Below are 288,358 nucleotides of genomic sequence, written 5' to 3'. Positions count from 1 at the left end.
GCTGTTCAGCTGAGTTGAGAACTAGTGACTTTAAAAGGCCATACCACATGACTCACATCATCCTTCTACTCATCAAACCATTCAGTGACCGCTCATGCCGCATATGTGTGGCCATGCCATCTTTGAAGAGAGAGCTCTCTTCAGGATAGAAAGGATTCTTCAATTCAATTCAATTCAATTCAATTCATTCAATTCAATTTTATTTATATAGCGCCAAATCACAACAACAGGTGATTTATATTGTAAGGTAGACCCTACAATAATACATACAGAGAAAAACCCAACAATCATATGACCACCTATGAGCAAGTGCTTTGGCGACAGTGGAGAGTAAAAACTCCCTTTTAACAGGAAGAAACCTCTGGCACAACCAGGCTCAGGGAGGGGTGGGCATCTGCCACGACTGGACTGGGAGAGAGAAGGAAGGCAGAATAGAAGACATGCTGTGGAAGAGAGACAATGATTAATAACAAGTATGATTCAATGCAGAGAGGTCTATTAACACATAGTGAGTGAAAAAGGTGACTGAAAAGGAAAAACTCAATGCATCATGGGAAATCCCCAGCAGCCTACTCCTATTGCAGCATAACTAAGGGAGGATTCAGGGTCACCTGGTCCAGCCCTAATTATATGCTTTAGCAAAAAGGAATTTTTTAAGCCTAATCTTAAAAGTAGAGATAGTGTCTGTCTCCCGAATTCAAATTGAAAGCTGGTTCAACAGAGGAGGGGCCTGAAAACTGAAGGCTCTGCCTCCCATTCTACTTTTAAATACTTTAGGAACAACAAGTAGGCCTGCAGTGCGAGAGGAAAGTGCTCTAATGGGGGTGATATGGTACTATAAGGTCGTTAAGATAAGATGGGGCCTGATTATTTAAGACCTTGCATGTGAGGAGCAGGATTTTGAATTCAGTTCTGGATTTAACAGAATTATTCTTCATATAAAAAAGGTGATCACTCAGAACAACTTTGCATTGATTTGTAGTCAATGTTCCCCTTAAGGGGTCAAGTGGACACAACAATTCCAGCAAAATGTCATTGTGTTCCATCAAAATAGAGGTCAAAGGTTCAAGTTTTTCCCATAATCTGTCACTCTTCTGTCTGCAGACATTTGCAGTTGTAATAAATACCACAAACACTGACTTCTGAAGGCCACTGAAGCATACTTCTCATTTTAATATTTCATATAGAGAAGTGGAAGAACAGAGGAGCTTTCCATTTTTAATGGCCTGAGGGGGTTTTACTACCAAACCTTTAGTGGCTCTAGTAAAAACAAAGTTTCACATTTCATGACTATTTATGTTGTTGTCGTTGAATCAGTTTAGAGTACTGTGATGGTTTTAAGGCATGGGGGAGAAGAAGAGAATAAAACAGAACCTAAAAAAGGAAATATCCTGGAAGTGATCTTTTGAGTTATCTCTCTGTTTGCCACTTCAGAGTAACAAACAAGGTCCAACAAAAACACAAAAGTGTAGTGCAGGCTCTGTTTTATATACACACACATACAGATATGACGTCGCCCGGATCAACAAGGTCCGCGTCAGGTGTTGAGGAACCAGGGCACCCTGACGAAAAGTGGGCTACTGGAACAAGAAGGCATCGGTGGGCAAGAGACGAAAACAGGGCGTTGTTGGAATGCTACTATGCAAGTAACCCCGGCGGAAGGGGCTACATGAATAGGATGAGGGACCTATGGATTCTTCGATACCCAACATCCACAATGACGGCGAAACAACTAGTAGCTCAGTGTTCCAACATTCGAAAGAAGGGACTGCTCTCACAGCTAGAGATTGACGAGGTACAACACAAATGCTACGGCAAGGAGGAGTCAGGACGCCAGGTCAGGGGGGAGATATCATCACCCCCACCCGAGATTGGGTACATAGCCCCAAGTGCGATAGGAGAAGGATCGTTGAGTGCACTACGGACAATACCTACAACCACGATTACAGACACTAACAAGCTGATCTACAATACGGCAACAGTGATCAGTGAGATGCTTGGCTACAAGTTGAACAGCGACAAGGGGCAGTACCCTCCATGGAGAAGGAGGCTAGAGGGCAAGATCAAAGTAGCACGGAGGGAGGTTAGCCAACTAACGGAGTTGCAGAAAGGTGCGACAAATAAGGTGCCTAAGAAATACAGCAAGCTGTCCATACCTGAGGCCTTGGAAACTGCCAAGCAAAGACTCACAGCCTTGGCCAGCCGCTTGAGGAGGTACACCAGAGAGATAGAAGGCAGGAGAATAAACCAGCTGTTCTCCACAGAACCAGCAAAGGTGTACTCTCAGTGGCAAGGGAACAATAAGAGAACAGCACCACCAAGGCTGGAGACGGAGCAATACTGGAAGAGCATATGGGAGAAGGATGCAACCCATAACGGCAATGCTCAGTGGCTAGAGGATCTGAGGGCTGACCACAGCGACCTCCCTGAACAGGGTCCAGTAACCATCACAGTGGCAGATATCCAAGAAAGGGTCTCCAGTATGAAGAGTTGGACAGCACCAGGGCCCGACATGGTTCACGCCTACTGGCTGAAGAAGCTGACTGCACTCCACGAGCGTCTGGCAGCACAAATGAACCAGCTGCTAGTTAACGAGAGACACCCGGAATGGCTAACTGAAGGCCGGACGGTCCTGATCCCCAAGGACCCCAAGGGACCGGTCCCCTCCAACTACCGACCAATAACCTGCCTCAGTACTACATGGAAGCTCCTGTCAGGCATCATATCGGCTAAGATGAACAGGCACATGGGTCAATACATGAGCGGGACACAGAAAGGAATTGGCAAGAATACCAGAGGCGCAAAACACCAGCTACTGGTAGACAGAACAATCAGCCGAGACTGCAAGACCAGACTGACCAACCTGTGCACTGCCTGGATTGATTACAAGAAGGCCTATGACTCAATGCCCCACAGCTGGATACTGGAATGCCTAGAATTGTACAAGATCAATGGGACCCTAAGAGCCTTCATCAGGAACTCAATGGGGATGTGGCGTACAACACTAGAGGCCAACTCCAAGCCCATAGCACAAGTCACCATCAAGTGCGGGATCTACCAAGGAGATGCTCTGTCCCCACTGCTGTTCTGCATAGGCCTGAACCCCCTCAGTGAGATCATTAACAAGACTGGCTACGGATACCGACTACAGAACGGAGCAGTTGTCAGCCACCTCCTGTACATGGATGACATCAAGCTGTATGCCAAGAGTGAACGAGACATCGATTCACTGATCCACACTACCAGGCTATACAGCAATGACATTGGAATGTCGTTCGGACTGGAGAAGTGTAGTCGGATGGTAACAAAGAGAGGGAAGGTAGTCAGAACTGAGGGGATTGAACTACCAGAAGGCAACATTGCAGACATAGAGGACAGTTACAAGTACTTGGGGATCCCACAGGCGAATGGGAACCATGAAGAGGCCGCTAGAAAAGCTGCAACCACCAAGTACCTGCAGAGGGTCAGGCAAGTCCTGAGGAGTCAGCTGAATGGTAAGAACAAGATCCGGGCCATCAACACGTACGCCCTGCCCGTGATCAGGTACCCTGCTGGGGTAATAGGCTGGCCAAAGGAGGAGATAGAAGCCACTGACATAAAGACAAGAAAGCTCCTTACCATGCATGGAGGGTTTCACCCCAAATCCAGCACCCTGAGGCTGTGCGCTAAGCGGAAGGAAGGGGGCCGGGGACTGGTGAGTGTCAGCACCACAGTCCAGGATGAGACAACGAACATCCAAGAATACATTAGGAAGATGGCCCCAACTGACCGAGTGCTCAGTGAATACCTCAGGCAGCAGAAACCCAAGAAAGAGGAGGGAGACGAGGAACCATCATGGAAGGACAGGCCCCTGCACGGTATGTACCACCGGCAGATAGAGGAGGTGGCTGATATCCAGAAATCCTACCAGTGGCTGGACAAAGCTGGACTGAAAGACAGCACAGAGGCACTAATCATGGCAGCACAAGAACAAGCTCTGAGCACAAGATCCATAGAGGCTGGGGTCTATCACACCAGGCAAGACCCCAGGTGCAGGCTGTGTAAAGATGCCCCAGAGACAATCCAGCACATAACAGCAGGGTGCAAGATGCTAGCAGGCAAGGCATACATGGAACGCCATAACCAAGTGGCCGGCATAGTGTACAGGAACATCTGTGCCGAGTATAACCTGGAAGTCCCGAGGTCAAAATGGGAGATGCCCCCAAGGGTGGTGGAGAATGACCGAGCTAAGATCCTGTGGGACTTCCAGATACAGACGGACAAAATGGTGGTGGCTAACCAACCGGACATAGTGGTGATAGACAAACAGAAGAAGATGGCCGTAGTGATCGATGTAGCGGTTCCGAATGACAGCAATATCAGGAAGAAGGAACACGAGAAGCTGGAGAAATACCAAGGGCTCAGAGAAGAGCTCGAGAGGATGTGGAGGGTGAAGGTAACGGTGGTCCCCGTGGTAATCGGAGCACTAGGTGCGGTGACTCCCAAGCTAGGCGAGTGGCTCCAGCAGATCCCAGGAACAACATCGGAGATCTCTGTCCAGAAGAGCGCAGTCCTGGGAACAGCTAAGATACTGCGCAGGACCCTCAAGCTCCCAGGCCTCTGGTAGAGGACCCGAGCTTGAAGGATAAACCGCCCGCAGGGGCGTGCTGGGTGTTTTTTTTTTTTTTATATATATTAGGGGTGCAACGATATTCGTATCGATATTGAACCGTTCGATACAGTGCTTTCGGTTCGGTACGCATATGTATCGAACAATACAAAATTTTTAATTTATTTTATCAACTTTCCTTCTGACGATGCTGTCTGTGTTGAGCGCTCAGTGAATCTGCGTTCGACTACTCCGCCTAGGCTCGACAGTGCAGCCTAGGCGGAGTAGTTGAACGCAGATTCACTGAGCGCTCAACACAGACAGCATCATCAGAAGGAAGAGCGCAGGGCAAGCTAGCGAGACAGAAGTTAAGCTCTCCTTACAACATGGACCTCCCGCACCCTCATTCAGATCTGGCGTTTGGAATTATTTTGGTTTTCATGTGACGTATGACCCTGAAGGTAAGCGAGTCATGCACTAAAGTAAAACAGTATGTTGGATGTGCCATGCAATGCTCAATTACATGGGTGGGAGCTAGTGTGTTAGCGCAGTTAGCTCGTTAACGTGTTGGCCGTCTAGCCCCATGCACGGGGCGATCGGCGGTAGCTCGTTAACGGAGATTTGCCGTGTTGTGGCGTTAAGGTCATTTCAACGAGATTAACCTGAAAGCACTAGTGGGAACACAACGAATATGACTGCACATTTACGCCGACATCATCCTAGTGCAAAGACAAAAACAACAAGCATGCATGCTACAAACTTTAGCCGAGTCATTTAGACAGCTGTTAGCACATGATTCTCCTTATATGTTTAATATGCTGCTGAGAATATAGCCCAGAAGAAGCGGATAGTATAGCTTTTATTTTGGAAAGAGACATTTCTCTTTAATAAACTCTCTTTTTCCAAAGATGAGTGATTCCTCAATCAGATACAGGGCTCGCAATATCGCTAGCCCGACGTCCCGGGGCTAGCGATCTTTTCAGTCGGGCTACCAAAATCTATCTCTGCCCTGCCCGTCGGGCTATTGTAGGAAGGAAAAATATATGTCAATGCTTTTGCATTCTTTCAGAAATGTAGCTGGGTAATTATGTCATTGGCATCGGTGAGCCACTGTCAATATGTGACATATTGAAATCGCGTTTGAATTTGCGCTTGTTTTTTTGCTTTCACTTTGCAATGACAGCACTGATCTGTGAGTGATGATAATTTGTGCACCAATTCCTCTGACATAGTCTTATTAATCGTTAGCTTACTATGCAAACATGACAAGTGAAATCGCAGCAAGCTTAAACATGTGAGAGGTTGATCGCGCAGAGAATCGCTGAGCTTATGTGAGTGCGTGTGTAAAAGCAGCAGGATTTATATTTGACTACGATGACCTTCACAGACAGATATATATTTTAGTTCTGCTGAGCCAAATAAGACAGGTCAGGGTGAAGAAGTGACAGCCAAAGAAAAGCTTACCACAAAACTGAGAAGTTATGACAAATCAGACTATAAGGCAAAAAGAAAGTGCAGCTTTATGGTTTCATGGACAAAAGAATTTCTGTGGCTGCAATATGACGAGCTAAATAACCAGGGCTGCACATAAGTGGTCCGCAGGTGCGCATTCGCTGTCAAAATAAAAAACACGCACAAGGGTTAGGGTTAAATTTAAAAACTGTACTTTTGAGTTAAAATATATATTTATAATTTTAATAAATGACAAATTAAAAAGGCATGAACATTTTTTTTGTATCGAAAAAATATCGAACCGTGACACCAAAGTATCGAACCGAACCGAACCGTGAATTTTGTGTATCGTTGCACCCCTAATATATATATATATATATATATATATATATATATATATATATGTGTGTGTGTGTGTGTGTGTGTGTGTGTGTGTGTGTGTATCAAACAAAGACGACCTGAGTAAATACAGAATGCATTTATTTCATGATAATTTGTTTCATTAAGGGGAAAAAAATTATCCAAACCTGCCCGGTAATTGCCACCTAAACCTAATAACTGCTTGTGCCACCCTTGGCAACAAGAGCTGCAATCAAGCATTTTCAATAACTGGCAATGAGGCTTTCACATTGTTGGGGTGGGATTTTGGCCCACTAATCTTTGCAGAATTGTTCTAAATCAGCTATATTTGACGGTTTCTGAGCATGAATGGCCTGTTTAAGGTCATGCCAGGCGAACAGCCCCAGAGCAGCACTGGATATAAGACTGAAATTTGACTAAATTACTACAAAACCTTAATTTTGTTTGTTTTTTGTTGTTGTTTGAGCCTTTCAGAGGTAGATTTGCTGGTTTGCTTTGGATCACTGTCCTGCTGGATTACCTAAATGGGGTTGTGCTTTAGGTCACAACCTGATGGCCAAATATTTTCCTTCAGGATTTTCTGGTAGAAAGAAGAATTCATGGTTCATCAGTTATTCCAAGTCGTCCAGGTCCATAAGCAGCAAAGCAGACCATCACAGTATCACCACCATGTTTGACTGTTGGTATGATATTCCTCTTTTTATGAAATGCTGTGTTAGTTTTGCACCATATGTAACAGGATACATTTTTTTCTAGGGAGCTCAAGCAGCAAATCACCACCACCAAGAAAAGAAAGAAAACAAAAGAAATTATGAAATAAGGGTTTTTCTTTTCTCTCTCTTTTTCGACCAGTTATCCCTTTAAGGTTTTGTTTGTTTTTTTCAAGCGTTGTATGAGCTGTAATACTATGCAGATTAATTTTACTGAGGTGTAACTATTCTAAATAGAAAAATATACCAGTATTTATACTCATGATGCTCTTTGTTTAGGTTCGTTTTTTTCCGCTATACTAGGATGTGGTGGTATGTTTCAAGGTAAACAGTGTTAGGAAATCAATATATATAAAAAAAAAAAAAACAATATGTTGGTAAGTCAGCCACAAAGCCTTTTCCCTTGGGAATCTAAAGAGCATCATAGATCCATTCAGTGTGTGCTGTCATCACCCAGAGCTATCAGTTGAACCTAGGAGTCAATACAGGGCAAATAGCTTTCATTGAGTTTCAATGGTCCCCAAAAGAATAAGGAAGAGTACAGTGTACAAACAACCCACTTTCAGATGATTGCTGAGTCTTCATGTTCCAGTGTGAAGCAAGTGCACACAATTTTTAGAAACCAGCAGTTCTCCTTAAACAGTGCAATACTTGTCTGCATGCTGTGCATCAGTGCTGACAGCACAGGGTGATACATTTTTAAAGGATTAAAAAAAGACACGGGGAAAATAAGGTGACTAGCATCTCTCCATCCTAGCCACTAAATGTCTTTTTTACTAAACCCCACAGTAGGCTTTCTATTGTATTTAATGTTGTCAGCTTTAATGACACACAGAGAAAATATTCAGTCATGCCAATAATAATTAAATGTTGACTAACTACATTTACATACAGTAAACCTTTATGCAATGCATGCATTTCTTTGCCTGTTTTCGACTTGAATAATGGTGAGGCTTCTGTAACCATGTGTCTCTTTCAACATTATAGTAGTACTGAGGTTTTCCACAGTTTGCCAGCTTAATGATCAACTGATCATTCAACTCGGCAGCAAAAGAAACAACCGTTAACATCCTGCTGTTGCTCTTTCATTCACTTTTATTGTGTTGGCTGTCCTTCGCTGACTGCTGTTGTTTTATCTTCTTCCCAAGGTCAATTAGGATACAAGTTCTGCAATTTAGAACTGAAGCACAGTGACATAGATGATATTTTGTAGCACTGAGTAAATTACTGTGCAAAGCTGGAGCACCTAATAAAATGTAGAGGCACAGGACCTTAAATATTAATACTGGCCTTACCTAAAGCTATAATATCTACCTCCCAGTCATTCACCCATCCCAGATTTAGAGCTACTTGGAAGAAACAGGGTGGAGACTGCCGTGCTGCTCAGCTGACAGCTGAATGTGGAAATTATATGGTAAAGCATTTTTCCTCTGTTTTCATTAGATCTGCATGTATATATTGAACATAGGTGGTTGAGTTTCAAATTTCACTATGCAAAAATATGCTTCTGAGGAAAGGCTCTGTGTTGCTATCAATATCATGTGTTTGAGCAATTGAGAAAAATAAGAGGCAAATTGTGCTTTGCCTGATAAGCAGAAAAAACATCACTGTATATGTACTGTACATTATATTATATTTAATATTTACAGTCAGTGGAATTGTAATTTTCTTTGCAGTAAACGGAATAATAATGTACAGTGTAACATAACACAATTGTTCAGAAGGGTTAAAGAAATCTGAGCTGGCAGCAATCACTTCAGAGTGTCGGGTCAGGACACTTGCAAATGTTCAGATGTGAGAGGAACAAACAGGCAGAGTCCAGGAATAAAGTTGTCATTCTTTGTATTTTCAATTGAGAATGTGCCCGCAGCTGGGCGAGATAGAGTGTGTGTGTGTGTATGTGTGGTTTCTGCAGACAAAGCATAATAATACAATCAATTAGGAATCAGATTACATAATAAACATAAAGATACAACTGAGGTGTACTCAAGTACAGTATATAGCTAAATAAGCTGACATTATACTTCAGCCTGGTTACATAAACTTAAAGTCAGACATTATGCATTAACACACCGCATACAACTATGCACTGAAGGCAACTTTACATCGGTTTATCATCTGTTACACAGAGCACAGAATCAACAACACGATAACAACGAATCTCTCTGCTAGAAGCTAATTAGCAAACAAATCTGTTATGCTAGCGAACTGCCACTTGTACATAACGTCACTTAAACAGAAGCAGAAACTGCTGGTAAGTCATCAAATACACTCATGGCTGAACACCAACATAACTGAGTGAAGTAAAACATTAACTTACGGTCTTATGAACGCACACACTGTCCGTTGTTTGGCTGCCGTTTGTCTCTGAACTAAAGTTGCGGACATGCACCCCGATGGTGCATTCAGGGGACATAGGAAATCCCATACACAACCCTAACCCTTTTGTACAGCCGCCCCCAAATTTGGTGTACAAATTTGACCTTGATGGAATGTCCTCTGCACCTAAGCAGAATCCTGGGGTAGAACAGGCAACCTGATGAGCCGGGCCACCGGGCGAGTGTAAGTTCGGTCCTTTACTCGAACGACTGCAGCTCTAACACGATCATCGGCCCCCGGTAGGATAGTTTTCACAGTTCCTACTTGCCAGAGCGCTCGTGGGGTCTGCTGATCAACAATGAGAACCACAGATCCAACTGCAATGTTGTCTGTGTCCTTGTGCCATTTCTGCCGTGGTTGCAAGGTGGGCATAAAATGCCGTATGAAGTGCTTCCAGAATTGGTCAGCCAGGACTTGAGTGTGTCTCCATCTCTTACGACTGAGCAGCTCGGATTCTGGATAGAACACTTGGGGTAGAGAGCAATCTGGCCGCCCCATCAACAAAGAGTAGGGCGTGATGGGATCTGGGTCTGCGATGTCTGAAGAAACATAACCCAAAGGCCTGGAGTTGAGTATACTCTCCACCTCAAGCAGGACAGTCCTCAGCACTTCCTCTGACACTATCTGCGCTCCCAACGTGGTGCGCAGAGCGGTTTTCACAGATCGCACCTCTCTCTCCCAAGACCCTCCAAAGTGTGGAGCACTAGGGGGATTGAAACAGAATCGGATCTGTTCTGCTGCCAGTTGCTGTCTAAGATCTGGCGTTAGGGCGATGAATGCTTCTTGTAGTTCCTTACTTGCACCTCGAAAGTTAGTACCCTGGTCCGAACGGAGTTCAAACGGCTTCCCTCTACGGGCTATGAACCGTCTGAGTGACATCAAGAAGGAGTCAACATCCATGTTTACCAGCAGATCCAGGTGAACTGCTCGAGTAGTAAGACACTTGAAAAGGATGCCCCACCTCTTTTCTGTGCGCCGACCCACTTTAATGAGCATAGGGCCGAAGCAGTCCATTCCAGTCGAATAGAAAGCAGGTTGGAAGAGCCTCAAACTTGAGGGTGGCAAATCTGCCATTTTCGGGACCTCTGGTTGACCTCTCCACTTCTTGCATTCGGGACAGTAATGCTGATGTCTTCTGACTGCTTCTCTCCCCCTTAAGATCCAGTATTTCCGGCGCAACTCAGCGAAAACACGTTCAGCTCCCGGGTGGTTGAGCTTATTGTCACATCGCTGGATTAGAAGCTTCGTAACTGGGTGAGCAGGCTCTAGAAGTACAGGGTGTAGTACCTCAGGGCTCAGGCCTTCGCATCTGCGGAGTCGACCTCCAACTCTAATCAAGTCAGAAGCCTTGTCATACTCAGGAGTGAGGGTAATTAGCCTGCTACTGGATGGAATCAGCTTCTCTGATTTAAGTAATGTGAATTCTCTCGGGAAGCTCTCCATCTGAGAATGTCTAAGCAGGGCCAGCTCTGCCCTTTTAAAGTCATCAGCATCAGGGTGACTGGTGTCATTAGCCGCCCCGTGCATCACTCGAGCAGTGGCTTTCAGGAGTTCCTCATATGTGCTGAACTGTTTGATGTCAGGTATCGCTGGACTAGCGGATCCAGTAAGCAGACCACAGAACACTGGCTTCTTCAGCTCCTCCACTTCCTCCTTAGCTTCTCCCACCGGTGCTTGAAGGCTGGGTGGCAGCTGAAGAAATGGTGGCCCCCGGCTCCAGCGATTCGCACCAGCAAGCTGAGCCACGGTTTTCCCTCTTGTGATATCGTCTGCTGGATTGGTTCCTGAGTCCACGTACCCACAAGATGCTGCAGCAGAGAGTTCTTGTACCTCTGCAACTCTGGTTCCCACAAAGACTTTATATCTGCATGAATCTGAATGGAGCCAGTTAAGCACTGTGGTCGAGTCTGTCCAGAACACCACATCTTGGATGTCAAGGGTCAGTTCTTTCTTCAGAACAGAAGCCAGCTGTGCTCCTGTAAGGGCTCCACACAACTCTAGCCTTGGAATTGAGAGTTGCTTCTTGGGTGCAACTCTCGACCTCGCAGCCAAGAAAGCCACCTGGACCTTTCCGTCTCCTTGGTCGGTCCGTAGATATGCCACAGACCCATAGGCACGCTCAGAGGCATCACAGAACACATGAAGGCTTCGATGGCTGTGACTACAATCCGAGCGTGAGTCAGTGTAGCATCTTGGCAGCGTTATCTGTGAGAGCTGGCTGAGTTCACTTTCCCACAAACGCCAGGCGTGGAGCAGATTCTCAGGTAAGTGAGGATCATCCCATCCTCTTTTCTTGTCCCAGAGGTGTTGCACGATGACCTTTGCCCTGGTTGTATATGGAATAAGAAACCCGAGAGGATCATACTGCTGGGCGAGCAGCCGATAAATGTTGCGCATTGTTGGCTCTGAACTGACACTCTGCTGATGCTTGTACCAGAGTGCATCAGTCTTACAGTGCCATACGAGTCCTAGAGTGCGCTCTTGCGGATCGGCTGACTCCTGGGAGAGCCAGAGAACGCTACCCTCTGACTGGGATTCAACTGGTAGGTGGCTGATGACCGTGTGGACATTGCTAGCCCATTGTCGTAGTTCAAATCCACCCTCCAAGAGGAGAGACTGCAGGCGATCCACCAACTCCTTGGCTTGGCCTTCTGATGGGAGGCTCTGCAAACAGTTGTCAACATAGAAATTACGTTCTATGGACAGACGAGCTTCCTCTCCTGGCTCAGTGTGTTTCTGGACATGATCTTGAAGTGCAAAGGTAGCGCAGCACGGACTGCATGTAGTCCCAAAGGGAAGCACCTGCCATTGGTAGATGGTGGGTTTTTCGTCTACCTTCATGTCTCGCCACAGGAAACAGAGAAAGGGTTTGTCCTCATCTAGCAGACGGACCTGATGGAACATCCCTTTTATGTCACTGCTGAAGGCGACTGGGTGTTCCCTGAACCTGAGAAGGACTCCCAACAGGCTAGCTCCCAGTGTAGGCCCTGGAAGAAGGCAGTCGTTCAGGCTCTGACCCTTGTAGGTGAAGGAACAGTTGAACACTATCCTGTCCTTCCCGTTGTGGTGCACCATGTGATGGGGGATAAACCACGAACAGTTACTCACTGCGGCCTCTTCCGGTGCAACAGCTGTGACGAAGCCAGCCTGCAGCAGTTTTTGGATTTCCCGAGAGTAGGCAGCTGCCTTCTGTGGTTCTCTGGCAAGTCGTTTCTCTGTACCACGAAGCTGGGCCAAAACTGCCTCTGGTGTAGCACGAAGAGGGGGAAGATTCTTCTTCCACAGTAGTGGGGTGGCATAGCGATTTACTCCATCAATTGTTACTCGAATTGTCCTTTCCTCAAGTCTCTGAATGGCCTCAGCGTCTTGTCGGGACCTAGTAATGAGCCGCTCACTCCGGTATGGCAAGGTATCCATCTTCCAGAGTCTCTCCACATGGCTGAAGAGCTCAGCTTCTGGTGAGGCCCCAGAGGTGAAGAGACACTGCTGTGGGGTTAGCCGCTGACGTAGGAATCTCGATGGACCCTGTAAAGTCCATCCAAGTCGGGTGTGCACAGCTGCAGGTCCACCTGGAGGACCTAGACGTACTGGCTCCACAGGAGTGAGAAGATGTGGATTATCTGACCCAATAAGCAGAAGGGGCTGTACTTCCTTTATGTCTGGCAGTGGCAGGTGCTTAAGGTGACGGTACCGCTCCTGTAATGCTCTTATCGGGTAACTATGGCGTGCTAGGCCAAGTTCCTTTGCTGTGAAGGCTCGGTGGATCTGGAAGGACTTGTTCGGCTGTGAGGCAGGAGAAATGGAGAATGACACAGCAGCACCATGGATGGTACAGCTATCTTGACGGACAGTGCGGAGTGCTAGGTCCTCTGCTTCCCCGTGCAGCCCCAAGCAATCAGCCGCTTCGTGCAGAAGTATGGTACGCTCTGATCCATCATCCAGTATAGCATAGGTTTCAACCATCTTTGTACTGCTCCTAATGATGACACGACTTAGCTTGAGTAACACCTGACTGCTATTGGTTTGCCGGTCTACGTACAGTGTCTCAGAGGTGGAACTTACTAAGCATGTGCTTTCCTCTGGTGCACTGGTTGAATCAGAGGCTGTAGCATCTGGGCTGGTATTGACATCATGAAGAACTTCAAGATGTCGGCGCCCACATGGTTTACACTTGGCTGCTTGATGATCACGGGCGCATCGCCAGCACCTCTTATTCACCTTGATCCACTCTGTCTTCTGCTCCTTCGACAAGAGTTTGAAGTTACTGCACTGATTCAGGTAATGCTGCACTGTATTACAGAATGGACAGTACTTCTTGGGCCTTTCTTGTGCCGCTGACATGTCACCTTCCATCTTTCTCCTGGGCTCACTACCATGGAGAATGGTGGCAACCTTCTGAAACTTATGCTCAGGACGTCTTTCCTTTCGTGAAACTTGCCTCTCCCTGTCAGAGTGGCCGCAATATTGGTCTCCAATTACCTGGACACGCACCTCATACTCAAGCCATTCAGCAAGATGAAGCAGTGTTGGTATAGGAGTGTTGATGGGATTGACAAATCTCTGGAAATTTGCTCTTAGGTCATAAGGTAGCTTAGCTAAGAGGCGAGATACGTGTGAGCCACACCTCAACTCTGTCCGACCTTGTTCTCCCAACTGGTGTAACATACCGACTAGCACACGGACTTGTAGTGCAAAAGACTTGAAGGCTCTGATGTCACCACTCCTAATGTTGGGTCCATCCATCAGTTTGGTAATCCTTTTTAAGGCCAGATGTTGAGGTTGCCCATACATTTCTGTAAGTGCTCTCATGGTGTCAGCAAATGGGAATGGACTGTTACTGTATGAGTCAGCTACAAGTAGTGCATCTTCACACTTAAGGTGATCTGTCAAGATCTGGAACTTGAAGTGTTCAGGAGCATCAAGTGGAAGTATGTTATCTAGAGCTAACTTTAATCTTGCAAACTCACGTGGGTCCTCGTGCACAAGGTCGGGGATCGTTGGTTGAGGTCCGCGATAAGTCTCTATCGGTTGGGCTCTGCCGAGAGAGAGTGGTGTCTGAGGGCACCCACCTGGTTGCAGGCGATCGGTTGGACACTGTCGGCGGTCATCTGGATAGTTACCACAGCGCCTGTACGGATAACTCGAATCCTGATACCCATATCCATAAGGAGAACGATAGTGACTGTCAGGGCAGCTTGGGTGACCAGGGGTAGGATGCCTGTCATCTTGTCTGTAGTATGGATCATCTTCATAGCAGGCCCCTAGCCTTGGCAATCTAGGAGGAGTGGCAGGCTGACTGCAGTTCCTGTGGCGACGAGCATACACCTCATCAACCCTTCTTTGTTCTGCATGATATGGTGATCGTCCCCTTGCTGCTGACACTGGAAGTGGAGAGGGCCTCTCACCTGGTGTCATTGGTGAAAGAAAATCTTGAGATTCAGGGCATGAGTCGACTGAAGGTGATGGTGACTGTGCGCTGCGCTCCCTGTCAAGATCTGCGTCATTTAGACTGTGGGTGAGCTCCTCAATCAGGCCATGCTGGCTGTCCTTTGGATGTTGAGACTCATCCCCAAATGGCACCTGTGGAGCACTTTCAGGCTGATGTGGGCTCTTCTGACCTTTGATTGGCACCAGCTTACTAGTGTGGGCAGGTGTGATTGACGTCCCATCCTCAGACCGTGATGTGGCATGCTGTGGAGCTAGTACAGGTGAGCTAGAGATCAATTCTGTCAGGCGTTGCACATCTAGTCGGAGTTGATTGTGTTCCTCTTTCATATGATGAATATATTGGAGAATTTCAGGATGAGTAGAATGCTTACCCTGATCATCATGTGAGAGTCGGTTCTTAGTGAGGTCATCCACTTCATAGTTCTGGAGGTATGATGGCAGCTTGCTATGTCTGTGCGGACGGTCAGACTCTCTGTATGGGTATCGGCCTTCCATTCTGAACATATAAGGCTGAAGCAGTTGCTCACATCCGGCTCGAAGGACCAATTGTTCAGAAGGGTTAAAGAAATCTGAGCTGGCAGCAATCACTTCAGAGTGTCGGGTCAGGACACTTGCAAATGTTCAGATGTGAGAGGAACAAACAGGCAGAGTCCAGGAATAAAGTTGTCATTCTTTGTATTTTCAATTGAGAATGTGCCCGCAGCTGGGCGAGATAGAGTGTGTGTGTGTATGTGTGGTTTCTGCAGACAAAGCATAATAATACAATCAATTAGGAATCAGATTACATAATAAACATAAAGATACAACTGAGGTGTACTCAAGTACAGTATATAGCTAAATAAGCTGACATTATACTTCAGCCTGGTTACATAAACTTAAAGTCAGACATTATGCATTAACACACCGCATACAACTATGCACTGAAGGCAACTTTACATCGGTTTATCATCTGTTACACAGAGCACAGAATCAACAACACGATAACAACGAATCTCTCTGCTAGAAGCTAATTAGCAAACAAATCTGTTATGCTAGCGAACTGCCACTTGTACATAACGTCACTTAAACAGAAGCAGAAACTGCTGGTAAGTCATCAAATACACTCATGGCTGAACACCAACATAACTGAGTGAAGTAAAACATTAACTTACGGTCTTATGAACGCACACACTGTCCGTTGTTTGGCTGCCGTTTGTCTCTGAACTAAAGTTGCGGACATGCACCCCGATGGTGCATTCAGGGGACATAGGAAATCCCATACACAACCCTAACCCTTTTGTACAACAATATCATCTGGATATTCAGATCCTCGCAAATACGTAATTACACATCTAACACTTCAGATGGCGACTTGTGAAACAGATTTTTGTGCGGATACAACTACTTGAGGATAATCCTTTTATATAGTAGAAGTGTTGTTTTAGGAAGAAAAGTACTGGTGTTACTGTGCATTAATAATACATTTCTTATATTCAAGAGTTATCACTAAGCAATGACCTTGTCTTAAGATATTCTTTAATATCTTTTTTTCAATTTTGCTGTGATCCTAAATATATATATATATATATATATATATATATATATATATATATATATATATATATATATATATATATATATATATATATATATGTACATGTATATATATATGTATATGTATATGTATATATATATATATATATATGTATATGTATATGTATATATATGTATATGTATATATATGTATATATATATATATATGTATATATATGTATATGTATATATATGTATATATATATATATATATATATATATATATATATGTATATGTATATGTATATGTATATATATGTATATGTATATATATGTATATATATATATATATATATATGTATATATATATATGTATATGTATATGTATATATATGTATATATATATATATATATATGTATATGTATATGTATATGTATATATATGTATATGTATATATATATATATACATATACATATATATATATATATATATATATATATATATATATATATATATATATACATATACGTATATATATATATATATATATATATATATATATATATATATATATATATATATATATATATATATATAAATAGCTCTGTACATCAGCCATAATTGTTGTTGTTATACTTGTGTGGTCATCCAATTAAGCTGTGGTTGGATTCATGGTTAAGACACAGATATACCGGTACTATGAACAAAGCCCAGTAATACACAATTTTTGAGAGAAAAAAGTCCAACAATCACCAAGAACCAATTTGACTGTAGGATGATAGGGGATCCCCCGCCCCTTCCCTTTGGGTCTCCAGTCACGCCTCTAGCAATTTATTTTCAACTCCAGTGAGAACCAAAATTACCCCACTAATAGATTTATGCTTAGGTTGAACCTTTGGCTGAAAGCATAGCTGAGCTTTTAAAATAAGGATGAAATCATGATAATAGCTGGAGGGGCAATAGGGTCTTGTAAAAAAAAAGAAGTGTGATTTCCCAGTTGCTCATTACTGAACAGAAACAGAATCCTGAGTCATTATCATATCTGTAACATATCTGAATCCCATACATATTTATTTAACTATGCACATTTGGCCAATTAAAGATAACTAATAATATAATTAGGTCACACCAATATTCACTTTTTTCCCCATCTGTCACTGCCCACTTTTTCATTTAAGCTACAATGTGGAGTGTATTGTGCCAAAGTTGCCACTCAAGCAGTTCATGCATAGAAGGAAAAAGATATGAACTAGCAACTGCCACCAGTGTTCTGCTATTTGATTTAAAATACAACAAATCAGTAGGAGGAGGAAGTCATATTAGCCATCCTGAGGTGGAGTGTAGAGGCTTCAGTTTATATGTGTGTCTGTCTGAGTAAGTGCAACTTTGCTGATCATTACATGATCTCTCTAAAACATCCATTCCCTACAAAAAGCAGACGTCCAGCGATTCTATGATTAGAAGGTCCTTGCCATTCCATTTTTCCGTCCTACTATACGCTTTCATATGGGGCCATTTACCCTCCCTCCTCTCAGCCTTTTTGTAGCCTTGGGTACGACTGCTTGTTTAAGCAAGTGTGTTCAGGTTTGTTTATACTTGCTACTTAAATGTCTTTAAAAACAACAAAGATACATTTTTTAATTCAACTTGTCTTCTTAACCAAAGAATAAATTCAATGAAAAAATAAATGAATACATTGTCACCCACAGAAAATAAAAAAGGGAGTGGGGGGTTCCTTTTTTCAACTCTGACACATATCAGTGCAACAACGCAACCTATAATTTCCCCATGGGAGACATTAAGGAGATGGGAAGCAAAAGACAGGGAGCAAAGCGTATATGCTGTGCTTTAAATGGGTGAGGCTTATTAGTTCTCATGGGCAAACAGCTTTCAGGAAAGGCTCAAATATAGTGTATAGAAATAAAGAGGAGAAAAAGATGTGGAAGTACGAATTGAAATGTGGGATGCAGAAAAATAAGAAATATAGTAAGTGAGGGAAAGAGACGGGAGAGAGGGATGATGGCGAGGCTTTCAATGTGAGCCAACAATCAGTCTAAAAATATTCTTGATGATATATGTCTGAGAACATTCAAATGAGTGTTTGTGTATGTGTGGGCAAAAGAGAGAGTGTGTGGGTGCCCAACAGTAGTCAGAGAAGATTTATTACATTTTATTTACAAAAGTGCAGAATCTGAAGTCCCACAGAGAAATGACTGAAGGCCTGAAAGACTAAGAGATTGTATAGGCAAGTGAGAGTTAGCGATATGAGAGCTCATCTAACTTTAAATCTCAGATAGAGGTCATTCTTCACAGTAATTTCTGATCTTTTCTTCAGAGAGTCCTCTACTTCCTGATCATAATCTTTTTCTAATGAAATTGTCTAGAGTTCACTTTCAGGGTCCTGATTGAATTGGAGTAAACCAAGCTAAACACAGCACTGTACACCAATTGGTAGGTTAAGGCGTTTCACCCTCTCCTGAATGTTCGTATGTTGACGTGTGCGTCCTCACCTGCGTGCGTGTCATCTATCACCACACACTCAGCTCAGTAGCAGCAAATGAGCATGGTGGTATGCAGAGTAACTATCTTTACTGACAGCGTGCATGTTCTCAGGTGGCCCTCTAAGTACCTGTTACACATAACCTATTGTAAATTGCCAGATGAGATGAGAAAAGACGGCAAAAACATAATCAGGAGATGGCAGATCAAAGGAAGTATATGAAGCTGAATGTTGGAAAAGGATGGCATAAAGATGCCAATGAACATCATGTAAACATCATAGATAGCTTTGTTTCTATATAGTAATGCCAACATGCTGCACATAATAAAGTTATCGCTATCATAATTAAAAGAGATCATTTTCAGTTTTTACAGTTATGATATGTGTTGGGTTGATATTATAACATGTTTAAATAATATAGGTCTATTATTACTAAAATTATATTATACTTATATAATTTTTTACATTTTTTCTTCCATATAAGCACAAATGCACAACATACATATTGTGTTTAAACAAAACGACTTTATTAACTTTGTACCTTTAACCGTGGTAATTCACAAGTAACTGCAATATTTGTCCCAAGTCAGCAACTGAGAAAGAGAAAGAGCAGTGTTAAAACTGACAGCAATATATATTTCACTCCCAGAATAAAGTGCAAAATGGTAGTGTGTTGTATTGAATTGTGTGTTTGTGTGCGTTGGGACCAACCTGCAGTCGTGGGCAGAGTTGTATGTTGGTGCTATAGTAAGCAGACAGGACACACGTGTCGTATCGTCCGCCAACACTCATTAACACTGCATGGCCCTTTAGACAGCAGTGTTTAGCATTCTATAATGAGTTTCCCTCCGGAGCAGCACGCTTGAATGTCACTCACAGTCAAATGCAGTTTAAGTTGGGAGGTGGTGATGCGTGTGGGTGGAGCATCAAGCTTGTATCTGTTTTCTGAACACAGAAGTGAAAGTAAATAGACATTAGATGACTCTTATAAAAAATAAATAAATAGCCGCAAGCAAATAGAGGAGAAAGCAGAAAGCAAGCGTTTATAGAGCATAACAGCTATGTGTTGGGGGACATGTTCTCAGCAGGCACTCTGGACAGACGAAATGCCAGAATAAATGCCACAGACTGTGTGCGTTTTCTGTGGGCATGGCCTTTTAGGCTAGACAGAGTCTATTATTCAATTAAAAACCGCAGAACCCACTGGCCTTAAATAAAACCCCAAATTGGATCCAAGTTTGCAAGGCAATGCATTGCACAATGAGTGGGAGTGACATTTTTATTGTTTAACCTTAGGCTGATGAGCCTGTGCAACACAAGAGCCCCATCTTGACATTTGCTAGTTGTTGAGGTAAACAAACAGAATACAAAACTCTGGAAATGCTTGAAAGCTAATTCATATACTTTGATACCCAACGGAGAAGAATTATGGAGAGAAATAAATCTGATAGTTGGAATCAATTTTAACTTAATTGTAAACTTGTAGTATTTGAAGACTCCACCTACACTTCATTAAATTGAATATTTTTTTAATGAATAAAACTCTAAATTGTTCCCACCAAAGAAAAATATTTTTTATTTTCTTATGTAATATTTTGTGATAAAAGTAAAGACTAGAATGAGAGTGTTACAGTAACACCAAACCCTGTTAGGTGTGGGTGGCTTCTTTGATACAGGGAAGCCATGGAAGTGTGTGTGTGTGTGTGTGTGTGTGTGTGTGTGTGTGTGTGTGTGTGTGTGTGTGTGTGTGTGTGTGTGTGTGTGTGTGTGTGCTTTTTAACAATAGCAATACAATATGTCATATGCTTGTCCCGTCTCTTATCTTAAATCATTCATATTAACCTAAGAAATCAGTGTGAAGGATAAAAACTGTTTATTTAATTTCAACATTTCAATGTGTTTAAGCAAAGAATATCCATTATTATTACCCACTGAACTGAAAAAAGCAATTTCCTGAATGCTACCTACATAACTTTACGAATCCATCAGAGGAGAGCAGTTTTTGAAGTCTTCTACATTTCAGTGCAGCCAGTAGAGAAGAGGAAACTGCAATTACTGATTCACAGTATTATATATATATATATATATATATATATATATATATATATATATATATATATATATATATATATATATTTTGTGAGGTCAAAGTGACCTTTGTAAATCAAAAGCCCAAGCTAATATCTGACTCTTAAGAGTTAAAATGGATAGAATCATGTACACGCATTACAGGAATTTCTAGAACTATAAATATAAAGCCTCTCCTCTGCTGTTGTTGATGTGGATTTTATGTCATGACTGATTCTTTTAAATGTATGATGCACACACGCTTTTGCAGTACTCATTTCATTCCTTATTGTATCATTTACATATCCATCTATTGTATATCCATTCTCTTACTCTTAGTCACGGAGGGCTGGAGCCTATCCCAGCTACCATAGGTCAAGAGGCAGGGCACACCCTCGACAGGCTGCCAGTTTGTCACAGGGCCACAGACAACCATTCACACTCATATTCACACCTATGGGCAATTTAGCATCACCAGTTAACCTAACCCCACTAACTACATGTCTTTGCACTGTTTGAAGAAGCCACAGTACCCAGAGAGAGCCCATGCAAACAAAGGAAGAACACGCAAGCTCCAGGCAACAGTTCTAACCCCTGCCGTCCTGCCATACATGTGCATTTCCATATGCTTTTCAAATATTGATTTCATTGTTTGGCAGTTGCATGCAACTTTTACTTTTTCTTCAGAGGTGATGGTCTGTCGGTGTGCGGCAACAGACCTGAAGTCTACTTTATGCTGTTCTATGCATTTACAAATGCAACTACAATTCAAGTGAAGGTCTGTGAGTGTGGCAACAATCAATGACAAACAAAGATGCTTCAGAAAAGCCTGATAGTGCTTTGATCTGTAGTGCTTCAGTGCTTTCCTCATGATGGGAAAATCAAGGCAAGACTCTATGATGAAAGATAAAACAATTTTCGATGTATGTATGTGTGTTTTGTGTATCTCATCTAACATGTTCATGTTAGATGATATGCCTGTGTGTGTTTTTGTAGTCTGTACATAAAGTGTAGTCTCTGCATTCTCGTTAGTGTATGTGGTCAAGCGTGGATTAATTAGCAGTGATGTAATTCACACTGTCACCTCCCATTACTTTCAAAGTGCACAATCCCCACCCTACTCTTTATCCCCCTTGCTTCCTCCCCACTTTTTGTTCCTCTCTTTTTATGTCACCCTATTCCCTTGTTACACTTTCGGCACCACACATTTACACACACCCGCCTCTTGTTTTTCTACCCTCCCTCCCTGCTTTTCTGCCTCCCTCAAACCCTTCCTCTCTCCTCATCTTGATTTTATTTTATACTGTTACCACTCACCCTCATATCACCTTTCATCACATCAACTTTTCTATCTCTCAGCACATTGAGCATTACTTTCCCCATGGTGGACATTCTCAATTCTTTTGTTTTTACCCTAAGGGCCCAGACACACCAGCAAAAAGAATTTAAGATTTATATCAGCAAAATTTCATTTTATTTCTGCAAAAGTACCGCACTGCAACAACACAGAACTGCAATGAGCACCATTTCCCACAAGCCAAGCCCATAGCAAGTGAAGCACCAACCAACTTGAGAGAGTAAGTTCATTCAAGTCCATAATCTAATAAGCTAATCTGTATCACAGACTGTTTGCAAATGACAGATGTAGCCACTGTGTCGTCATCCACTTGTTTGTGTATTCACATTTCAGAGCCTCCATTTTAGCTTTGTGGTGATATGCTTGCTATTTGGAGCCTGAGGTGAGTGACCACATCAGGATCACAAGTTGGAGTCAGTTAGGCAGCACTAGCAAGCTTGACTAGCAGGCAATCATACAGACACAGATAATATATAATATACTACTGTGTAATATACTAATATTAGAATTCCACTCAGCAAAAAATGGACCACAGACTATCATAACAATCCAGTTTTTCAGACTACTGTATTAAAATATCCCGAAAGGCACTATCTAGAAAAAACACAGTTGTGTGATGCATGACTTATACAGCAAGGTTAAGCATGAAGATCAACTCTAGCAACCTGGGCAGCAAATGGTTCCACCAAAGGCCAACAAAATCCTTCTTAAGGAAAAAGTCAGATGAAGGTATTTCAAATCTGGAAAGCATCCAAGAATCACACTCAATACAAGGAGGATGGAATTAGCCTCTGAAATGATCTTGACAGGAAGCACGGCACACAATGTAGCAGAAGAATAAAGATGCCAGAGCTCTTGATCAAAAAGCCTTGTATTGTGGTTTCATCAATTACCACCCCATCTCAGTGCCATAGCTAAAAATCACCCCAGGTTACAACCACTCACACATACATCTTTCTTTCCTACACATAGTAGAGCTTAGAAAAAACACACTATTTGGGTGATATAATTATATGACAATGAACATGCATGTCAGATGATAAATGACAGTTCATTAAAAAGATCATTTACTAATGTTGTTTATCGTTAGCACAAAAAGGATTATTTAAGAGGAGCGTTCATTTCAGATGCTTCCATTAGGGACAGTGAAGACTTCAAGTACCTCGTCTTCTTGACCGTTGTGTTATTTTTCTTTATATCTTCTTTATTTTGAATATTACATGATTAAAAACAATACTGAATGAAAAGCAATCGTTTTATTTTGCTAAAAGCACATTTCAAAAAGAAACTCACTCAACTGAACACTGCATAAAGTTCTGGTCTAACCAATGGGATGAAAGATTAATATTTAACTGTCACTGCTCACGTTCAGAGGGACTTGCTATTTTATTTAACAGTTCTTCGGGAAAGGTCATATCTAATAAAAAAAGATGCAAATGGTCACTAGGGTGTGCTGGTTATGAATATAGAAGAGTGATTCTTTATCATCCACAAGCTTTATGGTTACAATATCAGCCCACAGAACAATGATTTAATGTGAGCTGTTAGCTCCATGAATGATGAAATGAAAGCCCTTTATCATACTGATAAAATGGTAGTCCAGGGAGATTTGAACACAATTCTGGATGAATAGAAAGACAGGTGTCGATCAGTTGGAACACACATCACTTTATCAGGAACCTTTATGGATTCAGGCTGACTTTAGAAGATATATAGAGAGTCAATAGGTGTTTCAGCACACCTGGTTTAAATCAACCAGAACCAGTAACCCCCGAATCCATTACTGGCAATCTTTATGAAGTAAAAATGTTATTTATGAGCTGATATTATCTCTTAAACACTAAATACACTGAGAACTAAAGAAACTCAAGTCTATTAAAAATTGGAATTGCTCTCTATAAAAGACCCTCAAATTAATTTATATATAAACAAATCCGAGTTCTTTAAATATAATGTAGGGAAATATTCAATTTCTCATTTCTTATAGCTGTGAAAGAAGAAAGTGTTTAAATAAGGGACTAAATATGCACAGTAACAAAAATAAACCTACAGAAGAGGACAGTTCAATCTTTGTATTGAACTGCATAAAAAGATTGGTGCAGACAAGAAAAAAGCAATCAAGAGAAAAATGTCATCAAAAAATTAGTGATTAGAAATGAAGAATGATCTGCTCCCCAAAACAATCTCTTATGAAGTTTTTTTTAATAGATCAAATCAAATCAACTTTCTGTGAACATGACTCCTCAATCTTTTTGGAAGAAATTGAAGATAAAATTCCCACAGTTGATAGAGTTCCAAAACATCTGTGACACAAAAATAACACACCCATCAAGAACTGTAAGATGCACTCAAACACTTACCCTCAGAGAAAATAGTTCAGTTCTGATGATTTGACAGTAATGCTTTGGACATTTTTGTGGTGTAATTTCTAAAGTTTCTGAGGTTTATGCATTTTACAAACTTTACAGGAATTGGACTGGTAATGGAAGTCAAAGCTAAAACTTGGTGTGCTAAGAGCCATTAGGCATGTTACAGGCCTTCTAACCTTGTAACCTTTTGCAACAGCGTCATACCTCAACTATTTTGCAAGAAAATACAAATGTTGTTTTGGTGCAGTTTTTGGACTTTTATACACGGTCCGTCTATATGGCTCAAAAGTACATAGCATAATTTTAAATGCAGGCTAACTAAATCAAACCAGACCAAAATTAGCTTTTGGGTTCTTTATTCTAAATTATGAAATTTGGTGTTCAGTTAAAAAAATAAAAGGTTGAAACATAAATTTCTTCAGACATCATTCTTGCAAATAAGTTAAACATACATATGTATATGTAATCCCACATTTACCATAGTCTTCTTTATCCAGTACTTCCAGTGTTGTGGCTCAGCTGCAGGGGAGGAGTGGGACAGTGGGTTCAGGGGACAGTGCCAGGAAAGACTAGCTGGGACAGCCACTTTTAGATGTTTTCTTGAGTGTAACCAGAGATTTGCGGCATGCTTTAAAATGTGTATATACTTAATGAAGGCATCTCTTGATTGCAGACTTTGATAGCGATATGCCTTTTTCCTCCAAAATGTTGTCTTGGCTAGAATTTGTAAAGGCTTTATTCTTATCAACGGAAATAATTGTTTTCATGATGCTCTATTCTCTACTGTGTTCTTTCAGGCCATTTGGTGTTGTTGAGCTGGTCCATGCATTCCTTCTTTTTATGGCTGCACCAGATTGTAGATCTGGCCACTCCTAATGTTTTTGCTATGTCTATGATAGGTTTATTTTGTCATTTCAACGTAATGATGGCCGAATCAAATTCTCTTTGGAACTTCCTGAGAGTTCCAGCATTACACACTTGGAATCAACCCGTGTCCTATTATCTACTTAGAATGTCATGAAATAAGGAGAAACAGGCTTCATCTTTCCATAAAACTACTTGTCAGTCAATTTATTATTACTTAGAGGGCTGGGTTAAATTACTAGAGATAATACTTACCCTTGAATTCTACTTGAAAGTCTACAATGTAATCACTTCTTGATTGTTTGATGTAAAATCAACTGTGGTGGTGTGCTGAGGCAAAATTGAAAAAAAAAATCGTCATACCTTTTGATCATAACTGTATCTTTTGCTATAACTAAAGGTATATCTTTGCCTCTTTTGTGTGCGTGTGAGTGTGGAAGAAGAGAAAAAATAATAATAAAAAGGTTAAGTGATTCCAATCTCTTTCTGTTTGCTATGGGAGAGAAAAATGACCGATTAACAATAGATAAGAGGCGAATAATGTGATATTACATAATGAATACATATATCACATGCTCGAAACAACTGGTTAAAGTGAATTTGAATACATCTTTACCCCAAGAATGAATACTATATCCTGTACCTTTGCTATCTTCCTCCCTCTTGTCTCATATAATCCAACCCAACCCTGTGTAGCATTCAGGTGAACAGTGATTGGCCCATGTAAAAACCATGTGTCAAATTCAAGGACATGAGTAAAATGAGAATAATATACAGAGCTTCTTCTTCAGTGCTTTTTGGTAAGTGTTTTATATAATGAGACGTGTAGTGGATCCCCCTTTTCCAGTCTCATACATTATTTCACCTTCACTTGGATGTTAGTCGGAGAGTATCAAGCCAAAGTGAGGTACCAGAAGGAACTGGTATAAAATAGTGGATGAGAAAGAGCGATCTAAAGAATTGTACAAATTGGGAGTGACATATTATGCTTTTTCATGTCAATGTCTCATAAGATTTTAGAACAAAGGCAAGTCGTTTGAAATGAGTGGGGCATTCAAAAAACAAACAACAGCTTTCAGAATGTTCCGCTGAACTGATCGATGGTTTGCCAAATATCAGTCACTGCTCTTTTTTTGGTGCAGTGTTACGCTCTGTGTTTGACCTTCCTGATGGCTGAGGTAGACTGAGGATATGTACGCGAGAGACAGTGTAAAGGCAAGTCCAACAATAAGTCATGATTGATTTTGTCCCCTGCCAGTTGGAGGAAGAGACAAACACGTTCCCCACAGGGCCTAGTGAGATAGATTGTGTACCACGAATGCCATTGTTACTGAAAACCACATTTTCCCTGACAAGGCAATGCAATTTCTCCTCCTTCTCTCCTCCTTTCTCAGGCTGGCAAATACTCTTAGTCTGATAGATGGCATTTTATCCAATCACACATCTCTCGTCTTCTTTGTTTCTCCCATCCCATACCAAACACACAAACACATAGAAGAAGAGAGACAATGGCAAATATGACTCTGCATACTGTATGCATGTTTTAAAAGTCAGCAATTAAATTAAAGCGCATCTGGACTTTACTTGATACGCCCACCGGCGCTTGGTATTTAAGCAAGGAAGGATCTTAAGTCCTTTGTTTAAAAAATATGGGGGGATGTAAAACACATGACAGTCTTTATATGAGAAAAAATGGAGAGAACATAGTTAAGCATAGAGAACAAAAGGTTCTTTGTTATGGCGAGAGTACTTATGAAAAAAGGTTTTGTGTTATTTAAGTGAGTACATCAGTCACTCAACAATGTTTCACCAAGCTGCAAGTAAAAGCATGTTATACTGAACATTGATTATCAAATAAAAAGAGGTCTCCCGATGACATTTACAGTACTGTGCAAAATTCTTGAGCAATAATAATAACAATACATTTATATTTTGTCAAGAAACTGGGAAATAAGCGCAGCACTTTATTGAAACAGGTGCAGCGAACTATTGTATTTCCATGTATGTTTACATACATGACATTGGAGAGACTGTGCAATTCTAAAAGACTTCAAAGTCATAATTTAGTATGATCATCTTTATTCTTCAACAGCCTAAACTTTCTTATCTGAACTTTCTTGTAATCTCTCTAAGTAGTCTTCAGGATTAATTCTACGGACTTCTTGAAGGACTATCAAAGCTCATGTTGAATGTTGGATGCATTTCATTTCATTCTCTGTCAAGATGACACCACAAAGTCACACTTGAGATCTGGACTTTGGGGAGGCCATTCCATGACTGATATTGTTCCACTGTGTGTGTCTTTCTTTTCAGGAATTTCCTATACTGCATTGGCAGTGTGGTTGTCTGATGGTACTTTTCTGATGATCCTGTGTTCATCTTTTCATCAATTTTGATAACATTACCACCACCACCACTGGCAGAGCCCAAAACCACGACAGGGCTTATAGTGTGTTTTACAGATGTCTGTAGATACTCACTGTTGAACCTCTCTCGTAACTTCCTCCATATGTAATGTGGCATAACTCAGCCTTTATCACTGTTTTCCTTCCTTAAGAATGGCTTCTTGGAAGCCGCTCTTGCCACTTAAACCATTTCTGATGGGGCTTTAGTGAACAGGTTTTCTATTTCTGACGAACGTGACTTTAAGAGACTGTTTTTATTTGTGCCACTTGTCCAATTTCCTCCATTTTTTAAAGACACTTTGGACACTGTGCCAAGATATGCGGAGTTTTTGATGACTAGCTTTTTTGGAATGACCTTGTTCGTCCAAATTACTATTTTATGCCTGCAAAACTGTGTCATCTTTGGCATTTATCAGAACACATCATGTGTTTTTGTGAAAGGCTGCTCGTAAAAAGATACCACTATAAAAATCACAGGAAGGCCTTGCTGGAAGCAAACTCTAAAGAAATGATGGCTGATTTCAGACTGTTGCATAGAACTGTATATTTTCCAATTAAAACTTATGAAACACTTTTAAACATCCAGAGACATTTTAAATTCTTATAGTAACAGAAATCTAAGATTTTTTTTAGAGTGCACAACCAAAACACACAGACAGACACACAACACCTAAATAAATATATAAAACAAGAAAGGGAACAATGAAATACAGCTGTATTCTATTCTTGAATTCTCCAGTCAACGGGCTCTCGTGCTTTGAACAAAAGCTGTGTAGGCTGACAGAGGCACATTGTAACAGTGCAGGACCCTTGCTGTGTTTTCTCATCTGCCAGTCAGCTCCTGTTGATTACAGCTGGCTGCCAGGAAGAAGAAAATTAATCAGTGGTGTCAAATTGCTATGTAGCTCATCTGATCGGGCACAGGAACACACTCAGTGACACACAATTTATGCAGCGTGTGCAAAGGAAATCCATCTATTACATTGCCAGACATAGCCCCTTTGGAAATTTGCTAACCTTCACAAAGTTACCTTCTGTTGCTAAATGTTGCGTTCACTTAGTTAGACTCTAGTTAGTAACTGCAGAGCTGTCTTTGCATTGAAAGAACAAAAAAATATTTTCAAAACTGTGAAATGGTCAGTTTAATTTATTTAAAAATGTTAGTGTGTAAAGTATGTAGACAATTTCGCTTTCAAATCTTGGTAAATATTTATAATATGGCTTGCGACTAAGGGCGTAATTCTCCTGTAATTAAATGGAATTTCAATTATCTTATTTGAACATGTATATTTACATCTTAATTATATTTATCTGCAAATACCTAAACAAGTCGGGCTTTTACAGAAAACAAAGAAATTCTTATACCGTAATTAAATGTAAGTAGCACCTATTTCATAAATTCATATGTTATGCAAGAAAGGAAACACAAATTATACTGTAACCACGTTTGTTTGTTTTGTTTTTTTGGTTGATTTTTTTGTGGTTTTGTTAAAGTACTAGACAAGTAATTGAATTACTGTGTAATGTCTTGGTACTTTCTGCAGACAAACAATATTTCCTGTTACTGTTAACCCTATCTAACTTCATAATATCTCATTTCTTTTCAGAGTGCTCAAACATACGTAACTTTTTTTCCTCAGTATGAAATTTACATAGTAAAATAATTAAATAACTGCCTGTGCATGATACACATACACAAATGTGTAAAGGGAAAAATAAATCCAATTCAAAATACGACCTGGGCCGCAAAAGGTATTCACAATGTAAGATAGGGGAAATACTGATTGTTTTTCTGCAAATTTACTTTGATATTTCAACCTACTGAGAATTACTTACACACTACTTAGATGTACTTGCAGTACAATCATTTGTTGTAAAACCCTGACTTGTTCTAGTGTGCCTGCCTTTAAGTAGTTGAAGCCTAGGTGAATTTCATCAGAGCACCCCTGTTGATGATGTCATGGCTTTACAGTGCGCTCACACGGCGTTGCTGCTTCAGCAGCCTATTTTGTCATTAATAGCATAAAAAGAAAATAAAGAGGTAATTTCATGACACAAATCAGTAATGCAGCTATGAAACATACTTTAACTGTATAAGTTCAAACTGTTCTGACAATATGGGGACATTGCTGTGACTTGAAAAGTGTCCGTTTATTTTTGTTTGTACTTTAAATAGTGTCAAAAACGTTAGCTAATGTAGCTAAATATCGAGAGAAATTTGCCTCAAAAGGGTACAAATGCGTACATCCAAACCTGAATAAATACTGGTCTTTTACACACAATTTATTAAGTTTAGCTTCACGAATGTTATGTTTTCAAGTCCCAGTTTAAAAATGGAACATCTGGGCTTCCACTGTATACATGTGGGTTTTTTTGTTTTTGTTTTTCCATTAAAGTGGTTTCGTTTCTTTTTCTAAATAAACTAGAAAACATGTAAAACCATTAAAGACAATACAGAGTAGCCTATAAAGGTTAATATATGGTTTAAATAATATTCTGCTACATGCCATGGTTGTGCATCTCTTTGTGAAAATATCTATGGAGTGTTAGGGTGATTTTCCAATGTCTGTACTGAAAAATGCTACTCTCGGTGCTTGATGATTTGCTGGACTCTGGTGATTGAGAGACTGAAATAAGGTTATGCATGTTTCTCATCTTATCTGCTTTGCCACAAATAGTTCTTTAACTTCTTTAATAACTGAGCCCTTGTTTGATAACTAAAGGCTCCACCCTAAACGGCTGGATTAAACTGAAATCTCTGATTATTCGCTCTGAATTATTCTTAGACACTACAATAGGTCATCCAACTAATTAGGTTGCTTTTGAAGGTAACATTGTAATGTTTATCCAATTCAACTGAGGTTTCCAAATGTGAAAAGGGCTTATAATATTTGCAAACAGCATATTCCATTAATGTTAATTACAAGGCACTGCATGCATGACATTATGAGTGGGAGCTGAGCCCCCCTAAAGGTTTGAACCTAGAATCACCTCTGATTAGAAGGTAAATAATTTCAAATTAAATACATCCCATCCATCCATTCTCTTCCGCTTATCCTTTTTCAGGGTCGCGGGGGGCGCTGGAGCCTATCCCAGCTGTCATAGGGCGAGAGGCAGGGTACACCCTGGACAGGTCGCGAGTCTGTCGCAGGGCCAACACACAAGGACAGACAACCATTCACACTCACATTCACTCGCACATTCACACCTAGTAGCAATTTGTATTATCCAATTAACCTATCCCCATAAATGAAATTTATTTTATTACATGGGAATTATACCCTTAGCTGTGGGGCATGTTATAAGTGTAAGTGTCAGCAAAATCTTTTACCCATTTGCATTATAATCTCAAACTAAAGGATGATTCAGTGAAAAGGGTCCAACTGCTACATATCTCTGCTGATTTCATGTTTTTAACTTGTCACAATCCGGGCTGCACACGTGCCACAACAAAAACCCAAATATGCATTCAAGTATTGTTCAAAAAACTATTTATTTTAAATAAAAGGGGGGGGGGGGGAAGAAACCTTACACAAACTATGGCATGTGGGTGAAGAATGGTTTACACAATGTTGTTTAGTGCAGAGCAAAACCAAAGCCAACCAAAACCCAGAGTGGTGCCTCAGGGGAAAGCGCCACACAACGACTGAGCTGTGATGGCTTTCATAGAGCACTGGCACAACTGGGCCCAGGTGTTGCTATTGTCACTAATTGGGAATGACCCACTCACTCCGATTCCTGCAAATGAGGCACACAAACAGGGCAGCAGAAAGGCAAGGTCGTTTGTTGATTTGGTGTCTTTGTGAAACACTTTGTAGCATGCATGTTACAACTGTTCCAAGACTAAAGACTATCCCCATTATTGACACCTTGAGGTGCAATATTATGGTTAACTTTTTTTTGAGTGCGTGATGGGAAGTCACTGTATGAGTGTCCACTGGTTTCTCTGTAAGATCTACCTGTAGCTCAACACACTGTATAAAAAACAAGATAGTGACAGCAAATCCATTGTGTGTTTGCTGTCACTAACTTAATATGGAGCTAAGTGTTTAAATGAATGATGGAGATAAATGAAATATGGTTGCATGGCAGATGAGACTCAGACTTGGGATGCTGCCTGCTAAAAGGGGATAGCAGTAGATTCATCCAATAGGCAATTGGTGCCATCAAGGAGCTTTTCTTTGTTACTGTAAGCCAGAAAATGTCACAGACAGTTTAATCAAAGTATGTAACTATTGCATTGGAAATCTGACTTCCTGGTCAAGTGCTAAGAGTGGGTTTGGTAGTAATCAGGTAAAGCCTGCTGCAGTTGTAGTTTCAATCAGGAATGTCAACTTTGCCTCCCTGTGTTATTCTTTTCCTGTGTTGGCCTGATTGCCTCCTGGAGCTGTCTGATTTCTAAGCCTTTGTGTCAAATGACCATGTGTCACAGATAAAAATTTTGAGAGAACCTGGAGCTTTTTATTCATTCATCATGTGTGCATTCTTGTTGGAGCTCTTACACTGGGGATTTTTTTTTCTCTGGTATTAGGAATGAGTTGAACAGCTGTTCAGTCTTGGTTCGTACTAGTTTAACTATGGACTCGTCTTTGGATATTTTTCAGTGGATTTGCAAATAATTCTCTTACTTCTTGTAACATATTTTCCCGCTTTTGCAGAAATACCTTACGAGTCTTGACTGTTTACCCAGATTGTGTAATTAAATGAACTACTGTACGTGCCATTGTGAAGCCTAACCAAAGATTAAGCAAAGTACCAAAGAGGATAGTGGGATCTTCTGTCTCTATATACCTAATTTACTCCTCAACACGTGAATCGTATCCTTAGTAGGTTGTTTTGACATTGCAAAATTAGGTTGAAAGCTACAAATGCATATCAAAAATATTTGCTGGTAAAGCATGTTAAAGACAATCAGATTTCTGCAAACCATGCTCACTGCAAAGGAATATAAAGTCTGAAGTTCTGTTGTGGGGAAATAGTGTCAAGCTGCATCAGGACTTGGAAGAGGGACTGCCACGGTTGCAAGCAGATACAAGCTAGCAACAGTTATTCAAGCTGAGCTAGGATTTGGGAATGCAGTGTGCAGGCTGCTAAGTCTGCCATATGATCCAGTAGCACAGCCTGTACCTCCCTCAGAATCTAATTGATTATGTTAATGGATTCCAGAATTGGTCGGATTGTTTCTGGGAAGAGGGATAAAGAAAGTTTTGACAATGTTAAGTCTCCTCTTGTCCTCTAAGCACCATGTATTGATCTTCTGTTTGTGCTACAAATGGTATATGGGCAGGTGGTATATTGTTTCAGACTGACAAAAACGGGGTTGAATTCCCTATGAGAGTTATTTGGAATTCAGCTCATACCAGTTTATTTACTTTGTCACAAAAAAAGACTCTGGCCAGTGTATGGGTGTCACAAGATTCTGAAGTTTAAGTTGCCACTGTTTGTGTGGCCTATGCAGATTATAACAACTAGTTTCTCCTCAAACTACAGATGGATACAATGGTTGTTGCATGTGTGATCATACCATTCCTACATCTGTCACATTTAAGCCCCAAATAAAGGGACTAATTGTGAATTATCCATTTTTATTCTTTTTTTCTTTCCTTTTTAAAGTCTTCTGTTGCCACAATCACTGATGCGTACAGTCCTTGTTGTATACGATTACTGTTATGCCGTTGGTGTGAGAGCCACAATTAACACACTCCTTTGCACAGGTTCAACACACTGACAGTTCCTAATAAGTCCAATTATTGTTTACAAACTCTAGCTGTCTAATCATAACTGCTTACTCACACTGTTATCTAGGCTGGTTGTTTTCTCTATTGCAATATACTTTTCATTGGGTCATGGAATTACCTTGAGAGGAAAACACAGATTAAGTTAGTGGCATTACTATATTGAACAATGAGAGGAAGAGTTTTATGGCTGACTGCAAACATCAATCCTGGGACTTGCTCGTTCCTTCCTGTAACAACGTGAAAAATAGGCATCTAAATAAAACATTGCAGTCTCATCCACCTCCAATGTACTGTAGCTTTCCTCTACTAACTTGCATATTTTCATATTTTTAAAGTGACAGTTTACTGAATGTTGCCTAATCCTCTGTGGCTTATAGATTTAGTCCATCTTCCTTGCAGACTTAGTAACATCGTATAATTACTGGCTGGGACATAAGTGAGAAACATTACTGAGGCAAACTGATTAATTTTGCCTGAGTGGATATTTGCCCTGTGATAGATGTTTGTGTGTGTTTAAATACAAAGTCAAGCAGGCAAATAACAGACTGAAACAACAATGGGGCAGCTCTGTTTTACCTGTCAGTAAGAACCAAAAGGCATTAAAACAGGTAAATAGATCAAAGCCTGCACTTCAAAATGACACACAAAGACAATGGTACACAGATCAGGGGCACACAATGGCCTACAGTAAAAGAGTACGGTAAACAGTTGACCTGACTGGTCATGCCTTTTTATTGCCAATGTTTGCTGGTTTTGTCTCAGTTAATGTTGGCACTGCATGAACTCATTTCTTTGCGTAATTGTGATGTAATTGTGATCAAACCATATTTCACATTTAGATTAACATTTTGTGCAGTGCCCCAAGATGATCTGAAAGAAGACTTTTCATAATGTGTTATAGTGTTCATGGACGATGTAATACAGCAGTTATTGGACGACGCAGGACCTCAGCCTCTCCAAACAGCTATATCCATTATACTGCCACATTTTCTTCAAAGCCCAGCTAAATATGGAATATAATTTTTCTTGTTGAAGAAATGTCATGGGAGCATGCCTTTCCCATTCTCTGCCACTCCTGGCTTAATTAGAGTTCTGTAATTACTAGGACTGTAATTTCTGGGTTGAGGAGATGGGATGTGTAGCGTGGGTTGCGAAGGAAATCCTTAGAGCTTTCATGCAAAGCAAGCGTAGATGCTTTGTCTCCCATGCAATCGTGTCAAAAGGCTCCCAACAGTCTAATCTCAAAGTGGAGATGAATTAGGCCATTATCTAGACTTATATTACATTTTTTAATCTGTTTTAATCAATAAGAGTCCTGACATTTATAAGTCAAGAATTTGAGCTGTAGTAACACCTCCTGATCATTGTGTCAGGCTATTATCTGCCAGAAACACTGGCACTTGGCCTGAATCCAGCTAAGCAGATGGGAGCAGGTAAAACTGTTTTTGATGCTTTATGTTAAGTGCCTAGAAAGGAGTAGGCCAGCTTGAGGAAAATAAGCCGACTGTGTATTATGCTGTCGGGCTGGTGCTGATGATGATGATGCAATCTCAGACAGTGAACTCTCCCTCTGTTTTTTTAATTTCCCCAAAGCATCTGTTTCTAAACAGGGGTTTTATCCTTTAAAGCTGAGACATATTGTAACCTTCAGCTGTTTTATTCTTTTCTAAGCGCTAAGCAGGATAGCCAGAGGGAACAAATTGCTGCCAGGACACTATACACACTTCAATATGGGTAATTACCTCTAGAATCAGTTCAACGCATTACTAACTATGTGCTTAGGGAGACTGAGGAACTTCAGTGAAAACAACAGATTCACTCAAATGTTAGCTCTTAAAAAATGTAAGTACTGTACGTACATTTAGAATTCTGGGGCAGTGCACAGAGCAGGCATGTTTTAATTACTTCTGCACCACTATATGTGGTATACTCAATATCAACTTAAATTATTAAAATGTAACAGTTTTTTTCTCATGAGCCTTCAACTAAGCTCTTTTCCCAGTTTTTTGCTGCTGATTTAGATTTGAAAGCGTTTGAAGAACTTAGCAATTTATGGTCAGATTCTTGAGTCCACTCTCCCTCTCTGTCTCTAGCTCTCGCTTTCACTTGCTCTAAGTGTATTGTGTGTTGACAGCTCTTTGAACTATAGGGCTTGATATTGTGAGCTACTCAAGCAAGATAAAATAATGTAGATCTACTTCAGAGAGAGACAGAGACGGGGGAGAGTGCACTCTGCTGACACTAAACTGACAGTTTTCCAATACCCATTAATTTTTTCTTCTTAGATGAAACAAATTATTTTAAACTTGTCAGTGTGATTTTTGATGGTGTCCCAGGGAATCTAATTTTTAAAGTTATTGCAAAACTACCTAAATATCTTCTGAAGTGAGAACACCTTTGCTTACAGCACTTACAGCAGAAAGTAGATTGCTGTGGCGATTTAATCATCTGGCAGCTTGCCTCTGGCACAGTGTTCAAAAGCTTGTCTGAGATGTGTAACAAAGGTAATCTGACTTGATTCACTTCACTTCATAGCTGCACAAAGGTGTCTAGGTGGTCCTCAAACATGGTCAGGAATGTGCCAGCGTTCTTGTTATCCTCTTTGAGCCCCATTAAATGTGATGAAACAAACCAGTTGCCAGTACTAGTGGAGTAGTAAAATACACTAGTAATTTAACTAGTAATTTATCTCATAATTTAACGTTTTGTGATTAATCATCTATTAACAAGCTAAAAAATGTTGTTTGTTTTTAATTTTTTTTTTTTTTTATCTTACTATGCTTCTCTATTGTGATTGCACATGCTTTAATCAACCCTGCCTCCTTTCTCTTTATTCCTGACCACTGTGAAAACATGCCCAGGAAATTCATTCATCAGCCACCATCACACACTTTGTTTTTCATGTATAAATCTAAGACTGTGTGTAGATGGATGCAGCCAACATGACATCACCCATTGGCTTATGGACTACTATTTTAAAGTCAACTCAGCAATTTGTCCTTTTTTTAAGCCTAAAGTGACCATATTTGAAGAAGAGGGCAGACCTGGGGCGTTGCCAGCTAAGCTGCCAAGCTTGCTTAGAAAGGTTCATCTGTAATTCCCTGAATATTAAATGGGTTGCTAACTTTGGCTAGGGAAAAACAGTCCTAAAACAAAATGTACTTACTGGAGAAATGGAATAGCGTATTCCTTAGAGTGTCTTTTAAAACAGATGAATAGTGAACAAGATGAAACAGCACCCGCCTGTCATGCAAACAAAGCATGCTTTGCATAATAATGTTCTTTTAAGACTTATAATGTGCTACTCTACCAGACCAAAGTTGATATTCCCTGCATTTTCCCATTATTTCTTTTTCTTTTTCTCCTTTTAATTTGCTAAACAAGATGTCCCAAAGGGGAGTTTTGCTGTAGCTTAATTGTTTCCTGAATAAAGTATTTGGAAGTTTGCACAAGGCTTTTAATGTTTTTAAGGCAGCTAGTTGTGTTTCAGTGCTTAATGTGATCATTGTTAAATTTACAGAGAAAGACTATGGGACACAATCATAGGGCGCTGACAGCATTATTAGAATTAAAAAAAAAAAAAAAAGTTGGATCACATATCAAACAAATATATCAAACTGAAAATCTGAGAAAATTATACTTTTTTCCTTACACTCTATCAACAGCACGGGTTATCTTTCCTCATCCAGCATTTCTGAAGCAATTTGAAAGCCAATCTCTTTATAGAAAATAGAAACCACATTCCCTGTGGCTTTATGATGCTTGCTGATAGAGGAAATCCCTTGAATTACCAAGCCTCTTTTCAAAGACCTTGATCTTGAGTTTGACATCTTCTTCCATAACCTGAGGTTCTTGAATTGTCACAATGACAAAAATTTGCAGAGGGTTCTGCAGCTGTTCAGAGTCCCGGATCCCAGCGAGAAAGCAAAACCTTTCTCTTGAACATGATATAGGTGCCAGACAATTGTGGTTTATCTTCATTATATATTAGTGTTTATCATATCCAACAGCTTCCCCTACTTTTACCAAACAAGTTTCCAGGTTGATTGACTGGTTGGTTGGTTGGTATTATGCAATTGCCTTTTTTTTTAATTAAAGTAACTTATATATTTTAAAATTAAATGAAAAAGTATATTTATTTTGCATTTGAGGAGCATATATTTGAAAAACTTGGGAACTACCAATAATCTAAATGAAACTAAGCCTAGACAGAAAATAATTTACCCACTGACTGGGAGTTGAACAGACCAACCAGCCACAGTCAGTAAATCTTATCTTTGTGCTCCTTTTGTAATGATTCCTATGGTAAGCAATAATACATTGTGTGTTTGTGTGTAACACTGAAATATTTTTAACCTCACTTAGTGAAGAGGGTGCTTGTGAACTGCTTGAAAGAATTCTTAAAAATAAGGGCATCCTGCGTATGTGTGAGAGAGGGTAGACATGATAAATTATAATCACTGTCTTCTAGATAAATGTTGCTTTGGATAAACTGTGCATCTACACAAAAGCTGGCTCTCAAACAAGTTTTTCCGTATCCTAAAAGAACACTGTTCACCCGATAGCCTAACAAATAAATAAATGAACAAAACAAAAAATGCTGCCAGCTGCCTCACCGTTAATGCAGACAAATGTTTTTTTGAGCAGAATAATGATGTTATTTCAGATGTCAACGTATCAGTGAGATGTTAAACTGTATCCATGCACACACACACACACAGATAGATAGATAGATAGATAGATAGATAGATAGATAGATAGATAGATAGATAGATAGATAGATAGATAGATAGATAGATAGATAGATAGATAGATAGATAGATATGGTGTGTGCTATATAGTATACAATACTATATAAAGAAGAAAAGAGGTGGACAGACTTTTGTGAATTGTTTATAGTCAGCAATAATGATAAAGCCAACACAATTTACTGTAGAATCCACTCCACTTGACCCACAGTTACTATATGAGTCAGAGGACAGCTAACATTAATAAATGAGCATGCTGTGGACGATCCATTAAAAACTGCTTTGAAGCTCGATTTAAGAAAAGATGGTTCTCTAACCTGCTCAGTGTAATTTCAATGAGAAATGGTTAGTCTACATCGGAGGACATTCACACAAATTAATATAAATGTAGTTTGGGAAAATATTTGTCAGAATAAGGTAGTGGTTATTGTAGTCACTGTCAAAAGCCATCATTTTCACAGTAGCACATGCCATATGCCCCTGTGTATATATATCTATTAGATGACAAGTACAGACATGAGTGTGAGTAGGGACAATTAATGTACCAAGGCAGGGATAAAAGTGACAAGACCGAGAATCAAAGCAAACCACACGATGTAAGAAGTGATGGAATTGTTTTTATTGATTGTGTTTTTTTCTTACAGATGCGAGGAGGGATGCTGACAAAGACATAGTTAATACATCCTGTGCAGTGAATTTAGTAGAAAGGAACAGTTAGGTGTAATCACTCAGAAGTCAAGACGAAGGCCTTTCACGGTGTAGCTCAAAGGAAAGTGCAGGTGGATGCTGAGAAAGAGAGGAAAACAGGGGACAAGAGACAGTAGATATAAAGAGAAGAGAGATAAAGTGAGGTTTCATCTTTGAGGTCTTTGTCTTTAGCTCTAGTGTCGTCTTTTTCCACAGGATGGCTTCAGGCTCTGCATATTTACATATTTATTTCACTTGCACAACTATTTACATAATTACCATATTAAAAAAACAAACCATGACAGTGCTTTGTGGTATACGAACCTGCAATGAACTCATGGTTTCTGAACACGACTTCAGTTGCAATGGCTACAAACACAATATTCTCTATTTTTATCATTCACTGCTGCCCATCATTTTTTTATTGCTTTTTTTGTCCTCTCTCTACCCCCATGGGCAAGCATGAAAGGTGCAGGATGCATTATCAATGTGAAGGGGAATGTGTGTGTGTGAATGTGTGTAAATGACCTACTGTGCCCCTGTTGAAAGACCTGTACACCATACGGGTCTCTCCATCTGATTTGCCCCATCTGCTATCAAGACAGGTAGTGTCTACACCAGTGGAGAGCTCTCTTTTTCCCTTTGTCTTTCTGTCTCCCTCGATCGGTCTCAGCCTTGTCTGTTTCATACACATACATATGCGCTCACACGGTTGTGCCACAATAGAGAGCGCTTGTTAGTGAGACATCTGCCAGAGTATAGGCTGACTGACATCAGTCATCCAGCTGTAACAGATGATCATGAGGAGCAAGGTCAGCATTCTCTGCCCTGTCCTTTCTAACCCTGTAAGGCCTTTGACTCCACTGTGAGTGCTGTCTCTACTTCTGAACAGCAGGTACATGCTAACTTTGCTCAAAATTTCACCTCTTGTCTGGTTCTGGAGTTTTATTCTGGTCCTACAGATTCAATTGAGTGCAAGTTTTCAAAATCACTTGGCCTCACTTGTTTTTCCTGGTGACATTTCTGCCAGTTTAAATGCATGGCAGAGAAACAGGCAGTTTTAAAGTATCTGCTTGTTGAGTGATGACGTCTAAAATCTTTCTTGATAATGTGTTTTAATGCTTTGTGTCTTTGTTTTATTTGATAAAAACAAGCTCTCAAAAAAATAATCAGTGGTTATTTTCAGCCACTCTGGCTTTTTATTAGCACTATTCATGTGGCTCATGTCTTTAAGCTAAGCTTTTAAAAGCAAATCGCAATGTAACAGTACATTCAATGTGGACATTAAGCTCAGGATCAGGGCCTTTTGATAGAGAGTACTCCAAACTATATAACAGCATACTAATGACTAACCTTTTGTGAATAGATGCTTTCTTTGGTTGAATGATGGCGTTGGTCTCTTCCTATTGGGGACCTTCCAAATAAACATTTATTGAAGACAAATTAAACGGATAACCTTTGCTAATGTGTTTATATTAGCCTATCCATAGCTCTTTAGCTAGACACCGGGTTGCACATCATTATATGTCAGCAAGCCTCCAACCCTCCAAACATTGCTGCTAAATAGTTGTCTTTCTATGTTACAAGATGGCAGAGCTGTACATTTTAGTTTGTTCAGAAATACTTGAACATGGTAGATCATCTTTAGTCAACTTCCAATTCCGCTAAACCTTGTAAATCTTCTTTGGATCTGGACGTTAAATGTTATTACACCACCCGGTAAGGTATCCACCCTGATCATTTTATTAGAGCTAAAAGAATGCAGAGTGTTTTTAACTTTCATGGAAGACTCTGTGTTTGTTTGATTTAAGAAACCAAAGACGCATTTGGACCAAGAAATGGCTGATGACGTCACATGTGCTCTCTCACTATTAAAATTATGATAGATTACACTATAGCCTAGTAGAAACTTGCATCTGACAGTTTCCATAAACACTTAAGCAAACCGTTTTACTACTAGGATCAGATACACCAAAGGCACAGTCAAAGCAGCTTTTGTAGTGACTTGTTGATGGAGCCATCAGAACCTCACTGAAGCATTTAGACACAGCTGTGCTGGTGTGTTGCGTTTTGTGAATGCATGACTGGCATGACTCTCTTGTAAATGTGCCTCAAAGGGCATTTAAGAATTAAGTTAATACAGAGTTTAAATGTCATTTATTCTGAGAAATTCTTTTTGATATCTGAAAATGCACTTAAAAAGAAGTCTTATGACTTAGATTTAAAAGAATGACTGCCTCTGGGAATGGCAAGTGGAGCTTTTTGATTATTAACGACATTCTGCTGTTAGTTAGTGTGAGACTGTCATTTTTATATTCTCCCCCTGAGGGCATGATGACATTGTGCCACGATCTTTTTCTGTCAAAGCAAGCCGAAAGTAACAATAAAGCCCTCTGCTAGAGCAGCTGTGGGCACAAGCTGGCTTATAATGTAAATTCTTGATGTGCACATGCTGAAAACAAGCTAACTGGTCAAAGGTTCATGATATGAACAGAAATTGCTTTATATTCTTAGTAGACTGTAAATAGATATTTCCCTTGCAGTTGAAATGAACTGTTAAAGAAAGTGAAAATATCAAGGTATGCCTTACGGAAAAAAAAAAGTGTTGTATCACTGATACACATTTGAAATACAGTGAGAAGGAAACAAAAAGAAAATCTTATTGACAATGAACACAGGGAGTAAGAACTATAATATAATGCATGTTAAAACTGATCATTTTAACCGTTCAACAAGTGTCTCTACTTCCAATCTCTCTCACTCTCTCTCTCTCTTTCCATCTCTCCATCCTTGCCAAGGACACCATCCCTGCTGAGGTTACCATGGAGACAAGCCCAGAAGGGCTGTGGGCGAGACATGTGAGGGACTATGGGTGACTGTGGGTGTGTTCTAGAGCATGAGCATGTGTGTGCAAATCTTTTCTCATAATTTTTTTTTAAAGTTTTCTTCCTGTTTGTTTTCAGCGGAGTGGTTTTAACCCGGGTGAACTTAAATTATTTCACCAACTAAGGTACTATAAAACATCGCAAGAAAGAATAGGCTACAAGGTCAGGGCTAATCCATTTAGCCCTATCATATCGACAATGGTTATGCAATTTTTTTATTTTTTTGAAAATTACTGCTAAGATGCTGAATGCATTAGGAATAGTGTGAAATTAAGTGCAATTATTTTAAGGTACATATGATTATTGAGGCACCTTTTGTATCCTGGTACAGTTGTGCATTAGCATCATATTGTGCTGCAAGATGTCACACGATTTGGATTCACCAAATGATGTAAACCTCCAAGGGTATGTGCCTGTGTTAGTGTGTGCGATGAGATGTGGGGCAGGAGGTAATTTATGTGTTGACAGCAATAATTCAATTCCATTTAGTGAATAAGAGATTTCAAGCAACACCCGTTTTCTAGCTTCAACTATTTTCATCACTCTTCACAAGAGATGGTAATGTGTCACTTCCACTATTCTAGCCTAAAAAGCCTAATAGCATAACATCAAAGTCATCTTTTTCATGCCACACAAACAGATGCAGCAGCGATTACGCATTTAGGCAGTTAGCAGTTTAATGACAGATTTATGGTGCAGGCTGCAATGCGCTGTGTTATTTTGCATTAGATCTTCAGGTTTTATTTATAGTACACCAGTGAAGAGCAGATTATTTTTCTAATTTAAACTAGCCTGATACAGCAGATCGCCACACATTGCCTCATTTATATCATTATGAAACCAAATAAACCCCCCTTGCCCACACAAAAAAATAAACTTTGATGAATTGAATGACGGCTGAAAGCCTAGAACTGTGTCTATATGAAATTAATTTAGTAAAGTGCCCTGAAATATAGAACCACACAAACACAAGCACACACGCACACACACACACACTCAATCACACAGTAAGTAAAGTAAAATTTAAATAATGAGAATTAAATGATCTTGAATATTTAAGTTAAAGGCCTTTTTGAACGTCAGTGCTACAAGACCTGTAAACCTGATCACATTAGAGCAGCTAGATTGGTGTTTTAACTGATTTCACCTTGAATGACCTTGTTTCCTTAGTTCATACGACATGAGAAATGTTTTTATCACTCCATATCTAACAAATCTGACATTTAAAGCCAAGGTCTTGTGGATCATGATTCACAGCATCTACATAATAATAACACAAAAAATAACGTGTAGTTTTTATATTTTAGAGTGCACAAAACACAGTTGGGATAATCAAAAGGTGAGGGAGCAAAGGACTGTTAGAAGAGAAATACAGACTAATACACTGTGGTTAATTACCTTCATTAAACAACCATATAATCAGGCAGACAAGAGATCATTTTTAATGTGTGTGTGTGTGTGTTTCTCTCTATGGATGTGCTTTATATTGCCCCAGCTACTGTCTTCTGGCATTGATGGAGCATCATCATTATCACCTGGGCTGATGGTAGTGGCTCCTTGGCTAGACCCCGTCAAAAGGAACTGTTTGATGTCACCCTTTGTGTATGTGTGTGAGAATGTGCCTGTGAGCATGTCAGTGAATATATTTTGCTATTGCATTTTCAGTGATTCCCGTGGCCATACTAGCATCCCTGTACTGGCAGGTCCCTTATGCAAACAAATGGCTTTGGCTGGCAGGTTCAGTGAAGGGTGACGGTTGTATCTGGTTGCATCAGGCAAAGGAGTGATGGGCATAGCAGATTCAGTGGAGGAACAGTTTCATTTCACTTGAACTCAGACCCACAACATGCCCTAATAAAACACGCAAGGCCTGGCCTTAGACTCTGTGACAAAGACTAGCTTGTTTATTTGCTTTACATGTCTAGTCATTTAGTAGCTGTCTATGTTTATTGATATTAACTCAGAAGCGTGATGGCACTTTTTTTCTTCTTCCCCCTTTTTTTTTTGAAGGTCAGTTGAATAACAACCTAGTCTGTATCTAGGCAACAGCTCAGTATTGATAAAAAAGTGAGGCTGATATGAGGACAGATGAAATAAAGAAATTAAGCAAAAGGATTAATTGTACATCTTGTCTATATCATTCTTTGTCACGGTGTGGGGACTTGTTGTTTTATTTTGAAAACATAATTTTCCTAATGCACTGACACTGATCACTGATATTCCTGTCTTTGTGATTTTCCCACCTGCTCTGCTCAGATTGGTTTTATCTGTTCCTTGTCAGCCTGATTAGTCTGTGTGCTCCTCTCTCCATGTGCCAGTTTGTTTGTCTTCCGCCTTGGTTCTTTGCCCATGTTTGGCATGCTGTTACTTAACCTCCTGAAACTTGAGCTCTTGTTTTGGATGCATTTTTAATTTCTCCTAGCTACTTGAGATTAGTAGGACCCGATCAGTATAAAAAGTAGGTTTCATCTTTGAAAAATTTTTTTTTTTTTAGGTATGTCCTCATATGGTGATAATGAGTTTAATTCACAGTATAACACAATAAACTCACCATTGTTTAAGAAAGAATAAAACACTGAGGAGAATTAAGTATAATGTGCAGAAAAGCTGAAATGGAATGTGCCCATATGAGTTCTCAGGATGTTACCGCTATCATAGTTTGTTGCTATTTGAGGTTTTGTAGTCTGATGTCAACTTTATATTAATAAAGCTTTTTTTCTCTTCTAACTGGCCAATGTGTTCTGCTCTTGAGGCCTGTTGGAATGGAAATTATACACTGTTTGTTCCACTTCATCTTATTTCCTTCTGTAATTGTTTCTGTGAAATAATTTGTTGGCCAAATTAAATTTACTCTTATTATTCTTGAACACTGCTTGACAAGCTTTAGCTTTTACTGGGTGTTAATGCAAGCCCTTTGTTCATCCGCTGTGTGAAACAATACACTCTTTTAGTTTTCGTCCATATTTTTCCCACCTGTGGGGCTCAAAGCCCCACCAGTGGGGCTTAAATTTAAAAACCGCTAATTCAATCTCTAAGTAAGAATTATCTGAGCTGTATAAAATAGCCCTGATAATCCCTGTAAATAGGTTTGCATGTGTAAAATGTGCTTAAAATGCCAAATGAATTGTCAGAAAAACCAAAAGTAAAATAGTGAGCAAAATATTTTTGCTATTGCTAAGTGACAGCATACTGTCTTCCTGCACTGCTACTTGAAACCATTCTTAAACACATAAAATCAGACATAAAATCGTAGACTTATGAAGAGCAACGCAGCTACATTTGAATATGCCCACTGACTTCAATAAAACTAAAGTAACAGCCCATTTGCTCCAATTATTAATACAAGCTAGGGTGATATGTTAATCACAGCATAGTTATGACTCTTCAGCGTTGCCCTTTATAGTTGGAACAGACTTTTCTGTTAACATCAGCCTAGCAAGCTCACAAGGATGGCATGCACTGACCTTAATTTTAGAAACTTTGATCGTGTTTCATGTTGAGCTAAAGTGTTTAATATTAACATTCACCACTTTAACAGTACATAAATAAGGAAAGGTATAAAACAGCCACTTTAATTTATTGTGTACTGATATTTTTTTTATTCTAGATTAAAAAGTAATTAGTTAATTCCTATTAAACAAGTCTGCGAGGTTTAAATTCAAACACAAAACTTCTCCAAATTAAAAAAAAAGCTCACCAACAGTCATTGCTATGTTTGCACTAAAATAACATAGTACTGTAAAACACATACATTTGAAATGTACAGTGGACCTTCTTTCTCTGGCTGACATCAAACTACAGATTCATGAAGGCAAAATAGCTTGGTAATCTTTCACCTTGTTTTCTTACTAACTAAAATTCATCACTCCATACCATCCACCCACACTCCAAGTATATCGGTCCAAGCGTTTATGTACTCACACTCACACAGTTTGATCCATATTCACCATGAGCAACAGGTGTGACAACAGTCTGCATGAACCGTGTGATTCTCAGCATGAAGAGTGAGTAGGTGTTTGTGTTTTGATGATTAGTTGAGGATGAATAAATGCCAACACATTAGGCCTCATGCAGCCAAAATACACACGCACAGTTTTGCCAATGTCCCAAAAGGGGTTTAGCAACTTCTCACCTACGCCCACTGCCTGTAATTGCCTGAATAACAGCGATCCACTGCCTTCCATTACATGATGAAGAAAAAGTGACCTCTTTAGTAAAAAAAAATAAAATAATGTGTAAATTGAACATTATATCCTACTGATTGGGCTTTTTTTTATCATTATGTTTATTTTTAGTGTGAGTAATTAATGATAACCGATTAACCTCTTTTTTTTTCTTGAGCAGCCAAGACAGCAGATATTTTTATACCAGTTGCTGATTTGTCAGCACAAAATCAGTCAGTAAAGGAGCTGCTGAAGAATTTTAAAGCAAGTTTTTTATATTAGCAGTTTTACAAGAATGATATAAGAAAAGAAAAAAAAGGAAAGAAACCACACCAATGGTTAAACCATTAACTTCTTTTTCTATGGGGAAACAGGCATTCACAGTAACAGCAGGATGAGGTCTTAAAAGTTTTAGGGTCCAATGTTGGACTTAAAATGTTTTTTATATAGATCTATATATGACTTTAAAAAAACCACACAAAATCTTAAAACACAAACCACTTTCTATAGATTTGTAATGATGATATCAGCCACTTCAGATTTCCAGCTCATGGAGTTACAGACACGGGTGTGCAAACAGGGTTAGTCTTTATAACGGTCACTGTGAAAAATAATAACTCTCAGAAGCAAAGGGGAACAACAATTCGGATAATCACTGAAGGAACCTCATAGTTTGTCACTGTGTCTCTGAGATGTTACTGTACATGTGGGGCTTCTGAGGGGATCTCTTAAGCACACACAGACTTCCACTGTTTAGCACCACGGACAGCCATCTTCCATGCCAAGTAATGCAGATGATTACAAAGTGCTTTGGCACTGCTATTGAGTTAATTTCAGACCAATTCAGAGTTGCCATTTCACAAAAATACTCTCTGTAACACAGCATGTATAATGTATGTTGCCTGCTGAGGAAAAGGAACTGATGCAGACAGACCTGACAGCCCCAGGGAGTCAAATGAGTAAAGGAGAAAAGTTGATTATAAGGCTCTTAACGACTCCGCTAATTACCATTGATGCTAATTAGCTGGCGCTCCAAGTTAACTGCACAGAGGGTAATCAGTGTCTGGAACGCGACAGAAGTTAGAGTCAAACTATCATCTCTCAAACCTTCATGGGGCGCAGTAAGATGTTAAACACTCTGCTCAGAAATGTTAGCATGACATGCCCTCAAGAGAAAAGACAAAGTTTTAATTGTAAGCCAATCTGGAACTACTTTGATACATACACAAAACGTAATAAAATAATTGTGATTTGATTTATATATATATATATATATATATATATATATATATACTTTCTTGCTTATACTTGACCCTTATAGATATTGTTAATATGTTGATTTCGTTGCCAGTTTGCAGTCTTTTATGCTACAACACTCCTCATAACGCAGAAGGCACATCGCACCCACAAACACACACATGTCCCTTTAGCGTGACTTATGTGATCTGTAACTATATTATTTTGTGCAGTAAATCCACGTTTCTCCAGGAGCTGAGATACCAGCTTAATCTCCTCCCAGGGTGTCGACACATCAACCGATGGGGCTGATTTACTGTGGTCAGCTTCAATTACCAACCCTGAGAGCAAAAGGTATTCCTCAGGGTTTGGATTGCCATACATTTGAAGGACAATTATTTTTAATGAGACTGCTTCCAATCCATCTGCATGTGGGTTGAAGGATGCTTGACAAATCTGTCCTTCAGAGGGCCTTCTCCTCACTCTGATCTATGGTTCTGCTTCATTTCCTTGCAGTTATGCTGTGTGCAGAGCTGCTATTACTATGTTTCCTCACTAATGTAACATCTCACTAGGGGAAAAAAAGACTTTCAAGGCAGTATGGAAGAATATAGTCACTACAAAGTATGCACTGTAGAGTAGATGCATGTGTAGCAGGGGCTATATTGCCCCCATTTAAAAGTGCCACCTCTGGTGACTAGTTTGGTGACTTTCTCCCTTGATCAAGTCAAGTTGCCGTATGTCATTCCAACGTTGTGCAGTTGTACAGCACACAGTGAAGCCTGACAACAATCCTCCAAGACCATAGTGCTATATATAACATATAAAAGACAATCAACACAGGATCAGCTGGCACTTTTCCAGTTAAGGACACAGCCCAACTTGATATTAGGCATAGGAATGAGGATATAGTATAAACCTGTCAGCCCACCAGCCCTGTAGTATTCGATTTTTTTTTAGCAGTGGTAAAAGGTTGTTTAGCTAACTGGTGATCCAGTGCCACTGGGGAGGCTTGTTTAGGGTAGGATGCCTTCTGGATATTGTTGGTGAAGTTGTGCTAAAATAAACATACAATGATGGTACATACAGCTGGGGGATTGTGAGTTAATTGTTGGAGATCTAAGTGAAAAAGAACAGAGATCAAATAAGCTTCGTATAGCTCAAAATCATTAATACCATTCATATTTATACTGAACAGATGTACATAACATTCAGCAAATGATGTGTTTTTTTTGTTACCTTTGAGTTCTCCTTGACCTACTTCAAAATTGCTTGTTTTGCTTGTGATTTTTTTTTGTGCACCCACTCCTTGAGAGACTAGTGTTTGACTAAATTTGGATTATTGTGGAGAAATAAATTCTGTGGAGAAGTGGGTTTGTGGTGATTTCCAACATTTTGCATTCCTGAAATATTTCTTATTCATTCCCATCGAAGTTGCATCCAGGGTATATGTCTTAAGAAGAGCACACTGTGTCAGTATAGGTCAAAGTAACCAAACTTTGCTTTCCATTGCTTAAATAGCAGTGAGGACAGCAGTAAAACCTGTAGACTTTCAGTTTTACCTTCAGAGTATACAGAGAAAACCAGAGCAGGCACAGGCAGAATGAAAGCTCCACACAGAAGCTATGAGACAACAATGGTCAACCTCTGCACTACCATACCACTCTACCAGTATGTTTTAGTGTAAGTGTAAAGTTTTAAAACTCACATGTAACAGTATTCTAAATAACTGTATCGATGTACTATGTATTCTTATAGAAATGCTAACATAAGAGAAAAAAAATCCGTTAAAGAAAATATAAAGATTAATTTAACTGATACATTTGGGTTGTAATTATTAATGTCACATGCTTTTGCCACAACAGTTGTGTAGTGAAATATGACATCTTGACAATGGTATTAAGGAGCTTATCAAAGAATAATATGTGCAACATAACAAAATCTGTGGAAGCAGATTTAGCAATTCCGGTTATTATTCATGTCTTTGGGCTGAAAAACAGTTTGGTTTCATTAATTTCATGTATTCTCTCCACTTGGCTTTTATCCTCCACTGCTGGTGAGTTTACATCTCAGAAGTGGTTCTGTCCTAAGGGCTCTAAGCTCTTCCTACTATGAATGTGAGCTAGGTCCTGGGTGTAAGATCGTAAGATTGTTGTGGTGGTTGTCCTAGCCTTTCATATCCCTTGGGAACTTGTGTCTATTGGCATGGTTGTTTGATACACCAGAATGACTTTGTAGGTATGTGCAGCACTGGTTTTATCCTATTTTCGTGGTGTTTATAGTTAATAGCCAGTGAATATGTAATATATGTGTTCATCTATATACTGTGTGTTTACAGAGTATTAGTCATGTTGTTCTAAACAGAGCTTACAGTTCTATGTGATGCACCGCTGAATAACACTGTGTCTGTGTCTGTAACTCCAGCTTCAGGCTGTTCTGTTGCATTTTTTTCCACCTTCACCTGTGTATATAGTAATTAGATGCATAGCATGTGTCACACTGAGTTTTGTCTCCTGTTAAACTCTGTGATTGGATAGTGATTGAGCTGTAGCACTCTTTTATCTTCTCCTTGGTCCTCTGATGAAGAGTTCTCCCTGTGGGCTTGGCTCTCTGGCTTAATTTGTTGTGGTAAGAGAGCCTGTACTGTTGCTCTACACGGTAATCACTCAGAGCTGCTCTATCGTACACTATCAGCGCACAGACACACACTACTAATGGAAGAATAACAGGGTTGGAAAAAAATGAACTTTGCCGTCATCCAGCATCCAAAGAACACCATGTACAATAGATGAAAATTGCAAATCTAAATAACAAATTAGCCTTCGTGCTGCCAATGGCAAAGATGGTATCTGCCGTCTGCTGTCCTTTGAATTAAAGCAGGAGATCAAAATATGAGCGTGAATGAGTGAACATGGAACAGCTCCACGAGGGCTGTTCTTGAGCTGAACCACTGAGTTGAACCTGCACTGAGATTCCCCTGAGGTTGAAGCCAAAAAAGAATTTTTGACAAGCAAAGCCATAAAAAAAAAGAAAACACACACGAATGACTGGTAGGAGACCTCGGGATAGACCAACGCTGGAGCACACCGGCAATGACAGAGGACCCTCAAGCGACAGAAGGGACGCTGCACAATCTTGCTGGGGAGATATCGGGATTTAGTTAAAGATCAGCAGAAGATAGTTGATGAATTACAGCCGACCCTGGCGGGGGTTAGGGACCACAACCAAACACGAATACCTGAAATCCATGAATACCCTTATAATAATGATAATAACTGCCTATTTTACTTTTTTCGGGAGCTTTGTGTTTGGAATTTGTGCATCACTTGGCGAAGAAAAAAAATTATTGAGATTTTCCTGTGTTTACATTAATATTAATACTTGAAAATTAGTAAATCATTTTTTTTATCATAAAAATGTATTTAGTCAAGAAAAAAATACAAATAATCAGCAAATTTTTAGATATGATCTACAAAAAAGTCAGCAAGTACGCAAATTTTACACAAATAATTTGGAGTTTTTGAGGATTTGGAGAAAAATCTGTGTATCGGTGAATCCACGAATACTGAATACTGAATACTGATTGCATTGATTAAGGATGAATTTTTCATTAAAGCTATAATGCGTCAAATTTGGATTCAGAAAATTTGGAATTCCCTGATGCTTTTTTGCAACCCTCTCGGTGTGTAATGGCCTTTAGTTGTAACTGTTTTCTAAGATCCGCCGAGCCCAGAAAACATCACATAACCTCAATAAACTTGGAGACCATATCAGTGCGCATGCGCCAACCAGCGTGCAGCCTGTTACAGTCGCTCCTGCTTTCAGAGGGGGCAATAAAGAGGAGGTGAGGAAGGTCCAGGTGTTACTAAAGGACAAGATCAGAGAGGCTAAGGACAATTACAGGAGGAAGCTGGAGTGGAAACTCCAGCAGAACAGCATGAGAGAGGTGTGGAGAGGCATGAAGACCATCACTGGATTCAGGCCAACCAACAGCAGGGGAGCTGAGGGAGGTGAGAATAGAGCTAACGAGTTGAATCTGTTTTTCAATAGATTCGACACCACAGTGTCTGCTCACACCCCCACAACCTCACCTGTAGTCAGCCTGGAATCCAGAGCCACACCACTGTGCCAGCCTCTCTCTTCACATGTTGCCTCCTGTGAGATTCCTGACACCCCACCCCCACCCATCACCTTCACTCAATACCAGGTTGAGATGCAAATGAGGAGACTTCACTCAGGCAAGTCTGCTGGACCAGACGGAATGAGTCCCCTCGTCCTCAAGACCTGTGCCCCCCAGCTGTGTGGAGTCTTTCATAAACTGTTTATGCTGAGTCTGAGTCTGCAGAGGGTCCCAGTGATGTGGAAGACATCATGCCTCGTCCCTGTACCAAAGACGCCATGTCCCAGTGGCCCCCAGGATTACAGGCCCGTGGCACTGACCTCCCACATCATGAAGACCCTGGAAAGGCTCATCCTGGACCAGCTGCGACCCATAGTAAGACCACATCTGGATCCCCTTCAGTTTGCTTATCAGCCTCGTCTCGGAACTGAGGACACCATCATCTACCTGCTCCACAGGGGCTGTCCTCTCCCCCTTCCTCTTCACCCTCTACACCACAGACTTCAGCCACTGCACAGAGACCTCAATCTTCAGAAGTTTTCTGATGACTCTGCGGTGGTTGGATGCATCAGCAGGGATGATGAGACAGAGTACTGGGCTGTGGTCGACTCCTTTGTCACGTGGTGTGAGCAGAATCATCTGCAGCTCAATGTGGCAAAGACCAAGGAACTGATCGTGGACTTCAGGAAGACCAGGAAACACTTGACCCCTGTTTCAATCCAGGGGGTCAGTGTTGACATTGTGGAGGACTATAAATACCTTGGAGTACACATTGACAATAAACTGGACTGGGCTAAAAACACCACAGCACTTTACAGGAAGGGCCAGAGTCGTCTCTATTTTTTGAGGCGACTGAGATCCTTCAACATCTGCCAGAAAATGCTCAGGATTTTCTATGAGTCTGTTGTGGCCAGTGCGATCCTCTATGCTGTTGCATGCTGGGGGAGCAGGCTGAGGGTAGCAGATGCCAACAGACTCAATAAACTAATCCGTAAGGCCAGTAATGTTGTGGGGATGGAGCTGGACTCCCTCAAGGTGGTGTCGGAGAGGCGGATGCTGTCCAAGATAACGACAATGTTGGATAACACCTCCCACCCACTCCATGACATGTTGGTCAGTCACAGGAGCTCGTTCAGTGAGAGACTGAGATTACCGAAAAGCACCACTGAACGACACAGGAAATCTTTCCTGCCTGTGGCCATCTCCCTGTACAACGCATCCACTTAACACACTGTTTGCTGCTACAACTACACGTTTCTTTTCCAGCTATTTATTAATGAGTGACTTATGTATATATATATGTATATATTGTACTATTCTTAGTTAGCGTATTGTCTGTCTTGTTAATGTTGGTTTATGTTGGTTTATAATGGAGCACTGTAACAAAAAAAATAATTTCCCCCAGGGATCAATAAAGTATTCTAATTTTGATTCTGATTCTGATTTACCATCAATAAATATTGTTTCTGCATGGTTTGTGTTGTGGTCTTTGCTTGTGAATTATATTCTAGCTGAGTGAAAACTTGCTGCCTCTTCATCCATGTTTCTATCTATATGAGTTATCTCAACACAGAGCCAATTTAGTTATTAATAAACTGAAAACTAAAACACTAAAAAACATTTCTGCTTTGTCACTTGGTCCAATGGTTCTTCCAAAAGTCCACAAACGATTCGTATTCTCTACACTATCATCATAGCTCTGGTTCAGCTCCATTTCATTTATCATCCACCGCTCTCTAGGAAATCCCTTTTAGCTGCAACTCTGTCTACTCCACTCTTCTTTTCTCCACTTGCTTGCATAGTGACAGCCTTACATGCTGCCCTCGCATTACACAGTACAGCACACAGAAGCATCACTCCATTGAACTTGCCTGTTCAAGTTAGCAGCAGTGATCTAATTGTGTGTTCTCCAGTTGGCACAAAGCAGGGCCACTTTTGCTCACACTGCTCACTTAGTGTGAGAAACTGTTAGAGCGGCACTGACACAAAGTACAAAGTGTAGACCATCCATATTCGTACTAACAAGAGTAGAGAGCCTTGTTACGACAGTGTAAGTAGGTGTGCAATGTTAACATCTGTACGTGAGATAATGTGAGAACCCATCATGTTTGCATGTAAAGTTAAGAATTACACAGACATGCTAATATGCTGTTTTCTAATAAGTGAACCAGGTTACAAAAAATGTGCACTGTTGTCTCATCTGTATCTACAATGTGCAGTTTGACTTCTGTCAACACATTCGCCTGTATCTGTCTGTCTCTTCTTGGGTTTTACATAAGTTCAGCAAAAGGGCAGCAATTAAAATAATTTCTGTGAGTATCACAATGGAAAACACAGTATGAAGAACAGCATTTACTTTATGGAGATTTAAAACAGTGACATACTTATTAATGGATTTTCTGGGGTACCCTGGTAGGGTAAGTTCCTAAAAAAAAGTTCCCATTTCATTTCCAGCCAGGGACCTTTGTAGCACGTAGCTCCTCATCCCTCTCTGACCTCATTTCTTGCTTTCTCTCAACTTTTGTCCATCAGCGACAAGCATCGGTATCCATGAACTGAACTATGGAAACCCCAAAAAAAAATAAATCTTTGTTTTTTTAAAGTATATTAAATCCCTTTTTCATTTTTAGAAGAACAGAGTATGGGTAAAAGATGCCGTACTGAACTAATATTGTGTAGGCTCTTCTTGTGATGCCAAAACAACTCTGACCTGCCACAGCATGGGCAAGACCTCTTGGGTCTACAGTACTGTCTGGCGCAGTGATGTTGGCAGTGGATCTTATGAATCCTCACAATTATGGGGAGGTTGTGTCCTTCTGTCATCCCCATGGGAAGGCAAGAATGGCCTGCAACAATGTTTAGGTGTGTGGTCTCTACATGATTGTCTCCCATCCCACACTTCCCTTAGCCAGCCTAAATTTGCATTAGTTTATCTCTATATCTGAAGTATCTTTCTTGTATAATATTGAAGAGAATAAGGCTTTAATTGGGGAGCTGGTAACATAATATCCTCTCACAGATATGGTAGATCTGTTGATTACTTAACATGGCCATTTTCACAGAGGCAGCTGTTGTTAATAGTGATTGTAGTTCTGCGCCCAGGTGCAGATAGCCATTACACCACAAGCATATTGCGCACGAGACCAGCTAAACCATGTGTGGGCCTATTTTAAGAAGGACCACATGGCCCTCAACAATCACACTGGTCAAACAAACTGAAATTCGGAGGTTAAACGTGTAGAGCCATGTTAGGTATCACCTAGTGTGAGCGTACCCTAACATTCAAATCAACTGCAGGTCTCAAGGTTTCCTGGCAGAACATCAATTGTTTAAAGATTATTGATGTAAGTCACTTCTGTCTGGCATTCCAAAGTAAGTGTAGAAATTTCAGTGGATATGATTTATTCAATGAAATCATCTACATATACAGCTGTTTCCCTATAAATTACAAAACTGCTCTATTCTCCAACTGAAGATGTAGAAATTTATTTTGTTAACTTTAAAGATAAATGCATCTTGTGTGTCATTTTCCAGACTAAACTGTTGACGTATGTCCCCAGTGAAATGGCTTTTGAGTGTCCCTCTCTGTCAGTGTGCAGGAGTGATAAGAGACCGCATGTCCTGACTGTCAATCATACACTCGGTTAGGAACAGCCTGGTTGCGTCAGGTCATAATTTAGCGATGAGTTCATCAGCTGAAGAGATATCACATCATTTCATCACGTCCTTTCATCATGAAGACATACTGCTGCTGGGTGTTAACCCCAGAAACCTCACTTACACTGAAGGCCACCGACTGAACACAGCTGGATCAAAGTCTAAAACACACAGCCGGGATTATGGACATTTTTTAATCCAATGAAAACTATTCCACTATCAAAGGTACCAAAAAACTACCATTTACATCATCTTCTTAAGCTATATAAATTTATATAGTGCCTTCTTTGGCCTTTTATTTAAAAGGAATAGGTGTGACAAAACTAAAACAGTGCAGATAAAAGTGTTATTTTTTATACCTTGTTGGTATGAATAGGTAAATTGACAAGATGTGCATCTATGTCCTAGCACAGAAGAAACTGGAGATGTGGAGCTGGATTAACAGGTAAATAGGTAAGTGATTGCGCATCTGGAGGTTAGGGAGCACTAGAGTCATATCAAGAACTGTCACCAGCTGCCACAGATAACATCGCATTGAAATTCATAGAGACTGACTGAATGTGCGGATGAAACGCTCCAGCGCGCGCGAGCATACCTACAAACACACTTCACACAAATACGCACAACACACGCTCGTAAACACGCACATCAGAGCAAACACCTACTTGCCTCCCAGCGGTTGAGATGTAAATGCATTAAGAGCTCAGTGTGTGATATGAGGCGGAAAGAGAAGAGTGCCAGCTGACACAGGTGGCCCAGAACAGAGATACAACTTATTACAGCCAATACCGAAACCCCTGCTGAGGATGGTTTCGAAGACAACAAATATGAGCAGCACGCTGGCACGGGGAAAGCAGGGACAGGAGGCAGAGAAGGATTCGAAAAAAGGAAGAAAGGAAAGGAGGACAGGAGGATGGTAGGAGAGAGGGGAGTGAGGGGGGCAAGATGGGCAGAAGAACGAGAACTATCAATATATGTGTGTGTGTGTGTGTGTGTGTGTGTGCGCGCGCGTGCATGTGTGAGAGCGACAGAGATAAAGTAGGCAGGGCAAGTTGCCCGTTGTCACTCTTATACCTGCATTGAAATGGTGTCAGGAACTCAAAAATATATATACCTCCCACCGCACACACCTACACACACATTAAATAGCACCCTCTGCGACAGAGTGTGTAATTGTAAGAGAAAGACTTATTGTGCTTCGCTGCGGTTGTGGCAAGTTTCCAGTATTCAGAGCCGGATAAGTGGTCTGCTCTTTTAGGCTGGTCTGCAATCTGACCACTCTGCTATTTATAAGAGAAAGAGAGTGAAAAAGCTGATGATGACACTGATGATGGAGAGAAAGACAATGAGAAAAAGAGGAGGTGAGGAATAAACGTGGGGTGGGGGATGAATAGGAAGATGTGCAGCGAGATGATTTGTAAATTGAATGTCTTCTATAAATCTCCTCTAATGCAATTTACCACTGCAGGGAGTGAGGAACGGAGAGCAGAGGGAGAACATTAAAAACACGAATCGTGATCACAAGTCAATGGGAGAGTTCCACGATGCCAGTGATGGCTGTTGTCCTACACCTACCCCCAATAAGCTAGCAGCAGCAAGCTCTCACATGTGAGCTTTTAATATGTGATGACAGGCAGATTATATTGTTAGATAATTATCATAGCAGAGACTAAATGTTTTTCTTATAGAGTCTATGTATATGTCTATGCACTAAATAGAAGTGAAGAAGTTAATTGAAAAGGGAAGGGAGGGTGGAGCACGTAAACAAGAATGAACAGCTTGTAGAACTTGGGGAACATATATAGATAAGAACCAGAAGGAACGTGTTTGGAGGTGTGGTCCCGCTCCTGAAATTCCGATACTTTATCTCCAATTATTTAGCAGCATTTGTCTTTGCTTCCTTCTAGAGGAAGGAAGTCAACAAATCACTGATGGCCATTTCACTTGGCATACGTCTTCCACCACACTGGGTGCCACTCCTGTTGGATAACAACAGAAAACTAAGGCTATAATTTGTATGGGCTCACTAAATTTGGACAGTATGGGCTGGTCTGATGAGTCTTAATTTTTCAGTCACTCAGATGGTAGGGTCATAATTTGGCAAAAACAGCATGAAAGAATGGATCCATCCTGCCTTGCATAAGTGGTCAGGCTGGTGGTTTCTGTAAGAATATTTGATGATTATTTTTGGGGGCTACTTATTGCCAAGTGAGCAGCCTTTTGAAACTATATGAAGAATTAAAGTGTTTCTGAAGATAAAAGGAGGGTTCATCCCAGTAGTAGCAAGGTGTAACTGATGAAGCACAGCCTACAGCCTGTACATACTTATAGTTATAGAATATTCACAACATACTTCATACCGTGTACATTATAACATACCATAATAGACCCATTTCTGTAATATACTTACATATCTATATTATTGCTAATATATATTGTAATATATCTATATCACTAAAGCACTTCTGGATGGATGCAAACTGCATTTCGTTGCCCTGTACCTGTGCATGTGCAATGACAATAAAGTTGAATTCTAATTCTAATTCTAATGAAGTGGCCAGTGAGTATATTTAAGCACTGTTGAATTATAATTAATGTCAGTGGACAATGAGAACTCACAAGTCAGATCAAATACAAATCTCTCAAAAAGGTTGATGACCAAAACCAGAATTATATGAACCTTTTCCAAATTTCCAAATCTTCCCAAGATTACAATTCTTTGAGTATTATACCTCATCCATACAAAATGTTTCTGCTACAGCGCACAGATAATCTGCCAGAACCCAAAAGAAATGTCAGAGGCAAATAACTGTCTTTTCCAAGAACGTATCGATCATATTAGAAAATGTGATTCGTGTCACAGGATTAACCTCTCATATTCTCACAGTCTTAACTTTTTTAACAATACACAGCTACTCAGAAAATCCCAATCTTACAATGGTAGAGGAGTTTGGTTGAGCTTGAGAGATCCCAAGAGAATGTGTGGGAAGATTAAGAGCAATTCAAAAGACCCCTAGAGAAGAACCACAATGTGACCTTGCCTGTGGAAGGGATTCTGGAGTCCCATCCTGGAACGAGGCTTGGAGGAGGACCCGTGGGGTCTGGTAGAGCCCAATCCTGATAGGTTGTTTGCACCATCTGGAAAGATTCTCTGGTGCACAGTGGTTTAGACAAGGCTCGGTGGTGGATGGCTCGGTGGCCTGACCTCCAGTAAATCTAACAACAATCTGTACCTCATCATACGCCTCAACATCCATGTGATCCATTTTAATAATATGAGCACTGCAAATGTGATAGTAAGGGAGTCAGAAAATATGATAACATATAGATGTAATATCCTGTGTTGCTTGTTTTCACTGGATTTATTGTCAATAAAATCCTGACAGTTGGTGATGTGGCTCTGCCTGACTATCCATAAATTATAGTCTATTATGGCAGTAGAACATAGCCTCCATTTCCTTTTTCCAGCTTTTGATCTTCAGCACTTCTTTAATGTTCTCATGACAAGTTTACTAACTGACAATCCTGCCAACATGCTGTCAGGAGCAAAACACAGTACTGAAGTTGAAATCATTAGCTCATTAAAAATAGAGCCAATATGTGTGAAATTACATGACGTGGGCAGGATTTTTGAGGAGAAAAAAAAAATCAGCTGTCTTCAGTGTAAATAATGCTGCATCCTATAGTTACTTCACTGTACATGAACGTAGCATTGATGAAAGGGTTGATGACGGGAGGTGGAACGATTGTGGGGCAGCCTGCGTCAATGCTGTTACGGCGTTCCAAATAGCATTTCCCCGGGGACTCTATTTCCAGGGCAGATACACACTGCTGATTAAGACGCTGATCCTAGTATTGATGCAGCTGTAAAATACAAGACAGTTCAACAAATATCGATTTAGAAGACACTCACACATACAATAATGCGTACACTTTACAACACACCATTAAATTCACACACAAACACAAATGCTTACATGTGCATAAATCCATATGCTCAAATATACAACTAACTGTAAAAGTAACATACATGATTACCTCACCTACCACACACAGACACACATCCGATAGATTGACCTGCGCCGTACCCAGCATGGATCCCCAGCTGCAGATCGATGAGAGGCGAGGCTGTAAATTGTGAGTGAGAGGCCTGAAGGTGAGCTGCATTATGGGGGAATCTCCTGTCACAGAGAATAGTGTTTACTGTCCATACGCTTATCATATCTATGAAAGCATGCATGCATTTATGGATGTCAGAGGGGATACTTTTACACCCGAAGCTTGCACACGCCTGCAAGTATACAATAATGCATTGTGAAACTCAGTTACCCCTGGTATGTGCAGAACAGATGTGTGTTTAAAAGATGACGGCGATGGTTGGTTTTAGTCATGGCTGTGAGGTTTCTGACTGGTCCTCTTTTCTTCTTCCTTTCATCTTCTGATTCTGTAATTAGTTGATTGACCTCTTGATGTCAGGGTCTAATTAGACATGGTAATTAAGGATTAAACAGGTCAGGAGGGAGGTGGGCGTGCATGTATTTGTGTGTGTGTTGAGAGCTGAAAAGGACGGTCGGGGTTAGTACGGGTGCTTGAAGTGGGCCGATAAGGGATTTGAAGGGCAATATGGTGCTTTTAGTTTTAGGGCACAGGGAATTGCTTGTGCTTCTTGGTAAGTAGTTGTTTGTCTGCGCAATCAATGTAAGATGGAAGCCAGACAAATGTAAACAGTGTTAATTAAAAAGTAGCACTGTCCTAAACCTCTACAATTGACATCAGTGAGCTGACATAAGCAATACAGTAAATAACTGCACTATATTTCTGGAGTAGTTTGCTCAGCTGGCAAAATAAGAGGGGATGGGACGATGTCCCTCTGAGCAAATCGTACCAAATCCTTTATACTTGTCGTTTGCGCATTAGATGAGTAAATAGAAACACTGTTAAACTGTACCTCGAAATCAGCGCTCAAATGTAACGTACCATTTAAATAAAATTAATTAAACTATAGAAAAGGAGTAGGTCACACAGACAATGTGGGAAAACAACAAGCACAATAGACCAGAATAGTGATTCAAGTAACAGTAATTAGAAAACCACAATAGAATCTACAAAATGAGTTACCTCATGCATATTCCAAAAAGGAAAATGAGGGGGTTATGCTAACAATAGACAAATCCAAACAAAACACCTGACAATAGCACAGGATATGGAGGTTTTAAATAATCCCGTAGACACTCATTGGACCTTTTCTCACTAAATAAAATAAATAAATAAATAAATAAAGGACTTGTTTCTTTTATTTAAGTCCTTTGGACTTAAATAAAAGAAACAAGGACAAGGTGAGTGTATTTGTATGGTTTATGTCATGAACGTGAGTATCTGTGCTTTTTGTCATTCTGTGGACCGAGCTCTTCCTTTGCTCTTAAACTCGTTGTTCCCTTGCCTACTTTTTTATATCTAAACAAGTTTGTGTTTTGGGTTACCTTTTTGTTGAGTTACTTTGTTATTAGTCACATTTTTGTTTCCTAAAATTCCCAGTGACTGCACTTAGGGTGTATTCTGTTTTGTTTAACTTTACAACACAAAAACACAAGCTGACCAAAATTGTTCCAAATAAGGACAATAATTTTTTTAACTTGTTTTTTTTTCCAGTCACGCTTTCTTTGTTGTACAGTATTAGACCTAGTAAACCTGCAGCACTTTTTAAAGGGAAAATGCCCAGCCCTACTGACCCCCACCGCTGCACCAGAACATGTGGCCCTTGAGGGCACCGTTAATCCCATTTATCTAGCTCAGTGGCTCTTCTGAGTCAGCTAACCACTGATCTGTTTACTGTCTCATGTTGCCCCTAACATCCCCAGAAGCCAACTCCTGGTAAGTCCTTCAGAAAAAATTGTGGCTTCCGCAACACCATGCCTTATCATCATTCATCAATGCTTCCCAACTCCCCAAGGCAGCATCTTCCCAGCTCCTGGGTCAGGAAATTTCAAGTTACCTTCTCAGTCAACCACCATCCTTCTGTTTCAGAATCACTTCCTGGGTCCCCTTACATCACACCTACATACCTTCTGTGTAGGGCTGCTCAATTAATCGAATTTTAATCACGATTACGATCTGGGCTTTCAACGATCATTAAAAATGACTGAGCCGATTATTAGCCCCTCCCTCATTTATCCGCGACACCTTAAAAGCCGGTCCGTGAAAATATTGTCGGGCATAAACCGGTCCGTGGCGCAAAAAAGGTTGGAGACCGCTGATTAAGAGGACCCGAGGGAAGCTCGGAAAGCTAAGCAGAAGTTATTTGGAGAGTGACTGCCGTTGGTTGAAAAGAGAGTTTAAAAAAAAAAAACTTCAGTGGTGTTGCACACCATTTTATATTATTTTTTAAAGTCATTGTTAACCCTTTAAAGCCGGTCAGAGCAGCACGCTCAGTTTTGTGTAACTATTTTTAAATCCCTGTAGAACCTGAACCGTGTAAGCTAGCGCAATAATTTGTTTTGCATATGAAACCGGAGGAGTTGTACTTACATCTTATGCCATCAGCTTGTCCTCGGTCACGGTTTCGTTCCACATATAGCTTTGCAAAAATTGCATAAAAAGCGCTTGCAGGAACAAAAACATAATATTCCAGAAACATGCTTTGCCGTTCCTATCAGCTGTTCGTAACACTTCCCACAGTGAAATGATGCACATGCTGTTTTCTTTGCAAATTTGCATCATAGGATTGTTTTTTCGTTTTTCCTGCAGTATATAAAAATTGCTGTATCTCCAAAATAAAACTATGAAGACACTCAAAATAAATTTCCTGTGGTGGGAAACTATTTTTTGCAACTTTATTGTATTTAAAGTTTTGAGGGATAAACCTCTTAAATTTCTCCAAGTAGAAATATATGTAAACAAAACAAAAGCGATTTTCAATTTTTTTTGTAGTTTATTGCACTTTTTTGCAATTTATGTAATTACTATGGACTTAATGCATACATATTATTAAAATATGGGCTATAACAGTTGTATTGATGTATAGCAACTTGAAATGCTCCCACAAATGGCACTACAGCATGTAAAAAAAAAAATATAAGCTCTGGTGGACTTGGTTCTATAGTAGGTCTTAAAGGGTTAAATAAATATCGTCAAATAATCGTGATCTCAATTTCAGTGAAAATAATCGTGATTATCATTTTTGCCATAATCGAGCAGCCCTACTTCTGTGTTCCTGGGTCAGCTGATGCATCAGCTGTTATACACCTGTCCTGTTTGTGGATGAGTAAGGTAAGGTAAGTAAGGTAAATAATATAATAAAGCGTACTTATGACATCTGGGTGACTACAGGAGGTTTAAATCTATGCAATAGTGAAGCCCAAGCACAGGTAGGGGGGTTAAAAAACAAAGATCCCAATTGGGAAAAACAGCAAGCTAGTCTACAACATATAGTACAGGGTGGGCCATTTATATGGATACACCATAATAAAATGGGAGTGGTTGGTGATATTAAAGTCCTGTTTGTGGCACATTAGTATATGCAAGGGGGCAAACTCCTCAAGATGGGTGGTGACCATGGTGGCCATTTAGAAGTCAGCCATCTTGGATACAACTTTTGTTTTTTCAATAGGAAGAGGGCCATGTGACACATCAAACTTATTGGCAACTTTGCCAAAATAATGTCGGACTCTGTAGTTTTCTCTGGTCCCCTCCCCAATCAGACCAGGAGTGACATGTTTAGCCGCATGTTCTCATTAAATTGCTGGCTGTCTGAGTGGTGTCCCAGAAACGATGTGGGCTTCATAGATAATTGGCAAACCTTCTGGAGGAAACCTGGTCTTGTTAGGAGAGATGGCATCCATCCCACTTTGGATGGAGCAGCTATCATTTCTAGAAATATGGACAAATTTATTAAGAAAGATCAATTGGAGAAAAAGAGTCTAACTTAACATCAATGGTACTAAGAGACCAGGAAGCAGAGTTGCAGTCTTACACGCCTCTCTGCAGCTTCTCTCCTCCTGCTACCCCCCCCCCCCCCCCCCAAAAAAAACCCCATCTCCATAGAGACTGTGTCAGCTCCCAAAAAGACAAAAAACAAACTAAAAATAAGCAATAAACAACTTAAACATAAACAATCACAAAGAAAGAACAATGCAGTATCCACATCTGAACCAAAGAGTAAAACAGTGAAATGTGGATTATTAAATATTAGGTCTCCCTCCTCCAAGTCTCTGTTAGTACATGACTTAATAATTGATCAACAAATCGATTTACTCTGCCTTACAGAAACCTGGTTGCAGCAGGATGATTATGTTAGTTTAAATGAATCAACACCCCCGAGTCATTCTAACTACCAGAAATCTCGAAGCACAGGCCGAGGGGGCGGTGTGGCAGCAATTTTTCACACCAGCCTATTAATTAACAAAAGACCAAGACAGACTTTTAATTCATTTGAAAGCCTGATGCTTAGCCTCGTCCACCCCAGCTGTAAAACTCAGAAACCAGTCTTACTTGTTATCATCTATCGTCCACCTGGGCCTTACACAGAGTTTCTGTCTGATTTCTCAGACTTTTTATCTGATTTAGTTCTCAGCTCAGATAAAATAATTATTGTGGGTGATTTTAACATCCATGTAGATGCTAAAAATGACAGCCTCAACATGGCATTTAATCTGTTATTAGACTCAATTGGTTTCTCTCAAAATGTAAAAGAACCCACCCACCACTTTAATCACACTCTAGATCTTGTTTTAACATGTGGCATAGAAACTGAACATTTAACAGTGTTTCCTGAAAACCCTCTCCTGTCTGATCATTTCCTGATAACATTTACATTTACAATAATTGATTACACAGCAGTGGAGAGCAGACTTTATCACAGTATGTCTTTCTGAAAGCGCTGTAACTAAGTTTAAGAATGTAATCCACCCACTGTTATCATCTTCAATGCCCTGTACCAACATAGAGCAGAGCAGCTATCTGAACGCTACTCCAACAGAGGTCGATTATCTTGCTAATAATTTTACCTCCTCACTACGTACGACTCTGGATACTGTAGCTCCTGTGAAAACTAAGGTCTCAAATCAGAAGTACCTGACTCCGTGGTATAATTCTGAAACACATAGCCTAAAGCAGATGACTCGTAAGCTGGAGAGGAAATGGCGTGTCACTAATTTAGAGGATCATCATTTAGCCTGGAGAAATAGTTTGCTGCTTTATCAGAAAGCCCTCCGCAAAGCCAGAACATCTTACTATTCATCACTGATTGAAGAAAATAAGAACAACCCCAGGTTTCTCTTCAGCACTGTAGCCAGGCTGACAAAAAATCAGAGCTCTTTTGAGCCAACAATCCCTTTAACGTTAGCCAGTAATGACTTCATGAACTTCTTCACAAATAAAATTTTTATCATTAGAGAAAAAATTACCAATAATCATCCCACAGATGTAATATTATCTACAGCTACTCTTAGTACCATTGATGTTAAGTTAGACTCTTTTTCTCTAATTGATCTTTCTGAGTTAACTTCAATAATTATTTCCTCCAAGCCATCAACGTGTCTTTTAGACCCCATTCCTACAAAACTGCTCAAAGAAGTCCTGCCATTAATTAATTCTTCGATCTTAAATATGATCAACCTATCTCTAATAATCGGCTATGTATCACAGGCCTTCAAGCTGGCTGTAGTTAAAGCTTTACTCAAAAAGCATCTCTAGACCCAGCAGTCTTACCTAATTATAGGCCAATCTCCAACCTTCCTTTCATATCAAAAATCCTTGAAAGAGTAGTTGTCAAACAGCTAACTGATCATCTGCAGAGGAATGGTTTATTTGAAGAGTTTCAGTCAGGTTTCAGAGCTCATCACAGCACAGAAACAGCTTTAGTGAAGGTTACAAATGATCTTCTTATGGCCTCTGACAGTGGACTCATCTCTGTGCTTGTCCTGCTAGACCTTAGTGCAGCATTCGATACTGTTGACCATAATATCCTATTAGAGCGATTAGAACATGCTGTAGGTATTACAGGTACTGCACTGCAGTGGTTTGTATCATATCTATCTAATAGACTCCAATTTGTACATGTAAATGGAGAGTCCTCTTCACACTGTTTACATTATACATGCTTCCCCTAGGCAGCATCATTAGAAGACATAGCATAAATTTTCACTGCTATGCAGATGACACGCAGCTCTAACTATCCATGAAGCCAGATAACACACACCAATTAGTTAAACTGCAGGAATGTCTTAAAGACATAAAGACCTGGATGGCCGCTAACTTTCTGCTTCTTAATTCAGATAAAACTGAGGTTATTGTACACGGCCCTGAAAAAAATAGAAGAGTGACTCTGAAAAACTAGTTCATGCATTTATTACTTCCAGGCTGGACTACTGCAATTCATTATTATCAGGATGTCCAAAAAACTCACTGAAAAGCCTTCAGCTAATCCAAAATGCTGCAGCAAGAGTACTGACAGGGACTAGAAAGAGAGAGCATATTTCTCCTGTTTTGGCTTCCCTTCATTGGCTTCCTGTTAAATCCAGAATTGAATTCAAAATCCTGCTCCTCACATACAAGGTCTTAAATAATCAGGCCCCATCTTATCTTAATGACCTTGTAGTACCATATCACCCTATTAGAGCACTTCACTCTCGCACTGCAGGCCTACTTGTTGTTCCTAGAGTATTTAAAAGTAGAATGGGAGGGAGAGCCTTCAGTTTTCAGGCCCCTCTTCTGTGGAACCAGCTTCCAGTTTGGATTCGGGAGACAGACACTATCTCTACTTTTAAGATTAGGCTTAAAACTTTCCTTTTTGCTAAAGCATATAGTTAGGGCTGGACCAGGTGACCCTGAATCCTCCCTTAGTTATGCTGCAATAGATGTAGGCTGCTGGGGATTCCCATGATGCATTGAGTTTTTCCTTTCCAGTCACCTTTCTCACTCACTATGTGTTAACAGACCTCTCTGCATTGAATCATATCTTTTATTAATCACTGTCTCTCTTCCACAGCATGTCTTTATGATGTTTTACTTCTCTCACCCCAACCGGTCGCAGCAGATGGCCGCCCCTCCCTGAGCCTGGTTCCTTCCTGTTAAAAGGGAGTTTTTCCTTCCCACTGTCGCCAAAGTGCTTGCTCATAGGGAGTCATATGATTGTTGGGTTTTCTCTGTATCTATGAAGCGCCTTGAGGCAACTTTTGTTGTGATTTGGCGCTATATAAATAAAATTGAATTGAATTGAATAATATGGTAAAATAAGATCTTTAATATATGATGGATAGGATTTTAAATTTGATTCTAGGTTTAATGGCCGGCAGTGAAAGTAAACTGATATAGGAGAAATATGAGCTCTCGTCCTAGTTCCTGCCGGTATTCTCACCACAATATTGGAGCATCCTGATAGTAAGCATTAGCAGTAGTTCGAGCATGAAGTTAGAAATTGGTAGACTACTTTCTCTGTACTATTTGAAGACAGAGCGTTCCTAATTTTGACAATATTTCATGGTAAAAGAAAGAAAGTGTAGAGATTTGTTTCATTGTTCGAGTTCTAGACTTAAAGTCAAAGTACCCTTTAAAAGTTCAAACATGACTTAGTTGCTTAAAGATAATTTTCCAATTAATGTACTTGTAAATGGTAACCTTGATACTGGTCTGTGTCTTTTTAATCAAAAATGTATCAGAGTTGCATTCTACAAGATGAGCTTTGATAGTTGCAGTGTAAGGAGCTATCACATCAAGACTTCTTAATGTAAGACATTCTCCATACATTAGAAAAAAGGTTCAGCACTATCTCACCCTTGCTCTGATTAACCACGAGAGGTATGTTTTCTTTTAAAACTAAAGTTTTATGCTACGTGAAAATCCAGTTTAACTTATTTTACAGTTGCATTAAGCTCTTCCTTTTTATGAAGAGCTTCTGATCCTTTGATGGCAGGTATGACAGTCAACACTAACACCTCCACTGAATGATGAAGGCATTTGTAATTGGTGAGAAGCATCTTTGAATTTGCCTCCAAAAACATTGTCTAGAAAACACAACTATCTTAAGTTACGCATCAATTTCATTTGTGCAATGGCATCTAGAAGGTTCCCAGTGTTGCCTCCTTTAAGATGCTCAGCACCCAGCTTAGACACACAAGGTGCAACTAACCCTCTTCTCTGTAATGCAGTTTTCAAAACTTTGACTTTTTTTGTTAGATGCAACTCTGCGCTCTGCATTTATCAGATGCTTTTGAGGTGGTGGCTACATCTTATTCACACTCATTCATATGTTGCATATTTGCTCTACAGGTTCTGTTATTACATGAATTAATTCATCAGTTGCATGTACAATTTATAAATAATTAACATCTTTGTCATAATTTTGTTTTGTGTGTTTCACTTACAACTCAATCTCTAACTTATCAGATGCCTTTTTACCTGAACTGAACTATTCATTAAGTTGACTTTCTCTCTTAGACTGTATCTGAGGAGAGTGGTTTTGCAGGGTATACTTAATAGGTCTGATTAGTGCTCATGCAATATAATACATATTATTATTGGTGGTGGTGCTTATAATTATAATTAACATCATATTCAGCACCACCACACTGCCTACAGACGTTTTAATGGTTTCAGAAAAGTACCTGATGGCACAGACTGACTGTACTCAGTAAATCCACCACTTAGCATTAACATTTCTGTTAGCTTGATAATCCAAATTGACCTTACAGATATCAACAGATTCATTTTGATGAGTCAGTATGTTTGTTCACAAAATAAAAGGTATGAGACAACTCTCATTGTTACATTTACATATGCACAGTGCACAATGTTGCACATGTATGGCTTGCAAGTAACTACTGACACAGCAAATATAACCCGTCCGTGTCCTTCCCATGTACCAAAATTGTGAGTTCCTGCAGATTCTACATATTCATATTATACACAATAGCACCAAATAATGCCATCATTGCCTTGCTCATGCGATGTAATAATTATTTTTATGCATGGCAATGAGCTTTTATGACTGATGCCTAATGGTTCAGATTTTTATTAATGAATACATTTGGAAACCAACTGGATTTTTTAGTGGTAATTCAAACAAAGCATAGTTGGAATTCTGCTAGAGACACTAAAGCAGACAGGGCACTGGCAGTTTTTCATTTTATGGAGTGGGAGAATGAGTGTGCTGGCACCAGATTGGGTGCAGTGACAGGCAACCCCCAGAACCAAACTCAGAGGGGGAGCCCATCTCTCACTGCTGCCCTGTGGGGGGTTGATATACTTTCTTCTCTTCTCCTGCCTTCTCTCTGTCTCTCAGAGACTTGCTATATTCTTTTCAGAAAAATGTGTTATGCTGTCATTTGACACATGGCATGAGACATCAAAGTAAAAGAGAAGACAAAGGGTGAAAAGAGGTTAGTGAGAGGGAAAGACGTTGTATCTCTACTATTAACCATATTGATCCATATGTCGGGGGGGGGGGGACGAGACAGAAGAGAAGTGTGACAGAAATGCAGAATGAAAAATGATATTCTGAGACAGAAATTGTACAAGGGCATTATAACTTGGATGAGGAGGAAAAAAATATACTGACAAATTAGGAATGAGGGCGGAGCAGATTCTGTAGAGAAGAAGAGATGGTGGGTGATTAGTATGCTGGTAAACAACTACATTTCTTGGAGCTCCTTTGCACAGTCATTCACTACTGCTGATTTACTCTCATGTAAACCATCCAGTCTGAGGGTAGGAAACACGTAAAACATCCTAATCAAGTCTGAATCGTGAAATAACAAGCTGTTCCTATGAAACTGAACAGAAATGAGAATATGGAAATAGATGATATGGCTTTTGTATACTGGAGTGAGGTGAAAATAGGATGACCTAGTTAGAAAAGAGTGACAGATAAGGGGAAGAAAAGGAGGGAAAATGGATGACAAACAAAACAAAAAACAAGCAAGCGGCTGAGGAACTGATTATGTTTACATGAAACTATTGTCCTGATTATGCATTGCACATTGCTAGATGGGATGCATGTTATACAGATGTTATTTGTTGGCAAAGAAAAACTCGAAATGAAATGAATTGGTGAGGAACAGTCATAATAACATCAAATCCAGAAATAACTTAAATCCTAGTGCAAGTCAGTTGACTTGAATGAGAAGTTCATGAAAGCTAAATGAGAAACACACATAAACAAAAACAAGGAGGAAAAGAAAGTAAACTTTAAGTTTAAACAAGTCAGATGAAGACAAAGTGTGTCCTTTTGCCTCTGACAGGGTGTGACCGAATTTCTTTTCGTGACAACTCTGTCATCCCTGGCCTGCCTGACACTGACTCTAAAAGACAGTCTAACTCGAGAGACTCGGCTGGATAGCATGCTGTGTTGCATAGAGAAGTCAGGTCTGTCTCTAAAAAGAGCATATGTGATAGTGCTGTGATTTTATGTTTTTTACATATTTGTCGTTTCATCTATTTCGGCTTGAACACACTGTCTGGAAAAGGCAAGTGTTCCACAGGCTGCGCAGAACTCATACATATAAAAAGTAGGCAATCACATTCAGTTTTAAAGCAGTACTTCAAACACCGCACACAGTATTTCTCTGTTCTATCTTAGGAGATAAGCACTGAAGCTCCTTTGTTTGAGCAATTCTAATGCATGCAAATACTGAGAGCCTTGTGAGCATGGGTTCATCGGGAGAGAAGGAAAAACTATATTTTATTACACACACAAACAAACATGCACAAAAATGCACTTAGATTCACACTACACGTGGGAGGCTTATATTTGAGATGAGAATTGCAATTAGGCAAAGCTTTGTAATATCCTATATTTGGCTGTGCATCTCCCCAGAAAGGTAAGAGCCCACATTGCCCTCTGTTTCTTCTGTGTTCCCTGCTGTGCATAGATGAGTGAAGCTGTCTTATGCTAGATACTTTCCCCTTAAGGCTGTTTCTATTTGGGGTGCTGAGGATAATGTTACACACTCCATTATTTTTATAGGCCTTAGGCATCTCCTTCAAATTCATTCACGAATATATTGACTTTCACTTTGCTGCATGATTGAGGCTTGTTTGCCTCAACGCCGGCAGACGACTCTGGACAAGCAGACTGTAAAAGAGTGAGATAAGGACCAGCATACTCCAGCATGTACAGAGGTACTTCCTGAGCAATGCAGTTATTAACCTGCTGTGATTCTTCCTTTCTCATTATTATTATCTCAGAATATTTTTAGCATTAGTCACTGTCTGTTTCTTTCTCTCTCACTGTACAGACTTATGGTGATTAAAATGAAGAGAACAACATGTTTTTTTGTTGTAGCATAACACCAAAAAGAGTAGAGAGCAAAATATTCTTAACGGTATGCAATTTATATCTCTTAGATATGAGACCAATAATACCCAAAATGTGTCACAGTTCTTCCTAAAATTCAGTTTGCTTTCTAACTCTGCTCTCCTGCAATATTACATCATTTCTCCATCTCTACATGGGTTCTGCGTATGTGAAGATATGTGGGGGCAGAAGGAAGAGTTTCTTTAATGTGAATTGCCACTCAGTTTGTACTTTCCGAGCAGTCATCCAACCACCTCTAAAATGCCAGAGAGAGACAGATCACCCACATACCCAAAGCAGCCTTCTACATTTTGCTGCCTACATGTATTTGGGTAGCAATGGCAAGGAGAGAAAAAAAACTGACACATCTTCCAGCTCTTTTGAGGAAATCCCAAGCTATTCAGGACAGATGGGAAATGTAAGCCGCCTAGCATGCTCTGTCTGCCCAGGGTTTTCTCTTAACTGTGTGTGCCCAGAATAGTACAAAAAAAGAGGCAGATTGGATGTTGATCAAAATTTAAGAAACTGCTTTTGATGCAAAAGAAGAGCATCTTAAGCACAGTTTCTTTCGAAAGAGACACAATATGAATTAAACTTATTTTGGCTTCTTGTAGATGTCAACCATGGCATTTTGAGATGTAGTCTCATAATCTCTGCAACCCAAATAGACTCCAAAAAGCCAAATAAAAGTCATGAATAAAAAATTACTTGATGTTTAAGACAGCAAAGGATTTAGCCTGTGTTAGTATGTGCTGCATTATTATGTATTCATTAAAGCACATGTTCTTAATTACAGGGATGTTAAAAAACATGTTGTATCTGCTAGTGAATGAATTGTCCCTGGACGCTCGTTTCCTTATAGAGAGACGAATGCAAATATGTCTCTGCTCGTGTACTGTGACACTGTCATCATTAGTCACATTTATTCATTGTGACACTGAAACCTCTGTTACATCAAGTACTGTGGCCCTTATACCCTTGGGTAATGAGTAATTCTGCTAATGATGAGTGAAATGCGCAGATACAGTTAAGTTAATGTGTGTAAGAGTGACGTGTTGAATGCAAACTGAGCAACTGAGAGGTAAAGGGACCTCTGCTGTTACTAGATGAAGGGTCTGTGTATACATGCATAATATATGGTTCCCATTAGCAAAATCAGCTCAGTTTCATTCTGCAGACTGTTGTCAACTCATGGATATTGATTAAATGAACAATAACAAACAGAAGCAAATAACTCAAAATTATGGCCTTAGAATAATCCACAGTTAAGGATTTCTTTCTCTGTTAAAGTCTGACTGAATGCCTTGGAAAATGAAGATTGCATGAGTTCACATCTGCTGCCTTCCTTGGTGTTAAACTATTCCTGCTGCTATATCCTTTTCATCACTTCCACAAACCAACACTGATCTTCTTGGCCGTCTTCTGTCAGCCAATCAGTCTCTGATCCCCATTGTTGAAGCGCTTTTGTTGTTTTGTCATTCTTCCTTTCAGACTGTCTTTTGTGCAGCCCTCATCATCCCCATGTCCACCCTCATCCTGGATGTTCAGGGAGTCGCATTCAAAATCTTCACCAGCCGTCTGCTAACTCTGGTCTGCCACCACCAGCAGCCTAGACTTCAGGGTCCTAACCTACTTCACAATAATTGCCATAATACTAGTCAAACTCTGTACTATACTTAGTTACTCAAACTCAGTCAGTGAGTGATAGCCTTCTTCTTGCAAATGGTTTCTTATTATTTAACTTTAGTTCAGCGGATGGTTAGGTATATTAAGAGAATTCATTAAATAAGAAAATTATTATTTTTGTCTTCTTACTTGTGATTCAACCAAAGATTTATTTTTACTTTTCTGTCTGCTTATTCTTGTTTTCTTCTCTGCACTCCCACTTGTTATCACTGTTATGTAACAGCTGGCATAGCTGATGATGGGAATGCATTAACACTGTGACACAGTTCTGCAGCAAATATGAAAGAGAAATGTATAGTATCAGAGCCAATTCTTATGGCGGGTTAATTTGCTTGATTGACATGATCTCGTTCAACCATCTCTTAAGGCTCCAGCTGCCTGTGATATCCAGGGTTATGTTCTTGAGCAAGACAGCAGATCTCCACCAGCTTTAAGGGTGCCGCTCTCAGGGTGCTTACAGAAAGCAGGCTTTCACTGTAAGCTGTCCCTGTCTTATATGCTTACAAACTCCATTTCATCATTTTTTTTTTTTTTTTAGAGGGAAGGTTGAAGGAAAGCTGAATTTACTATTTTTCCAAGACACGGTTGTCATGGGGGACAGGTGTCTTAGGCAGTGGTAACCTAAGCAATACTGTAATATTTGATGCATGTCCAGGAAATTAAAGGAGGGTATATACAAGGAGTAGGTGACAAGATTAACAGCATTGCTTTTCACGAGAATCTCGCCAGTAATTTGGAGTAGATGTACTGATGCAGAGCATTGGTTTCCACCTGATGGTTGACAGATTGATGCACTTTTCTTTGGATATTACATCAAAGTTCATACCAGAAGCCACTGCTCACTCCTTATCCTTTCACACTGATTTTATTTTTTCTCTAGGTTGTGTTTTTTCCAGTGTCCTTGTCACTACCTGCAGACTATTTAAAATTGCACAGGTAGTCCAGCTCCTCTTTGGTGGCGCATCCATACACGCTGTTGCAAAAAGGTTTGCTGTGTCTCCCAGCACAGTCTCAAGAGTGTGGAGGAGATAACCAGAAGACCATATGAGGAGAGCTGGACAGAGTCGGAGAAGGGCATCAACCCAACAGCAGGAACACTATCAACTCCTTTTTGCCAGGAGGAAAGGAGGGATACTGCCAAAGCTCTACAAAATGCCCTCCAGCCGGCGACTCATGCACATGTTTCTTGACCAAACTGTCACAAACGAACTCCTTGAGGGTGATATGACGGCCAATAATCCTTTAGTGTTTTCACACATGAGGTTCATACTGCGCACATGTGACAGGCCTGAAAAAGTTTGGAAAAACGTTGCAAACTTCAAGATGCCTGCAACATCATCCAGCATTACCAAGCTAGCAGCTGATGGTCTGGGGAGGCACGTCCTTACAGGCCTCCAGAACCCTGTCTGCTGTTAGGCAAGGTGATGAAATCCTTAGACCCAGTGTCAGGCCTCATGTGGCAAGAGTGTGTAGGCAGTTCCTGGATAATGAAAGAATCAGTGGCATTGGCAGGCCCTCACTTTCCCCAGACCTGAATCCGATTGAGAACCTTATGTATGGGTGCATCTAATGCAGTCAAAAAGTGCAGCATACTGTCCACTGATGCACTGATCTTGAATCTGGAGGGCGATTCAGCTACACTGTAATGCAAGTTTGATCAACCTCTAAGTAAATGTTTAACTTTTTTGTGTTTGATTTTGAATCCAGCCTTCAAATAGTTGGTTATGATTTCCACTGACCATTGTTACATCCACTTGTTCTCACTGAAATACACAATGTAAATAGTACAGATTTTCAACCTGAATATTTTGACTATTCAGCGTGTCATTTAAGTTTTCCTTTATTTTTTTTTAATACTGTAGTTAGATGTTTGTAACTGTAATCTAATACAGCCTGCCTTCATACTGCAGGACCTCTTATTCAGAGTAGTAGTCTCCTGAGAATAACTGGCAAACGGAGCATGAAGGAAAGGCGAGGTCTGGACCAGGGGAAGATAGCATGACTGTATGACAGGATGTGCTTAGTTACACACTCTCTGTTCCTACAGGCCACACAGCCCACCAAGGCCACACATGGGAGAAAAGAGGATGGAAGAGGCTAGAGGAGGAGTGAGTTTGTGTGTGTCTGACACAAGAAGAGATATATGGTCCCCTTCTTTTGCCTGGAGAGATTCTGGTACATATCCAAGATGCCAGCAGCAGTGACAGCATCATCAACAAAATGGAGCTGTGGCACGCACACACACATATTGCTGCTAAGCCACTTGAGGAAAACATTCCAAATGTGTTTAGGAAACTGCTCTGCCCCAGGAGAGAAAATCACTTTTTCCCCTTTTGTCACAAACAAACAAACAAACAGCTCCACACTTTCCATCCTCACTCTATAATGTCAAGATTCCGTCTTGGTAGAGCAGCAGGTCCAGCATGAAAAAGTCTAATTTTAGGAGGAAAGTTTTCCTGCCCTCTGTATCTGTGGGCTATTAAGCCAATTACAGCCAAATGAAACTAAGTGGGCCAGGCTTAACAGAGTGTCAGATTGCTCCTGAAGGTCACGCAACACTTTGAGTGAGTGGCCTCTCTATATAAATCCCTCAGGACTGATATGTTGCTTCCTGGGTTTCTAGATCAGCACACCTGTTTATTTGATGAAGCTATTTCCCTATAAAGGAAGGCTTTAAATGTCTGGACATTTGCCCAGTTTACATTTATGGGCTATCTCTCACTCCCATCTCTCTTTCTCTCTCATCTCTTCTTCATTTCCCAAGTGGGTGATTCAGGACTGTGAGCACTGTGACAATTTTCACTCTTGAAACCACCTGAAAATAATAACCCAGTGTGAATAAGGCCCAAATAAGAAGAAGACCAAAAGTGTGGGAACAAGAAGAGACGGTGGTAAGAAATGATGAGAGATGAATAAAAACTCATGTTTGTTTGATTCTGCTGCTAATAATATCACCCAGACTCTAATGAGTTTATTTGCTTTAGGATTTTCAGGATTTTAAAAAATAAAGCACAATCAATTATAAGTACATAAAACACTATGCATCTTGCATGGAAAACAATCAGTAGAACATTTTAGAATTCATGCAGGCATAGACTGTGTATGCTATAGAAGGGGCGGTATCGCTGAATAGGCTAAAAGCTTAATGGTGCAAAAGAGATCTCAGGGGTATGCTGCCACTCATGTGAACAAAACAATTTGTTCGAGTAAGAGGCACAGAGCTGTTTGAGTTAAGGTACTATTTTTATTTTTATTTTTTTCGGTCTTCAGAATAAATGAATGAGTGAATAAATGAATGAATGATACGGAGTCTGAATGAGTATGGAAGGAACTTTGACACCATGAGTGGGAGGAATAGTAAGAGGAGCTGCCAAGGCAGAAAAAGAGACAGTGAACCAGAGATGAGAGCAACATATGCTGATGATGAGGACTCCCCAGGAAGGATTTCAATATTTCATGTGTCCTAGATTCCACCCCGTCCCTCTCACCACCACCCTCCCTCGCTAGCCCCCCCAACTCTGTCACCCCCACCCCCCTAGGGACCAAAAATGGCTGAGGAGCCAGGAATAGAGGGTAAGAGAGAAAGAACAAGTGAGCAATTTAAAAAATGGGAACATCAACACACACTTGATGTGAGTTAGACCATGTACCCTCAGAGGATCAAAGTAATACTGCACCAGGTCATTTGTTCTGTAACACCGATGGGAACGTACTGTATGCGCCACTAAACACTGAGCCGAAATGCAAACACTGTGTGAAGACACTGAAGTCGGGTTTTATTGTCCTGGTTGCAGTTTCCGTTAACAGTGGTTTGGTAGAGGGTTTTTGGGGGGGGTTTTTAGTTTTTTTCCAGAAGAAGACAAGACACATTCAAGATTATATGCTGTATAATATTTCTGCATTTGACATAACACACAGATCAGGTCCGGTTAACTGCACTCTTTCTGTGAATGGGCTGAAAAGGTTGAGTCTACTCGGGTGTCTGTGTAGGGAACAGGAATCAACAATTAACCTTGCATAGGGATTGGAAACAAAGTTAAACAGCATTTAACCATGCATGATTCTGTTCACTGTCAAAAGCAGCCATCTCCTAGCTCCTATGAAGGTCCTTAACCTCTGGGTGGTCTTGGGTCGATTTGTGCCATTTTTCATTGTTCATTTACACGCCATTTGCACTGTGTTGAATGGAATATAGCGAAAGTCTGCAAAAAAAAGTTCGGTCACATTTACTGTTAAAATTTCAGTATGACTTCCGGAAATTAGCTTCAGTGGCTAAGCTACAGACAAACTTACACTATCGGTCCTAGTGGTCGATTTGTGCCCCATTGAAACCCATTATAAACGCTATTTTTCACGGCAAAAAAATTACGGTCAAATCGATCGTGATCGGTTATGTTTCCGTTTCCGTTTGCAGTACTGGCCTTAGAGTTGTAATTTTTTATTTGTCCACCGGGTGGCGCGCTTGCTCCACATTTGACCCCGGGCTGGAAAACAGCGGGCTGCTTAAACAGACCTGCGGGAAACGAAGCCTCATTTCCGGCGTGCAGCAGCGGCTTCGCCCGCTGATCGGGCGGGACCATTTTCGGCCCCTAGGACCGTTTGAGGGTGCATTTTTTTTTTTAATCAACAGGAAATGACGTATTTGTTGTGACGTGGTACCGGACGTGTGTGTTGGAAAAAGGGGTCCGACGCAACATGCCCCGGTCATCGTCGGGAGTTAACCCGGGAGGATGCACTGATTTCGGCCTAGAGGAGGAGCATTTGCCGCCTGGAGACCATTTTCTGGTCCTGAAAAAAAAAAAAAAAAGGCGATCGAAATGAAGGTTGGTGCCAATCTTTAGTCCATCTAAAGGCCTAATTATAATAACAATCAAATATTACTTCAAATGTTTTTTTTTTTAAATATTTCGTTTTGTTTTGGGGGGCTAAAAAAAACGGTGCGCTCATGTAATTAAACTGCGATTAAAAGGGTTAAAACCCCCGAAATATAATTAAAACTTTACATGGATAGTTCAGGGAGAAGTAGTTTTAAAAGATTGGCTAATTTAAAGTGGAATAAAATATTAATATATAAATTTTTTATAGCACTTTTTTGGGCGTGGTCGATTTGTGGCTCTAGGTCCGATAGTGTATGCATTTTTCTAGGACCCCCCAGAGGCTAATAAATTATACTTAATGTGTTTAATCCAAGGCTCTAGCCACAGTGTAAGTATTTGGTCTAAATCTTGGATTTATTGTACCTTTTACCATCACTATTTGGCCCTTTTCTCAGCTCCATAACTGTTCTCCCTACCTGATCAACTGTCAAGCTCTTATTTCCAATCTCATCACTTGATATCAAAAAGCAGTGGCTCATCTCTCCACATATACTTCTATCATCTGACTGGTACTCATTTTCTCACCGCTCTTAAATTACTTTTCTGTTTTTTGAGGATACTGAAAAAATATGGACTATCACACTGCCACCCTTTTTTAAGATCATAATGGCAATAATTGTGAATGAAAGTTCAGTGACATTACAGTATATGGGTACTGATTTTACCTAACCACAAAGGGGTATATTATCTAGGGTAGATCAAAATATTGAAAGGACATTTGGAGTGTATTTTCAAATTGATTATGTAATTGATTGCATCTTTTGGTTTGATCATTGCACAAAAAATGGTAAAAAAAAAATCCCTAATGAAATCTTATGGAGTCTTGGAGTGAAATATATGCAGTGTTGTCAATAGAATAGAATAGAAATTCTCTTGTTGTCTGACTTTGACTTTGTTGTTCAAAGTACTTTAAACTATACAGAGGTTTTTTTGTTTTGTTTTTTGTTTTGTTTTTTAAAAAGGATCAGCATTTCTCTGGAACACAAACCTCATTAGTTTAAAGCAGTATTATTCTCTCTACAGTGTGTATTATGATTCACTGCCGAAGAGCTACCAGTATTTGGCCACCTATATTTGTCTCTGTCACTTGATCAGACAGCTAATTACCATGAAAAGTAATGTTTCTGCCACTCTCGCGTTATATTTATGCATCTGTCAGCCTGTCTGTCCACACCTTTTTCTGTGTGCGTGTTCTTGTCTCTATTTGTCTGTCTCTGTTTACAATTGTGGTGGTGCATTTGTGTGGGTGTGTGTCTGCAGTCTGCATCATGCTGTTTGACTGCTTTGCTCACAGTGTCTAGTTCAGTAGAGCAGGTGTGCCTGAAGCGTCTGACCCCGCTAATCAGCTCAAACCACAATAACCTTCCGAGTGGCATCTCAATTAATCACATCACATTGGTGGGATGTTGTCTTGCATCTTGACATTCTGCGTTACAAAAACAAGGAAATGTTAAGATAACTATAATTGCTTCTGCTCTGTGTGACATTAAATGTCAGTTGTTTTCTTGCTAGTACAAACTTGAGTCTGTGGACTCATGCCCACCTTATCATGGGCAACAATTGTTTTAAAAATTATTAAAAGTTTATGAGAAACCTTTGGGCTGGCTGTGTTATTGTTAGGGCTGTCCTACATCTCCAAGATAATAATTAGACCCAGTAGCACATTTACATATGAGGACAGTCGCACAGTAAGATGCAGCCATTTACATTCAAAGGCTAGCTTTGTTGCAACTGGAATACTGACGGAAAATGTTTTAACTCATGATTGCAAGTGACAAAAAGCATCTCCCCGTGTGAACAGCTGTCCGCTGTCACCGTTTTCCAAATGTCAAACACAAATGTCCACACACATTTTTGACTTTACTGTAGATTATGTTTATCACAGAAAGCTTGGCACAAACCACTAAAGAATTATCATTCCCCTCGTGTGCCTCTGTCTGCAAAATCTGCAAGTATTACATTGTGCTGTCATCCCTTTATGGGACAGCATAATGATGAAGATACCATTTAGATTTCCTTTATTATCTTCCAAGTTCAGCTTGCAGACAAGTTAAGGCTTCCCGTGCTAACCAGAAAACTGGAAATATCTGTGGGTGCTTTCTCTCTTTCTATTACTGGACAATTATAATATTTATGAGAGAAGCCTCATAGTGGAAAAACACAGTTTTATTCTCTAGCTATTTCTTTTACCCCCTTGTACTGACTTTTTTTTTTTTAATGAAACACCGCCAAGAAAATCACTCAAGCATTTGTCAGTGTAATTGTACAACACAATGCCATGAATGGATATGAGCCTGCTGTTTCAAACTGCTGACAGGCACAGAATAAAACACCTCACACTGAACAGGGGATTAGTGCAGGGAAATAGAGTGAATTAGAAAGTAGAAAGACAGCCTAGAAGAGATGATGAGCTCGTGTGTGTGTGTGTATCTCTGTGCATGTGTTATTCCTATTATTTCTGTCAAGCCTTTAGAAAAAACAATTTGTTTTAATTGAGCAGAAATAAAATGCTGATTACTCTGACCTATTACACACATCAGGAAAGCATTTAAAAGAATAGAAACTGTTTTGATGGGGGCTCATTTGCTGTATGTTTTGCTGCTCTGTAACAGGCATTCACTCTGAAGCCTCAACGTACAAGCTTAGTGAAAGTAATTGTGTTCATTTATTTATGTATTTGATTTGGGGTATCACAAAGGCTTTGACAGTAATAGTGTTTTCTCTGGTGATAGCTGTACGTTACCTGATGTTTTACACTGTAGATACCTGCTATCTCTACATCAATAACTATCTTGAATTTCTTTGACCATTATAGTACTAGGACCTAAAGAGATTGCTTTGGTGGGTATATATCAATCCATAGTTGTGAGTCTATGGCAGAGAGCAACCTTTTGGAGTTCTCCCCAGAGAATGAGCAAGTCACCTCTATTCGACCGTGACAGGAAGGTTCTGACTGCTGAGTCTACCGGAGCAGCTGGACTTAAGGGTTTCTGGACACCTATGAAAATTTACACGTCTCTTGGGAGATTTCTGAACTGACATCGACTATGAGGAAGGGATGTGCAGATTGATCTGAACCAGAGTAGTGCTGTAATACTGTTATGGCAATGGATTAGCTATAACAAACACCATGTTCAAGAATAGGGTTGTTCAATACTCAAGGGCAAGAAACGCAGAGCTGTGAACTGTTCTCCATCTGCTGATGAGTCTGATCAGATGGCCAGGATATGTGGTAAACCCAAAAGTGTAGTGACGATAAACTGGAACGCCTGACTGCCAGCAGACAGACCAAAGCGCTGCAGCTGCAGCTGTGGTGGTCATGGACCCAGGTGTCGGAGCAGTTTAGAAAGGCTATGGATAAAGATTGGTTGGCTCAACAAAGTTATGGCAAACCATCAGATAAGTCAAAAAGGAAAAGGAGGAGCAAGCAAGGAGGAGGTCTGCTGACCTGAATGAAGAATATCATCTGGAAATGAGGAACTGCTGGACCTGACCAACATATAGTCAGCCAAACAGCTGAGATTATATTCCTTCATAAGTAAAAGCTGGGATCCTTCACATTAAATGTAGCCATATGAGGTGGTTCAGCCACCTCATCAGAATGCAGATTGGGTGACTTCCTCTAGTTTGAGCACTTCCGGGCATCCAGGTGAACTTCGAAATGACTAGAGATGACATATTTCACCTGGCTTGGGAATGCCTTGGGGTTCCTAGGAGGAAATAGAAAACATTGCTGGGAAGAGAGACATTCAGTTTAATTTGGTTTGCCTGCTGCCACCATGGCTGACTCCAGATAAGTGGTAGAAAGTTAATGGATAGACAGTGGTACTTAATCTAAAGAAAAACATCTTTACCAGTGCTGAATATTTTTTAACACAAATAATTGGATATACAGTTTTATCAGTTATCATTACTGTGGGTATTTTTCCTCTCTCCTTGTCTATCAAAGAAGAATTAGCCATTCCCTGGGAAATGACTGTTCATATGACTGTCCACACTGACAGATGTTCTGGCCCCCCAGGGGCATGGGATGCTCAAGAGCCAGAGGCCATTTATGGGAAACCAGAACACAGAGTGAATGTAAATCAGAACTAAAGTAGCAGCTTCCCAACAATGCCAGTATTACTGAAACTTCGTCTTTGTAACTCCACACACATCTTGCACTTATTTTGCATTTTCTTACATATTGTTCCTCTGGTTTCATCTTTTGACAGGCAAAAGAGCAGACTTATTGTGTAATGGGTGTGTTTAGTCTATTTCACTCTATATCCGGAGCCTTATGGGCAAAGACAGAAAATTCAGCTTCCCCTTCTCAGGAGCTTATTGCTCTTGATTCATATTTGCATTGGAAAATTTGAGGGATCACAACACATTAGTAGACAGTGAAATAGGAAAGCATCCTCAGAGAGAGTTTTATATGTGCAGGGTAACTGAATATGTATGTGCAATTTTTATGAAAGCATGCTTCAAAGCCAGACGGGGGATTGAATTTAATCAAGTGAGACTTCTTCCTTTGCTCTGCTTGACAACACTGGGATTGAATAAATTGTAACCTGTACTACATGCTACACATGGCATGTCCATATTCTGTTCTACCCTGACCCAGCAAGCACTTGGTATAAGTTGTGTTGAGCTTTAAGCCAATGTACACTTGAATATTAGCCATTTACTTTGTGTAAATGGATGTGTCGCATTGAATTAAGCACCTTCTTTAATTTCATCCCATTCCCATCAGGGTTCCCAAAGCACACTGCAATTTTCTTTTGATCACTTGTCTGTGACAGTGCACATCAGTGTGTGCACGTTTGTGCACGTGTGTGCGTGCACACTTGCATTTTGCTTGCTATGCATGTGTATTCTTGGATGAATTCCCTCCATCATTATCCCATAAATACAAAAGCACATCACAGACAAATCAAATGCACCCATCCAAACCTGAGTGAATGATGGTGTGGCGTGGGTGTGGTCCTTGGCCAGCTGCAGAGGAGGGGTGACGCAGTGAGCTCCCGGGGCGGCGCAGGGGCGGGGTGAACAGGTGTGCTGGGATCTGACAGTGATTGTGTCTCTTTATATGTTGGCAGTGACAGACGGAGACGGAGGTGACAGCAGAGAAAGAGAGCGCGGGAGTATATGTGTCCACGTACAACCCCGAGTTTAATAAAAAGGTCTGCATTGTCAAAGTCGCTCCGGCTGGTATTTCTTGGGTCCACCGTTACACTGGTGCCGAAACCCAGGCGTGATGTCCGGTCCCCTGCCGGCTCCCCCTGCTCCCCCGGCGGCGCCGCCGCCCGCCCCGCCGCCCGCCCAGCCGCTGCAGATCTTGGGCCAGATGATGGTGGACATGGCGGCGATGGCGGCTCGTCAGGCGGCCACGCAGGACCAACAGTTGGTGTTGCTTCGCCTGCAATCGGAGCAGCAGACCGCGGCTCTGGGGCAGCTGCTGGGGAATGCGGCCGCGCCGGCTCCCGCCCCTCCGCTGTCGGTGACGTTGCACCGGATGCGGGATGGGGAGGACCCGCTGGTTTTCATCGGGGCTTTCCAGGCCACGGCGGTGGCCTGTCGTTGGCCGGAGGAGGAGTGGGCCGCCCGGCTGCTGCCGCTTCTGTCGGGTGAGGCCCAGACGGCGGCGCTGAGCCTGCCCCCCGGCTCGCGGGGGGTGTTCGAGGACGTGTGCCGGGCGGTGCTGGATCGTTTGGGGCTCTCCCCAGAGGATTACCGCCGTCAGTTCCGGGCCAGCAGGATGTCGGGGGGGGAGCGGCCGTTTGCCTGGGCTCGGCAGCTGGAGGATGCGGCAGCAAGGTGGCTGCGACCGGGCCCCTCGGCTGGGGAGACGCGGATGCTGAACATGGTCGTCCTCGAGCAGTTCGTGGGAGGCCTGCCCGAGGCGACGGCTCGTTGGGTTCGCTGCCACCGCCCGGCGGATTTGACGGCGGTGGTGACGCTGGCGGAGGACCATCTGGCGGCCGACCCGGTACCGGGCCGTGAGGAGCCGCGGCGGGGCGCCCGTGTTCCGCCGCCCAGGCCACCGGCCGCGGCGTCGCAGAGGAGGGGCGGCGGCCCTGCGGGAACGGAGCAGGCAGCAGGGTGGAGCCCCAGGAACCCGTTCCGGCCGCTGCTTCCCGCCGGAACCCCGGCGGCCGCCGAGGTTGCCCCGGAGCCACGGGGAGCCGCACAGACGCCGGGGCCGGACTGTTGGAAGTGTGGGCGGCCGGGGCACCTGCGCCGAGACTGTCCGCTCATGGAGGTGGGGCAGGTGTTCCGCGTTGCCGGCGCTCCAGCGCCCGCCCCCGGTCCAGGAGTGACGTACCGCGTGCCGGTAAGGTGTCAAGGGGGTATTCGCCATGCTTTGGTGGACACGGGCTGCACGCAGACTCTGGTCCACCAAAGTTTGGTTCGCCCCGGGGCATTGTTGGAGGCTGACTGGGTGGAGGTTAAATGTGTGCACGGGGATATTCACAAGTACCCAGTAGTGTCACTGTTGCTGAAATTCAGGGGCAAAACGCATAGAGTGAAGGCGGCGGTTAGCCCGCGCCTGTCGCATCCCCTTATTTTGGGTACGAATTGGCCGGGGTTCCACAGCTTACTGGGGCAGTACGCGGGGATGCGATCGCGGTCTGTAAATTCGTGTGACGTTTGCGCGGCGCTCGGCGGTGACGCGGGGTCGACCGACGCTGACTCTGGGGGGGAGGAGGAGGCGGGGACTTCCACGGAAGCCCCGCCGCCTCCCGTTGTGTACCCCACGGAAGATTTTCCACTAGAGCAGTCTCGGGACGACACCCTACGCTCAGCCTATGACCAAGTGATGGATATTGATGGTCGCTCGGTGCGCCCCGACGCTGCGCGAACGTACCCTCATTTCCAATTGCGGAACGATCGGCTTTATAGAGTGAGCCGTGACACTCACACTAATGAAATCCGCACACAGTTATTGGTGCCGCAAAGCCGCCGGGAAATGATTTTCCAGGCGGCTCATTCGAACCCCATGGCAGGGCACTTGGGTGGCGAGAAAACTCTGGAGCGCATAATGGCCCGATTCTATTGGCCGGGCATTTGGGCCGACGTGCGCCGCTGGTGTGCGTCATGCCCCGAATGCCAGCTGGTTAACCAGCCGGCCGTGCCAAAGGCGCCGTTGCGCCCATTACCGCTGATGGAGATCCCGTTTGAGCGTATTGGCATGGATCTCATCGGGCCATTGCACCGGAGTGCACGCGGCTATCGCTTTGTGCTGGTCCTGGTGGACTACGCAACGCGGTACCCGGAAGCAGTGCCGCTACGCACCATTTCAGCGAAGAGCGTGGCGCAGGCACTGTTTCAGGTCATCTCCCGAGTCGGTATTCCGAAAGAAATACTGACTGACCAGGGCACGTCGTTCATGTCGCGCACATTGCGGGAACTGTACGAATTACTGGGTATTAAATCTATTCGGACCAGCGTCTACCACCCTCAGACTGATGGGTTGGTGGAGAGGCTGAATAAGACTTTAAAATCCATGATTCGTAAGTTCATTCGCGAGGATGAACGCAATTGGGATCGCTGGTTAGACCCTCTGTTGTTTGCAGTGCGGGAGGTGCCCCAGGCCTCCACGGGATTTTCTCCCTTCGAGCTGTTATACGGCAGGAAGCCGCGGGGGGTGCTCGACCTGATTAAGGAAAACTGGGAGGAAGGTCCGAGCCCTGCGAAAAGTGAAATTCAGTACGTGCTGGACCTGCGAGCAAAGCTGCACACACTGGGGAGGCTCTCACGGGAGAATTTGCTCCAGGCCCAGCAGCGGCAGCGACGCCTGTATGACAGAGGGGCTAGACTCAGGCAATTTTCACCGGGAGATAAGGTGCTTGTGTTACTTCCTTCTTCCAGCTCTAAATTACTCGCCAAGTGGCAAGGACCCTTCGTGGTCACACAGCGAGTGGGGGACGTTGATTATGAAGTGGTACGGTCGGACAGGGGCGGGGCCACGCAGATTTACCACCTCAACCTCCTCAAAGCCTGGAGGGAGGCGGAGACCGCTTCTCTAGTGAGCTTGGTAAGAGGGAGAGATGAGTTGGGGCCGGAGGCGCCAAAGTCTAGCATCCCCGCCTCCCTCCATTGCAGTGACCATCTCACACAGGCCCAGAGGGCGGATGTTGCTGCATTGCAACAGCGCTTTGCCGACGTGTTCTCCCCCTTGCCCGGCCGTACTTCTCTCATAGAGCACCATTTTGAGACGCGGCCTGGCGTGACGGTGCGTTCACGGCCCTACAGGCTGCCGGAACATAGAAGGCAAATTGTTTTCCGGGAATTGAAGGAAATGCTGAGGCTGGGAGTAATAGAAGAATCACACAGTGCTTGGTGTAGCCCCATCGTCCTTGTAGTAAAGAAGGATGGGTCTATACGGTTCTGTGTCGATTATCGCAGAGTGAATGAGGTGTCACGTTTTGATGCTTATCCCATGCCCCGGGTCGACGAGCTCCTGGACCGGTTGGGCACCGCTCGCTTTTTTACGACTCTGGATTTAACCAAGGGCTACTGGCAGATTCCCTTGTCTACAGAGTCCCGGGAAAAGACGGCCTTCTCCACTCCGTATGGGTTGTACCAATTCGTGACGCTTCCGTTCGGCTTGTTCGGCGCCCCTGCCACTTTTCAGCGCCTCATGGACCGGGTGCTGCGGCCCCACGCTGCCTATGCTGCCGCCTACCTAGACGACGTCATCATTTACAGTGACACGTGGGCGGGGCATGTGCGGTGTGTGGCCGCGGTGCTGGAGTCCCTGAGGCAGGCGGGGCTCACGGCCAACCCGAAGAAGTGTGCGGTTGGACGGAGGGAGGTACAGTATTTGGGGTACCACTTGGGGAGCGGGCAGGTGCGACCTCAAGTGGAGAAGACGGCGGCGATTGCATCCTGCCCGCGCCCCAAGACGAAAAAAGAGGTGAGACGGTTTCTGGGGCTGGCCGGCTATTACCGGCGGTTCGTCCCAGGGTTCGCGGACCTGACCAGCCCCCTGACTGATCTCACCCGCAAGGGTGCCCCAGATCTGGTCCAGTGGACGGAGCGGTGCCAGGCGGCGTTTGTGCAGGTGAAGCGGGCTCTCTGTGGAGAGCCGCTGCTGTTCACACCTAACTTCTCCCTCCCTTTTTGTCTGCAGACTGACGCCTCGAGCAGAGGGCTGGGGGCCGTTTTGTCCCAGCAGGTGGGGGGAGTTGACCGGCCGGTCGTTTACATCAGCCGGAAGCTCACGGACCGCGAGTCACGGTACAGCACCGTAGAGAAGGAGTGCCTGGCAATCCGGTGGGCGGTCGACTCCCTTCGCTACTACCTCCTGGGCCGCCCGTTCACCCTCTGCTCGGACCACGCCCCGCTGCAGTGGCTCCACCGCATGAAGGATGCCAACGCCCGGATCACTCGGTGGTATCTGGCCATGCAGCCCTTTAAGTTCAAGGTGATCCATAGGCCGGGCGCGCAGATGGTCGTGGCCGATTTCCTCTCTCGCTCGCGGGGGGGGGGGGAGTAGGTTCGGCCGGATGGGCCCCGGCCTCAGTCGGGCGGTGGGGATGTGTGGCGTGGGTGTGGTCCTTGGCCAGCTGCAGAGGAGGGGTGACGCAGTGAGCTCCCGGGGCGGCGCAGGGGCGGGGTGAACAGGTGTGCTGGGATCTGACAGTGATTGTGTCTCTTTATATGTTGGCAGTGACAGACGGAGACGGAGGTGACAGCAGAGAAAGAGAGCGCGGGAGTATATGTGTCCACGTACAACCCCGAGTTTAATAAAAAGGTCTGCATTGTCAAAGTCGCTCCGGCTGGTATTTCTTGGGTCCACCGTTACAGATGGATTGTACCAATGTTTAAAGTCACTGATATAATGCTCCTTTTGACCTCTCTTACCTCTTGTTGTACAAGCACAACCACCACTTATCTCAACCTGCCATCCAGAAAATCTAATTCTGTATCTGTCAACAGCCCCAATCCCACCCCCAAAGCACACAGAATTATTGCGTTAGATGCATCGTAGTTTAATATATACATAAATATTTCAGGGATAGATCCTTGAATGACTTTTGAATCACTCTGTAAATAAATTATCCATTCGCTTCTCACCCTTAAGATCCCAGCCTCTCACCAGACTTTTTTACTTTTCTTGTAAATATGTTCTACTTTGTTTTGTTGCTTGCCTTTGAAGTAAAATGTTAAAGTCAGCGGCTGTATACATCCTCCCCATAGTTTTAGTGAGGCAAGGGCTGAAGCAGGCACTATGTTCCATTTTTTTAACCTTGAAATCAATCATCCATCCATAAAGAAGTCATCCTTAGCTATACTTTTTATGACATAAGATACATTTTATTAGTCTCGCAAAGCCAGACCACTTGCCTCAATCACTGTGGTCTGGGAGCACTCAGTATGCATTCGCTATACACAGAAAACTGACCGAGAGAGAAAGAATCACAATATTGCAAGTTCAGATGTCTGGAAGGATAGCTTTAGCCATATACTGCCTAATACTGCCATATACAGTTTTTCAAAGTGTGCAAGGTAAACTTTATATGTATTATTGAAAACAAGCCTGGCTTTTTTCTCATTTTAGTCTAAAAAGCTCATAAGAATAAGGCTGACTTTTCAGCTAGGCAACAATAGAGATAATTGTCATTTCCCTTTTCTTTAAACAAGCTTTAAACCCCTGTTGGTACTTTTTGGAATGGGCACTTCCATCATAAATTTTAAACTAGAAAAACACAACAGCTGTTTCACATTATCCAAAAAAAAGAATGCTTGCTACAAAGTCAGCCTTATATATATATATATATATATATATATATATATATATATATATATATATATATATATATATATATATATATATATATCAAGGTAATAGCAGGAAAAGCAAATAATTGTACCCACCACAATCACACACACACAGACGAAAACATCTTTATGCTACCTGCACTCCTTCGTGGCGCTGAAGAATTTTAAAATATTATTACTGCTATAGTTAAATAAATAGCCACTATATTGCCACCAATTATTTATTATTAGCTGACAGTAACAAGCGGTGGAGGAGTTGTTCAATTCCTTTAGGAAAAGAAACTATAAAACACTATGAAAAGAACTCAGTATACATCAAGTTTTATTATTGGATAATTTTTCATATAGTCTCAAAATTAAAACTAATTATTCTGTGCAAAAGATGTTCACCATCAGCATTTATTTGATTAACATTATTACTGCATATGTTTAAGGCTGAGCTACATCTATTTAATGTCCAGCATAATAGCCTATAAATCATATGTCTGTAATGGCTATCCTGTGAGCACCTGTGAGTATCTCTGAAAAAAGGTATTTTAAGTACATCAATGAAAAAATCAGCTGAATTAAAAAGCTTGAGCAGTGTGTGACATGATTGACTGCCAATATTCACACGTGGGGATTAAAGATATTCTATGGATATTCTAATCATTAACCAAGTGATTTCACTGTTTACAGGAGATGGACATGCCCATAAAATAGAAACCGCTAGTTTCCTATGAAACAAACAGAGCATTCAGCAATAATGGTAGTAATTAAAGGATGGATCCAAACAGGTGAGTACTGTCTGAGGTAAAAAGTGAGAAATCTCTTTACTTTGGTACTTTTAATTTATGCCTATTTTTTAGATTTGACAAAGCAATCGCTGCTTTGTCAAATCCTACCTTTACTAAGTAGTGTAAAGGTACACTACTTACCTTTACTGAGTAGTGTGAATGTTTCTTACAGACAAAAACTTCAAGTGACAGCCTAATCTCCACACATAGATCATGACAGCAAATGTCAAACTACATGTGTGTCCCAAATTGCATTTGCAGTGGAAATTAAAATGCCTGGGTGAATTAATAATTTATTTTAAGAACTTGGACATCCATTCTGCATTTGACATTTGACACATCCTTCTTTAATCACAGCTCTTATCTCCAGCTTGTCAAAAGTAGGAATCATGTTAATTATATTTGATGAAGATGCTATCCCTTTGGAGTGTTCTCGGTAATCCTTCACAGATAATACTCTTACTGTCTTCTATAAAGGGGTGCCATCTTGAATCCCAAGGCTCTAAGCACAAGTTAGACTGCTGATGACAGAGACTGGGTTTTCATGGGATTTTAAGGGGGAAGCTGGTAAGCCACTTACATCCCACAAGTCTGAACATGAGGAGGGCTGCCAATTGCTCACCATTTAGATTTCCAAGAGCTGATTGCTGAGCTTCTGTGAAGTGTTGTGTCACAGATTTTAGTTTAAAAGTGCTATACACAAACTCAAGAGAAACACACGCACACACATACACACACAAACAAATACAAACCATCTGGCAAACTGCCACAAACCATGTAATTGCACGGTTGTGTGACTTCTGCATCCTGCAAACCAGCAGGATGCTTTTGTTTTTCTTTTTAGAGTTTCTGAACTGTTGCAGAGGTTACAAAAGGTTTTCTACAAGTAACTGTTTGTAGTAATGAAGCCTACTTAACAGCTGTCAGTATAGTTATAAGTTACTTCATTTGAGGGTTGCAGAAGACAGAAAAGGTAGTTTCATAATCACAAGTATAAAGTATAATATCTGAGTTCAGTGTATTTGTATCACACATTAGGGACAGATTAATAATAGTTAAATTCCTTTTTTTTTCACTTTGAGGGTCATAGTATCTGCTGGTTCGTTATCACCCTATCATGGGTCACCGGGAAGCTACGAGGTAATGTTTCTCCCGCAATAAAGCCTCTAGGATGTAAGGTAAATCAGCCAAGGTTAATAGTCATAGGTGGTAATGAGAAAACATACTAGACAATGTGTGCGAGTAAATGTATGTATGTCGCGGTTGGTCAAGCCCCTGTAGTAAGCCACAGCACAATGAGATGCCCTCAGAATGCTGAAGTCATTAATCAACAGCTTATTATTGAACTGCACTGGGACATTTACACACTCAGATGTAAATGTGTACACATGGGTATTCAAGCCAACCATGCACACAGTTATCATAAAAAGACAATGGTGAAGCAGCAGTATCTGTAGGGGTAGAGACACAGAAGGAAGTAAAAAAGAAAAACAAAAAAGAGAAAGTTATACGTACACTTTATGTGCCCGTTAATCGTCACTAAACCTGACAATTATTTTCCATTTGATTTGCCATTCAGTGAATTTGAGCTGCACCTCAGCAGGCCATTTAATGTTGCCCCATGAATCTATTTATGACAATGTTAAACCAGAAACGCAATGAGTTTCACTCTTGAAACAGTCACCTCTTCAGCTTTAGCTAATTAACATGCTGCATAATTATCATTTAATATTTATCATTTAAATGTCAACTGTCAGGGCTGCAGGTGTTTTTGGATTACATGGGCTCGGTTGGTGCATATGCATTTCAGTGTGTGCATGTGTGGTCAAAATACATCATTATGCACCACCTGTTGGGGCAAGAGGTAGCAATGTGTGGCCTGTCACTCATCACTGGGCCATTTGGCTGATGAGAATGGATGGGAAATGGAAATGTCCTGACAGTCAGTCATTCCATGATAAACGCTTGAAGAATTACTCAGTATGTGAATGATTTTACTGAACAGCCTCTATTCACCCCATTACATGAAGACAATACCTTTTCCAGGGTTTTTTTCCCGTTTCCCTTTTCAAGGGCAAAATCATATTTATCCTTTAAGCATAGTTTCAAGAAACAGTGTTCTTCATGCCTACTCTGTCCTGCCTCAATGCATTCCTAACCCCGTTTCCAATTTTTCAAGCAAAACATTACCATCAATCAACCGCACACACATCTGTCCCCACTATCTTAGAAAGGTGTCACAAAAAGCTTTTGCCTGTTAGTGTGGGATGGAATCTCTTTGTTCCGTACAAGACAAAGATTTATAACAATTCACAGTCCGTCAGCACCAACTCCTCCTCCCCATCCACATACTTTATGCACCATCACCATCTGTGTCAGTCTGAAATGAAGAGAGTTGACTCGCCACTGATCTGTTGTGTCCAGTCTAAATCTGCGTCCAGCATGCTGGCCTCACTGAGCGTCTGTGGACATATGTGTGTGTGGGGGTGTGTGTGCAAGCTTTCATGTGTGCCAGTTCTGCGGCAGTGCCAGCACATGCCATGCATCATGAAAGAATGGAGGGCTGTATCTCTGCTGCCTCACACAGGACAAAGGATGCAACTGCAGGCTGCAGTTTCACGTCATCCACCACATCTAAAACGTGGAGTAAATTTTGCACAAGCAGTTCTCCAGTGTCCTTCCCACGTCCCTCAGGAAAGCTGATAACAGTGCTAGGGCTCCAGCTGTGTCTTCACTTATGTGTCCCATAAACACACAGAAGTGCCCATGCATACACACACGCACGCACACACACACTCACACGTCCCTTTGATTCCCTGCTGAGAAGGTGGAGAATGAGTGGATATCACTGACATTTTCTCTCCAGGCAGTCCCAGTCAGGTCACTGCTGTAATGCGCATATGGATAGAAAAGGGGGTAAGTAAAAAAAATGACAGCTGGGACGGCAATGTTAAGTACTTAAACTTAAAAGCATAACTCTTGCATCATACACTCAACTCAGCTGGAATAAATCATTAACCACTGATAAATGATAATATGATACCAGAAAAAAACATAAATCAACATCTAAAGAAGTACTATGGTAAGTTATCATAAGGCCTTTAATTCTACTTCCCATAGAACTAAGGGTTAGTGAGATCAGGTGAGTTTGCATTGGAGCCAGCTAAATTCATATTCACCAGCTGTGCAGAAACATTTTGGCATTCTGAATCCTTTTTTAATCAATTTAGCAATGCTATTAAAGAAATCCCCATTGCCGTGATGAAGTGCTGTGAATAAACTACTCTGACTGACCATTATGCCAGTGCAATATCTGCTAAGGTCCATGCTGTAGCTCAGTGGCACTTCCAATTCAGTGCATGATCAAAGGCATCCGGAAGATAATTTACTATAAATTATAAATTTGTGCTATGATTATAAGCACATTAATGCAGATTGGATCAATAAAACATGCATGTTGTGCCCATTAATTGCTCCTACATGCTCTTTGGGCCAACTCTGCTATGACACACATTATGACACATCACATCAGTCTGTCATGAAATCACCCACTCTTCTCTGGGTGCAACGAACTGTTCTACTGTGTAGCTTGGCTTATAAGCCACTAATAACTACATGATCAGAAATATTTGAGAAATGTTTCATTTAGTGTGTGAGCTCACCTTAAACCCAAACCAGGTAAATTACCGTTAGGAAGGTGAGAGTGTCCTTGAATATGTTCTGTACCAGAAAAAGATCTGAGATCCTAAAAGATATGAAAACTTCTGGTGTAAATAATATAGTGAGTAGAGTCGTTCAACATGCTGAACTGCTGGAGAAGCCCTATTTCTTAGCAGGAAAAATGAAATAGTTCAAGGCAGCTGGTCTTTTTGACTAGTTATAGAAGGAAGCTTGAGCAAAAAGAAATCTTGAGATAAGGCATAAATCTTCACAGAAAATGACCTGCCCAAAAAAGCTGATCTTAGATCATTATAGTGTACTTACATAGCTGGTAAACAATGCAGCTAAGATGAATTCAGACCTATCATAGTGTAATCCTGCTGGATTACACACCCATTTACCACAAATCCTTTATGTCTTGCCTTTTCAAAGTAGCGGATTCACCTCCAGTATTTTCCTCCCTGTGCACCAGGAGCTCTTTGTTGGTTCCTGACGATCCCCAGTGACATGATCTATTCCATATCTCAGCACACAAATTACAGATTTTTATTTTTTGTTTTTGGTAGCATTTGCGTGCATTTCATTCTGTCTGTAAACCTGATTGCTCGAAAAGTGTCTAATGAATTCTAATAAAACTTTGCAGACGTGTAGATGTGTGTTAACTGTTCATTATCCATCAATGTCTTCAAGAACAACTTAATAATTTATTGGTTGAAATTTGACCGAAAAAATTAAAACTATGATTCTTACAAATGTGGTGTGTATTGTCAAGAAGTAGAAAGTACAGTATAAAGGTTTAAAATATCATGTCACGTTTGACCTCTGACCTCTCCTTCAAGGCCAATACGTTGATTAGTCCTATATATGGCTACTTAAAACTAAATTTTTATTGCAATTGCTTGTATGTAAACCATATAGGCATATAAAGAATAATACATGGTGATTCTAAATATCGCATTATTTTTGACCTTTGACCTCTTCTTCAAGGTCAAATAAGGTCTAACTTTCATAAAATGACTTGTATCTCTAAAACTATGCTTAAAATTGTACTACCTTTGTTTATATTGGCATCATTTAAGAAATAAATGTCATGCTACATCTGATCTCTGACTTTTACATTTCACATCTGCCTTACATAAGTTGATGTGCTAACGAAAGTCTTGTCAACAGAAAGAGAATGAAAGGCCTACTTAGTTAGAAATATACTGTATTATAATATTATCTAATATGCTCAAGTTATTCATGTCCAGTTATTTACAAATAAATACCTATTATCCATCACTCAAGATCTGTCACGCTTTCCTTATCTGGTTTTACTGCACTACAAACCTCTTTAAAGAAGAACAAAGATGACAAAATGTATATATGTATATACAAAATAATATTCCCTTAAAAATAAATACTGCCCATAGAGTCCAACCCACGGATCTATTACACGCTTTGCCATAATGCTGGGCTGGAAAGTAAGTGTAGTTTTCTTGTCGTTATTTCTTGTTTGCCTGGCCGTCTTTCGTTCTTCTTGTTTGGATCCTGTTTTTGACCTTAAACATCTACTTGAACATTACACATCTTATTGCTTTGTAAACAATAGTATGACTTTATAAAAATGGATTGGGCTCTTTTCTACCGCTCCAGGCGTTCTTTGTTTTCCATTTATTTCATACAGTATGAACAACAGCTGAAGCTTTCTTGAGTCGAATCCATTATGCTTGAAGGCTGTTTTTGTTTTGGGTTTGTTTTGTTTTTTTGTCAAAGTTACACTGTAATAGTGCTGCAAGATAATGACCCGCTGCCTATAATTAATAACTGCAGCACTGAGTGAATTCATGACAAAAACCATACAAGCAACGGGGAACATATACGTAAAAAAATATATTTGAAGTGCTGTCTATACAACAATAAAATAGTTCTTCAAATTATGTTACAGGAAACGCCACAGTCTATTTGTTGAGATATTGATCAAATTTCAATTTCGAGAGTTTAACAGCAGGGAAATAAATTATGCACTCCACCAAACATAGTATTGCTACAAATACCAAAGCATGGACAAAATCAGTACAAATATTTGATCTCCACATATAGTTTCTGGGGAGCAATACTGCTGACAGTCATATAGAGCTTTCCTTCTATTAATATGTGCAGGCATATTCTCAGTAGATTTACAGCAAAACAAACAAACAGTGTTGATAGAATATCAATCTCCTTTTTCCTTCTCCAGTGACTGTCCTTTGGGTATTCTAGCCGAGTTTGCTGTTTTGTTTGTTCACTTTTGTTTTTTAGGCCAGCATTTCATCATTTCATCATCCATCATGCTACAAGGCAGGATATAAAATCATTCCATCGACTGTGTGACAAAGAGCTTCATTCTTTTGCCTCTGAATGATGCAACTTTATCAATATTTACCAAACAGTGGGACGCTGAGTGCTTATACAAGCGGTGATCTATGATATTTCTATAATATTGCTGAGAAGTGAATTATGCTTCCTCGGTGGGTCCTGTTTTTCTCCCCTGCTCAGTAGGTAAGCAATGCAGATACTTCAGACAGCACCCTGATGCTAAAGACAAACCCTGACTGGGTCTTTCTCTCGTATACTTTGTCTCTAGTAATTAGTGGAGTGATCGTGCTGGATGTCCACATTCTACACCACTGAATAGCTTTTCTACTAATTCATTCACTGAACATGCAGCTCATTTAGACTACTCTTGCTTTTATTAATTGGACTTGGAGCTGATCTGGATTCTACTGAGCCGATCTGTTCGCAGCTACTTTGTCAATCTAGCCTATAAGTGCCTAAAGAAAGAGTAATTGAGCTGTTGATTTTCCTTATCATATTCAGAATTGGTAAAAGGCTAAGACTAACAGATGGTAGCCGTATTAGCTGTATGCTCTATGCAACCGTACTTACAATTAGTTGATGTTTAAGCTAAAATCCTAATTGTGCAAAGACGGTGACGTTGCAAATATTCTGCTGTTAAGCCAGAGTCACATTAAAGAAGAAACATAAAGGTGTTGTGCTGCGCATTACTCATTAGCTCTTTGTGGTGCTCTTCAGTACAGGACTCTTTGAACCCCCTCTGTCCTTGGTGCACCGCTGACATCTGCACATTAGCACTGAAGCAACACACACAGAAATAGAAGAGGCAAACAAAGGACATTTTTCAGCCAAATATACTGAATAACCCTTTTAGACTGACAGTATTTATCATTTTAGCATGCTAAGCTGGATCCAACGAAAACTGAAGAATTTTGACTGTGGTCAAGGTGAATGATCAATAGGTAAGTTTAATCAGTTTACTAGATGTCCAGATATTTCACTAGATAGCACTTTAAACCTCCTCAAGGTGCTACAGAGCAAGGTCAAGAGATAACCAGCATATGCAGCTAATGCAATTCTGAGTTGTAAAAATATTTTAACCACACTCGTCGTCATAGAAATCCACTGGCCCGTATTGTTAGTGGGGCTACAAAGACATACATCCTCATGCCCAGCTTTTCTGTTGACATTAACGGGGCAGTTTGAGTATTACAGCAGCTTATTTGCTGTTTATTGGCCTGACTATGAATAACAAGGAGTATAAGGGCATCATTGTCTCAGTAGTTAATAGTTATAGGATCTGCTGATATTCCCTTCCAGGAAGATATAGAGGGACAACAATAATTTGGATCAACCCTGAAATAGGTTCACTCACATATCTATTAACAGTCACAGAGATATTTAAAATGCAGTAGCTATGCATCAAGCCAAGTGAATTAAATATTGTGCATGCGAGGTATGTGCAGCAAAATGTGTATATAAATTTTTCGCTCCCCTTGGTAGCTTGTAGCAGTTTAAGCCAGACAGTTATGCTCACCATGCCAGTTGATAGCTGACCAAATGAAACACGTGTCAGCAAGGTGGTTAAATTAGTCTTCCAAATTTTCCTTCTTCTCCTGCAGTTTCTGGCTGCACTCTTGTTAATCTATCCACCAACCCAGCTTCCTCTCCTTTAATCAATATTGTAGGATCATAGGGCTCTGCAGAGCTGTGTGCTGAATTTATGCATATGTTGGAGTATCTTATGTGTAAGTCTTCTGGAAGCTCTTCTATATATGCGGCAGGGTGTTTGACAGTGTTCCCCTATGAATCCTCAGCGTGCTGCCTGCTGTCCTGTAGGGAGCAACACAGTGAGCCAAACAGGTACCACCAAAGGCAAATGTAAAGCCACTTATGCACGGCTGTCCCTAAGCGAACATACATCTGGGAATGTACCTTTGAATTTCAAACCAGATACGCTCCTATGTGGCTCGGTGTGTATTTGTGTCTGTCTATTGCGTGTACACAATGCAGGCTCAGCAGATTCCAGCCTTCACAGACTATTGGCTTGTTCAACAGTATTACTCTCCTCTTTAATATCTTCAGTTAATGTGAGTCTCTGGCTAATTGAAAATGAACAAGTCTATGCCTCCCTGCAGCGCTTTTATAAGATGTTAAAGAGACACACACCCTTTCCGATGCAGGACAAACATCAGATGGCTTCGACTGTATGCAAGAAATAGCTTGCTCTTGGTGAATAAATCAATAAATTCTTTAGAGCAGAGGCACTCCACCAGGTGAAGCTGTGGTACCATTATTTCTTGCCAAGAGGGAACAGCTGATAAATCAAGAATATGTGGAGATAAAAACCACATATAAAGCCAGTGCAGAGCGTGTGTCTCCGGTGGCAGTGATTTACAGCAAGCTGAGCTAAACTGCTTACCGTCAGGAGCTGTAATGGATGCCAGCGTCTGCTCTTAATTTCTCTGGCTGGGGATAGATATTGCTGCTGTTATTTTCTCCCAGGGCGATTTCACTGATGTCTCCCAAGGTACCCTACTGTGTTATATTTAAGACATATGGGAGCAAAATGGTGCAATTAAAAATGTGCAGAAAACCTCTGAAATTGATCGCTAAGATAGTAAAGTTTTGGTTTCAATAAGCACAGAAATATATATGTAAATATTAATATATATATATATATTTTATTTATTTTTTTTTTTAAACATACCTATTGTTTCCCCTTTCTGTGGATGTCACGATGAGTCCCTAGAGCCAGGATAAGAAGAGACGAGCATTAGCGAGAGATGAGCTGGAAAATTTAAAGAGTGGGGAAAAATGGGTTTCGTTAATGATCAAAGTTGTAATTAGTGTGTTGGGGTAAATCAGTGTGAGCATCTATGTGAAAAGTGACTAGGAAAAAAAACGTCCCTCCCTTTAGTGTTGGTGCTGCAGCTTTCTGCCATCCCGATATGATAATCTGAAAAGCTGATGAATTTCAGAGCCGCAGTGATCATGCATATTCATGAAAAGTTATTTACAACTTGCAGGGGTTCTTGCATTTGGCAGTTCATCATGTGAAAGGCTTACATAAGCCAAATTATACCATACCATATAGACGTTCTGCAACAGGTTGGCCTTCAGATAGTGATCCCTTCTGCCATCTGCTGTTTATTGAGCCAATTGCAGCTTCTTAAATATCACTTTCAAACCGTTCAGTTATCTTTGCACTGTTTCCATTGTCTACAGATCGTTGCTTGCAAAACTATACACATCATTCATTTTCTCTATAGAAAAGGATATATATGACATGTGTAAATGGATTTTACAATTGTAATTTCATCCAAAAATTTACTCACTATTTAATTTTTCTTCCACTGGACGAGCTGGAAAGTAATCAAGCACGATCGTGTCTCCACCCCACCATTTCCAGCACACGAAATCCTAGTGTAGTACCAAACTACACCAGCAGGTTTACAAGTGAGAAGGCCCTCTACAGTATCTCTACCTGTGCTTCTAGGATGATGCAACCATGGTTTCTATTTAATGCAGGTCTGTTAAATAACCAGTAGATGGCATCAGTAGTTTAAGATTAACACTTGTGGGCTCAGTGTAGCCGGTCAATTCTGCAGGACTACTCCAAATTATGCTTTTCTTTTTTAGCAAAAACACTGATCCAGTGGCGCAAATATTCAGTCGGTTGATTAGAATGTCAGCATTAATATCTATAAATGAAAGCTGATCGCTGTAGCAGGCGTATTATTTGCTTGTCCCTTAGGAAGCGAGGAGGAAATACTATGAGCGGCCTACTTCACCTAAAACTGCTAACGTGAAAAGTAAAAACAGTGAGGGAAAAGATCTGGTCCGCCTGCAGCAGCTGTACCAGAACAGACAGATATGTCATTAAAGACACTTTTCATATAAAATTGTAACAAAGAAACTGCAGAAATCTCTCTCTAATGTAGTTTTGTGTCGTATTTAACCTCTGCTCTATCAACGAGGCTTAAAGGGACAAACAATAAAATTATGCTCTAGTAGCCAGCTGGCATACTTCTAGCTCACCGAGACCGAGATGGACACTGCTAAAATGGCATCGGAAGGAAATTATTATTTCATTCTGTAAATGTTCTTACTTCATTACAATGAATAAATGAATGGACGAATGAATGAAACGCCAGGGCTTTTTTTTCTATTCCAGAATGAATGAACGGCTATAGATGCCACCTCAGAGTGACACACCGGTCCACTGTGGCCGACTTCCGGGCCTTTTTGGTGGTCGTTAACTAGGTTTAGGGTCTTGCCTCCCCTCCCACACCCCACTGTTGGCTGACCGCTCTTTTGCTATTTTTATCCCCGTGGTGCTGTTTCTGTTTCCCAGCCAGCCAGCAGAGAGGAGAGCAGAGGTGCGGGCGTCTCTCATCACACCCACTTCTCTCTCTCTCTCTCTCTCTCTCTCTCTCTCTCTCTCTCTCTCTCTTTCCAAAAATAGCCGTGAGTCGTGATCAGCTCGTCCTTGAGAGAGAGAGAGAGAGAGAGAGAGAGAGAGAGAGAGAGAGAGAGAGAGGACTGTATTATTGCTTAGAATCAGAGGAGGGGTTATGGATTGATACAAATAGTCACCCCCGCCAAGCCAACCCCAGCGCAGGCTGAATTAATGTGTTGCTATTTTTGGGAGCCCCGTGTTTCCAGGGGAGACCTAATGACGCAATGACGTCAATGCGGGTCAATCGCAGACTGGAGGAATTGAGTGGCTTCCATTTGGGGCTTTTGCAGTATTTCCTACAGAAAGGATGGAAACGAGTAGAAAATGGAAGTATATTTCCTCCAAAAATGCATCGAAAATAGAGGTGAATCAAAATACAGAAGTGAAAATGATCACAGTGGCATCACGTCGCCCCAACCCTTCGAGCATCAGCGATAGTAAGGGAGGTGTGTATATATGGATGCTTTTTTTCCTCCTCATCCACAGTGCATCTGTGGGATGGTACCTGCCAGAGACTAGCGTTGAGGAATAACATTTCTGAGAACATTTCTGTGTGTTTGATGTGCACATTGCCGGCTGTTTGTTTTTCGTATGATCCTTGTATGTATGTGTACGTATTGTGTTGTTTTTCCCTGCGTAACGCTATGTGCTTTCTCTCGCTCTGCCATAATTGCAGCTACATGTAAATTCTACTGTGTTGTATTAGCATTTTCCTGTTACGTTTTTTGTTTTTAATGTTCTCCCAAGGGCTTTAGCTACACAATCCCGACCTATTCCAAGCGCTCGCATCTAGACGCACTGAGGTAACGAGCACCTTCTCCATCTCATTAAATAACACAGTTATTTGTCTTTTTGCTCTTGGCTTTCATTTGATTTTGTTCGTGTACCGCATCTATATCGAAATTGTTGGTCGCGATTTGCATGGCGGTAAAATGAATATCAGCTATTGTGGCTCAAGATTGTGCGCGTCATGGTTGCTTGCAGCTCGGCGACCTGCCGAAGCGCGCGCAGCCAAACGTTGGTGATGAGTGGTGATTTCGTCTTTTCCAAAACTTTGAGTTCGCCTGTGGATCATCATTTGTAGTGAAAGTTTAAAGCATGCATAGTGTAGGTTCGCTCTCTCTCTCTCTCTCTCTCTCTCTCTCTCTGTGTGTGTGTGTGTGTGTGTGTGTGTGTGTGTGTGTGTGTGTGTGTGTGTGTGTGTGTGTGTGTGTGTGTGTGTGTGTGTGTGTGTGTGTGTTTCCCTCTCAAAGATCGACAACACATTATTAGACGAGGGTAATTTTTCAGTGGATAGGCTTCTGGACAGGTGACGTGTGTGTAGGCAGGATGAATTTACAGTGCAACCCCTTGCTACAATAAAAAGCCCAAGAGATTGATGTTGCATGCAGCAGTAAGATGGTTGCTTAAACAGACACACACACTTTTAGAAAGACAGGCACACGCACATACACATTTGACTTGCACACATGCACAATGTCGTGAGTGGAGGAGAGGTGGGGGTGGGGTAGGTTAGGGCGTTTACCGGCAGGGCTGGTGTGAGGCTTTCAGAACCATGGACAGCTCACGTGAAGCTCATCCAGTGTGGTCTACCTTCTTCTGTCCGCACTGCCTGCAGCATCACTTCCAATAGAGCCTCATAAATACACACCAGATGACTTTGCTTTTCATTGTTGAAAGTGTGTTATCATTGTAATAAATATATTTAACCCACAGGCCCTACACATGATCATATGTAATATTTTCTTTCCTCTGGAGATTTGCTAAATTGGCACCTGTGCCAAATGCTTTGAGGTGTAGTGGGAAACTTATTGAAAATGTTTATTAGCGTCACACATATACATATTTGTGATCATGTACCGTTTCACCTTTATGCCTGCTTGTTTTCTGCAGCAAGTGTGTGTACACGTTTTAACGTCACTTCACTTGAAATCCAGATTCTTCTCTGGCCTTGTGCCTCAATATAAATTAATGCACATTTCATTAAAAAATGTACCCATATTCTCATCTTTTTCTCTTTTTTCTTCCATTTTTGAATCCACAAACAGTGCGTCATCCTGTACTTCTCGTAGAAAATCATGAATGGCTTTCACGCGCTCTGGGACTTTTCAGTGTTATTCACATGTGCACTAGTTTTACTGAATTGACTCTTTTCACAGGAAAATGTGTTAATTTCAAATGCTCTCTTAATTGACATTTTGCCAGTTGATAATGCAACAGACTGCCAGCCACTGGCTCTGTGTAAATGTAAAGTGTGGTGAATGTAAACCACAACAAGGGATCAAGTAGGTTGTGCAGAAATGAGTGTTCCATAAGTCTTGCAACTAAATATCTTTTCATGCACTGGTGGACATTTTAAAAGGAATAGCATTTGTTTGCTGAAAGGCTTGACAATATGATACATTTTCAATGTTTAAATGTTTGGGTGTGGAATATTGTCCTTTACAATCTATGCTCATAGAGTGTATATCTACACCAGTTCCATTTTATGTACATTAACATCTCTCTCTAGTCTTGTATATTTGACGTTATGCTTTTCAAACTCAAAATCAGCCAATAACTCAACTCAAAGCACAAAACTGATTTTTTTTCATGTGTTATGCGTCTACTAGAGACCGACAACAATATCATCTTGTTCCATCTTGCTATTTTAAGGACATTAAAATCAGTTTATAAGCAAATGCAAAAGAAAGGAAACAGAATAATGAGCACTTATAGTGGAAAAATTTGCATGACGTCAGAGTGTGGAACCTGCTGCTGATTTGATAATATTAAGCAATGACTTTAAGAAGAGATTTTTAGTCTTGTGAACTGTAAAAAAATAAAATAAAATAAAATAGTCCTCTATATTTTAATAGTCCCTTTTTTGTTTTTCTCCATATCTACGGTCCTGCAAAAAGAAATGTGAAAATATACATGTACCATCAAGAGGGAATTCAGTTCACACTGAAGGTTAATGCCCTTGCATATTTCATTTAAAGCTTTAGTTAATGTTTATTTATACAAACTAGATTAGCAAAGGCAGAAAAACAATTTGGTACTCATCACTATTCTTGATTGAAGCCGTACAATAAAGTATAAAGTTAATAATCTCTTTGAGAAATTTGTGATTCAATGAAAGACTTGAAGGAGGAACAAAACGTAAACTCTAAACAAATAATGCTTTTGTGTATGTTTTGTTTTATCAGTAATTTGCATTCAGTCCCACTTATTTGTAACTGTGTGTTTCAGATACTGGACCAACTGTGTATGACGGTGACCATGATTGCAGCTGAGCGCTGTTGTTCTTTTCAGGTCTTTTTGCGGTCTGGGCTTGCTGTCATGTGTCTATCCAGGAAGCCCTTACCCCAAAAAGCATCTGCAAGGGATCCTTACATCAAAGACAATTTGCACACAAGTCTCATTTGACAATTACTCAGTTTGTAATGTAAGTGTATACAACTGTTAAAACAATGTTTCACTTGTAGTGCATGTTTAAGTAGTCATTTAGCAATAAAGTAATTATGGTGCATAATTTAAACCGTGTTAATTGTAAAAGAAATAAAAAACGCTGAGCATGAATCTAGTGGTTCACATATTGGTCTTCATTAAACCACAGTAGGACTGCTTTTTCTATGAATGGAATTGCCAAATTAAACTTTAAAATATAATTTACTCCCAAATTATTTAGAGTGATTGAGAACAAAAGCTTTCTATGTCCCGGACAGAGGCGTTACTACAGCTTTAAATTTGTCTGTTGCATTTTATACTTTCTCCAGAAGGTGGCAGCATTGCTCAGGCATTTAGATTAGAAATCTTACTAAACGCCATACAGAGGTGTTCGTTAATGCAATCCTTTAAATGTAACTTCTTTTAATAAAAATAGCGAGCCACTATATCAGTCAACAGCTATAACTACACTGTGAGCTACTTGTAACATTTATGTACTCGAACATTGGTTTGGTAGGACTGTACTGTGCTTTACACTCACTTTACACTCACCAGAAAGTGAGACACTGCTGTATCTCGTAATACTGTTTTGTTTATTCTACAATTTGCGTCAGTGTAGAAAGTGAATAATATACTCCTTAACCTCCTACGTTAATAAAACACTTATGCTGAAATTTGTCACTTCCTATATATTACTCATTTCTGCCCCAATAATCAGTCTGTTGTTTGGTGCAAAACAGGATAAAGGCTCAACTAAAAAACAGGTGTTGAACCAGATGTTTTATTAGTTCAGTGGAACAGTGATGGAGTTTTCCTTCTAGTGAAGTAAAGAAACACAAACAATTCCTTGTGTGCTGAAAAATCTTGCTTTATAGTTTCTTTGATAGAATGTTTGATTTCTATAAAATGTTTGATTTATTCACAGACTCTCTTAAAAACCAAAACCAGTAGCATCAATCTTTTAAACATCTCGTTCTTATATCACAACAACAGGTTAGAAAATTAAGTGATGATGTACTTTTTTTTCCACCATGGTTTTCTTAGTGGTACAGATGTGGTAAGAAATTGCCATACACTCGTCACATCATTGTAATTGGGGGGTTTTTAATGATTTGTTTGAATTGTTGTTGTTCCAGGGTGGAATGATTGTGCATCATACATTTTTAATAACTTTTTAAAACACAAGAACTTTATTTTGGATTTTCTCTAATTCACACAGGGTTAAAGATATAAATACAGGTAACCTTAGCTGCACCTCAGTCTCGCACATTTGGCAGCCATTGACAAGCTCATGGCATAATTCAATCTGGATATTTGACCACTCTTTTTGTCAGAATTGATAGAGTTTTACATTTAAATAGGTTGGTTCCTGGCTTTTAAGCATAGTCCAAAGATTTTCTATATGGTTGGGGTTGGAGCTTTGGGGTGGTCATTCCAGAAGCTTAGTGTTAGCCTGCTTTATCCATTAAAAATCACACTCACCTTTAATTCAAACATACCTCCTGTCATTGTGGGCAAATAGCTCCATTTTTGTCTCATCTAACCCTAAAACCTTTGTCCAGAAGGCCAGGGCAATGTAAAACTGGTTTCACTGTAGGCAGGGACATATGTGTTCCAGCAGTTTCCAGTTTATGGCAGTCTTTGGCCTTAGTGGTTCCTGAGTTGCCCCTGAACATCCTAAAAAACTTTCTCTCAGGTGAAGGTGACCAATCTGAATAACTTAGATACAATGTAATGGAATCTGCACGTGTTTAGAAATGACAGAATATAGAATAACAGACATTCCCAACAAGAGTAAACCTGCAGTTTTCACTGAGTTAATCAGGTTTTCCATTGTTCCAAGTGGTTGTCAGTTCAATGAATGCTGTCAAAGGCAGCCTTTTTATGCTGGCAAACAGAAACTATCAGCTGTGGTCAGTCATGATCACTAATGAGAAGTTAACAAGACGTCGACAGACATTGCAGAACCTTCAGCACCACATATTAAAAGATTTAAGTGAGTGTATGTATATACTTAAGCCTGTGTGTATACTTTTGATAGTTTGTTGAGAAAAATCCACAATAAATTTAAGTTATTAAAGATGTATGGAGTGCAACCGTTCCACTGTGGGGGGAAAACAGTTCAATGAATCATTAAAAGCTCATAATTACCTTGACGTTCAAGCTATTGGTGACTGTATCTGAACTTCTGGCCACAACTGCTTGTTTGTTTTATGTCCCGATATGATGAAATTACAGTCAATGTAGATAAGTCCACAAAAGAATTACCAAATAAGTGCATGGAAGCATTTCAAGAAGATTGGAGAAAATGGGGTTTAAGGCACACATGCCGTGAAATGAGATGCAGTTTGGAAAATTCCAGCTCCAAAACAATGAGAATAAACATTTCTGTGAAGTAAGAGACATTTAGAAATAAACTGAACTTTACAGAACAGATAATGGAACTTTTGTCCCAAGTAGTAGTATTTTTACATGTCTTAAAACATCTCTGAAAGACTTGAACCAACAAAAGGTGAACACAGTTTTACTGCAGCGTTCTCAGGGTCAGCATCAAACCAGGCCTCATTATTTGAAAATAAAATTGGCTTTGCCTCGTCTGGGGATCCTCAGCCCTTCCCATGAGGGTGACACGGATGCCCCTCCGGTGGTCCTCCTTGGGCTCTCGCACTCTGAGGCCTCTGGATGCCTGCTTCATGCCCTGGGGGACGGGGCTATGGCTCTCTACATCCTCTTGCAGACCATTACATGTGGAAACCATTTGAATACAAGCTCGCTGATCCACACAGGTATGCACACGGGTGTTCACTGCTCGTAGACTTAAATTACACCTTTCTTGGCTGCTACTTCAAAGCACATTGTGCGCTGTCTGTCCTGCGTGCTGCACAACAACATTGAATATTTAGTATTTACTGCTGTTTACACTTAGCTAGATTAATGCGATGGTGTTGTGTTTAGTATGTTGCTTTGGGGTTTTTTTTTGTAGTTTTCTATTCTTTCTCTCTCAACAGGTGATCCAGGAGATTTTTTTTTTCTTCTTCTTCTTTCTTTCCCCCCTTTCTCACTGTCCCTCTCCCCTTCTGTTTTTCTTTTCCTTCCTCTTCCTTTCTCCCTTTCCTATCCCTCACTCATGTCTGTCCCATCTGTAACAACTGAAAATAAAATAAAATAAATAATAAAAACAAAGGTCGATCAAATGGACCAATACGGCAATGCCACGATGATCCATTTGGCAAAATAAATCCATTGGGTGTCCTTGTTGGTCTTCAGACAACAATTCTGACGGCTAAAGAACCAAAAGGGACAGGCAAAAAAATAAATAAATAAATAAAATAAAATAAAATTGGCTAAACTCAATCTGTTAATGTCGGCGGCAGAAACCAGAAATTTCCATTTCCATCTGCCACTTCATTAGGAATACCTATTAAACTAGTTGTACTGAAAATATCTAATCAACCAATCACCTGGCAGGAATTCAAAGCATTTTTTTTTCATCCAGACACAGTCAAGAAAACCTCCAGGATGTCAAGCCAAGCATCAGAATGGGGGCAAAAAGGCATGGTATGGTTGTTGGTACCTGGTGGGCTGGAGTATTTCAGAAACTGTTGATCTACTAGGATTTTCCTATACAACTATCTCTTTACTGAGAACGGTCTGATTAAGGGAAAATGTGCAATATATGGAACATAGAATATATAAATGTTGATGCCAGAAGTCAAAGGACAATTCACTAGATTGCTTTGAGCTTATAGGAAGGCAGCAGTAAGTCAAATGGCCACTTGCTACAACCAAAGTCCGCAGAAGAACATCTCGGAAAGTATAATACATCAAACCTTGAAGTAGATATGTCACAGCAGCAGACGACCACACCTGATGCCACTTCCTTTAGCTAAAAAATGAAAGTGAGGATACAAGGTTGTCACACAAGGTTATTAAAATTCAACAACAGAAAAAGGTTCTGATGAGTTTCTAGTTCTGCTGCTACACAATAAGACCCAAATTTGTTGTAAATACACTGAAAGGATGGATCCATCCTGCCTTGCATCATCAGTTCAGGTTGGTGGTGGAGGTGTAACAGTGTGGGGGGATATTTTATTGCCACACTTTGTGCCCTTAGTACCATTTGAGGATCATTTAAATGTCACAGCCTACCTGTGTATTGTTGCTGACCCTGTCCATTTGTTTCCTGCAGCATGACACACCATGTCACAAAGCTAAAACCATCTCAGACTGGTTTCTTAAACATGACAGTGAGTTCACTGCATCCAAATGGCCTCTAAAGTTACCAGATCGCGATCCAATAGAGCACTAGATGTGGTGGAGAGGAAGATTCTCATCATAGACGTGCAGCCAAACAAATCTACGGCAACTGTGTGATGTGGTTGTGTTTTTAATATTCCGGGAGAAATCTGGCAGCTGCTTCTTGAGAAACTGAAGTCTGAGCTGTAGATAAGTCATGTTAAAAAGAACACACCATTTTCCCTTGTTTTGAATCCTCATGCTGTGACCATCTGAATAGCGGTCATCTGTATCTCATTTGTCTGTGGAGAAGACCAAATTCTGGCGATGGATGAACAGTTTTGTAACAGGAATATCCACAAGAAAAACTCTCAGAGCGATTGCAGGATTCTTTTCTTTCTTTATTTTTTAATGAACCCTAAACAACATGAGACTGCGCCCAAATCCCTGCTTAGGTTTTTCCTTTTCAACCATGTATGTGTAAAAGAAAAGTGTCAAAAATGTATTGTTTGCCTTTGTTGATTTTGATTTTTTTTTAACTCAGCAAACATTGAATCATTCATTTTTAGGACTTACAGTTGTGGTCAAAAGTTTACATACGCTTGTAAAGAATATAATATAATGGCTCTACCGAGCGTCCCGTTATTCCTAAAACTCAGATTTTTCTCTGATAGAGTGATTCAAACAAATACTTCTTTGTCACAAAAAACATTCATGAAGTTTGGTTCTTTAATGACTTTATTATGGGTTAACAGAAAAAGGTGATCACATTTTCTGGGTCAAAAATAATCATACGGCAACATGAATTAGCAATTTTGGTGACTTAGAAAGTTGTCAGTGAACTGAGCTTCATAGCATGGCCTCTTAACTGCTTGTGAGTGATTATGAGTGACGACAGCTGGTGACTTCTCTTAGGCCAGTTAAATAGGGCTCATTGGATACAAACGCCCACAAACGCTACAATGGGAAAGTCAAAGGAGCTCAGCGTGGATCTGAAAAAGCGAATTATTGACTTGAACAAGTCAGGAAAGTCACTTGGGGCCATTTCAAAGCAGCTGCATGTCCCAAGAGCAACAGTGCAAACAATTGTTTGTAAGTATAAAGTGCATGGCACTGTTTCATCACTGCCAAGATCAGGAAGAAAACGCAAGCTATCACCTGCTGCTGAGAGAAAATTGGTCAGGAGGGTGAAGAGTCAACCAAGAATCACCAAAAAGCAGATCTGCCAAGAATTTGAAGCTGCTGGAACACAGGTGTCATTGTCCACAGTCAAACGTGTTTTGCATCTCCATGGACTGAGAGGCTGCCGTGCAAGAAGGAAGCCCTTGCTCCAAAAGCGGCACCTTAAGGCTCGATTGAAGTTTGCTGCTGATCACATGGACAAAGATAAGACCTTCTGGAGGAAAGTTCTGTGGTCAGACGAAACAAAAATCGAGCTTTTTGGCCACAATGCCCAGCAATATGTTTGGAGGAGAAAAGGTGAGGCCTTTAACCCCAAGAACACCATGCATACAATCAAGTATGGTGGTGGGAGTATTATGCTGTGGGGCTGTTTTGCTGCCAATGGAACTGGTGCTTTACAGAGAGTAAATGGGACAATGAAGAAGGAGGATTACCTTCACATTCTTCAACATAACCTAAAGTCATCAGCACACAGGTTGGGTCTTGGGCGCAGTTGGGTGTTCCAACAGGACAATGACCCCAAACACACATCAAAAGTGGTAAAGGAATGGCTAAGTCAGGCTAGAATAAGGGTTTTAGAATGGCCTTCCCAAAGTCCTGACTTAAACCCCATTGAAAACATGTGGACAATGCTGAAGAAACAAGTCCATGTCAGAAAGCCATCAAATTTAACTGAACTGCACCAATTCTGTCAAGAGGCAAGAAGCTTGCCAGAAGCTTGTGGATGGCTACCAAAAGCGCCTAATTGAAGTGAAAATGGCTAAGGGACATGTAACCAAATATTAGCACTGCTGTATGTATATTTCTGACCCAGCAGATGTGATCACTTTTTTCTGTTAACCCATAATAAAGTCATTAAAGAACCAAACTTCATGAATGTTTTTTGTGACAATGAAGCATCTGTTCCAATCACTCTATCAGAGAAACATTTGAAATGGGAGACACTTCTTCCTGTACAGAAAACAGGACAAAACAGGAGTAAAACTCGGTTGCAGTAACTTGACTGAAACCTTAACACTGCACACACTACACTACACATGTTTTATTTAACAAGCACAAAAATATAAAGCCTCTTGATAATAGGCTGATGGGAAAGAGCATCAGTTACTGACAAACCCTAAAATCTTTTTGGGCATTGCATAACCTGTCACCACTTATAGTCTGCCTGAATTCACTTTACAATAGGTCACTTCTAATTTTATTTGCAGTGCTGGAAGTAGTGTAAAACACACTTGGTGCTATCCTTCCCAAACTTGTTATTCTCTTGAAGATCTTGCTCGCTTTGCCTCTTTTTCTGCAGAAATCTGTAATGCTCTGAAGTTACACAACAAAATAAATGCTGATTCAGATCTTTTCAAACAAGTTTGATGGTCTGAGCAACCCTCAAACACTTGGGGGTAAAAACAGCCCATTGTTCTGAATGGCAGCACATGCAGGATCAATGAATTTGAATTCCCGTCATTCCTATGAGTCATCCAGGCAATTTCCTGCTGAGAGGAATTCCTGGTTTTCATCTAGCATCTGGAAAAGTAATTTGACACTGTGCTGAGGCAGAGCTACTAGGACAGGTCAGTAGTTTTGCTTTCCCTAACCTTAAATGTATATGCTACCTGCAGTATTACTACACGTGTACATGTGTAAAAGGCGGGTGCTCACTTTCTCTGAAGACTGTGACTCATATTCTCCCATAAGTGATGCGATACAGAGGCATCATGAATTATTAATGAAGGCCTGCGGCGTCCCTCTGTCATAGCTCAGGAGGCAACTCTTGTCCCAACGACAGACACACAACTGCATCTATTTTTCATTTATTTTATTTTTTGGGGGGGGGGTTAATACAGTCACAAAAGCTCAAATATGCATCTTTGCTATTTGGAAATAATAAATGCACAAACTGTGGACTAAATAAACAATTTCTTTGAGTCATCCTTTTTAGGAGAATTTGTTTGCAATTGAGAAAAACCATAACCACTCTGAGTAACAAGATTGATATAAAGATAACAGTGCGACAGACGCATTTGTTTCCAAACTTGCAATTTATTTTGTTTCCTGTATACAGAGAGTTCACATACTGGCAGACAAAACTCATAATTTAAAAGCTTTAATTCACAACAGATGTTAGAGAAACTTTTTTTTTACTTACCAAGCAGAAACCTGCTCGGTAACTGTTACCACTTGGCAGTTAGATAGTTCATATCATTCCTTCTAGTCTTTCATAATACGCTGTTCCCGTTGAAAAAGCAGGACAATGTCACACATTTGTTGTCTTTCCCAGAAATACGTCCTCCCCCCCCCCCCCCCCCCCCCCTTTTTTTCCATCAATTTTCACATTCTTTTACGTATCTGTTTATTTGACCCCAAATTTGGCATTGATTTTAATCTCTTTATGAGACCTCATGAGCATAAGATGGTTTTACTGTAAGTTACCTTTAGAGAAAAGCACAATTACCATCATGCCCCTGTGTTTTTCCCTATGGATCAAACACACGATGGTTCTTGGACTCTCTGACCCTTTTTCTCTTTTCATTTTTGTTTCAGAGAAACGAAACATGCTCTGCACACCATCTCCCCTCCTTAACATCTGTTTCTAAAAATAACTCTTTTTAGGGGAAAGGGGCCTTTAAAACATTTTTCCAAGAAGAGCACTGACTTTGAGAAACATGGACATAACTGTGTTTGAGCGCGACATCTAAAGTGCTGAGAAAAGGAGATGCTGATAATTAAGTTGCCGCCCACATGAACTCGTATATTTCACATTAAACAGAAACTTTTGTGGAAATCTGGCACCAAAAATAATGTAACTGTAAATTGTAATTTCCATCCATCCATCCATCTTCATCCGCTTTATCCGGGGCCGGGGCCGGATGAAAGTGTAATTGCTGAAAGCTGCTACAGACTGTCAGTCACACTAAATACATTCCAGCATAATTGCTACCTCGAATATTCTGCGATCGCCACACTGCTTTAGTGGCTTTAAAGATTATAATGTTCACATAAACATGAACCAAGGTGCATTGAACAGCTTATTCAAGTTGCAGTGTTTGGTTTTATTTATTATTTTGGATCTTACTGCTTAATCACACAGTGATCTGGTTACATTCTAAGTCATTTCTGAAGTTATCAAACAAGTTCACAAGGAAAATCCACTCTGTTGCCTCACTTTTCCATTTAAAACGTGTGATTTTATTATTTTCAGTTATATTCTTGCTTATTGGTAAATTCAAAAGTGGAATTTCTCATATGATGCAATGTCATAAAATTACACTGTGTCAGTGCAGGATATGACATATGCAGTGAGTCAAGCAGTAAAAAGTTTCTTTGCACCTTGGACGCTGCGATACCTTAAAGTCTGCATATATGTAAGGATATACACATGTTCGACAAAAAAATGACGAATGTCTCCAAGAGGTAAGAAAGTAATAAAATTACTTCATTATCACTCAAAGCAACTCATAGACTTTTCTCTAAATGATGAATGTGTCATCATCAACTTCTCCCTGTCTGATGCAGTACCACCAGCAGAATGGGGGCATGATAAGGAGAGGTAACTGAGGGGGCGGATGCGGGGGGAATGGGGGGTCGGAGAGAGAGGTGAGTAAGAGATGAGTCAACAGCTCTGCAATATAAGATGTCCTGATGGAGCCTGACAGTGGCATACTCGCAGACACCAAACCGAGGTAAGGTCAACTCTCTGCTCCTCTTTGCACGGCTCATTCACCTTAATCTCACAGGGGCGAATGTCTTTGTTTCTAAGTCTGTGTCAACTATCAGACTTGTGGTTTCTCCATTCATGAGTGCAGCTTTCTGATTATATTCAATTTAAAATGTGTAGTGAAGGATGTCAGCGACAAAAGTTTTTATAGAGAAATTCTTGCTTATTAGTTACATGTGTTTTAACTGAAGTTAAAGTTTGAAGTTGTGTAAAGGAAACTTGTACTTTCTTTTACTGTTCTCAGGGAATTTTGGTAACATTTTGGAAAACTGGAGAGACTAATTGTGGGAGCCAAAATCAGTGATCTTTGTACCTGTTATACAGACAGAAATTCACAGGTGTCTCTATCACAAATATTTGCACCAAAGTGGCTGAGTAAATTACTGGCAGGAAGCATGTGTACAAACATCTGTAATGTGATTAGATATAGATAGGAACTCATCCAGTTTTGTTTTTAGTGAGATGATATAGTGAAATTGAAAGAAAGAAAAGGATTCTTTATCTCTAATCGTTTAATTTTCCATTCCTCTCCTAGGAACACCATCTTCTTTCTTTGTTCTTTACAACAGTGGAAATACACAACGCTATGGACTACGGTCTGGTGCTCCTGTTTTCTCTGTTTCAAGCTTTAAGCATGGGCACAGCAGCTCCTTTGCCAGTGGAAGTAGTGACAATGAAATCAAAAGTGAAGTGGATGGCTGAACAGCTGCTGGTTAGGCTGGACAAAGACATACAGGTAGCTATAGTTCTGTGTACAAAGACAGAATTTTTAGTGTTTGAAAGAGTCGATGTGTTATTAACCCTAATGCGTTCGCCTCCCAATTAAAGGTCCCAGTTAACTGGACTCTCAACCCACCTACTGATGATTTGGATGGAACTTCCTCCATAGTGACGGTCTTGAATGGTTACAACAGCCTGATCTCGGACACCTTTAACGGGGTCTCCCAGATCAAGTACGACATCTCTTCACTGACAGGCTACATTGATCCGTGGAGGCAGAGGCACTGCAGCCAACAGCAACCAAAGCCTGAAGTACCAGGGCCACTGCAAGAGCTACAGAGCCACAAAGAATTCATTCACACCGTGGGCATCGAGGCGCTCATGAGAGTAAAGGAGTTTCTAAATCGGCTGCTGAAGAACCTGGATCAGCTGGAGACTTGCTGAAGGATGTACATCAGGACCAGTATTTCCAAGCTATCGCCCTGATTGTTGGACAACATTTGTAAAGTCTCCATCAGCGATGCCTGACTTAACATTCTGAGTTGTCCACGTTGAAAACTTGATAATGTTTTGAACTGAAATTATTATTGAACAGGCACTTATTTATATACACTGTGTATTTATTTATATATGGTAATTAGAAGATATGTATTTTGTAAAATAATGGGTTTTTTTACCACAGCAACACAAATGTTTCAGGAGAAATTTTAAATGACACAAAAGTAAATCAGCTGTTTACAAGGTTTGTACTATGACACTGCTGTTGTGTCAACAAAGAGCTCTGAGTGAAGAATGTGTTTCCCATTAAGCCAGTCATCAAGCTGACTCAGCAGTGTAGCATTAAAACTGGAGGATATGTCATCCTTGGAAATTCCTGACAACCATCCTGAAACTTGCCAAGAAAGCCGCATGATGTTTGCATGAGAGCTGGAAGAATTGGGGAGGAGAAACTTTACTTCAGTGCAATATCACATCTTCCAAAAATGTCTATTTATATCCACGGATGACACGTTATTTTGCTGTGCAGCTGGCACTATTTTTGTTGCAATAAAATATCAATACATTTTTTAACAAACTGATTTTTGGTGTTGTGTGAAGTTCTCTCACTTTTGTCTAGTGGATTTAAGATGAAATCAGAATAATCAGGATGAAGTGAAAAAGGCACGTACAGCAGGTTAATGTATAATTTCATCGTGGGTGTTCATCTCTTGCTACACTTGTACAGTCAGGGGACATGAGTGGGAAGTGTTTTCCCAGAGCTATCGGCTTATGATTAACTGCTGATAAAAACTAACACGAGAAAAGCGAGCGTAAGGAAAACCATCGTAAGACACTAATAAATCTTTCAACAAGACAAATGTGAGTCGCAACAAAATACAACGCTTTATTTTCTCCTTAAAATCCAGGTACATGTACAAAAATGTATCCTTACATAGGTTTACTTCGCTGGTTAAAAGAGTAAACAAACAGACAGAATGAATGAGGTTCGGCATGTGGGCATCAAGCTGTACAGTTTACTTTCAGTTTGACACAAAACCAACTTCTAGGAAAATCTGTTGTACTCTCAAACCTCACACAGAATGCCAAATATAGAGTTCCTGTTTTTCGGAACTTAACCTGACATACACACACACACACAGACACACACACATTCTCACATGTACACAAAAACGCACAGTTAACTATCGAACCATTTACTTCTTTTGATGCTGGCGCCACTGTTGCCCATCAGTTTCTTCTTGTACTGCTCCACCAGGCTCTCAAAGCGGTCTCCGTGCTTTTGCTTGAAATGCTTCTTATCCGTTTTAACCTTCTGAAAAGACACAAAACAACATGTCATGTGGTGTTACAGGACAATAAAACAAGCAGCTTATTATTTTATAAACAACAAAAAAAAAACAGTTTAGGAGTACTGCTGACAGACCGCATGAGTAATGTAACTGCAGTGTACTAACTAACAGTTAGTAACACTTATATAGTGTGACTACTCCAAGTCAGGGATATCAAACATAACACGGGGCCGTAATCAGCCAAGCAAAGACTCCAATCTGCCCCACTAGACGTCTTTAGAAAATGTGAAGGAGGACATAAATTTTTGGATCTTTAACTGTATTATTATCCTACTGATTAAGACCTCCACCACAGCCATTCATATACACCAAAGAAAATTTGTTTGTTTTTTTCAATTATGTACAACAGAAATTTATTTTACACATACACTGTACAAATGAACAGAATCTTTCTGCTTTATAATCACAGAAAACTGGGTATTCAGCTGTCAGGACCTTTTCTCTAATTTTCCAAAATAATATTATATAAAAATAAATATAAAAATACTGCAATGCAAGCTGTTATCAGAGACTGTACTGACAAAAATGAATACATGAAACAATAAGCTTCTATCAACATTAACCAACACAAAGACGAAGGTAGAGGAAAAGTTTGATTTCTTGCAAATACCGATCGTTAACACTTTGTCACTTACATCATTTTAAATTTTGATGTTTTAATCTTTCTTTTAACTGACAGTGATATTAGCTCCCTGACATTCATGTGTTTGCACAATTTGCAGTAATGCAGAGAGAGAGAGACAGAATATCAACCAAAAATCCACCAAAAAAAGACTATGAATCAAGTGAATCAAGTATTAGATCTCCAAGCAAAACATGAATAAGTACTTGGTAGAGAAATCCTTGTTCGTAATGAAAGCCATAAGACATTTCTTGTTGGTCTCTAAGTTTCTACACATTTTTGGAGGCATCTTAGCCCACTCCTCTTTACAGAAACTCTCTAAACCCTTCAGATTTCCTGGCTGCCGCTTTTCAAATCGAAACTTAAAATTCCCTCCACACATTTTCTATTAGACTGACATCTGGCCACAGCACTCACTCCCAAGACTTCTCTGAATCATTTTATATCACTGAAAAACGTAAGACGGACCAGTACATGAGCAAGGGGATGTTGAGCAAGGGGATGTTGTGTGCACTGCAAGATTTCTAGACATTATGTGCGTTACCAGTTGCTTTGTACACATAGTTGAGATGAGGAGAATTTAATTGACTGACTCATTGTAATCTGGCTGAGTTAATGCGAGTTGCACACAATGACATGCAAATCAATTTATAACATTTATGTAGTGCATTTCAGGTTTATTGCAATTTTTGTGCAATATCTCTAAAATTAGAAACATCCTGTCTCAGAGTGAAATGAAAAACGTGGCAGGACTACTGTAATTCCTTATCAGAATGTCCTAAAACTGTCCCAGATATGCCTTCAGTCGATCAATGCTGCATTTGGACAGGAACAAGAAAAAGAGAGCATACAGTGGGGCAAAAAAGTATTTAGTCAGCCACCGATTGTGCAAGTTCCCCCACTTAAAATGATGACAGAGGTCAGTAATTTGCACCAGAGGTACACTTCAACTGTGAGAGACAGAATGTGAAAGAAAAAAATCCATGAATTCACATGGTAGGATTTGTAAAGAATTTATTCGTAAATTAGGGTGGAAAATAAGTATTTGGTCACCTCAAACAAGGAAAATCTCTGGCTCTCACAGACCTGTAACGTCTTCTGTAAGAAGCTTTTCTGTCCCCCACTCGTTACCTGTATGAATGGCACCTGTTTGAACTCATCATCTGTATAAAAGACACCTGTCCACAGCCTCAAACAGTCAGACTCCAAACTCCGCCATGGCCAAGACCAAAGAGCTTTCGAAGGACACCAGGAAAAGTATTGTAGACGTGCACCAGACTGGGAAGAGTGAATCTACAATAGGCAAGCAGCTTGGTGTGAAAAAAATCAACTGTGGGAGCAATCATCAGAAAATGGAAGACATACAAGACCACTGATAATCTCCCTCGATCTGGGGCTCCACGCAAGATCTCATCCCGTGGGGTCAAAATGATCATGAGAACGGTGAGCAAAGATCCCAGAACCACACGGGGGGACCTGGTGAATGACCTGCAGAGAGCTGGGACCAAAGTAACAAAGGTCACCATCAGTAACACACTACAACGGCAGGGAATCAAATCCCGCAGTGCCAGACGTGTTCCGCTGCTGAAGCCAGTGCATGTCCAGGCCCGTCTGAAGTTTGCCAGAGAGCACATGGATGATACAGCAGAGGATTGGGAGAATGTCATGTGGTCAGATGAAACCAAAGTAGAACTTTTTGGTATAAAGTCAACTCGTCGCGTTTGGAGGAAGAAGAATACTGAGTTGCATCCCAAGAACACCATACCTACTGTGAAGCATGGGGGTGGAAACATCATGCTATGGGGCTGTTTTTCTGCCAAGGGGACAGGACGACTGATCCGTGTTAAGGACAGAATGAATGGGGCCATGTATCGTGAGAGTTTGAGCCAAAACCTCCTTCCATCAGTGAGAACTTTGAAGATGAAACGAGGCTGGGTCTTCCAACATGACAATGATCCAAAACACACCGCCCGGGCAACAAAGGAGTGGCTCCGTAAGAAGCATTTGAAAGTCCTGGAGTGGCCTAGCCAGTCTCCAGACCTCAACCCCATAGAAAATCTGTGGCGGGAGTTGAAAGTCCGTGTTGCTCGGCGACAGCCCCAAAACATCACTGCTCTCGAGAAGATCTGCATGGAGGAATGGGCCAAAATACCAGCTACTGTGTGTGCAAACCTGGTAAAGACCTATAGTAAACGTTTGACCTCTGTTATTGCCAACAAAGGTTATGTTACAAAGTATTGAGTTGTATTTTTGTTATTGACCAAATACTTATTTTCCACCCTGATTTACGAATAAATTCTTTACAAATCCTACCATGTGGATTCATGGATTTTTTTTTTCACATTCTGTCTCTAACAGTTGAAGTGTACCTCTGGTGCAAATTACTGACCTCTGTCATCATTTTAAGTGGGGGAACTTGCACAATCGGTGGCTGACTAAATACTTTTTTGCCCCACTGTACTTCTCCCATACTGGCTTCTCTTCATTGGCTCTCTGTTAAATTCACTGAATCAATCACATTTAAAGTCCTTCTTCTCACATACAAGGTCTTGAATAATAAGGACCTTATAGTGCTGCACCATCTCAATAGGGCACTTTGCTTACTGGAGGTTCCAAGAGTATTTCAAAGTAAAATGGAAAGCAGCTCCCAGTTTGGATTCAGGAGACAGACGCGCTCTCTACTCTTAAATTAGGCTTAAAACTTTCCTTTTTGATAAAGCATATAGTTAGGGCAGAATCAGGTGACCCTGAATCCTCCCTTACAGTCCAACCAGCCAAGGCTGTTGGGGTGCTTCCCATAATGCACTGAGCATTGCAACTTCATACACCTCTTTCCACTCTCCATTAGCCCTTTTCCACTAGTACCTACTCCATTCTGTTCAACTCAGTTTTTATGGTAGCAGTACCTGGTGCCAGGTACTTTTTTGGTACCTGCTCGCTTGTGTTTAAAGCTGAGTCCATCTGAAAATCTGACCTCAACAGACCACATGCCACCGATTGGCCAGTCAATGGCATCACTTGATGATAGTGGTGCAACGGATCAAAAATCTCACGGTTCGGATCACGGTTTTACGTCACGGATCGGATCAATTTTCGGATCAGCAAAAAAAGAAAAAAGACAAAAATTTAACATTTGCTTATTTACTCACTGAAGTATTTTTTGCCTATTAAAAACATTCAACTCAAGACTCATTCCACGCAATTATTAAAAAAAAATTATGGTTCACTATATGGCAGTATAGGGCTTTGTATCTACCACTCAATTCAATTCAATTTTATTTATAAAGCGCCAAATCACAAAAACAATTGCCTCAAGGCGCTTTATATTGTAAGGTAGACCCTACAATAATACATACCGCTCATTATCTCGCACTCCGCTGTGATATAATGAGCTGTCACGTAGCTTTCCGTTGCCCTGGAGGTCCATCCATTTGTAGTAGTTAGGGCAACAGAAGATGCCTGGGACAGTTCAGCCATAACTTTGGCTTGGAACGATCTTGCCACTAAAGTGGACGCGCAACGGGATATCATAGCGTGGCTCAAGCACATTCATCACCCCTTGTTTTGCACAAAGGAATACGGCCTCCAGTCTGCAGCTAAACACCCCAATAGCTTTTGTAATAGCTTTAGCTTGGACCGCTAGCGCTGGCCATAACTATCTCTTGACAGACCCACCACGCGCACCATACACATACTCACGCACGCAGAACCTTGGAGTGGGATCGGTTCGAATTACGGATCAACTGTGATCCGTTGCACCACTACTTGATGACTAATTAGAGCGACTCCTTCACAAACATCAAAACTGTAATTTTTCAAACCCAGCAACAAGAGAAAGACCTACACAAAACCAACACCATTAGCCCGAGTCTGACAAAAGGGCATAGACGGAGCAGCAAGTATATCATCCCCTCGACAACATTCCTTTGTTGTGTTGTTTGTGTCGTATACACGTGACGTCATGTGGCTTTCGGACACATTGCTATAATGTCCCCACTGTCCTTAAACTGTAGAATTTCTTTTTTTTGTTTACAAATTTTCACTCGCATCAGCTCTACTAAATACACTGCAAGAAACACATTTTGAGTTAAGCGTCTTCTCTACCTTCAAATTTCTTCAGGTTTAAGAACTTTTTAAGTGTAAAAAGTGCAGTAAAATGGCCTAAATACCTACGGCTTTGGTGTTTTAAAATTAAGAATGACTACTTTAAGTATTCTGCCATCAATCCGTAGGTGCTATTTACTCTACAATGTTTTGTGACTATTACTCAAGATTACAAATAAACAAATGTAACACCAAATTTGCAAACCTGGTTTCTGGGCTGTGTGGGCTTCTCAATCTGTCGCTTCGGTCGCTCCTTCCTGGTTGATCCAGGCTTGGCTTTCTTAGGTGGGGGGGCTTTCTGCTGCTTTCTCTTGTCACGCGATCTGCAAAGGATGAAAGTTCCCATTGTGGAGTGACGGTCAGTATGTCCTTCTAGTTTTTAATTTGTGAAATTGGGCACATACACCTAAAATATTTGTGTTATAGCCTTTGTTTTCAGAAGTACAAAGTGACCGGTGAGGAAAAGACAGGCAACTACTTAAAGTAGTAAAAAACAACACCTGATCTTTGGTCCCTGATGGGAAGGCAAAGGCAGCACTTTCTTTCGTTTCTTCCCATTCTGCAAATCTACGTGTTCAACCTCAGGTGTGGTCTGGAAGCCTGAAAAGTGTTGGTCTTGTTTCTGGCCTTCAGGGACACCTGATAAATATAGAAAAATGCACAGATGGAGTATTTAAAGAAGAAAAAAATAAAAAGTAAACTTGACAGTATTAAATATAAGAAAGCACATTTATGTATCAGAGCAGCTGTTTTCAATCACGCACCAAAAGCTGTGATACTCGTGACACGCCCCTCTAATAAACCGTCATATCCAGTGATCAAATATACTAAATGATAACAAAAATAATCTTTTCTTACTTTTTTCCTCTGCCGTTTTCTTCAGTGAGGATTGTGCTTTATTCCCACCTTTCCCTGGTCCTTTTCCATCTCCGGCTGTTTGGGACTTGGGTTTCACTCCTCCTTTGTTAGCCTGATATTTTAAAAACTCCTGCAAAAATAAACACACGCTTACTTCCTATTAAAAAGCTCTCTTCTTGTTTTTAGAATTTCCAAAGATACTTTAAGCTGCAACTAACACGCAGATCAGTACAAACGTACCTTGCTTTTCTGTTGCCGCATTTCTTTTATTTTGAGTTTTCTTAAATCCTCCAGGGAGAACTCAACAATGGGTCTCTGCAAAATGACACAAAAAACACTTATGCCTGACTAATCTGAGACTGCTTGTGGGCCAGGAAAAGAAATATGAAAACAGAATTTGGTGCATAAAATGAAAAAATTAACCACAATGCAAAGAGGAAAATAGGCTAAAATAGTGCCGCTTCTCAAACCCTCTGCCACTGATTTTGGCACTTCTGTACCTTTTGTGAGCCAAAGATGTAAGGGTTGTTGTTAAGGTAGCGAAGCGTGGCGAGAGCATGTTCGTGATCCTGGAACTGAACAAAGCCATAGCCTAACGATTGTCCCATCACTTGACCCTTCTCGGGCTTCTTGTCATAGATGACCCGGCACTAAAAAGAGAAACAGTTGGTTTCACACACGCATGAGAAAAGAAATTACCACAACACCCCCTGCTGGGCACAAAATTTTTTTTCCTTACAAAACTGTGACAAAATAACAATCTACGTCAAGCCCAATGGTGTAGTCTCACCTCTGTGATGCGAACTCCCTTTACTCCTTTCACAGCTTGAAGGCAGAGTGATTTGAGTTTTTTGCTGTCCACTGACTTCGGCAGGTTGTGCACACACAGGCGAGTCTTTGACACAAACACGTTTATGTCCCGAAGCTTGGTCCTCTTTATTTCTTCAAACTAAGAAACAAAAAAAGGCAACAGCAAATAATGACTCAAAATGGAAGCAATTAGAAAGAGCAAGTGAAAGATTCATTATTATACAACAGAAATCATCCTGCGAGTGGAACTGTTTATCAAAAATGTACTTACTCTGGTTCTTTTGACCATGTCTGTCTCAGGTACACCCTCAGCAGCTTTGGTTCCTGGACGAATCACTGAAAGTTGAGGTGAAAGACAATAACATTCAAAAGCAATTTAGCTACATGGAGCCAGTGCAAATTCCTTTCATGCCCTCTAAAGCCTCCTTTGGGCTGTCCCACAGGAAAGATAACAAGCTGAAGAAAACACTGTGATGATGTCTTTCGCTGTAGCTTCAAAACAATAGTTCGACAACACAGTTCATCAATCAAGAATATCCATCTATCCATTCTCTTTTTGCTTATCCAGCAGTTCGACCCACAACAACACTCTCATCATCAAGTTTGCTGATGACACCACGGTAGTCGGACTCATCTCGAAGGGAGACGAGGCAGAGTACAGAGAGGAAGTCCTGAAGCTGGCAGCATGGTGTTCAGAAAACAACCTGGCACTGAACACTAAGAAAACCAAAGAGCTCATTGTTGACTTCAGGAGACACAGCACCGACTTGGCCCTCCTCTACATCAATGGGGAGTGTGTGGAGAGGGTCCACACTTTCCGGTTCCTTGGTGTCCTCATCTCTGCTGACATCTCCTGGACAGGAAACATCTCAGCAGTCATCAAGAAGGCCCAACAGCGGCTGCACTTCCTGAGAGTCCTCAGGAAGTACAAGCTGAACTCCAACCTGCTGCTGACCTTCTACCGCTCGTCCATTGAGAGCCTGCTAACCTACTGCATCACAGTATGGTACGGCAGCTGCACCAAAGCAGATAGAGTGAGGCTTCAGGGTGTGGTCAAGACAGCACAAAAGATCATCGGCTGCCCTCTCCCCTCCCTGATGGACATTTATTCCTCCCGCTGCCTCACCAGAGCAGCAAACATTATCAAGGACAGCTCCCACCCTGGCTTCAACATGTTCAGCCTGCTTCCCTCAGGGAAGCGCTACAGGTGCATCAACACAAAAACCCACAGACTCAAAAACAGTTTCTTCCCCAAAGCGATAACCACCCTGAACTCACACATGCACAGATAACACAGCCCCCCACTTCCCACTTCCTCTATGGACCACCACTGTGCAATACCAATTCTATGTGCAACAACTCAACTGTATATACATAACACTATTTATTACATATTACTTACGGCTTGTATATTGTACATATACATATATATATATATATATATATATATATATGTTTTTCCCTATGTTAATACTGTCCATATGTACATAGCGCTGCAGAACTGTACACCCCCCCCAGCATGTTTACACTGAGTAGAAGATGCTCTGTATCTCACTGTACAACTGTATAGTGACAATAAAGGCATTCTATTCTCTATTCTATTCTATTCCAGGGGTGGGGCCTCCCAGCTACCATAAGGCGAGAGGCGGGGTGCATGGTACAGGTCGCCAGACCTCTTGTTTTTTTGTAACTTTGTGTGCTGCACCACAATTGTCGCAGCTGGGTTGAAGACATGACTGTACAATTGTGCCAATTTTTACCTCCACTTTAATGATCCTGCACACAAGCTCAGAGACATACTGACACACAGAGGGAGATGCTGCAACTGTTTGAAAACTTCAGAGTTTGTACCTGCACATGTGATGTGACAATAAAAAGTGATTTGATTTGAGTTTGTGGAAAGAACCCTTGATTTCCTGTTTTGACTTATAACTGAGTGGCAACACCCATCGTTTAGGAGAACACTGCAGCAGCTTCTTGCACCTTAACTGCAGGTATAAATGACTGCATCTAGGTGATGACACCGCGGCAGTAAGTAAAGCGACCACTGCGAAGGGTTTATGGGCACTTTGACACAGCAAGACAGAAGCATTCACACTCAATGACCAGTTAACCTCACCACCATTCAGTGCGTGTCTTTGGCCCCGGCCAGGCGCTGATTTTGAATCCAGGTCCGTCTTGCTGTGAGACAACAGTGCTAACCACCGTGCTGCACTAGGCACCAAAAACAACCTGGACCAAAATTCAAACCTGCTGCTAAAACCTACACTTCAGGTGCATCAGAAATGTGGTTTCAGTGATTTGAATGAGGCATGGTTGTTAGAGCCAGATGGGCTAGTCTGTATGTTTCACAAACTGCTGCTCTAGCACCTTTGGGATGTGGTGGAACAGGAGATTCCCATCATGGATGTGAAACTGACAAATCTGCATAACGGCGTGATGCTATCATGTCAATATGAAACAAAATTTCTGAGAAATGTTTCCAGCACTTTGTTGAATCTGTGCTATGAAGAATTAAAGCAGTTCCAAAGGCAAAAGGAGGTCCAACCTGGTACTAGCAAAGTCTAACTAATGAAGTGGCCACATAGCATATAGCTGCACATAAGATAAATGATTACTCACATCCCTCTCTGGCCAGGTACAGGTTCCTCGTGCCCGTTTCGACCTTCTTTTTATCGACCTTCAGCTTCACGGCATCTTCTCTGCTCACTGCTGCAACAATCATCAGCTTTCTGCCATGTATACGGATACCACCATCCTGCATCAAACATACAAATGTTTGCAAGGCTTGTCTACAACAAGGGTTATTACACAAAAGAGACTCGAGTGACGCTATAAAAGGGTGAATACACAAGAAATTTGTAATAACAGTGTTCAAACATCAATTGGACAAGTGACAGATTAGTAAAAATATTTTGCTTCAAACTAATAACCTTTAAATTACCCTCCATGTAGCTTGACAAAAAATTATTAGAAAAATTATTTATTAGTAGTTACTATCAGTTAATATGTTGAATAAAAATACATAGATATACATTGGCCACTCAGAGTTATCAATGTGTTGTGCCAATTCTGCCCATGCTGTTTCCACATTCCAATTTAAAAACATCAACATTAAAAGGCCAAATTCCCAAGAAGTGGCTCCATCTAAACAGCGTGTGATTGCACAATAAGTCAAACATCATGTACATTACACTTGATTATATATTACCTCTGCCTCCTCCTGTGATGCAGCTATGCATTTATCTGCAGCCTCTTTAGTCTTAAACTGAGCAAAGGCACAACCTGCCAACAATAACACAGAAGAGTAAGTGAACTGGTTCTCTCCAAACAGCTAATAGACACAAGTGTTTCACTTAAGGACTTTCGAGGACTGTCAACTGACCTTTTGAATGTTCTGTATCTGGGTGGAGAACAATCTTTATGTAGTTAAGTTCTCCAAACTGAAGGAGAACTTCCTCCAAGTCTTCTTCCTCCGTGTCAAATGACAGGTTCCTAAATTGGTTTAAATGTAGGTGTTTAAAAAAAACAAAAGAAACGGGTCTCAGTAAAATAAACTGAAAAATAAACCAAACCTGGCTCAGGACTGAGTAGGAGGAAAAATCACTGACCTGATGAAAACCGTTCTGCCCTCTTTCACATCTGAAGGAAGCTGTTTTTTCGAGGTCTTTTTCTCAGCTACGGATAAAAGCCAAATACAGAATGTATGAAAACAACTTCAAAGGAAAGGAAATATTAAATATGTTATTTATACTATCCATACCTAATTTATCTTCTTCATCCTCTTCATCCATACTGCCATCATCATGATCTGAATCAAGGCTTTCTCCATCCTCATCAACATCATCACCCTCCTCTTCCCCATCATCATCATCCTCTTCCTCCTCATCTTTTTCATCATCAGAATCACTCACTTCACTGCTTTGTTCACTCCCATCTTCATCACCTGATTCGAATTCCTCTGTATGCTTCACAGCTGATTCTGAACTGACACTGTGGACAGATGTGGAGCAAAAATAACCAGTGTAGTCAATCACCTTTTAACACTCATGGCATATAAACAGAGGAATGCATGTTTGAGGTTCATACTTTTTCTTCTCAGGTGGAGCTTTCTTCTTTTCTTCATCCTCATCATCCATGTCACTGTCAGTGTTAGCATTTGCTTCTTCTGGATTTGTATTGGCTATGAAGAAAAAAAAATTGTGTTAATGACAACAAGCTTTATATCTTCTGGAACTAGAGCACACAAAGTATTTTTGTCATTTAACTACCTGAATTTGAGGACTGCTGTGTAGTAACAAACTTGTCCTTTGGTACAGCCCAGTCAATTGCTACAGGTCGGCCTGGAGATTAAATGCCAACATTTAAAAAAAAAAAGAAATGTCAAAGTAACAATGTAACAAGTCATAATGAGCTTTTTTTAAGCACACAACTCAACGGTCTCACTCATTTACCTTTTATCTCCTTCAAGTTCATAGCATTAAGTGCTTTTGATGCCTCTGGCACTTTTTTAAACAGGACAAATGCAAATCCACGCATCTTTCCATCTATGAAAAAGCATAAAAATCAACCTCATAACGAATCAATCCACTCCAAAGTCTGGCAATACTTCAACATGCTCACTTATGTATACATCTGCTAAGAAACATATGTATTTACCAGGTTTGAGGGGGATTTTGACCTCAATAACCGTCCCAAACTTTGCAAATACTTCTTTCAAATGATCCTCTGTGCACTGTAACACATGGTGTGTGTTAGCAAAGGTTTCTGTCAGTGTGCTCTGAGCTGTTACATTTAGTAATCATGAAACATACTGTACCTTAAAGCTGAGATTCCTTATAATAAGTCTTGCTTTCAGTAGCTTTTTCTTGGAGCCTTTCTGCTGATTCTCCTTTGGAGCAGTGACTGCCTCTGTAGGTGCTAAATGACATAAGTGCAAGGTTACCATGGAGACACAGGACTCTCCTAATTGCCCGTTTTGGAACATGTCTTCATACGAACCTTTCTTGTTTTTGTCTTTGTCTTTGATTTTACTCTTGGCGACTGTCAGGGACAGCTTCTGCCCGTCGTATTCTTTAATTTCTTTTAAGGCTCGTTGTGCATCTTCCTCCATGGAATATGTGACAAAACCAAACCCTCGACATTTTTCTGTCTCTGGTTGAAAAATAAATAAGACACCACCAATATCTGTTATGTACATAAATATGTTTATGTTTGCAGTTTTAATTTAATTCTACTTTCGTACGACTTTTTCCATTATTATTGTATGGTTCTTTCGAATACACGACAGTACCTTTATCTCTGACCACGAAGCATTTCTTTACCGGACCAATTTCTGAGAATATTTCTTCGAGTCGCTCATTAGAAGCTGAATCTGGTAGAGAACCAACAAATATGGTGTGCGCCGCCATGGCTAACTGCTAACTTTACGGCGTGTGCACCAACTCAAAAAGTGAAATGCAGTTTAATACAAATCCACTACAGGAAGCTAATGTCTAAGTTCTCGATAACACGTTTATCAGAGGCATGAATACACGCCACAGAACTGTTTAACTTGGACGTCGTTAGCCACGGGACTAAGTCGCATGTTTACATGTGGAAGCAGCCATCTTTGAAAAAGAACAGAAGGGCATTCGTCACGTGCGCCACCTATCGTCCAGGAGGTTTCAATGTAGGAATAATATCTAAATTTAAATAAGCTGATATAAAAGTAAAATTCAGCTTCTTTTTGTGAAGTACCATTTCTGTCTGATGTTTGTTTCCACCATTACTGAGTTTCCTGCATATGCTTACTATTTACTTTAACTTCCCACAATAGCTGTTTTATTGAGGTGGTGCTTCCTGCAGAAAGCCTAAAGGGAGCATATGAGGATTGCGGTTACCAACCATGACAGCACAAATCCAAAACAACTGATATGTTGTTGATTTTCTTTATTTCCTTACCACAAGAGGCCCTTGTGGTTAACAGATATAATTTACCAATAATTTACCTATATCCTTCTGTAAATTTCAGTACTGTTTTGTTTTTATGTCATACTTATATTACACTGGATTAATCATTTCTAGGGTCTTGTGCTGATAGTAAAGCATAACTGTAATGATAATACTGGGAGTGAGCTACATGGCTTCTGCCACCAGGTGGTGTCTTCAGTAGCTCAAATCACTTTCTAGGTGCAGTACAAACTAAAAATTTACAGTAAAGAAAACAGTGTGTGGTTTTAAGGCATTGGGCCACTTCAGTTCTCAAAACCCGTAACTCTACTAAAAGGATTGAATACCATTCTTCCAAAAGATATTCCCTTCTTTAGTGTTACAGTTTTAAAATCACAATGGGCTATGACATTGTTGGAGAAGTACAGTACCTACCCTACAGAAACCGACTGCATCAAACCATATCTGGAAAAACATCACAATGACTGGATGTACTAATTGCATTGGTCAAAGGTTCATTTCTTTACCTGCTTATCACCTGTCTCAATAGTAGAATAGGTTGAAGTCTAAATGTGCTAATCAGTTCTGAGGTTAGGTGGTTAAATGTCAAGCATAATTACCTCCTAATATAAATACATACTTTTCATTTACCCCCAGTTAGTTAGAAACTATGTTGTACACATAGTTATAAAGAACAATTTTTGTAGGCAAGAGTACAGTGCTTTACAACAAGAATAATATTGCATTTCACCACATTGGTGCTTTAACTCCTAACCCTTCGTAATCAACTTGGACAAAAAAGGAAAAGTTAAAAAATACTTGCACAGGTTCAAGTTAAGATAAACAAATCTTTATTGCACAGAGTTAGAAGTATAACATGTTATGCTTAAACATCTTCAACTTACAAGTCATTCACATGAAAAGTGTTAACAGAAATGACTGAATAAGATTTCTTTTCCCAATTTTAGTAGGTCACATCTTTCAAGAATATTGAGAATACATACACCTTAGAGTAGTTTAACACACACACATAGACACTGACCTAAATTAATCAAATATATACTTTCATGAAAATGTGTTGTTGTGATCACCTTAGTTCTTGCTAGACTTGGTGGTAGTAACAAGTGAGGTGCTTTTTAAGGCACTTTCAAGGCTTTGTGTAAAAATGTGTAAAAAGCAAAACTTCAGCAGCAGCAGTGTCAAGTAGTATTGCATTTTCTTCTGAGTGCACACAGCATGCTGTACTCATCAGCAGGAAATTGAAAATCGGACCAGCAGTTTAACCCTGAAGCTCATTCACATGAATCAACTGTTTTTTTAAAGCAAGGAACAAGTTTCTTTACTTGTAAATTACTGCAGGAAAAGTAAATGTCCAGTTTTAATTTAAAGTTAAATTAAGTTTCATCTAAAACTATGCTGATTTCCCCTCTTTTGTTTGTTCCGTGTGTTCAGCGCTGTCCACCAAATTAACTACTAAAATATTTTGTGTAACAATGATTAATCTCTTTATCACTCTAATGATTAGCCTTTTGTCTTTAACATGAGAAAATTTCCACCACCCTCTCTCCAGTAGCTCAAAATCTGAAAGATATGCAACAAGTGATTGTATTTAAGCTGAACTCGTTAATGCAAGCACCAAAACACATGACTCCAAACATTAGACAGTAAAACCTCAAGCACACATCTTGACCTGTCGTGTTTCATAAATGGAAGCACTTGGAGCTTGCATGCTTGTGGTCATCGATGTTCACATCATTCTTTGGACTGTTTACATTTTGTCTCAAATATTTTTAAAAAAAAGAAGCAAAAAGCAAAGTTCACATTTGATTTGGAAATTGTATTTTTGAGCGGAAAAGAACAGTTAGGAACTTCAATGTATAACCCTCCATTTCCAAAGGCGTTGAGATGTTGTGCAAAATGTAATGATGTAATCATTTTTAAAGATATATAGTTAACTGAAAATGTCTGTAGGCACCAGTACATTAACAGTTCTGACAAACCATTATGTTGTAGTAAAATTATGCTGGTTCCACCATTTCAAATGAGAATATGTCCTGCACTTGTCTTCCCTTCCATGATTTAGTTAAAGTTAGTAGACAGTTGCTTGCCTAAAAGAAAAATGTCAGACTTTATATTTGTTTGTTAACTTTTAAGGGGCGACCGTGGCTCAGGGGGTTGGGAAGCGTATCTGTAACCGGTAGGTCACCGGTTTGATCCCCAGCTCTCTCTGTCCTGGTCGTTGTGTCCTTGGGCAAGACACTTTACCGTCTACTGGTGTTGGCCAGAGGGGCTGATGCCACGATATGGCAGCCTTGCTTCTGTCAGTCTGCCCCAGGGCAGCTGTGGCTACAACTGTAGCTGCCTCCACCAGTGTGTGAATGTGAGAGTGAATTAATAGTGGAATTGTAAAGCGCTTTGGGTGTCTTGAAAAGCGCTATATAAATCCAATCCATTATTATTATTACTTTGGCGTACATGAACATTGTGATCCAAAGTGCATTTTATTCTTTATATGCTTTGCTTTAGTGTTTATGAAACTGTATGAACTAAACCCTGGGTACACTCGATCTTCATTCTGAATAAAACTGAACTGTTACTGTACCTTCATTACACATGCCAATTACTGTAAAAATTCAAGATGTACTTTTACAGCTTAAACCATTTGAGGTTAATGCACAGTGAAGTTCCTCTTGCATTACATTGTTGGGATTTTACCTCATAACTTTGCCTTTAACGGGGTAAAACCAAGGGAACTGAGGAATATGCAAAGTGTGGACAGATATTCTTCTGGGTGTTTCTTAAGGTGGCCCGCGTGAATGGAATTGTCCCACTTCTTTTCTGTGACATCCATTCCACGCCTTCGCCAGTAACTGGCCAAGTCCGCCAAATTTCGTGGGTCACACAGTGGATCGTTGTTACAGTAGAACATCAGCACAGGAGCGGTGACAGGCGTATTCCAAAACACATCCAAGCCTATGTCAAAGTAGTCCACGGTGTGGCTTTTAAACTTGTCAAAGTAAAACATGGCTGTTTGCTTTACCAACCACTCACATTTTGGAAATACAGTTTTTCCCAAACCTGAGAAGAAAGAAGGAAAATAATTATCAATTTTGCAAGAAAAGGAAAACAAGAATTAGATAAAGTGTGAGTTAATGGTAACTCACCTATAGCCATGTGCTCAAGGGATCCTGCCACCATGCTATCATAAATCTGTCCTGTGATCCTTTTTGTGAATGCCTGATATTTATTTGTATCCTTCGACACATGCACAAGGAGCTGAGAGAAGGTATATCCACCGATTGAAAATGCATGAACAAGCAAGGGGCGGGACACGAAGCGCTCGCTCTCCAGCAACTCCAGTAATGTCTTTCCATGTTCCAGACCCCAGCGGGGCCAAAGGAACCCTTGCACCTTTAAAAAAAAAGGAGAAATTCAATCAGTCTTTCCGAAAATCATTTAAAAACATACACACACACTAAACTTTGAATATAAAACTGAGTGAATTCATTTTTCAAAGTAAGATCAATGCGCGACATTACAGTGCTCCCACAATGTCCTGGTGGGGTCCCCTCTACTGTTGCCTTTTTATGAGTTAGGTTTCCATTGCAATCTTAGTTTAATACAAACTTTCTTCACATTTATCTAATGCAGTTTCATTCTTATAGTGCTACTTCACAGATATAGACCTTAAAACACTTTACAGTTTAAAGAAAAGGAGCCTTTAATTTGACAATCTGAACGGTGATATTATGGCAACAGTTGTGGACGAAGAACTTCCTTTTAACAAGTTTAAACAACTTCCAACAGAGGGTGGGGGGAGTAATCTGATCACAAAAAGGGGGGACAAGGGGAGAGAGTAGGGAAAAGGAAATGATGTACAACAGTTTCATATAAATGCATCGTGAACAGAAAAGTGGGTATTATATCATGGGAAGTCCCCAACAGCTGAGCCTACAGCAGCATGATTTATGGATGATTCGGGGTCATCTGATCCACCCCAACTATAAACTTTTAAGCCTAATCTTCAAAGTACAGGTTGTCTCTCTCAACCTCAACCGCACAGAGGCTCGATAATGTAAGGCTCTGCCTTCTATTGTACTTTTAGTAATTCTGGGAAGCACAAGCTTGCACTCAGAGCACATACTTCTAGAAAGACTATTATTCATTAACTGCCCTGTGATGCATTTTAGCGATAAATACAAGAATAAAACACACGGTCATACTGTTTTAGCTGACTCAGAAGAGCAGCTATACAGTTAGTGTGAGAAACCGATTAAGTTTAACATATGCTCCAATTTCTCAGTCCCTGAATTCTTACCTCACTCTCAAATACTAGCACGTCAAATCCTGTGTTGAAGTAGATGTCGCAGTACTTAACCAGCGCTTGAGGACGTGAACCCAACCACGGTAACATCAGCAATAGAGGTTTGTGCCGTTCTGAGGTCCGGTTCTGGCATCCAGGGACTGCAAATGTTGCTTCATTCATGAAGAACGTGGCATTCTTACTTATGCGGTGGGCAGTAATGCCTCTGCTAAGAGCTACACTTGCAAACATGTCAGCAATTGTAGGGCTTTCATTTAAGAGAGAGAAGAGTATTCAAAAACCCAAGGCTACCTGGATAAAAGAGAAAGACACATGACACATGCATGAATTTGGAATAATAAAAAACAGAACCAGGCAGGTAGACACAGAAACCACAAAATAGGGAAAAACAAAGAAATACAAAGATCAAGAATAACTAAGAATGACAGAAATCAAAGCAATCATTTATAACCAATTCTGGTCCTATGTTTTGCCTATTGAAGTGTCCCTCCAGGGGGGCATGGACCCCTTAATGATCCTCTATCTAATCACACGAGCCAAGGTGTGTAGGTCACAATCAGCCAAGGTTTCAGGTGAATTCACTGTGAAACCCAGCCCCAACCTGTGATGTGATTTAGTGAGGTCAAGAAGACAGATGGTTTGAAAGAGGACTGAAAGAAGCCATGTCCACTGTGAACGATCATCTTTGAACAGAGGCGGTGGTTTATGACACCAACTGTCTGCCATCTATAATCCAGTTTTGAGATCCTTGCCCAGACGCCTTAACGCCCACTCACATCCTGGGCCTGTTGACCTCAGGAAATCACATGATAATGTGGGGCTAGTTTTCACAATGAGTTCACCCGAAACCTTGGCTGATTGTGACCAACACCCGTTTTTTACATCTTGGCTCGTGTGATTACATCATTAGGGGTCAATGTCCCCTGGGGGAATCTCCCATTGGGCTTAAGTCTGGGACTCTCCACCATTTGACCTTAGAACTGAAGAAGCTTCTCGGATGAGAGTTGAAACGTCTTCAAGCAAAAACATATTTCTGTAACTTCTTGATGTACTTACACCTACAATACTTCTACACAGAAAAAAATTTGTAATAAGTAATAATAATTTTATTTACCAGAATGATATAGTATAACACTACAATATACTTAAAAGGATTACTCATACTGTATTAACAATGTAATAATCTCAGTTATAAAGTTATATTTTAAATTCAACATGTTGACACCTGTAAAATTGTTCAACTCTCTATAACGTAGCTTCTTCACTGTTGTTTGGCTTGGTTATTTCTTTCACTGAATAATGCAAAAGCTGCACACAAGTTATGCGTGTTACATAGGACTGCTCAGAGCCTACAATAGCCTATAATCAGACCAAGTAAGCAAAATGGTAGCGACAGTGCCCTATGTCACAACATATTTTTTCAAAGTATGTCTATAGGAAGGTCACAACCTCTCTGCAAGAGCATATGCACACAGCCACACACCATTAGCTGACAGGTTTTTTACTTGCCAAAATTGGAGTACTTGGAGTACCTGTACATGTTTAGGCAAAATCTGAATATGTTAACTTTATATTAAATCTATATTATATATTATATTACATTTATATTAAATCTATACATATGTCATCAATTTCTTGATATATCACCAACGATGCATCTATGCAAAAAAAAAACAGTATAGGAATTTTATTTTTCTGCATTATATAGAATAAGTATAACTCCATATCAAACTTTAAAGGATCACTTATATTTTATCAACACGTAATAATGTTACTTATAATGTTATAAATCATATTGAACATGTTGGCACAAATTGTACAACTCTCCATAACTTATGAAAGCTGCTTCCCTGTTGTTTAGCTTGATTATTTCTTTCACTGAATCATGCAAAAGTTGCACACAAGTCAGGGATGTTATCTAGGACTGTTTTAGCCTATAGCAAGACGAAGCAAGGAAAATGGCGGAGACAGGAGTCCTATTTCACAATGTAATGGTAGATGGCCTGCATTTATATAGCGCTTTTCTAGTCCCTAAGGACCCCAAAGCGCTTCACACTACATTCAGTGGTTAGCGATGGCTACTGATTATTCTGCTCAAAGTCGCAGGAAAACAAACATATACATGGATGCTTGCTTTGTGCTGTTCTTCAGCTGCAAAACAAACTTACTGGCAGCTCATACATTTTACCAGTTTAAGCTATTTCTCCTTGTAATTTTCCTTTTTATTTTTCTCAGAAAAAAGATTTCTCCGCTCACTGCTGCTACAAGAGCCGTTAAAGTTGAGCTAAGCAAACAAAGCTAACTGTATAGAGCCCAAATGTCCCCAACCACCACCAAAACCCACCCACTCATTTGGCGTACAATTGTCTAGGTTTTTTTTTGTTTGTTTTTTTAAATCCCCTTAAACATATGGGGTTAGCCTTCCTTTCACAGCCAGCTGAAACAAACAAATGCAATGCTAATTTAAGACCAAAATGAACTTACCGTCAAAGCATGGAAAGCCTTAGCTAGTTAAACCTAGTAGCTATTTTCTGTGGCAGAGTTACAAAAGTGCATCCAATTTAATTGTAGTAATATGTAGTAGGTAAGAACAGGCTGTCCCCAAACACCTAGTTTGCAGCAAAAGATAAAAAAAAGAATAAAAAAGTTAATATTAAGCTACATGGACATCTCCCAAGTGAGTCTGACGTGAAGACGGAATTGATCCCAGTGTGGGGTATCTCCTCCTCTTAACTCCTCCTCCTTCTTCTTCGTGATTTTCTGTAACTGCATATTTTCCGCCATCTACTGTGCAGTCTGAAAATATCTGGACTGTCACCCACTATAAATCATTCGCCTCTGCCTGTCTGAGCAATGTATTTCCAATATAACAACCCTATAGTAACTGAACTGCAAATTTACAGATTTAATTTGAGTGGTTCTTTTGCGACCTCCTGCGAACTGCGACCTGTTCATGCATTTATGCAGTATTTTTGGTAAGTCCACCACCAAGTTCCAAGTTTTCCCCTTTTGTGAATAATACCAGGAAAATACTTATCCTGGAACCTGTGGATATCACTGATTAGTGGGCTTCCTGTATTTGGCTGATTTTTATAGCTGCTTCCATTTCGGTTTCTTCTGTCTTCCTTGACATAATCAATGAGCGAGTTTCACGCTAATTAAAAACCAGCCGATTTATATACCGTATATATATGTATATATATATATATATATCTATATATATATATAAATCGGCTGGTTTTTATATATATATATATATATATATAATTTTTTTTTACTTTTATACACATCAGAATCAGAGAGACTTTATAATTACAAAGGGAACTTATTAATAAATTCCCTTTATGATTCCAGCTTTTCATGAAAAAAAATCTGTGCTTCCCTATGAACTTGAGTGACATCCCGTTCTTAATCCATGCAGTTTAATATGATTTTGGCACACCCTTTTCCCACAAGGTTTAAGAGTGTGTTTATGGGACTTTATGACCATTCTTCCAGAAACACATCTGTGAGGGCAGACAGGGATTTTGGATTTTGGCTCTAGTTGTTGACTGGAACACCTGAATTCAATTATTTAAATATAAATCATAGTATTTAGTATATCATTTAGTATATCATAGTATTTCCAAGGGACCTCTGACATTTTACACATCTTAATCAAATTTGTTCCACTGTTTCACGTTCAGAATTATTTTAAGATTTGTACTCATTTTAATGTATGTTTAATGAATGTTGGAGTTATTACAATTACAAAAACGAATGCTGAATAAACATTTCACTCAGTTCTTCTTTCAAAGACACTTGTGATGCCTGTCCTCAATGAACATGCTTTTAGATTTATGTTCTAAGAATTCACTTGAGTTTCCACAAAGGGATGCATGTGATTGTGGCATTGCCCTCATTACTTTGACCTCCTTTGTTGGTCCAATAACAGACAACTGAGGTGAAGTGTAAAGGTCATGTTTGTATACACATGTTAAGAGGGCATCACTGTATAATATTGTACTGTACATTTTGTCCCATCTTCATCTTTTTTTTAAAGTAAGGGAATTGCTTGCTTTTATCCTCCTCTTTGCTTGTGCAGCTTTGTTTATGAGTCTTGACATGACAGTCCTCATTCCCTGCAGGACCCCAGCCCCTGCTGACTTTGTCTTGTTGGAGGATGAGTTGTCTAAACAGAAACCAGTTGCTCAGTGAATTCAGATAGTGAGTGTGAGGCGGCAATCATTTGGCCATTACCCTTTCTGAGCTCATATGTTTGGCCTGTCATTGTTCCTTTCCAGCCCCTTTAGTCACGGCCGGGTTGATGCTTTCCTGTGTCCTCATCAGACACTGGGTTAATCACACCCCTGGGGAAGTTCCTATCTCCCATCTTTGACTGTCTAAATGATGTGGCATAGCCTTCGCTGTCATTCTGGCTGTACTTATCCAAGTGTAAACGCTTTATTATTATCTTTGGTGTTGCTAGTCACAGCCAGTGTGTGTGTCTTGGCACGTAGAACCATTATTTATGCCTTTGTGTTTTGTCCTAACGATATGTTTGGCGTATTTGTTTATGAGATGAAGTTAGGTTTGCATCCCAGCGACCAATCATTATGCATTTGGCAGAATTCCCATTCAATAGTAATGGTCAGTGAGAAGTTTATAAAACAGAAGTTTTGAGACGGCTGCAACATCTAGGCAAAGAGAGCATATAATGTGTGTCTGTGCCTCAAGCTTACTGTCCCCAAATATGTCCAAAGGTATGTGGATCAGTGTCTATTTTAGAAGCATCCATGGGAATTGAATTAGGCCATGAGGTTACTGGATTTCCCCCATTGGGTAAAAACAGCTCACGTGAACAATAAAAGGAGGAAAATAAAGGAATGTGAATAAGATAACACCATCACAGTTTCTCGCCGCAATAAGTGGTGGTAAAAATCCTTGGTCAAACAGTGCATGTACGAGATTCTCAGGTGTTCTGTGTTCGTATACAAGCAAGTAACTATGATCATGCGTTATAGATGTATGCTGTCAAAAAAGAATCTGCTTTTCAGTATATACTTTAGTTCAAATGTTTCTAGCTGAGCTGTTTACTTTTGCCACCAGTTGTAAATTACACACAAATCCATGTATTGATCTGCTCTGATATATTTTGCTTTTACATTTATTCTTCTCTTCTCCGAGGTTCTCACGTAACTAAAATAAAGGTGATACTCATAATGATGCAGCCTCAGATTTAGGAGAATCGAAGGCAGCAAACAGCCTCACTGTCAGATGAGTGCAGAAGCAGCGTGTGGGCATAGCGGGGGTTGTGTAGAGGAGGTGGGGTCTGTCCCGTGTGTCAGCAGCCCGATGGATAGAACAGGGGCATAGCAGAGTGAGTATGAAAGGACACGCCGTGCAATGCAGACAGAGACTGCAGACATGCAGCAGCACAGAGCGGCATATATGTTTAAAGAGGCTGCAGCAAAGAGGGCTATAGATGAGGTAAGGAAGCTAAAAAAGGAATGGCTGCCACACAGAGTTGCGTGGTCTAATGTCTCTTTTTTTAATGCTCTTGTTTAAGTGGGTTTTTGCATTTTAATGTTTGTACTGTGTGCACGTCACAAGACTTTATAGTCTAGCAGAGGGTTTCAGCACACCGTGTTCATATTCATCACACTGCCGTTATTTTCACCAACAATTTTTGATTTTCGCTGTGACCCACATGCAGCAGTTTAACTTTATCTATGATGTCCAAGACATATTTGAAGGCAGTTGGCATTACTTGTTTTTCCTACGTGTGATTGTTTTCTCCAGGTGTGTTAAGAATGACATCTTTGGAAACCTGATATTAGGGATTACTCAAACATGTGACTGCACAACAACTCCAAGTGACTCTGAGGTCAAGTTTGCCGACCCTCAACATGGTCTCTCTGTGGAATATTTATTTTCTCTTGCCTCTCTCTTTGCCTCACTCGCTTCGTGCCATAGCGTTAACTGGAGAAAATGTGAAAGAAACACAACAGCCAGACAGTGACAAGGCAGGGCAGTTTCTGAAACAGCTCTCGAGTAGACCTCATGTACCCGGTTCAGCACCAAGTGACCCCATGATTGCACCCGAGGATGATGACTTCCTGGGTTCCCCTTTAAGTTGGTCCTTATCATCATCTGAGGACACAGACAGACAAGGTGTGATTGGTGAATATGGCGATTTACTGGAGAGCGCTGAGACATCTCTTTTCTTTCCTAATGAGAAGGGACCCATACCCAGACCCACAAAGGGTGCCACAGTAGATACTGCCTCCACAGAGAGAATGCAAACAATGAAGTCCTCATCAGCAAGTGTACCACCCAAGCTTACCCATGAACAAACATTAAAGAATCAGCCAGCTGAGACCAACACCGCATCAGTTTTGTATCCTAGAGAGTCTGGAGAGAATCAGCCAACATTCCCAGGCTTTCAAAATCAGATGACTGATACTCACTTACCCTTTCTTCTCCCTGGCTCACTCCCATCACACACATCAGACCAGAACTCAACTTCATCACTGCCCACTGGACCGGGGCCAGACACTCTTGGATGGACCACAGGCATTTCTGTTACCACAAAGGGAAACAGAGATGGATTCATTGATATTACAGATCTTATTTTACAGAGAGAAACTGCCAGCATGGAGGAAAAAGAAGGTAAGAGTCCTTTAATTATTTACAGCATTCCTACTTTAAATCTAAAGCTGAAACTATGCCCTACAGTGCATTTCAGTTTCCTTGCATAACCTCCAAAAACTCAGAATCCACATGTCACTGCAGTGCTTATGATATGTATTCTGCTGGCAAACACAGTTCTTTTACATTCACAGAATGGGTTGCATCACTTTCTTCAAATGTCTCTCTTTGACTCAGTTCTCTGCCCTGGTCTTTCTCATTCAAGCCTTTTAGCACAGATTCTCCAGTTCAAACTTACACTCTCCTGTTAAAGTAAAACATTTTATTCACATTGCAGTCAGCCCGCACTCAAAGGTTACTGGATAATGCAGCATGCACACTATTTACTGTACACACACACAAATACTAGCATTTACTTGTCAAAGTAAATGTTGTGTCCACAAGCATATGAGGACTTGAAAGAAATTAATAAGGAATTTGCTTCCTCCTGTGTATGCATTTAACACCACACATTTTCAATGTAACAACAAGTTTATTGAATAACTGCATCAAGATGGAGTACATATTAAATGTACTCTCATTTTTATTAGATTTCATAGACAGCAGAGCGAAAGCCCCGCACTTATAAGTGCTCTCTGTTCGCTGCATCTATACTGATTGCTTCACTACTAATGGAGGACCAGAAATAGGACACATTCCATTTATAACCAGTAGGTTCCCTGATTCCCTGATTGCCCTATACAGCTTATTTCATATACAGAATAAGAAACTCACATTTTTTGTTTGTTACAATGTTATCATCAGTCATAAACCTCTTTCGCATTCTTACAGATAACAACATCGCTTCACTAATGCAAATTTACTTATAGCCACACAAAATGAGAGCAGGCATGAGGTCAATACTGGCTAATCAGCACACATACAGTATCTCTCTTCCTCACTTTCACACAAACACATATGCACACAACCTACTGCTCATGCTCCCACTCTGTCTGTGACCCAGTTAGATTCCCAGTTACAAGCCCGTTCTGTTTTATTATGGATTAGCTTCACACACAGCAGATTACACCCTGCTCTCTTTTTAGAAAATGAAGATTGTGCGTAAAAATAAATTTGGCCTGTATCCAGAGGTTAGATTAGCACCAGTATGTTCATTTCTCGAGAAAAAAATGTCATTATTAAAGATAATATGACACATTACCACCACACAAAAAAATAATAAAAATACACAGGTGTATTAGGTGTGAAGCAAAGCCATGCTTTGAGCTTAATGCTAACACTAGCATTCTAACATGCTCATGATGACATGGATAAAGTGCTGATGACATTGACAGTATAAAACATGGATGTAGCTTACAGAGCATTAAACCTGCATTCTAATTAATGGCCACCAGAGGGCGGCCCTATAGAAGTCTATGGGAAAAACGACTCCTGACTTGACCTACCCTGCTGAGTTCACAGGCTCAGTCACTCATTTAGAGACATATTAAATTTTTAAAAACTAAGACATGTTTAATACTATGTTTTAAAAAACCATAGCGATGTCCATCTTTTACACTGTCTATGTATTACTATACCATCATATTTATGCAAGTTAGCATGTTTGCTCGTTTGCCAACGAAAAACTTTAAATTAAGTCTGTACTTAAATTTTCTACTTTTTGGTTTTCTTTTGACATAACCAATATGGTGTTCATGTGTTTTTTATATTCTTTACAGATGACTCCAAGAATGATTCAAAAGCCAGAAGCCCAAGCCGGCTAGATGGTAACATGGACACAATTGCCACAACCTGCAAAACATTAAATCATTCCTGGACACCTACCTACCCAGAGGATTTTACTCACAACAAGCCTCTGCACCCCTTTCTGGCTCTCACCCCTTCATTTTTGGTCCCTTTGTATTCAGACTGGAACTCTGCCCTGGCTACGTGGGGATTTGCATGGGAAGCACATATCTATGGCCTGGGCTCTGTCTTCACTGTATTTGGCCTAATCTCTGTAGTCTGCCTGTTAGGGCTGCCCCTGAGGTGTCCCCCAGGAAGCCCCTACTTCACAATGCTGCACTTGTTCATTTTGGCATTTGCAGGGATCCAAGCTTTCTGTTTGCTTTACGATGCTTACAGTTACCAAGATCGCCTTTCCCCTGTTGTCTCTCTGCTGCTCTCCGAACTGCCATTGCCATGTTTGATCTCAGCATTTTCCCTGGCCTTCCTCCTTCTTTCCTTTCGTTCATGCAAGCATCTTTCACTTTCACCTGTTATTTCTGCCTCCTTCTCAGCCTTGCCAAAGCCTTGCTTGTTGCTATGTTTGGCCCTGTTACATTTTATTATCTCTTTGGGATGTTTTGGGATTTTTCAGCTCTTTCACAGCCTCCCGACTGTCATCCTGCTCTTTCCTCAGGGTGTGTTCGTATGTCTCGCCACCTTTCTCTCATGCTCATACCTCATCTTCTACTGCTTGACACAAGTCAACAGTAGAAACATTTACAGGTTAAATGACAATGGAGAGAGTGGAGGATCTCCTGAGGTGATGCGACCTGCAATTTGCCCCTTTGCTAGTGTGAAGGACTGGGGTAGGGCAGCAGGAGCTGGAGTAGGAACTTCTTTGTGTTTGTTAGGGTGTGGAGGTCTTCAGCTTTATGGGATCCTGCATGCCCTTGGTTTGGGTGGGGTTGATGGCCATGGGTTTCAGCCTTGGCCATGGTGGGGCTACCAAGTAGGCTGCAGACTCTGTGAGATTGGGGTCTGCCTAGGTTTGTCTGTCATTGGCACACATCCTCTATTCTGTAGCAACTCTAACAAGACCATAGCACATCCTAGACCAGGATCTTGGTCCCGTCTATCCGGTGGCTCTCCTTCACGAATGCTCACCATAACCTCTCAGGATGGTGCAAATTCCCCCGTCCTTTCCCAGGGTAAGCAAGAAAAGCTGGTGGCCTGTGATGTTGTAGCCAAGGAGCAGTCAGAGGTTCTTCCTCTTTACTCAATTGTGGAGTCTCCTGGAAATATACCAGACTGTGATCACAAACCCAGCCGAAGCAAAACTGTACTACCTCTCCCCACACCCCCAAACCCACCGCATAAACCTACAGCCTCACCTGAGACTCGCCTGTCATCACTGGATCATTTAAGTCTCGAGACTGACTCAACTGTGGATCTGCAGCCTCCATCTCCCATAGACTTGTCGCGCAGCATCGACCAAGCTCTGTTCAGCGAATCCCTGTTTTCTCATAGTATCTTTGGTTTCCCAAGACTCATACCTGTTTCCTCAAGCCTTTCCTTGAGCTCCCCAAGCCAAGGTACATCAAAGCAAGGGCCCAGCTCTGTGGGAAATACCCTTTACCGAACTTCTTCTTGTGGAGATGTAGATCAAGAGAACACCTTGTCCAACTCCAGGTATTCCCAACCTCAAGGCTGTATGACAGCTCGTAGAAATCAACCATTATCACCAGACCAATGTGATTGGAAAGGGAGTGTTACTGGTTCAACCCAGGGCCTTTGCAGCCATTCCATAGAAACAGGAAAGCTGCGATCACATTCATGGGCCAACAGAGGGCAAAATTTTACTCAGAGCAGCCTCCCACGTGCAATCCCCCACCTGCCATACCACAGACGTTACCGAACCCTGAGCTTAGCTTCCCAGGACAGTCGGGGGTCTGGCCGATTGGCAGGAACTAAACACCTGAGTGAAAGCAAACAGCTGGAATGGGATATGGCTGTACAAGCAGAGTTTGTCAGTGTGTGCAAACAAATTGATGCACTGAGTGTTTGCAGTGACACCATTGAATTGTAGAAAGCTAAAAAACAAAATAAAACTGGGTGTAACTGGAATACAAATTGTGTAGATTTAAGTCTATTCAGGTTAAATGGGGGAATTAAACCGTAGTCTATATGTCAAAAACGTTATATAGACCTAAAATATGAGCCAATATTTTTTGTAAATACTGTACTGTTGATATTGTATATTCAAACAAAAAAAAGTTTATAAGACTGTCTTCATTATGCTGTTTTCAGCAACCTATTTCTTCCTTGCAGTATTGCTTTATTTGAGCAACATTATAATTTTAGAATGTGTCCATTGAAATCATATGTAAAATCAAACATTTGTTTCTAAAAAAGGTAATATTTGTGGCAAAGAAGTTAGCCAAAAAGGAGTTCAATTTTTTTTTTTTTTTTTGCTTTATTTTGTTTTAGTGAAAATCCAGGATTGTGTCGAGGAAATCTAGCAGCCATAGGACAAGCAAAAGTCACAAAAGTTAAAGTTTGCGTTGCTGATGCGTTCTGTGGTTTGTGAGACATACTTGAAAGGGCTTAACTTTCTCCGCTCCCCTTTCCCGATAGTGTGCTAAAAGAATTACAGTCTAAATATATAAACCTTCTGAGGTTTCTTTGAATTTTGAGTGTAAAAGCATTAATAGGGACAAGCTGGTGTTTTTTTGTTTTTCGTTTGTTTGTTTCCTTGAGTTGTTTCTGGGTGTTTTCTTTTAACAGTGGAATATCTTTGAAGAATGAAAACAACATCATTACATTGCATGAATTTAAAGTGGTAGCAAAACAGTTTTTAAATAGTATCAAACTGTTGTTTGAAATTTTTTCTTTATTCAAATACATATACATCCAGTATATGACACAAGTTACATTAAATGAAAGTTTGATTCCTAGGTTGACCAAAAAAAGATGTTATTTATGGCATTGTTTATAATTAAGATGTGTCAACTAGTAAGAAGTTTAATTAACTGGTGACAAATTGTTGGCAAAATTAAAAATTAATTGTTGATTTTTTTAAAAACTGAGTGATACATGTAATACGTCTCTAACCAAATATACTGAGTACCTCACAGAAAAAAGGAAAAATTAAATTCATTTAAAAGTGATATTTGTAAAGATCGTTAGAAATAAATAAATCAAAACTGGAATATTGGTTTTGTTCTACTGCAACACTAGATAATCCATCTACCTTTTTTTGTGCTTTATTATTATTTTTTTTAATACTGAGTCTGGGAAATAAAGACAAATAACCAACCATTCTATATCCTGCTGTGTTATTAATGATAACCTTTTGCAAAATAGCATTTTTGGAGAATACAGCATGTACTATAAAGCTAAGTGGAGCTTTGGTTGCATAGTGACAATAAAAATGAGAATGATGAAAGAAAACAGTGAATACTCTCCTTTAAATCAAGCAATAACATTAAAATAAGAGTAAAGTTCCAGGTGAGAGTGTAAATTGCTTTTTGAAGGCACTCCCTATTTGGAGTGCTCGTTTATAAATTAAGGCTGATGCTTTTCTTGTCCCTTCTATGACAGAGCAGCACAGAGCTCACCGACACGCATCAAAGAAATGACTTGAGTGACAAAGCTGTGCACTAAAAACATTATGAGAATTTTACTCTTCTGTGTTTATTAGCACACTTCACTTGTTATTGTTATATATATGAGAGAAAGAGAACTAAAAGTATGTGATTAAAGCTCTGTGCGCTGTTATTTACTTGATTTCCCACAAAAAAAAGGGGGGGAGGGGTAGTAAAAGTAGTAAATGAGCAAGGAAATATATGGCTGTACTCCTCTCTATCAAGCTCGGCAGATATATCATGACAAGTTTGTTGAAAGGGAACAACAGAATAGGTAATAACAGGATTCCCTCTACACCTTGACCTGAGAGGGAGAACAACAGATTAAGAGTTTGTGACCATCCTCTAAAACTCTGTTCTTTGGCTCGATCCTTTTAGGCTCTTTGAACTTTAAGAGAGTTGTTTTGGGGTCAGAGCTGGGACACCAATGAACAGAAGGTCACAGAATAGTTTTGTTTAAACTTTAGAGCGTAGAAGTCACAGGAGCTTCATGCGTTGCATTCTGATCACATGCGCCCGGTGCATCTGCTCATAGCTGCTGGGGTCGGGACGTTGGGTCCCGATCGGGTGTTTCCTCTTCCACCTGTTTCAGTAAAACCGCTTCTCATGACTACATGTGGAATAGAAAAAAAAGAGGGAAAGCATAAACTTTACAGTTAGAAAAATAAATGAAGATGGTTTTTTTAAGAAAGGAGAAGATGGAGGTAATGATTACTTACATGGCACAAAAGAATATCTAATATGATAGCATGAGTAATAAAGAGAAAAAGATAAGAGAGTTTTATACTGTTGAAGGTAAATTAATGGACACTTAACAATGAAGTATATCTAACAACAGCATGTTCACATACTGTCACTGGTATTAAAATGTTTAGACAACAGAAACAGGAAAAGAAAAAGACATACATGGAGAAAGAAGGGGTTGCAGCGGAGGGGTAAAGGTCACCTTAAACAAACAGTCAAACGTCAGACTTACGAGTGAAGCCCGTGGACGCCACCTTCCATCTGAGCCGACATGGTCCTCTTCTCAAACTTCAGTTCTCCAGAATACATCATTGACCTGGAGACAGATCACAGGAGGATACTTGGCGAAAGCCTTCACGTAACAAATCTCACACTAAACAGACGCACAGTTTGACACTTACCGTAAAATGGACAAACTTTTGGCTCCTATGTCCTGACAGCCATGTTGGATGCCAGCAATGAGGTAAGGAACAAACTTATGAATGGAGCCTTTGTCTTGTACTGACCCCGAAACACCTTGAGCTACCTTTACCTTATCTCCCTCACTGGGCACACAAACATAATTCACATGATTAACAAGGTAAGTTTTCCAGATTAAGTGTTTTCCAGTAAAAATCTCACCTAAAGTAGCGTTTCTGGCTGTTATTTTTCTCCATGGCATCTAAGGAGCCCATTCCTCTGTACTTTTTCAGGCGCACACCGTCGGAAAAGAAATATTCTCCTGGAGCTTCAGTAGTTGCCGCCAGCAATGATCCCATCATTACTGAGGAAGGAAAAAGACTGAATTGTTCAGTGACTAATCCAAGTATACACACAAATTTAATGCCTCCAGAAAATGAGAGAAAATTTCTTTCTTTTACCTGTAGATGCTCCCAGGGCAAGAGCTTTTACCACATGTCCAACAGTTTGAATGCCTCCATCAGCGATTACCGGCACTCCAAAACGTCTGGCATACTCCGCAACCTTGTACACTGATGTGCCCTGGGGCCGTCCACAGGCCATTACTGAGAAACAAGACCACGATGTGATGGTTGGGAGCAAAGTATCCTCAATACAGTGAAATTCATACATTTTTATGTCCCATGATTAAGTATGATCGTACCTTCCTGTGTGATACAGATAGAGCCGCACCCCATTCCCACCCTCAGGGCATCCACACCGGCATCTATGAGGTTTTTGGCCTGAGCAGCTGTCACCACTAGAGAGAGACAGAGGCACAGAAAAGTGACAAAGAAAGGCACAAATGTAGAAGATGAATTCAAGAAGACAGTCCCAAGTAAAGAAATGGTGCTCACCATTTCCTCCAACCACTTGTAGTTCGGGATATTTATGCTTGATGTAGTTTATCGTGTTAATCTGATAGACTGAGTTTCCTTGAGAAGAGTCCTGTAATAATAATAATAATAAAACAAAATTATGGGAAAATGACTTAAGATCGGTCAAACACTCATACCAACTCTGTAGTTCCATTCATCCGGTGATTATTATGAGACCAATGACTTAGCTGACTATATGTGATCCAATAAAAAATTAGAATCAAATAACAGATCAAACAAAAGTTTAATTACAATACAATCAAAACTTACCAGGACAACAACATCGACTCCAGCCTGCACGAGGAGGTCCAGTCTGTATTTGTCGTCCTCCCTGGTACCGATGGCGGCTCCACACAGCAGCTGTTTACGAGAGTCCTTGGAAGCCAGAGGATAATCCCTGTTCTTCTTCAAGTCAGTCCTAGCGATAATGGCGACGAGCTCATCGTTGTCATTAACTATGGGGAGCTTACCTGGGAGAATGAGAAAGGAAAGGCCAAATATGCTACAGTCACAATTATGATTGCTACCTATACGGCAGAGTTACTCTTTAAAGCTTTACCTTTTTTGCTACGTTGCAGTATATCGTTAGCTTCTTTTAGTGTGACTCCAGCTGGTGCAACAACTAGATCTTCTCTTTTTGTCATTGCCTGCATCAGAAAATAAACTGTGACCACACACACACTCGTTTGATATTATAATTCTTACTTTGAGTACTCCGGGAGAGTAGAAAAGTGTTATATAAGAATCAGTCCATTTACCGTTTACCAGATTATGTTCTCAAAAATATACAAATTCTTGCAGAATCGTCCACAACATTAATACACTCACTTCTTCAAGAGGTTGGTCATGGTCCTTCTCAGAAAGAAAATCGATATCCCTGGAGGTAACTATGCCGACCAGCTTGCTGCCCATCTTGCCAGTCTCTGTAATCGGGATCCCAGAGAAACCATGGCGTAACTTGGCCTCGAACACATCGCCTACTGTGTGACGGGGACTCATTACCACTGGATCTGTAATAAAGCCCTGCTCAAATTTCTAGCAAAAACAGAAACACGAATGTCGAGTGGGATTTAATTTCCATATCAGATGGCTGTTAGGGGCTTCATAGATCAAAAATGATTTCATCTGTTTAATTAGAGCACATGTGTGCAGTGACTTTTTCTGTCTCACCTTCACTTTGCGCACCTCATTGGCCTGGAACTCAGCAGTGGAGTTATGATGAATTATTCCAATCCCTCCCATCAGCTGAATCCAACCATTTAGAGACAGGAGTAAGTAAGTGAAGAAAAGCATCATTTGAGCAGTACCTACTCAGCTACTAAGTGTGATGTATATAACACTCTGCAGTGTTTGTACTCACTGCCATGGCGATGGCCATGGATGACTCCGTGACTGTATCCATAGGAGATGAAATGAGAGGCGTCTTCAGGGTAATCTTTCGTGTCAGGGCTGAAGTTAGATCCTTAAAAGTTCAATGCATTTGGAAACAAATTTATCACCTTATACTGCAACACTGAGGTCTACAACAAGCGTTTTAGCAAATTAAATAAGTATTTCTTAACTGGCTCATTTGCCCTGCAGTGAGCCAGTTTGGACGCATCAGAAGTGGAGTTGCTGTACTAACCGGGTGAGTGTTTAAAGGACCCAGGTGGCTTCCTCGAACACCTGCTCTCCAGCAATAACCCATGTGATCTAGTCATGAAATTAATTTAATGTTCCAGCAGAGTTCAAAAAGATGAACACAGTGCAAGTCAAATAAACAACCCCGTGCTCATGCACCTTTAACTAAGCAACACAACAAAGAGTTAGGGACTGATTACAGCAGCACCTTAATAACAGCAATATAAAATATAATGAGTTAAAGGACACTGTGTTTGAAGCACACTTAGCTCACTTTGCTCGTGGCAGTTTTCAAAGGAAACTATTCCTGTGTTGCCATTCACCAAAGCAGCAACCTCACAGGGATTATAGCAACTAGTGTTGTGACATAACCCATGTTGAAGAACCCTAATCCCAACTACATCACATCACATGAGCAGTACACTGAGAAAGTTTGAGCAGTAGGCTATGTTTAATATATTAGACAGTATGATGACACTTACCACCTCATCAGAAGTGAAATCTATGAAACCGGGGAGGATCAAGAAGTCACTGAAAGGGGAGAGGTGACAGAGAGATAAGATCATGACGACTATGAAGTACTGCACAAACTAAATTAGAAATCACTTTTCAGTGGGGTCACATCAGTCATTGCACTGGTCAGCGCGTCGATTTGATCTCAGCTCTCACTGATCACTACATCATCACATGAGTTGTTAGCACTCATGGGTTGGATGCCACCTATCTTCAAACTCGGCGCTCATTTTGATCTCAGCTACTCACCTGTAAAGTTTTGTGTGTGCATCTTCCACTGTTGCGATGCTACCGTGCTGACAAACTCAACACCACCTTTTTAGTGCTTCCTGCTATTGCAGGTGTCGCCAGGACCACTTTTTGCCATGAGGAAACACACAAAGACTTAACTGAAAAAACAAAACCAGCCTCACTGTGGCGACTGGTAAGCAGCATTTAATGTTAATAGTGACATTGACTGACCAGCAAAACACTTGTAAAGCTACCTCTTATAGTTGTGTATGTGAACTATATATTTTGCAGTCACTCCTACACGGCAACATTTTATTTTATTTTATTAGCTGACAGTAAGCAGAAATAATCTGTCAGCAGCACACTGAAACGTTCTGCATTTATCCTCTGCACACTGATAAACCCTACACATAGCCCCATTAAGGAAACTACCCTGACAGCCATTAAAGCACTGATATGTGCAGGACACACACACACACACACACACACACACACACACACACACACACACACACACACATTCTGACAGACACTGCTTTTAATGTCTGTAGCACCACTCAAGACTCATCCTTGAAAGTAGTATTATGCGTAATAATCCCCCAAATAAAACCTGAGCAGATGTGTCATTGCTGATATTAATAAAGATTTAATGGAAGATATGACATAACAGTGTATATGTGTGTTTCTTTAGGTGCATGTGGATCTGTGTCAGCATGTAAGCAATGCCATGAATGTGTTTGTGTGTGTGAGGGTTGTTTTGGGGGTTTTGTTTTTTTCATTTTAAATTTAGCATTTCTTACTTGTACGTAAGTCCGTCACCGATAGCAAAAAGTTGTTGTGCTGTGAGTCCATCCTCAGGAACGTAACCCGTACCCCCGCTGATCAAGAAGTCAGCCATGCTGAAATTTAAAAACACACACACACTCATCGTGGAGCTGAGAATATGAGTTAGCCACCACCACATCTAAATACTGAGCGAAATACTGGTGTATCCCAATGAAAAGACAACAGCATTATAGACATATATATAGCTTTAAATTTACAATAATTTGTTCTTGTTGCAGATTTTATACACTTAAGTGAATATTTTATTATTCTGTCCATCACTTTAGCTGATTGAAAAAGGTGCACCTAAATTAGGAGAAAGTGTATTTTTACTAAAAATAAAGGTATGGTTGGTTAGTCAGCAGTTAAATTCTGAATCCATTTCAAAAAGCATGTGGCTCATCTGTCTCTGTTTCTTACAAACATACTGTAACTAGATCCTATTACAAATGTTGGAGAGAAGACAGGAAACGCAAACAAAAGAGAATCCGTCCTTGTCAATGGAAACTCCTTCTATACACCTATGACGGCAGTACAGTAGGTAAGAGGATTTGGTAGGCTGCCCAGGTAGCTGATAAATGAGCTTGTAATGAGCACAGCCAATGCAACTAGAAAGTGAAAACAGCTCAGTTGCTACTGGAAGTGTAATGTTTACAAGTTATACGGCTTCATATATCACATCTGCACATAGAAGCTTGTGATGTTGCAGCGTGCGAAGATTGCTAAGAGAGTGTGACACTGACCTCTCTGGTTCATACCCAGCTTGAATACGTGTAGCGCTGTATCGCTGGGCTGCTGTCTCATATCCATGTCCATGTAGCACAGGGTGGGCATATCCCCCATACGGGTGAGGTTGCTCCCCATCTCTGTTTGAGGGCCGTGGCCGTGCTGGTTCCATGTCTCCAACAATCCTTCGGTAGTCAATGAGGTAGCTGTCCCTTTCTCCATCTCCAAAGCAGTCAGAAGCATGACCTTCCATCTCTATGAAATCCAGGGCTCTGACCTCCACGGTGCCCGACCACCTATCACGCACTCTTTAAGCACTTGTGACTTGTTTCATACACACAAATACAATCACACCTTCACGCTGCAAGTAAACAGTGGCCTCAGCAAACCCCGGGAGACACACTCTAACGCAGTCAATGCTTTGAGTGCATGTTCACACAAACACCTTTCAGACACACCTGATATGGGAGTAAGCTATCGTGCCGCTCGAGACTTGCAGATGACAAACCTGTAGGAAATAGAAGAAACAGCAACAAAAGATCCTAAACAAATTGTCCAAGGCTGAGTTTGTATTCCAGTTAGTTATCACTTATCCATGGAGGCCATTAAGGCCCTCAGACAGTGGATAGTCTTTTTTTGCCCACCTGTTGATGAAGGTCGCTATCGTGGCACAGCAAATTTAGATCTCCTGTATTCTCCCCAGCAAAAGGAACAAGCAGCCCCCGGGGAGGAGAGTCAAGCCTTGCGTAGGCAGCAGAGATTCATCCCCCTGGAGGTCCAAACTTGCTTGGTTATCCCTACGGCTGGGAGCTTCTCTCTACTCTATTCTCCTGATGCCTGCTGAGCTTAACTCTGTTTCTGACAGCAGACGTCACTCTCCCACAAAGAGGATTGGGAGCATTAATGCAGAATGGGGTGGGGTGAGATGGGTGTTGGGTGGAGTGTAGGTAGTAGTACCGAGGAAGAGAAGGATGGGTCAAGATGACACTTGAAAACACTTTCCTCACAGGAGATTACCATGTTGTGACGGTCTGTGTTCGTGTGTGTGTGTGTAGACAGAGCTGTGAATGAGACAAGGTCGAACCCCAGGATACGTACAAACTTCCTGTCTTTGAGAAATGAGACAGAGAATAACTTTTAAAGACGTAATGCTGTCTAATTAGTTTGTCACACTTAAATTTAGGAGTGGCTTGTATACCGTGGCACTATTATTTATCATGGCAGTATAACAACAGAGTTCTATAAATACTTTCTTATATTATGACGTTTTAATTAATAAAATTTAGCAGATCAACATCTTTGAAATGTCTGTTCTGGCTGCTGTGGGAGCTTTTTAATCTTAAATCGTTAAACTGTTTGGACTGTTCATTGAGAAACAGTAGGAACTTTGCTACCTACAGTGCTTTCAGTAACATCATCTACAGGTGACTGACTGACTGACTGCTTGTGACAGTTACCGAGGGATTGAACTAGAAAAGCCTCTTAGAATCTCTCTCTCTCTCTCTCTCTCTCTATCTATCTATCTATCTATCTATCTATCTATCTATCTATCTATCTATCTATCTATCTATCTATCTATCTATCTATCTATCTATCTATCTATCTATCTATCTATCTACTGCAAGTCTCTCATTATCTCGCAGTTGCTCCCATTCTCCCACCAGATAAAGGAAAAAACAAACCCTCCAATGTATAATGAATGCAACAGAAATGTTGAAAAGCTAAGAAGCAAAACTTATTTTGCACAGAGATTTTTATTAAGCCTCATATTCATGACTTGTTCTTAAATTAGTATGGTTTAACAAAATGTCAATAAATGATATATGGACCAAAACATATGCATATAAGATATTTCTATATTAACTATCCAAAGCCTGAACCATGAAATAACTCCCAGAGAATACTGGTTTTTAAAAAAACGGGACTGTTTATTGACAAATTATAAAACAATAAGAAGAAATTGGCACATTTGATTTTAAATTGTATCATATTTGCTAATTCTGTCATTTTTTTAGCAGTTAGTTTAGAAATTTTGGGTGCAGTCTATTTAGGTCTTTAGGGGGAAAAAAACACACTAATGAGGTTTCAAAAACTCAAAAAAATTCATGTATCAAATATAATACCAGTACATATTTTTCACAAAAGATTCAAGTTCGGTTTTAAAAGGGCAGGAAAGGTCTTTGACGCTTCTGTCCAAAAGATGCAGGAATGCAAAAGCTGCTTTGGAACTAGCCATCTATAGAAAATAAAAGGAGAAACTATTAACTTGTTATACATGTTAAACCATATTTGACCTTTTTAATAAGAGCAAATCATACCAAGCCTCTCCACTAGTTCTGGATGATGTTTTTCAAGGGCATCAAAGAAGGCTGCTTTGACCTTCACCCCTCCTGAACGCAGTGTTCTTTCAAAGAGCTCCCTCATTTTATCTTGACTTGTCGGTGTAGCTCGAATATTTGAATAGGCTTCAGGATGGACCAGGTCTCCAAGCTCTTCTGCTATCGCCAGCACTTCAGAAACTTCTTGGATTAACTGTGCCCTGTTTCTATCAACAAAGTCTGCTGCTTGTAAATGAAGAAAATGAAAGCGTGTATTTAAAAATCATAGAATAAAAATTGTGAACGTGACTGTGAAATAATAAATAATACACACCTTTTTCATGTTCATTCATTTTTGTAGCAAAACTGCTGATATAATTCTGTTGGCAAAGGGAAATAAAACATACTTTTAGTTGTCAACTCCACTGTGTATGATCGGGGTGTAGAGTGATTTTGGATAACAGTGCCTGTAGTTTTGACATCAGTCACCCAAACTTGCTGTCCTGGGGACAGGCTGCCTAAAGGTTTTGCGCGGTGGCGCCTGTTGAAGTTTGCCATGTCCATCATCCTCTTCTCCCTTTCCTTTTGAGCGAGCAGTGCGTTGTCCGGCAGTGTGGGCTCCAGCTGCGATGGAAGCATTGGCAGTGTGGTTCGCAGACATCTGCCCATTAAAAGCTCTGCAGGGCTGTATCCGGACTGCAGTGGTGTAGCTCTATAGGCAAGAAGAGCTAGATAAGGATCAGCTGCTTTTTTCAGAAGATTTTTTACAGTCTGCACAGCACGTTCTGCTTCTCCATTACTTTGCGGAAACTTGGGACTGCTTGTGATGTGTTTGAAGCCGTATGCTGCTGCAAAGTCTGTAAAGATTTGACCTGAATACTGTGGCCCATTATCAGACATGAGGACCTCTGGGATGCCATGACGGGCAAAGAAAGATTTCAGGTGAGTAATGACGTCGTTTGATTTTGTCCTGTTTAACAAAGCAATTTCAACAAATGTAGAGTGATAGTCAACAGCGAGAAGGTAAGTTTTCCCTCCCAGCTCGAAAAGATCTGTGCCCACTCTCTGCCATGGGCGGGCAGGGTATTCTGTTGGCATGAGTGGCTCACTGTTATTGTGTCTTTCTTGAATACACGTTTTGCACTTGAGCACCATCTCAGAGATTTGTTGACTCAGCCCGGGCCACCACACTGTTTGGCGTGCACGAGCTTTACATTTTACAACACCTTGATGTCCTTCGTGTAGTTTTTCCAGCACCTCGTTTCTCATTGCTGAAGGAATGACAAGCCGTGTGTCTTTCAACAAAAGGCCGTCTTCAACAGTGAGCGTGGCTCGGTCAGGCCAGTAATTTCGCAGTAAAGGCTCTTGTTTTGCATGTTCTGGCCAGCCTTCGGTGCACATGTCCATGACGCGAGCACACACACTGTCGCTTTTCAGTTGTTCCTTCAGTGTTTGCATATATGATGAACTGACAGGCATGTTTGCTACAATACTGTCGACATATATGTCTGTGCTTTCCATTAGCTCTTTGTCTGACAGGTTCATTGGTTTTTTCAGAGGTGAGCGGGACAAAGTATCTGCTGTCCAGAGCGATTTCCCTGGGGCGTACTGCACAGTGTACGAGTAACGCATGAGTCTCATTCTGAATCGCTGGATCCTGGGTGGCAAGAGATCCAGAGCTTGTCCTCCCAGTAAGGAAACGAGAGGTTTGTGGTCCATTTCAAGACAAAAATGTTTACCAATCAGGAAATCACGAAAACGCTCACACGCCCATGTAGATGCCAGTGCCTCTTTTTCCACTTGTGCGTATCGTTGTTCTGTAGGAGAAAGGGACCTCGATGCATACGCCACTGGTCGCCATCCTTCTTCCCACAGCTGCAAAAGAACACCTCCGAGACCATAGGATGAAGCATCTGCTGATACTTTAATGTCTCTGTTGGGGTCATACATTGCGAGCACTGGGGGTGAGGTCAGGGCATCTCGTAATGTTTTGAAAGCTCTCACTTGGTCAGTTCCCCAATACCATGCGTTCTTTTTGGAAAGAAGATCTCGCAGGGCTTTGTTTTTTTCAGCTAAATGGGGGATGAACTTGCCCACTTGATTCACCATGCCCAGAAAACTGCGCAACTCTGACACATTAGTTGGCTCTGTCATTTCTGTAATTGCCTCCGTTTTCTTCAGGTCAGGACTGATTCCTGTATCCGCTATGATGTGACCCAAGAAAGCAACCTTGCTCTGGGAGAGCTCGCATTTTTCAACATTCAGCGTTATGCCTGCTTTTTCCAGTCTTTGCAGTGTAGCATGGAGACGGGAATCGTGCTCCTGATGGTTACGTCCCCACACCAACACATCGTCAATGTGACACACCACTCCTTCGAGACCCTCGATGACCTCTGCCATCATGCGCTGAAAGTGTTCGGGCGCTGAGTTGATCCCAAACGGTAGGCAGTTAAAGTGGAACCGCCCAAAGGGTGTGATGAAGGTGGTGAGTTTGGCAGACTCATCGGACAGGGGAATCTGCCAGAAGCCCATGTTGGCATCCAGTTTGCTAAACACTTTGGCTCCTGCGAGCATTCCGAGACTTTGTTCAACCGATGGCAGCACATATTTTTCCCTGCACACATACTCATTTAGTCCGGTAAAGTCTACGCAAAGTCTTAGCCTAGGGCTGTTTTTCTTTGGAACAACAACCATGCCGGCACACCAATCCGTTGGTTCCTCAACTCGGGTAATGACACCAAGCTCTTCCATTCGTTGGAGTTCCTCTTTTACCCTTCCCATCAGAGGCAGAGGAAGCCTTCGCGGAGTTTTGAGTGAGTACGGCACAGCATTCGGTTTGAGTTTAATGTGATAGGCCCGCTGCACTTTCCCTAGACCATTGCAAAGTTTAGGGTAAGTAGTCTTCAGAGTGTCCATTGAAACCGCGTCAACTCGCACCAGCAGGTCAAGAGCTGTAATGGCGGGCAGGCCTAGCAGTGGGGTGTTCAGGTTTCTTACAACATAGACCTTCTCTGTTGTCTGTTTCGCTCCGTAGTTGAGCTGTAGCTTTGTAAAACCTGCAACGTCCAGTGGTGTTTTTCCAGGGCCTAACAAAGGTTTTTCTGGCTGCTGGAGAACTGGTCTGTGTTCGTTAGCAAAAATCTTTGATAAGTCCGAGTCAGCTATTACAGTCACATCTGCTCCAGTGTCCAGTTTGAAAGTGATTTTTGCATCTTTCACTTGTATGATGGCTGTCCACGCCTGGCCGTCACTGGAAACTGAGCCTAGGAAGAAACCTTGCTCCTCTTCCTCCTCAATACTTTGCACTGTCTTGCTTTGTCTGCAGACTCGCTGGTAGTGACCTTTTTTTCCACATAAATGACATTTTGCATCATTTGCTGGGCACTCAGGTTTCGGATGTGGAGAGCCTCCGCACTTGTAGCATTTGTTACTTTGTCTCTTGCTATATTGCTGTTGTGTTTTGACAGTTTTATTTTTGTACATGTTGAACTTTGTTTTGTCGTGCTTTTGTATCACTCTGTCAACTGTTTTCGCATTTACATGCATTACATTTGTTTCACTTCTCAAAGCTGACTGTTGTTTTTTGATTTCTTCTGACTGCCTGGCCATATTTATAGCTTTATCCAAGTCCAAGTCTTTTTCCATCTGCATGCACTCAGACAGCCTCGTGTCGGCCAAGCCCACTACTATTCTGTCTCTTATCAGCTCATCGTGGAGCGGTCCGTAGTTACAGTGCTCTGCTAATGCATGCAAGGCAGTCACGAATGCATCAACAGTCTCATTCAGCTCTTGTTTGCGCATATTAAAACGTGCGCGCTCATAAACAACATTTTTCCTGACAATGAAAAAGTTGTGGAAGCTATCTCTCACTTTAGCATAGTCCCGTTGGTCTACATCACTTAACTTTAGTCCTCTCAGGATGTCATCCGCTTCGTCTCCCATACAATATATGAGAGTGTTCACTTGATTTTCCTCCGAGCTCGCAGACAGATTACTTGCCTGACGGAATCTCTCGAAGCGACGGACCCATCTTGTCCATTCGTGTGGTTTGGAAAAATCAAAGGGCTCCGGTGGTTGGATGCTAAACGTAGCGCTGGGAGTGCTAGCCGCGGTGCTAACTCCTGCCCTCGGACGATCATCTACGTCGTCATTCGGCATTTTGTTTCCACCTTCCCCTTCTCCTCACACTCGGCAGATGTATGGAGTCTTACAAGTCCGGGAGTCCGTTCAGCCGTCACCTGCTGGCTCATCCCCCGCGACTTCCACGCCACCGTTGCCTGCATCCACATCACCGCCTGCAGCATTCACGCCACCGCCTACAGCATTCACATCATCACCATTCGCATCACCGCCTGCAGCGTCGCTGCCGTCAGGTGCCGCAGCCGTCCCGCTGCCGTCAGGTGCCGCAGCCGTCCCTTCATCCACGCCTGGTCCGGCCTCCGTGTCTTCATCCACGCCTGGTCCGGCCTCCGTGTCTTCATCCACGCCTGGTCCGTCGCCGCCGTTGCTGTGTGCACGGTCGGTCCCCTGAACTGTTTCAGCTCTTGTGTTGTCAACCCCCGGACTTTACTGTATTACGGACTAGTGAGCAGTCGTGTTTTGGTTCTGGACTCTCGTGCTCCTGGTTTTTTGTGTTTCGGGCCCTCCTTCCTGGGCCCCCTCCGCCCGCCCTGGCTTGGTGCTTGTGCTTTTTGTTTGGGGCTGTCGGGAGCCAGCCCTTTGAGGGGGGGGGGGGGGGTACTGTCACGGGTCTGGGTCCGTTGGACCCAGTATGTGGGGTTTCATGTTTTTGTTATTCCATGTTTGAGGTTATTATGTTTTGGTTTTAGTTTGCATCAGGGATTGTTTTCTTGTTCTCTTGTTGTGTTCATGATGATGATGATGATGATGACACAGTGGTCAGCAGCACAGGAGCACCACAGGGAACTGTGCTGTCCCCTCTTCTCTTCACCCTGTACACCTCTGACTTCTGCTACAACTCTGAATTATGCCACATTCAGAAGTTTGCAGATGACACGGCCATCATGGGGTGTATCTGGGATGATCAGGAAGAGGAGTACAGAAGTCTGGTGAGGAACTTTGTCGCATGGAGTCACACAAACCACCTGCAACTCAACACCTCAAAGACTAAGGAACTGGTTGTGGACTTCGGGAGGTCCAGAGAAGGTCCACTGCCGGTTCAGATAGAGGGGGAGGAGGTGGAGGTGGTCAACAAGTACAAGTACCTCGGGCTGTGGGTGGACAATAAACTGGACTGGTCATGCAACACAGAGCACCTGTATAAAAAAGCCCAAAGCCGACTGTACTTCCTCAGGAGGCTGAGGTCTTTTAACATCTGCAGGAAGCTCCTGAGGATGTTTTACCAGTCGGTGGTTGCTGGAGTACTTTTCTATGCTGTGGTGTGCTGGGGGAGCAGCACAGCAAAGAAGGACTCATCCAGGCTGGAGAAACTGATCAGGAGGGCTAGCTCTGTGGTCGGCATGAAGCTGGACACTCTGGTGACAGTGGCAGAGAAAAGGACATTAAAGAAACTGATGGACATTATGGACAATGCCAGGCATCCTCTGCACACGGCCATTAACAACCAGAAGAGTCTGTTCAGTGACAGGTTGCTTCTCCCCAAGACAAGAACTAACAGACTTAAAAACTCCTTTGTCCCACACGCCATCAGACTGTTTAACTCCTGGTGCAATTGACCTCAATACTTGAAATGTGCAATTCACTTGTATTTTTATTTTTTATTCCTATTTATTCTATTTATCCCCTTCGTATATTTTATTTATATTGTCTCTGTATTTATATATGTGTGTGTGTGTGTGTGTGTGTGTGTGTGTGTGTGTGTGTGTGTGTGTGTGTGTGTGTGTGTGTGTGTGTGTGTGTGTGTGTATATATATAATATTCTGTAACTCTGTAACTTCTGTCGGTGCTGTGCTTTTTTGGAAATCGAATTTCCCAGAGGAACCCACCCGAGGGATTAATAAAGTTCTATCTAATCTAATCTAATGATGATGATTATTTGAGTTTCATGTTTAAGGAGTTGTTCTCGGTTGTATCTCACGTTTAGTTTAGTTCAGGTTCCATGTGTCATTCTGTCTGTCTCTCAGTGTCAGGTCTGCGTCTTGGTGTGGTGTTCTGAGTTTCCTGTTTTATTGTGAAGGTCTGTGTCATATGTGAGTGTGCTCAGTTTACGTTTCCCCTGTTCCGTCAGCTCAGATTCCTCCCAGCTGTGTTGCCCTCCTGTTTCTCATCCCCTGATTACTGGTGTGTGTATTTAAGCCCTGTGTGTTCTCCTGCCTGTTGCCGGTTCGTCTGTATAACGCCGTGTCAGTCTGTTACCCTGTGTTTCTTGGTATCCTGTTCCTTAGTCTGCGTCTCTCTGCTCCGCTCTCCGTTTTGTAGACTTCAGGTTTGCTCTTTAGTTTCTCCCAGTTTAGGTTTGTCATTACTCATGCTTCATTGCCTGTTTTTGCCACTGCCACCGTGTAAATAAACTTCACTCGTATCATCAGTTTGCTGCATTTTGGGTCCTCCTTTTCCTCCACTCCACACGGCTCACTCCGCCAGCTGTGACACAGCATTGCATTCTGCAGCCTGATTGACAAATCTCCTCCGTGTCGTGTCTCCTGCGCTTGCCAAATTTATCATGTTTGGTTTTGATAACCATCACGTCCAATAGAAAAAACAGCACGAAAACACCCATAACTATGAGCCTCATTCGGACAGACAAACCGCGGCATAATAATACTTTTACGTTTTGCAATCTACAAAGGTTTGCACTTTGAGAATCAATTGTGAGAACTGTGACCAATGTTCATGTGTGTGGGGAAAACAGTGTATAAAGTGCGTGGCCAGGGGCTAGTTATTCTGAGAACCCCTGCTGCAATAAATGAGGGACCACTGTCTACTCTATGATTATTATATTCAACCTGTTAACATTTAATACTGTATTGATAGAACCAACTGATTCTGAAGCAGAGCATCCGCAGTTGCTTCTCCTGGCTCCCCAGTCCCTGAGCTCCTGCTGCTGCACCCACAGGTATGTACAGCAAGCACTGATACCTTTTTAGTCGGTGGGATTGCCTTGTGATCACCTTTACTAAATATCTACAACCAATCTGATTATATCCTGTTTTTGTTTTTTTCTCAATGTTGAAATTAAAATCTAGTAGCAGCCTTCTCATTTCTTTGTGTTTTGTGCTGTTTTACAGGCCCACAGGGGAGGACGGCTCCGAGGCAGATGAGGGACAGGTCCCAGGACGGTCCATCGGTGGTGGAGCTGGCCACCCTGGTGTCCCTGAAGAGTCCACACCAGTCTCCAATGGAGCATTTCCTCCTGAGCCTTGTTCCTGCTCTGGAGAGCAACTGGTCCTTTTTATTCCTGTCTCTCTGTAAATACTTATATTTTATATATTTATGTTTAATGTTTTTCTGTTTGAGAATTCTAATATTATTTCAAATAAATTTTTATAATGACTAATGTCTCAGTTCTACTACACAGCAAATGTTGGCACACGACTTGACACATGTAGAATTTATTTCATATTATACTAATGACAAAATATACTGATACAGTGGGATGCAAAAGTTTGGGCAACCTTGTTAATAGACATCATTTTCCTGTATAAATCGTTGGTTGTTACAATAAAAAAATGTCAGTTAAATATCATACAGGAGACACACACAGTGATATTTGAGAAGTGAAAAGAAGTTTACTGGATTTACAGAAAGTGTGCAATAATTGTTTAAACAAAATCAAGCAGCTGCATAAATTTGGGCACCACAAAAAAAGAAATGAAATAAATATTTAGTGTATATCAATGTGTGTGTCTCCTATATGATATATGGGGTGCCTTTGTCTGGACGTGCTTCCCATCCAGAGCTGCACAGCACAGAGGGAAGTTCCAGCGCTCCTGGAATCCCTCTGTGATGGACCGCCAGTCTCCAGGTGAAGGCACAGCCATGAAGTCGTCCACTAGACAGTCCCAGATGGCCGTCGCTGCTTGGGGGGTTGATCTGACACACCGACTCTGTAACTGAACGCTTGGTGCTGAAGGAGTCCGCGGTGACAAGGAACCTGGACAAAATTGTTCAAAATCAGTATTATGTGTACTGCAGTTACAAAATACATTATTCAAATTCCAAAATACTTTTGTGATGTCAAATTTAAATCACAAAACTTAAATCTTACATAAAACATTTTGTAATTATAAGGATAATTACAAAATGTATATTAGATAATATCTAAAACAGTTGTGTTTTATTTTAACTTCAACATATCATAATTTGATTGGTAGCAACTTTCACAACTACAGTGAGCCAATCACTCATAATTCCTAAACATGTCAATCAGGTAGGAATGAAGTGAGACATTAATAGAAATAAAGAGTTGTGTGTTGACATGTAGCCCTTTCCTTGCTTAAATCATTAATATTTTTGAAAAATTAATCTGTGATAAGACAGCTTATCAAGATAGAACCATGTAACTAGAGATGAACCAAACTGTTCACAGTTTTATCTAACTCTGTTTTAATAAAGGCTGGTGACCCCTGCTATAGAGTCTGACAGCTGCAGGGATTATATACAAATATTCAACTATCCCAGAATCAAACCAGGTCTAAATAAAAAGGAGTGAGTATCACTACAAAGGTTAACTCAGTGGTCCTAATGCTACAGTTTGATATCAGCAAACACCGAGCGCATACATTGACGTGACAAATTCGCATAAGGTGGGGCCACCTTATGCGAATTCGCATAAGGTGCCCCCCACCACCTTATGCAACCGCAGGTTTCACAATGAACTCACCGGAAACTCTGGCTGATTGGGACCCACACCCAGTTTCACACCTTGGCTCAGGCGATTAGAGGATCATCACAGTCTTCAAGCAACTTAAATAAGTCCAGACGCTTTTCTTTGCAAACTCCTTTGACTAGATGACCTGGATGACTGAGAACCTTCACAGACATACTTTTAGTTTATACTCAATAACTACAGCAGTACCATGATACGTTTTTAAAACAGAATAGAAAGACATGCACAAATATTTGGCTGTTTAGAAATATTAATCCAACAACCATTAAGCAAAGAATACAGAATAAAACACGAGTGACAAACAAATAGTACACTGACTGCTAATGCGTAGTGAACATGTGTAGATGGAGTCCAGGCGGTTCTCATATTTCCTCTTTTTTCCGAGGTCGTCATTTAGGAACGTGGTGGGTAGCCGAAAACGTAATATGTTGACGATTTGTCACCTAGCGTAAAATGTTACGCTTTGGGAGTGAGAACGTGTTGGAATCCCAGAACAGAGAGGTATAAAGTGCGCAGGACGTCTGATAAAACTGTTATTATGTATCAAAGGGAACCGTAAGGGCTCAGTTACAATACGAAAATTCATTTCATATATACAGAAAAGCACAGATTATCAAAGATGAGCAAACTAACTAGACTATCAGTACACTAACAAACTGATGCAAATCCCTGGGCATTTTCTTCCATGCGTTTTTTTTTTTAGCAGGGAACGAACCAGAGCAAGCTACATCTACTGCTTCCTCTTTCACTGGCAGGCTGCCCAGATAGCAAGGAAACATTGAAACAATGTTGAGTCAATATCAGGCGATGTCATTGAATCAACGTTGAAGTGTGACGTTGACCTAACGTCACTCTTGCACCCTTTTTTAACGTTGCCCTCGTGTTTATCGTGCAGACTCCTCCATGTTCACAACTTTTGCATAGATTATTCATAAGTTATATATTCTTGTCTTGTCTGCATTTTAACATGAACGTCTGTGCAACCGCGGTTCTGTGCAGGGTCCTCCATGTTCACAAACTGTTTGAAATCTTTTCCGATTTCAGAGATCACGGTCTCTAAATATCTTTTAGATTACTCATACTCGCTCTTCTGAGACCACAAATACAAATGCAACCCAAACTTTCTCAAGTTGTAGACAATCATGCGTCATTTTCTTTGTCATGTTCCTACGTGTGGGGGTTTTTAAAGGGAAAATGGCTTATGTTTTAAAAACGAAAAATGTATTAAAATGCTTGCGGCTACTCACCTTTTTGTCAAGATGTTCCACTTCCAGATTTGAAAGTTCAAACCGAAGCGGTGGCCAAGCTATGGACTTTCTAGCTTTCACTTTCCCATCTTTACTTACTGAGCAAGAGGGAGGATGGGGCGGGGTGAGGTTGGCAGCTTGGAAGGAAAATGTGTTTTTGTCTGCAGTAATTAAAGTGATAACTAAACTTCCTGACTGAACCTTAATTTCCAAAAAAGAGAGAAGCCTCTCGATACCACTGTCACTCCTTACAAAAGAAGCATAATGGTATAGTCCGCTCTAACTTTACAGCACCGTTAATTAATTCTGTATAGATGACTTAGTGCCACCATGTGGAAAAAGAAAGGAAATAAAAACAATGGAGAAAAAGGAAACTGTGAACTTATTTCTTTCAAACGAAAATTAAACAGAACAAAGCTTTTGCAGACCGGGATTGTCTGGCACATTACACAGCACTGTGGGATTCTGTTAACAGCTCACCATTTAACCTGGCAAGCTTCCCATTTTGCAATGGTCAGTTTGTGGAAAACACACAAGCCTTTAAATAGAGGAAGTATTTTGTAGGTTTTGTGAGTCAGAGTAAATTTTCATGTTGGTGGTGGTGGGGTGTTTTTGTATTGAAAGCTCACACAATGTTAGTGAGTTAAATAAATAGATGCTTATTAAAAACTGAAGGTAATATAAATGTGTTTGCTTGTTGCAAAATGATTTGTTTCGACATACACCAATAGCTGACTCAAAAATGTATGGCTTCTATGTGTTGTCTGTCAAAAGTGTTCTCACAAAGATTGTACCTCTGGCAATCCCGGCTACACATTTGTCATGACTGAGTTGTGTGATTCTGAGTGAGGCACAGGGTTGCTAGATCTTAAAATGAAAAATTTCCTTACCTGGATGATCGAGCATGCATCAAGACCTTTAAAAAATATAGGCAACTTCTGGCCTTTTGTAATAATATTAATTATGCATCAGTTCAAAGTACAGTCAGAAAGTGTGGACTCTATTGTTTTTGTGGATTTAATGAAAGCTACATTCTTAAAACACAGTAAATTTCTTAATTTCACTGCTCATACATACAATGATTCACAGTAATTATCACTGGTGAAATACACTTGGCATTGTGTGGTGTTCATTTCTAAACTTACTGATGTCTCTACCTGAAAAGAATTATAAATATTATAAATTTAGAAATTACAGATTTTTTTTTAAATCGTTTTTTTATTTTATTTTTACTGGAACCCCACTGATAACTACAGGGGCATCCAGAGTGTCATTAATGGCGAGTCAGAAATGTTCATGTAGTTGATGTAAAGACTCCTTCACGCTTGAGCTGCACCCTCACACACTCCTGTGATGGGTATTGTCAATACTCCCCTGGCGGATGGCGTGGTGACCCAAGTTTTCTGAATGCAATAACTCAAAAATGAGGTGGCATAATATTTTGAAATTCAAACTATAGTTGCAGCTACTAAAAATCTTGGAAGAGTTCTAATTTCAGTGACCTCGATGTCAAGGTCAGAGGTCAAGTTTTCTCATTCATACTATAATTTCACCAACCAAAAGTTCAAATCTAAGTAACTTTGAATGTGATGTCAAGGTCAGAGGTCAAATTTTCCAAAATCTTGTGAATCGGACCTGGAACATGTACATCTACTAGGAGGTTGATGGGTAGCACGAGTTTATTATCATTAACAGAGAGACAGATGATCATTTAAAGTAAAATCAGCAGAACATCTGTGTATAGAGTACAAAATAAGCAATTCTACTGAGTAGGCAAATACATATCAATTTTAGTTTTTATGTCTAAACATGTTGATAAAATACAGGTCCTTGTAAGAAGGTTTAACAGTAAAATATTAAGAAGCCCAATTAAAATGTTTTTTTAATGCAGACTATTAACGTCCAACACAATCCTTTGAAAGCACAAAGAACTAGTGCTTGCAAAGCACAATAGGACAATGATCTGTGTCACGCATTAAGCAAACCCCTTTCTTTAAGTAAACTGAGGAGTATTCACTCATATCCCATGATGGCTTGCTGTTTCAGCTGGTGTTAATAGGTGTGGTGTGTTCTTGCTTGCTGGATTTTTATTTGTCTCTCACATCCCTCTTTCTTTTAGAGTGAAGATTCTTAGTAACAGGACAACAAAGACAGTCTGTCTAGGAAACCGGTGTCATTCACTTTGTATACAAATCTGTACAAAGGATCCTGATAAGGCTGTCCAACTCATCCCTAATAAATGGGATGATTATAGGATTGACACCATTGTCTCTTCTTTTTCTTCCTTCTTTCCTCTTTCTCTTCCTTTGAACTAGCCACCTACAGAAAATAAAGGAGAAACTATTAACTTGTTATACATGTTAAACCATATTTGACCTTTTTAATAAGAGCAAATCATACCAAGCCTCTCCACTAGTTCTGGATGATTTTTTTTAAGGGCATCAAAGAAGGCTGCTTTGACCCTCCACCCTCCTGAACGCAGTGTTCTTTGAAAGAGCTCCCTCATTTTAGCTTGACTTGTCAGTTTAGCTTGAATATTTGAATAGGCTTCAGGATGGACCAGGTTTCCAAGCTCTTCTGCTATCGCCAGCACTTCAGAAACTTCTTGGATTAACTGTGCCCTGTTTTTATCAACAAAGTCTGCTGCTTATAAATGAAGAAAAAAGAAAGCATGTATTTAAAAATCATGAAATAAAAACTGTGACCGTGACTGTGAAATAATATATAATACACACCTTTTTCATTTTCAGTCAGATTTCTAGCAGAACTGCTCACATTATTCTGCTGCCAAAAGAAAAGAAAATTTATGTAGTCTCTTTTTTTTTAACCATATCAGCACACAAACATCTGATTTGACTGTGAATCCTTTTGATTGTTTAGGATGATTTTTTTTATGTTTTATCTTTTTAATTTGACACAGCTTTTGGTTTGCCTACTTTGTTTCTGAGGGAGGTAAAAATTGGAAACATCCATCCTCTTTAGCACAAAATTTATTACATGTATTTATACATAACAATATTTACGTACAAATGTTTAAGTTGGTTTTGTTGTTCTCAAGTATCTTCTGATCAAAATGAGACTTGATTAAATGAAGTCACCCTGAGAACTGAGAGGCAAAGGACAAAGTCCAAATAAAAAATACCTGCAATGGGATGTCCACAGTATCATTTGATGCTGGCGGTCCTGAAAAAGAAAAATATATATGTCTGATGTTTCTTGTTAATAAGAAAGAAATGTGTATGAGAATAAACTAGGGCTGTCAGCGTTAACGCGTTAAAAAGGGATTTATCCGCATTAACGCATTAACCCTAACCCTAATCTGCGTTAAACCCTAGAATAAACATAAGTGACAAACCTGGCATCTCAGCAGTGAAACCAGATGGACGTGACATGTTGGAATCTTGATGACCAAGTTGCATATTCTAGACCAGAGAGATAAACAGAACGCAGAGAAGTCTGATAAAAGTCTTCACCATTAATTGCTATTATCAAGTTTTACTCTTGAACTAAAGCTTTACACTAATATCTATTTTTACAGTACATTGTGATTGTGAATCCTTCCTACTTGTGTCCAAGTGACATGTGGCATAATGTGAAAATCAACTAATAAGATCATTCATTCTGTCTAATGATGCAAAGTGTAATTAAAATGATCAAGAAACACTTGAGAAAGACTTGATAACATTTCTTTTCACTTTGTGAGAGGTAGATTTGTGAGTGCATATTAAATACCTGCATTTCAGTTCTTCCATCAACTTTATCATTTGACTCTGACTGTCCTGAAAAAAAGAGAAATATCTGTATGATGTTCATTGTTAATAAGAAAGGAATAAGTCTGAGAATAAAGTGACAAACCGTACTGAAGAATCTACCTGGCATCTCATGATTAACACCGAGTGGACCACATGTGTCAGGATATTGATTACCATGTTGTGAATCCTAGGAAAGTAAACAGTACCCAAAGAAGTCTGATAAAAGTGCTCCATCTAAAATTGAAATTGTTGACTACTTTATTAGTTCATTTCTGAAATTATAAGTTGAGTTGCACCAATTTTTTCATGACTTGTCCGACTGCATGGTGAATCCCCGCCCTGTGCTTTAAGAACACATCCTTAGTGATTTCATCACACCCTGAAACAAAATGTGATTGTGAATATATGTGATTTCATGCACATATAAAACGTCGGCTGTTTAATACAGAGTGTTTAATACAGGTAGTTAACACATACCTCCAAAGTCTGGCCTCTTGGATGGATCTCCATCCCAGCACCTCTCCATGAGGCCAACCAGCTCTCTCAGCCCTTCTGCCTTTCTCTGGTCTATTTCATCACAGGGAGGTCTGTCCCCCTTTGGGATCTTCAGTTTCAAAAGAGCTAGAGTAGCATCTGTGTGAAATACAATAAAGACTTTCATTAAAAAACATGAGCACAAATGAGACAGTGTATTTTTGGAAGTTTCTTGATAATGTTTATATTAGCTGTAAAACATGAAATCTAAATTAAAATTTAATTTTACAAAGAAGGGCAAAAATTGTTTGACCAGAAAACTGGAAACTTATGAGGAAAAACAAACACACAAACATAGAGAAATTTATGGAAAATGATAAGTAACTGAAATCCATTCATTGTACCTGGAAAAGGCTTTTTTCCGCAAATAATAGACCACAGAAGAATACCATAGCTTTACAAGATAAAGAAAGAGAAGGAATTAACACAATGTGTTTAAGGTAAAATCTATAATCATACATAAATCCCCACAACTATTCTTTTAATGTTTACCTGTATATGTCGAATTTACGAACAGGCTTATATGATGGATCAAAAGACTCTGGAGGCATGTACTGACATGTGCCTCCTTTCACTGTGGACATTTCTTCAGAGCTCATCAGAACACTGGTGGAAACCCTGGACAGACCAAAATCTGCCAGCTGCAAAATAATCAAGGAAAAAAATAAAATAACACAATTACATCAGTATAAACTAATGAGTTGAGTGGATAGCACTTTACCTTGGCATGAAGGTCACCATCCAGCAGTACATTGCTTGGCTTTAGGTCATGGTGCAAAATCTTCTTCTCATGGAGGAAGTTCATTCCTTGAGCGATTTCGTAGGCCAAGCGGAAGGCCAGAGGCCATGGTGGTGGACCTGACAAAGTCTCCAGCAGGGTCTGAACAGATCCTCTATCCATGAGCTCCATAACAATTCCCAACTGAATGTTCTGCCCTCCATTTGGTGGACATCCCCTATATATTCCATAAAGCCTCAGCACAGAATTGTGTGAGGAGACTTTGGCCATATTATTTGCCTCCTCACACAGTTCTATGTCCCTAGTGTTGGAAGGAAAATGTAAAAGCTTTAGGAAAGGACTAGTTCATGTACTTGGAAGTATAAAAATTAAGAAATAGTTCTGTTCAAATTTTACCCAGCAGCATGTTGAAGTAGCTTAATGGCCACGTCACACCTCCACTTCTTGTGTCTAGCCTTGAAGACTTGACCAAATCCACCAAAGCCAATTAACTGCCAGTTCTCCAAGCTTTCGTTTCCAACTGATTCTAATTTAGGTCTCTGCAGTTCCATCACCTGCTGAACTCAGGTACAAAACCTTAAAACATAATAAAATGACACAGTGAGGAGAATAAACCCAGCTTTTGTAAGTATTTTTTACAACACCTTAGAAGTCTTTGTTGTTGCACTAACATGAAAGCAACTGGAAGCAACACATTGATACACATTTTCCACTTTTTTAGCAATACTGGTGCACTTCTCACGACATTTTTGAAATTCTGGATTCTGAATTTCCCAAAGCTAGAAAGAAAAAAAGGAGACTAAACTCCTATACAGCCAGTAAGGCTCTACCCTCACTCTTCTGTGTCTTCTTCTTCCTACTTCACTGACAGACCGCTGTCCCCTCCACAAATTGTTTTAATTCCACTCCGCTTCATCTTTTACAGTACCCATTCACATCGTTGATAATACTGTGTCCAAATGTCCTAACACGTTTGAAAAAATGCTTGGAAGGAAATGACAAAAAATATTAATGAGCAACGAGAAATGGTCTTCCTGTTGTGAACAAGTAATAAAGAAAGAAAAGTTCTGAGGGACATTTCGTAGCGTATTGTTTTGCAAACTGGAGCTGTCGTTTGATTTGGAGCTAAAGCATCTGTGAGGAAAGAGGATAAAAAAGTAAAACGCTGGCTGCTACTCACCTGAAGCTGTTCCACATGCAGATCTAAGAGTTAGTTCAAACCAAAGCCGTGGTCAAAAAAAACAAAACAAAAAAAACAGACGTTCCGACTTTCATTTTCGTATCCTGACACGCCCTCGAATTGTAGTGAAGGGGCGGGGCTTACATTAAAGGTAATGAGCGAGTATTGACAGTATTACTGGTATGAACAGTTGCTTATAACTTTTTTGAGAGACAATATTTTGCTGAAAAAATGCTTTCTTTCGCCAAAAACAAAACAAAAACGCATGCACGTCTTTACACGTAAAGAAATCATGACCTTTAAGGCTTCAAACCACCGCTATAAAAAGTGTTTAACTAGAGTATCAAAGTTTGATGCTGTAAGTTTCTAGACCTTGTTGGTGAAGTCGGTGGAGTTTTTTGATGTGATGGGGGGTGTTCCCCACAAGGGTGGATGGTGGCAAGATTTTTAGAAATGTTGCAGGTAGCTTAGATTATGCTGCTAACAATGGGTCTGAGTGGGATCTTTGTTGATCTTTGGAAGTCCGTAAATACAGGGTATAGCATCCCCTGGGTATAGATGATGATCTGGTCAACGACTTAATTATAAAGAAAAAATAAAAGAAAAATTGAAAAACAGTCATAGGCAGTCACTTATATGGATACATTTATTTTTGGTAGTTTTGGTGTAACAACGTGAAGCACTGTAGTGGGTCAGAGAAATGAAACAATCTTTCAAAAGTGGATACAAGTGCCAGTAATTGCATGTCTATCCTACTGGAGCCATTAATTTAAAAATTCCCACTAGTTGATTGAATTTTCAACATTTTTCAGCTGGCCGATCATTTCCATGTAATAAAAAACTGTTTTACTTCAGGACTTTACTTTGGAGTTTTATGCTTTTGACTAAGAGAGTCAAGTTTATAACTTCTTCACAGCTTGTTTGTTTCTAGTAAAAACAAGATCATTGCACTGTCACATAAATCATATGCTGCTCCAAAGATTTAATGACTAATAAGGGATTTTCAGTGCTCTGCTGGTTGACGCAGAGCCCTTTTGCCCTTTTAACACTATGATCCATGCAACTGATTTTAAACATTTCATTGATTTATCCACGGCCAATTTATTCCAGTGCGAGTCAGAAATGTTCATGTAGTTGATGTAAAGACTCCTTCACGCTTGAGCTGCACCCTCACACACTCCTGTGATGGGTATTGTCAATACTCCCCTGGCGGATGGCGTGGTGACCCAAGTTTTCTGAATGCAATAACTCAAAAATGAGGTGGCATAATATTTTGAAATTCAAACTATAGTTGCAGCTACTAAAAATCTTGGAAGAGTTCTAATTTCAGTGACCTCGATGTCAAGGTCAGAGGTCAGGTTTTCTCATTCATACTATAATTTCACCAACCAAAAGTTCAAATCTAAGTAACTTTGAATGTGATGTCAAGGTCAGAGGTCAAATTTTCCAAAATCTTGTGAATCGGACCTGGAACATGTACATCTACTAGGAGGTTGATGGGTAGCACGAGTTTATTATCATTAACAGAGAGACAGATGATCATTTAAAGTAAAATCAGCAGAACATCTGTGTATAGAGTACAAAATAAGCAATTCTACTGAGTAGGCAAATACATATCAATTTTAGTTTTTATGTCTAAACATGTTGATAAAATACAGGTCCTTGTAAGAAGGTTTAACAGTAAAATATTAAAAAGCCCAATTAAAATGTTTTTTTAATGCAGACTATTAACGTCCAACACAATCCTTTGAAAGCACAAAGAACTAGTGCTTGCAAAGCACAATAGGACAATGATCTGTGTCACGCATTAAGCAAACCCCTTTCTTTAAGTAAACTGAGGAGTATTCACTCATATCCCATGATGGCTTGCTGTTTCAGCTGGTGTTAATAGGTGTGGTGTGTTCTTGCTTGCTGGATTTTTATTTGTCTCTCACATCCCTCTTTCTTTTAGAGTGAAGATTCTTAGTAACAGGACAACAAAGACAGTCTGTCTAGGAAACCGGTGTCATTCACTTTGTATACAAATCTGTACAAAGGATCCTGATAAGGCTGTCCAACTCATCCCTAATAAATGGGATGATTATAGGATTGACACCATTGTCTCTTCTTTTTCTTCCTTCTTTCCTCTTTCTCTTCCTTTGAACTAGCCACCTACAGAAAATAAAGGAGAAACTATTAACTTGTTATACATGTTAAACCATATTTGACCTTTTTAATAAGAGCAAATCATACCAAGCCTCTCCACTAGTTCTGGATGATTTTTTTTAAGGGCATCAAAGAAGGCTGCTTTGACCCTCCACCCTCCTGAACGCAGTGTTCTTTGAAAGAGCTCCCTCATTTTATCTTGACTTGTCGGTTTAGCTTGAATATTTGAATAGGCTTCAGGATGGACCAGGTTTCCAAGCTCTTCTGCTATCGCCAGCACTTCAGAAACTTCTTTGATTAACGTTGCCCTGTTTTTATCAACAAAGTCTGCTGCTTATAAATGAAGAAAAAAGAAAGCATGTATTTAAAAATCATGAAATAAAAATTGTGAATTTGACTGTGAAATAATATATAATACACACCTTTTTCATTTTCAGTCAGATTTCTAGCAGAACTGCTCACATTATTCTGCTGCCAAAAGAAAAGAAAATTTATGTAGTCTCTTTTTTTTAACCATATCAGCACACAAACATCTGATTTGACTGTGAATCCTTTTGATTGTTTAGGATGATTTTTTTTATGTTTTATCTTTTTAATTTGACACAGCTTTTGGTTTGCCTACTTTGTTTCTGAGGGAGGTAAAAATTGGAAACATCCATCCTCTTTAGCACAAAATTTATTACATGTATTTATACATAACAATATTTACGTACAAATGTTTAAGTTGGTTTTGTTGTTCTCAAGTATCTTCTGATCAAAATGAGACTTGATTAAATGAAGTCACCCTGAGAACTGAGAGGCAAAGGACAAAGTCCAAATAAAAAATACCTGCAATGGGATGTCCACAGTATCATTTGATGCTGGCGGTCCTGAAAAAGAAAAATATATATGTCTGATGTTTCTTGTTAATAAGAAAGAAATGTGTATGAGAATAAACTAGGGCTGTCAGCGTTAACGCGTTAAAAAGGGATTTATCCGCATTAACGCATTAACCCTAACCCTAATCTGCGTTAAACCCTAGAATAAACATAAGTGACAAACCTGGCATCTCAGCAGTGAAACCAGATGGACGTGACATGTTGGAATCTTGATGACCAAGTTGCATATTCTAGACCAGAGAGATAAACAGAACGCAGAGAAGTCTGATAAACGTCTTCACCATTAATTGCTATTATCAAGTTTTACTCTTGAACTAAAGCTTTACACTAATATCTATTTTTACAGTACATTGTGATTGTGAATCCTTCCTACTTGTGTCCAAGTGACATGTGGCATAATGTGAAAATCAACTAATAAGATCATTCATTCTGTCTAATGATGCAAAGTGTAATTAAAATGATCAAGAAACACTTGAGAAAGACTTGATAACATTTCTTTTCACTTTGTGAGAGGTAGATTTGTGAGTGCATATTAAATACCTGCATTTCAGTTCTTCCATCAACTTTATCATTTGACTCTGACTGTCCTGAAAAAAAGAGAAATATCTGTATGATGTTCATTGTTAATAAGAAAGGAATAAGTCTGAGAATAAAGTGACAAACCATACTGAAGAATCTACCTGGCATCTCATGATTAACACCGAGTGGACCACATGTGTCAGGATATTGATTACCATGTTGTGAATCCTAGGAAAGTAAACAGTACCCAAAGAAGTCTGATAAAAGTGCTCCCTCCAAAATTGAAATTGTTGACTACTTTATTAGTTCATTTCTGAAATTATAAATTGAGTTGCACCAATTTTTTCATGACTTGTCCGACTGCCTGGTGAATCCCCGCCCTGTGCTTTGAGAACACATCCTTAGTGATTTCATCACACTCTGAAACAAAACCATGGTCCATGTTTAAAAGGCATAATGTACGAAAAGTAGAGAGTTCATTAATTGTTAGTGGTTTCGTGCACATATAAAAATGGTCTGTTTAATACAGAGTGTTTAATACAGGTAGTGAACACATACCTCCAAAGTCTGGCCTCTGGGATGGATCTCCATCCCAGCACCTCTTCATGAGGCCAACCAGCTCTCTCAGCCCTTCTGCCTTTGTCTGGTCTATTTCTTTACAGGGAGGTCTGTCCCCCTTTGGGATCTTCAGTGCCAAAAGAGCTAGAGTAGCATCTGTGTGAAATACAATAAAGACTTTCATTAAAAAACATGAGCACAAACGAGAGAATGTTTTTATGGAAGTGCCTCACATTGTATTGATAATAGTTATATTAAATGTAAAACATAAAATATAAATGAAATTTTTTTTTTTTTTTTTTTTAAAGAAGGGCAAATATTTGACCAATAAACTGGAAACTTATAAGGAAAAACAAACACACAAACATAGAGAAATTTATGGAAAATGATAAGTAACTGAAATCCATTCATTGTACCTGGAAAAGGCTTTTTCCCGCAAATAATAGACCACAGAAGAATACCATAGCTTTACAAGATAAAGAAAGAGAAGGAATTAACACAATGTGTTTAAGGTAAAATCTATAATCATACATAAATCCCCACAACTATTCTTTTAATGTTTACCTGTATATGTCGAATTTACGAACAGGCTTATATGATGGATCAAAAGACTCTGGAGGCATGTACTGACATGTGCCTCCTTTCACTGTGGACATTTCTTCAGAGCTCATCAGAGCACTGGTGGAAACCCTGGACAGACCAAAATCTGCCAGCTGCAAAATAATCAAGGAAAAAAATAAAATAACACAATTACATCAGTATAAACTAATGAGTTGAGTGGATAGCACTTTACCTTGGCATGAAGGTCATCATCCAGCAGTACATTGCTTGGCTTTAGGTCATGGTGCAAAATGTTCTTCTCATGGAGGAAGTTCATTCCTTGAGCGATTTCGTAGGCCAAGCGGAAGGCCAGAGGCCATGGTGGTGGACCTGACAAAGTCTCCAGCAGGGTCTGAACAGATCCTCTATCCATGAGCTCCATAACAATTCCCAACTGAATGTTCTGCCCTCCATTTGGTGGACATCCCCTATATATTCCATAAAGCCTCAGCACAGAACTGTGTAAGGAGACTTTGGCCATATGATTTGCCTCCTCACACAGTTCTATGTCCCTAGTGCTGGAAGGAAAATGCAAAAGGCTTTAGGAAAGGACTAGTTCATGTACTTGGAAGTATAGAAAGAAAAAAATGTTATGTTCTAATTTTACCCAGCAGCATGTTGAAGTAGCTTAATGGCCACGTCACACCTCCACTTCTTGTGTCTAGCCTTGAAGACTTGACCAAATCCACCAGAGTCAATTAACTGCCAGTTCTCCAAGCTTTCGTTTCCAACTGATTCAATGTCAGGTCTCTGCAGTTCCATCACCTGCTGAACTCAGGTACAAAACCTTAAAACATAATAAAATGACACAGAGAAACTTTTATGAGTATTTTTACAACACCTTAGAAGTCTTTGTTGTTGCACTAACATGAAAGCAGCTGGAAGCAAGACACTGACACACATTTTCCACTTTCTAATAATACTGGTGCACTTCTCACAACATTTTTGAAATTGTGTATTCTGAATTTGCAGAAGCTAGAAAGAAAAAAAACTAGACTACACTGTTAGACTTTTCATCTCCACTTTAAGGCAACATACTGGCGTCACTGTTGCCAGCGTCATACCATGACGCCGTGTTACGGTAGGTTACCGTTCTGCAGGATGATACCGTTTTTTGCTGTTGTGGTATAATACTCTTGGACAAATTATGGTAACGCACTGTAGCCTTTTTTACGGTATCTCACTGGCGACAGTGATGCCAGTGAGATACCGTTATGTCGTAAATTATGTCAACAAAGTAACATCATACTGTGATAAGAAATTGGTATTTCTTATCACAGAAATTGGTATTGGTGTATTGGTATAAACGGTACAGTGACATACTGTTTATTCCCGGTATGTCACTGTAAGCACGCTGCAAGGTAATAAACTGCAATATATTTACCAGTAACTTACCGTTATCACGCATCATCACATCAGTACCAAAAATATACATCTAGAGGATACCGTGTTCCTACAGGCAGTCATTTACTGTTTAACAGGTCGTAATTTACCGTAATTTCAGGAAACAGTAACATATTGTAAGAGACTGTTTAAAAAAAATAAAAAATGCATATATATATATATATATATATATATATATATATATATATATATATATATACATATATACATAGATATATACATAGATATAGATATATAGATATAGGAAGCTGGCATTTCCCCCTCAACTGGGTGCCAATTAATATATTTGTGTCATACACACACACACACACAGACACACACACACACACACACACACACACACACACACACACACACTCACTCACACACACACACACACACACACACACAGACAAAATATAATTCATGTGCTTTACATCACTTTTTATTTCAGGTCTGATTTTCCTCTGCAGAAATACACATTTCCAAAATCAAAAACTGAAAAGAACTGAAAACATATTTTGATTGAGGAAGCACTTGTTTTTACTAAACCATCTAACCCATGTATTTTCTCAGATGGTTGTACAAACAATAACGATATTATGTCATATCCATATCATAACAGACGACATATGCTCAAGTGATGAGTTTTCTTAGTTATATTTTGTAGGGTCTTAAACCTACACTGTGAAGTGCCTTGGCAATCATTTTGTTGCCACCATACAAATAAACTAAATTGAAATGAATAGAACATCAAGCCCCACACTTCTGCCTCTATATACACTTTGTCCAAAATACTGGCTCACACCACCAAATCAATGTACAAAGCAGGGTCCACAAGGACATGGATGAGCATGTGTGATGTGAGGGAACTTGACTGACCTGCACTGAACCCTGACCTTGCTTTGTGGACTGAGGTCATTGATTTGTAGGGTGAGCCAATACGTGTGACAATAAAAGTGTAAGTAGCTGAAATAAATTTTAACAAATGGGTAAAAGAAGGAAAAAAAAAATCAAAACTGTTGCAAGATGACGAAAGAGCTTGTCTTCATTGTTGTTCGCCTCGTGTAGATTTCCAGAAAGCATGGGCCATGGATCGTCTGTGGAGACACAGGTAGCAACACATTGTTCACTTAAATTATACAAGAAATTAACTATAAATGGCAACAACAGTTACCTAATTTGAAGTTTTCCACTCAAATTCAGTAAGCCGCTGGAGGAAAGTTGTGACTGTTGAATGTTGAAGTTCTGGTAAGTGAAGGTGAGGTGTCTATGACGTGTTCAGCAGTCTGATGGCCTAGTCCGTTTTACCATATTATAATTGTACATAATTGGGAATTATTCTGCACATTAAACACACCTAACAAAGAGTCAGCCCAATTAAATTACCGGAGTTCCATCAACTGTATGGTTATTTTGGAGTTTATAGTTTGTGCTGCTGTTAAACTTTACAATATTGACTTCAGTATTTCTGCTGTTAGTGTAGCTAGACTACCATGTTGATCAGTAATATGTAATGTGAAATTTGATATTGTTACTTTGCTGGATTCACCGAGACGCATGTCCAACAACCTTGGTTTATAAAGGAAATTACATAAATGTGAGCTAAATAAACAGAGACTGGATACCTGTGTCCACGAAAAGCTCCTGTGCCAAACAGAAATTGTAATATGGTCTAATCAGCTCTATTTCATAAATGACTTCTTACCAAGCATAATCAGCCTTGGAGTGCCTGGCAGGTTGCTCTCTGCTACAAGGGACATACTGGTAGATGTTTCCTGCCAGATAAAGGACCAAGACATTTTATGTAACGGAAAAAAAACAGGACAGCAAGCAACAGCATTAAACCTAGAGCTGTATGAAAAAAGCTTACATCTGCTAAGACAAAGAGGGAGTCTTCATTTTCCTTTTAATACTTCATCATGACAAGTATGGCTGCTGTGCCAACCTTGTTGTTGGTCAAAACTTCCTCACTTTCTATCTGCTGGATGAGTGTCCTTATACCAAGGTTCAATCTGAGCTTCTGGGTGGAGAAATAGTTAACAATCCTTCTGCCTTTGGTTATGAGGGCCTGACTTAAGCGCTCACTGATATCAATACCTGTGAGTTTGTGAAAGTGGTTCGAAAGACCTTTCTGAGTAAACAAGAATGGCCACTGCTCCTGAATTTCAGCTACTGAAAGTGAGGGACAACTGTTGATAAGCTGCCGCTGAGAAATATATGTGAGGCACATGAAGTCATCCACATCAGGTCTCTCCACAGCTCCAGGTACTTGTGAACTAAAAATTGTTAACACGATGTCTTTCTTTTCCTCTAAAAAGCTGACGTTTCCCCCTCAGGAAGTTCAACTGGCTGCCAATGAATACAGCCATAGCTATCCACAAGACATCTAACTTTTTTAGGTGAGGTTGCATTACTGTTGGGACTGCAGTCTTCCTCATTCCTGGTTCTCTTTGTTTGACGAAGTCTATGTGTTGTATTATCTCGATTAACATGTTCAACTCTAGATTTGATGCTTCTTAATAGTGAATAATGTCCACAATGATCTTAGCAACCTTTCACAAGATGCACGTTTAAGGTCTGTTGCCATCTGAAAAAAGAGAGATCATTGGAAAAGCTACTTTATATGGCTATTTCAACAAATATGTCCTCACTAAAAGATGAACCCTGCAGAATACCGACATCCAGGAACTTGACAGCTGAGGTAACCAGTGAACTTACAGAAGTTCTCCTCAGTGGTCTCCCTTCTTGTTCTGTGATTCCTAGGCATATGTGAATGAAAGGCAGAAAATGTTCTGAAAGTGGCAGGACAGTTCTCAGCTACACAAGAAAACCTATAGTTACCTACATGTTTGTGGCTTTTAACATGCAAACTGAACAATATAAATTTGTGTGCACGGAAGCCACAAAATTTACAAATACACATAGTTGCAAAAAGTTCAAAGACCAATTATCTTGACGCTTAAACTGGTTTAGCCTGACTAAGTCAGCACCCCGCACCGTACAGGTAGTACAAGCACACCTGAAAACACCGACCAGCTATCAGCTTTAAGCATTTGGGCGCAACCTCTGTAGTTTTTATCAAGTCTCATAAATCCATCGACAACTATTAACTAACTAGTCTTTTGAGTCTTCACAGTCATAACTATTGACATTTTGTTTTAGCACTTGAATGAAAATATCCTGGCAGGGTAGCTTAAAAGTCAAAACAAACAGTAATGAGAATGCATTTCTGACTTCTCTCGAATAAGTGAAAAAAACACTTACCTTCAGACTGATTAGCTGGTGTCAATCCAACTTTAATGTGTCCCATGTCAGTCAGTTTTAGGGAAAAAGTGTTAAGTTTAGATGTTTCATTTACTTTTGCGATACTCCGGCATGGACGAGAAATTTGGAGTCTAGCAGAGTTGTCACAAATAGCATACTATCTTCAGTTATAATTCCAATCAACGGTGCATTTAACCTGACTGAACTCCATCCAATTACCTCTGACTACTTCTAATGCGTCACATTGTACGTCAGGTGAAGGTGTGGTGTTGGCTATCACTCTCCCATTGAGATGTGTAACAAGTGCTACACACACCTGTCGCATAAAAACGCTTTAAAAACGTAACAATCGCTTTAAAAACACAACCCAACGCGCTAAACATGAACAAACATAAACACCCGTGTTACATTATCATGTATATCCAGGACATCTCTTTTGAACCAAGTGGTGCTACAAAGGAATTATTTCTTTAGGAGAGTGCATTTAATAGCAATCTGGCCTGCCATAAAATGCACCGCTAAAAATACAGTTTCTGCTTGTCCCAGAATTTATCAATTTTGAGAGTGAAGTTGTAGGACTGATGCTGGTTAGTGGTCTAGGTTTCATGGATGTGACACCTGAACTTGTGTAAAATGACCACCAGAGCATATTCAGAGACTTTTGGTTAGTTCACTAGAGGTGTCTTAAAAAGTACCACCTTATACAAAACAAACGAAGTTCCAGTATGAGAAAGAATAAGAAGAGAAAAAAGCAACACCCTGATACATGAAGTCATTTTTAAACATTACTCTAAATGTAACAATTAGTCTTTGTTTCTAGCCATACAAAAAATAAGTATACTTTAAGTTCATATCATGAAGTATACTTCAAGTATATTTCCCAAGTATACGTTACCTAGTACGTATACTACTAATGCTTCTTGGGACTATATTGGCCCCCCTTTTAGTACATAAAAGTATACTAGAAATTAACTTTTAGATGTACTTTTTGTTCACCATAAATGTAGCATAATGTCCTTTCCAGTCTATAAGAGTATACTTAAAATATACTCTATTCTAGCACAATACTTACGTTACAAGTATACTATTAATTTACTTTTTAGTTTATATTTGAGATACTTCTGATTGAAACAGTAACTAAAAGGCAGTTGAAACTTATTTTTTTCACATGTAATAAAGCCCTTCATTCCTCAAACAGTCAGATAACAGCTCCAACTATCAGAAGGCTTCCTCTGCAGAGAACTACACTCATAGCTCAAGTACCGGAACTATATTGTAAACAGGTAAGAAAATGATTGGAGAGTTGAGGTTTATTCGCTATTGACACTTTTCACTCACGGTTTGAACAATTTCATTTTTTACCCCACTTACTCTGTTCAAAAGGTAAAAGACATTACACAACAATCTTTGACAGATTCTTGTTTTAAAACATCAATCATTTGTTTCATAGTTTTAATTTCACAGTTAAAGCACTGCAATGCATGCTGGGTATTTATTTGTACTTCAGGTATACTTCAGGTAAACTACATACTACATAGTATACTACTAGCACTACTATACTACAAGTATAGAATAAGTGTACTTATACTTTTCTGTATACTTCTAACTGTACTTAAAGTATGCTTAAATGTAATTTGGTCTAAAAAAATCAAGAAAATACATAAAAAGTAAACGAAAGGTATACTTGCTTGTTTTCTAGTTTTTAAAATATACTTATAATATACTTGAATATTCTTTTTTGTAAGAGTGAGACTGGTTGTTTGATGCAAGTGGAATGTAATAACATTTCACATTGTTTGAATAAACAAATACATTTATTATAATATGAGGTTCAATTCAAGAAATTCCATTTTAGTGTAGCTGCAACTTACTCCTTAAGTTAAAAATAATGCTGTATATTGTAGTTTATATACTCTCACAATGAATTGCATTTTATACACTCTGAATGAGGTTTTAAGTAATGACTCTTAGATCTACAGTAGAAAAGAACAGAAATCCAGATGGTGTAATAGTATAATTTCAGTAACATCACCAATTGTTACATTTGCTGTATTTTACAGCTGTTTCCATGAGTACAGTGAGTACCATAAAAATAATGTAATCTCATTGAATTTTCTCACAATGACATGCAAATTACAGTACTAAACTGCTAACATCCTTTAGAGTTTTTACTGTTGATTTTGCAGTACTACGCTATGGAAATTACTGCAAAGGCTAACAGTGTACACTCAGTTCTTCCAAACCTTTCATTCATTTGTCAAAATGACTTTTTTTCGTAAATACTCCAAAAAAGACAAAATTAATTGTGTTAATTGTGTAAACCAAATTGATAACAATGTTTAAATGTTTTATCAAGATACGAGAGGTATCTAGAAGTATAATCCTCATCTCTTCAAGTTTTCTGCATCTTGTCACTTACTTTAAATGTCTACTGTAGCATTTAAAGCACACCGTAAATGTAAAAGAAAATAACAATTACACAGAAAAGCACAAAACTAAAGTATGTAAATAGACTGTGAGTACAAAAAAAGATGTACTCTACAGACTATAACGGTGATAATCACTAGGCACTAGGAAGAAGAAGCGGGAGGGGGGGGCTGCTTCTACCCTCGGCAATCTTCTGTGTGTTCCTCTTCCTACTTCTCTGACAGACCGCTGTCCCCTCCACAAATTGTTTTAATTCCCTTCCGCTTTATCTTTTACAGTACCCATTTACATCGTTGATAATTAGTGTGTCTATTCCGCAAATGACGACAGTGAAATCATGTTAGCAAAAAGACCACAAAAACAAACGCAACTAAAACTTGTTCCAACTTCTAAACTGTAGGCACTCGTTTTCCAAAATGGCCATTTTTTTTTTCAAACGTACTTTTTTTTTTTCAAACGTACGTTTGAAAAAAAAAATGCTTGGAATGAAATGACACCAATATTAATGAGCAATGAGAAATGCTCTTCCTGTTGTGAACAAGTTAAAAAAAATGTTCTGAAAAACTTTTCATTGCAAACTGGAGCTATCGTTTGATTTGGAGTTAAAGCATCTGTGAGGAAAGAGGATGAAAAGTAAAACGCTGGCTGCTACTCACCTCAAGCTGTTCCACACGCAGATCTAAGAAAAGCCAAAGCCCTGGTAAAAACGAAAAAAACAAACTTTCATTTTCATATCCTGGCACGCCCCGAACTGTAGTGAAGGGGCGGGGCTTACACGAAACATAATGAGCGAGCATTGACAGTATTACTGGTATGAACAGTTGCTTATAACTTTTTTGAGAGACAATATTTTGCTGAAAAAATGCTTTCTTTCGCCAAAAACAAAACAAAAACGCATGCACGTCTTTACACGTAAAGAAATCATGACCTTTAAGGCTTCAAACCACCGAAATAAAAAGTGTTTAAGTATTAAGTATTAGATTAAAGTTTCCATCATTACAAACTTTCCTTTTCTGGCATTGAATACAAACGGGAACTGCTTAAGCTTTCAGTTCCTATTTTAAGTGTTGCATACCTCAGTTTCCTGCAAAGAAGTAGTCCAAAGATACCCTCTTTTTTCCCAGTGTGAAAATGCAGAGTATCAGAGATTCCAAATATGGCAAGAATCGATCAGTCCTCTGACCGAGTATTTGAGGTGCGTTTATGGTGCTTTCTATACGATATGAAGAAGTAAGTAAAGTTTAGTGAGATACAATACTGTGCAAAAGCCTTTATATTTTGCTTCCAAGGAGCCAGACTTGAAGAGCTTTCAGACTTCTTAGGACATTAGGTCTTCTCCCTGACCATTTACAAGGACTTTTTCTACAATTCATTCAAGAATAACAAATACATGTTGCTATTGTGCAACATTTTTACACAAGTTAAAATGTTGTGTAAAAATCCAGGTCATTTTAGTAAGTTTAAATAATTAAATGGTATTAAGTATCTACTATTATAATAAAGTTAACTATTCGTAAAGATTTGGGATTACTATTGTTAAAAAAAAAAAAGTTCTTAGTTCAAAAATTTAATCATGATGTTATTTATATAAATTAACAGTTAATTAATTAGCAATTAAAAATAGATGCATCCATCTGCAAAACACCCAGTAAAACAAGCAACTCACAATGGAGACATAATCAGAATCATAATATCTGAAGCTGTGCTGAAGCTAAATCTTGAGCTCATCAGTTGAATGATTACATGATTTATGACCTTCTTCTAATAAGCTCTCTCTGCCTCTCTTTTTCATCTTCTCTGCAGACAAAGCCAAAGCCAGATGAAGATGTTTTATTCATGGCTATTATTAATGTCAAACACAGTCCTGTAAAGGTGCAAAACAAACCATTGTTCTGCATCTGGAGCAATGGTGCTTGTGAACATGACACTACGGCTCTATGTCTGGTTTGCATATTCAGTCGTGTACACTCCCCCGTTTTTTTAAGAGAGCTGAGGAGTATTCACTCGCATCCCATGCTGCCTTGCTGTTTCAGCCGGCGTCGATAGGCGCGGTCTGTTCCTGCTCTCTGCATTTCCATCCCTCACTCCCCTCCCTCTTCCCCACCCACCTTCATTTACACTCATCTCAGTGAGGACCTCTCTCACCAGGGGCTGCTCTCTACGCTACATCTCTCCTCCTATCTGCATTTTCCTTCATTCTCTACCCTTGTAGAGACTGTCTATAACATCCTCCTTCTTTTGCATCCCTCTTTGCCCTTGTCTCATGCTGATGACATATGAGGCTGGGGATTAATGTAAAGGGCAGCCCTCTGCGCTGGATCCGAGAGCTGAGGTGAACGTCTGTTTTTCCATCACAGTGGAAGAGTGCTATAGACTGGGGAGCATCACTTATGCCAGCAGGTTACATCCCCTGGAGCAGCAACGGGACAGCCTCGGGAGAAAACAGCTGCACTGAAGCCCCACGTGCATGGCTGGATGTGCTTTGTGTTGATAGATAGTACACTGAAAAAGGTAGGAAGAGGGCAGCAACAGAGGGGAGAGTAGTATTTAGCAAGACGCAAACCTCCAAATAACGGTTTTGGGGGAGGTGGGTGTGGGATTCACGGGGAGTGTTTTAAATGTGAAAGGAGGAGTTGGGGTCTGCTCTACTCTGCTCTCAGATCAAAGAACTGGAAGAAGGAGGACCGCACAGACTGAAGAGTCAGAGCGAGAGAGAGAGAGAGAGAGACTGGAGAGACTCCAGTCTCCAGAGACCACAGAATTGCAACTGAAGAGACTGTCTGCAGCACAGGGGGGGTGGTTATAAGGACACAAAGTGAGGGAACCAATCAAAGGTCTTCAGATCTTCATTTGGACAGTGTGAGCTTACTTTGTGAGTGAAGACTCAGATTAAGAGGACATCGAAGCAGGTCCCTTTAGGAAATTGGAGGCATTCCCTTTGCGCACAAATCTATAGGAGGATCCAAATATGGCTGTCCAACTCATCCCTGAATCAGCCGTGTGTTTGCTTATGGTGAGTCTCAGAGGAGTACGGGACTGACACCACTGTCTATTCTTTATTCCTTTTGCTGTTTTCTCTTTCTTTCACTGGCATGCTTTCTCTCACCATTCTCCTCATGGCGCGTGTCCATGCTGCCACTGCCATCTCATTAAAAAGGACGCTGCTTGTTTGCCCCTCCCCTTTACTACCATCTACGGTCCTTTTATCATTTGATAACTTCCTTGTGAGAGGCATAGCTCACTAAAGAAATGTGTGTATTTTCCACCCAAGTGAGAAAACTCTCGCTTTTGTCCTCCACGTGTTCCACTACTGCACTGGTCAAGTGTGGGAGAAATGGCTCACACACTGCAGATGTGAGGGTGCGGTGTTGATCGTGGTGCCTCTGGATGTTGGAGACAGTTTAATTTAGTATATATATGTGTCCTATGATTAAGCCCGCGAGCAACGACCTAAGGTTTATGCCTTCAGTGCAAGCAGATAAGTTGCTAAACTGAAGTGTTTTCTGTTTTGTGCAAGGTCAGCATGTGAACACTGCCAGTATACAACACTGAATCAAATCAATTTCATATTATAGAGCGAACAGTTTTGCTGCAACCCATGGGATTTCTAGGATCTTGTTAGTGTTGAACCCAGTCTTTTATTGGCATGAAACAGACTGGCTTGGTTCACGTGGTTCAGATCTGGCCATAGAGAGTGATGCAATAGAAATACATAACATAAGCTAAAAATCCAGTAAACTCCATTTGGTCCTCTGTCCAGCCTAACTGTGAAACAATGGCGCTGCAGCTTTGCTGCATGTGTTCATCCTATGATAACCACCAATGAATGACCGTAAAATCTGTATGGAGGGTGACTTCTTATAAAAGAGTCTGTTCTGCTCATTTTCATTCTATAGTGTTGGCATTCTGCAGTCCCAGGGGGAGTCATGCATCGCTGCACTACCTGCTATCTCCACCTGTCATGGCTGTCTGTTACTATGGCAATAGGCCATGCAGTCCACTTGAAAGAGAGGTGGTCGTAAAAAAGGACGAGGGCAGGAGGAAAGTGCAAAATATGATGGACAGGCAAAGGATGGAAGGGGCAAAGCATGAGGATTTGAAAATAAGATGAAACAAATTAGCCATGGAAAAGTCAAAGTAAGCTTTTAGCATCATCATGGCGATATACTGCAAGAAATATAATTACCCTGGTGATGGTTTCCATCAAAATGGGATTTGGGGCTTTGGGGACATAACTTCAGGCATCACCAGATCTGAAGCAGAGAATTTGTGTCCTTTGACTCCACATTTTACGCTATTTTGCTGCAAGTATGCATTAGCATAGAAGGTGTTCCATTATAAGTGTTCCTGCTGTCATAAATGACAGGCACAAAAAGCTTTGCTGCCATCCCAGTTTCACAGCCTCTCTCACATTTGTCCTTGATGTCCTACATCCACAGTCTTCTCACCTTTTAGATCTACTCCCCACAAGCTTACCAAAATAAGCTCACCTTGACATGTATACCACTTGCTCTTTTGGCATTTTCTTTGAAAAATATTTATTGATGACTGTAAAGCTGATCAAACATATGGACTAACGTGTCTTAACTCTGATATTTGAAATTTTCCTATATCTCATTTCAGAGCTCAGTTCACAAAATCTGTGACATTTGCATTCATGCTGTGAACCCATCTTATTTATTAATGGGAGTTTAGCAGCTATGTGTGTGTCTGCATGCTCTTGTGTGGCGTGAGCCGAAATATTAATATTGATCATGCTTCCTGGCTCTCTGTGTATTAATATTTTAGGTGGTTAGGTGATTATCTGCTGCAGTAATTACTGGCAATGCTGTAAATTATTTCCACAGACAGCACAACAAACAAGTCACATCAGAAACAGCAAAGTCAGACAGATCCAATAGATTGACTGAATTAAATCTATAAAATGTTATGGCTAGGAGGAGAAATGTGCAGGGCTTCATCTTCTTGGTTTGTTTTATAAATATAGAACTAAACTCTGGGATATCTTTTACTAGATGCATGTATGTGCATAGACAGTGCTTGCTTCTAATGAGCATTAGTTTTAGAGTAGAATGAAAAGAATCAATGGCATGACTGATTCCAGCTAAGATATCCAGAGAAATGCTGCCAACTAGTACTGGAATAGGTCATAAACTACATTGTATGTAAAGGCATTAACAGGAATTTGTCTGTGAGCTTCATTCCTAGCCTAAATGGGAAATACTGGTTCACAAAGCTAGTTACTATTTTGAGCCCACACGTGCACATGTTCTTACGCTTCCCAGTAATGTGTGTATCCACAACTGCACGCTTGTTTTTGTACTTTAAATCAGAATTGGCACAAGCACTAGTCTTTGCCACAACACATACACTGAGCTGATTAGCTCTGCTCTGGCTCTCTCGCTCAGAGAACCCCCCACCCCCCAGCCCCTCCAAGCTCTCGGAGATGATGGAGAGGTGCAGAATTAAATCCGAAATAGAATCAAACAACTATAGTGTTGCCTTTTAATTAGCGTAGGAGAAAAATAAGAGCAATAATTAAAGACTAAATCCACCCTCATCGTAAGCGCCAGTCTCAAGGTTTAGGTTTTGATGCAGCTAATCCCGGATTTATCATAAATTCCATGTGATAAAGTGTCACATGGAATTTTACTTCATGAAGAAAATGAGGCTGACAAAAATGGGAGCACAGTTTGCCCCAGTGTGTTCTGCTCTGATTCATTCATTTTAATTTTAGAGCTCTCCCGAAAGAGTGGTTGTCTTTTTCCATATGCAGGGGCAGCTGATCAATATGCATGTTGCTATCTGTTACACTGGACCTCACAAAACCCAGCAGCAAGAAACCAGGGCAAACTAGTATCTTGACACACAGACAACCTAAATGGATTATCTTCCTAATGCTGGAGGGGTCTGCTCTGCATACAGTGAGGAAACAGCAGATCACTTTTTTTCAATGTCCACAGCTGCATATATGTGTTAGAGGTTTTCTGATTCTTGCAGGGGACAGTAAACATCTATAAAAGCTGCACATCTGTTTTTTAAACGGTAAATTCATGTTGATAACTTCATAATGCAGCTTTTATTTATAGTCAGGTAAGTGTCTAACTAGGGACCTGTAGCTACACAAAAAGAGAAACTCCAAAGCACAGACCTCATGTCGCCCTTCATGTTGGTGCCCATGTGTCTTCATTACTGTCCTTCATTCAATTATCCTCTCACTGAGGATGGAGGCCAGATGACCTAGTGTGATCAAGCCAGGGGATTCATTCAGCAATAATCAAATCACTGCTCGATGATGTGATGTATCAAGTGGGTGTGTGTACGTGCAGTTTAACTGCAGTGTCCATTCAATATAATTATTTATCCCTGCAAAAACCTGCAATTAAACGCGTGTACACTGTGGGTTTTTGGAAATTATTTTTCCCAGCACTGGATTACTAGGTCGCACTTTCCATTTTTGACGCAGGCGACAACAGAAGAACAAGTGTACAAATGGAGGAGGGCTGAAGAGCATGGGGGAGGGTTAGCAGAATGACATCATACTGAGATAATTGATTACTGCCCTGCAACAAAGGCAGAGGGGCATAACATTTGGTGTGTGTATGTGTGTTTCTGTATGTGGCCAAAATGTCAACACAACTGCTTGTATCTCTGGTACACCTGGTTGGGAAATGCACAATAGTTAGCAGTTAATGAAGTACAATTCTGCAGTTTCTGTGCATTTTGTAAGAAAATAAGCTTGACATAATTTTAAAACTACCTACAATCCACACAAAGGTGCTTGTTTGTAAAAGCACACATAACTATAAACCACACAAAGACACATACTGTCATAATGCTGCGAAGACAGAAAGTAATGTCCCAATGAACAAATTTATAACCTGCACAGATTTGAAGTTCTTATTGGTGATTAGTATGAACAAGAGGCAGAGGCACAGATGGCATCCCATTACTGCTATTCTTTTTTATTGATGCCTCACTATCTTCCACTTTATATTCCTGTCTGCACGCTGTAGGCTACTCTTGCCTACTTTTCCTGCACCACTTTATTTTTGCTTATTTGTTTAGTTCTAGTTTGTCTGTAATAATATAAGAATTTGTCCTTTTACAGCCGCAGTCTGGCTGCAGAACAGTCATGCTTGAGTGATGTTAGGAACCAGTACTGCTGATGTCAGCTAACTAAATCTCTGGAGTTGCTGCAGGAAACACTGCAAGAAACAGTTTTACTCTAAGTTGGATCAAAAAGCCCTTTTCAAACCTCTTTACACCACTGGTGCTACTTTTCGCTGTATTTATACTTATTATTCTTTTGGAAGTGCAAACACTGGATTAAAGTTGGTTGTTTTAAAAGCCTATTTTGCCCGTAAATAAATGTAAGCAAATCATTTGTGCACAAAATTTGATGATCATAAAACTGCAATTTGTTGATAAGTGTCATCACCATAAACACCATCAACATATGACAAATTACTTAATTAATTTTGGACTTAGCCAATGTTTCATTTCTTCAGAGCAAATCATCTTAAACTGGAATACAATTTGACATTTTGTAACATATTTAACTTCCAATTAAAAATAAAATAAACTTCAATAATAAAGACAGGAACAATTTCAATTCACTATTTTTTTTTCTTATAAGTAAAATGACCAGAATTAAAGTGCGTGTATCTCTTCCTCATATGCACAGAGGTACACAGTAAGCACAAGGTTTTCAGGTAGTTTGTGGCCTTAAGATTACACTTAGCCTTCAGTGCCCAACATGAAGTAGTAAAAAGTGAGCAAATCTGATGGAGTGGAAGAAAAATACCATCCAAGAGGAGAAATGTTTCTTAAAAATGTAAGTCCAACAATCACATTTTGGGTTAACCTAGGTTTATTGTCCTCTGATGAAGGTATTTATTTATTAATTTTATTATTTGTTGTCTTTAGCCAACTGCTTTACTTACATTAGTGGCTAACATGAGTTACAAGCTAACTATCCTTTTGTTGCTGGGTAAGCAGGATAATCTGTTTTGAGTGTATCTGTCAAAAACAGCTGTTAAAAAAGATAAGATTAAACTATAGAAGAGTTAAATATGCAGTAAACTAAACTGGTACTGGGTGGAGCTTTGAATTTATACTGTGCAACTAATCACAGTATTGGCTGATTAAGATCAAAAGAGCATCAGAAATGTCTTCTTCAGAGTGGATTTGGCTGTGATCTTTGTGGAATAAATTAATTTTCAGATGTGTTTCCCCCCCCCCCTTTTTTTGGGTTTGCTTATTTTTGCTTTACTTACTAGCTAAGAATTTAATTATTGTAGAATGAGAAAAGGGGGAGGGTAGAGGGAAGCAAACAAGAGAAACAGTTCAAATCTCAGAACATGCATAAATGTATAAAGGTTGGTATTTGTGTGCCAGTGGCTAAAGCGTGTAATTAAATCTTCTGAACTGTTTACAGTCTCTTTAAGGACTATTGATGAGCTGCAGAAATTAACTGACTTCGCCATAGTTTCAATTAGCATTAGTAGTGGTCTTTGTTTCTAGCCAGAGGAAGGTCTCAGGTGTGACTGTTGGAAGTGTTTGCAGTAACAGCGTGGTGTTTGCACTGCATCTTAATGTATGCTGCAGCCTCTCAGTGATGTGTGACAGCATTTCTTGAGAACCTAATGGCTGCCAGGTTATCAGCTGAGCTTAGCTGGTGCAGGTAATGTGAGTGAGGGGTTAAGGAAACTGCCATTAATGAGCACCAGCATGCACCCGGCAGATGCTCATCACAGTCTGCCAATCCTTCCCTGTGCTGTGGCTCCCTGCCTTCACCCTGATGCTTGTTAAAGCTCTCTGTCTCGTTGTCAGGCTACCTCTTCAGGTGCATATCTGTGCAGTGAAATTATCCAGGCTTTCTAATTATGGGTTACTGCAGTGCATAGAACGAATATGGGATGAAACGTGTACATTGATTTATATACTCACTCATGACATAACATGTGGTCTCTTGAATAAATATTTAAGAGCAAACAAAATGCTTAGATCCTGCATCAGTTTTAAGAGATTCCCCTTTTGGCTATTGTTGACTTGCAGGATATTGCTTTCACTAAAGTGCATATAAGATATCCATCTGATGGCTGCCCTTCTTTAAGAGGTCAGGATCCTGTGGAAAAGATCAGGGCAGATAAATGAGAGATTTCTGTTTGTACTGGTGCATCGAGACACAATAAGCTCAGTATGGAGCGTAGGGCGTGAACCGTGAGATAAAGGTAAAGTGAGCTGGATTTGAATGTTTCATTTTTTGCTTATTTGCATGTCAGTTTCAATAAAGTGAATGCATAAATAATTTTCCAGGGCAGTGGCAGTGTCACATTCACAAGGTGCCACCTGTCATGTGAGCCAGGATGCAGGTTTAGGGGAGGGGCAGCAGGATGGCACAAGAGGCGGGGAGTAACAGAGGCACCAGGCGGTCTGATTGGCTCACCATCTGTCTCTGGGACCGAGCAGATGTCTGACTAGAAAGACCAATCTCGATTTGCTTCCAAGTTCACTTTCTCTCCCTTTGTGTGGGTGTGTGTGTGTCTGCTGCTGTGAATGTGACTGCCGTGGGTCATGGATGTGTATATTTGTGTGTGTGTGTGTGTGTGCTACAACGTGCATGCATCTGACATTTCACACTCTGGTTGACACAGGTCCCAGAGGGGCTGATTGTCTTCCATATGGAGTGAGTTAACATAGAACAGGCCCTTGTCATAATGAAGAGCTGTCCTGTTAGCAGCACTTACAAGGTAGGCATGAAGAGAAAATATGACGGGTGAGTCACTTTGTCATACATGTGCAAAGTAACTCACCTGTCACATTTTCTCATCGTGCCTACCTTGTACGTGCAAGGTTATGTTAGGTAAACTCAGGGAATATTTTTGCAGCTTCCTTTTTTCTGCTCCAAAAGAGAAGGAATCATTTGAAGAGCCCTTTGTGTAAAATGAGAGATATATCGTCTTCATCTGGGTCAAATTATACATGCCAATCCTATGGAAAGTCAGCAAAACACCCTACATTAATAAAGCAACAACCCTGAAGAAGGCAGGGTTTAGCTACTACAGAACAGTGATGGTTGTTGGGCAGGACACAGATCAGAATTGTTCTAAAAACCACACTTAGTCATGGTTTCAGTATATTTATTTATAACAAAAAGCAGTTGTCTACCAGTGAAGTCCTTCAATTATATTCAGTTGATCCAGTAATAACAGAAGGCTTGATTAGCTCCATTTTTGTACTCAGCAGCCAGGTTTATCTCATAATTCTCTTCTGTCCGTTGTTGCCGTGATACATCGGTTGCAGCAATATTGGAAACAGAGATACTGGTCCATCGTTTATAGAGATAAAGTCGCAAGGTTTGTCATCCAGGAGACTGAATTGTGTTCTGTTTGACACTGTGTTTCCACTCACTTGCAACTTTTTCTCACTGGTTTAGTTTAAACACCAAAAACCTCTCGGTTAAATTTAGGAAAAGGTGCATGGGCATTTAAAAAGTTTTAAAATGCTCCTGCACCTCATTAGCACAGCATGTTGGTCCTTGCATGTTTGTGTGTTTAAATGCGTTGCAAAGGGTTGTGCACTTTAAAAGTGTCCATACAAGCGTTCTGGTGACCATGTCAAGAACGTGTTTTGGGTAACTGTGAGACTTCTTTGGCAAAATGGCTGTATTTGCTGCCTAAAACTGGTTGTTTTTGCATACCAGGAAACAGTTAATTCACAGTTTCACTAACAAATCAACTTTTTTCTTTGTACCTCTTAAATTTCTCTCTTAATGTCAGAGTGCCTCTTATTTGAGGTTTTTTTTTTTTACCGTTCTTCTGGGTCCTCTCCATCTTTTAGCCATGTCTTGACCCACTTAGCCCACCTGAACCGCATCAACATTTCTAACAAAATGTGGCATGACAATGTTACTGAAAAGCAGTGACTTTAAAATAATCAACGACAGCATCTGTTTGCTTTTTAATGTAAAACGTTAACTGTTTGGTTGTGTATATGCCAAACTTCATGTTGCCCATGATGAACTCACAGTAGCTGTGGAGATGTTTGTCTCCTTGTTTAATAATATTTTCCTGCTGGCTGCTCAAATTGGCGAATGGTAGCTGCGGTCCTCCTGGCCTACTGCTTTAACTTTGCTTTAAAGAAAAGAAAAAAAAAAGAAAAAAATGGGTGTATGGGCAGTGAAACCAGGAACAAATCACCAACATCCTGTTTTCAGCAAGAAATAGAAGACTTTCGGAGACTTGAGAAACTCTTTGCTTTGTGTGTACTGAAGTTTATCTATGTGTCAGTGTTCAGTTCTTAAAATATTCCATGACAGTCAGATGTAACTGAATCAGCACACCCCATCAGACTGACTTTGCTGCGTCTTTCTTTTTTGTCTCTCGCTTCCACAGACATATGACCATGGTTGTCCTAGCAACAGTCATCTTATCCAACGCTTTTTGAAAAAAATCTTTATTTCTCTACGATTAATTTCCAGTGGAGATGTTTGTGATGTAGAATATATTCAAAACAAAACCTATGTAAACTTGAGGATCATGTTTATGTTTCATGTCAAGGCTTACCCAGTATAGCAGGGTAACAAACAGGATATCCATTTAAGGCACCATTAACAATGACTGGTCTCATTTGAGTGGGTATTTGAATAAGGTTTTGAATGTGTTTCAGACGGTTTAATTATAAGGTGGGAAGTTGAAATGCGAAATGTCATTTCTTCCCGCCGTGCATTTATTGCAATATGTTGAAATATGTTAATGTTAAAAAATATGTTATGTTAAAATGCTCAGTGCCACCAGGTATGTGTTCTTGCTTTTCTGTGAGGAGCAACTGCATGTGTAGTTCAGTTAAGAGAAGTAACGGAACAGCTATAGAAAAGCAGAAAGTGCAATTTCAGTGCATGATCTTCCTGTGTGAAAAATGATGTAAACTGCAGAACTAGGTGTTGAGAAATATTAGCAGAAGAACAAACACACATGCTGCAACAAAATTAGTCAAGACTGTGTTACAGAGTTTCACATATGACCGACAAAATCTTTGATTTAACTCCCTGTGACCCTTAGAAATGTCATGATTTAGGTGTGATGTTCATTAACTCACTGGGTGTTTTTTTTTTGTAATGATATGGTAATAGCTTACAGTACAAAAAGTGCCTGTGTGTATATGTGTCTGTATGGCTTTAACTCTTAAACAATGAAAGCAAGACTTTTGTTTAACCCACTGAGTTAAAGCTGAAAGTCTGCACGTCAATAACATTTTGATTGTGTGATTTCATATCCACTGTGGTCGTTTAAAGAGGCAAGATTGTCAATTTATCCAGATATTTATGGACCTGAATGCATTTTACAGCTAATTCTCCATGGAGCAGGGGTAAAATGAAAAAGATGAAATAGCAGAGCAGAGCAAGACAAAGAGGGCCAAGCTATAAACCTTTCGTTTTTCTGCCTCTAGAGGGAGATAAAGACATGATAAAGCCTGTTTGAAAGTCTCACCTTTACTCCAACGTACCTCATGTCATTGTTGCCAAATAGCTCAGTGTTTGTCTTATCTGTCCATAAAACTTGCATGCATTTTGTATGCATTTGACATGTCCATGTGGGCATCTGCAGATTTCTGCATATTGATGTATATTTCACTTAACTGTGGACAGTGACCCTGGTGTTCATGCACTAGTTCCAGTTCAAGGCAGGTATGAGCCTTAGTGGTTCCAGGGTTCTTCCTGAAGATCCTAACCAATTCCCGCTCATCGGAGGGTAACAGTTTAGGTCTTCTTCCAGGCCTTGGCAAAATGATGGCTTCTACTTACATATAGTGTTTTTAACTGATGATCTTGTATAAATCTGTGAGTTTCCTTGTTAGATCCTCACTGAGTTCCTTGGACTTTCCAATTGTTCCGAGTGTTAGTCAGTCTAATGAGTGCTGTCAAACAAAACCATTTTATGTTGGCAAAAAGGACCTACCAGCTGTAGTCAATCATGATCACTAATGAGAAGTTAATAGGTTCAGCAACAATTATTAAATGTTTTTAATGAAGTTAACATATTCAGGTATGAAAACCATTGAAGATGTATGCTGTACAATCATTTCCACCCTGGCCAAATGCAAAGTTATGACCACAACTATATATCTAATATAAGATCTATGATCATTTGTGCTTTTAAAATTGTACCGTGCATTTTGCAGTTCTTAATGCATCCAGGAGCCTGCAGGAAGTGTTGTATTCTGGTCATTTGAGCACACCTGTCATTACATGCAAATTCAGCCGGTCAGAGAGCATTAAGTCAATAGTAACGTTTTATTATTGCAAATTATTGTAAAAGGTGTGTACCCATGAGCTAGTTCATGTTTGTGCGCACACACAAAGAGAGTAAAAACAGTGTATAAATGAGGTTCATAATAGGCTGTCATTCTGCTATGGCTAAATCAGGATTATGTAAGCAAGTTACAAAAATATGAAACTATAATAAACTAAACTTACAAGATGTGTAATTAGATTATGATTACACTGTTAATGACTGTCTTTGTAAGGGAAATTTTATTTGACCAACAGAGGATGCATTTTATTTGCTTAAACAATTTGCATAAAGGAAACAAGAGTATTTTTGAAATTTAAAAAATTGTGGCTGCATCCATTTTTAAGTGAACATTTATTTATGTTTATCTGTTTTGTAATTTAGTTAATTACGGTTCTTATTACAACGATGTCCGGTAATTTGTATTCAGTTCATTTCAAACTAATGCACAATTTCCACCCAGAGCTATTAGCTGAAAACTTAAGACCCAGTCCTGCTGATCAGTGACTGATATCAACACTGACTGACGTTAACCAGCCTAATTCCCTCAGTCATGTATAATATTTAATAAATATATATATATTATTTAGTACTGAGGGAATGTATTACCCAACAGGCACACTGATGACGGGGTGAAGGATGAATTTACTTACTGTATGGATTCCTAATGGTTGTAAAATAGTGTATTAGTAGTAGTGTATGTGCAGTATATGTAAATTCTTACATTCATCTTAAAAGTTGTCAGACTTGCCAGAAACCTGCTCCAAACTTTGTTCGTTAAAGGTCGACATACACATTAACATATATAGTATAGGAATCTTTCTCCCTGAGGAAAGATATGTAATTTTTTACTTTAATCATGATTACAGCTTTAGCAGTAATAAACTTTTTCAAACAGTTTGCTATTTGATGTGTCATCAAATACAAGCCTAATGCTTAGCTTTCAACCTCTTTTTATAAAGAGGGCGCATTTTATTTGAATATAGGAACTGCCAGCATGTTTTATTAGAGTTTCTTCAGTAGAGGGCAGTGTTTGATTGCAGGTGAATAATGCATCACTCCTGGTACCTGCTATACTGAGTTTCTGGCCATGCTTTGGGCATGTGTTTGAGTGTACAGCGTGTGTCAGGAATATCGAAATAGGTCACATTTCTGTGAGTGTCTTTGCCTGCAAAAGGAGTCATCATGGCAAAACTGCAAAGCCGCACACTTCCTCTGAATAAGAAAAGGCTTTTCATGAACCGGTATGAGTAATGGTGACACATGAATGTAGATGATGAGTCTGTATAAGCAAAGCCTGACACACAAACACCAAATTAACTGCGGTCAACTCTCCACCATGCTGTCACTCTCTGTGTATCTCTCGCTCTCTCTGCAAGGCTCGGTGTGCTGTCTGCAGAGAATGCTGGTTGCCCGTGACGACGGTTGCTAGGAAACCGTTTTGGAATGACTTCATAGCATCGGGCATGCTCATGCCATGGCTCACGATGAATAAAATCAATTCACTTTCCTTCTTACCCAAATGTGCATTTAAATAAGGGGGAAATATTTTTTGGCACCGATAACACTTCATCAGCATGCACATATGTGGTGGATAGAAAGTGTTTTCACATTAGCACATCTATGGAGGAGAAGATTCTAGGCTCCTGTGAGATGTCTTGTGGAAAAAAACGTGAATATAGTCCAGCTGATGCCTATGTTGTTCTTGTACAACACATTTCCAATCAGTGGTCCCACAGAAGCTGCTTTTTTTTCCGTGCATAAAACTTGGAGAAATGAGGCTGATTGAATATTTTCACCCTCTTTGTCTCTCGCTGCTATTCTCTTATGCCCACACTCCCTCAATCCCGTATGTCCTTCGCCTACAAACCCCTGCTCACATTACCCTCTCCCATCCATCTCTCTCCCTCCTAATTCTCTGTCTCTCTGCAGTAGTGAGATAAGATGTTCGTCCCTCTGAGCTGTGGTGAGGTGTGAGAGAAGAGAAGGGGTTTCCCCCTCTTCCTTTAACTACCTCCAAGGACTGCAGGCCAATGAGGGCAACCACACATATCAAATGTATGCGTCTGTGCATGTTGGTGCAGGGTAGTTTCTGTTTGTGTGTGGGTGTGGGTGACTGCGGATATGTGTGTGTAAGGGCATATCAATGTGCAAGTGCAGCATGTTTCTAGGGATTGCTGTTTAATGAACTTTAGATTAGATGTCAGACATATTCCCTCTGGCAACAATCAACCTGGCGCTCTTAAACATGGCCAGAACCTTTGGCACACCCCAATATATAACAGTAAATCTCAACCTTGGCCATGACTGGTGACTCTAAATAGCAAAAACCAATTGCACTAACATCTTGTTGAAAGCAGAGACTAACGCCTCAGTTCTCAGATGTAAAGTGTGTATGAGTGCGTGTGTTTTGTGATGATTTTACTCTATTTCAATGCTTAAATAATTCCTGGACTAATCCTTTTACACCAAACGTTTACCAAGAGTGAACAGTTTAAATATTTAATGATGATTATGTGGTTAGTAGATTAATGCAGTAATCAACACTTCATTGGCTTACTATTTTAATCCCTCAGACACATACCACATAGATTTGTCAATATTAATTTACGAGATTGCTTGTTTGCCTCTTTTGAGGCTTAATGTGGAGGCAGAAATAAGAGTGGAAGGGTAAAATTCAAGGGATGATACTGATTTTTCTATCCTAGGATTATCAAGCATAGAAGCTGTTGACTGAAATTTACACCCAACATGTGAAAACCTGGAGCAGCGGGTCCCAGTCTGCCAGTTTTTCCATCAGACCTCCCACAGTATTGACAGTGATTGTTAACAGGGACACATCTTATCTCTCCAACTCCCTACTGAGCCGATTCTGTTAGTCTGTGTAGACAAGAAGTCCCTGTCCACCTTATGAGAGTCAGCAGCAGCTTACTCTCTTTTGGCATTGATTTAGCTGTTGTTGTGTGACAGGGTCACACATTGACTTATAGGGTCTTCTGTTGTCAGCCAGATGCCCGGACACACAGTGAATAATGATAAATATGACTCCTTTTTTCTTTCCTTCCACTGTTTCTCTCTGTTTTGTTGTCCCATTCTGCCATGGGGCTGCCAGTCTCTTGTTTAGTGTAGTCACCTGGCTTGCTGTACCAGATAGGTTTTGATATATCCTACTATGCAAAAGTCTTGGCTCATCCTTCATTTCTTATATCTTGTTTTCTTCCAAGCAGCCAGACTTTCTTGTAATCTTTTAAAGTGGTCTTGAGCAATAGTTTTCTTCTCTGAAGGTCTTGCAAAGTTTTTTCCTGGCCACTGGCTGTTTTGTTTTTTTTTAATATTTATTTAATTTAGTCCAGTCCTCAGACCTGACCATTTTCACAGTATTGTGATCTTTGTTTGCTGAGTCACTTAACACTGACCTATGAATCTCGCAAGTATATAAAAGGCATCTAACCAAAGAGATGAAACTGTGTTGTGTCTACACATAGCAGAGAAAAGACTATTTTAAATGGAATCTTCAGGCACTTCGTTCCTAGCAGCCTGATGCAAAAATCTGTTCCCACTGAATACATAAAAACAGATATAAAGTAGTATTTTTGCACCAACAAGATAATTCCAAAAGAGCTATTAGCTGAAAGCTGCTTGCTGTGCAGTGTGTATTTAAAAAATATGAGGTAAATGGACAATTTGAGGACAAAAGAAGAAGTGCCCTGTGTAAAAAGCTCTCTGCAGCAGATTAACGGTATCTAAAAGCCACATTCTCAAGAAATAGGCAGAAATCCAGTAAAGACCTGGTAGTTGAGCTGAGAGATACAGCTAAAGCTTCAGTTAATTCATCTACTGTTTGCTTAAGTCTCATCGCAAATGGTCTCAGTGGAAGGGTGGCTGTCAAAAAGCAATTCTTAAGGAAAAGAAACAGGTATAAAAGGTACAGGTAGTGGATCTTATCAAAACGGATGGCATTGTGAATGCAGAAAAGTGTTTTTGCTGCACTTGCGGAAAAGTATCTGATTATGTGCTACCATGAAATACCTTCTAGAAAGTGTCTGATTGGCATTGGGTTCATTTTAAAGCATGGCAGTGAACGTTAGATTATATGTTGATGCAGTAAAAGCATACCTTGATGAAAACACACACCGAGACAATGAAACGCTATCATTCATAGATTGGCCTTTTCAGAGCCCGGACTTCAACATTACTGAAGGAGTGCTGTCATGCCATCAGGGAACAGAGCAATAAGCAGCCAACGTCCAAAGAAGAGCTCTGAATGTCCTTCAAGAAGCCTGGAGAACTATTCCTGAAGACTACTTAAATAAATGAGGTTACCTAAGAGAGTTTAGGCTATATTGCATAATAAAGGTGTTCATATTAAATACACACTGCGGGTCTCAATAAAGTGCTGCACTTTGTGAAAGGTGACTCAAGTCACCTTTGCACAGTGCTGTAGTTCTGCAGATATTCCCTGGTTGAATTTCCACTATTGGATATTTTAAAAAATCAAACTAAATAATCAAACTAAAAAAGTGGTGTCTGGCTAATTTATCAGAAGAGCACTGAAACGTCCAGAGTGGCAGATGGAACAACAGATTAAACGACAAAAAAGACATCAGGTTGAAGCATGAGTTGGAGAGCCTCTACAAGGAAAAAAACTCAATAAAAAAAACCAAACCTCGTTTATGCTTTCTTTTTCTTTTTTCTTTTCTTTGTTTTGATGTAGTTTAATTGGTAATCATTGCAATTAATTCCTTTGTTTCCCCATGAAGTTACAGTCTCTAATTACCTCAGCCGATTGGCCGTCTGCTTTTTGCAGTGTAATTGCAGCTCTCAATAGAAACACAAACAGCCAGAAGAAAATTACACACCATTTTCACATTTGTCCATGATGTGACCCTCATATGTTCACTCAGTGGAAATGCTGTTGTTTGTACTGGAAAGTGTGAAATTTACAACGAGGGTTAAACGCAGAAGAATATAAAAAAGCAAGCGTGCGAGAACCTAGAGGCGCCAGAACAATAAAGCTGCACACTCGGACCAAAGTGTGTCTGCTCACATCAGAGTGATGGAAAAAGTCACCAGGGATTAATTTTGGGGTTCAGCTGGGGTGACGGGGACAGGAGTGAAGTGGAGGAGAGGAGAGTAGATGAAGGGGGATGGGGAAAGGATGGAGGCAGTGGGGATGGGTTTAAGGAAAGTGTGCATTATTGAAATGTGCAATACCCTGTGTAGTATTGTCCTGTGATTGCAATGTTTATCACCCCCTATATTCCACCCATTCTATTCTTTATGTCCTGTAGAGGTGTAATAGTGAGTGGGATGACGAGGTGTGTATGTGTGTGTAGGATTTGCTGACAGGTTAACATTCACTGTCAGCAGTAATGTGTGATGGTGATATATGGGTATGACAGCACATATAGTCTGGTTAAAAAAAAAAATAGCACTTCGACCTTATGCCTCGATGAATTTTTATGTTTGTCCCCTCAAAAAAAATGTTTTATTTAGCCAGAGTAGTAATATATATTTAATAAAGAGAAACAGAAACTGTGAAAATTTGCTGTGAAAATAAAATAATTTTCAGGCGCAAATGCGCTCTAGATTTATGTATAAACTTACATTTAAGAGCCTGCTGTGAGGTCAGAGGTCATCTTATTAATGCAATTTGAGCTCCTCTCTTTGCCTCCCTATAGAGACCTCTGTGGCGCCTGACAATTTTCACCTCATCAATAAGCTGGTGTTTTACAGAACTAGGGATTGATACAGTGTGTGTCTGCACTGTCTGTTTATGTTTATTCATCTGTGTCTGTTTCATGTCACTGAGGCGTGTGAATTTGTTAGCACGTGCAGCGATACGGTCGCGTGGTGTCATGGCGATGTTCCGTGTGAAGTAGTAAATTGTCTTATGTTAAGTGAACCGAGGAGTGTTTTCCCGAGGGAAATCTTTTGTTTATATATGCGTCATTAATGAAATTCATGACTTTGAATGCTATCCCTTTTTAATTAGATGGTTAGTAGCTCAGTGGCTGTAAATATTGCATAAATTTCAACCTTATGGATCCCCGAGCAGTGCTTTTATTAAGCATACATTCATGTTTGTGATGGCGTAGTCCAGAGAAGACTCTTGTGCAACCTCAGTCTTTGCATTAACGATAAAATCAGTTTGACAATGCTTGTTGTTCATACATGAACATAATAGGACCACATTGGTGATCATGTCCATGCATTGCTGTGCTTAAATGTCTGCGCCGTCCAGGCAAGGCTGCGATCAATGCTGAACTTTGACAGCAGATTCCAGTTTATCTGCTTTTTCATCGGTGCAGTGGATATCTGATGGTGTAGTGGTCACAGCAGGATTTCAGCTTGTCGACACAAATCAATCACTTGGCCATTGATTAACTGCTGCTGGGATGTAAACGTACCTGAAGACACACATATTGATGCACTTTGACCAAATCATGTTACGGAAGAAAGCAGTGGATGCTTTTTGCGCAGCCTGATGTGTTAAAGTTAGACGTAATAAATGGAATTATTCCTCTTATCTCCACTTCAGCACACATTAAGAGTGTTTAGAACCATTTGTTTAACACGCTTTTCCTTGGCTTTTCTCTGTTGGCCCTCTGTGTGTTTCAGAATTGATTCTGGGATTTTACTGACCAATTTTAAAGCAGATTTGGGTCAAAAATGCCGATGTGCCCGTATGAACCAGTTCACAGCCTTTTAATTTGAGGTGCTCAGGGCTTAAATCTAAAGATGACTGATTTTGCCATCAGGGCTCCTCAGCTTTGGAACAGCCTGCCTGAGGAGATAACGCTCACAACATCAGTGATGTCCTTTAGGTCAATTTAAATACTCTTAGGGCAATTTGAATACTTTTGCTTTCATTTAAAAAATGTACTTTACTTTTAATCTTTTTATGGTCCTTAATCGGCTGTCTAATCATCTAGGATTTTTCAGTTGCCGTGTTTTTATTCATTTCATTCGTTTATTGATAGTTTTTAATATTGACATTTTGTCAGTATAATATAATGTGTCATTTTATTGTTAATTTTAAACAGCCTCTCCATTCATCATTTTGTGTTGGATTTCTGTTTGGCTTTCTTTATTTAATTTACAAGCAGATTCCTCTTTTTCCTCACTTCTTTTACAGCACTTTGCAAAGTCTGTTGTTAATGGTGGTATACATAAAAAGTTATTACTGTTCTCTTACTGTTTTTATCAGAAGGACATTGTAAATTTAAAGGTTAGGACTGTGGAGGGGCAAGGATATGTTATGCTGTAGACAAAAGCTAATGAGGAATCCTCAAAGATAAATTATATAGCAATCATCTGAGTTAATTTGATTCTTTTTTGGGCCTATCTGGGTCAATTACAAGAAGCAAGGATAAGAAACAGGAGAGGCAGAGTGCTTCAATTGCATTCCAGGTATAAAGGCTTGATGAAGTCAGCGGGCAGCCATTTGAACCACTGATGTCTTCTAAGTGCATAGTTTGATCCAGCTGCTGTGACTGAGGAAAGACAGCAGGCACAGGAGTGATTTACTTATCTATTTATTTATTCCATGTATTTATTTATTTATTTAGAATTATCCCACCGCCTCTGCGTGCGCCCACCCTAACGGACATTGTTGCCATGGCAACGGCGAGATGCAACTCAGAGCAGAGGTGATGATTTGTTCACATTTTCATCCATTTATAACGGGGAATAACGCTGTAATGCTGTAATAGAGCAACAACAGACTGAATCTAAGAATCTAACATCACAGCACCAAAGCGCTGCTGTAACACAATATACCGGATGACCTGTCACATGCTATGAATATATACTGTGGGCTTTGGTGCAGGTGTAGCTGTGTAAGCGTGGGCATGCCAGGAAAGGAGGGACAGGGTTTGTGTGTGTACTTGTGTGTCTAGAGAGTGACTCATGCCTTGTCTGTTAAGAGAAAAGAGGCTGATCAGGTTGCTAGGCGATTAAGAGCCACTATTGTCTGTAGGGACAATAGGAGACCCAGGAGTGCCCTCTTGTCGCTTTCTTTTCTCTCTCTCTTTTTTTAATCCTTTTTTTTTTACACGTACTACAAATGTACATTTTGTCTGACCCACCCCCCCAGCTTGGGCGGGAACACAGAGTTGACAGTCAGCAGGAAGATCGACAAAAGGGCATTATGGGAGATGGGGGGATGTCCAAGGTAGCAAAACAGGCGGACAGAGAGATCAGAGTGCAAGCAGAGGGAGAGCACTGCCAGGAGAGCTGTGCCATAGAGAGAGAGCGAGAAAAAAACCTGCAATCATTTGCCACATTGAAGGGAACAAATGTAGCTGGAGGCACTGAGGGAGAGGGAGAGAGAAGAGGACAGGCAGAGAGAGAGAGAGCGGGAGAGGGAGAGAGAGGGGGAGAACGAAAGCCAAGGAGAAAGGGAGAGAGTTAGAGAGAGACAGAAAGAGAGGGCAACCTTCCGTGGACATTGCACGTTAAAGCCACACTGTTTTGTACGGGAAGATCCACACCAACTGACAGGTTGGCGGAAGGAGGAGAAGCACTGGGAGTTTGGCACTGCCCTCTCTCCTGCTGCCTCCCTCTGTGTGTGTGTGTGTGTCTATATGCTTGCACTCACACACATACAGACACTGGCTCTCTCTGTGAGCCTGTCAGAGCGCTGGGCTCTCTGGGTGGGTAGGGAGCAGTGTTGTAGAAGAGATGTTCGCTCTGAGGATGAGACAGCGTTTCTAACAGGATCTATTTGCGGACTGGAATAATACGGTGACACAATCGAGAGGGGCCCGAGCCCACTGGAACCAACCTCATCAACTATGGAGGGACTGCTGTCTCCAATGAGGACGCGGGTAAGTCACCATGGGGATTGCAGAGCATCCCACACGCTGTTTCTTCCACAGGAATCCATCACCAGAATAGCATAGAGTGAGATGGCGTGCCGTAAAAGCTGCATGATTGCTGAAATAAATCAGAAATTGTAGGCAGGATGCAGGGAGAGAGTGGGAGGCGCACGTCTCAGTTTGGTGTGTAGGTAAAAATGTTAAACCTGAAATTTAGTTTCAGCTTGCATGCAGTCTGTGTGCGTGTGTGTGTGTGTGTGTGTGTGTGTGTGTGTGTGTGTGTGTGTGTGTGTGTGTGTGTGTGTGTGTGAACAGATTAACAAGGGATTGCTTTGAAAGAATGACTCAGTGTTTTCAAAGTGGTGCCCATCTCCATTCAGCACAAACCACTGGCCTTTTGATTTATGGTAGAGAAGGAGCACAGAAAGAGGTGCAAGGGAGGAGCCGTGCAGTGAATTGGATGAATATCTGAAAGTGGCCTTTCACTATTGTTCCCGTTAAACATGACCTTTTGTATTAGTTGCTCATGTCCCTGTCCGGCATAGTTGACTATAGGCTGTACCCTGTACTCAGCATCTGTTGGACAGTGATTGAGCCTGAAGCACACAGAAAAGGCTTGTGAGAGAAGTAAATTATATGTGTCTGTCTGTGTTAGCGATTGTGTGTTACTTTAGTACGTACAGTACCAGGGAGTTTATTCAGCACCAATGTGAGGACAGTAATCGAGACTGAGAGGTGTCATTCCTTGTACGTTTTGACCCTGCTGCTTCTTCTGGATGGCAGTTTGTGTTACTAAATACATACAGTATATATTGATGTTTATAAAAGCATTACTGCATTATTTTTGCAGGAGATGGGAATGATTTTGTAGAAGTTTCTCAGCAGCCATTAATCCAACACTAAATCAGGCGCAGGAAATAAATAACTTATTAGCTGGACCCTCTGTTACTATTTTACCTGCTTCCCCCTTCCTGGGAGGACAAAGATGATTTAGCAGCACTCATTTTATCACCACTGGTACCGACCCGTGCAGCATAAAATAAATTCCCATACATGTGAGAATTTGCATACATTTTAATAGGCTGTTTATTTCTGTTGTAACCTGCAGGTATAGTTCATACACACAAGCTTCAATGTGCGAAGATGCTGAAAGGTTTGAGACACTGGGATGACCTGATGGGATTGTCACACATGAGTACCCCCGTCTGCTCACCTTCCCTCTCTCGCCTTTACAACTCACACTCCTTCTCTTCTTTTCAGTGGGAGTTTTGACCCTTTTTTTCTTTTCCCGTGTGCATTTGGATTCGCCCAAATTCTTCTGGTGTTTTAAGCCAGATCTTTCTTGCTTCTCCATCCTTTTTGTCTGCCCACCTGTCCGTCTGCCTGTCTGTCTGCCCCTTGTCGTGTATTTGGCAGTTAATGCGAGCGATGTAATTGGTATTTGCAGATCGGCCCGTGATTTAATCCAAAGAGGAGTGTTAGCGGGCTGTTTGGAGATAGACTTGGCTTCAGAGATATGGCGCCGAATCAAGTCTGCTATATCTGTGCTGTCTGCCACCCTGGACAGATTTGCCACAGAGCTGTTGGAATCATTTTCAATAACTAAATGACTTTTTGCATTTATCTTCATCAGCCACATTGAGCTTCACATGCCCCACAGTTGATGTGGGTATCTCTGTTTTGGCATCAAAGTCACTTTCAGTGGATTTATGAATCACAGCGTGATGAACCAGTGCAGGAGTCTGTCAAAGTTTATGCTGCATAATCTCATCTTAATACACTTACTCTCATCCTCTGAGATAAAAGGGCGTATGTAGTGAAAGCAGGAGTTTTGATTTGTGGCTTTCAGGAACAGTACGGAAGGTAATAAATCCCAGATATTTGTTTTCAGAAGCAGCGTAATGCTGTGTTGTTTCTCAACAGAAGTGGAGCCATCTACTCTCACAGCAAATACTGCACCTGAAGTAAATAAAAGAAACTGAAAAGAAAAAATGCTATCCCATTTAGGACCATTTTAGCCACTAAATAGTTCATTCTTTCTGAATCTTACTCCAAGGGTGTGCAAAAAGATGTTCAACACCTACTAAGAGATTGAACCAGCTATAGCCTGTAAAAGCTCCACTATTCCTAATCCTCAGCTCACTAAAATGGGGAAATTGTGCTGAGAGGGCCGTGTCAGCTATCGAGTGGCCTTTAGAAGAGCTGTAGTCATATCTCCCCAAAGCTCCTGTTCTCTCTACTTCAATCCAGCAAGTTTTTTTCCATGTGCACTCTCTTTCTTTATTTGGATGACAGTAAAGGCCACTGATGCAGGAAAATGAAAATAAGCATCAGTGAGCTGTGTGTCTGTGTTGCCTGTGCATAGTTACATACAGCAGAAAAACAGGTCAACACGCACACACACACACACACACACATTGCATACAGGATGCAGTAAGCAAAGTAATCCTGAGGGGAATCTGAAAAAAAGTAGCTAGTTTGTTAGTAGCCAGTCCATAAACTTTGCTCACATGTACCCCTTGCTATTATATTTTCTCTGTGTCTTTCAATGTGTTCTTACAGTTGCAGTTTATTTTAGTCAGGACAAATATCTCACTGCACTTAATTTCCAAACTTTATCTTAACTCTGCGCACTGTCCTCTTCTTGTTTTTTTTGTTTTTTTGTAAACGAGAGACTTGAGGGTACATCCAGATTCTGTTGGCCCTTGCAAACCCGAAAGATGCGCTCACAGACTCCTAAAAAGAAAAATAGAGTTCCCTGTAGGTTTCCCCTTCTTGTGTCTAATATATGCATATAGGTCAGTAGAACAAGGAGCTCAAACTTCATAGAAATCTTTCTCTGGAGACCGTGTGTGCTTTTATAGGGCACGCTTTGTGCACACCGTACGGCGTAAATGTGCGGGTGTGTGTCTTGTGTATCCTCTCTCCAGTCAGCTCCTCCTGTATGTTAGTGGATCAATGAGGAGTAGTTATCTAGAGATTAACCCTGTCAATGCTCTGTCAGTCTAACCAGAGAGACTCCTCTGCTCTTCCTCTCTCACTCGTGTTGTTTAGTTCGCTTTCTCTTTCAGCACTATGTCACTGCCTCTCTCATCTCCAGGCTCTTTCCTCAACTGGTTGTATTTCTTCACATGAGAATTTGTGCGTGTGTGTGTGAGCGTATGCTCTTTGATAATTAAAAAACATTAGTTTTTTTTTATCATGCTTGCATTAAAATGCAGAGCAATTAATGTTTTCATAGGATCTCATTGCAATGTCTCAAAAATCCAAAAAGTAACAAATGTGGTCACATGGTGAATACAGACGTGCACCATTTTACTAAAAATCCAAAAAGGACTGCAATAGCATTGAAGAAAATCAGAATTTGATATTTCCCTGAATCCTTCAGCCCTAATGTGTGTGTGTGTGTGTGTGTGTGTGTGTGTGTGTGTGTGTGTGTGTGTGTGTGTGTGTGTGTGTGTGTGTGTGTTTGTCCAGATGCCCATGACAGATGGTGCCATTAGAAAAATGGCCATGGGCTTGCACATGCACACACACTCTTCTGCAAACATGCACTTAGTCCATTAAAGAATACCCAGTTTAAATAACACACACACATCCACACACCTCCCTCCCTGAGGATGCACTGCACCCCCCCCCCAAAAAAAAAAAAAAAATCCCAAATTGTTGTGTTCTCCATACGTGCATGCCTGAAGCCGACCTCGCTGTCTGGATTAATATAATTACGAGTGAAAGGCCAGGATGGTGGGCTTCAGATTTGCAGCAAAAGGTGGGGCTGCATTTGGCAGCCTGCTCAGTCCTCTCTCTCTCTCCCTCTCTCTCTCTCTCACAATGAACAGCAGGTTAGCTGGCAGCATTTAAAGGCCAAAGTACGCAGCAGAGGGATGTCTGGTTGCTGAAACCACATGGGGCAAATGCAAACAAACACACATGCTGGGGTTCTGAGGCACAGACACACACATGAACACACATACTCAAACACACACACAGTTACATGTACACTGAATGTAGAGCCACATCTCCCAGCTGTCATCATCTTAGCCTAATAAATGCACTGTCAAGGGAAATCTCCGTTATGGGCTGCATTGGATTTTATGTTGTGATTATAGTTTTTTGCTGAAGTACAAACAGCTGCGCTGCTGCCCTATGATATCATGGGACTGTGTATAAATGGCACACCTCTTCAGCCACATTTCTATTGTTATGTTTGTGCATTTTAATGTTCTTAAATGTCATTTTACAATGTTGAATGATGTAGAATACAATCACAGGTAATGTTAGAGTGCAACTACTTGCTGTGTTATTCCTGTACTGAAACGTTGTCCCATTTGGACAAAAGGTACACAACAGCTCTGATAGTTGTATAAGGCGCATATGATATTGTATATGCTTTGCCTCACACATCTGTATATGGTGATAATACTTTAAAGATTATTGTTGATATTATTATATATATTCCCCACTCGCCCCTACGGGTGGTCAATCCTTCAAGCTCAGGTCCTCTACCAGAGGCCTGGGAGCTTGAGGGTCCTGCGCAGTATCTTAGTTGTTCCTAGGACTGTGCTCTTCTGGACAGAGATCTCCGATGTTGTTCCTGGAATCTGCTGGAGCCACTCGCCTAATTTGGAAGTCACCGCACCTAGTGCTCCGATAATATATATATATAATATATATGAACTTTATTAGCTATATATTATCCCTATTAGCGTCTGTTAATTCACAAAAATTCACAAACCCACCTGCAACACCCGTGCACTGATGACATGCAGAGAGGCAGATTAAGATAAAAAGAGGCTCAACTCTTGCTCTGCAGAGTAAGATTAGATCGGCAGGATGCCATGTTGAGAGAGTCCTCCTCCCACAGTTCCCTGTTTGAAGCGTTTCCTCTCTGCTGAACGTCTCTTTCCCCATTTTTGAAGACGCAGCCCAGCGGCCATGCACCACCTCTGGTCGTGTAAATGTGTGTGCATTTGAGCGTACCCTTTGGTGTCAAGCATGTCAAATGGGCTCTTGTCCCCTTGAAGAGTTCCAAACGATGAGATCAATCAGGGCGCAATTGAACAACTGGAGAAGCAAACCAAGCACTTGATGTTGTCATGGAAACGCGGGGTGCAGATTTTCCACTTCATTGGCTGTTATTAGTCTTGAGGCGTTTTAAAATAATTTCACAGAAAGCAATTGAAAGATGGGAGGGCAGAATTAGTCTTCACATAGATAGGTAGAGCACATAACACGAGAACCGTCGTAAAGATAATTTCGCTATAGCGTGGTGCATTTATTTCTGTCAGTGTTTAAACCCTATCTTTTAAAATAAAAAAGCCTGCAGCAGTCCCATTATTAGATATTGACTCTATCTATGTACTTATATAGAATAGCGTCTCAAGAGACATTGACTGCACTGCCGTAAGCCTTTAGACAATCCAAATGGCAAATGTAATGCTATATTTCCTGTATTAGAATGTAATCACCACTGCTCAACCACACAAGTATCTCTAATGAACCTACAGAGGATTAGTAGTGTCAGAATTCCTACAGTGGGTGACACTGGCTCTAAGAGGTATCATACATCACCCTATCTGTTCAGCTATGTTGCACAGATGAATTTTATAAATACACAAATACTCATGCATACTCTTACCCAGGAAATAAGAGTTTTCTTTTTTTTTTTCCCCCTGAAACCATAAATCATTTTCTTATCTCCTCTAGTCATCCACACTTAAGCACTTCTTCCACCATTTACTCTGTCATTTTTCCCCTCTGCACCATCATAGACTCACCATTTCTAGCCCATTACACCCATACTTTAAGCCACCCTATATGTCTTCCCCTGGGCTCTGAACTGTGACCTTTTATAGATGAAGAGAGTAAGCTTGCAGCGGTTACTAGCAGGTCTACTCAGATTTGATTGGCTGACCATATAACTGCCCTGAGGTGAGAGGTAGAGAGAGAAAAGAGGCATACTTATTTGTATTTGTAATGGTGTTAAGAAATAAATAAATCACAGTTGCACCATTCTGACCCATTCGCATGCACTGAGGAATTCCAGCTTTATTAGAAAGTTGCAATCACTCCACCACCACCACCACCACGAGTCTCAATTTCAGCCTGTGGCTGTGGAGTTTCTGGCTTCTAACCTGGATAAGCTTAATTGTCAAAGCAGCAAATGTGAAGCTGCAAAGGATTTTATTGCTGTGCTGATGGCTGTTTGCTTGGGTATCCATTTAGCATACTTCCTCATGGTGAATTTTTTTCTAGCAGATAAAAAGAAGAAACTGAACCCACTCGACTCGATGCGTGTTAACATCAACAAAAACTACAGAGCACACCAAATGTGCCCGTACGAATTTTTTTTTAAAAAAGAAGAAGAAAAAAGGATGATAAACACTAATACAAAAAACAACAACGAAACAAACATTGTCTTTTTCAAATTCAGGTACCATAAAACAGTATTTAGGTCTGTTGACCAAAATACAGTTTTGCACTTTATGAAGATTTCTAGTAGAATTTTAAGTTCAGTTGTTTCCTTTTAGGTTTAGTGAGGCTTCCTTCTTGTTTTTTTCCCAAATGTCTTTAATCAAACAGCATTTAACAGTTTTACATTTACGGTTTTTACGCTCTAGTGCGCTAATGGCTAATTCATGATTTATGTACATGGCTGCTCAAGGAGACAAAGACATTGAGCGCTTTTGCATACAGATGCATTGTAGACTCAAAATGTGCACATCCCCAAACACACGCATGCACACTGGTCAATTTGCATGCTCCATAACATCTATGTGTACAGCCCCAGACATATGGACCCATGCGGTGCCACTAGACAGCTTAATTGATGTTGGCTTGTCAGTTTCCTAGCAGTGGGGCTGGGAGGGGTGGGTTCAGGACTGCTTAGAAAAACTGATAGATAGGAGGATGAATGGAGAAAAAGAAGAAAAGATGTAACGTTGGCAGGATAAAGGAGGGGAAAGAATCTGCTTATAGTCAAAGACTGGACTTGGAGGGGGTAGGGGGTTCTTTAAGACACCTTGACAATTCTCAGTTAGGACTAAGACATAAAACCTTTGAGTTCCCTTAAATAAAAAGCATGCATTTTACTGCTTATTGCATAAGCGATCTAAATGCTGGGTGTTTTATTTTACATTTCTATTCTTTCCACCAATCCTTTTCAATCTGTGGACTCTGTGCAGTGTTTGCCAGGTATCCTATTACCTCTCTTCTCCCCTGTGTAGACAGCTGCCATTACGCTGAATTAAACCAAAATATGAAATCAGCATTGCCAGATTGATGCTCATCCATCCTCCTAGGAATATTTACATCATCCTAAGTGTCTCTCTGACCTCTGATGCTCTCATTATGGCTTGTTAGAGCAATTAAAGGTGACGTGTGTCAGATTTATAACTCACCCCTGAGTGTATTTGTGTCTGCACATACACGGATGTGCATTTTCTTCTGAACAGATGTGAGCATCTGCCATTGCAGTTAAGGCCATTAATAAACGTCTTGAGGTGTTTGTATGCGGATGTGTCTGGTTTTCAGCAGCAGCTGGTGTTATTTGCTGTGTGCTTTGTTTGCATGTACATCTTTTTGTGTGTGTGTGTTTTTTTCAAGTGATTTAAATTAATATATGTAGTTATAAAACGGCACAAGTTAATGTAGATATATATTTTTTATATGGAAAACATCTGGATTTAACCCTTCTTCTTTAATTTTCTTGCAATTACAGAATAACATTTAAGACACGCACGCAGACACACGCACCGGCAAAGGTTGATGCACTAATTCTGGTAAATACTAATAAATATCGTTGCTAACCATTAACCTCCCAGTATCTTTTTGTTAAACACAGGACATGCATAATGCTCAAAATGCATGTCAGCACTTGTGCAGAGGTTGAACAAAACCAAGGAAGTGTCTAATAACACACAAAAGTAAAAAGCAGATCATGAAGACGAGTCCAACTTCTTTTATTCAGTACACCATCAATCTTACATGAAATGTCGTCTAACAGGTTTCTAAAATGGGTGCAGGTGGATGTTGGGTATTATTATGTACATTGGCATTGAATTGAGCAGCTTAGAAATAATGGTGCAGTACAAATACCTAAAACATAAAAAAGTTCTTGAGAGCAAATGTTTGTTGTTTCTTAGAGCTGCCAGGTGAGTTCAGTGGTAACCGCCCTGTAGAAACGTTGCTGTTGTGGATCTCTAGATCAGCTTTTATCTGCTGTGCCTTTTTTCAAGTGTATTTTCCCCCCGATATTCTTTAATTACATTCACATGAGCTGTTTGTCTTCATTTATTCACCATTTACACTACTTTCACGTATGCAGTGCATTCCACCCTCTTACCACCAGAGTGTGCTGTGCGATGGGATTCCTAATCTTTCCCAAGGCTCCTCTGAATAACAAGCTCAGCACTTGAAAGTCCACCTGAGGAAGAGCAGTCCCGATGGGCCCTGAAGTTATTTTTGTACTTCGTTCTTGGATATGAAGGTTTGAAGTTCCTCTTCACATCGGTAAGCATCAAGAAGGCGAGAGAAAGAAAAAAACTCCTGATGTTGCTTTAGATTGCAGCTGTCAGCTGTTCATTGTGTCCTTTCTGATGTATGGGGCCAATAAGCAGAGACCCTCTGCTCTAATCGGCAGTGGTCTGCTGCTCTGCTGTGTATGAGCGCTGGCTGTTTGGTTCAGATAAGAGCAAAACTGTACACCGCATTTCCATTCATCATTGTCATCACAACTTTCTCAGCAACGCAGTGGTTGTGGAGTACCGAGGTTCAGAACAGGAGATCATCTGTGTGTGTTGACTGAAGAACAGTGAGGTATATAATCAATGACCTCATCCTGTATCTCCTGCTGTTCACGAGAGACAGTGAGTGGAAAGAAGAGCAATGAAAGAATAAGTGAAATCAAGAGAGGAAAATGATGGGGCGCCAGTGAGTGAGGATTGAAAGGGAGGGGAGCATATGTTAAATGCTGAGCTTGATTAATAATTATGAGCTGTGTCAGTGACTGAGTGGCCATCCTATTACCCCTGCTGTCTGCTAGAGGGGCAATTACGTGGGATTTTCCCCCCATGTTCCCTCCCAGCAGACTTTCTCTCGTCTCCCTCCAGTCCTTAATGTTTCATGTGGTCAGCTTATACCATTTTATTCCTTCCTTTCCCTTTCATAGTTTGCATAGCACCTCTGTTCCCATGGCAATAGTTGGCTCTGAATGTAAATATGTGGTAAATATCATGGGACGTGACCCTGGCTTGGACAGACCCAGGAGTGATCAAGCACTGTCTGTCACAGCACATCTTTTCTTTGACTGGGGTGCAGATGAGGAGGTGTAGCAAGGACAAAGACAGAGGAGGGTGGGAGGTGACTGGTTTGTCTGGCTATGGCCCCAGGTGGCATCAGGCTGCCTCTCTCTATAAACCCAGTGTCTTTCTGGATTCTTCTTTCATCCCATCCATTCGTTCTGCACAGCAGAGAAACACAAATAAGGTGAAGTGTTTGCTAAAAGATAAGGCGAGTAATAGCTGACTATCAGTTCTGATACAGCGAATAAAACCATAAACACAAGCTGCCATGTTGTTCGACATTTTCCCTTCGCAATGATGAGAAGGATGGCCTGGAGTAATGTCAGGAGGTGGAGATGATCTCCTCAAATTACGTCTTTCTTTTGCTGTACCCCGGGGGGGCTCTCCTTCCCTTCCTCCTCTGCACGTTAAAAAAGACAAAGCCTGAGTCATTTGGCAATGCATTTGCCATTGGTTTGCGTGGTAGAAGTTGAGCCGGAGCACCTGTCAGAGGTGTGGGGCCCATCTGTACAGTAACAAGCAGCTTAGTCCCATGCCTGCAGCAAGAGGTGGAGCTGGCACCGTCTGGCTTGGGTTACTGCCCTCCTGGGAGAAAGCATGCGTGTGTGTTGAGGGTTATAGCATGACTAGTTCATGTTAGCTCATTAGAAGCATGAGGAAATGCAAGTATGAGTGTGGGGGGAGGGGGGGGGGGGGGTTTACAGGTGCATCCTCTTTGTACTTTGTATTTGTTTATGCACATGCTTCGTTAATTTGTGGCCCGCGTGCCTGAGGGATCATAATGATTTAATGTCTATAAAGGAGGAGAGTTGTGTAGTTACGACGGGCTGAGAGGTTTACGAGAGTTATAAGCACAGCTGCATCCTGCATGTAGACAAATATGGCCGAGCCAAAGGTCTAAAGAATGAGAACTGTGTGGCATAGGTGTGAGCAATACAGGAACACTTACATTAGTTTATGGGGTTTCAGCAGTAATCTCTGTTGCCAAAGCAATTCAAAACATTAAAATAACTTCGAGTTGAAAAATGCCTGGCATTCAACACTGATGTTTACTTAAACTGCAGATTTGCTTATTAATGTCTAAACTGAATGTCTCCAAATTTAGAAATAGCAATTAAGATGTCACAGAAACATATTAAAAGCTTAAAACCATGTTTGCCTCTTTTTTTCCCCTCAGTAACCCAATGTTTTCCGTTGGGAGTACAATCGTGTATAACCCATTTCCCACCATGATCTGGTCTGTAAAGATTAAATATGTAGCCGCATCATCAAACATTTAACGCTCACACTGCTACAAATCAGATTCCCAACTGTGTGTGTGCCGAGTTTGGGGGGAGAGCGCCTCACGTGCATGTCTTGATCCTAAGTTGATGTGAGTGTGCTGCTTGCATGCTAGAGTAATTCATAAAAAGTTGGGCAGAGTTGCAGGCAGACGAGCATGCATATTTTTAAACTGAGTGTTAATTGTTAAATCAAGGAAACAGTGTTTTCTTATGGTGTGGTTGAATACGTCTATCCCTGTTTGTTTCCCTGCATAGCGGAGGCTGTGAATCTCCTCGGCACTGGGTAAAGTGGGCTAAGTTTACTGGGGCAGAAAATCCTGGAGCATGACTCAATCCAGTGCCTTCATACAACCAGGCCCTAAAATATGCCTCTGTCGCATTCTGTCTGCTCAGTGCATCCAAGACACACACATACTCTGTGGCGAGTGGCTTGTGTATAGAACAAGCAAGACAGCGGCTCCAACCAAGGGAGAAAAGGTGTAAGGTGTGTATTATAACTTCTGATCCCCTCGCATATCAGAAGTTCTTTTCATTTTCTCCTCAGATCTTTCAAAGGATATTTTCTGCGGTCTGAGTGTGAATGGGTCTCTTTAAAATCCAAGGTGACTTTCACTGCAGAATGACATAAGATAGTAGCGTGCACCTGCCTCACTCTTCACAGGTATTTCTAGAAATGCTGCAAACACACACACACACACAAATGCACACAGTCTCACAGACAGACACAGAGCCATTCCCTGCATTGTGGAATGACAGATTTGGGTTGCGGAATGACACAGCAAAATTCTCATTACTAACAGCGATGAAGTGAATGATTTAGCAGAATCCTTTGCATCTGCGCTGCCTGTCGTTTATAACCCAGAGAAAAAGAGACAAACTGTCAGCAAAGATAAAAAGACAAAAACATTTGCATCATGTAAAAATTTCTGCTAGAGCTTTAATCAGAGAGAAAACGCATCACGCAATGACATTTAACTGGCCAGTCAAACCATATGCGGTCACCACAACAGGCATGCGAGCTTGTAAAGTGCAGTGCTTGGACTTAAATGCCTTCCCGTCCAATGTTAAAGCTGGCAGTAAACTCTTTCGACAGTTAGGTGGAGACAGGTGCTTAAGAGGCTTTATCAACATGTCTGGAATAGGTGGCCCTACTATTTTTGAATGCTTGTATGTATACAAACCTCAACTGACTTGGAAGGCTGCCAGGAGTTTGATTAGCACATATCCCTATTTTGCACACCAGGTGGACATCATGATCAATCAGGCTCACACAGGCGCACGCTCTGTACTCTCGCCTAAAATTAGATTTAAAGAGAAAAACTGTCCTCGGAGCTTTGAGTGTGAAGAAGAATCAGAGAGTCTTGTTAAAGGCCCATTTTGTGATGCACAATCTGAACTGCTGCCACTCTGGTGCTCTTTCTGATTATGGGATTAGTGGGACGGTCAGCTTTCAGGAGGAAACTTATGGTTGCAAAAAATAATAAACATCTCACTGTTCCAGCTTGATTCATATTAAAGTACAGCATACACTGCAGCTTTTTAGCTAAAGGGGGTGACAAAGCATATAACGGTTAAATATAGTTCAATATGCTTGTTGAAGTAGCTAGTATTTAATTCTACTTTTATATATATGTATATGAATACATATGGTAGTCTTTGTGTATCTGTGCATATGATAATCGACGCAAAGCAGTCTTACATTAAACCTTTGTCAGTCGCATGCCAATATGTTCGAGTATGCACATTTATTAGTGCCTGTGAGTTTGCAGTTGTGCATGAGGGATCATAATTGGTTTATCCAAAGAGGTGAGGAGATATTCAGCTCTCTGTGAGTCACCTGTCGTAAAAACATTGCACAGAGGATTCATTCCACTGTCTTCATTTATGTTCCCTTAGACACACAGTCTAGATTATACAGAGAAATCTGGGTTTTAACCCTGCTCGTGCCAAGAAGGAGTCACACCGGGACATGCTGTCCTGCGTTGTCTCTCAGTTGGGGGTTAAGCTCTTCTCTAATTATAAATGCTAGGCTAGGCTACCTGCCGCTATCTCTACACTCCTCTTGGCATTCGGACTCCATGAGCTGCCTGCCTCGCAAGTCTTAATGGTCATATACTATCAATCTTCACCACGCTAGCGGATATTTATAATTCATGCAGCATGCAGATGAAAATTAGAGTGATATTTCTAAGTTATTATGGGTGTTACATATTCACAGCAGTCAGCATTAGGAGCTTCAGGAAGGCGGGATGGCCTCCTGAGGGCAACAAAGGACTGATGGATGTGCACTCTTTAACACCCAGTTGTGTGTATTATGGGGTCTGAATGTGTCCTTATATGTGTGTTTATGCTAAACCTCTCTGTCTGGTTTCCTTTTCATTCTTTCCCAGCCCTATTTGTTACTGTTCCCCACCCCTTCCCCTAGACTTCATTTGCAGGGACGTAACAACATCAAATCACAGTGCAAAACTGTGAGTTGCACCCCAGTCCTCTGGACTGCAGAGTTGAACGTGAGGACTGATGAGTTCATGAGTTCATGATGACCTCACACCCAAGAGAGTTTAGAGAGCATAGGCCATTGGCATTCTGGGAGTGCATGGATTAGGAAAATAGGGCAGGACGAGGAGGACTGGCTCGAAAAAATTTTTTAGAGGGATGTCTGTGACACCCAGTGAGAGATGAAGTAATTGGAGCAGTTAGAAAACGGTTAATTGTGGAGTCAAAAGATGGAGACGATGATGGATGTGACCATCAGCTTAAACAATGCAGGGACATTAATTAATTATTATGTCTGAAACTGGTTGCTTAATTAGTCCTTTGGCTTATTTCCGGACTTTTGTGTTGTTACTATGATCTTCTGCAGCTTCCTGTTGTAGCCTGAATTCTGATAGTAAATGCAGAAAGTCTTCCTCTGTGCACTCACATCCTGTTTGTTGGTCCGGCCCAGCTAAACTCATTTCAGTCTGATCCGGCCTTTCTGTTTTTTCTCTTTCTTGTTAATGAACACAGAATAGTGGTGGTGGGGGGTACATTCCACCGGCTCCCGCCAGAAAAACAGAAGCAACCACTCTCCAAGGAGTGTCCCACCAACATCCTCTGTCTCCCCGCTTCCCCTCGCTTCTGCTCTCCTTCCCCTCTTACTGAATTACTGCCCCCTCGGCTATGCACCCTTATTCTCCCCCTCCCGCCTCCAGTCTCCCCCACATACCCTGCCTTCTACAACCCCCCCCCCCCCCACCCCCACCCCACCCCCGCCCCACCCCTGCTGCAACTGTTACATAAACTTCCAGTCATAGATCCAGGCCATATCGCTCTTGTTTTCCCCCTTGTGTGTCTATGAGAGCCTCAGCATCCAAGGCCAACCCTTAATGAGGCTACCACAAAGGCCCATTGATGAGAGGCCCAGTGTGAGAGAGGATGACCCCAGCCAAGAGCACCCAGAACTGTGCATCAGCTGCCCCAGGCTCTCCCTCCGCACAAAGACGCCCACTGTGGACAGAGACCTGAAAAGGCGCCGAGAACAAGAAGGGGAGAGAGAAATGTGAAAAGAGGGTAGAGATAACTCAAACAACTTGGAAAATGTTAGAGCGATATTAAAAAAGTCAGACATATGACTTTGTCACAAAATAGTTGCCTCTCTGAGTGTCAGTTCTCCCATCAAGCCGTACGCCTCCTCTATGCATCCTAGCAAGAACAGTGAGACCACCCTCTGCCCTCCCTCTGCCAGGGAGTTGTCAGTGTCTTCATTTCTCTCATGGATCATAACTTAGATGTGAAGAGGAGATTTGGGAGCCAAACTTGCTGGAGATAGTCTTGTTTGTTACAGCTGGCCATTTGGGAATCTTGCAGTGGATGGAGAATAAAAGTGAATTGTTGAAAAGTTAAGTTGGACTGTTACTGGCACAACTCCTTGGAAGAATTGGATATTATATAGCTGATATGACTTTATTACTTTCTTTAAGTTATTTATGAGAATTAATCCCATGAGCGAACTGAATAAAAGAGAGAAAGAGAATTTTTCTTAAGTACTTAGTAGAAAAATTACTTCTTTTTTTGTTGCCGTGGTTGTTGATCAGTTGAACGATGACTCTTTCTGCACGACTCGAGGACTTAGAGGTGACCTTGGAACACATGCTTATGGACGTTTTCGTAAGTTTCTCCACAGTTTCTCTTGCTCAACATTGTTTTAACATCTCTTTAAAAAATGCTTTAATATACCCATCTTCTCTGTGTTTTATATGGGTGACCTCTCCAGCGCATAATTTCAGCTGGAGATGGGGGCTGACATATGTTCATGCAACATTCCAGATGCTCTGTTCTTAATTGGTGCTGAAAACACATGCTTATTAACCATCAAATTCTCTGCTTAGGGAGAATTATGGAATAAATTGGCTGACCAGGAATATAACCTGAACTGCTTGGCCTAATATGTGAGTCAACATAAGGTTAGCCCAGGGACTTAAAACTTTGGAAATTTTAACTCAGCGTATGAGGAGCTTTTGTCCAACCAACTCGAAAGTATTAAATGTAGGCAGTGGGCTTACTTTCTGTGGTCTGCATCCTTCATATTTATCTCTCGATAGCTATAAATCTTTTGATTAGCAATGAACGAAATCTCCAAGTAAAGGAATTGGGAATCGAGAATGAGGAAATGGGGGATGAAAGAGGAATGAGAAGTAGATGGAAAGTCTGATGGATGTGATAGGCGTGTTTCTGTCGCTTGTGACGCTTGGATAGAGGTAGATTACTCAGATCCCTGTGGTTGCTAAAGCATTTTGGGCTGCTAGAACTGCATCCCACACAGACATTTAGATACAAAAACACATGCAGCTTACATGGTCTACCTCAGCACACACACACAGACAGACACACTTTGTAAATGTGACATCAGAATCCCTGGTTGCTTTGATCTGCCGGCTGCTGTAATGAGTTTGGTCGTTAAGCTGCTGTTTCCCTTTAACATTGTTTACAGGCACAGGCATCTGTTCAAGGAACTGTAATCTGTCTTCCCTGAGATATATATTCAGTGAGCACTATCAGCATTCAATCCGCTGCCACAGGGCTTCAGTGTCACTGAAATATGCTGGGATTTTTTTTTTGCATGCGCGGATCCATCAAACTACTTTGGAGATTTGGTCATTTTCTTTCTGTATATCCAAAGGATGATTTATGACCATGGCAATAAAGATTACTGTTTATGGCCAGAGCAACATTTGGATTATTCATGCACCGCATGTGGGACGGAAAAATTGGAGTAAGGAAAATGCTTCCTTCCTCTACATTTCCTCTCAACATCCTAATTAGAATGCTTTTTTATTTATTTCTCTAATTGCTGGAAGAGGGTGGAAAACAGAGGGTTATCTGGCCACTTTGCATACTTAAATGAGAAATATTCAAATCGTGTGCACACATTCCAGACTGCTGGCTAGACGTATGCGCATATGGCAATGCATGCATACACAAACACTCACAACATGCAGACGTGAGCTACGCAGAAGCCTATTTCAGTGAACCATCAAGTAAGGGAAGGGGGAATTAAGGACTTATATTGGAAGACTTACCAGCAGTAGATGGTGTTATGGATCAGGCCTGTGATATTGTATATAGTCGTCCTTGTTGTAAAGTGTGTATTCAATAAGTCTGACTGTGTGTATGTGTGAATTAGGACAGTTAAGCTCAGAGACCAGGATCGTTATAGGAAAATTAAGGATCATTAGAATAATGACAGCAGTTCTCCATCCTCTGCTAGAAAAAGACCTCCAGAGCCCTATCTATGCTGCTCACTGGCTTAGAGCAGCAGTGAAGTGCGCAGCTATATTCAAGGGCTCACTGCTATTTTCATTAGCACAGCTGCACATATGAATGATTTAGGGAAGCTGAGAGGATCCAAGGCAATGAACTTCCTTCACAGCCTCTTTTACTACTAGAAAAGGAGGTCACTATTTTGTTGCCACATTCGCTCGCAGGAAGCTGGATATTTCGGGTCAGCAAAGTTGTTGTTTTTTTTTTAATTCAACACTGTTAAAATAAGCTCACACATGTGTGCTCCTTTGAAATTTAATGAACCAGTAATGTGATCTGTATCTGCTGATTGGATTTTTTTCTTGTTGCTATGAAATACTGGTTTCTGGCATCATATCATCTCACGCCAGAGCTGTTGTGCATTGTGCTGCTGAGCTATGAGAAGAGGAGAAGACACACAGACAGGGAGGCATGGCAACTCCTCTTGCAGAGGATGCCTCGCAATCTAGCACAAAGGCTGACTGTCACATCAGCAACTGAGGCAGCGTGATTAAAAATGCATTCAATCCCTGTGTAGTTTAATTGAATCTCCTCCTTGTGCACCCCACAAACACCTCCCAATCATCTCTTCCAACATCACATCTATGATACAGCCTGCAGGCGGTACTAATCCTTCCATCTCCTACTCTTCCTTAGTCCTACATCTCTTCTCGTCTCCCCCATCCCCCGGTTTCTTCCAAAGGAGAAAGACCTCAGCTGGATGGGTTTGCTTCCATCACAGCTGTAATGCACTGCTCTGCTTTTTTTTTTTGTTTTCGTCTCCATCGTCTCCTCTGCTTCCAGCAGCCATAAAGTACTGGTTTATATCTTTGGGAGAGCTATTTGGTCACAAAGGGCCTGTGGTCTCTGAGAGCATTCACTCCGCCAGGAGCACAAACACTGTGACGTACCGATACCAAGCGCTTCCTTGTCACAATGAGAGTTTTGCTACGGAATTATACAACATGCGTGTCTACAGTACATGCATACAAAAAGCCTCTTTATTAGCAAACTATTCTCTTTTGACTGCACTGCTGCAGATGTGTTGATTCAAACATTGGCTATTGACTGAGTGTATTATGTGAGAGTATTCTGTTATGTAATGGGTGTGTTCTCTGACCAGTTCTCTGACCAGTGACAAAATTGTTCAGCTAGTGCGAGCTGACCTCTTTCCCCTTTCTGTTTGCACCTCGTCACTCACTCTCCCGTTTGCTCCCAAGCAATCAATTGTCCTTTAATCTGAAATATTTTGATCTCGATATTGATTGAGATGTGACTTAAGTATCTTTCTTATTAACAAAAAAAAAAATCCTGCAAGAAGAACAAAACCAGCATGTGTCAGTCGATCTCTCATTGTTATTTGAGTCCGTCTTTCTCTACACTGTCTGCATCCTGCAGCCCCAAGCCCATTTGTTACTACTGGAGATATAAATATTTAAAAGCTGGACAAAAAGAAGAAGAAGTAAATAATGCCTTGTGCGGGGCTATTTGCAGTTGCAAAATCAGGGGATTGACTCAAAATAAACTACAGTCCCTATTCATGTTAATGGAACAAAAGAAAAAAAAACTATATCCCCCAGTGCAGCAATGGCTCATTGTTGTGTTTTGATAGCTTTTGGGCAACAACAGCTGAGAGAAATAAGCAATATCAGAGTTTGGTTATACTAATATTTGATAGCAGAATCAATTTGTTTTTATTTATGGGGGTCTTGTACGATTTACTGAGTGGAAAATATTTACAAGAACGGAGAAACTTCTTTTTTTGAAAGATATTATTCAAATTTCTTTTGAAAAAGAAGTTTGAAAAGTATAGTAATATAGTCAGTTTCTGCAATCAGATGTATCTCATTTACTTGCCGCATTAGTCTTTGGCAGCAGGATCATTCAAACAGAATTAAATAAATAAATTTAATAAAAACAACAACAAAATTATCATAAACTCGATCCCATTTTATGTGCAGACGGATCAAACCGATGAGCCATTATCATTCATCCTTCAATTTCCATCATGGTTCAGATTCGGATGTCAACTGGCCCAGCACACGCTCAGGGCTTCCAGCACACTCGGGTGAATAATTCAGAAGCTTTGAATGCTTTTCTCTGAGGCATATTGCACATCTAGCACCACATTCAAATGTGTTTTTGCCCTGCTAATAGACTGCTGATTGGCCCATTGGAATGATATATTGTAATTCTGTTAAGACATAGATGGCTGGATAATAGCAGTGTATTTGTGGACTGCACTTGGACAAAGATTTTATTAAAGGCCACATTTATCTTCTGTGTTCCTAAGGCTAGAAAGACAGCCTGACTGCAGTGCTTTGGTGCCAACGCTTTGAACAATAATATTACGGAACAACACCTAAGCAGGTTTGCAGTTTGCACGCACACTCTCGCGCACACACACACACACACACACACATACAGACAGGTTGAGCAGATGTGTGCTGAGCGACACAGTTTGACCAGGACAACCTGTCCTAGCGTTGCACCAAATCTCTCTGAAACACAAATATGCCCCAGTTTTTACTGTGACTCGTATAAAACAATCTCACAGGCGATCCATTACCTTTCTTAGCATGTAATGGTGTTTCCCAGGTTCTCTTACACAGACACTGCTGAGAAGATGGTAATTGAAGTGGATGCTTCCCTGTGGAGAAGTCATTATGATTGGTTCTGGCCTGATGAAGGGTGGGGAGGCCCCACATTCTGCTCATCTCACTCTCAGGAGATGCAAGGCTGGCATACATGTAGAAGCGCAGATGAAAGCACACAGTGAGCAGCGAATCGAGTTACGCTATCAGGGTGGTACTGTTTAGCTATACAATCGTTTATCTGTTTTGCCTGCGATGATGCTGTAACTCAACCCTTTGTAATTTGTGGTGTCTTGAAACGTAAACAGTCAATCCCCCTCCATTCCGCTTGGGACGGGGAGTCGGTCCAACTAGAGGGCATTTCCATAAACACATACTCCCACACACATACACACGCACACAGACGCACAAACATACAGAGTTGAGGAGCAGGACCATAGGGATGAGTCAGACAGCCGTGGGCAGAGACTGGCTGGGTTATCAGGGTAAATTAATGCATCACAATGCCGGGAGTCTAGCATTGGAGAACCATCGCTTCTTATGGTTGCAACTACGAACAAAGACTAAGCAGACACGCACAAAAAAAGAACAGCAGAAATAAAACCCAGACAATCCAGCTGCTTTGTTTCCCTCATTAGCGTCTCTCAGGCGTAGATTTTTTTTTCTTTCTCTTCCTCTCTCTGCAGTTTTTTTTTCTTTTTTTGCAAATGTATTAATAGCTGATGGTTCACTTTGAGGACAGCGGGTGCTTGTGAAGCAAAGCTTGTCAGAATCTCCTAGCTTTTTCCTACAAATTTATGTTTTTGCTCTTTATCATGTACACAGGTTTATATTTCATGTATTTTGTTACCGAGCGCAAATCCCGTTTGCTTTACTTTTTTATGTGCTTTATGTGCTTGTTGACTGAAATGGGTCATTGTGCAAGCAGCCCGAGGCATCAAGAATAGTAGCATGTTGTTTTTACTTGCCTTTATTTTTTTCTCCCTCCTGTCAAGAAGAGGGCTTATCACCTTTGTGGATTTGAGGAGTTTATTGCACATTTCAAGCAAAAAATAAATAAATAAAGAAGCAAATAAAAAAAGAAGAGAACAAAGGATCGCAAACCAAACTTTAAGTGCTCTATTAGAAGGGTGCATTTTCATCTCACTGTCAAGGGGATGTACAGTACAGGATTTTGTGCATTGTCTCCCCAACCAGCAGCAGAGCTTGAACTATGTCATCACCATGTGAATTAATGTCAAGGAAGCACACCACACAGAGTACCAGTCATATTGCAGAGAGGGAGAGAGAAATGAACCAAGTCATTTTGGTTCCTTATCTGTTAGACCTGGATGTCTGCACACCAAGTTTAAAAATAGCCCTCTGATATTTCTCATGTAGGCCACAGTCACTCACACACCGATGGAGGCCAGGGTGATGAATAAATAATGCTTTCTGGGGATTACCACTGCAGATGATTTCCTCCTGTATGCTTGGCTCTTGGCTTTAACACAATGTGTGGGGTATTTTTGTGTGTGTGTTTGTGTGTGTGTGACATATATAGTCTCGTGTAACGAAAGCTGTCAGAGATCCTCAATTAAAGAAATGATATGGGAGAAGGAAGAAGTTGGTTAGTTTGCTCATTTTAATCACTTTACTCTAAATTTTTGCTCTGTGATCCAGCATCAGTTCACCTCTTGACTGGGATGACCAAGCTAAATCTTACAGGTTTATATTTCCAGTGTTACTGGTTAGCAATGGTTACCTTGCCTTCTCGAGATGTGCGCAGCTGTGCATGTGTGCATGGATATGTGCATACCTAACAGCTTTGCATATGTGAGCGCGTGTCGATTCACTTTATTTAATCAGCTGACAGCTTAGTATTGATGTGCCGGAGTAAAAAAAGAGCACAGGAGTGAGTGATGATGTAGATATGACAAGGTGCAGCAGTAACTCTTGATTCCAATAGCTTTAATGGACATGTAAAGACCACAATGGTGGATACAGAGGACTGACTCAGCTGAATGAAGCCGCAGCTAGTCGCAGATCTCTACGGCTGCGGTTTTACCATGATAAAAGGTCTCCGCAAAGGCCAGATCGATACTCCAAACTGTCCACTGCTGTCACAGCTTTGTGGAAAAAACTCTGGCCAATTGCCACAGTTGCCCCCATATAGGCAAAGAACCGAGTGATAATATGATCAATATCTGCATGTATGAGCAACATGCATGCTGGTCTGTGAGGATGCATGCTAGTGAGTGTGTATGTATTCTTCCTTTGTGTTCTATTCCAGACAGTGCAGGGAGAGAAAGCTGGGATGTGGGATTTCGAAGATAATCTCCCTACCAGATGGCAAAACATCCCATATTCCTTTTGAGGTTCCCCCACGTGATTCCCTGTAAGGGCTGTGTGGGTGGTGGGGGTATATATGCTCACACACAATAATTATTGAGTCATGTGACACAAGTGCGTATGCTAATAAGAGCTGTAACGTCACATTAATCCAGTGACCTGGTTAAGCCCCTGACTGAAGGAAGTGAGTATGTGAGGAAGGGAGGGGAAGCTGCCAAAGCTGGAGAGGGGAGAAGAGAGGAGAGACAAAGCACACTCCCTCTCCCTCCCATACACTCTTACACACTCATTCACCTCATGAGCGGCAGAGCGGAGTGTAACTGTGTGGAGCAGAATGGGAAGCCTTTTAACACAGAGGGAAACAGAAGCAGAGAGAGGCACATAGGACCCGTGTGGGACTTCTACAGCTACGCTCACATCACACTCTTCCTTCCCTCTAACACCGCCACGCGCAAGCTCGCGTGAACTACGGCTGTCAGGCTGGACGGGACAGCGAGGACACCCACTTCACACTCTCACACACATGCTCTCACACCCACAGACACGCGCACTCTGGAGCGTACTATGGTGGTTCAGGGAGCGGTGACGCCCGGGAGAACCCGCCGGCTGATGCTTAAGCTGCCGGTGGGGACTCTTCGAAGGAACAGTGCAGAGAGGGTAAGAGACAAGCTTCCCTCAGTTAACCTCTTTCACTTTTATCCCTCCTTCTTTGACTTTATGTCTGTTTGACAGTATTTTTTTAAGCATCTTTGTGTGTGTAAGTGGGATTTAAAAAAGGTTCTTGACTAATCCAAAGGACTATATTAGATTTGAGTTGGTGCAAGGCAAGTCAAGAGCAAAGCTTTTAATCTCTACAGTGGACAATAGTTCTCTGTGTTTCTCGTCCTGCCAGTCTGAGTCTGTCAATCTTTGTAGTTCTCAGCCTGTCTCTGTCACCGCTAATGCATTCGGCCGTCCTCGGCTTCAAGGTTACAGGGAAGTCTCACAGTGGGAGTGCAGCTCGGTTGCCTGTCACTGTCAGTGCAATTAAACTCGAGAGATGGGCTTTTATCAAGCAAAGCTTCAACTTCAGCCCAGTTTAAAGCGCTGAATCCTGTGCTGTCCCAGATCGTTTTGTTTTTTTCTTTAAACAGTACAGTTCAGCTCATCTGCAAGGCACCAGAAGCTTGTGTTTACGTGTTTGTGTGTGCGGTGGGTGGAGATTGGTGGCTGGAGATAATAGTTCCCAGCTACATGGAATGTGTGGTGCAAAGTTAACCCTTGTGTCAGTTGTAAAGACACGCTGTAACTTGCCATGTAATTCATGTCTTTTGGTGCTCAGCAAAGTTGTTTACTCCTAATTGTCATGTTTCTTTAAGAAATTAAAAAAAAAAGGTTTGCAGCTGTGCTTTCATTCTGTGATGGGTGTCAGCGTTCTTTCATGCAGTGAATGCACTGGTATTAAGTGAATCACACTTAAGTACAGTGTGTGTTCAGGTGACGTGCGAACCGAAGATATAGAGCTTCCAGATTTGCATTCCAACAATCACAATCTGCTTGCATGATGATACTGAAAGGAATTTCATCTTTCTTTTCAGATCTCAGTCTACTCACTCGCTATGAGGTGACTTTGGTCTCATAAATGTGCCTCTTTGAGTAGCTGGGACTCCTAAATGCCACGAGGCCTTTGGAGAATCGCCACTTTCTTTGTGGTTCTTGCTTTCACTGAGCAGAGGATATACACCAGCACACGCAAGAAAACACATGCTGTGCACATGCTATCATAAATTAGATGGAAAAGCTTTCGTTTTTATGAGCCTAAATATACACACCACCGCTGCATCATCACAGTACATAAAATGCAACCTGGTTTCTTTGTTGATGATAAGCTATACAGTTGAAGTGAAAGAGATCAGAGGCAGGAGCATGTCAGACACTATATTATAGCTATGATGCATTCAAGTTATCATCTTAAGACTCAGTTTGTGTTATTATGTGTTATTAATGCTGGTATTTAAGCTCCTGGGTGGATCGCTTCTGTCTGAATCTATCTGGCATTCGTAACAGTCCTTGATTGAAGGAAATTGAATATTCACTGCCCTTTTCAGAAATGTAATTGCTGCTCGATGATTGGCTGGAGCCACTAACAGACACCCTCGCTCAAATCACCTTAATTAACGGAGAAAAGCAGATTTTCACACACAGTCTCTCTTGATTGAATTCCATTTATCTTCCTCCCATTTTTTTTCCTTAACACCAGCTGTGAGCAGACAGACTGAAGAGGGATTACTTGTTGTGATTTACATAAACTTGGTCACATTTTTGTACTGCCGCACCGGAAAAAATCACTGGCTTGATGTGGGAGGCGGTGACTGCGTCACTTTTTATGAAAAATAGTAATGAGTCAAACAAAACAGGTAACACAGCGTTTAATATGTCAACAAAAATTATTTTAAATCACCAGACTGTCTGAGTAATTTATCTGTTAAGTGATGACAGGTGAACAAGCCGGTTTCTATGCGCGACGCTCTGTCAATGTTGACTGTCTGTTGGTTAATGACTTTTCCTCTCTCCGTGGTCTTACTGAGCCACTGAAATGATTTCACTTCTATTCACAGCTGCAGCTATGTCCTGCTCTGACTTGTCATGTTAGACAACTCATTCTACTCCATCTGTATCTTATACAACTACGTAAGATGGCTAGAGGGCTAAGAGAAAGAAATCTGCTTATAAGTATGTATATATGACCTGACTAAGCAAGTGAAAGGTTCTAGTGGAAATTTTATTACTGACAGCTTAAATATAGCTAAAGCATTTTACATACTTGGAACCTAGTTTTTCCATGTCCTTCAGCGTCTCCCATTTAAAAAGCACACGTAAATGGGTATGGATCCCCACTGGCTATACACTTTGCTCCAAACCATTCGGGAACTTACTTGAAATATATTTTAAAGCTTGATCCAAAAGGTGCGTTTTCACTTGCAAATTGCAGAGTGAAAACACACCTTTTCATCTGTGCCCTGTCACTAATCTAATGCAGATGAATCGTGTCATGTCACGTCTGCATCAGTAGCTTGTGATGGATGAGTGGCTAATTAGCTATCTTTGTTCCCAGTCAGTATCTATGACATATTAAAAAACAAAAAAAACATGCCTTGTTAACTGGACTTGATTGTGTTTCGGGTTTTTTCCATTTGTGTTACACGTTTTCTGCATCTTGTTGTCTGTCACATGCGATTGTTGCTTACAGGTCTTTTATATATGACGTCATCCTTCTTCTGCCTCTGTGCATTAGTGTGAAAATGGGACAGAAGTACTTATGGTATTGACACCATGATGTTGTGGTGAGAAATTGCACAGTTGGTGTTGACAGCTTTAAAAAACAGCTTCTTTGAGGGGATATTTTTCAGTTTAGATTACCTCTGTGAGCTGGCTGAATTAGGATTATCTTCCTGCCTTTGTTATCTTGCTATCATGTAAAGCTGCTCAGCTTTTATCTGTGAAATTAAGAACAAAGCCAAACCCAAACAAACAAAGAGGAGAGAGGGAGGACTGGCGGTTGTGCCTGTGCAAGTGTTTGTGTGCAATTTCTGATTTTAGGAGATTGAATCGGTCTCCGGGGAAACATGTTGTTGTCGGGAGCACTGCAGGGGAGTGAGGGCATGAAGGTGGGAGGGGGGGATCGCTGTCAAAGAAGGAGAAGTTCACACAAACACATATACACATGTTCAGAACAAACATTCATGAGCTAAACAGGAATCCAAACAGACAATAACTTGACAGCAGTTACCATTACAGGGCTGAAAGCTAGAAGCAGCCATGCAAGACTTAAGGCAGGAATACTAATCGATCCTTGTTACCTTTAAACATCCTGTCTGGACCAATCACAGAGAAGGTCAGGGCTGGATTCTGGCATTCTTGCTTCTCTTACTTGTTTCCCATCAGACTGATCTAATTGCCGGGACATTAGAGTCAGAATTCATTCAAGGACTTGAATAGTTGACATGGAAACCAAAGGGAAACACAACACCCAAAATATCTGTAATTTGTTTATCATTTCTCTGCGTGTTTGCTAAAAAGTCTGACTTTTGAGCTTTTTGCCCCTACAGCTCTCCTTTCCTTTGCTACAGTATTGATTTCCTGAGATCCCAACATGCCCCCAGGACTGTAGGTGAGAGAGCGGTGGTCAGTCAGTCCAATTAAAGAGACAAAGAGAAGGAGAAAGAGGCGAGAAAAAAAGAAAGAGGTGGGGATAACTAGAGCTAAAGGTTCGTGACGGCCCCTCTTGCACCACACCCTGCTCGGCATGAAAGGGGACCCCCTTTTCTCCCCAAGGCAGCTCAGAATGAAGAATGTTATTGAGCCACTGAAGAAAGGGGGGTTGAACGGGAGACTCCCACCCTCTTCTCCACCCTGTTTCTTTCATTACTCTGGGCTATGATTTTTTTTTTTTCATGTCTTTTATTGCCTGTCCAAAATCAACCCGCAGATAGACACATGGCGCAGCTGCATACAAGTTCAAAGTAAATCTGTACAGATCAAACAAGAGATGATCGCCTATGACTGTGAGTGAAGGCTGAGGACAGTAAGGCTGCTGATGATATGCTTTCTCTATGGAGACAGTCTGCTAGCGGGGTAGCTATGGTGAAAGTGGAGTCTTGTGTCCTTTGCCAAAACATTTCCAGTAGATGGATGGGATGTGTGTGTGTGTGTGTGTGTGTGTGTGTGTGTGTGTGTGTGTGTGTGTGTGTGTGTGTGTGTGTCAGTCGGTCTAACTATGTGTTCCCATCATCTGCCACATGCATGCAGAGCTCAGTAAGATTTCTTCATTATATCTGCTTCTCTATTCACAGAAATGACAATCATCTCAAGACAGAGAGAGTGGGGAAAAATTCAATTCAGGTTTATTTTTGTATTTTTTGTTACCTCAGGTCCTTTTTTACACCGAAAGATAAAGACATTTAACTGATATAGGAAGAAACACAATAATGTTCTTTAGGCAAGCACCGAAGAAAGACAAAGATGATCGTGGGCTGATGGGACAAAACTCCATCTCCCACAAAACAGGATGTGGAGACCCCTGAAATGTTCCTTAAATATCCCAGCACAATCTGTGCCCTTTGTTAGACAGAGATAACACGTCTCAATGAGAACCGAGGCATGTCTGTGACTCACTCATATGAAGGGGTTTATTCATAGTTTGCATGTGTGTGTGAGTCTGTGTGTGAATCATTGTACGGCATATTAAGAAATCTAGAGAGTTGAGGGGGGACAGGCATTTTCTTAAAGTGGCAGACTTTTTTTGGCAGTTGTTTGAATTGTGTGTGTGTGTGTGTGTGTGTGTGTGTGTGTGTGTGTGTGTGTGTGTGTGTGTGTGTGTGTGTGTGTGTGTGTGTGTGTGTGTGTGTGGGCGTGTGGGAGTAGCAAAGAGAGATGGAGCAGGAAAGGGTTAGAAAGCAGGAGAGAGTGGCAGGCTCTTGGTTTCCCGTGGGTGTGCTGCAGTAACATAGTAATCCTCATTAATATTTATCTGCCAGGCAAAGTGGAGACAATGATTAGCTTGAGAGAGATAGGTAGAAAGAGCGAGAGTGTATATGTGCGTGCATGTGCGTGAACACCCTTTAATGCATGTGTGTACAGTATTTAGAGCATATAACACATGAACTAGGTCAACTTCTATACTTAAGAGAGTATAAAAGTCCCAATACTTCAAAGGCTTATGTCATGTCATCACTGGGTGTTTTTCATTGCACAAATGCTCAGTAAACAATATTTTTATTTAATTTATTCCAAACACCCACAGGACTAGTGAAACTAAAGCTCACAGCATGCACTCTTTCACTATCACAGACGCAGACATATAGAAGCTCATTGCATTCATCCGTCTCTCGGGCCAGATTACTTTATGTTATTGATTTTTCTGCTTGCACCTCTAATGTGATCACATTAAGCAAGACTGATCAGAATTGAATTCCTGGTTGGGTCTATATGGATGTGTCACTTACGAGCTCTGTTGCAATGACATCGATCTGTGTGTCTTTGTATGTTGGAAAGAAAAAAAAAGAAAAATCCAAAGCAATCTAGACCCATGCAAGTCACGTGTCGGGTTCAGTGTTGCATAAAGTGTTTCAACGTGTCAGTGTCAGGTGCACTTTTTGCTCTCTGGCGCACAGCTCGTTTAAGGTATTTGTGTGCCAGAGAGCCTCAGCTGAGAATCTGCTTGTGAATTTATAGTTTTGGTGACCCATTTCCCTCCACTCCTCTCTCTTTCACTCGCTCTTTCTGCCTTGCCTCCACTCTAGTGTAACACGCCTGAGTGGAAAATCAGAGAGCAGAAGGAAGACTGAGAGATATGAGAGACGAGAGATGAAAGAGGCCAAAAGAGATGGAGAAACAGGAGAAAGTAAAGAGGCCAGACATGTATACATGAGGAGCAGACAGATGATTTCCCCGTGTCTTATGTAGATTTTCTCACTAGTTAACTGTCAATTCAATTTGTCCATCACGGTTCTGAATGTAAAAAAAGTCTCTTTTCCACTCCGTCTTCTTACTTCGTGGATAGCCGCCCAGCTGACACTGTTGGCCGTGTCTGTTTACATCACAGTGGCTGTCTGACCTTTCCCAGGATTCAGCAGGACACAGCAAACACATGGAATCATGGGAACAGCGCACACTCATACCCAGCCTCCCTCTTCTCTCCTCGCCGAAACAAATATTTACACCCCCTTGTAAGTTACGGTCACTGTGAGATGAGCGTCTCCAGTCAGTTTGGAAAATTCACACTGCACAAATACCACACATTCCTCATGAGTTTCTCAAGACACCACTGAGAGGACAACGTCAAACCCTGAGATAGAAGTATGGGAAATGATTGCTGTGGAAGCAGAGGTATTCTGGAGCTTATGGTTGGTGTAAATGTAAGCTGATTCTTAGAAGTTTACTTATGTTATGTTCTGAACCCGATGTACACCACAACAGCCTCCCACTCATATGTTTGTGGTTCCTTTAAGTCATACAATAATTTGTATGCACACAAAGTCTCACACACAAGCACACTATCTCAGCAGTACAGAAATGACCCTCGCATCAATAAGCCTCACAATGAATCAGAGCGGGCTACGAAAGGCCATTTAATCCCCCCCCCACATACACACAGTCAGATTGGTGGTTTGGTAGAAAAGGCAAAGAATTACTGTACTGTACAGAGTTATTGAATTTTTATATCGATCAAGTCTCTGAGGACAGACTGTGACGAAAGTAGGAAAAATGAAAGCATTTGGCTGTACAAAACCAGCAGACGTTATTTTTAAATAGCACAACTGCCATAAATAAAATTCTCTGTAACCAGTCGTGAGCTGCAGGAGGCAAAAAAAATGTGTGTGTTTGATTTTAGAGTTACTTTAACATTTCTATCAGACGTAACATAGTGAGCATTTCTCATACAAGCTGTAGTGTTTTAGTAGTGCTGTTAAGCCAGAATTTATAACAGACTGGCAAGGATTTACATACAGGCGCTGCTTGCTTGGCAGAGATTATATATGGGGTTTGTATTGCCTCCATGTGGCCATTTTTGCAAATGGATGTATGCAAGCAAGTGTAAGATTCATTGTGGATTTCTGACTCAAATAAACAACTTAGTTTGACGTAATGAATTATATTCAGTCTTTTTTTTTTCACAAGATAATGAGTTGGCGAAGACTAGCAGACGGTTGGAGCAGGCATCATTTTTCTTTTTTCAAAGCTTAGATAGGTCAGACCAGGATACTCCAAGCCTGGGAAAACTGGCTTGGGGGAAAAATATGTCCTTTTTTAAAAACATTCTGGCAAAAATCCAAGTGACCAGATGTCAGTGTTACTGTGATTCATTCTACTGTATCGTGCTTGCAGTTATGCTTGTATATAATGTGTGCCAGTCTTCTTTTCCTTCAAAAACATACACTTAGTGTTCAGTCTGAACAGGTGTTTGAAAGGAATGGACTTACCACAGAAACATACCTCTTTCCTTGAAAACCGAGACAGTGAGAGAGAAAGTGAGAGGACTGGTTTCCCTCAGTGTGTGCTGCAGTATTCGAGTGCATATCGCTTTAAAAACAACCTCCAGTCGGGTAGACTAAGAGACCGGCTGCATTTCCTAAGTGGGAATGTTTGTGTTTGTGACGCTGAGAGCAACGGACAGAGGGTGCTTTGCTTCAGTGGGAAGAAAAGGGACAGGAAGAGAGGAGGACCAGGAGAGAAGGAGTCAGCAGGGAACACTAGCTGTGTGGGACTGGGGCAGAAGGACTAGCAGGGTTTGACCTTGAGGAGGCATCACTCCAGTGAATCCCAGAGAAGCAAGTGGCCCTAGAGGGACAAGAGAGGAGACAGACACTGGGGTTAACCTGTCTCTCTCAGGCTTACCTCTACAAATGACTCATGTATTATCTACTGGATCTAAGTGGCATCAAGAGGACAATAAAGGCTAATCATACCATCTCATTGCCACTACCTGTGGATGTCCCTTTGATATAAACTCATATTGCTGTGTATTCGTCTGGTGGCAAAGTAGTTAGTTAGGGATGGAGGCTGTCTTGTTGGGTTTAGATGAGGTGGTCTGTACTCGACAGGGCTTGCTATGGACTCTCACCTCCACAGCCATCCGGCGGATTCGCGTGCATGCCAGGAACCTTCCTGGGCCTCTGCATCTATTGCACACACACAGGTGTGTTTCAAGGCCGCTTTATCAGGTAGGATTCACCTCCAATACACATAAAACGTAAACATTTAAAAAAGAAAGAAAGAAAAAGAAAGAAAGAAAGAAAGAAAGAAAGAAAGAAAGAAAGAAAGAAAGAAAGAAAGAAAGAAAGAAAGAAAGAAAAATATATATCAGATAGATTTCTATGCACAATCATCTCAGTAAGCATTTTGCACTACATTTTATCCCAAATAATTGTGCACCTGTTAAGACATACTTGCGTTTACATGCTGCCCTCCCGTGTAATAAGGAGCTGTTATTAATGAAGGATTCTGCACTTGTGCGTCAAGGGCTTGAGGCAGAAGAAGAAAGACAAGTAGGGAACAGATGATGTACTCTAGGGCCAGGTATGTCCTGACAAAGGCTGGAGCCAGAGACAGGGCAGGGTTAAACTTGACTGATTTGTTTCATTAAGCTTGAAGGACAGAACTGGGTTGGATGTCATGGCTATGTTCCTGCTAGGTTTATGTACTGAATAGAACTTTTTTTCACTTAGCCGTTCCTGTGTATAGTGTTCTTTTGTTTTTGTTGTGCTCGGCATACACAACAGGAAGTTACGTTGCCAAGGTCAGTATTAAAGAGGTGGTAACTAAGCTGTTAAGCTGGTAAGTGTTTCTATGGGCATCTAAAAGGGGGATGCTTGCACACAAAAACACACACATAGAGGCTATTTTGTAAGCTGTTTGGTCTCTCTGTCTCCTTTGCCTCACATTTCACTCCCTGCTAACTTTGTGTTCTCTAAATGTGTCAATTTGCTTTAATAATGCAAGCCCTTTCTCTAGTCTGCATTATTTTATTTGTGTAAAAGCAGCAGCTTCTTTTGTGCCTTGTGCCTGTCTAGCTGTGATTCAGCAAAAAGCTTGATCAGTATTCACGTCACCATGTCTGAATTGATGCACAGGGCTTTCATGGACCCATTAGTATTCCCCAAGCATCTCACCTGGCCTGTATGCAGCTGGTACCACCAGGACAAACCCAACAGACTCACCAGGCCTGTAGCTAAATGATAAGAAGCACACTGCATAGCAAAAATTCATCAGCGCATACATGCACACGAAGATAAACATACACAGCATGCGCGTTTTCCTGCCTTTTTTCTCCGATTCCCTTTTTATTCTCAAGAGGAGAATAATCTGGATTGTTATTCTAACTTTTGTCTTCAAATGCGGTTTTATGTAGCTTCTCGGTTTAAGCATCCTAAGGGAGGGTAACACAATCAGAGGAAGCTGAAACAAGGCCTCCCTAAGTCTAACCCATCCTTAACAACCCCATCCTGGTCCACACTAAGGCACCTTTCAGGAGGGGCTCTTTTAATGCTCCCTAAACATCCTCTGGAGAAGTCCTTTCAACAATATTTCCCCTGGCCTGGAAAAGTGGTACAGTCCAAGGTGGAGCAGTTAATAGCGGTGGGAGTTTCAATAGCAGAGAAGGAGGGGTCAGTGTGTCAGACTGTGGGATGGGGATATCCCTGGCTCACTGCCGCCCTGCCTGGCTTCCTCTATTACTGTTAATGAGATACCCAGCCTCACACAACTGGCACACACACAATAGGAGAGAGAGGGGAAAAGAAAGAAAGAGAGCCGGAATGATAGACACAGACAAGGCCTTAACTTCTACCAACCTGTTTTCACTTTCTACACTTCTTTTCCATCTTTTTTTTCTTCTCTTGAACTGGAAAACATTTCCAGTCGTGGCTCTAACCTGTCCCAGGACCATGCCGTGCCTTGTTTTACTCTCAAACTTTCTTTTTAAAAATTTGGTCCTACTTAAAATTCGACTGCTTTTCCTTTCAGCTCTTTCTCCCTGCAGTCATTTCAACTGTGACCAGTGAAGGCTTGCATCACCAGCAGTCCAGTATGCTCAATCCATTTGGGAATACTGTGCGTCAAGGTGATGATTTCGCACCAACGTCGCTCTGCGTGTTGTGCGGATCATCGCCCCGTTCGATGGAGCCGTAGCGCTGCATTAACCAGCAGACGGCATTTATGAAATGTTGTTTGCTCACACAGACGTACACTTATTTCTCTTGTGAGCTGTGTGTTCACACTTCCATACATCAGGCTGAGTAATATTGACTCAACAGCCTCCAGTCACACTTTTTCCTCTGGTGATGCGACCCCTTAAACAGGGTTAGTACCAACAGGGCAGCGCTCGGCTGTGCTGCGTTACACAGTGTCTCAGGGTATTTGTTTGTCATTTCTCGTGCTGCTTCCAATTTGCATCAATTTCAGCTGTTCACATCGTGCCTTTTCTTTTTTTCATTTATATCCTACCAACCCCCTTCTTATCATCCCACCCCATCCCGAAGGCAGGATATCCTGCGCAGGGAAGACGCAACAGTAAAGACTATAGCAAACGCAGGTGGTCGGACTTCCCCTGAGCTGCAAGATTTGTTGTTTTGTTTCTTGTTTTGTTTTTTTCTTTTAATCAACCTGTAGTCAGTGTAATACAACTCACAAAAATTACTCCAAGCCATCATTTTATTCATAACAACCTGAAGTGACTTGTTTAGCAAGCGTGTTCGGCATCCCCGTGGAGCTTTTTAGACTTGACAAGATAAACATCCTAGATAGACTCAGTTTGCTTCCTGTTACAGCTCTTGCTAATAACAATGCTGACAGGAAACTGGTTCTCCTACATGACAAATAAACTTTGATCCAAGCTGTTTCCTAGCAACACAATACCACTGAAACATTTTATGCATATTTAAGATTGCACGCATAAGGTATATTCGTTGTAACTCTTATGGTGCATTAGCTCGTAGGCTCTCCTCATATTTTACACTGAAATCCAAGCCAGTTTACTCCCACCAAACTCATCTGGTGCCGTTTCCTGTGAGAAAATGTATTGGATGTATTCCTTTCCCACTGAGTGGTCCCAGTACTTTATGATACGAACCAGAGACGCAGCAACGGCACCCTAAGATATAGGATACACAATCCTTCTTCTGTCTTAGACTTGGTTCATTTGTATCTGTCCAGTTACTGCTTTTGTTTGTGGACTTTTGGCTCTCAGTCAAAGTACAGTGTTGGGAAGAATCCACTGTGATTGCCAGCAGCTCCCCTGAATTAGGTCACAATTGTAATCAGCCTACTTTGTGAAGTCTCTCTTACGCTCATGTTCAATTTATCATCAATTTGTAAAGTGTTCTACTGAAACAGATGTCGGTAAATAACCTTATGACAGGCAGGCAAATGTCCAGAATCCGAAATCTCTGTGTCCTTGCTTATTCCCAACGTTATCCCATTTTCCAGCCAAGTAATTATTGGATAGAGGATGAGGTTAAACTTGTGACTTCCTGCTGAAGAATTCTGATCGCTAGGGCTGTCTGGCAGCAGTCTTTGTTCTCATTGCCAAAGTCAGGATCTGTATGTGAGAAAATCTTTTCCCACAACCGGCAGAAAGGGTTCGTGGATGGGAAGGCCAGAATCGACATTGTACCAAAGTTTTCCAGTACTTTGTTTATTTACTTGTAATTTTCTAATTTGTTGGCAACTAGCTGGAGGTGTGTTTGTGTTTGATATCCCTACATCGACGCACACACATGCACACACAAATACCCCTCTGTAGATTGTGTTGGTGGTTCAAGCCGTTTACAGTGTATCCCTGGGGATTAGGACTTATTTGCATAGATCGTCTGGAAAACATTTCCACTGCTCCATTCCCAGGTTTATCAAATACCCAGTGTGTGAGTGTAAATGGATGTGTGAAAGAGGAAGAGGAAAAAGCGGAGGAGAGCGAAGCTTGTCGTTGTTTGATCATGTTTGAAGCAAGGAAAATTCTTCTGAACTGATTCATCAGGAGTTGAACTCTAAGTTATAATTTCACTCTGTAAATCATAATTCACGATCAAAGACTGAATCGTTGTCCACATTTTGTTGCTTTAAAGTTGTTTGATGAGGCTTCTTATGATCTGCAACCCTGTTACATGTTAAATATTTAAAGCACAACACCCTTCTCCAATTTAATTCTCCATGTGCAATATTATCATTTAGCAGCTATCAACCGTGCCAGACTATAATTTCTCCGGTGATGTAAAAATATATCAGAGTCCTTCACAGGATGGCCTCTCACTTTTAATTAATTACAGGCACATGCATGGGCGCACACTGACATCTTCACACATGCTGTACAGTATTAGAAGGACAGGATGGTAGTCATACTTTTTTTAAAGGAAAACCATCCATCGTTGGTGCGTGAAAAAGACTGTCTGATTTTAAATAACTTTGCCAGGCATCAGTTACCATGTTGGAGACTATTTGGATGTTGAACATGTTTGCAGTATCTAGTCAGTGTTTTATTGGGCCAAGGCTGAGAGGCCTGCTCGATAAAGCTGGCGGGTATCCCTTTAAATCCTCTCAGTGTGTCTGAATCGTGGCCAGAACGGACATGATATAAGGTTTTTGGAGGTGGTCCTCTTCCAGCGAATGAAGAGATTGGTTTAAATGCGACATTAGTGTTGGGGATGTAAGAGCTTATAATGTTTTAAGTTCAAAGGTTAGGGCCACGGTATAGAATGGTAATCCCAGAGGATTACTACGAGAATCTGGTAAATATCTGGGGAAATCCCTCTCAGGGACTCTCAGATCCTCTGTTTGTACGGATATTATACCCTCTAACAGTGAGTCCACATGTGTTTACTGAAAAGAGGTTTAGAGTTTTGCATGCGTATTAAACTGGAGAGATGAGAGAAATATCAACATTTGCCTGAGCCAAAACATTCAGATCTGACAAGTTAGTGTATCGCCCCAAACAGTAACTATCTGCTGGGGTGGTCCACCAAGACCGCTATGCATTTCTGAGGTTTTTGCCTGTTTTCATTTGCAGTTAGCAGGAACACTTACATGAAGTATTGTTGCTACATGGTTGGCATAGCAACAACTAGACCACATTCACAACAAGCCGGAAGGTGCCATGATTGGATCTTTTGTGATAATAATAGACTTGGGGAAAAAAAGACATGTAGCTGAAAGCACCCAAATGTGCTATTTTAAGTTATATAATGTAACATTACAAGTGATTATTTTCTTTTTGCATTGTTAAGTATACAATGATTCACTAACAAGAGGCAGAGGCTCCTGGAGCCTTTGATGAAATTAGAATTCGACTAATGAATCATTTGTGCAGCATGTTACCAGTCTGTGGACAAGGGTAGCTTTCATTAAGCCATGATTGTTGTGGTTTTTTATCATCTTATTATTAATGTTAGTTAATCTTCTTCATTTTCTCTCTAAATAGCTTCACTGTGTCTGAATGTCTCAAGCAGCTGAGTAGGAATTCTAGCAGTTATTATATATGCAGTTGTAAGCACCACACAAATCAACACATGTACAACTACATGTGTACAGTAAGCACTATGTCTATGCTGAAGGAGGAGCTAACGAAAGACCTCAAAAAATGTTTCCAAGAACTTTGATGGTTCCTAGTTCCTCTAATGCCGACAAACAAAAAGTAGAGACTACCTTGAAAATTTGTAAGGCATGAAATGGTTCCTCCAGTCCAAAGTAGCTAATTGTGCCCCTGAATGAGAGTGAATGCATATACATCCACAGCTTAGATTTTAGGAATGGTAAGCTTTGTTGAGGTTCTATACCACAGCCGTTTTTTTTAATCAGGTGCTTTCAAAAGAAAGAAAAGGCTTTCCAAACCTTCAGACTGCCAATTTCCTTGAGGCAAAGTGGACAAATGGATAACCTTCAATATCTTTACTGTGACGGGATTCCCTTTGGACGACAGGAATTGCACCCACATCCATATATATTTATATATTTATACACTACACACACCTGTGCACAGACCACACACAAATGCCTAAGGGCTCTCCCTGCAGATGAGCTGGGTCATTTTTCACTACCCTGCCTCAGAGGAATCAAGTGTGTCATAATGGAGCTTAGTCACAATGAACCAAAGTTATGGATTGATAAATCCCAGCTATAGAGCACAGTTCAAACTGACTACACAGGCTGCAGGACGGGACTTGTGGAGGGGCCGATAACTCTTTTTCATTCCCCTTTTTTTCATTATAATACCTCAAAATAGATCCTGAAGCAAGATGAAGAAATGTCCTAGGCTGCACCCTGTTCAGCCCATAACTTCATAGCTTTCAGCTTCTTCTATATGTTGTGTCGATTTCTCTGCCTGGCTCATCTCTCATGTATTCTCCTTTTTTCTCCAATCTGTCTTCCTTAACCCTTTTCAGCCTTTTCCCTTGCCAATTCCCTGTGAACGCGAGCTGGAATAGTGAAGGTGCAGATGTGTGAAATTATGAGTACATAGTGGCTTGGTAGAGCAAAGGGTTCACTTGTCTTTTTCATCAGGCATCATGACACTGTCATCAGTTGCACTGAATCACTTGAAGCCTTTATTGCGTGCCTTTTTGCTGTACACTTGTACACCACAGTCATACCTATTTTTGTTACAATGTCTGACCATTGTGTGACATTGCCTCCTCCTTTAAGTGCCCTACATTTCTGGCACAGGACTGAGTGACAGACAAGAGTAGATCTCCTAGAACGTTGCCATGGCAACTTTTGTTTGCATCTTACTTTGGCAAGCACGGAGCAGTGAGGCCGGTCAAACATTTATGTGCACGCGAGAGTATGTGTGCGTGTGTGCACTTGACACTGCAGGATGTTTCCATGCACTCAGCTAAAGAAGTGGGTGGTTTGAAAATCTCTGAAGTATCATGAGGATGGAAGCTCACCAAGCTCCTGTAAAGCCAGTGCTTTGAATGGTGTTGTTCTTTGGCTGTTTCCCTAATTAGCCTAGAGGGTCTTTGGACCTGGAGGACACACACACACACACACACACACACACACACACACCAGGCAAAATCAGCAAGGCACAGAGAGGATTTAGGCACCTTTTGCCCCAAAATCTCCCCTGCTGTTTCTGGTCTCAGGGTACATGTTTAATAGGCTAGTAGAATACATTAGGACACAAACACACGCACACACACACACACACAAATAGAACTTGCAGACAGCACTGTTTAATATTCAGCTTGCTAAATGATTAGTGTGTTTGGTATTCCATCTTGTCACAGGGCAGGGAATAGAGGCCACATGGGTTCAACTGCTCTGCAGCACTCAGTGCCCTTGAGTTTACGCCACGAGGGCACACACAAACATGCGGGGTTTTCCTTTTTTTTTGGTTTTTGCTTATGGGACACCAAACAAAAGCCAAAGAAAGCAAAGATAAAAAGAGCTCTACAAGGAAGGCTCATTGATCAGCAAAATTCAGTGGGTTGTACACACAGATGCAAACACACACACACTGTATACAAAGGATACTGTGCAGAACCGCACACTCCTCTCTACGTCACACTGTCCTTCTGAGTGCAGTGCCAGCAGTATCAGTGAACACAGGGTCGCTTGGGTCTATAGTGATTTCTCATTGTCTAAATTATAGATGAAGAGAGGAGGTGTAGGGGTAAAAGATCCTTCCCCTGTGAACACTGACAGTCCACATCCTCTCAGATCATCCCCCGCAATCACTGAGACTGTGTTTCATTGAGAAGACATGACATCACTCGTACCTATTTGTCCTGAACTTCTGTACTCTTCTTTCAGGTTGCTGGCACTCTCAGTACATCTATAGACAGACAGATAGACTGTACGGTCCATTCCAATAAACCTGACAGGGAAAAGTCATCTAAAAGAGAAGACATGAAAAGACTCATGAACTGGGGGAGCCACCTTTAGAAAGTGGATTAAGCCCTTTTGGCACTTTCTGTACATCTCATTTTCATAAAAAAAAAAATTCGAACTGAATAATCAAAGCAGCCTGCGGCCATTCCCTCCTATACTTGACGCACTGTGGCGCTGTATCACCGCATTGTGCTTGTTTGCTTGGATGTAATCATAGGAGACTGTGGTGTTGTTTTAGAGTTTTAAATATAACTGCTGGTTCTGTGAGTGAGCCGCCCATGCACACGTGTACGTCTGTGAGGCCAAAATTTTGTTCAACCACAAAGTGCAGTTGAAACAAATGTATATAAAGGATTTACAAAACCCAAAAAAAGGAAATGGAAGAACTGAGACAAACAGAAGGATGATACGGGCTTGAAACAAAGAGGAGGAGGAGCTAATTAAGCATAAAGAGATAAGTCCACACAACTGACTGTTACAGGAACAACATAGGTGTGCAAGGATTGGGGAGGGAGGGGGTGGGGGTTAAGAAAGGACTTCATTATTTTGGGATTAGGCAATGTGACCTTTCAGTGTGTAATCTGCAAAGAATAAAAAGAAAAATTTCATGAGGAATCAAGCGGAACAAGGTGAAGTTTAATGTTATGACTGCAAGGCATGTTCAGATTAACTCTACCAGCACAAAAAAAAACTATTGCTGTGTCTTCATGTGTTATTTTTGTTTCTCTTATCCACACAATCTTTTTAAGAAGCACAAACCACTGGCTCACATTGTGCATATTTTTTAGAGACCCTTTGATGACACTTTGATCTGTCGATGAATGTACATTTTTCTTGAGTGCGTGCGTGTGTGTGTAGCAGAAATGCTTTCTGGCAGTTTTCACCATGAAGCAAGAAAAGGCAAAAGTCTTATCTTTTCAGTTCGTTTGGAATCGAGGTTCCTAAGGGTGCAAATGGCAGCGAGGTTGAACTTAAGATGTGAAGGCAGAGGTGGATTGGTGTGACTTCAACACAACAAAAGTTTGGATCTTGCAAAAATCTTTTATACAGCATTATTCCCAATGTCTTTACTGTTCCCGCTAAAAGTGCCCGTGTGGGTTTTGAAATTCATAAGCGTCTCCGTCTGTCAGTTTTAGTCAGAGTTGTGATTCTATATTAAAATGAGGGGGGGGATGGGTTTTTTTTGTTTTTCTTGTTTTTTTTGTTTTTTTTAGTGGAAGTCTGGGAATGGAGCTTTGTAGTAAAATAAGAACAAAGCTGCGTTGGCTTCAAAAATATCCCCAGTTTGTTTGAAGTGCCAGTATGTTTCTGATTTTAAAAAACGCCCTAACTGGAACCACATTTCAGTCCCAAAGTCACTCACGGGCAGTGAGGGTGGAGCTCACAGACACACACAATAACACGCACGCACGCTCCCATATACACACTTGTACAAACAAAACAGATCTCGACGGTCAGTCTTTTCTCCAGACATTCCTGGCTGCCTTTCCTTGACCCTCCCTGCTCCATCTCACTCTGCCACTCTGTGAAACACTAGTTTGAGGGGGAAGACAGGATTTGGCCCTGCTATTATTTTTCCATCAGGTCTTTAATAACCTACTGGACTGAACTGAAACTGTATTCCCAATGTTTTATTTTTCTTCTGCATTGTAATCTAATCTACACCATACGTAGATGCTGTTGCGTTCAAACTGCAGACAAGTCGTAAAGCCTGCTGAGATGTAATGATCTCAGCATCATAAATCATCATCGGAGTGCTTGTGTCACAGCACGCTTGCTCTCAAAGTGACGTGTTTAAGAGTGTCTGTTTATTTTGTCTCTATAAATATGTGGGAGAAGCAGACAACGGTAGACGGAGCAAGACAGAGTGTGTGTGTGTGTGTGTGTATGTGTGTGTCAGTCTTAATTGCCTACCACATCATCCCACAGTTAGGGTTGAGGAGATTCTCCATCTTGCTTCAATTAACCGTTCAGCGGTGTTTATATTGGGTTCCACCAACATAGCTTACCTTTCCCAACACAGACCAACAGCTGTGTTTCCCTGTCTGACCCTAAATCCCCACTCTACCCTGTTAAACCCACCTCAGCCATTCAGATCTTTACCCTTTGGATCGGTACTCTGCAGAAAAATACTTAATCAGCACCTCATTATTACAGCCACACCCCAGCCCAGAATAGAAGCAAACTGGCTCCATAACAAGGCTCGGTCAGGGTCCAGAAATGTTACACCTACAAGTGTTTCTCACTTTGTAGTTCTTGGCAATACTGTCTGTAGGTCATGGAGAGGTTAGCATGTATGGGAAGATAAGGGCCATGGACACTGGATAGGGTGGCTCAGTAAATCACAGTTGCCTGTTATTGTTCCTTCCTGCCTTGCTTCCCTTCTTCCCTCCTTTTTATTTATGTTTTTTTTTTTGTGGTTCAGCTTCATCCATGCCATGCAGGAGGAATCATTCATAGACTCATGCAGTGTAAGTGTTCAGGATCCTGCTTCTAGTCTCCTCTGTCCCCCTTCTTTCACTCTCCCTGGCACTGTTAAACAACAGGACTCTTATCACAGCAAATTGAGGAAGCTACCAATAAACGGAGATGTGAATTTGACCGGAGAAAAAGAATGAGGGGACGGCTGTATGTATTAATGCCAAAGAAAGAGTCATCTGGAGATGTTTAAGTTGGACAGGCCAGTTTCCGGTGTCTGGAGCAGGCCAAAAATATCCAGAAACAGAAAAATCCGGCAGAAGGGAAAAGGATACACCTCCTCGTTTCTCATGTGACCCTCTACATTTAGCAAACTAAGCTGAATTTTGGGGTTGCAGCATACACCGTGGTTGCAAGAAAGCTTTTCAAGCCAAGCTTATAAAATGTAATTGCATCTTGATATTGCTAAATGTTTGGGAAGAGAGCATTTCAATGAATCACATATGGCACAACTGCATTTCACTCAAATAAACAGAATGACACCGAGTACACAAGGTGTGCCACATATGCATACCTGCTTTGCACGGGTGCTCACACTGTTTTCATAACACGGGGACTGCTTCTTGTTGTAAAAGGCAGAATAGCTGAATCATTCAAACTTTTTATAAGCACCCTCCACTGCACATCTTAGTATCTATTTATGGATCCACAAACCAGACTGATTTTGTTATGTTAACAGCTTGCGGTTTTAACGGCTGCTGTTCCAGCCGTGCAGGGTGAACACAAGTGCCCAATTTAGGTCATACAAAAAAAAAGAGAGTGTCAGTGCAACGGCTGCAGTGGACTGAAGGGCCAGGATTCATTCAAGCAAGCCAAACCTGTGAGCAAGATTTGTGTTTGAAAGCGCAGACAGGAAGCTACAAGCTGTAGGGAGAGGCAGAGAGAGGGAGCGCAAACCAAGGGTCTAGACAGAAACCTCTGCTTGTTTGCTTTTTGCAGGGTATAACCAGCATTTGAAGGTTTGTGCAGCTCTGTCACAATACACTTGTTACATGCTGATTTAAAGGTGATCACTCATATTAGATAGTCTCAACTCCTCCTGCCCCTGCACAGCGGATTTCTTAAAGTAGGCAGACTTTACGTTGTTATGTATCAGTACCGTCCTGCAGACACAGATGTTTGGGTGCAGACACACACACACACACACACACACTCACACATCAGGAAAGAGAGAGAGGTCTGCAGTTTCTCATGGCTGCGAGCTGCCGCTGCAGAAAATTCCCCCTCCTCTCCCCGCCCCCACATCTTGCCTCCATTATTCCCGTGTTTTCGAAGCAACTCCGGTGACAGCGAGAAGCAAAGCTGGCGAAGTGAAGGCAGACTGGAGCACAGTCAGCCGCTTCTTCCGGCCGTCCCCCTCGGTTGCCGACCGATGGTACGGTCTCCCGCGTTCCGCACGTTCACACGCCGTTTGTGCACGGTGCCGGTAGGGAAAGGTGTGGGGAGGGGGTGGGCGGGGGTTGGTCGTCCAGGACTAGCACCGTGGAGCTGAGTGCTTTCCACAAGGAGGGATGAGAGAGAAGCCTCGCTTGAAAAACGCTCCACGGTCGCCGTTAATTAGCGCCTATTTATTTTTTTGCTTGAACGGCGAAGACGTGAGAAGACGGGATTATACGGCCAGCTCGCAACTAACGTTAACTAATGGTCACAAACATGGATGCTGATGTGCCTCATCCTCTAGGCCGGACAGAAAAGCGGGTGTTTTTTGAGGATTTTCTGGCTGCAACACGACTCATTTCTTTCTGGGATTAAATTTTTTTATTATTATTTTTGTTTTTTCTCTCCTTCTTGGAGCCGGCTTCTGTGAGTGGCAGTGAGCATTTATTTGCAAGGTACTAACTAATGATAACCTTACTGCGGTCGCTTATACTGACCAAGCATCACTGTCAACTCTCTCTCTCTCTCTGTGTGTGTGTGTGTGTGTGTGTGTGTGTGTGTGTGTGTGTGTGTGTAATTGTGCTGTCAGCTCCAGCGAAGAAATAATGAAACACTGTGAACATGGCTGCTTCAGACAGCACTGTAGTGGTATATGTCTCACTTTCATCTCTGGTCTTTAAATATCAGCGTTTCTTGGTGGTGAGTCAGGCTTGAGGATGCATGTTAACCAATTGAGACCTGACCACTAATGGGGTCAGAAATGTTGCTTTGTTGAATGCATCATGAATCACACAACAGGATAAGGTGATGCAGCCAGCAGCACATGTGCCTTTGGCCACTGTTTCTCTCAGAAGAGTTGCATTGTAAAGAAGAAACATTTTGTAACAATGTATATTATTTAGCTCATGGTGCAGCTAGATTGTGTTATATTGAAAATTCCTCATTTTCTACTTTTGTCAGCCTTCTTTACTGATAACAACCTTGTAATAGAGACTTATTACATTTATTTTCATGCAGTTTTGTGGCCAAAACCCATCTGTTTGTGCCAGATTGGGCTGCTTAGTTTTTGTTCCTCAGGGCAGTGATTTGTTACCTTGACATTAAGACTTGCACTATTCCCATGTGCCTCAAGCTGAGTCCCAGTGACAGCGTGCATGCCACATTACAGTTTGAAGTGTTCTGCAGACAGGATACTTTAAATGTTTGATTATTATACTCTAGTTTTTTGCTGAGTAATTGAGCAAAAATATGTGGATTAATGCGATGTTATGCCTTTACAGCAACCTTAGTTGCGCTTGACATCTCTGAGTTGTTGTACAGCTCACATCTGGTTGCATCTGCACCACTAAACCTACCACTAAGCAGCTATGGTAGTAATTAAAATCACTGTGTACAGTATAAACACATAGTGTTTTCAGAGATATAATGTAACTCCAGGACAGGAGGATGGGGGATAAAAACAAAGGGCAAGGATGGAAAATGTAAGGGTTTGTGTGTCACTTGACTGTGTGCACAGGTGCACCCAATCTAAACCCTCAAACCACAGGGGATCAGTGGCGAGGGGGAGGGTAAGCTGAACCCTGCAAAGACACTAGAAGCCACACACGCCCACCAGTAATGATTTGGGGAAGTTCACACTGGGATGAGTGCTGCGGTACTTCTTTCCCTCACTTTTTCTGGTATCATCGTCTCTTTGCTAAAGTCTCACCCCGATGCAAGCTGGCACAAATGGTGACAAAGTAGGCTAACTTTGTTAAGGAGACACCCTTACCAAATTACAATAGCCTCAGGAGGCCAATATGATCCTCTTGATAGAGTTACAAACCAGTTATACTTGTGTTCAGATTAATAGCATCTGTTTTTTGAGAGGAGTTTTGGACAATGGTGATGTTTCCCCCGTCTCTTTATTCCCCCCCCCCCCCAAATACACACACCATCCTCCAACCTCTCTAGTCCCCATCTCCCTGATTTGAGGGAAGCGTGGGTGGAGCCAAAGGGTGTTTGTGTTCCTCAGGGTCCCTGCTTCCTGTGAAATCGTGGAGGATCTCCACATGTGCTGAAAAACATACGTACACCCAAAAATGCAGAACACTTGAGACCCAGCCTCTTCACATGGCTTTAAATGTCCGGCAGTGTTTATGCAGTGAATGTTAAAGGCCTGGTCCTGGATTTGTTTGTATTTGAGTAGCAAATGTTAGGGCAGGTTTGCAGAGACGGCTTGGCTTTGTCTGCCGTGTAAAATATTTGGTCTAACACGTGTTTTCCCACAGTTGACTGTTTCATCATTGCACCTGCTTCACTGTTTACGCCTGACCTTGGCAGACGGATATTATTCATTCTTTTGGAGCTCTATTCAGCAAACCTGGTATCAGCAAAACAGACAAACACTCCAGTGAACACTGTCAGCAGGCAGCTTCCCTCACTTTGGTCACTAGTCCTCTGATGGATAGTGGATTTCCTGCTCAAGGAGGAATGTTAAAAATGTCCGTGAGGAACAGAGCAAGGCCCATTGTGTGTATTTAGATCAGCTAACCTTGTTATGGCTCGAGCTAACACACATGCAAACTCCAAGCCTGTCATGCAGGGTATTGCTTACATACTGTACTTATTGATGAGAGGCACAATGATGTTTTTCAATTTGAGCAAAATATATGAGTCATTTGGAAATGTACCAAATTTTTGTTGCATGAGTTGTAACAATGTAGTTCTGTAGAATAGTGGGATACAGGTGTATGTTTGGATGAGCTGTTATAAACAAGTATATTAAGAAACATGCATTTTTTTCTATTTCTCAGATGACAGAGGGCCGGCGATGTCAGGTCCATCTGCTGGACGACAGGAAGCTGGAGCTCCTCGTTCAGGTGAGCGTGTCTTCCTCCTGACCTCTAGTTCTTTCTTTCCTTTCTCCCCTCTCACTTTACAGACTATCAGTTCCTTACAGCTAGGGAGAAGTGATGTCTGCAGTCCCAAGTGACTTCCATTATTGCTGACGAAGGGAAATTTGGTCAGGAGTAGGTGGCGCTGCGCTTTCTTGATGCTTTCCCTGATCTCTCTCATACACATGCATAAAAGCGCACATAGGTTGCGCTCGCAGCACTGATTTGCAGTGCCTGTTTAAACTCTGAATCCTGACATACAGTTCCACTCGATCGAGTCCTGAATGGAAACCTTTGCTTCAATTACCCTGGCTCTGCTTTTAGCCTTTAGTTCTCCCAGCAAGCCTCTCTGTAGTAATGAATAAAAACAGCACCATCCTAAAAAAAACTGCCTCTCTTTCATTTACGTTTTTACCATTACCTTTTTCAGCTTTCAGCTGCAACTCTCCTCTGGTCTGCTTTCTTTTCTATACCAAAGGTCTTCATTGATTGCTAATGATATTGACTTTTGCCATTCTTTTTATTTTCTTTTGGCTTGGCTAGATACACTGAAATGGATTCATTAGGAGCTCCTTACACTCTTCCTAACCTCCCATAGTTCCCTTTGGTCTGACCATTACTCGATTCCTCTGAAACAGAGAAAGACAAAAGAAAGTAATTGCCCTGGAACAGGAGAAGAACAGCAGGCAGAGAATAGAACGATTGACGCAGAAGCTCGGGAGGTTGAGAAGGAGAGAGAAAAATGAGATGAGGGCTAAGGAATGAAAAGGAGATGACACTAAAGGGAGAGAGAGGAGAAAATGGAGAGGAGAGCCAAGGATAGGTCTGCTGACTTTCTGATTTGATTACTCTGCCAGAACTGATCCTCCCTTTCAAATTGGTACTTCTTTTTCTGCTCCTCTTCCTTAGTCACTCTGTCTGTCTCTCCACTCTTGGCTCCTCATGTCTTCTTTTCTCATTCAACATCTGGCTAGCTTTTTACCTGTCTTTCCATTGCTTTATCTCAATTTACAAATACAAATGTTTCAGCTCTATCTTGCATCCATCCACCCTCTCTATTGCTCTTCTCGTTTCTTTCAGTACATAAAAATAAAATAAAAAGACAACTTGGGGCTTTAACATAAATATTTCTTAATGTAGTGCTTATGTGAAGAGTTTTGTTGGTATATTCGGATAAGGAGTGAGTGATAAAAATTGGCTGTGTTAACCGCGTTTGTGAGAAGAAACAAGACTGGCAAAAAGGTCAGAAAAGTGGATGTCATTAACAAACTTTTGTCACATAAATCAGGAAACTGCTGGCTTTCTTTCTCTCTCAGTCCCTGTCCTTGCCTCCATCCGTTAGGCGGATGTTCTGCAGGTCATTGAGTTGTTAGTGGGACCACAGAGAATCACAGTGTTATTCTTAAGTTTTCCACTGAACTAAAAAGCAGTCCAGTCCTCCACTTGTTTGCAAAAAAAAAAAAAAAAAGATTTGGATGTTCACATTTCAAAAACAGTCTAAACCAGTGTGTTTATTTATAATTTGTGTTTATTTATAAGTCTCCCCTGATCGTAAAACAGCGCCATTGTCAGGTCTGTCCCATTGAGGTTTTCATGAAACTTGTTGTAAGCATGCCAGGTACACAAGCCAGTTACCATCTGAAGAAAGGCTCCTACTCCTGTCAGTGAGTTGTAACATTGACCAGCTGTTTAATCCCAGAAGAGTCATTTAGCCTTGTCTACTTCCTCCAGTCTGATAGCGTGCCCTCTGTGGTTTGCTTGTGGAGCAATGCCTCATTGGCAGGGAGCAATGTACCAGAGGGACAGCGCGCTTATTAACCAGGTTGTAAAGATGTAAAGCTAACTACCAAACACACCTCTCGGTGAAATTGTATATCAGTACAGAAGCTATTACTTACGTAGCCTAGACTGTTGCGAGGCTAAAGGGTAAATAAGGTTCAGTTGTGTAACAGTGTTGCTTTTCTACATCACTGAGTCCTTTTACATAATATGAAGGGGAAGTTCAGTAAACTTTAAGTCCGTATGCAAAGCAAAAAATATAAGAAGAGGTTATTGTGCAGGGAAAAATCATAATAATGCAGCATGTGTCTCCAAAAAGCCTTAACCTTAGACAGCCTTAGAGGGGATAGGCTGCAACTAATAAATCAGTTGGCAACTCATAAATCTGAGCAACTCTGAAGGCAGCAAAGACCTTACTGGGTGTTTGCAGAGATCGGGCCATGACTTGTTTCCAGCCAGCCAAGTGTGCAACCGTTTTTTGTCACTTGTCTTTAGTGTGTCTGCTACTCGCTTACACCTCCCTGTAATTCTTATGTTGTTAATTACCTGTGCTGCTGAGGAGGCACACGCTAAATATCTATTAGCAGTAATGCTGTCTAAGCTTTCAGAGAACTGTACAGTCTGATAGATGGCTCCATAGTGTATGCGTATGTAATGTGTGTCTGCATGGTCTGTATATGTCTAGGGTGTGTTTAGTGTACCGCATCACTTACAATACTGCCTGTCTTTCTCTGTCTACATCACATTATTACACATCTGGTATCTGTAATCCCAGAAATAAGCTGCCACGCATGCTTGTGGAAATGGTGGGTTAGAGAAATGCTTCCTGTGTTGTTCTTAATCTTCAGTAATACACTCCTGATTTTTAACAGCGTATCTGGGGTTTATTTTAGCGCCCCATCATCTGCCCAACAACGTGCCAATATGTCCCTGTTACCCGCTCACTGCTTGCTACACCGTGGTGGGATGGATGTTGTTTAATTGATATTGTTGCCACAGCAGTTTGGCTGCTCTGTGGTAATGAAAGACCATCGCAGCATGTTCCCCAGACTGAACCAAAACAGGTATTACTGCTAATGCCATAAAGATACCCTCTCTTCAAAACCTAAAATTTCCACATATAAAATGTGTTGAGGGCTTCAAAGACTTCTAGTGTAGATCATCTAAGTTTCTGCTCTCCCATTTGGAAGAAATGACAGGGCCAATCAGATCTGTTTTGGATGGGAGTACCAATTTCAGTTGAGTCACACAGATCAGGACCAAAACAAAGAGAAAATCATCACTCTAACCTCTGCTTCTCTGCTTGTGCAATGTAAACATACAGCCGCAGAACAAAAAAATATTCAGAGACATTCCCGATCTTATCTTTGCTAAATTTGCAATTGTTCTCTCTGTAAATATGTATTTGGAAATTTTACTCTTAACGAGACATTTAAATAGAAATGTTTACATCTGTGAATATAGGGTTGAATCAACTTATGCGGTAACTTCACCTTCAGCTCTCTCTTTCAATTCTGATCTCTCCTGAGCCTTTATGTGTAGCAGGATCACTGTAGGCATCGTGATTATATGGGATCTAGGTCAGTGAAGATGTGGTAGTGTGTGTGTGTGTGTGTCTGCATGACATCACCTCCTTCCCTTTAAATAGCTCTCAGTAGCTTATGACACTGAAGTTGTAGCTATGCAGTGAGTAGATACTATAGGACATTAGGAAGAGGCTCTTAAGAGTGTGGATACTATGGCACTACAATGTCGCTGTTGTGTGTGTGGGCACGTGTAGAAAAATGGTTTCAGACAATATGTATTCCTCATGCCCTCCTCTCCTAGACAGTACAAACTCATGTGCTCCTTCTGTATGCTGGGAGTGGCCTGTATAACACAGTCTTGTGGCTGCATGCAGATGAGTGTGTATGCATGTGTGTTTGTGCGCGTAAATGTAGGCAGCGAGGCACACCCATGGTTAACCTCAGTTACTGGTGCACTTTTGTTCAGGATGTGACAAACCAGCAGCATATGGCAGCATTCCCTGGACTCTTGCTTTGCTTTAAGGTGATCTGCATGCTATATAGCTCTTGTGCTAGCATCTCTCTGCAATACAGTGGTTCAGCCCATAGCCGTGACTCTGCAGTGGAGGTGTGGGTCCGGAAGGAGAGGGGAGGGGAAGGGTACCTGCACTGTCAGCAACATCCACGCACTCCATCCATCTTTCTCTTGCTCTCTCACTCTCATTTATCTCCTCCACTCTGGCCCTTTCCCTCTCCTCCCTGGTGTTTGTCAAAATGCTTAGTCATTGCGGTAACTCAACAATACATTAGCATAAAGTTTTACTACATCTACTTTTCCAATTAAACTACAGTGTGGCAAACCACTTCACACACACACATGACAGCTGATTAAAACAACCTTAGCCTAATCCAAACTCGTATATCTTCCTTCCTGCAGCCCAAGCTGATGGCTAAAGACCTGCTGGACCTTGTGGCCTCTCACTTCAACCTAAAGGAGAAGGAGTACTTTGGAATTGCATACACAGATGAAACGTAAGTTAAAATAAAATATTATGTCACTCAGTCTTTAATTTAACTTAATTGTTTGGATTTTTTCAGTGCTGTAACATGAGATCACTGTAAATGACACCAGCATCAGGTCTGATACACAGTTGGTAGCAGTAAAGTTATTAAAGCAACATGTGGGTCAGCAGTAGTGTAATCATAGGCAAATTTAGTATCAAAGTTCAGGTGCTGTTTGTTGTGCACATAGGCAAAGCAACAAGGATATCAGAGGGGAGTGCACGTGAACATGGCTTCTGATTTCATGGTTGGCTGAAGCCAGTGTCATGGACACTGATGTCGTGGACACTGTGTTTGTAGATGCCAATGACAAAGATAGAAAGCCTTAAATAAATGCTATAGAGTTAGTGTCAAGGATAATGAGTAGTAGCAGGTATGGTTTCTAATTACATTTGATTGCGTTCAGTTTTGAGGTATAATTTAAAATCTTTTTCCACATGGCTACCGTTCCACAACAACCGTTTATATTTTACTCTGTGTGCCCACTAATTGGACTTTGTAGCACTAGTGAACAAAACTGATAATGGTGGACTAAATGGAAAATATATACTCATAGATTAACTTAAGTTGTAGCACAGTGTACAAAAGCACCACTTCAATAATGTGGCATTTGGTTTTGGATTGGTTTTCTCTTGAGGAATTCCCAGAGCACTTTTCCTGTTAAGGCTTAATTAACTATGAAATTGAAAAGAAAAATCTAGTTTAGCTTACATGTCTAATTTGTCTTTTTCTTGTTGTTCAGTGATTTAAAAAATTAAAAAAAACAGATTTATTTTGTCAGCAACTGTCTTTATCATTGTCGGTAAAGCAAAGAATGAAGATCTGTGAAGATCACATTTAACCGTGAAGTGAAGTGATGTGGGTGGTTATCTTTCTCTGGACTAGCAAAGATCACAAGTCTGTGTTTGCCAGTAGGCTTGCCATGAGAGCTGTGCTTGAAATGCAAACATGACATTCAAATTAGCTTTGTTGGGTTTTCTGACCTAGAAAGGCAGAAACGCCACGGCATGATAGTGATGCCAGCGATTTACATGCAGGCAAACATCGCCATGGCCGTTTTGCCTTTCTGTTTTTGTTTTATCTCATGCATCCACTGATGTCAAGCAAGACTGGCCTCTGCTCTTTGGTATTTACATGGTAGCGACTACTGCCAGTGTCTGTCCAGCGAAGCATTGTCCACTATAGAGTCTTAATTCTGTGATGTGTAGATTTGTTGCTTTTGCCTGGGGAGAGGAGACGCCTGAGCTCTGACCGCTCACTGGTCAAAGAGGCTGCGTGTTGGGGACAGGAGGCCAAGAGATTGAGAGACAAGAAACAGAAGAAGGGAGAGTTTGAGAGAGATGTTGCTCAGTTGCTCAGGAGACCATGCAGGGTAACCAGGGTGACAAGCTGTCTGTGCGGTTTTTCTCTCTGTTGGAAACAAAGAGAGAGAAACGAGAGGGGAGGGAAGAGAAGAGGGGGACAGAGGCAAGCAAAGTGTGACAAAAAAGATAAATGGGATGGCTTAAGTAGAAAGTGTTCTGTTTCATGAGATGAACCTTTGTGTACCCTAGTTTGATATTAAGACATCTCTGAATTATAGTGTTGATTGTATGGTTGTTCTTCCCCATCAGGGGCCATTTTAGTTGGCTGCAGCTGGACCGCAGGGTATTAGAACATGAATTCCCCAAGAAGTCTGGTCCCATTGTCCTCTACTTCTGTGTCAGGTGAGTCTTTCTTCTGCAAGTTAGTCCCCTCACACCAATCATTGTCTGATTGCAGATGTATGTGGGAACGAAAGAAAGAAGTCTGTACGTTCTTGAGTATACTCACACATTCATGCCATAATAGGAAGAGATTAATACGATTAGTTATGAAAAGCCCCTGTGAAATTGTTCTGATCGCAGTGTTTACTTCCCACCACAGGGCCTCTCAGCCAATGGCAAGCCTCTCATACTTCATCAGAATGCACTGCATGCAGATAGCATCGGATTCATGGCGACTGTACTCAAAACAAACAAACAAACAAAATACCAGAAACCTTTTTCCTATAAGGGTAGGGTTTGGGGAGGTGGAGAAATCAGCACTGTGCATCTTTATGTTGAAGCTGTTTGACAAAAAACACTCGCAAACTCATTTATAAAAGGTCCTTTTTCAGTGGAACACTGAACAGCACAGTCATTATCCTTGTTTTGTATAAGCCCACCATGACTTTCTTGCTGTTGCTTAACTGTAGTCATCTCTTTGGTTAAAAACAAAATGCTTCTTTTGACCAACTGTGACAGGATTATAAAACTGCACCACAGTTCACTCGTTTTCTTTCCACCGACCCTCCTGTAGGACAGAAGAATTGCAATACAGACACAGGCATGACCAAAATTCAGCATATAGCTGTTTATGATTGCATTTAGTGGTGTTATATATTTTATAGGCTTGTAAAAAAAAAAAAAAAAGCAATCCACGTGACATGAAAAAACACACATTCCTATGCACATACAGGTTCCTCTGAAATAAAATTGGAAAAATACGAAGGCTTTATTTTGAATTGTCCTGTTTTTTTCTTTACACCGCTCAGGTTTGTGCACGAGCTGCGTCAGAGTTACATCGATATAAATGCTAGGACCGTATAATTCTCCAGCACAACATTGCTATAAAACGTTTAATAGTGTAAAGCGAAGTGATGCGCATGGACAAAATGTCAGTGAGTCATTTTCATGGTGGCATTTATATCGTGGCTCAAGTCATGAGACACGATATAAATGAGCTGTTTAGAAAAAGCATATTCTTAGCGCGCTGGCTGTATCCTGCTTAGTGGCGTCATTGCACAATGCCACAGCAATACAGTCAGAATATCTTAATTGTGTTTATACCTGCGTTAACTAACGGTCCTGTTGTTCCCAGGAGCCTGCATATACAAGCTGTAGTGGTAGTGTTGGTGGTTAGCTGTGTGGGGTGCAGGGTCACTGTGTGTGTATTTACACAGACTAATGGGTGTTTGAGGATGTGATGGTAGTGCGATGACACTGTGAACTCTGACACCTCATTGAGGCTTCATCCCCCTTCTTCATCATCACAGTTCCGGCTTATTAAAAACAATATGCTCAGATTGATAACAGATTCAGGCCTGGCATTTGGGCTGATTGTTGTTCCACTGCAGTCCACAGTCTGGATCTGAATGTGTGCACGTGTAAGGATGTGTTGAGAGCGGGTGTATTCAGTACTGTGACATTTAGAGAGATTAAGGTTAGAGATTAGACACAATATAAGGTTTGTTTATGCGCGGGGGTGTGTTTGTCTAATATGAAGTATGATGTGTGTTTATGTGTGGGTGCGTGTTTCTCTCTGTATGTCACGTTTCTGCATTCTCATGAGGTATTTGTGTGATGCGTGCGTTCCCAATAAGTGCTAGGCAGATGCCCACCTCCTGCTGATTCAGTGGGTGCTTTTTTTGCATGCTTGCTGCTGTGCTGGCAGTGTGGGCATGTCTCATCAACCGTGCTGCTTTAATTAAATGTTCACACTGAATATTGACAAGCACCTCTCATTCTCTCTTGCAGCTCAATGGGTAACGCGAATTAAGCCCCCCCACACCCCCGATTATTGATCTGCCTGCAATCCCTCTCACTCGATGCCTATATAGACCCATAAGCACTGAAATCAACACGCGCATTTCCGATTTATATTCATAAGGACATGTTTGCTGATCGCATTGTTCACAGAGCTATATCAAGTAAACTGAACTCTTTTATGCACACCAGATGGGGGATTTAAGCTATTTATCCGCTAATCGCACCAATTCCCAGTTTGACTCCCAGCTCATTCACATCTGTGTATGACAAGCTTTACCACCAGTGATGTACCAGTGGGTGAATGAAGTGGTTTGGTTTGTAAAACTTAGCTTAGGTTTAAAGACACGATTAACAGCAAACGATTTACCATCTCTGAAGAAGATGTCAGGTGACACTTTAGAGCAGCTGAGCTATATGGAATCTTTTTGATGTGTTTTCACCAGAGAGGAGATAACAACGAGTAGCTTCCTGGTGCACCATTCCAGCTTCCCTCTGGCTTTGCAAGCATTCATGAGCTAAATTTAAACTGCATTATTGTGTTAGTTCCCTGCTCACCGCTCTGCCAGAAGTGGGTTACTGTGTTTCTCTCGCCAGAAAGTGACAGCATCTCTGTGTGTGGTAGTACTCTGTGTTTGTGTGCAAGCGCGTGTGATCACTGCACACTGCTGATGATGCACAGCGAAGTGCATCATGTGCACATTCAATCTGCGTGTGTGTGCGTGCATATTCACATTGAGGAATGTGCACACACTCACAAACTGATAATGAATCACTGCCAGCCACTGTGGCGATGTGGTGTAAGGGGAAGGGAAAGGATTTTGGCATAAGTGATCAGCCTTTGGTATGGTGCGCCCCCATCTGGTCACTTTCACCACTGCAACCTTTCAGTCACATCTGCACAGTTTCGTTTTCATAGCTTTCCTGCATGCTAGCTTCTGTTTTTGAAGCAAACACAAAAAACACTCCTTGATGTATCTTCTTTCTGTTTCCTGAAGGTCAATGAACACCCTTGCTTACTTTGAAGCTGCAGGAGTGTTTATATTTTCTTCTGTGTTTTCAGGTTCTACATAGAGAGTATATCCTACCTGAAGGATAACGCCACCATTGAACTGTTCTTTCTTAATGCAAAGTCCATCATATACAAGGTAAATAGCTAGTTTTTTTTATGCATTTCAAGTACTGCTGGTTTCATCTCCTTCTCCTTTGGTTTATCTTTACATGCTATATGAATGATATGAATCCTCTGTGAAATTGCATTTAAAGCCAAGCTTTTTCTTCTGGCCTTAAATCATTTTTGGCTTTCAGTGGTTACATTTTATGGTGAAATTGCATAGAGTGCTGGGCTTCATGTTGCGTGCCACTTCCTTAGCCCATTTTTCTTTCTAAATGAAGAGATGCCACAAGAGGAAAGCTTGGACCTCGGTCCTGCGTGCTGATTTGCTGAAGCAGAAAATGTGAACCATGTGCATCATCTGTTACCCGTCATGTCATGCGCTGCTCCACATTTCAGCAACTAGTAAATGATTTTCATTGCCATCTGTCAGCGCTACGCCACAATTACTTTGGCTGTTTAAATAGCAATTTAAATTATGCACTGGAATACATACTTCCAGAAAGTTGCCTAAAGAGACAATTTAAAGGAGGAAAGATTTTGGAATTATTTTACCACTCAGTTAATATGGTACATTTTTTTAGAGTAAGGAGAGGCTATCCACTTCACTTAACTGGTTAAAATTCAAGCAGGGGCATCTAGTTATAGTTTGGTCAGCATACAGCACATTTATAGACACCAGTATCTAACAGTTATGTAATTTTTCCAGAAGAGAGCGTGTGCAGCCTGAAACTGTAAATAACTGAGCTGAAATGTTCTAATAAAGCCTTGTAGAAAACTGTGAGAGTGTCTAAAGACTCATTTTCTTTGTGCTAAAACGTCTTGTATGTAGCAAGACATTCAAATATCGGCAGTTGCAATATTTCAGGATGGTTAAAAAGGCTGGCAAAGTCCCACAAAGGGAAGGATTCATGCTCAGTCCAGCTAGTAAACATGTTAAAGCGTCTTCATCAAGATACCAATTTTTATCTGCTCATTTATTACAACTCATATTAGCTAAATACCAGTGTAGGAAAGCAAAAAAGAAAGAGAAACAGCACAGCGTAGCAGATATAAATGTGCTTCCTGCAGTCACTATTCTTGTAGTTTCTGCTGTGCTGTGAAAAAACAGTACAAACACACACAGTGTGTGCTGATTTGCAGCCTCACTGGGTGGTACACCCACGTTAGGTTTGTTCTGTCTAGTGTTTCATCCTGGCTGTTTGATCCTCCATCAAATTAAGAGGTGAATTGTAAAGGGCACATTCCTGGGATAGGTGACCCACTACTCACTGCCCACTAATCCTCTCTGTTAATGTACACATATCATGTCATATATATGTTTACTCCCAAAGTAAGTATTTGGCAAATTTTTCACAGGAACGCACCACATGTCACTAAATCACAAATGTTTGTACCAGTGTTGCATGTCTGTCTCTGTCTGTTCTCCCTGCTTGTTGCTTATCTCTTCATCTACGTGTTATATAACAGTAGTAAACATGCATGCATCCATGGTTAAATTCTGAGTTGGTATAGCAATATGTAATGCTAATACCCATGACCACTGACATTGGTAAATGCCATCTTAGGACAATATCAGTCAACAGGGTTTGATATTGGCAGATACCTGTAGATCAGTGCGTCCCTAGTAATGCATTTAAAACACACACTGGTAAATGTTCTCAGTAATCAAAAACCAGAGCATCCATGCTCACCCTCAACCCCTCAACCCCCTCTCCCAAACCCCTCCACTTTGTCTCTAATCTTTGATCTCTTTCTGCATGAAGACATCATGAAAAAAAGAAGGGTTATTGGCATCTAAGTGAAAGGAAATATCATCTTATCTCGACTGATGAAATGAGTGATCATTTAAGGAATGTCCACATTTTACCCCCACAGGGATCAAAGTGTGTTTTATTTATTTGTGAATGTCTCCAATGGCCTTTGCTCACTCCTTTTCTCCCCTTTTTGCAGGAGCTAATTGAAGTAGACAGTGAGGTTGTCTTCGAATTGGCTTCCTACATTCTCCAAGTAAGCTTGTGTGTGTGTGTGTGTGTGTGTGTGTGTGTGTGTGTGTGTGTGTGTGTGTGTGTGTGTGTGTGTGTGTGTGTGTGTGTGTGTGTGTGTGTGTTGTATGTTTGTTTGTGTGTCGGTGTGTGTACCACAAGTTATTCCAGGGGCTGTTCTTTTCTGAAACCGTTTGAAGTTTTCCTCCAAACTATCTCCACAAGCCTTTGATCCTAATTGACGATGATTAAACTCACATTATCTACTGCAGTAATAATTGTGAGCGATTAAACTCTCATTATCTAATGTAGCTATCAATTTGACGTTAATCTGCAGTAACGCTGGGAGGTTTCAAATCCTAAAAACCTCAGTTGACTTTGGTAACACAAATTTTGGTCTACCAGATAAATGGTGGACAGGAATAGCTGTTGTCACAGAGAAGCACTTACGCTTCACAAATCCTCCTCGACTCCAGCCCTTTCCCTTTCCTGTCCCTTTCTCGGAGTAGGTAAGTCAATTAACCGTGGTTCGCAAGGTCATGTTACACATAAACTAGGCTGAGTAATGTGGGTGCGTGTTTTCGGCCTCCGTGTGCAGGTGCAGACACACAGTGTCAGGTATCTGCTCCGTAACTCTTCAGAAGTTTCGTTCCAGATGGTCGTTTAATGTTTCTCCTTGATTCCAGCATAAAAAAACTTAAAAGCACATTTTATGGCCACTGTTTAGTGCTCACATATCCACCTGTATAAATTGTCCTATCATCTTTGACCTCCTTTTCCCCTTTTTTCTCTTTCACAGGAGGCTAAAGGTGATTTCACTAGGTATGTATACTCATAGTCATCATAGCTATTATGTCCTTTTTGAGGTTGTTAAAAGCAACAAAGCCACTAAAAACTAAATATGCTAACGGCTAACAAAGTATCTTGACATTTTCAAGGACTGGATGTGGTTTATGGTCTGGATGTGGTCCTTTGCTCCCCTCTTGATCACCTATATCTGTGCCTTTAATTTGATTTACCTCACTTTCTTATTTTTCTCCTACCAGTTTTGAGCCGTTCGGATTTTCTCTTTTCTGCTGGGTTATATTTTCATTTTTGACTTATTAGGGGAAAAAATACTAATTTATGTGCAAGTTTTATGTGAGCTGGGGACCTCATGTGGCCCTTCTGATATTCATCTGTGTGATGTTGGCTTAAATGTATGTGATTCCTCATCCCTTTATTGTAGCATGAAAAACATACTACTACAGCAATCACCTTTGACCTCATTTCAACCAGTGAAAGGAGTAAATAAACACAATAGGGATGGAATGTGACACACTCTGGAGACATTACTTCACATTCCTACCCTTTTTCTTCCCACACATACACATAAATCTTTTTTTTCTAAAAGCTCATAGTTCCTGCCCTTTGCATTTCTCATCATAACTTTAGTTTTACGTCTCCTCCTAAAATACAGTTTTCAAGCCAAACACCTGATTTCCTTTGTTAAATGCATATCATATTGTTCCCAAAGAATTCAGTAAATTGACTGATTTTCAGTGCGGCTTATGTTAATCTGACTACGTTTCAGTAATCTTAATTGAATCTTAGTAAAACAGCGCTTCATTTCTCTCTGCATTTAACAGTTTAAAGAAAAAGATTTGAACAAAACACTATTTTTTTGGATGTTTTTCTGCACAGCTTGCACTTCAGATTGTTATCATGTATCCCAAAGTTGTCCACCCAACTGGTATACTTAATAAATAGCTACATAGTGAGTATCAGTCAATGCAGACGCACAGCTGTGTTCACACATTAAGGAACAGACGGGCAGGGTGGATGGATCTCTGCCAGGGCTTTAGCTCATAGGTTGTCATGTTCCCAGGGCTTTCCCCAATCTTCTGAGGCCTAGGCAGAGGCCGGAGAGAGGCTGGGGGATTAGAGTTGGGTATTAAGACCTCCTGCCGCTGGAGGTCTGAAAACTGAATCTGGGGCCAAGTTACTTTAGCTGTCTGTATGCTTCCCGGTCTCATTTAGTCTTTCTCAGTCTTAATCTTTTCCTGTCCCATTCCTGTTTTGTTTTGTTTTTTTGTATCGCCTTTTATCTTTCTTTCTTTTATCTTTGTGTCTCAGCTTCTGTCGCTCTTTTCTTTCTTCTGCTTCCAGCTGTCAGTGTCTACTCTCCGCAGCTGTTCAGACAGACCACAGAAGCATTTAGACCGTGGACATTTACTCCTGTCTCTTAACCAAATGTCCCTTCTTCCAAAATGTTCTAAAGTTCTTTTTAAGACTTGGAGAAAATCCTTTTTTTAATATTTAATTTACAACTTTTTTTAAGTTGTCCCCTTTCTACAGTTGATAGATATCTTCCAGGTTTGTGTGAAACTGTTGAGAATAAGTGTCGCTGATCAAGTCTGCTCTTTTTCTTTCACAGTAACGATGCAACTAGGTCTGACCTGAAAAAGCTGCCTGCTCTACCCACCCAGGCCCTAAAGGAGCATCCGTCACTGGCTTACTGGTGAGACACTTTTACCCAGAAAAACCCACCAAACGTTTTATAAGTTCACATGTTGTTTATCGTCTTGCTGATATTTTCCTCTTTTCTCTTTATCCCACCCCCCTACAGTGAAGATCGGGTCATAGAGCATTACAAGAAGCTCAGCGGGCAGAGTAGAGGGCAGGCAATCGTTAAGTAAGTGTGTAAATGTCTTATGTATTCACACAGAGATAAGGTGGTAACGCCTCTAAGAAATCCCCCACATTTTGGCTGGTGTAGTGTCACCCCAGTTTGTGACTCCAGTAAAAGCATTATGTGTTTCACACAACTGCACTGGGGTTTAGTGTGGCATGGCCATGCCAGCTCTACCCTTCACGCAGATGTTGAATCGGTTCTGTGACTACCTCTGCTGAAGCCTTAAAAGCACAATAACAATTCCCCCCAGTTCTGTCTTTGTACAGTACCTTTCACTTAGACGTGTGAGGGGGAATAAAGACACAAACACTCTGCCTTGAACAGGGGCTTTGTGTGAAGGGGGCTTATGCTTTTAGTTATGTTGGTCCAGCATATTGAAAGCTGTCTTCTCTGTAACCCTTACATGTCTCTCTTTCTGCTCCTCACAGTTATATGAGCATTGTAGAGTCTCTACCCACATATGGAGTGCATTACTATTCTGTAAAGGTACAGTTTTACTGCTCTGCCGTTTCTTTTTTTCTCACACATGCACCGCACACCACACACATTTTTTGTTCACTTTGGATCTCTAATCACCCAGTTGGGATTTTTGCACACATGATGGAACTTAAATTTTTACTGTTCCATTTGTGCAGTTTTTTCTACCTCTCTTTAACTTTCCCTTTCTTCCCCTTTGAGTCTTGCACAGATGCACAGCCGTTCCTGAGTTATTTTTGTTGTGTTACAGGACAAGCAGGGGATCCCATGGTGGTTGGGTCTGAGCTATAAAGGCATCTTTCAGTATGATTACCAGGACAAAGTTAAGCCCAGGAAGGTGAGATAATGCTCTTCCTGATCTATCTACCGCACAAACTAAACCGTTCCTCCTTCACTTTTTAAATTCAGTTTATTTCACCCCAAGAAGAGAATTTATTCAGGGAACATGTTGCTTTATACGGAAAGCTCTCTGTCTTTCTTTTTTTACAGTTCCTATCGCCTATTGTTCCATTCAGTCATCAAATGTATTGTGTTTGCAAAGAGCACTAACAATGTTGTATAATTATTACTATCTGGAGATGTTCAGTCTTAGAATGTTTTGCATCCTGTCCTTAATTTATTTCTGCCTCCTCCCAGTCATTTCACTGTGTGGGTTATCTGCAAAAACAATTCTTACCTCACCTTTGACTTCCAGACTGGTTTCAAGCCTTGATCTCTGCCGTTCACCTTTGTCTCGAAAGATGTTATTTGTGTTAACAGCGTCCTTGCACACTGATTGCCCACTAAGACCCTTACTCATACACAAACAGATGCACACTCTCAGAGACAGGAAATGGACTGAACACTGAACTCACCATCCTGACGAATGCTTCCTGTCACCCAAATGCTTTCCTGTTTGCCACTAACGTGTTTTGAGTGTGTCATAATTAGTGCATTCCAGTCACCAAGCCTGAAATTATGTCTCATTCAAGTGTGCTAAATCTAGTGGTTTCCTTGGTGTTAAGTAACCATGGTGATGAAAAAAAGGAGTCTGTGTATCTCACATCACCAGGTCATTCTGAGAAAACTCCGGATTGGTTGCAAACCGTGTACTTTTTTGATATAAAGCACAGGCTTACACTGTAAATTAAAGTTAAGTTGTGCAGAATGAATGGACTGGTATTTATATATGAAGTAACCGATTTGACACTACCCATGTGTTTATGGATTTATATTTAGAAGTTCTGAGTTGAGCATTTTGGTTGTTACCACCTTTTTTGGAACATACATTCAGCAGAAACTTCTCAATCACAATGTAGCATTAATTTTATATACATACATATATATATATATAGGTTTTGTAGACTAAAAAGTAACAATTGAGGCCATAAACTTATCAGGAAAACATGTCCTGAAGTTTTAAATCAGGAGACTTCCCTTACACACTGTTTAAAAGAATGTAGAATTAAGTGAAGTGAAAACCTTCCATATAGGTTTCCCTTCCCTCCCATTTTTCTTTGCTGTAAAATTTTCAGGCAGGTAAACAATGGTATATATTTGTCCGATGTAATTCCCATCAAAAACTAGAAGGGCTCTCTACTAAGACTGATGCTATAACGCTATTGCTTAAAAACCGAGCTGGTTCTTCTTCGCCAGCTTCCATGGCATTCTATCCAGTATTTTTTCAGCACCTTTGCTGAGAAACAAACAAACAACAAGCAAACTATACCTCTGTCTGGACAGAGAAAACAGAAGCAGGGGCCACTTTTTGAGAAGTGCCAGCTTATCAAGCATTCAGCTGCCATAGCAACAGTCAGTGTGACTCAAGGTCCATTAAGCTTTGGTGCTGACACCCTGACTTTGTTCTCCTTTCATACTCACCCTCCCTTATTTCTTCCATGCATTTGAGAGCAGAGAATGAGTGAGATTGGGCCTCTTTATCATGTTTTGACTCAAGCTGAAACCAAAAACTGACAAATTTGTTTAAAAAATTATTCACATTTTTATTTCTATATATGACTTTTAATTTCTATCGTATTTGCTGAATCTGGGTTATTTAGGTTTTCGGGAGAGAAAAAAATCTCGCTGATGATTTAGAAGTCTCAAAACACACTTTGCATCACATATTACACACTAGGCATTAAAGGGTTAATAAAACATTACATATTCAGCTAAACTCCACTGAACGCAGTGAAGGTTTGTTCAATAATCAGATGATAAAAGAGAGTTAGCACTTCTTCTTTCCAGAGATGTGTTCTAGAAAAGACGAAGGTCATTCGAATGCTAGTAAGTGAGTGTCACCACTATTTTAACTGCAGGAAGTGCAGATTTGGTGATTCGTCAGCCCACAAGTCAGATGGATTCCAGCAATCACTGACTCACAGTGCAACCACTGTTAAAGTTTTCATTACTGTAAATCTGGGAGATGGAGGAGCAACGCTGATTATGAGACATTTTGGGGCTGTTGTCTTTGGACACAGGAACAAAAAACCCTAATGAATTAGAGAGTAGCTTCACGCTGTGGTGTACAATAGCTGTGCACTAAAAGTAGTTCTCTTTAATTAGTTAGTTTTTATAAGGGGAGATCCTGTTGTTTCTAAATGCAAGCAACCTACCACACCCTCAACTTTTTTTTATTAGTGGTTTTAAAATACCTCCTCCATTCTTACCACATGCTAAAAGCGGACACACTAGAACAGTTCATCATGGCAGGGGTTTACAGTGGACCCACACACTGTTCTAATACTTCATTAGTGTCTTGTGACTTACTTAAGCAGAGATGATAGAGTCTGTTAGTCACAGACCGGGAAAAAACAGTATGATTAAATAATAAGAATATTTAAGTTAAAAACCCCTTCGTCTTTGTCAGCATCTGTTTTTGTGTTCTTTTTCCGAAACATTGAACAACAAGTTTTGTGACAACTGGTGCGCACTGGAACCCCACCCAAGGGTTAAACAATAGTTTTTGGGACTCCTAGTTCCAGTTATAGAAAAGAATACCTGGCTACACTATAGTTAAACCAGTGTAAGCTATTTAAACTTTCTATTCTTTCAGTGGGCCTCTGGGAGTCTGCTACACCAAAGAAAGGCGTTTACACTCAATCAGATGTGACCTTTCATCTCCAGTGGATGTGTGTTTTTGTGTGCAAACATTATTGTGAGACAGACGTGGCTCCGTGCACACGGGCACCTCGTGTGTTTATGAATAATGACCAGTCACTTCCTCTGTCTGTGTCTGATTGTGCCATTGTCTGTAAGGCTTCTACAGCCAAATCGAAGAGGATTTATATCCACACGCACATGCCGAACCTTCAGCCTGATAACAGCAGCACCCGCCGGCTTTCACTGGAGTTCCCGAGGAAGAAGCTGCCAGCATGTTTTTATCAGATATTCAAGATATTAACAGAAGAAAGTCTTTTTTAATACAATAGGTTTATGTAAGAAGAGTACTTACATAATCTGGTATATACTTGAAAGCAAAAATGGCTAAATTTAAAGTTCAGGGTGGCATAATTGTGTCTCTTTGTAAATAAGGTGGCTCAAACAGATTCAAATACCTTCTGCGTACACGTACAGCTTATCCGCAAACATCAAAGTGCACTTTCAAAATTGCAGCAAGTCTGTCCAGCTGACAGTGAGGACAGTTTTAGTGGTCTCGTGCTTGAACACAGTTACAAACAGTTACAAACACCTATCTAATCTCCACAGCTCTGGCCCATATGTAGCCAACACTCACACAGTCACTCGTTCCATTTCTACTCTGCCTGCTATTTTTAGCAGCATGCTACATTAGCACTTAACACTCCATTGACAACGTGCAGTACAGTAAAAGTTTTGATAAGATCACTGATTTTCTTTCATCGTGCACCCACAGGCACGCATGACTGTTTTGGGTTTTTTTGTTCATAATATTCCCCCCCCCCCCCCCCCCCCCCTTTTTCTCCCTCTCATCCTTCTGTCCATTGTTTTCCCAAGCTGTTAAAATTCCTCGGCTGTGACCTGTTCCTCCCTTCACACCCTTTCTCCTCTTCCCCTCCCGTTTTCGTTTTCGCCTTATTTCTGTTCTCCTGTTTGATACTCGTTTCATGTTTCTGTGTGTCTCTTACAGCTGATAGATGCAGACCGTCTTGTGTTCTTAAGCAGCCGACACTCTGCTCTTTCCCAAGCACGAAATACACTCAGACATTGAATGTCTGTGTGTGCAGGCAGAGAGGTCTGACTAAACAAAGCAAGGGCACTTCAATCGGCAGGACCGCAAAAAGCTTCTTTCCCCCGTATCACGCCCCAGACCCCTCATCACACACACACCACAACCGCAGCCCAGAGCAGAGCCCACAGTCCCTCAGGGAGGGAGGAGGGGTCAGAAGGAGGGGAGGCACAAACGCCCCCTCACTTTTTAACGCTCCTAGCAAAGCTCTAGGAGAGGAGGAAACTTAACTTTACACACTTTCTCTCCGCCAGCACAAGCACATGCTTACAGATGGTGAGCACCCACCACCTCAGAACTTTCAGCTTCCCTGCGCCTGGGAGGATTTAAGATACACATATGTTTTGGAGTACGTCTAGAGGGAACTTTTCTTGCCCAGCTGGGTTTGGCTTCTTTTAGAGCGGCGCTGATGGTTGTCAAAGGATCGGAAAGGAGGCAAAAAGAAAGTGAGATCTCCAAAGTGAGATCATCCAGTGCTGGGATCCTCTGTGGACACGACTGCCTGGTCTGGACCTGATCATAGAGCTCCAGATTAGGTCCTCCTCTCTTACCAACTCCTCCTTTTCAGCCCCGATTCCCCCCCTCCTCCTCCTCCTTACCCATTGCATTTTCTTTCAAAACAAATTGGAACATACAGTGAAGAGAGCCGGCTGAAAGCTGCGCGGATTTAATGTGAAGCACGTTTTTTCTGTGAGAAGTCCTGAAGAGTTTCTGTTTTTCCTAAATCTCAGGTGTTCCAATGGCGTCAATTGGAGAACCTCTACTTCAGAGAGAAGAAGTTTTCGGTGGAAGTTCATGACCCCAGGAGGTAAATTTATATCACAAACTGAAGCTGAGATTGATTTGATGCCGTTCTTTTCTAAGAAACCGTTTAATTATCAAGCATTCGTGTCCTCTTTGTCCAGAAGTCCTCATTGGACGATCGTGATCTTAAATCAGTAAATTTAATGATGAATGTTCTTGCAATTGATCTGTGGTCTCAAGCCTAATATCTGGAACTCATAAAAGTCTTACATCAGTTAAGAAATGCCTTCCAGTAGCTTTTACTGTAAATTACCACTGCGGCCCGAGTCAATATGTTGAGATTCAGATTCCATACTGCGCGGTACACGGAAAGAGAGATAGAATCTAATTGAGTAATGGCTGAAAAATTTGTCTTGGCAACAGTGCAAGATATTGAGGATGTCCTGGTGGAGCCCGCCACGGATTGAAAGGCTGATTATTAACACGCTCGTGCAGCCACATGCATGCAAAGAATACACGCGCTCTAGTGCTCGCGCACACAAACATGCACACATATATGTTAAAACCCTTGGTAGTTGACCACAGAAGGATAGATGGCTGTGCGATAGCTCTTTTGCGGAGGAAGTGACCTCTCTTGTGTTTATTTAACATGGCTATATGTGTGGAGTGTTATTCCAATGACAGAGGGAATGGGAGAAAAAGAGACAGACAGGGTGAAGCAGAGAGCAGCGGTGTTTTCTTTAAAGGAAGCTGTCATTAGAGGGAGCTGGTCTGTTGCTCAGCTACAGATGTGTGTTTAAAAAAGGATGACTAAACAATGGGAAACATCGTGTGTGGCTTTGCAAAATGTATCTCTATCAGGACAGTTCTCCTCAGGCTTCAAAAGAAGCTCGCTCTCTAAGTAGCAGCACTAGTCACTGGAGCAGTCCAGTGGGAGTGTTTTCATTGCTGTAAACATGTAGCCATCTTTTTTATTCAGTGTATATAAGGAGGCTTTGTGTCCGCTCCTACTGTAGGGCGTCGGTAACGAGAAGGACGTTCGGTCACAGCGGCATTGCTGTGCATACCTGGTACGCCTGTCCTGCCCTCATCAAGTCCATCTGGGCCATGGCCATCAGCCAGCACCAGTTCTACCTGGACCGCAAACAGAGCAAGGTCAGTCTCTCCCACGACGTTTTAAGTCAAAGCGTACGATAGATCTCACGAAATAATTACAATTCTACAAGGCATGGTCAGCAGGAGTGGTGGGTTAACAGTTTACAGATGTGTTAACACAGCCTGTCCATGTTCGTCCATACAGTCAAAGATCCATGCAGCGAGGAGTTTGAGCGAGATTGCCATAGACCTGACAGAAACAGGAACACTGAAGACATCCAAACTGGCCAACATGGGCAGCAAGGGCAAGATCATCAGTGGCAGCAGTGGCAGCCTGCTCTCCTCAGGTCAGTGCGTGTTTGCTGCTTCAGAGGAAAATAACCACGAGGGGGAAATACCCCGACAAAGATTTGTCTTTGTGCTCGCATCTGTTGATGATGAGGAATCCTGCTGACAACCAGAGAGACAGAAACAGCTGTGACTGGAAAGAGACCAGCGTTTCTGTGTTGAATGTTCTCAAACATATACTGTGCTCACACCACACCCAGTGTCTTTCAGTATGTATAGAACACCACTCCCATGTCACACAGACTCATCCTCCAGAGGCCCCCGACTCCTCTAATTTTAGTGGGTGAGAGAATGAGAGGGGCAGAGGGTCAGTGAACAACTTTGCGTGGCCTTTAAAACAATGCTTATCGGTGCTGAACAAGTAACAAGTTTGACGGGAAGATTTGTAACACTAGCTAAAATTAGAGTTGGGAGGAAAAATGCCCTTTTACTCCCATACAGCCACATACAATGTGTTCCATGCCAGGAAATCAAGTGCAGCAATTCCATTGATGAGAAACACCAGTACTGTAACCTGATTCGCTACTACTGTATAAATCACTTTAAGTTGCATGCATTAGTCCAGCCAAGCATAATCTATGATTAGCATGTACGTAACTACATGGTCAGCTGTTTAAAGTATTTCACACTTTACTGAGTCAATTACTGTTGCCGGGGAAGAACACAGTTCCCTTTCAGTATGCGTTGTCTGCTTGGGCTTGTCATTTCGCCATTGATCACCTCGGTTAGATTTACTCCTTCCTTCTGTTTCACCTCCACCTAGCCCTTGCTCTTCTCATATATCCCTTCCTAACCTTTCTCTATCCTCCTCTGCGTTCTTCTGTAGTTCTGTTCGCACCTCATATCATTCAGTGTTTCTTCATTTTGTCTATCTGTGCCTTGTCACTTCTTTTTGTGACTACGGTGTTGATTTCTTGATGACTAGGGTAGATCTTAGTCAAACAGCATGAACGGGAACTGTGACACATCTGTGACACGTCTAAACGGGGCTTTCGAAATACATCTAAATTGTAAAGTCTTCAGAAATCTTTCAACGTGCAGGCTTTTTTCCTCCAAAACAGAAGTAATTTGGGTTCATCTAAGAATTATAGACAGCTGTTTATTTCTAACAAAACATTTTCACCAGTACTTTTTAGTATTTGCGTGTCCATCCGTCCGTCACCCCCACATAAGGGGTCAATGAGAGAGCAAGAAACACAGTGTGAGTGGGAGGGTATGAGTTGTTTTCAAACAAGACTGGCACCACCTCGGGGTCTTGGAGATGTGCGTCACCGACTTTGTCCTAAACTGCCCCTTCCTTTAAACACTCACACACTTGCACAAACACACCAGCAAAACTCAGTTTCCTTATCGAAACGTTCCACTCACTTCCTTGTAAACATCCTGCAAGACTAGCAGGTGCACAAGCTATTTCTCCCTCTGCTTCAGATTCTGCCTCAGAACAGTACTCTGACTCCTGTCTTCACTTATGTGTTGTTTGCACCTTGCAGGCTCCCAGGAATCGGACAGCTCCCAGACGGCTAAGAAGGACATGCTGGCAGCGCTGAGGGCCAGACAGGAAGCTCTGGAGGAAACGCTAAAGCAGAGACTAGAGGAACTCAAGAGCATCTGCATACGGGAGGCGGTAAGTGAAAATAATTGTTTGAATTGGTGAATATTTTGAAAAGCGTAAATCCTTTCTAATCTCATTTCAATGGCCTCACACTTCCTACCTTCCTTCTCCTTAAATTTTTCCAGGAGTTGACTGGAAAGCTTCCAAAGGAATATCCACTGGATCCGGGAGAGGAGCCGCCAACTGTGAGACGGAAGATCGGTACCGCCTTCAAACTGGATGAGCAGAAAATTCTACCTAAGGGAGAGGTGAGGCCATAACTTCCATTTCTTTTACTGGCACCTTATCTCTCACTCCAGTCTCATACTCCCCAAATAAAAACATGAGCTCATTTAGCAGAGTCAGCATTTGAAATGAATACCTAATAGTATATGTATTTGGCCAAGTGGTGTAATGCAGCAGCTGGAATATGTCAGCGTTAATTAGTTTAGTGAGTTTATCTCCTCTTAAGCTAGCTGTAATGTTAATGGTCCGCACTGAACAGTAGTGCTGTTTAAGGGCTCTGTGTTATTCTGAGCAAATCAAGGTTTTCCTTAGGATTTAAATGAAGCTAATATACTCTACATATTACTCTCAAAATGTAGTGGGATGAGGATTCACATGATAATTAAGTAACTGATTCTATCAGAATTTAATTTTGAAGTAACAAAGAAAACTGAGAACCCTGAAAAGCCACAATCTGAGACATCTTGATCTTGTAAAGTAGCTTTGTCTCGCTGCCGGTTTTGTGCCACGGTTAGATTTTCCAGAGCAGCAGAACTTCTAAATATAGCCCGGCTGGTTTCTCACCACAGGAAGTGGTGATAGTAGGATTGTGTGTGCTCCTGCATGTGTGCAGGCATTCATGTGGGTGTGTTCCACAGAGGTTTGTGTGCTTTGAAAAGAATCCAGGGACACGATATCACAAAAGTGCATCGCAAGCACAAACGGTGTTTCTTGATCTACACGGAGTACCTTAAACTCGTAGACACACAGAAACAGAAGCCGCTCGGCTGTAGTGTAAAGCCACTGTTAGTGAGAGGGATTCTTCAGAAATGAGGTAGCCCACTATGAAGTCAACCCAAGTGAATACATCATTGTTCTGCCTCTGTGGAGACAAGTGAAATCATGTGTGTGCGCGCTCAGATGTCAGTGAAGGAATTACGTGCTAGATGGACACAGTGTGTCACAGGACTTTGTTTTCTTGTCATGTTCATGAGTTTTAACAGTAGAGGTATGTCTGTATACATTTTACTGTGCAGGCAACACAGTATATATACAGTGCATTAAACAGAATATGTTTACTTGGTTCACCTGTGTGATTTGAGAAGTCTCAGGAGAGCTGTAGAAGAGGAGAGGACGGATTGATGGAGAGGCGTTATTACTGGGGACAGAGTGTCTCAATAGAGATTATCCAGTGGTGAGAAAATGCACGGCTGCAGCACAGATAAATGATTTCCGCAGTGTGTTTTCTCTGGCAAGGCTTTCTGTATGTGTATAACCGAACTACGTTGCATGGGAGAGTTATTCTGAATCCGTATCTGCAAACTAGAACTTGTTATTTTTGGATCATTCCTACATTTCTGTTGCTAAAAGCTGCGAGTGGATCCAGTAACTTAGTGCTTGTGTTACTCTAAGTTTGCAATCATGTTTGTGTATTTGCCAGGAAGAAGAACTTGAGCGTTTGGAGCGGGAGTTTGCCATTCAGTCACAGATTACCGAGGCAGCCAGGCGTCTCGCCAGCGATCCTCATGTAAGCAGTAAAAAGCTGAAGAAACAGAGGAAGACTTCTTATCTGAATGCACTGAAGAAGCTCCAGGAAATTGAGAACTCCATCAATGAGTACCGGGTCCGCTCTGGCAAGAAGCCTACGCAGAGAGCGTCGCTTATCATAGAAGGTACCAATAAACTGCCTGTTCACTTAGGGAAAATCAAATCGCTTTCATATCTATGTCATATCAATTTGCTGTAATTGCCACCACAGACAGCAATATTCTTATCTGTACTGTTATATAAACCCACCCATTGTATGGCGAGGCTAGTCATTTTCAGTATTTTTGCTATTGATATAATAAAGATCTGAAAACAATGACACTGACACAAAAGCTTTTAGATTTTGTAACCTCTTGTTTTTGTTTTTATGTCCTATAGAAGCCAATATTGGCTCTGAAGACAGCTCATTGTCTGATGCACTGGTCTTGGATGACGGTGAGTTTCCATCCCTCGCCTTATTCCCATTGATAGCTGTGCTGTTCCTAATAATAATATAATATCTAATCCAATCCAATCATTACTTTGTTTCAGATGATCCTCAAGTTACAGGTACCCCCACCTTCTCTCCAGTAGCTTCACCTCATAAGGGGCTCCCTCCAAGACCACCATCTCACAGTCGCCCCCCTCCACCGCAGTCCCTGGATGGCCTGCGACACCTGCACTACACACGCTCTGACTATGACAAATCCCCTATCAAACCCAAGATGTGGAGCGAATCATCACTGGATGAGCCCTATGAGAAAGTCAAGAAACGCTCATCTCACTCGAGGTATGAGTGAGTTTGTCTTTAAATTTGTAATATAGCAATGTGATCTCTTGCTATATTTAATCAGAGTTAGACAACAAGTAGTTCATTCAAGTTATTGTTAGAGGAGTGTGTGTGCAAGAAGTATAATTGCAGAGAGGAACTGCAGATAGAAAATGTAGAAAGCCAGTGGATGCTGATGATAATAATTGCATTTATTTTGAATGTAACTTATTTAACTTCTGTCTAGTCACAGGCGTTTCCCGAGTTCGGGCAGTGCAGAAGCAGGGGGTAGTAATTCTCTGCAGAGCAGCCCCATTAGGAGCCTTCCTCACTGGAATTCTCAGTCCAGCATGCCATCAACTCCGGACCTGAGGACCAGGACCCCGCACTATGTACATTCCACCAGGTCAGTTGATATACCTTAAATCATTTCCTGGCAGGTAAACTGACTAAGCCTTGTTTCCCAACTGGAAATAAGCCATTGGACCTCTTCACTTTAGCTCTCCTTTGCTGCTCTTTCGATTTTTCCATTTACTTAACTAGAAATTACAGCAGTTTCTGTGTTAAATAAGTTAGTAGATTTTTAAGCCCAGTCTTTACACTTAGTATTTCTGCCAACTCTCACAGGTCAGTGGACATCAGTCCCACCCGTCTGCACAGTCTTTCTCAGCACTTTAGGAACCGCAGCTCCAGCCTTGAGTCCCAGGGCAAACTGCTGGCATCCGATTCCGACGCACATCCGCACACCCTGGGCAGCCCTGACTTCTTCCTCGGCCCAGGACGCAGCTCCAATGGCTCCGACCCACTGGATGACTGTTCATCCTGCACCAGCCAAAGCAGCTCGGAGCATTATTACCCCTCTGGAGGACCCCCTGGCAGTAACCCAAATTACTCTACTCTGGGAGAAGATTCACCCTCCAAAGCCAGGCAGAGGCAGAGGCAAAGACACAGGTAAGAGCAGGGAAATATACATATATATATCTATGTTCATGTGTGAGACTGTCGTATATGATTTTTTGTTTTCTCTGCAGGTCTGCAGGTCACCTGGGTTCCTCTAACTCTGGCTCAATGCCAAATCTGGCAGCTAAGAACGGTTCTGGTGGAGGATTAGGTGGTAGTGGAGTGGGAGGGGGACACCATGGAGTCTACCTCCACAGCCAGAGCCAGCCCTCTTCCCAGTACCGCATCAAAGAGTACCCTCTATATGTAGAGGGCAGCCCCAACCCCGTGGTGGTGCGCAGCCTGGAGAGTGATCAGGAGGGACACTACAGCGTGAAGGCTCAGTTCAAGACCTCCAGTTCCTACACGGCTGGGGGACTGTACAAAGAGGCTTGGGGGGGAGAGGAGGGAGGAGAGGGAAGCGGCCGACTTACGCCGTCACGCTCTCAGATCGTAAGGACTCCATCATTGGGGAGAGAGGGTGGTGGAGGCGGAGGAGGTGGGAGGGCGGCCGTTTCTGAAGAACTGCGGTGCTGGTACCAGAGGTCTTCAGGGAGCCTAAAGGAGAGGAGTCACTCACATTCGGGATCCACATCCTCTGAGACTGGGTCACAGCAAGGAACTCTGGGACATGGTCGAGGAAGTAGAGTAGGAACACTCGCCAAAGGCTCACCAGGTAGGTCTCATCGTGAAAGGTCACAGCCTCATACTCATAGCCTTGAGATTATGAGACTGTCACGCTACTGCACTGAGAAGGCATGCAGTACATCCCTGCTGTCACTAATTTTGTCAAATGACCCCGTGACAAAAAGGCAAACCGAGGCCATCGCCACATGTAAAGCATGGTTTGAATTCCTTTGCTCCTCAGATTATTGGAACTACTGAGGGATCGTTTAGCTTCAGATCTTCTGACTGAGAGCAGTTCTATATTAGTTTTCCATAAATGTTTAGATTATAACAACAATTGTTAATAATTAAACGGTTTACAAATATCTCTGCATTCAGAAAAAAATGACAGAGCTTCTTAAGCTAATATTTTAATTTCACGAGGGTAGACAGTTGCTCAGTTTGACTAATTATGGAGTTTGAGCAGCACGAAAATACACTTTTAATCTTTTCTAGTGGTATTGATGTTTTTGAAGAAGGGATGGGAAATTTTGCAATAGACTGTTTAAGGCGTCAGTAGAGTGAGGCATGTGTGTGTGGGTATGAAGCAGTGTTCCTCCGGTTGGCTGCTTGAGCTAAAAGGCAAGCCTGTTAAAAGTCTAGCTTTGGATAGGAACATATATCCTATCCAAAACTGGATCTCTCTGTTCTACTCTTTTGTCTCTTTCTCATTAACCCCAAATGGTATCTGACTGCCCCTCCCTGACCCTGGTAATGACAGAGGTCTCTTCCTGTTACAAAGACGTTCTTCCTACCCACTGTTGTCAAATGCTTGCTCATAAGGGATCATCTAATCGTGCGGTTCTCGCTCTTAATATAGTTTACAATGTAAAACACTCTGAGATGGCTGTCTGTGTGGCTCTATGTAAATTGAATTGAATTGACAAACTGATTTGTGTTGGTCTTGGTTGTAATTTACTAGCTGGTATTGCTGATTTTAAAAATGCAACTAAAACTCCAAATCTTTATTTTATGAGACCTCACGCTGCCTGCTGTGTGACCCACGCGTGCAATAATTAATGAGATTATTCATGTATATTCAGAGATTAGGGTTCCGATTAAGAGCTCTTACTGAGTAGTTCAGCAGTTCAACTCGCATTTATTTTTAATTATACATAAATTAATAATGTTTAGGAAAATTGTAATTACTAAGCAATTAAAGCTGAATTTAAATGTTGAATTTCTGGATTTGTGATCTGAAGCCTGACAGGCTTTGGTCACGTCGCACACACGTTAATGTTTCCCGCATTTATGTGAGGATTCTCACATCTTCACCCAGTTTTCTCACTTGAATGACAATTAACCTTCAAATGTCCCTTCGGGGAAGTAAATATACATCTTTTTGGCCCAAGGATGACATTTTGGTACTTGCTCATCAATTATGTGGAAGTGTGTGCTAAATGCATTTTTGACAAGTCCATATGAAGAGATAAGGGCTAAGAACAAAATAAAAAAGAAGCCATGCCCCGTGTGAGGCTCGAACTCACGACCTTCAGATTATGAGACTGACGCGCTGCCTACTGCGCCAACGAGGCCTGTTCCCCTCCCCCCCTCCCTCAGCCTTCCCACCCAAGCTCACAGGGTATTTCCCACCCCCATCCCCCGAGCATAGCTGGAATTCCTTTGTCTTTCACCTCACTGTAACCTCTGGTCTTTGTGTCACTTGTCTGACTCTACTTTTTTTGCTTTAGCTGCTTCCCCTCACAGCCAGAGGAGTATGACCCCGTCAAGTGAACACGCAGCTACACCCACACCTCCCTGCAGCCCACAACACATCCTTAACTGGCAGAGCGGGTAAGAAACCCACAAGCACGCATAAGGTGGCTGAAAAGCTGCCAAGACGTTGAAGCGGATAGGAATATTAGGGAAAACTGCATCTGCTGCTCAGCTTTTTTCTCTTTCTTCATATTTGTCCAGGACTCACGCTTAACACACTCACAAACTTCGAGTGTCTGCTCTTCTTTGTGTCGTTGTCTGTGATTTTGGGTGCAAAACACTTCCTAATTCTTTTCAGACTTCAGTCAGATCATATATGTCTGTATTTTCCCGCCTGCTTTCCTGTTTGTGGTCTTTATGTACATTTTTTCTTCACTGTCTTTCTTGATTATCTTACACACCTATTACTCTTAATTTTTTTCTCTTGGGAATCTTCTTATTGCTTACTGTTTGTCATTTCATTCTTGTCCATCTTTCTGTCTTTACTAACCCTCCTTTCCTTATGTGTGTGTCCTCTCTCCTGGTTTAGAGGGACAGCAGACTGCTCTCCTACTGAGGACGTCTGTCAGTCTCCCCCTCAGCCCAGCTCTGATGCATAGAGGTACCGTCTGTGGTCTAAATCTAGCATAGTACTAGGAAAATGCAATATCAGTAGATTTTAAAGCAAACCTTTTTCATTATAGAACATCAGGACCAAATTTAGTCCAACTTTTCATTCATAAAAATGTATCCCATCAAAACATGATAAACTAATGCACATCTGTGGGGCACTGACAGTTGTGGTTCATTTCTCATTTCTTGCTCTTTGACGGTGGAGGTATACGTGTCATGAACTCCCTCTTTGCCTGTATCTGCCTGAATTTTGCATGCTTTCTGCTCCGTTCTGATCTGCAGCTCACAAGATTCACTAATAAACAACACTTAACCGTGCACCGTCACAGACCAGAGATTGAACAACAACAAAAAAGCTCACAAACAGCAGACAAAGACAAAAAAGCTGCCCTGCATCTGTTCTGATTCTGGTCTTTCTTCCTCTGCAGGACTTTGAGTGACAGCTGTTTTCTCAGCAGCCCTCTGTGTTCAGAGCTGGCAGATGTCCAGTGGTACGGACAAGACAAGGCCAAACCTGGAACGCTGGTCTGAGACCTTCCTATGGGGCCTAGAAAAGTCCCATTGCCCTCTCCTACTGCCTCTCCATTGTCCCCCACAATTATCCATCAACAACTGACAACCTCATCCTCAAAGCCCTGCAGAAACCCTGCCCTGAGCAGACTTGACGGGCTGGACGTGAGCCTCCCTCCTCCTAACATCTCACCACCTCTTTATTATGACCTGTCTATTGCAGTTCAGCAGGACAGGGACTACTCGCTGGGCTCTTTAAGGGCAGATTTCACAGGACGGACTGAGAAATGCCACCTCATCTGTTGAACTGTCACCCTACAGCACCACAGAGCCCTTTCTTTACTCACCTACTGCAGCACACAAATAACAGGGCAACGGGAAGCGAGCGATGGGAAGAGAGAGCACAGCAAAACGTCCCACATGCAACTCAAAACTCAGCAGAAACAACACAGGCCATTCCAGGATCTCTTTCATATTCATCTTTGGTCCCCAGACTTATTCCAGTGCACTGCCTCCCAGTCAGAGGATACCTGCTGGATTTGAGCCACCAGTTTAAAACCCATTTCCAGGCCCAAACGAACTGTGTTGCATTTCATTCCCATTAACACTTGTTTGTCTTTCTTTTTCTTCATTTCTTCCAGCGTATTTATAAACAGAAAAGATGACTGAAACATTCAGGAATTCTCTCTTTTACCCACAACCACAGACAGTTTCTGAATCGACCAGTCACACCAGAGTTCTTGGGCAGGCACAAAGAAAAAAAGTGAAAACTGTACTCAAAGTGACAATATCAGCATGGTTTCTGAGAGACTGTCTAGATATTAATAAGGACTATAGCAATAACAACCCTCGTAGAAGTCTTTGGACTGGTTTGAATCGGCGGAGTGAATTCAAGGATCATGATAGGGGGAATTTGGATTTGTGGTTGTTTGGCGTTACTCTTTTGCCTTCTTCACTGACTTCATCCTTCGTGTTTATTTTAATATCTGTGATCTTCAGAGGATTACTCTGTCCGCAGCAGCATGTTTGATCACATGGTGTATGAGCCAGGGAGTAGAGGAGGCTTGGAAGAAAAGGTCATTTATGGGTGCTGTTCAGTCATTACAGCACTTTTTAAAATTTTGTCTGAAGTTTGTTGGTCTGGCCTTTGCGCACTGTTTCATATTAAACCCTGAAAGAAAGAAAAAATGTCTGACATGTCTTGGCATTACTTCTATTTTAATATTGCATTGGCTCAGTGAGAATTGTTTAACCTTTGATCTTGGCTCTACACCAGCTCTCACCATGCTGAGTATCCCTTTATGGCACTGTGTTTACTCATCTTACTTTATCTGTTCCAAATATGTTGGTGCTTTACATTAATACTGTAATTTACTACTGAAATCATTACAAACCACACAGCCCCTTTACTTCCCCACAGCAGAAAGCCATTCTATGAAATTACAGTGAGGCACAGCGGACGGATGACATCCAACGAGGGTTTATTTGGTATTAAGTGAAATGTATTTTAACACCATTAAGTCTGAAAGCACAACATTAACAGTGTCTTTGAGGGCTGGACCTACAGTAAGTGTATTCTCATATCAGTAGAACCACAAGGTGTTAAAGGGCAATCCTCTCTGTGTTTCAGGCATCAGATAATTAAAACCCCTGCTGTCAGGGAAGAAACGCTAAAGCCAACACACAAATACTTTAATCCGCTCAAATGGAGAGAATTATTTTTCTCACACGTCCTAATCAATCAAATATTCAGAACAGGGTTAGAAAAGCACATCTAGTTTTGTAAAAAAAAATAAAAAATAAATAACAATAAAGGGAATTTTGGTTGTTTTTAGCCATTTTCCTTCTCTTCCTTTGACAAATGTTTCCGTTGCAAATTAATGCTCACCACTGTTTCCTTATTCCTCAAAATCTAAATTAACCAAGTGCTATTTTGCTCTAAAACACGTTGTGAATCTCTGATAGATCCTATAGCACCATTCAGACTGGATAAAAGGTGTATTGTGCTTCTTGGTATGAGAGGAACGGTACGTCTTTCATTTGTATTTCCTTTATAGACTGCTGTGAGTTGTTGTAATTTGCCCCAAATTACAACAATTTGGGGCAAACAATATTTTACTAAGAAGGTTTCGCCCGACCTCCTGCATGGCCAGTTCTTGGGCAGTTGTTCCTGCCAAGTTTGGACAAATTGAATAAGTCGTTAAGCAGAGTTGGAACCAGTGATCACCTAATATGACTTCTTTACTCGAGTGTATTTGAGTTTGATCTTGCTTTTCCCTCCGAAACATTTCTGTGCTAGACAAAAAATCCCACGCATGCCGTGAAGATCCTCTGAGAAAGGAAGACCCCAAAGACAGCGCCCAGCTCCTTCGTGTTACCATTAGCACGTTTTACTCCGTGGTGTCATCCCGCACCAAAAAAAGTACCATTTTGACCTTGTTGTAATCTCTGACCTCTGAGCTCATTGTGAAGACGCGTGACATCCCTTCTCTTCATATTTCCAAACAACATATTTCCTGTGCTCCATACTAATGTATGAGGTTTTTGTAATACTCCCAAGAGAAGAAATGAACTAACTATTTTATCAAGTCTTTTCCTGTATGTACTGATGGGGCACTATTAGATTTTGTGGGGTTTTTAACATTCACATCCTTTGTTTTAACAATGTTCCACTTTAAATGAACCAGTATTGTTTTTTGTTTTTTTAAGTTTCGGACATTGTAACAACCCTTTCAGGTGCTACAAAATGACCACTTACTGCTTTGTCACGTAGGATCTAGACATCTCTTCATTGTTATCAATAGATTCAATACCAGATGTGCAAAATGAAGCTTATTTTAACAAACAGTTTAATAGTAGAAGCACTTCCTCTACCAGACAATAGAGCATGTAACTCAATTTTATCAGTTCTCTTCAGCTGAAACAGTACATTAAAGGTGTTGTAGGAAAACAAATGTGGAATTGATTAAAAAAACAACTTAATTCCACACTTAATTTATTCTTTTTTCTATTAAGAATTTGTAAAGTAACTTTGCATTTTTCAAAACTGTGTTGTTCAAAATTGATGATGAAATTTTCAAGACGAGAAGCTGTGGTGGTTCTTGAGAGTAAGAAAATAAATTATTGATGAATGTTCTCAAGATAAGTGGTCTGTCGTTTCTTTTTTCACTTCTTCCGTTCCCTTTCTCCAAAGTGGTTCAAGATCAGATACCTTGAGGCCATCCAGCTGAAAGGTCATAGTGTCGGCCAGACTTATCAAAGGGAATCCCAACATGTGGTCACTGTTTCCTCTCCTCCGGACACACTCACTCTCCTAACATCCGAGCTTAATTTACTTCCCTCCCTTCTGCACCTTTGAGAGGATTTCCTGTGGAGTCAGAAGGGAAGATACACTCCAAACAGAAAAGATATTACTCATCAGAAAACGTGGTTAAACAGCCCGGCTTCACCTTTTTTAATTTGCTGATATCCACTGGAAAACAAAATCCTCCTTTAAGTAAATTCTGCTGAAATGTGTGTTTAACTTATCGTGTGCTCTACTATTTTAAGGCTAGCACTCAGGCCCAAAACTCACAAACGGTAGTTGTGATCCTTTGTGATGATATGTGGTTTCTGCTAACATGAGCACAGTGTCAGTTTCTGCCAGGACACCCAGCTTTATCATCCTGCTTTGGTTTGTACCACTTCTGTGTCCATTTACTAATTAATCCCACGTTGGTCTTTGTACTCGGTGTGTTCCCATAGCAGTTCTCCCAGCCAGGCAACAGCTGGAAGCTGTTATCCCGAACTGCCGTGAGAAAGTAACTGCACTTGGATTTTTTTCCACTCATACGTCTGTTTGTGCATGTTTGTGTGTCTGTATGTGTGTGTGTGTGTGTGAGAGAGAGAGAGAGAGAGAGAGAGAGTTCTTGCTGCAGGAGTGGTGTATGACCTTCGTTTAAATTCCTAATTAAATCCTCCATCACTGAAATACTCAAACACACCACACCCTCTACTACACAATACATAAATATAAGAACTATTACTCATGCACATATGTCTGTGATGTGCAGTTTTTGACTGTATGTTGAGTTTGTGACAAGGGTTAGGGTTCAAGTAAGATGCTTAAAATCCCACTGACATTCATGAAAAAATATCCAGAGGGAGGGGGGAAAAATAACAGATTCTTGCAAGCTTTTTCAACAGGAACATTTATTTACAGTCAGCGACGGATAGATTACAACTGAAGAAGATGCATATTCATTAAATCACTCTGGCTTCTCACCCCTGAAGGTCCTGAGTGCTGAAAAAAAAGAGAAAAAACCCTTAAATAATAAAATGAAATTCATTATCCAGGTTTACGCTCAACTACTGCAATGGAGTAAAATATCACACTGGTTTACGATGTGAAAAATCTGTGGCAGCATCGCCCTCTAGTGCCCTCTGCAGAATAACATCGAAGTAAATGAAGAAAGAAAACCATGGCAGCAATTTTAACCATTATAGCCTTTGAATTACAAAAAATAAAACAAAAAAGACCAAATTTTATTGACATATTTATATATGACAGCAATTTCCACTGTCAATTTTTTGACAATAAGAGGGCCCTGGGTTTGACTCCACCAGCCAGTCTGAAGTCTCTGTGGAGGCCTGTGTCTATGTCAGCTGTCTCCAGGTAATCCAGCTTCCTCTCACCGTCCAAACACGTGCATGTTAGATTAACTGATGTTTGTAGAAACTGTTCTGAGGTGTGAGTGTGAGGGTGAATGGTTGTCTGGAGGATAGGTTTCTGCCTTTAACAGATTTACAACATTACTATATTCAGATCAAACAAACAATTTAATGACAGTAACTATGCTTGCAAACAATGAGATTTCAGATCTTTCACATATTAAATTCCACTTGTTCCAGGAGAGGCCCATTGGTTTCATCTGGATCCTGCCAAGAAAAGCATCCAGATGAAACACTAAGATAGCAGTGATTAACAAATCAATGCAAACTAAATAATTCAATATACATCATCATGCCCTAAAAAAAAGCTAACAGAATTAAACTGCATTCCTGTATTCCTTTAAACCAGAAGTCACAGCATTGATTAGGATTTTCTCCCAGTCTCAGGTTTTTTATTTTACCCTATCATCCAATATTTACCTGTGAGACGCGACTGTAAACCTGAAAATGGGGAGAACTGTAGCGGCGCAGACCCCTCCAGGACAGGAAAAGTATGTAGAGTGATGCCAGGAAGCAATGTACGGTGAACACTATGGTGCTTGCCCTTGCAACATAAGAACCAGCACGCTAGTGAGAAGAAGGCAGAAAGAAAAGAAAGATTGTAAGGTTTTCTGTGTATGCTGAACACAAACCCCAAAAGAGATTCCTTACAGGACCTCTTTATTATAAAGAAAGATTCAAACCTAGTTACTGGAATGCAGAATTACCTGTTGGTAAGTGAGTGTGACGGCTTGTGCAGCTCTGATACCGTTGGCCAGCAAAGCTGAGAATCCAAACACGAGACTAAAGACATTCACACCCATCAGAGCGATGATCTGTTTGTTGTTAAGATAAACTAAGTCAGGCTGATCATAACATAAGTAAAAAAGAAGCCACATAAGAATTTACCAAACTTTTTACCTTCAGTTTATTCGCTTTTCTTTGAACCTCAATTGCAAGACACCCAGCAGCCACATACTGGAACAACAAAAAACAGGTACAACCTCCTATTTGGCTTTCTCTCTTTTAAAACAGAAATGTTATACTGTGTGCATGTCAGCTGAAGCAGATGTGGACTCACAAATATGCTTGACCATGCTGGTGTTGTCATGGAGACAGCACAGCTGTAGCTCACACATGCGTGAGTGATTGTGGTTAGTATGCAAACTAAGGCACTGAGGATTTGAATCACCTGAGGGGAAATAAAGAATAAAAGATGGGCAGGTTCAAAGCTTCAGGATGTTAATCAATAGTTTGGGCGAGCTTCTTACCCCACTGACTAAAAGTCTAGTATTAACCACAGCCCCGAACCAACGATGAATCCTGGCATTGCTTAGCTCTCCATTATTGGTGACCTCAGTTTGTGGGGATGGTGAGGGTGTATCCTTAAAAAATACTTGGTACAATCCCTCCTCAAACATGTTCTGCCTCATCTGTCAGGGAAAAAGTTAATTTGTATGGATGTTAAATGCTGCACAAATCATTTGATATTTTGCCAAACAAATCATGGTTGATATGAACGCCTTCAGATTCAGATTTTGCATTTAACTTCAGTCTGTGACCTCTTACCTTGCCCAGATGTTGTAAAGCCCTTGTTTATTCATCCACGGGCTTTTATATAAACAGAAAATATCCATCCAACCAGAATAACAGACGTTGAACAGCTTTTCTCATGGCTACAAAGTTACTTCTTGTACCACACAATAAACTTGTTTGGTCAAAGTTCACTTGAGTTGGATGATAATGAACGGTTAAAGTTCACTGCTGAGGAAGTGATTCAGAGAGCGTGTTAGCCATGAGTAAAGTGCTTATCAGCTTGAAGGCAGGGCTTTCTGTAAGATCAGAGGACTTGGTTCATTTTAGACACAAGAAGAATACTTAGAAACACAACCCCAGCTCCAAAAACATCAGGATGCTGTATAAAATCAAAATTAAAAAATAAAAACCCAGAATGCAGTGATTTGTGAAACCCACATTTTATTCACAATAGAAAATAGTAAAAAATCAAATGTTACTGCTGAGACATTTTACTATTTCATGAAAAAATATCTCATTTTTAATTTGATAGCAAGACACTGAAAAAAAAGGAACCGGTATTAATCAGTTAAAGTAAAGATGGACAGACCCTGCATCTAGAAATTGTGGAACAATTTCAGAATAATATTCCTCAACACTTTGAATATCTCACCATCTACATTACAATCTCTGTGCTTGAGGTTAAAGGCTGAAAACAATTCAGAGTGCCATTCACAAGCGCAGGTTAAAGCTCGATCATTCACAGAAGCCATACGTGATGATGATCCTAAAGCACCGCCATCTTCTCTGGGTCAAAGGCCATTTAAAATGGACTGAGGCAAAGTGGGAGAACTGAACAAATCAAAAATTGAAATTCTTTTTGAAAACCAAACATCCTCCTAACTAAAGAGGAGAGGAAGCGTCCAGCTTTTTGAGAGCTCAGCTCAAAAGCTTGCATTTCTAATGGTATGGAGATGCATTAGTGACAGTGACTTTGGCAGCTTGCGCATCTAGAGAGGCACCATCAAGGTATATACATGTTTCAGACTGTTACAAATGATCCTTTTTCAGGGATCGCCTTGCATAATTCAGCTAGAGCGCATACTGCTCTATCTATTACGACAGCATAGCAAGTCTGGCTGTTGAACTGGCCTGGCTGCAGTCTAGACCTTTCACCAGTTGAAAACATTTGGCACATCATGAAATGAAAAATACAACAAATGAGACCCAAAATTGATGAGCAGCTAGAATCCCATATCAGATAAGAATGAGAAAATAATTATCTCATAAAGTCTTGGTATTCAATTCAAAGTTTAGGGCAAAGAGAAGAGGGAACAGAGAGGCGAGACAAAAGACTCTGTATGAGACAAAGAGCCTTAGTTTAATCATTTTTAATGATTGAATGCATAGTGGTGTATAAACACGAAGGGAGTGAAAAGAAATGCTCAGAGCTTAATGTGATGTCCCCCAGCAGCCGAAACCTATTGCAAAATAACCAAGAGATGGATGGTTCAGGGTCATCTGATCCAGCTCTCACTATAAGCTTTGTCAAAAAGGAAAGTTCTAAGCCTAATCTTAAAAGTAGAGAGTCTGTCTGTCTCCCAAATCCAAACTGGGAATAAAGGGGCCAGAAAGCTGTAGGCTCCGCCTCCAATTTTACTCCCTCCCAGACTACTTTTGAAAACTCTAAGAACCACAAGGAAGCCTACAGCCTGCGAGTGAAGTGCTCTGTTAGGATAATGAGGTAGATATATTACATAGAGTGTTAATAAATATAGATTAATCATAGTTCAAATTGAAGTAATAATGATGATGGTTTAGAGGAAAATACTGAAAATACAGAAGTTAAATCAAAGATCAATCAGAGAGGAAGTGTCTAAGTAAAGAAGTTATTAGAGATTCTTTACCTAATGACACATCTGTGGGAACATAATTTTTTTTAATCAAACAAATAATTTGTGCTATTACTGCCAATGTGAAATCTACATTTATCCTTAGCTAGCAGTTTCAAATTTCCTTTAGTGTTGCCTGCTTTGGCCCCTAGAATACAGTCAGCTATGGTCACTGGAGTATAGCTACGCATGTGTGCATGACCCTCAAAAAAGTCCCGACTGAATCTAATGGACACGGTTACCAACAATCATTGAGCCATTACAAATAACAAAAGATACAAAGATTGTTCTTTTCATTCAAACACAAAAATATCCTAAAATAACTCCACATAAATAAAGTACATGCATAGAAAGACAATGACTGATAGAAAATAGTCAAAAAAATCTCTTTTTATTACAAGAAAAAACCAAAATCTTATATTCTGTGTCAAACAATATAGCGATCATGCATAGATACATATTATAGAAAAATATTACATATATTAAAACCTATAAATCCAGTACATGAGACCATAAAAGTATATTAATCATTATATTAATTAGCTTAGAAACCCTAATAAAAAAAAATAAAAATGTATCACACTTGATCAGGACAACAGGACAACAGCAATTCCTCATTTAATCCTCCAGGAGGTGCTGTTTGCAAATGAAATTTCCAATAGACTTCCCCTCAGAGAAGCTTCGGCTCTTTATCGCCACCTTTTATTAATGCTCAACCATTTCATCGAACTGAGTGAATCTGCCTCAGAGCCTTTACCTTCACGGTCAAACACCAGGAGAGAGTCATAAGGAGGAGCTGTGGGTTCACTGTCTGCAGCACATGTATTCTAAGAGGGGACAGCCACAGGCACATATAAGACTCTGAAAATATTACAGTCATATAAACTGTAAATCTTTACATATATACCAAAGGTTTGCTATTAAATGCATGTACTGGCTTTTGCATTGGCTTGTATTTGTAGGCGGTAGTTTAGGCAGCTCTGTGCAGCAGGAAGAACATCAGTGCAGAAGACTTCAGGACGGTTATCAAGCCCTCTGTGGAGCTGGCTCAGGTCATAGACCTATAACACAAGATGAACATATGTACAAAACAGGGAAGTATGGTGGCCCTGATAGGTCAAACACACCAGCACATATAAAAATGCTGCAACACACAAAACACGAAGGAAGTTGAATAAAACAAATCTCACCAAAAAAAACAAGGGAAGTTGTTTTTGAAGGAGACATTAATGTGAGTGAAGCACTGAGGAAGTGGCAGAAACCAAAACATGTGAAGGATTGTATTTGTAGTGCGTTTGACCTTTCAGGGCCACCGTAGAAAAAGCCTCAGAAAAATGTACCCCCTACTTTAGTGTGACTGCGGCATCAACTTTCTCAGGCAGTGATACTGCAATTTTATTACATCATCAGCATTTCCCCCTAAGTCTTCTATTTTATTCGTTAGTTTCATTAGTAATACATTATCCAGTGTTGCATCACCAACACAGAATCTCTCATTCCAGGTCTGCTTATTCTCCTTCTGCCCACCAGGATTCCTCAATCAGCCGTCCAACTCTGCAAGTGATCCAATCACTCAATACTTTCTAAGCTCTATCTCCCATTTGCTTTTCTCTCAATCATTAGCAAACCATTCTCCTAACCACCAGAATTATGTTTGCTTTAACCTGTTTACATCTATTAAAAACTGCAAAACTGAGCATAGTCAAAAGGTGTGTTTTATCCTCTCATGTGAGTCTCTCTTGTGAGTATTTTTTCCCTGTCCAACGGCATATGCACATACAAAATCGCCGATCAACAGTAAAAACACCCTCAGGGGGCTGATCTGCTCCTGGTCCAGTGATCTTGTAAGTTATGGCCACCTTTTTTTCTTTGTTGGACTTCAGCTAATCCCAAAAATAAAAATGTCATTTGAGCAGAGGTGAATACAACACAATATCACTTGGTTTATATAACCCCAATTCCAAAAGAGTGAAGACACTGCATAAAATGTAAAAAAAATAAACCGAATGCAATGATTTGAAAGTCTAATAAAGCCATTTTACAAATTTGTTCCTTATCCCTGCATCCAAAGGACAAGGCTGAAAATCAACATGGGATGCACTTGTCCTCAGGCCCTCAGGCAGGACTGCATTAAAAATAGACATGATTCTGTCATTGAAATTACTGCATGGGCAAAGAAATCACTGTCTGTGAACACAGATAAATGCAGGTTAAAGCTCTATCATGCAAAAAAGAAGCCATATGTGAACATGATCCAGAAATATAGCTAGCACCTCCAGAAAAGCAGGACAATGTGACACTGCATGCTGGAGCTGTTACAACAGCATGACTTCATAGTCGACTGAACTAGCCTTCTTGCAATCCAGATGTTTCACTAACTGAAAGCTTTTGGCCCATCGGGATCAAAAAATAAGACCCAGCAACAAGAATCCTGCATCAGACAAAATCAGGAAACATTCCTCTCCCAAAAGTACTGAAGCTGGTTTCCTAAGTTCTAAGAATTGTTGTTAAAACAAGCGAAGGTGATATGCAGTGGTAACAAGAGCATTTCCCAAATTTGTCTTCCTGTCATCAATTGTAAAATGATCGTGATTGATATTTGATATGTTTCTATGTTCTATTGTAAATAAAATACGTGTTTATGAGATTTGAAAATCATTGCATTTACATTTTACGCAGCATCCAACTTCTGTGGGATTAGGGTTGCATGGCAGCAGTTACCTTCACCAGATTTTTGGGGTAAGGATCCCTGACATTTTCTGAAAAGCTAATTGGTGGAATAACCCACTCCCTCTTCATCCGTTTCAAGCTGCCAGACACAAATGGAAACTCCACAATGGGAAGCTGCAGGGGGAGGGTGTAAGACCTTTTGAATCAGGACATCATGTCGCACCAGATATAGTATTTAATCAATGAAATGTGACGATGCAAATAATTCTAAAATTACCTCAAGATCTACGTTCTTGGAGACTTTATTTGGGCAGCTTTTTCTATTTTTCAGGCACTGTGGTTGGATCCCTGCAGGAGCAGCTTGAAATGCCAAGCACTGAGGAAGCAACAATAGACATTATCCTAGTAATGCTAAGCTTACAATATACGTGTAAATGTGTCATAGTGAAGTGTTAAAAAACAAACTATGATCTGAAAACAATGTAAGTTATAATATAAAACAAACACATCCTGTTTTTCCTGACTTTCATTCATCTTCTCTTCAGAGCATGCCTCCACCTCTCCAGGCTCTCTCCTACCTGCTCCCCACTCTCATTACACATCACAGCGCTCTCCACAAACACTGTATCCCATGAACACTTCTGCCTTAACTGTTAAACTGACTTCATCTGTCAGCTTGTCCATCACTACTGTGAACGGGCTCAGAGTTGAGCCCTGATAAATCCCACCCCCACCTTGAACCTATCTGTATCTCCAGTTGTCGTTCTGCACCACCCTCACATACTTCTCTGCCACTTCTGACTCCCTCATACAATACCACAGTTCCTCTGTTTGGCATCCTGTTACATATTTTCTCTAGATCCACATAGACACAGTGCAACTCTTTGAGACCTTCTCTATACTTCGTCATCAGCACATTCCAGCTGTAGCGCTCTTTCTTGAAGCCATGCTGCTCCTCACCGATTGTTACCTCTCTTGTGAACCTAACTTCAAAAGCTCTTTCCCATATCTCATCAGCTCTCTAGTAACTGCAGCTCTGCCCGTTTCCCTTTGTTCTTATAAATCTGTACCAATACACTTCTTTTCCATTAAACATCCTCTCACTCTCTGAGATTTGTGTTAAACAATCAGGTTAAAAAGTCCACTGCCCTCTCCATACTTCCACAGCACCAACTGCCTGTCCAATTTTCATTCTCTTCATAGTTGCCCTAACTTCCTCCTTACTAATCCTCTGCACTTCCTAACTCACTAACTGTCCCCCATCCACCCTCCTCACTCTGGTGTTCTTTATTTATGAGCTCCGCTAACCACTCCTTCTACTTTCTCTCTTCTCTTTACTTGTTAACATATTTTTATCCCCGTCCTTAATCACCGTAACTAGCTCCATGGTCTTTTTCTCCTTCTCTAGTGTCCAGGTTCACATACAGTTCACTGTAAGCCTTTTACTTTGCTTTTTGTTGTACTCCTAGCCTCCGAGTAGTCATGTCTACTTTTTTTGTTTTCCAATTTATCTCTTTTTGATACTTCCCCGTATTTCCTCATCTTCCTTCCTCTGTCTAAATAATACCAAACACCTTCTTGGCTTTTTTCCTCACCATTCAACCGTTTATGTGGTGCTGAATGTTCTACAATAGCTTTAACTTGACTAAGCCAAGGCCTGTTAACTTCTCATTAGTGATCATGGTTGACTCCGACTGGTAGATTCGTTCAAGGCATGTTTGGAGGAGTACCAACTGTACCAACTGTCAAGCATGGTAGTGCTCAGGTGTTTTGCTGTCTGTCGTACTCGTAATTAAAAAAAAGTGTAGGAGGGCTAACTCCAAATGCTCAAACTTCACCCTAAATCAACAGCCATACAGTTGAAACTGGGAGACAGTAGAGTGTTTCAACAGGACAATGATCCCAAACATCAAAACTGGTTTTGGAACAGGCAGACTGACATTAAGCTTCTACAATGGCCTTTCCAAATCCCTGAACTCAACCCTACTTAAAATTTGTTAACCACTCCTAAATATCAGGATGGTGTCAGGAAAACACACAATTTAAATGAACAATTGATTCCCCCAAGAAGAGTGGTCACGTGTCCAGACATAATTATTTCAGAAGCTTGTTCATGGATCAAAAGTATCTGCTCAAGGTTAAGGACATTTAAACAAATACTAGTGAGCTTGTGTGTATCATTTCAAACCTGAGTGGTTTAGAAAACAAACAAAATAAATCAAACCTTGTAAAACCAATAATGCTACTAAATAAACAGTCCTGCAAAAAAGTATTTACCCTCTTTCTGATGTCTTTTTTTTTCATATTTGTCTCAGTTAAATGTTTCAGAACATCAAACAAATGTAAATATTAAACAAATATATCTAAGGAAAGACAAAACGCTATTTTGTTCAGTGATGTGAAACATGTAGGTTTGACAAATATGCAAAAAACTAAGAAATTTTAAAAGTGAAAATATTGTATATAAAGATGCACATATTATACAAATATAAAGAAAAACCTAAGTGTTAAGGGCCATGAGGTGATTTGAGACATCTCGAAATGCAGCGAGAGAAACAACTGATGGAGAAACATCCTCCATCAGTGCAGTAACTTTCCTAGCAACTGTCTGTGACTGCCTTCTTTAACTGCCACCGGCTACAGTATTTGTGTTTAGCGTTTCACTTTCTTCACACGCCGAGTAGCTGATTTCCACAGGAAGGGGTTAAACTGGAATTAAGAATACATCAGACCTGCAGGTGAGGGTGTTTACACATGTGGGTTTCCAACTTCACATTTCAAAAAAGGCTTGAGGTCTGCTTTTTTTTTTAAAGTGGAATTTGTTCATATTCTCTACAATTGTAAGTGAGAGA

The 288,358-nt window shown here is 40.9% G+C and overlaps 8 protein-coding genes, 2 long non-coding RNA genes and 2 other non-coding genes across 30 annotated transcripts; 3 read left to right on the top strand and 9 right to left on the bottom strand.

Moving 5' to 3' along the window:
• Positions 1-97,060: 97,060 nt before the first annotated feature.
• On the bottom strand, positions 97,061-98,034 carry LOC143419759 (uncharacterized). Its single transcript, XR_013099761.1, has 3 exons — positions 97,960-98,034; positions 97,332-97,369; positions 97,061-97,159 (listed from the first exon to the last, which is right to left on the bottom strand). It is a non-coding gene; the product is annotated as an uncharacterized LOC143419759 (long non-coding RNA).
• A 13,609-nt stretch (positions 98,035-111,643) lies between these two features.
• lepa (leptin a) lies at positions 111,644-113,394 on the top strand. The gene is made up of 2 exons (XM_004553296.4): positions 111,644-112,378; positions 112,471-113,394. The coding sequence occupies exons 1-2, from the start codon at positions 112,229-112,231 to the stop codon at positions 112,804-112,806; spliced, it is 486 nt and encodes a 161-aa protein (XP_004553353.1). The 5' UTR covers positions 111,644-112,228; the 3' UTR covers positions 112,807-113,394.
• Positions 113,395-113,720: 326 nt separating this feature from the next.
• On the bottom strand, positions 113,721-126,237 carry rbm28 (RNA binding motif protein 28). Its single transcript, XM_004553411.3, has 20 exons — positions 125,900-126,237; positions 125,608-125,760; positions 125,426-125,526; positions 125,266-125,341; positions 125,061-125,153; positions 124,878-124,949; positions 124,696-124,789; positions 124,370-124,599; positions 124,218-124,284; positions 123,992-124,101; positions 123,818-123,891; positions 123,229-123,364; positions 120,878-120,942; positions 120,587-120,745; positions 120,297-120,446; positions 120,037-120,111; positions 119,797-119,926; positions 119,439-119,577; positions 119,144-119,261; positions 113,721-114,175 (listed from the first exon to the last, which is right to left on the bottom strand). Exons 1-20 carry the CDS (start codon positions 126,015-126,017, stop codon positions 114,041-114,043), a joined length of 2,295 nt encoding a protein of 764 aa, XP_004553468.3. The 5' UTR covers positions 126,018-126,237; the 3' UTR covers positions 113,721-114,040.
• Positions 126,238-127,365: 1,128 nt separating this feature from the next.
• si:dkey-5i3.5 (transmembrane protein 53) lies at positions 127,366-133,582 on the bottom strand. Its single transcript, XM_004553297.3, has 4 exons — positions 133,346-133,582; positions 130,856-131,152; positions 129,702-129,948; positions 127,366-129,615 (listed from the first exon to the last, which is right to left on the bottom strand). The coding sequence occupies exons 2-4, from the start codon at positions 131,090-131,092 to the stop codon at positions 129,254-129,256; spliced, it is 846 nt and encodes a 281-aa protein (XP_004553354.1). The 5' UTR covers positions 131,093-131,152; positions 133,346-133,582; the 3' UTR covers positions 127,366-129,253.
• Positions 133,583-136,241: 2,659 nt separating this feature from the next.
• On the top strand, positions 136,242-142,629 carry prrt4a (proline rich transmembrane protein 4a). Its single transcript, XR_013099305.1, has 3 exons — positions 136,242-136,330; positions 136,643-137,512; positions 139,210-142,629. It is a non-coding gene; the product is annotated as a proline rich transmembrane protein 4a (transcript).
• On the bottom strand, positions 142,517-150,050 carry impdh1a (IMP (inosine 5'-monophosphate) dehydrogenase 1a). Of its 3 annotated transcripts, XM_024803236.2 has the most exons (17): positions 149,462-150,050; positions 148,835-149,325; positions 148,067-148,165; positions 147,005-147,053; positions 146,263-146,364; positions 146,073-146,147; positions 145,731-145,937; positions 145,462-145,549; positions 145,173-145,372; positions 144,882-144,972; positions 144,689-144,784; positions 144,447-144,590; positions 144,208-144,349; positions 143,988-144,131; positions 143,819-143,902; positions 143,562-143,578; positions 142,517-143,452 (listed from the first exon to the last, which is right to left on the bottom strand). In XM_024803236.2, the coding sequence occupies exons 2-17, from the start codon at positions 149,068-149,070 to the stop codon at positions 143,349-143,351; spliced, it is 1,878 nt and encodes a 625-aa protein (XP_024659004.1). In that variant the 5' UTR covers positions 149,071-149,325; positions 149,462-150,050; the 3' UTR covers positions 142,517-143,348. The 3 variants fall into 3 exon arrangements, with proteins under 3 accessions (XP_024659004.1, XP_076741843.1, XP_004553356.1); XM_076885728.1 differs by lacking the exons at positions 148,067-148,165; positions 148,835-149,325; positions 149,462-150,050 and adding an exon at positions 146,527-146,594 and having other exon boundaries at positions 147,005-147,038; XM_004553299.5 differs by lacking the exons at positions 147,005-147,053; positions 148,067-148,165; positions 148,835-149,325; positions 149,462-150,050 and adding an exon at positions 146,527-146,923.
• Positions 150,051-158,651: 8,601 nt separating this feature from the next.
• Positions 158,652-161,549, bottom strand: LOC143419349 (uncharacterized). The gene is made up of 3 exons (XR_013099304.1): positions 161,192-161,549; positions 159,939-160,087; positions 158,652-159,209 (listed from the first exon to the last, which is right to left on the bottom strand). It is a non-coding gene; the product is annotated as an uncharacterized LOC143419349 (long non-coding RNA).
• A 1,303-nt stretch (positions 161,550-162,852) lies between these two features.
• Positions 162,853-167,506, bottom strand: LOC106674752 (receptor-interacting serine/threonine-protein kinase 3). Of its 3 annotated transcripts, none has more exons than XM_076885725.1 (14): positions 167,397-167,506; positions 166,613-166,792; positions 166,199-166,517; positions 165,970-166,118; positions 165,822-165,871; positions 165,421-165,576; positions 165,240-165,322; positions 165,064-165,130; positions 164,924-164,970; positions 164,547-164,613; positions 164,334-164,374; positions 163,927-163,975; positions 163,592-163,837; positions 162,853-163,510 (listed from the first exon to the last, which is right to left on the bottom strand). In XM_076885725.1, exons 2-14 carry the CDS (start codon positions 166,765-166,767, stop codon positions 163,503-163,505), a joined length of 1,437 nt encoding a protein of 478 aa, XP_076741840.1. In that variant the 5' UTR covers positions 166,768-166,792; positions 167,397-167,506; the 3' UTR covers positions 162,853-163,502. The 3 variants fall into 3 exon arrangements, with proteins under 3 accessions (XP_076741840.1, XP_076741841.1, XP_076741842.1); XM_076885726.1 differs by having other exon boundaries at positions 163,592-163,834; XM_076885727.1 differs by having other exon boundaries at positions 163,592-163,834; positions 163,927-163,972.
• A 1,383-nt stretch (positions 167,507-168,889) lies between these two features.
• Positions 168,890-179,938, bottom strand: LOC101477854 (receptor-interacting serine/threonine-protein kinase 3). Of its 5 annotated transcripts, none has more exons than XM_024803328.2 (14): positions 179,830-179,938; positions 172,704-172,883; positions 172,290-172,614; positions 172,061-172,209; positions 171,913-171,962; positions 171,497-171,652; positions 171,276-171,358; positions 171,100-171,166; positions 170,960-171,006; positions 170,583-170,649; positions 170,370-170,410; positions 169,964-170,012; positions 169,629-169,874; positions 168,890-169,547 (listed from the first exon to the last, which is right to left on the bottom strand). In XM_024803328.2, exons 2-14 carry the CDS (start codon positions 172,856-172,858, stop codon positions 169,540-169,542), a joined length of 1,443 nt encoding a protein of 480 aa, XP_024659096.2. In that variant the 5' UTR covers positions 172,859-172,883; positions 179,830-179,938; the 3' UTR covers positions 168,890-169,539. The 5 variants fall into 5 exon arrangements, with proteins under 5 accessions (XP_024659096.2, XP_024659097.2, XP_024659098.2 ...); XM_024803329.2 differs by having other exon boundaries at positions 169,629-169,871; XM_024803330.2 differs by having other exon boundaries at positions 169,964-170,009.
• Positions 179,939-181,372: 1,434 nt separating this feature from the next.
• On the top strand, positions 181,373-277,875 carry frmd4a (FERM domain containing 4A). Of its 11 annotated transcripts, XM_024803093.2 has the most exons (25): positions 230,317-231,283; positions 245,591-245,656; positions 249,893-249,987; positions 251,631-251,723; positions 254,626-254,710; positions 256,630-256,686; positions 257,461-257,483; positions 259,078-259,161; positions 259,270-259,335; positions 259,764-259,821; positions 260,063-260,149; positions 264,730-264,806; positions 265,756-265,897; positions 266,043-266,184; positions 267,676-267,809; positions 267,923-268,045; positions 269,443-269,674; positions 269,928-269,984; positions 270,081-270,318; positions 270,545-270,703; positions 270,925-271,248; positions 271,329-271,912; positions 273,594-273,696; positions 274,148-274,219; positions 274,659-277,875. In XM_024803093.2, exons 1-24 carry the CDS (start codon positions 231,116-231,118, stop codon positions 274,215-274,217), a joined length of 3,267 nt encoding a protein of 1,088 aa, XP_024658861.1. In that variant the 5' UTR covers positions 230,317-231,115; the 3' UTR covers positions 274,218-274,219; positions 274,659-277,875. The 11 variants fall into 11 exon arrangements, with proteins under 11 accessions (XP_024658865.1, XP_024658866.1, XP_024658864.1 ...); XM_024803097.2 differs by lacking the exons at positions 230,317-231,283; positions 274,148-274,219 and adding an exon at positions 181,373-182,186; XM_024803098.2 differs by lacking the exons at positions 230,317-231,283; positions 274,148-274,219 and adding an exon at positions 200,793-201,299.
• Positions 273,365-273,437, bottom strand: trnam-cau (transfer RNA methionine (anticodon CAU)). The gene has a single exon. It is a non-coding gene; the product is annotated as a tRNA-Met (tRNA).
• Positions 277,876-278,941: 1,066 nt separating the features above from the next.
• tmem253 (transmembrane protein 253) lies at positions 278,942-281,140 on the bottom strand. Its single transcript, XM_004553304.5, has 7 exons — positions 280,999-281,140; positions 280,701-280,862; positions 280,511-280,621; positions 280,351-280,407; positions 280,158-280,265; positions 279,871-280,017; positions 278,942-279,657 (listed from the first exon to the last, which is right to left on the bottom strand). Exons 2-7 carry the CDS (start codon positions 280,860-280,862, stop codon positions 279,604-279,606), a joined length of 639 nt encoding a protein of 212 aa, XP_004553361.1. The 5' UTR covers positions 280,999-281,140; the 3' UTR covers positions 278,942-279,603.
• Positions 281,141-288,358: the final 7,218 nt, after the last annotated feature.

Source organism: Maylandia zebra, linkage group LG7 (assembly GCF_041146795.1).
Source record: "Maylandia zebra isolate NMK-2024a linkage group LG7, Mzebra_GT3a, whole genome shotgun sequence".
NCBI lineage: Eukaryota > Metazoa > Chordata > Actinopteri > Cichliformes > Cichlidae > Maylandia > Maylandia zebra.
Note: the sequence above shows the minus strand (reverse complement) of the source record. Positions and strands in the feature narration are given on the sequence as shown.

Excerpts from the sequence above, each read along its gene's own strand:
- si:dkey-5i3.5 (XM_004553297.3), bottom strand. The coding sequence starts at position 131,092 with ATGTTTGCAAGTGTAGCTCTTAGCAGAGGCATTACTGCCCACCGCATA. Across the intron at positions 129,949-130,855 it reads TGCTAGTATTTGAGAGTGAG|GTGCAAGGGTTCCTTTGGCC; the intron begins GTAAGAATTCAG and ends TTTTTTTTAAAG. Across the intron at positions 129,616-129,701 it reads CCTTGAGCACATGGCTATAG|GTTTGGGAAAAACTGTATTT; the intron begins GTGAGTTACCAT and ends CTTTCTTCTCAG.
- tmem253 (XM_004553304.5), bottom strand. The coding sequence starts at position 280,862 with ATGAGGCAGAACATGTTTGAGGAGGGATTGTACCAAGTATTTTTTAAG. Across the intron at positions 280,266-280,350 it reads GAAAAGCGAATAAACTGAAG|ATCATCGCTCTGATGGGTGT; the intron begins GTAAAAAGTTTG and ends AACAACAAACAG. Across the intron at positions 279,658-279,870 it reads TTTACAGTCGCGTCTCACAG|GATCCAGATGAAACCAATGG; the intron begins GTAAATATTGGA and ends TTTTCTTGGCAG.
- LOC106674752 (XM_076885725.1), bottom strand. The coding sequence starts at position 166,767 with ATGGAACTGCAGAGACCTAAATTAGAATCAGTTGGAAACGAAAGCTTG. Across the intron at positions 166,518-166,612 it reads CTACTTCAACATGCTGCTGG|GGACATAGAACTGTGTGAGG; the intron begins GTAAAATTTGAA and ends TTCCAACACTAG. Across the intron at positions 165,577-165,821 it reads CGGAAAAAAGCCTTTTCCAG|ATGCTACTCTAGCTCTTTTG; the intron begins GTACAATGAATG and ends TATTTCACACAG.
- frmd4a (XM_024803091.2), top strand. The coding sequence starts at position 231,116 with ATGGAGGCTGTCTTGTTGGGTTTAGATGAGGTGGTCTGTACTCGACAG. Across the intron at positions 231,284-245,590 it reads TTTCAAGGCCGCTTTATCAG|ATGACAGAGGGCCGGCGATG; the intron begins GTAGGATTCACC and ends TCTATTTCTCAG. Across the intron at positions 268,046-269,442 it reads AAATTCTACCTAAGGGAGAG|GAAGAAGAACTTGAGCGTTT; the intron begins GTGAGGCCATAA and ends TGTATTTGCCAG.
- rbm28 (XM_004553411.3), bottom strand. The coding sequence starts at position 126,017 with ATGGCGGCGCACACCATATTTGTTGGTTCTCTACCAGATTCAGCTTCT. Across the intron at positions 120,112-120,296 it reads ACATCTTTGGCTCACAAAAG|AGACCCATTGTTGAGTTCTC; the intron begins GTACAGAAGTGC and ends GTCATTTTGCAG. Across the intron at positions 114,176-119,143 it reads CCACACAGCCCAGAAACCAG|AAGGTTAAAACGGATAAGAA; the intron begins GTTTGCAAATTT and ends GTGTCTTTTCAG.
- impdh1a (XM_024803236.2), bottom strand. The coding sequence starts at position 149,070 with ATGGAAGGTCATGCTTCTGACTGCTTTGGAGATGGAGAAAGGGACAGC. Across the intron at positions 146,365-147,004 it reads ATTTCACTTCTGATGAGGTG|GATCTAACTTCAGCCCTGAC; the intron begins GTAAGTGTCATC and ends TGAACTTTTAAG. Across the intron at positions 145,373-145,461 it reads ACTGCAACGTAGCAAAAAAG|GTAAGCTCCCCATAGTTAAT; the intron begins GTAAAGCTTTAA and ends TCATTCTCCCAG.
- LOC101477854 (XM_024803328.2), bottom strand. The coding sequence starts at position 172,858 with ATGGAACTGCAGAGACCTGACATTGAATCAGTTGGAAACGAAAGCTTG. Across the intron at positions 172,210-172,289 it reads ATGATGACCTTCATGCCAAG|CTGGCAGATTTTGGTCTGTC; the intron begins GTAAAGTGCTAT and ends ATTATTTTGCAG. Across the intron at positions 171,167-171,275 it reads GACAAGTCATGAAAAAATTG|GATTCACAACATGGTAATCA; the intron begins GTGCAACTCAAT and ends TTACTTTCCTAG.
- lepa (XM_004553296.4), top strand. The coding sequence starts at position 112,229 with ATGGACTACGGTCTGGTGCTCCTGTTTTCTCTGTTTCAAGCTTTAAGC. Across the intron at positions 112,379-112,470 it reads GGCTGGACAAAGACATACAG|GTCCCAGTTAACTGGACTCT; the intron begins GTAGCTATAGTT and ends TCCCAATTAAAG.